Source organism: Gambusia affinis, linkage group LG14 (assembly GCF_019740435.1).
Source record: "Gambusia affinis linkage group LG14, SWU_Gaff_1.0, whole genome shotgun sequence".
Lineage (NCBI taxonomy): Eukaryota > Metazoa > Chordata > Actinopteri > Cyprinodontiformes > Poeciliidae > Gambusia > Gambusia affinis.
In genome coordinates this window covers 25,370,720-25,605,160 of record NC_057881.1, presented here as the reverse complement: position 1 = coordinate 25,605,160, position 234,441 = coordinate 25,370,720, and the positions used below count along the sequence as shown (strand labels likewise).

General features: G+C 41.3%; 10 protein-coding genes and 1 long non-coding RNA gene across 18 annotated transcripts in view; 7 read left to right on the top strand and 4 right to left on the bottom strand.

The window, feature by feature from the left end:
• Nucleotides 1-5,174: 5,174 nt before the first annotated feature.
• Nucleotides 5,175-18,545, top strand: si:dkey-166k12.1 (solute carrier family 22 member 13). Of its 3 annotated transcripts, none has more exons than XR_006372801.1 (10): nt 5,176-5,823; nt 8,099-8,202; nt 10,202-10,356; nt 10,844-11,012; nt 11,127-11,241; nt 12,782-12,888; nt 12,969-13,180; nt 13,766-13,869; nt 13,960-14,172; nt 15,027-17,611. XR_006372801.1 is itself a non-coding variant. In XM_044139097.1 (10 exons), the coding sequence occupies exons 1-10, from the start codon at nt 5,488-5,490 to the stop codon at nt 15,097-15,099; spliced, it is 1,593 nt and encodes a 530-aa protein (XP_043995032.1). In that variant the 5' UTR covers nt 5,178-5,487; the 3' UTR covers nt 15,100-18,545. The 3 variants fall into 3 exon arrangements, 2 of the variants coding, with proteins under 2 accessions (XP_043995033.1, XP_043995032.1); XM_044139097.1 differs by having other exon boundaries at nt 5,178-5,823; nt 13,766-13,874; nt 15,027-18,545; XM_044139098.1 differs by having other exon boundaries at nt 5,175-5,823; nt 13,960-17,611.
• LOC122843943 (digestive cysteine proteinase 2-like) lies at nt 18,395-27,091 on the bottom strand. Its single transcript, XM_044139096.1, has 11 exons — nt 26,908-27,091; nt 26,460-26,519; nt 26,285-26,377; nt 24,767-24,939; nt 23,551-23,812; nt 23,267-23,462; nt 22,241-22,434; nt 22,067-22,158; nt 19,802-19,963; nt 19,424-19,613; nt 18,395-19,343 (listed from the first exon to the last, which is right to left on the bottom strand). The coding sequence occupies exons 1-11, from the start codon at nt 26,951-26,953 to the stop codon at nt 19,156-19,158; spliced, it is 1,656 nt and encodes a 551-aa protein (XP_043995031.1). The 5' UTR covers nt 26,954-27,091; the 3' UTR covers nt 18,395-19,155.
• A 3,240-nt stretch (nt 27,092-30,331) lies between these two features.
• sh3bp5a (SH3-domain binding protein 5a (BTK-associated)) lies at nt 30,332-46,494 on the bottom strand. The gene is made up of 9 exons (XM_044139087.1): nt 46,098-46,494; nt 45,812-45,874; nt 41,103-41,231; nt 35,221-35,385; nt 34,981-35,111; nt 34,696-34,738; nt 33,346-33,562; nt 32,874-33,230; nt 30,332-31,411 (listed from the first exon to the last, which is right to left on the bottom strand). Exons 1-9 carry the CDS (start codon nt 46,173-46,175, stop codon nt 31,239-31,241), a joined length of 1,356 nt encoding a protein of 451 aa, XP_043995022.1. The 5' UTR covers nt 46,176-46,494; the 3' UTR covers nt 30,332-31,238.
• Nucleotides 46,495-49,251: 2,757 nt separating this feature from the next.
• mturn (maturin, neural progenitor differentiation regulator homolog (Xenopus)) lies at nt 49,252-61,010 on the top strand. Its single transcript, XM_044139088.1, has 3 exons — nt 49,252-50,177; nt 55,742-55,864; nt 58,322-61,010. The coding sequence occupies exons 1-3, from the start codon at nt 50,019-50,021 to the stop codon at nt 58,427-58,429; spliced, it is 390 nt and encodes a 129-aa protein (XP_043995023.1). The 5' UTR covers nt 49,252-50,018; the 3' UTR covers nt 58,430-61,010.
• A 1,165-nt stretch (nt 61,011-62,175) lies between these two features.
• On the top strand, nt 62,176-72,858 carry LOC122843937 (E3 ubiquitin-protein ligase znrf2-like). 2 transcript variants are annotated; one of them, XM_044139085.1, is made up of 5 exons: nt 62,176-62,990; nt 66,739-66,834; nt 69,786-69,891; nt 70,481-70,581; nt 71,858-71,977. In XM_044139085.1, exons 1-4 carry the CDS (start codon nt 62,672-62,674, stop codon nt 70,578-70,580), a joined length of 621 nt encoding a protein of 206 aa, XP_043995020.1. In that variant the 5' UTR covers nt 62,176-62,671; the 3' UTR covers nt 70,581; nt 71,858-71,977. The 2 variants fall into 2 exon arrangements, with proteins under 2 accessions (XP_043995020.1, XP_043995021.1); XM_044139086.1 differs by lacking the exon at nt 70,481-70,581 and having other exon boundaries at nt 62,178-62,990; nt 71,858-72,858.
• A 1,066-nt stretch (nt 72,859-73,924) lies between these two features.
• txnl4a (thioredoxin-like 4A) lies at nt 73,925-75,999 on the top strand. The gene is made up of 4 exons (XM_044139084.1): nt 73,925-74,118; nt 74,323-74,502; nt 75,268-75,371; nt 75,493-75,999. Exons 2-4 carry the CDS (start codon nt 74,350-74,352, stop codon nt 75,662-75,664), a joined length of 429 nt encoding a protein of 142 aa, XP_043995019.1. The 5' UTR covers nt 73,925-74,118; nt 74,323-74,349; the 3' UTR covers nt 75,665-75,999.
• Nucleotides 76,000-90,178: 14,179 nt separating this feature from the next.
• fam49al (family with sequence similarity 49 member A, like) lies at nt 90,179-127,999 on the top strand. Of its 5 annotated transcripts, none has more exons than XM_044139079.1 (12): nt 90,179-90,520; nt 106,122-106,215; nt 111,671-111,750; nt 116,673-116,794; nt 118,155-118,260; nt 121,685-121,821; nt 121,928-122,005; nt 122,139-122,255; nt 123,366-123,445; nt 125,203-125,329; nt 126,337-126,407; nt 127,006-127,999. In XM_044139079.1, exons 3-12 carry the CDS (start codon nt 111,678-111,680, stop codon nt 127,067-127,069), a joined length of 975 nt encoding a protein of 324 aa, XP_043995014.1. In that variant the 5' UTR covers nt 90,179-90,520; nt 106,122-106,215; nt 111,671-111,677; the 3' UTR covers nt 127,070-127,999. The 5 variants fall into 5 exon arrangements, with proteins under 5 accessions (XP_043995014.1, XP_043995017.1, XP_043995016.1 ...); XM_044139082.1 differs by lacking the exon at nt 111,671-111,750 and adding an exon at nt 109,768-109,847; XM_044139081.1 differs by lacking the exons at nt 90,179-90,520; nt 106,122-106,215 and adding an exon at nt 106,871-107,447.
• Nucleotides 128,000-143,416: 15,417 nt separating this feature from the next.
• On the bottom strand, nt 143,417-180,848 carry trit1 (tRNA isopentenyltransferase 1). The gene is given in 12 exon segments (XM_044139078.1): nt 143,417-144,601; nt 144,604-144,761; nt 144,857-144,971; nt 146,106-146,215; nt 158,228-158,305; nt 158,409-158,521; nt 162,710-162,821; nt 163,969-164,105; nt 166,769-166,926; nt 167,144-167,242; nt 168,751-168,891; nt 180,648-180,848. Coding segments are annotated over 12 exon segments (1,452 nt in total). The 5' UTR covers nt 180,807-180,848; the 3' UTR covers nt 143,417-144,529.
• Nucleotides 180,849-182,837: 1,989 nt separating this feature from the next.
• myclb (MYCL proto-oncogene, bHLH transcription factor b) lies at nt 182,838-188,834 on the bottom strand. The gene is made up of 3 exons (XM_044139076.1): nt 188,562-188,834; nt 187,068-187,752; nt 182,838-185,086 (listed from the first exon to the last, which is right to left on the bottom strand). Exons 2-3 carry the CDS (start codon nt 187,681-187,683, stop codon nt 184,269-184,271), a joined length of 1,434 nt encoding a protein of 477 aa, XP_043995011.1. The 5' UTR covers nt 187,684-187,752; nt 188,562-188,834; the 3' UTR covers nt 182,838-184,268.
• Nucleotides 188,835-188,849: 15 nt separating this feature from the next.
• LOC122843933 lies at nt 188,850-191,321 on the top strand. The gene is made up of 2 exons (XR_006372800.1): nt 188,850-188,915; nt 191,142-191,321. It is a non-coding gene; the product is annotated as an uncharacterized LOC122843933 (long non-coding RNA).
• A 28,819-nt stretch (nt 191,322-220,140) lies between these two features.
• The window catches only part of mfsd2ab (major facilitator superfamily domain containing 2ab), a 17,813-nt gene continuing 3,512 nt past the window's right edge, over nt 220,141-234,441 (top strand). Inside the window, exons 1-12 of the mRNA XM_044139074.1 lie at nt 220,141-220,602; nt 224,112-224,237; nt 224,818-224,942; nt 228,868-228,991; nt 230,555-230,633; nt 230,748-230,890; nt 231,043-231,130; nt 231,454-231,572; nt 232,256-232,339; nt 233,841-233,924; nt 234,052-234,164; nt 234,282-234,425. Of these exons, the coding sequence (XP_043995009.1) occupies nt 220,513-220,602; nt 224,112-224,237; nt 224,818-224,942; nt 228,868-228,991; nt 230,555-230,633; nt 230,748-230,890; nt 231,043-231,130; nt 231,454-231,572; nt 232,256-232,339; nt 233,841-233,924; nt 234,052-234,164; nt 234,282-234,425 (1,319 nt within the window). The 5' untranslated portion in view covers nt 220,141-220,512. The remainder of the gene's footprint in view (nt 220,603-224,111; nt 224,238-224,817; nt 224,943-228,867; nt 228,992-230,554; nt 230,634-230,747; nt 230,891-231,042; nt 231,131-231,453; nt 231,573-232,255; nt 232,340-233,840; nt 233,925-234,051; nt 234,165-234,281; nt 234,426-234,441) is intronic.

The following is a 234,441-nucleotide window of genomic DNA, read 5'->3' as shown; positions in this document are numbered from 1 at the left end:
AAAAATTCAAAAATACTTTATTAATCTATTTGTGTAATGGAACACAAAAATTAGACATGTTGTTCACATGCCTGGCAAGTGAGCTACTTTAATACAACAGAAAAATGCAACCCAAATCTGCTTGCTTTGTCCATGTGCGATCTGTATCCGACCTTTTCACCTCAGTCTTAACAGCCCAATTCCAAACTCTGTGCCACTTCCATATGTGGTACTAATTTGGATTTATATTCGATTGTTTTCTGTTTGCTGTATTAAAATTACAATTATGAACTCATGAAAGACATCTGTGTCACTGAAGCACATCGCATCACAGTCCCACCACTCTTAGCTCCGACTGCACACCCAAACAGACAAGTCGATGCTCCACAATAGCTGTTGCTATTAGTTGCTTTCTTTTTATTAGCTTCCTTCGTGATGTTATAATCTTGTGACGATTTGAAATTGATCCATAAACAACTCTTTCTCGCAAAAAAGTGAGGAAAAAATGGGACTGAGCATCAAGACATGCTGTGTCAACATAAGCTTACACACTGATCAGATGAGACCAAAAACAGATTTTTTTTTGAAAACTAGAAGAGATTTTAAATATACAAAAATGAAACGCAACCAAAAACAAGACCGAAAACTGAAACTGCAGAGCAACCTCTGTACACCATTTCTTTGGTGAAACACGGTGGTAGATGCATCATACTGTGGGAAGAAGCAACAGAAAGGTAACGAGGCTAGATGTCTGACCAAACATGCAATGCAGTATTTGAGATCAAAGGATGATCATGACCTAAATCCAATGGAGAATCAGTGGCAGAACCTGAAAAGTGATTTCCGCTAATATGCTCCGTCCGATCCGACTGAGCTTGAGCTAGGTTACAAAGAACTGGTCAAAGATTTGAGTCTCTAAATGTGCCAATTATTGGATGAAGGGAGCTGCAAGGTTCTTCAGTGTACTAAATCTGTGCAGCTGCAGAAAATTAGTCTAGGAAACATTTAAAGGATTTTAAATAGCAATGAAGCGACCTCTGACCTTGCAGCCACCCCAGAAAGCCTCACACATCCACAGCGGTATCAGTTTCAGTGACCTTGCAGCTCCGACTGAGTTCTGCAGGAATCACCGTGTGGCAGCAGGAGTGAACACACAGCAGGCTGAAATCGTGACATCACTGCTGTGACAGATCAAACATCAAGCGCGCAGGCTTCAAAACCAGAGGCTAATTTAAGCATCTGTCTACGTGTGTGGGTTTTGGCACACCTCGTCGAGCGTGGGAGGGGTTTTTCTGTGCACTGGAATAATAGAAACAAAGGTTGAGTTCATGTGTTTTGTAATGCTTCCACAACAGACAGACTAGCTCTGTTTTAGGTACAGCTTTCCTCATGCAGCACTCTGTAGACTAAACTTAACATCTCTGTTGTGTTTTCAAAATTACATTCCTATATTTGATGAAATTTGTTGGGGGTGGGAAAAATAAGCCCACGCCATGCAAGTGCAAAACTGAGTCCCGAAAGCAATGCTTGCTAATAAAATACAAAACACAAACAATGACATTAGCCCTCCAGTTGAACCTGTGGTATAGAAACTGACAACCCATAAGTTTTAGAAATCAAGGTGGCATGAAGCCCCTCATTAAAACAAAATTTACAATGTTTAGCTTAATTAATTTGGGATATTCATCATGTCGTCTTGGTGAAAAAATGGCTACACACAAAAAACAGCTGGGTTTACGTTGCTTGGGGCAAAAATTGGGTCAAACATTCTGCTTATTTTGGTTAAAGAGACAATATTGACCTGGCTAGACTTTACTCAACCCTTTCTGTACAGTCAGCTGTAGCCCAGGCCTTTCATTTGCTAAGTAGCGAGGACAAGCTTATGCTGGACATGTTCAACACAACAGTTCAACCAAAGAACTGCTCAAACTTTATGCACTGTTTACTCTACAAAGTGTTAAATACTGAGTATACATTTTATGAAATTTAATACATTTTATTACATTTATTAAAGTTCAGCATATTTCTAGACTTCCTAGGGACTATGTTTGTCTTCAGAAAACATTAGCCAGCTATTGCTAGCTTTGTTCTTGCATCTCAGTAAAGACAGACAATATCCAGTGTTGTATAATTACCTATCCAGAATCATTTCTCTTTGGGTTTTTTTTTATGTAATAATTTTAATTTATAATTACAATGCTTTATTTTAACCTAAATATTATTTATGTAACATTTCAGGTTATGGATTCTTTACAGCCTACCCTTTGCTAGCCAAAAGCATGAAAACCCCAACTAGCATGTTCCCACTTTCTATAATGTACAATCATTTAAGAAGTAGACAAACTTCTTAAAAACAAACCAGCATAACATTTCAATCAATGAAGACATTTATTACAACAAGCTGATATTACTTTTTTAAGTTATAAGCTAAAACAACGGCGATGTAAGACGTATGATGCATAAATATTTGAGTATGGATGCCACAAAGCTAATATTAGCTTAGCTGTTGTGATTGGTTAGTACAGACCCCCAAACCGTTTTATGTTTAGGACCGGCTCTGCTAGCTTGCTGACATTGGCTCTTTTTTTTCAAACCCTGTTGGTGTTAAAACAACCCAGACCAGGATTTATTATCAAAATAACCTATATTAAGTTGTCGGTAGAAATGACAGTGTGACACGACTCGTGTAGTTAAAGCTGCCTCTGCAGTCGGTGTGGTTAGTACCAGCAAATAAGTCAGGGCTCACAGTTGCATGTGCCAGAAACAATGTTATTTGAACGCTGCCTGAGGGGTGTGGCTTCATCTCCATCAGCAGGTCGCGTCATGGGTGAAAATCCTCGTTGTTCGAAATCATGTGTCCTCACGACGAACGTGATCGGCTGACCTTATGGTGGATGACATTGGCAATAACGTGAGCTGCTCTCTACTTACTCTCACGATGAAAAGATTCGGGTGTCCCGTCTCAGTGAAACATCCAAGAGGGGGAACTACAGGCAGCCAGGCGGGCCGGGATGATGATGATGCTGGGGTAATATTCCAGGGATGGGCAGGAACAGAGGCAGGCAGGCCGGGCGGAGCGATGGGAGATCTGGGACTCTGTCTCTGTCTCTGCAGCGCCGGCAGCTCCGGAGGATGAATTAGAACTCCGACTGGTTTCCAAACGATGCCCGGACCCGGTCCACTCCTTCGGCCTCTCATCCATACATCGCGCCCCTACCCCCCCACCTGTCCGTCCTCTCCAGCGGTCCTCCTCTGAAGCTTGTTACGTGCAGTCACAGCGTCAGAGGCAGAAACAGGACGACTTCGGCGCTCCGCTTTCAAAATAAAAGCTTCAAGCACGAAAACACGAGACAAAAGCAACCGCAATTTGGTGAGGTGCACTGTTCAAAAATAAATAAATAGACAATCTCAGACAGCATTAACATGTAACACGTTAGGGAAAAAGATTATTTAAAAGACAAAACATTGTTTGTATATTATGTGTGACTTAATTTGTGGTCATTTCTGATATGTTTCTCTTTGAAAGTGCTTAAAAAACTCCTCTCTTTTCAATTAGTTCATCCGATTTGCGTAATGCACAAGTAGCATCAACATCAAAACATCCACAAAGCATGATGCTGCCGCCACCATGCTCTACAGTTGTTCATGTTCTCAGATGTAGCCTAACTCTATCTTTATTTGCCAGCTGACCACGAACCTTTGGACAAACTTCTGACTTCAAAGAAATTAAAAACAAACAAACAAACAAACAAACAAAACACAATCAACTGTTCTGGCTAAGTTTTCTGACAATTTAGCAAACAGCAACAATTTGGTCTGATTTAACTTCGGAGAGTGAGGAAAAGAAAGGTGTGTGCGTCTTTTTAATGCAGTGTATGTAAATATCAGTTGAATATCAAAGTATCTCTTTCCTCTCTTTTGCTTTTGGAAATACTAAGCTGGGTGGCTGTGTGCTTTTGTCTGCTTCTAGAGCTGTGACTCAAAATGTTATTCAGAATTCACATTCTTGTTTTTCTGGATTCAGTGATCCAAACCGTAATCGGTCAATGTGCTTCAGTGCTTCACATTTCAGGACACAAGTGTGTGGCAGGTAACTCTGACCTTCTAAGAAAAGCAGGCATTTCAATTTCTGCATCACAGATTCGCCTAATGTGTTTCACTCCTGAGACAGATCATAGCATTTTTATTTACATTAATGTGTATTTGCACAGTATCATAACAACAAATGTTTATAACAGTCATTGCTGATTAATTACATGCTGTTATGCAAGTATAGTTGGTTTGGGGTAAATTTTAAATAAAAAGCTCCAGATCAAACAAAAAATCTTCAAAGGATTTATAGAGGTCCGAAATACACAATCAAAACATATATCAATGATCCAATAAACAAATAAATCAATCAATATGCTTCAAATGCACTTAATATTTTTAAAAAGGACAAGTTTACTTTATGTTTCATTTTTCAATTGAACTTCATTTTTATCTTTTCAGTTTAGTTTCAGCAAATTATAGATTTAAGCACACAAGTTAACTTTTACTGTTCTTAAAAACATTTTTGAATGTTTTTTTATTTATAGATGCATTTATGTCTCTTTATTTTTTTTATGAATTTAATTACTTAAAAATATTTTTTTTTATTTAAAATATGTATTTAAAAAAATATTGATATAAAATGTTCATATTTGTTATTTTTACATTTCTCCTCTTATTTCTAATTATGTCAGTTTCGATCCTCTAAATAGAAACGCACCACATTTATCTTAAATCTTCCACCACCTGATCAAACAGTAGATGGCAGCAGAGAGCTGATGTGAGCCAAAGGCACGTGCTCCACGACCGTTTTATGCAAATGAGATGCTTATAAAACGGTAATTGCACAATTGAATTATGAATTACGACGCTTCCTGTGAGTCGTAATTCAGAAAACAAACATATTGAATATTATGTAATAAACGTGCCTTTAAATCAGCGCTTAAATCCACACGTACAGCGTGTTGTACAGGATTTTGTCATACATGGCACTGTTGCCCTGTACAGCAGAGCATACGTCACACCACCTCCGCTGCCATTTATACCCCCACACCCAAATTTCCTCTCGAGTGGGAAACCAGAAGCACGCGGGGGGTTCTGAGGGACGCGCGTCTTCTCTCACTTTGCCTCTGATTGTGGACCGTTAATTGCTTCCGGTTTCCCGCGGTGAACCTGCACACGCTCCTCCCATTATGTGATGCGGAGGGAGAGAGAGAGAGAGAGAGAAAGAAAAAGAGAGAGAGAGAGAGAGAGAAAAACTTTCACGCGTGGATCAGGAGAACTCGGCGTTTGGTGGAGGTATGGAAGGGGGAAGATGACCTCGGACTAGAACTGATTCAGATAGTTGCTGTGTTTTTTTCCCCCTGCTGCACATGGAGAAGATACACCTTGTTTACATCCTGGTCTAAGTCACTGCCTGGTGCTGCAGAGGAGCCACTCTTCCACGTTGACCTGTCGATCCACATAAATTCCCATCCTATGAATTTCGACCAGGTCCTCGCTGCCATCGGCGGCTTTGGCAAATATCAGAAGATCTTGTACATCTGGATTTGTTTGCCTCAGATCCTTCTCGCCTTCCACATGATGGTGAGCATCTTCACCGGGGCCACGCCGCCCTACCGCTGCCGGGAAAGCTCCAGCTCAGAAGCGGGGAATCAGACTTCGCTCCCCGCAGAGAACGCCAGCCTCTCGGAGTCCTCCTGCTTCTCCTCGGAGGTGATGCTGCGGCCGCAGGGCAATCGGACCGAGCGCGTCCCGTGCGGCCGCGGCTGGGTCTACAGCACGGAGGTTTTCCACAGCACCACTGTCACCGAGGTACCGGAGGATGATGCGATGCGGAAATAAGAGCTCAGCTCAAGAATAAATTCCTAAGTTTCGTAGGAACAGGATTTTAAATATATATATTTATAATAAGGTAGACCACGTTGCTTAATAAGCAGTGGCGGTTCCTGCGTGGATGGTGTCCTGGGTATTCCCAGAGGGGAGCCCCCTCCGCTCAACACAAACATAACTTTGGTAAAAATAAATAAATAAATAAAAGAATAAATATATTTTTGTCTATTTATTGAAACTGTCATTATGTTGTGACAGTATTGTATGAGACAGATAGACTGTGAAAAAATTAAGTTCCTCTGCAAGCTAGAAACAACCAATCAGATTCAGGAGGAGGGTCTTAGCACTGTCAATCATGGTTGTATATGCTGCCTCTTCCCCTCTCATTTTGCTCTTTAGCTGCTACTCCACAGCTTCTTCCTGATAGCAGAGCCTATCGATGGTCAGGCTAGTTAGCATGGCCACCAATGACGGCAGATATTAGCTGTGTTTAGTGAACGTAAACTGGTCCCAAAACAGTTTGTGGTGGTATGAGTCCATGTCCACTTTGAGGGCCTCATGAGTTCCACGATGTGGAAAGGGCAGATGCGATATCGGTATTTAGTAAACAAAATGGGATCCACAATAAACCGCAGAGTTTCACAGAATTAGCTGGTATTGGCTGGAAGGGAAGGCTGTTAGAAGGGAATAAAAGGAATCACATTTTAACACCTTATAAAACAAATGTTGAACCACAGCAGGTGTTACATTTGTGAAACAGAATAACAGTAAATGTTGGCCTTTAGCTATTGGTGTTTATTTTTATTTTTATTTTTATTTACACCTCATACTTCACACTTTTTGGGTTAATAAGTATGAATAAAGTGGAAAAAACAGGAGTTCAGAAAAATTAGAATGGAAAAATTGGAATTTGGAAAATACTAAAGAGGATTTCACGGGGGCCTACCTATCCTCCAACACTTAACGTTTGCATTTATTTAACAGAAGCTCGTTTTTTTTTCATTATTATTATTTATTTTTAGTAATAGTAAACATTTTGAATAACACAAACACACCAAATTACAGTCGTGGCTGGGTTCCATTGTTTGTCCCCAGTTGGTAAAATAACTCTTGTGTTAACCTCCGGGGCGTACCAGCAGATGATGACATTTATGTTGTGCAGACGTTGTTGTCGAGCGATGTGAGAGTTATGAATAAGTCCTCGCATCGTTCTCCTCCAGAGGGATTATCAACTCCCTTTGGAACGGGTTTGCAAATAACCAATAGAAAACTTGTTCCTGGAGCAGCTGATGGACGCGCTAGTGGAGCAGCCACACCGAAAACAGCCACTGCTAAGCATTTATCATAGCACTAATTAAAGAGCGGCTCATAAAATGAGCAAGTATATAGGAGGAGAACAAAACACTTTTGTGTGTGATTCTGACACACACTTACACACACCGTGTAGCAGACGTCCTGACAGAGACCAAACAACCACAAACCACACAGATATGATTTGTGGTTGTTTTTTCTTTTTCTTTTTGCTTCCATACGGGGCTGCCACAAATAGTTTGCAACATTTAGCACATTGTGGTTGTTTTGGCTGTGCTGCTTGTTAGCGGTTTCCTGAGCCCTTTATTTTTTTCTTTCTTTTTTCTTTTTAAAACACCTAGACTGGTGTTTCCTTCACAGTAGATGCTTTTGGCTCTAGTTGTTGGCACATTTACATTTTTCATTTCTTGTGCGACATCTGCAACATTTAGCATTTTCTTTCAGATGTTTTTTAATCTGTTTCCGCGTGTCTCGTCTTTCTGCGTAAAACCTGAAAAATCACGGGTGCAGGAAAAGCTCAATAAGTTAAAAAGAAAGAGATGTGGGCGTGCTGTGGTGGCGTAGGGGGTAGCGCGGCCCACACTTGGAGTCCTTGAGTCCTCGACGCGGCCGTCGCAGGTTCGATTCCCGGACCCGGCGACATTTACTGCATGTCTTCCCCCCTCCCTTTCCTGTCAGCCTTCTGTCTTATAAGGGACTCTAGAGCCCACAAAAAGACCCCCTGGTGGGAAAAAATAAAAAAGAAAGAGACCTGATTAAAAATAAAAACCAAACATTTGTTTTAGCACCTTGAGAGGACTTTAGTCTGAAGCTACTATATGGTACATGGTGAAAATGTCAAACAACAAGTAAAAATTGTATTCCTCCTAGAGAAACCCATCTGTAAAAGACAGAACAAATAGGATTCAGTAGCAACTTTTAACTATTTCCTTTCTTCTCCTCCCAGTGGGACCTGGTGTGCAGCAAAGCTGGACTGAACAGCCTCGGATCGTCCATCTACATGTTCGGCCTGTTGGTGGGATCTGTGCTGTTTGGAGCCATGGCTGACAGGTAAGGCTCGAATCTCGGACTCTTAGTCAAGACTCCAGACTCGGCCAATCCAGGCTGATCTTCAGCATCAAAGCGTGGTTAAAGGGGCGGGCGCCGCTGGAGGAGTCCTGCTGGCATGTGGTTGTTATGTGTAAGTAGGGCGGCTGACAAACCGCGGTGAGTTAGTTCAAGAGTTAAAAATACACGAGGGGGCTTGACTCAAACTGGTGACAAAATGTAATTCAGGAGAGAGTAAAAGCAGGTGCCTCGGATTTAAAGGCACATCTCAGCACGCCTCGATCAAGAGAAACAAACAAATATATATATATATATATTGACTTTATTCAGCAGAGAAAAAAGTAAATATATATATTTTTTCCCCTCCAGGGATCTTTTGTGGGCTCTAGTGTCCCTTATTTGAAAGTAGACTGACAAGAAAGAGGGAAGGAGAGGGGGGAAGACATGCGGCAAATGTCGCCGGGTCCGGGAATCGAACCCGCGACGGCCGCGTCAAGGACTGAGGGCCTTCAAAATGGGTCACCCTATTCCCTACGCAACCACAGCAAGCCCCACATATATATATATAGATATATATATATATTTTTTTTTTGTCGTTTTTTAAATGTATTTAGGTCTTGGACCTGGAAAGAGTTTGCTAGTGTAGAACTCTCAGAAACTCTGTTTTAATTATTTTCAGGGAATTAAAAAATAATCTGATATAGCCAAATCCTTGATAATATTATACAACAATAGAACCAGCTGAAAGTGACCGATGTTTTTGAATCAATCAGCCTTGATAGCTGAGGATTTTTTTTTAAAGAAATGCTCGGAGTTGTTTTGATTTATACACAACCCAGTGTACAAATTATCCCTGAATGCACCTTAAAAGTTCAGCTCTGGGTCCGAACTCTTCTTATTGGGAATCTTGTTGTGCATTCACATTAGGCTGGTCGAAGGCAGCTACAGACAGCAAGACTGGCCTAGCTAAATATTCACTTAGGTCTGAGCTAGCTAACTGTTTACAAACTTACTAATTAAATAGTTTTCTAGCCAATTAAATAGTTAGCTTCAAACTAAATGTTTAGTTTGCTTACTAAATATTTGTTCTGGAGCCAAATATTTAGTATGCTAACGTAATACTTAAAGTTGTGTTGGGTGTATGAGTTGTCAATTTATAGCATATTTAATAAAAAATACTCTTGTGAAAAAGCTGAGCCATGTGAGAATGAAGATGTTCTCCATAGAACGAAGGCTGAACCAATCCCAGCTGTCGTTTAGCCAATCCCTGCCATAAACACTGACCTTTAAGATGGAAGCCTGCTGCTTGTTCGCAAACCTCGAGTTGTTCATTAAGTGCAAAGAAGAAGAAAAAACAACCACAGCAAGAAACCACAGTGACCATTTTGTGAGTCAGGAATGAAAATGCTGATGTGGAATTAAAATCCTGATATAATAAAGAAGATTTAATAGCGCAAGCTGTCAAGATTAGGAGCCTTGAGGTCAAGCCACGGAGAACGATAAGATATCAAGCTGCCTGTAATGTCCAGCTTCTTATTGAAATACAAGTCATCAAGAAAGAAATGAACAGCATATTGATTGGGTGGTTGAGAAAAACTTTGATACTTTAAACAAGATTATTGCAAACACGGAGAAAAGGCGAATAGAATATGAGGACGGCAACTCAGAAAACATCAGGAGGCAAATCCCAAACGTCAAATTAGAAGCCACTTTACAAGTCATTTAGAGTATCAATGTAAATATTATGACACCGTGGAAGGCGAGTTACCATAAGACATTCACGTGCTGAACATCTGCAACCAAGAATGTGTCATACAGTCCATCTTTTATAAAGACAGGTTTTGGTTAGGCTGCCTTATTTTGGAAGATGTCTCTGGTTCAACATTTAAATGTGTTATCAGGGTTGCAAACTTAACATGAACCCTAAAAACCACATCTTGAGTTATCTTGGGATTTTATTTGACAGACCGTCACTATCTTAAGAGTACTCTCTTTGTGAAAGGTACGGTCGACGTTTGGTCCTGCTGTTGTCCATCGCGCTGCAGACTGTGTTTGGAGTCGCTGTAGCTTTTGCGCCCAACTTCCCAGTCTACGTGATTCTTCGCTTCGCAGTTGGGACCACCATATCTGGAGTCATTATCAACGCTTTTGTTCTTGGTATGAACTAAACGATCACACTCAAAGACGAACAAGACAAGGTGAACTATGAACATTCAGGTTATAACCTCCGACTTCCTGTTTCCCTGTCATAGATGTGACATTGCGTACATTTCTATTCTCTTACGGTGGATGTGTGTGTTGCTTGTATCAGAAAATAGCTGCTTGTCTAAACTTGTCCAAATCTACAGTTAGAGCTAGAGGTATAGAGTTAAAAACTGGAGCTAGAACTAACAAGGCTTAATGGGGAACCATATTTCCACTATTGCAATTAAGTATGAACTCAGGTTTTTCTGCCTGATGCATAACAGATTATTATGTAAATTATTATTTACGTTTTATTGATTTCCACTTCCACTTGTATGTTATTTTGATATTTGTATAAAACAAAATCAATGGTTTTCTTTGTAACCCTTGCCACTTTATCCTCCACCTCACAGCTCTTGTCCTCTTCTCTCCCAAAACCTCCTCAATCTTCCTACGCCAGGTACTGAGTGGACGTGTACCAAGAGACGCATGCTGGCGGGCATCATCACGGACTACACCTTCGGCCTGGGATACATGCTGCTTGCAGGGGTGGCCTACCTGATACGAGACTGGAGAAAACTGCAGCTCGCTATATCAGCCCCAGGCTTCCTGCTTATCTTCTACATACGGTGGGAGATTCAACCGGAAAATTGGATCTATGCGTGTTCATGCTATACAGTAAATGTCCTCTGTGTGGCGCTGAGTTCCTCCTCCCCCCTTATATCTGCTGTGTCCTCCATCAGGGTTCTGCCCCAGTCTGCCCGGTGGCTACTGGCCAACGACAGGAGAGAGGAAGCCATCGCACTCCTCCGCAAAGCTGCGCTAGTTAACGGCCGGGTCTTACCTCCTGCTGTCCAGGTGTGCTTCTGTTTCATTCGTCCTTCCATCTGTCCATTCATGTGTCTGTCAGTCCAATCGACCAAGCCACCCGTTTGACCATTCATCAAGTCATCCATCTACACCAGGGGTGTCAAACTCCAGTCCTGGAGGGCCGCTGTCCTGAAGTTTTTAGATGTACCACTGGTACAAAACACTGGAATGAAATGGCTTAATTACCTCCCTCTTGTGTAGATCAGTTCTCCAGAACCTTAATGATCTAATTATTCTATTCAGGTGTGGTGCAGCAGAGGCACAACTAAACGTTTGAGGGCAGTGGCCCTCCAGAATTGGAGTTTGACACCTGTGATCTACACATACAACCAACCAGATAGTGTAAAGTAAAAGGATGCCAGTCCAAAATGTAGGGGAATTTTCTGTAACTTAACAGTTTCATCTGTCTGTTAAAATAATTCAGCTGCTGCCGATCTGTCCTCCAGTCCATCCCTCCAGAAATCCATCCATTAATCAGTTCACCTGTCCAACAAATCCATCCGTCCATCTGGGCATCTATCATCTGTCTACCCATCCAACCACCCTGTCCATCGAACTAACCAGTCAATCTGTCCGTCCATCCGTCTGACTGTCCAATGAACCAGTGCATCCATCTGTCTAACCTATCGTCCATCCATCCATCAGTCCAACCAACAATCGATTTTCATATATAATGCTTGGCCACTCTTAAATATCTCCCACAAGTTACTGAAAAAAAGTGGCCAAAAATGTTTAAACCTAGGAATGTATGTTTGGAACAAGAATATAAGAAATTGACAGAAAGGATGTTAGGTTGTCTGTAATGTCCTTCCAACTATTCCAAAATACAGCTATTCCTGTTAGCATAAAACCTAACTAAATACTAAAGGAGTATTGTTCCTGTTCAGACAATCATGCTGGCTTTCAGCTGCTTATTGCACTTACTAAATTTCAGTAAAAATTCTTCTTGTGTTTTAATGTGTTCAGAAAACATTTTGATAATTGTAGACTTTTGATGCTATGAACAGACATTTAGTAATTTGATTGAAATTCAAAACAATCCTTTTATGTATTTAGTTCCTTCAGTTTCATAGACTTGAGGTCAACCGGAGAAAGTGCACTTTTAAAAACTTCTCTACAGAACTTCTCTACACACAATGGAAGAGTGCCAGTTCAAGTCTGAAAGGCTTGGACAATTCCAGATATTATATTTCTTCTCTGATGATGTTTGGACTGGCCTTTTAGCGCTGAGGATTTAACATGCTGTTTGTTTGTGGGTCTTTTATGTTCAACGTTCATTAAGTGTAAAACACTCTGAGTTGCATTAAGGTTAGATAACTTACTCAGTCATTATAGAACATTGCATTTCCTCGACTGCAGAGGATCTTCTTCAGTCCTCTTCCATTTGTATTGAGTGGTGCTTTGCTTTCAGCTGCATACTACTCCTGCTTGCTTGCGTAAAACTCGTATGGTAAAACTTATGTGCTGAAGTCATTTTCCACCACCAAGTTTTTTATTTGCTTGTGTGTCCTGTTCATTTACACATCAGGCTGAAAGGTGGGAGTTTTTAGGCGGCTCAAAGCGAAGTCACTCAGCTATGGATCTAATCCGGACACCACAGATGAGAAAGAGAACCATCATTTTGTTCTACATCTGGTATGTTCTGTTGGCCATTTTCAGCATTCCTCAACGTTATTTCGAGATCTTTCTTGATATTTCTGTCTTTGCAATCACAGGTTTGTGAACGTGCTAGTGTACTATGGGCTGTCTCTGGGTGTGTCTCGGTTGGGGACGGACCTCTACCTGACCCAGTTTGTGTTTGGGTTGGTTGAGATCCCAGCTCGCTCTCTGGTCCTGGTCGTCCTGCCCTTCAGCCGACGCCTCTCCCAGAGTGGCTTCATGGCAATTGGGGGTCTTGCCTGCTTGTTGATGCTTGCCGTTCCTGCAGGTATGGAGGATGGAGACCAGGGATTGGTTGCAGTGTCAGGAAATCTCTTAAAATGATATGCGCTTTGCAGGATCTCGCAGCTAACTCTCAAGGGGTTCCTACCTACACAGTCTGGAAAAGTTTGAAATTTGACTTAGTTATCTTCCAAATACAGATAAATAATAAGAAGAAAGAACGTGAAAAGATGAATCCATCAATTCCACCAATTAATTTGTCCATACAACTAGGAAGTCAATCTGACTGTCTTTGTCCAACAAAGTAATCTATTCATCCATTTGTCCATTCATCCGTCCAACTAATCCATCCATTTGTCCAACCAACCAGTCCATCAATCTAGCATTAGTCTGTCCGTCCACTTGTCCAACCAAACAAATAATCCATCTATCTATCCACCATTACATAGATGGAGGATAGATAGTTGGTGGCTGGTTGATCTAACCAACCAACCAACCAACCAACAATCCTCTTTGTCCCACCAATCACTAATCTCATCCATTGGTCCATCCGACCAACAATCCCATCCATCAGCCACAAATACATATAAAATCTGCTCTCTAAAATGTCTATATTTTTCTTTGTCTGTAGATCATCCCAATGTCCTGACTGGGCTTGCCATGGTTGGGAAGTTTGGTATTACGGCCTCATTTGCTATCATCTATGTGTACACTGCTGAGATTTTCCCTACTGTGGTAAGGTAGGACTTCTACGTTTTCTGCCAAGTAGTGTAAGGTTTCCTCAGCCATGCAGTCTTGCAGCTTCGGCACTTGGTGTATCTGCAGGCAAACAGGAATAGGCGTGTCCAGCATGTTTGCGAGGATGGGGGGCGTATTGGCGCCCATTATAAACATGCTGCACAACCACAACCCCGTCACGCCGCTTATCATCTTTGGCACTTCCCCGCTTCTGGGAGCCATTCTCGCCTTGGCGCTGCCTGAAACTGCTGACCGACCTCTGCCAGACACGCTGGAGGATGTAGAGAACTGGGACATCAGGTACTGTGGCTAGATAAAGACCTAGTCCCTGTAAATAAAACCTGTTGCACTGGTGCGTGTTAGCCTAGCCATTGCCTTCCAATGCAATTCTGCTTGATTCTAATCTTGATCTTCGCTTTTTCCCACCGAAGGGGATTTATCTGATACTCCTTCTGAGTTAGGGACACCAGAGAGCAGTCCAGTGGAGGTGTTTTTGACAAATAAAATCCTGAGGATTTTTTGAAGAATGGGTATTAGTGGAACGTTTGCCAATTATTTTAGAGAAAGAACTTTCACCACAGCATTGGAGAGTCAATTCAAATGATCCAGGTGCTGGCGGTGACACGTCGGATGACGAGGCTTGGGAACCTGTTTGGATACCTTTTTGGCAAACAAGTTATTATTCAGACGTGGAAAGCAGCTCGGATTCAGACTCAGATTCTGAAACGTCTAACCAGGTGAACGTGGTTCGACATTCCTCTTCCACAACAGAGGAAGAAACATCCGTTTAACAAGCAGTATTTGGTTATCATAGAGGAATATTCCTAGAGGTTTAAGAGTAGGGTGGGCTTATTGTTGATACCTGACCATTACATGTAAAACATAATCCGTTTTGGTTACTGAAATAATATGAAATCAGTAGTTAAAAAACAGTCGTACAATATATATATATTTTGAAATAATTAAAAACATTATGTTAATTAAACTGACCTTGAAATAAAAAAATTACACAATTAATTTCTTGTCTTCTTCTTCAATGTTTTTACCAGGCTAGCTTCATTTAGATATATCAAATAAAATACCAATTAAAGTTCAATTTATATGACTCCAGGTACTGTTAGAAATCTTTATGTGTGTATTTTTATCTCTGGCAGGATGGGTCCCATTTTGGAAAACCTTGAGCCGTACGAAGACTTCGATCCACCAGAGAGCAGCTGCAACATCTAGCGAGCCAGAACTCGAGTGTGTAACAGAGATGAGCCGATTCTGTCAACCAAATGTTTCACTGCCTCAAAGCTCCGATGTCTAACACACTCAATCATCTTTTATGCAACTGCAAGTCATGATGTGATTATGAGCTCCATCCAAGAAAGCCAGACATGCACCCCACACCAAATCAGCACAAGGTGTTCACACACAAACACACACAAAGAAGGCATTCAGCGCTCCTGGCAAGGCCAATGAAAACCTCACTGTTTAAGCAGATGCAGGTGAGAACCAACAGTCAGGAATAGTTGCAGTTTACACTCCCGTATATCCGTCGTCCAGTTTGTACCTTTAACCCAGTTTCACAAAGCAAATTCACTTAGAGCACCCTAGATGTAAGGAAGAACAAACCTCCTACGGTTTGTCTGCAAACCTCAGGAGTTTGCAGACATTTTTGCAAATTTGTGAACCTTTATAAATGTCTACATAAAACTGTCATTCCAACACTAATGCAGCTTACAGGCCTGATAAACGCCACAGAGTCTCGTTGAAAAGCAGAAGTACCTTTCAGCTCTAGGGTTTTATGTAAACGGACATCGAGTTAAGTGGTTCAGCAATTTGGACAACCTCAGATGAACAACACATTTAACAGTTGTCATTATTCATTTATATGATTTAGATATATATTATCATAGCATTTCTGACTTTACGAAGATTTATTTTCTTCAATGGATCAATTTACTTCAGTTTACCGAAGATTGCAGACATCCATTTTGTCAACATTGCCACGTTTGGTGCGTCGCTTTCGCTTCTCATCAAGTTGCGTGACACAGTTTCATTAAATATTTTCCTCTCTTATGTTCAAATTAAATTGTTCCAGAAAGACTGTCCCTAAGAAGATTTTAGTATTTTGTAATTACCTGAATAATTCATCAAAATACTGAATTAACAAGTGAAATAAACTAATACACAGTGATTTTTAGCATACTGGTACAAAATGGCAACGCTTGGGTAAAGAAATATAGGTGTTAGGGTTGATAGCTATGGAGGTTTTAAATGTTTTCATGCCTGATCTCAGACAGGAATTTCTTGGAGGATCTGCAGCTACGTTAAATTGTTCAGTCCACAGGTTGATGGATTGTTCAGAAAAGACTTCATAAAGGACCCAAGTCATTTTGCCAATGACTTTTCACTCAGGATGCACCGTCCGATATTAATATTGTTGTTCTGGCCGATAAATGATATTTACTGATATTATATATATTTCTCTACCCTTTTGATATTATAAAATGACCATTATGTTGACGTTGCTTGTCTGCTTCAGCTAAACTCCCCACAATCCTTTGCTTCATCACATGACCAAACATTACATGCTGATAACGGAACATAAATAGCAATAAAACGCCATAGCTTTACTTATTGAAACAATACGATAAAAAATGACCGTCATCAGCCGATACTTATGTTAATGCCGATATATTGCATATCTCTACTTTTAACATTGGAATATTCCATACTCTTTCTCATGCTTAGAGCAGTATATTCAATACAAAGGTGCCGAGTCCTTTGAACCCGTTCAACTCGCTTTCAAAGGTCTGCTTCAGCTTTGCTACGCATTGCTTCTGTCTGTCTTTACCGTCTTCCCATCTTTTAGTTTGTTTAAATCTGATACATTTAAACTTCACCGAACTGAAATGACTGTAAATCCTGGACAAGGTTCTTAAGCATTTTTACATTTCATACAAAACACTTTTTCCAAAGTGTATCATGTCTCTTGAGTTGTAATGTGAAGCATGATTGCTGTATTTTAATGCTGTTTTTCCAAGTAGCTGCAGCTGAGATTAGTTTGCATGCACTAGTTCCTTTTGTCATGCGCCGTGTAGCCTTTGTATGACTTTTATAAACTTGGTTTTGTATTGAAATCATGGGATGTAACAGATCAGCATAAATCAAGGTGCTTGACTTTAGTATTTTTTGTAGACATATGCTGTTTTGGACGAGTGAAACGTAATATATACTCTGTTGAGTTGTATGATCTAGTAGGTTTAAGGGCTGTAGTTGCATTTAAAGAAGAAATGGTGGAGAAAAAGTGTAGGCATCAAGTTACTGCAGATTTCTGCTGCAAATGAATGTTTTTAAAACAGTCATTGTCTACAGCTAAAAAAAAACAACAAAAAGTTTATATATGATATGATATTCTTCATATCAAGATATGAAGAATATCTTGATATTCTTCATATTTTCTTAAAACACGACCACAAATTTTATTGGGATTTTTTGTGATAAGTAGATAATTACTACTTTGTAATTACTACACAAAGTAGAAGATAATTAAAGTGAAAGCGTGTTGGTTTGTTACAGGTGTCTGCAGCCCGCGGCTCTTCAGAAACTTCCACAATAACTTTGGGTAAAATGATAAAGAACCACATAACCCTTTTAAATATAAACAATAGGGTGGAGAAATATCCCTTAAAATATTACAATATTTTGTGGTGTTTATAGCAGTGAAAATACAGTTTTTACAACTTCTTTTGGTAATTTATTTAGCCAACTATTTTCTCTACAGACCGGTCCATTATGGCATCAATAAATATGAAAATATTAATCAGTAATGTGGTAATGGTTTCATATATTACCACATATATTTCATACATACATATATATTAACACATATCTATTTCAGATGTAATTAATGGGAATTTGTAGTTATGAGAAATCAAAAAAATCTTTTAGGAAACAAGAAATGGATGTGTCTAATAGCTATAACACTTTAAGGTTTTAGCTATTTTCATCATCTCATGGAATAACTACATTGAATTTCCGTAACAGAATGACATTTGAAAGTATATTTTTTGTAGATTAATATTCCTTGTCGTATAGAAAACTTTTTTTCCCCCCAAAATATTTTCCACAAATAACATCTGAAAGAGGAAAGTTAATCCATTTTGTTTTTGTTGAAGATTTTTAGTTTTCTTCATTTCAAAGCTTAAAAACTGAAGTTAATTTGTGGTTATAAGGTGGATATGTCTCAGACATTATAACTTAAATTTTTTTCTAAAATGTTGTGCAACATTTGTGGCTCTAAACACGTTTTATTTAGGTGAACTGCCGGTAAGAATGGCTCTTTGGGCTGCAGATCCCTGCTCTATTTCATGAAACCCATTTTCAATATTTTCAAACCTGTGATTTTACCAAATGTTTGTGGAAATACTTCTGCAGGCATAGTGATGGTGGAAAGCTTTGACATTCGGCTGAATGAAGTGAAGAAAGCATGCCCTCGAGCCCAAGACGAAGCAGAGATGGCACTGCAAGCAGAGAACTTTCAGCGTTTTTATTGTCACGATTTTGTCAAATGTGTAACGATCAAGTGGAAATGTGTGATGAAATGTATTTTGTATAACTGAAATGAAGGCGTAGTGCCTTGATGCCTCCAGCAATAAACATGTTTGAAACAAAACAAAAAGAAAGACCACATATTTGTGCAACTTTTGCAAAACAATACTTTCAGAGATGCACCGATCCGATATTATCTGTATCGGTTCCGATAGTGAAATAAAATTCTAGATTATGAATCAGTGGCAACGTGCTTGATCCACAAAGACAGATCTATTCAATATAATTCTATATGCTTTGCGCTCCGAGTGATGTCGTACTTTAGAATTGCTAATTGAACTTCCTGAACGATTCGAATGAAAGTTTGCTGAAGTTTAATTTACACCTGTTCAACCAAGATAGTCAACCTACTGTCTGTCAGGTTACATTGCCTCCTATACTCCTAATTACACTGACTTAACAAAAAAATATTTGCCATGCTATTGGCGTCTGTACTGGTACAAAGTCATCAAATAAATTTGTAATATAGTAGTTCAGTCTGTTTAAAAAAAGAAAGTTCTACGTTAATTCAGCACTGTTTTTCTGTATCGGACGATACTGAACCTCAGATATTGTGATTGGAAATGAAAGAAGTGGATCAGTGCGCCCCTAAATATTTTCAGGCTGCTTAGACACCAAACATAAAGTGTCGTTCAGACCCAGGCACTGACAACAGCGTAAACATCAACAGCAAACAGGAAGTATCTAGGCCAGAGTGACGTAGGTAGCGGCTGTAGTGACTCCGCAGTTGTTGTCCTTCGTAGACATCAGGATGTAGCCGTCGTTGCCCCAGTATGTGGACCAAGAGTTCTTAACCAGCCAGTACGACTCCCCGTTCAACGTGCCGTACCCCACCGCGAGCACGGCGTGGTCCAAATCGTCCATGGTGTTCCCTGAATCGATAACGGGATGGAACGTCAGCTTGCAGACGGGAACAGAGACGTCCGGAACGTCCGGAGAGATGTAAACTCACCACAAGCCGGTTCGTAGTAAACGCCGTGGCTGTAAAAGACGAACGATCGGTGCGAGGCGTCGATGCTGACGGCGGCCGGGCCGTTCTTGAAGAGGGCCAACCTGAGGGCGTCCGCGTCACCCGATGTCACGTTGGTGTAACTTTTGACGTGGGCGGTGAGCTGCGACGAGTTCAGATGGCAGAATCCGTTCTGTTCAGGGAGGGGAAGAAAAAAATAAAAATGAAGCCGACTTTGGAAGAAGAAAAAAAATGTGGCTGACCTCACAGAGGCAAAGTTTTTTTCCCATAACACCTCTGAACGTGTTTGAGGTTTTTCGGCGATATGAAACACCTCCGCAGCTGCTAAAAACCTCAGAGTCGCGATAAAATTCGGCTCACCATTCCCATGTAGGCGCCGTAGGTTTCCGTGGTGGCGATGCCTCCGTGTTTCATGATCCACTCGTACGCTCGCCACTCCTCCCCACCGTCGCAGCCGTTGTTGCCAAAGCCCCAGGAGCAGTCCACCAGCATCTGCTGGGACAGGATCTGCAGGGAGCCCGTCTGGAAGAACAGGGGTCAAAGGTCAGCAACGTATTCTCACCTCTACAGATTAAAAACACGCATTTATTGTTGATTCTTTCAATAGAGAGAGAAGAATAAGCCACGCATTCTCTTCTGTTTTATAAGAGATATTCTAGTAAAACATTTTACTTGTTCGATTCAAAGAGTAAAAGTCGTAGCTCACAGCTGCACCGTTCTGCATTACTGCATCGTACAGCTGGGATTCACCCATTTATTTAGAGACAAATGTTTTTTCATTTCAAAGTTCCAGTCTTTTTCCAAACTGACATTCCCAGATGTAAAAATTTACTTTATATTCATCTACAAAAGATAAATACAAAAGTTCTCCTATAAGTTTATTACTGTTTAATCAGTACAGACTGCTGAGGAAAGATGGAAGGAAACGCAGAAGGAAACAAGGAAAGAAACAAAAAAGGCAGGATAACGTCTAAGTCATGTCACATTCTTTACAAGTTCCTCCTTTCTTATCATCAGTTCTTCAAACACTTCCGTAAAGTTTATCCAGGGAAACATTTAAAGGTTGCACACCTGAGCCACTAATTAAAGAAACACACAAATCTGCCTGAAAGACTATGACTTGAGCTGAATGTAGGTAATGGTGGACATTTCACTGACAACAACCGTCTCAGAACTAGCTTCAAAAATTCATACAAACAATCAGACAAAGTGGAAACAATTTCTCACAGAATTTTTAAAGCTCTCCAGCAACCCTGAGCACGTGTTTAACAACCGATTTATAAACTTCTCCAGACAAAGTGAAACCGTCCTCAAACAGACAGAAACTTTCTTGGAGCAGCTGTTCCTCCACAGACCTGCAGAGTGATGCTGTGAGACGGTCTGGAAGTGAAGCCGGCTGTGTTTGTGAAGCTGCCGGTGAGGACCGGGGTCACCGCTCAGCGCAGGTCACCGTCCCACTGCGGGAGGGGAGCAGTGGGCCGGACTAAAGCCTCCCTCCGAGCCGGAACATTGCGTTCCTGCCACCGCTGCAGAACAATTAGGCAGCACCGACTCCAAGAAGCTCCCTGATCGAGCTCGACATCGGTCGCCCACCCCCCCCCCGTTCCCGACACGTCTGATCGACGGGAGAACTATGAAACAAAACACGTGAACGACTTTAGCGTGTTCCGGTCGATAATTTAGTACCTTAACTAAAGAGTCCTGAAAAGAAAAGCGCACACAGGCTCCTACGCAAAGCTACTACAGATTAGTCTGACGACAACCGGAAAAGAAACTTGGCAAATGTGGTGAGCATTTGTATTCCTCCACATTTTACTCCAATTACCCCTGAATAAAATCCCACAAACTGAATTAAATTTCAACAAAATGCATTCAAAATTTGGAACAAAAAAAAGGAGAAAAAGTTCAGCAGGTTTGATTACTTGCAAACCATTTGTCCTCTACTGGACCCGGGCCACGAGACGTGATGGAGAGCGGCATGCGTGAGAGACGGAGTCAAAGAATTTGCTCACTTCGACAGGGTGCCATCAGATCCCATAATAAACTGCTCCCATGTTTGGATCAGTTGCTAGGCGACGCAGGAGAAGGAATGCCTTTGAAAATTGACAGCCTTTAAAGCAGGCACTAAGCATACTTTGTATTAAAGCTGCATTTCTTTATAGGCTGGCTGTAATTTTCTAATGTTAGATGTCATGTTTTTATTTGTTGGAAGTGGAAAATAATCAATATTAACAAAAATAAAGGCTTTCAAACATCCTTCTGTGTGTAATTGATCTATATAATGTGCTGGCGATAGAGTTTCTGAAACAAATGAGCTTTTCAATAATATTCTAACTTGTTGAATGAGTCTGTATGTCACTAAGAACTCAAATAACTTGATCAGTTTTGCTTGCTACATGAAATGTATCTTTTTTATTATTATTATTTGCCCTAGATGCAGTTAATGATAAAGTGATGCCAGTTTTTTCTCTTCACCAGAATTAAGTGCAGTGAAAATAGTGAATAGATGAGGCGTTGTGCTGAACATCTGCATCCTCAAAGAGAATAGGAAATTAGCCCATCAATGGAAAACAGTGGAATGGGATCACTCGCCATGCTAAAAGCTGCTTCCTAGTTCTGCCTCACCTTTAGGAAGAGGGCGCCCTCTACTGCTCCAGTGGTGGCAAAGCTCCAGCAGGAGCCGCAGATGGCTTGGTCCTTCACTGGAGTCACAGCACCTGAAAATGGACACAGGATGAGCAACAAGTAAAGTGCTGACAAATCTGACTTCAGGGGAAAAGATTAGTGTCTCAGACGTACCATAAAGTCTCCAGTCCAGAGACTCGGGTACTTGTACCCCTTTGTACAGCTTCGTTGGGAAGGGGAGACCCTTGTTTGGGGTCTTGCTTTGTTTTTTCCCCCTCATGCTTGCTAGCTCCAACATGGTGCGGTCCGACAGCGAGTTCAGAGCCAGGGTGAAGGACAGGCCAGCTCTGTTCTTAGAGTGGACATACCTACAGCAACAAGGAAACATTACTGGAGACCTTTTCACACCATAAATCAGGGGTCTCAAACTCCAGGCCTCGAGGGCCGCAGTCCTGCAACTTTTAGATGTGCCTCTGCTGCACCACCTGAATAAAATAATTAAGGCTCTGGAGAACTGATCTACACAAGGTGGAGGTAATTAAGCCATTTCATTCCAGTGGTTTGTACCTGTGGCACATCTAAAAACTGCAGGACTGCGACCCTCGAGGCCTGGAGTTTGACACCCCTGCCATAAATGGTTAAAAATCAATAGTTGTAACAATTTTGCATCAAAGTCAAGGTAAGACCTTTTAGTATTTAGCTAACTCTAACGTTTTTATTTGCATCCAGCAAGCTAACTTTTTGCATCTATATTGCTATATTTTTTACATACAACTAGTGAATGTTTTTGCATCTATTTATCTGCAGCTGATAACTTTTCTACATCAAGCTAACTGCTTTGCCTCTAGTTGTTACAACTATTGATTTTTAACCATTTATGGAGTGAAAAGGTCTCCAGTAATGTTTTTGATATGTAGCTAGCTAGACTTTTTGCATTTATCTTATCTTATGTTGAGGCTAGTTATCAGTAGCCTCAACTGCCTCATGTCACAAAGCAATGAAGATGTCTACATGCGACTCAAACTTTCGACAGAGAACAAAAATGCTACAAATATGAGAATATACAATTGTAAACAGTCCTGCCTCTACAAAATGTAAGACCTGTGATTAATGTATTTAAGATTAGCTTACATTTTAAGGCCTTAATATTTGGTGCCTGAATTTAAGACATTTTAAGGATGCGAGGACACCCTGTTTAACCTGAGGTTGTGAAGAAAAGCATGCTCTCTCTCCTCGTGCTCCATGTCGTCGCCATACTGACGCTGGAACTTCTCCTTGAAATGACTGAACATCTTCTGAGAGTGGCCTGAAGCCGAGGTGTAGATGAGTTCCTTCATCGGGTTAGCCAGCAGGTGGTGCTCCACCCCTGGACCTGGGAATCCCCCACAAGTCATCCCTAGACGGAAAAGAAAGAAAACGTAACTGCTAACGTCATCGAATGATTCTAAAAAGGTCCAGCTAAATCCGACGGCTCGCCTTCAAACCTTCAGGCAGAGAGAAAACTTTGGGGTCAAAACGGGTGCTGAACTCTTTGTAGTCCACCAGGTACTTGTCATAATGGGACCCCAGCAGAGTGTTGTATCCCATCATCTCGTAGTGTAGGGGTATGGAAGTGCTTTTCTGTCCGTCTGTGCTTTTCTCTGCGTTTGTCACCCACAGTGTGTAGGTGTTCTTCTTGTGGCCCACAGTCGTCACGTTCTGCCAGACTTCGCACAGCGAGCCGCCGTAATACTCCATCCTCAAGAACTACAGAGGAAAATGGCAGGGTGAGAATGAAATGCTAACCCAAGTGGATGATTAGCATTTTTGCCATCGCTGATAACTTCCTACAAAGCAAAGCCAGGCAACCTCAGTGTGTTCTGGTGTTTGCACATGTTGTTGGCTGTGAAACACGAGGACAGTCAGGGTGTGTAAACCAAAGCGACGCCGCTTGTTATTCTAATTACAGTAGTGATATTTTAAAACTATTGTCGCCAAACTTAAAGCAACATACGGTTAAGCAGCAGGCTGCAGGCTAATGTAAACGTGTTAAAATATTAATGTTTTCAGGTATTCAAGTCAGAGCTGTTGCCTTGCAGCAAGAAGGTCCTGGGTTCGATTCCCGGCCCGGGGTCTTTCTGCATGGAGTTTGCATGTTCTCCCTGTGCATGGTGGGTTCTCTCCGGGTTTTCCAGCTTCCTCCCACTGTCCAAAAACATGACTGTCAGGTTAATTGGTCTCTCTAAATTCTCCCTAGGTGTGAGTGTGTATGGGAATGGTTGTGTGTCCTGTGTGTCTCTGTGTTGCCCTGCAACAGACTGACAACCTGTCCAGGGTGAACCCGCCTCTCGCCCGGGACTCAGCTGGAGAGGAACCAGCAACCCTCCTGACCCCATTAGGGACAAGGGATGAACAGAAAATGGATGGATGGATGGATGGATATTTAAGTCTGTCTTGCAGTTAGTAACACAGTTTAGAAGTGTCAAAGCTTTACAAAAAAAATATACAAAATCATCTATAAGAACCATCCTATATCTATATTGCTATTTTCTTCATCATTTTAGAGACCCTAGCATAGCTGCTGCTTACAGTTCTAAGCCATCTACATCACTGTCAAACTGTAATGCTAGTTTAACTTAAGGAGAAGAAGAGTTTTAAATGTGATCCAACTGATACCCTGAAATGTCGTCAGTAGGGTCAGTGTGAAGGACGCAGGCGTACCTGGAAGCCCTGAACGTCCGGCAGCGACGCTTGCGGTGCGACCGCTTCGTCCTTCGTGCCGTTCACCTGAAAGCACTTCATGACGTTTTGCTCCACCTCTGTGGTCTCAGGAGTGATTTTATAGGAAACGCCAAACTCCTGCTGAGCCGCCAACTGGTAAGTGGAGACCTGGCCTGGTGAGAGGGAGCCACAGAGGGATGCTTAGAGCGACGCAGGAACCAATGAACCGACAGCAGTGGTCTGCGTTTACATCATGGATCGAGTTAGCTTCCTCATTATCTGACCGCCTGCTGCAATTTTATGGCTCACATTTCAGTTGGGAAAGAGGCTTTTATACTTCTTCACCTTACAGTCAAAAACATCGCTTCATTTTTAAAGGTACATCTGATTGAGCAAAACACAAGAAAACCTGCACTGGGAATCAATTAGTGGCAGGATAAATTAAAACGAGCTTGATAATTTATGTATTTTAAAGGGATTTTTGTTTACAGAGACGTTACAATCCATCTTATTTATCGTTTTGGTTGTCATGTTTTATTTTGGATATTTAAAATGTCTTTCACTTGCAGTATTAAGTGTTCCTTACAAAATTGAAGTATTATTGATCTTTGATAGAGCAACCTTGCATTCTGAGGCCATCATTAATATATTACTTGAAAAGGGTCTCAAAACAAAAAGGACCATCATTTATCGCAATCATTTCTGGGGCAATTTATTGTCCAGGAAAATTTGTTATCACGAAAGGCTTAAGCAGAAGGTTGTGCAAAACTGTAATGAAAACAGATACTTTTGTTTCCCCCAAAAAGTGTGGTGTACATTTATATTCCCCAAAGTCAATTCTTTTGATGCAACTAAAGATTTTGAGGTTTTTCTCCATCAGTTTTGCATTTCAAAAGACTGATTTGTCAATTCTTCTGCTCAAAGCAGCTCAAGCTCAGATACGTTGACCAGAAACCTCACTTTTCAGATCTGACCACAGATTATCAATCGCCTTTAGGAGTCAAAGAGGATATAGATACAGATACATAAATTGATATTTACAACAAAAGAGCAACAGTCCAAAACATAACATCCATTGCAAGAGTTTGAAAATGCAATGCTTTACAGTTTAATTTTAATTACATAAAATGCCAAAACAACTGACTGAAGGTTGAGATAAAAAAGAAAATAAAAATCTGAAAAAGTTAAGAGTGTGCATATTTTTGGAAGTGACTGTCAAGTTCACTTAAAAAATGCTTAGTCATTATATTTTACATGTCTGAAAAATAAAAATCTGAACTCGGGTTCAATAATAATAATAAAAAAAAAAAACTAAAGTGATGCGTGTCACATGAGTTAGCCGGTCAAGTTCTCATTTCTTTTTAACTTCCTGTTCACATTTGATGATGCTGCTGAAGTCTGGCTTCTTTTCACTGACACAACAGGATATCAGGTTTGGATCCATTCAGTCCGTATATTCCTTTAAAACACAGAATCAGCTGAAAAAGCCTTCTGCCTAAGGCTGAGTAGTCCTCTTACCATGATAATAGTCTATACGGCTGGACTTTGCTGCGAGGTCAAACCAGCCCTCAAATGGCTCCAAAATTTCAGCATAGGGCAAAGAGATCACACCTGCAATGGCAATGAGAAACCTTAAAGTGTAAGGATACAGATCCCCGTCATCAGGACTAAAACCTGCCATTATCCAGCTTACCTTTGACGTGATAGGTGTCCCCGAAGTCAGGAAGAGAAGGCACAGCTTTTGCATGTGTGGCTACAAATAAGCCCCCAAAAATAAAACAATGAATGTCACGGATTTGACATGTAATTTTTTTAATGTGTCAAAATAGCATTTTTCCGCCGTATAAAACACAGAATATAGACGCCCTTCGTTAATAAGTGTTTCAACTCAGCCTATTACACAAAACAGCTGAGAAATAACAACACATGTCAAGCTTGGTGCTGCGAATTACCGTTTAACAGCATAAAAAGTAGCTAAAGCACAAATTATCATCATTACTAGCTGTCAGCTAGTGGCTAGGAACGTTATTTCGACAGCTGCCACAATGCAACAATAACGCCTCATGCCAGCTCCTTTAACGGGTTTCATGCAACCTTCATTGACTGAAAACACACGAAGGGAAAATAGCGTAGTCTCTTACCGCTGGCGGCCCAAAAAAGAATAATGGCAACGTACAAAGGCCGCATTGTGTCTGAACCAGGTTTAACTAATACGGAGGAAAAAGAAAAGAGCCGGACTACAGTAAAGAAACACGACAACACATGTCTCCAAATGCTAACCAGTACCTCTCAAAACACTCTATGAAGAAACACAAACCCATTGACGTCCCGTCTCGACCAATCACATCACAGACAGGAAAGGTGTTGACCAATGAGATATCAGAGGCGGGTTCTAGCGTTTTAATGTCATGTGACATGGGTCATATGACCTAAGGTGATTTCCGGGGTAAGTTGAGCAACTTATTGCTGTTCTTTGCACATTTGTAACCGGCCAAAGGTGCAGTTTTCTGTGTTGATGTTTCGAAAGTTGGCGTAGCTTTAGAGGGACGGAGAGCACCCAGAGAGTACTCTCACAATTACAGGGATAATATTCCACCTCCATTTATAATGTCTATAAATAAGTCTCAGAAGTATCAGTATGCATTTTAACACCCAACCCGATGCCCTTAAATAGAACCCAGTGCCACCTAATGGCTTTAGATGCTGCTTTAATGGAGTCCTGATCTCTGTGTAAAACCAGCTGTTCTGTAAAACATTAGATGGTTTTTTTTAGAAGGAAATAAAGACACTGTTAAAATATATAATAGATAAAAACAATAGTTAAACTGAATATTTAAAGTGCCTTTTACCACTGCAACCCTAACAAGACTTGACCATTCACCTAAAACTAACATACGCCACCGTCATGGTTACACATGGTGGTGGCGGCATCATACTGTGGAGATGCTTTTTCCCCCCAGAAGATATAGGGAGCCAATGAAAGGGTGATTTTGAGAGAAAAGTTGTTGGAGGCTTCCAGCAAGTTTTTGTTCAAATACGCTTCCAACAAAGCAAAATTGGAGTAGTTTTGTTTTGCCAAACGCCTGGTAACACTATGCTAAAACCTATATAAAGTCTCAAATTCAAAAGCATTACTGTTATTACATATTGTTCTGTTATAACAGAATAAAAGTAAAAACTAATTCAAATAATTTTTAAATATACCGAGGAAAAAACTCGAATGGATAATAAAACTGGAAATAAAATACAAAAATACATTCTATCACAAACATAAGATTTATTGTTATTCATGTAAGTATTTTTAATTTTGTCCTATTTTTCTTGGAATTATTTGCGTCCATAGTTGCATAATTTTCCACTATTTGTGAAATATAACATAAATTAGCTTTAATGGGTGTTATACCATTTGTTTCATATGAGGAATGTTATAATAGTCTTATTTTACTGTAATCTCAGTTAACAACAAATTAACATAGACTGAGGGAGGAAAACAATAAGTTTGATGTCTCTTTTAAAAAACTCTACTTTTGTTCACTCTGTGTACATCAACACAAATCCATAGCGCAATATCAACACTAGGTGTCGGTATATTACAGGACGTGGCTACACATAATTGGAAATATGTTCCTCATGATCTGACTCCAGGGTTATTCTGACACAGATATCGAAACTTTAGATTCTCGGATGTAAGTGAACAGCAGCAGCCTGCAGTCAGGACGGTGTGGCGTTAGAACGCGAAGGATGTTATTCTGCATTTAACTCGATCAGGTGGGTGTCTGGTTGCCCTAAGCGAAGTCATGAGATGACGTCAGTGGGACTTACAGCAAGCCATGTTTTATAGAAACGTAACAGAAAACGGTGCAGATAAATGTTCTCCTCAGAGTGGGAGCTCATGTTTGAGTCGGAAAAATCATGAAGTCAAAGAAATCTGTCAGTAAATAACTGTTTGCTTACATTTGCTACTGATTGTGGGGTAGTTCAGGGAATGTCACGAGAGCGCTGAACGTTGTCGGAGTGTAATCTGATGACTCAAACTCTGAGTTCTTACGCAAGACCTTTTTCCCCAAAGAAATCAAACCCCAAAGACAAACAGGAACACCTTTTCACCGCCTCTAAATCAGATCAGTGTGTTTAAACACAAAGATCTTCCTCTTATACACAAAGGATCTCTTTCTACTGCAACTAGAGCCTCATTTTTACTTTTGGAACTGACAAAATGGATATTCCTGAAGGAAGCAGAATGAATCTAAGGTGTCTGAATTTCTTCAATTAGGTGTTGATTTGAAATGGAAAAACCAATATTTAGAGTTTTCAGTCACTACATTGACACAAGAGTGTTAAGTTTACCACAATCAGAACTCGGAAGCATGCCTGTTTTCTTGGGTTATGAAAATTTGAGTGGAAAAATGGATTTCCTGCTTTGTGTCCAAAGGAAACAACAAAAATAGTGCCTGATGATGAGCTGCAACAGTAAGAAAACATGATTTTGAACATTTTCTGTTAACTGCCTGGAAGTGGAGTCCTAACAACATCTTTGGGAACGTCTGACCTAGAAAACGTCGTTTCTTATCCATCTCATTTGCAGAATAGCTCGACGTCTGTCGGATTAAATAAAAACCTCCTCAATTTACAGGTCTCACTACAATTTGTCAATTAGATTTAGGTTTAGACTTGGACTGGACCATCCATCCATTTTTCTTATAAACTCAGGCCACCTCCGTGTCCCACTCAAGAAGAGAATTTGTTGCATCTCCTTCTTGGCTTTTGGAAAACTTTGAAAACATTCCTTCTTGCCATTCCTCCATAAAGACCAGATTTGTGAAGTTCAGAATTAATTATTGTCCGGTCATCAAGGTGGTTGTCCTCCTTCCCAGCCTGTCAGTGTAGCTTAATGACCCTGCCTCCCTAAGCTTTTCTCACTTTCAGATGACAGGAGTAATCAAAGCTTCTTGAGGCGTCCAAACGGTGGGATGTCGCTCCCCTAACCATGTTAGAAGTTTCTCTGACATGGCTGGGATGTTCCTTTGTCTATATAGAGCTCCTTCTTCACTATTGCTCTGCCTCTGAGGCCTTCGTAGAACGTTAAACTACACGCAGGCGACGACTTCTGTTTTACAATAGGTGACTTCTGGAAGCGTTGGATTTTACTTAGAGGCAAAAGGCATACCAGTTATTTCCCTTTGTTATCATTTGCTCACAGCTCTGTGTTTGTCTGTTCCATGAAATCCCATGAACATACAGAAGCTTGTGTGTGTGATGAGAGAAAATGTGGAGATGTATTTTTGCCTTAAAATATTATGAAGAAGTGGGAAACACCACAACATACATAAATACAATTGGACTTTGTCTTATATTAGGGGGGAAAAAAATCAAAATGAAGAATAATGTAGCCGTCAGTCATTGATTGAGCAACAAGTTCAGAGTTAGAACTGTGGATTTTAAAGTGAACTGTGAGCAGACTTTCCGCACATGAAGAAAAAAAAATGAACATGCTTTGTATGAAATGATAAAGGTCAGTAACTCCTGACCTTTACAGAAATGCTGCAGAAGAACAATTTTCACTCATTGAAAAGTTACACGAATCCCAAGTTTAATGCTTATCTTGTGCTAAACAATTACAACAGTAACCACAAAACATGTTTCATATGCAAGAATACATGGGTATAAATATAGAATATCTCTGCAACGGGGTAATACCTGAACAACTGTCCAAAACACACAACACACACAGTCAAAACAACAACAAACTAAATCATTCACTCAGCGACACAGAGGAGCCTCAGAATCCTCTCTGAACTTTGCACTCAGTGACACATTCACTCACTCTTTCACAAGTCCGGATGGAAGACTGTTTATGTAGCTAAAGGCTAAAGGGTTAGGTGGAGCTGTAAGTCTCTTTAGTGCTCAGAGTTTCTTCCAGTTGCTTCCTTCACATCGCTCCAAAAAAATCCACACCATACACTTTTCAACATCGAGACCGAAAAATAAATGGCGGCTCGATTCTGTCCCGTCCGTATCCTCGGGGGGGTACAATGCCGATCTCTGGTTACAGTAAGGATTAGGTTGGACACGTCACTGCATAGCGTTAGAACATCTAAAATTAAATCTATATCTCCGTGTTTTGGCACGCAAGCCTAGAATGAAGGTCTCTTTGCGAACGTGGAGCAAAGAAAGTCAATCCAACAGGAAACCGTAGGAGTTTCAGGTAGAATCCTTTAATGCCCTTTGATTTAATGCACCAACACTACAGAAATCCACTCGCTGTCCGATCTCCACCCGCTGATGTTTATCGTGTCCACACGGCTTCAGAAAATCCTCAACGAGGGTATAACGATGGTAAACACACCATCAACACTGATGTGTACACAACACTGAGACGGGGAGTCATGCAGGAGAGCAGCTTCGGCTCTCGCTGCCTCTTTCAGTCCCACTTCAGCGTCCCGCTCTGTCGGTGAGTCCCGAGTTAAGTTCATTAGACGCCGTTCAAGAGCAGAACGGAGGCGGCGGAGCTGGGGGAGGTAAGTTCAGGGTTGATGTAATGCGGATCTTCCTCGTCGTCGGACTCGCCGGGTTTTCGGGAGGCGGTCAAGGCGAGCTTGCTGAGGCCGCCCTCCAAAGAGGCCTCGGCTCCCTCCGCTCTGTCGCCTGCAACGCAGAGGGAAGAGGAAAAACTGGTTCAAAATGTATCTGCTGGAGGCGGGGAAGGTTCTTCTGTCTACAGAGGACTGTTCACAGCCACTGAATGTTTTTTTTTTTTTTTATTTTGCATTCAATGTGTGATAGACCAACACGAAGCAGCACAGAATCACTACGTGGAAGTAAACTCATGCATGGTTTTCCAAATTTAAGAAAAATAAGCATTTCAGTCTTTGCAGGGGCTTTGTAAGGAAATCTGTTTTCAAAACATATAAATCCAGTCATTTTAAGCCCAAAAGCAGTTGTTTTAACCCTCCTATGGTCTAAAGAGATGGGGTGAATTGGACCTTGCAAGCTCTTAACTCTGTGCGCAGTCCGATAAGGTCGCACTGACCCCACGTGCGCTTTTGTAGTGTGTGTGGTTTTGGGACCTGACGGTCTAACCCCACTCCGTGACTATTACATCTGTATTCGAAATCCTGAGCGTTGCAATAAGACCGGAGGGGAGTTAAGGTTAAGGTTGGATTTTAGAACCGGTGCAGAAAAATCTGCTTTCTAGAAAACGAGTATCTGACTCAAAAATTAGCGTTGACCTCCGACTCTTTCCAGAGCAGTTTTATTTTGACAATATGTTTGCTGCATTAAACTCTAAGCAAACTGTATTTAGTTCTGCCTATGCCAGTTGCCATTGCAGTACTCCTTTACAGCATATTCAACAGAAATCTTTGGTTACATATCGGCGTAAGCCAGCTAGCAGTATTCAGTTATTCTGAGGTTCTAAGATGTTTCGTAATCCTTAAACTTTGCCATGAGGCCTTTACTAAAGTTTAAATCCTTTTTCATGAGGTATCAGAGAAAGATCCAGGGTTTTTTCTGGCTATTTGGACAATAGTGATTTCCTCTACTGCATCCGTTTCTACAAACCGCTGCTAAGCTAGCAGAGAGAAAACGCTACCGCTGTTACCAAAGAGGAAGAGAAGTAGTTGATGCCAACCACCTTGCTTAGCTAGCTGTGAGAAGCTGCCTCCATTCCCCAGAATGCTGTGCGGTTCTGGATCGTAGTTCAGTGAAACGATCAATATTCTACCAGACGTATTTTCTATTGATATAAGTCACGTTTCTATTGCGGTTGTTGTTGTTGCTGTTTTGTTGCCTGGCCCTAACTGGCATATGGCATTTCACATTTCTGATACAGGAAAGCACATTCCTGAAACCAGCCCCCTCCCCCACCTGTTGCTTTGAGAATTCATACAGATTTTTTTCACCACAAAAAGAAATTGTAGCATTTTAAACTTATATGACACTGAAAAGCATATTCATGAGTACAATACTAATGACTTTCAGTCTCTATAACGAAGGTGCGTAAATGGAAAATACCCAGTAAAAGACGGAAACATGGTGGGCAGGGAAATCATTTCCTACATTTAACGACCTATTGTAATATTTCGTGTGCTGTTATTCTACTACACACCTCTCTCCTGATCGCAGTCTGGAGAGGAGGCTCCACTGCACTGACTGCGGGGGCCCAGGACAGGTGAGACATGACCGGAACTGCACACCAGGTCTGGGCCGTGAGCGGTGCAGAGGGCCTCTGACTCCAGACCTTCAGGACAAGACGAGGAGGAGGATGAGGAAGAAGCAGCGAGGAAGGAGAAAGGAGGGTAGCCGGAGGAGCAGGGCATGCTCATGGGAGTGGAGGCAGAGGTGGAGGGATGGGAGTACGAAGAAGAAGGCGAGGAGGGCGTCGTTCGGCACGAGGAGGTAGTCTGGGTGTCTTCCTCCTCCTCTGAGCTGCGACTGCCCTCTTCATCAACTGAAACTGACACCACTGAAATAAACATGCACACACACACACACACCATTAAACATGCAGGTGCACCAACAAAAAACACAAACATGGATTGACAAAGAGGGGCGAAAGAAGGACATTTTCAAACACTTACTAGACAGGCCGTCTGACTCCATCTTGAAGTTGGCGATGTCGTCGTGAACTTCGTCGACCTCGGCGCCCACGCCTCGCTCCCTGGTTCCCATGGCGTGGGAGCGCCGGTGAGCGTGGATTTCCTCCGAGATGCTCTCCAGGCTGCGCAGCGCTGCGCGGTACTCGGACTTGGCGACCACGAGCTTGGCCTGACGGTCGTCAACATGCTGCTTCAGTTGCTGTGAAAAACCCAGAATCAAACATCAGGCAAAAACACCATAGTCAAGTTTATTCGTGTAGCACATTTCAGTAACGAGGCAGTTCAGAGTGCTTCACACGGTACAGACATAAGAGTGACCAATTATAACAGTAGCAATACACATTCAATTTCGTCAAATGCCATCATCAAAATGATCAAACAAATGTACATTAAATACATTCATGAATGTTCCAGTGGTTATTAATCAAAGGACACTCCAAACACATGATTTGATTTAAAGGAACTCAGAGTTATGGCAGTTTTCTGAAGTTTGTTCCACATTAGTAGAGCATTATAAATAAATGCTGCTTCTTTTAGGCATTCAGTGATTTATAAACTAGCAACAGTATTTTAAAGTCCATCCTCTGAGCTATAGGGAGCCAGTGGAGGGACTTTAAAACTGGTGTTATGTGCTCTATCTTCCTGGTTCTAGTGAGAATGCGAGCAGCAGCATTCTGGATGAGCTGCAGCTGGAGAATTTATTTTTTTTAGGCAGGCCTGTGAAGATGCTGCTGCAGTAATCAATGCGACTGAAGATAAACGCATGAATGAGTTTCTACAGATCCTGCTGAGACATTAGTCCTCTAATCCTGAAAATGTTCTTTAGGTGACAGAAGGCTGACTTTGTAACTGTCTTTATGTGGCTCTGAATTCTCAAGTTTGAGTCGCAATGGTAAACATGAGACACACTTTGCTGTGGTTTTAACTAGTGGTGGCCCTCTCCCCTCCCCTACCTGTTGCTTTGAGATTTCATAGGAATTTTTCGCACATAAATAAAACAAACAAAAAAAAACAACAAAGCTATTTAGAGATTTTTGTGGGACCAAACAACTCATCATTGCTTATGGTGAAGAATGAAACTTGGTGAAATAAACAGCTTTCTGCAGGATTTTCACGCTACCAGAGGTACTTTAAAAATAACTGGATGTCAGGTAACTAAATTAATGTAGTTAATTTAGAACTATAACTAAGAAAGTCATAACATGCTCTTTCAATATGTAAACATGTACGTAAATATAATAAATGCATTGCTAATACATAAGAATGTTGCGATAGTTCACAGTTGGATGCTTAGAAGTTCAACTAAAGTCTACAAACTTTCTATATACATACCTCAAGCTGTAGATAATATTTAGCCTTCAGTTCAAAGTACGGTCTGCAAAGGAAGAAAAAGAGAGACAAAAACAGTCTTCAGTTAAAAAGTCACATTCCTTGTCTCTCAAAAAGGGAGCACAACCCAAAGCTGTCCAATCAACACATGGAACATCTGGAGTGCATCAGGAGACGCTTAAAGAGCTCTCTATTTGTCAGCGCGCTTGCGTAACACTACAGAGGCCCAAAGAGGGGCAGCGGAACCTGTAAGCGTCATTTCCAGCCAATTATAATGGAAGCGCTGACCTGGATTTGTTTATGGAGCGCTTCAGCTTCTTCTCCATCTGCTTCATGTGGCCGATGCTGGAGTTGTAGTTGGCTGCTGTCTTTTTGTGTTCGGCTTCGCTCCGCGTTCTCGCTTGCTCCGCCTCCATCACCTGAAAACCAAATCCGGGCAGAGAGTACGCCGGAACTGTTAATAGACGCTGTTTAGGAGGATGTTAGGATGGACCCTCTTTGTTGGTGAGTCGACCCGGGCGTACTTACTCTCTGCGTGGCGTGGTTGAGCATTTCCTGCCAGGCAGAGTCAAACTGACGGGTGTCCTCCTCCAGGAGCTTCTCCTCAGCCAGGGCGATGGTCTCCTTCGCTGCCCGCAGGATTTCCACCGCCCGCTGGAATTCTTGGGTGGCTTTTTGGGCTTCGACCTGGGCCTGTGGCGCCAAACAGGAAGTCACGGTTACGACTCACTGGAAACAAAGAGTCCCACTCAGAAACGTGTACAGACTTTTTTTCCTTTGGACCAAAAAAACATGTGCCCTTCTGAAGTTTTTTTTTTTTTTATACAGTGTATAATGTGTTTATTGCTTATGCCTATTGCAGTAAGCAATAAATCAATTAATTGCATAATAAACTAAAGTAAGCTCAATCTTTTTATTTGCATAATTTATCGTTTTTTTTCTTTTCTCTCTTTCTACCAAAAAACTTGATGAGAAAAGTTTTGACTGTGCACACCTCTGATCCCTCTCAGTGATACTATTCAGCTTAGACCTGCACATATTTTAGCAAGAGAGCTGTAGTTTCAACTTAAAAATAGATTAGAATCTCATATAAAGAATCCTTCTGACATTATTATTATTATTTAGCATTTTATTACAGTCTAATGAGCAGTTTTTATGGTGAAGCACTGTTTTACAAAGAGGTCTTATAAAAAAAAGATTTGTATCACTAAATTGCTCACTGTAGCTACATTTAATTATATTTTGTAATTTATTGATACTCTCAGTAAAAAACAGTGGAAACACATAGTAAAGTTAACCATCCAAACAACAGAGACAGTTTGAGGTGATTTAAAACATTACCTGAAATATATTGTGAGAACTGTAAATCAAAATTCTTCTGATAATGAATTTATCGCAATAAATGATAAACGATGCAATACGATACGATAAATACCCACCTTACAACAAGGCATTAAATCCACAGTGGATGAATACGAACGCATCCCACATTTGTGCATTAAAAAAATTAAGAATTTAAAGCCAAATATATTTTTTTTCTTCCACTAAAAACTACACTGTTAGTCTATCAAATAAAATCCAGATAACATACATTCAAGTTTACATTAAAGGAGACCAAATGTGAAGCAGTCCAGCCTGTGCCTATAGAAACATTACTGTCTGCTGCTCATAAAACTTCTTTTAGTTGGTCAGATATAAACAGACCCAGGAAAAAAAGCAGCTTTAATAGTTTTTAGCTTGCTGGGAACCACTTCTGAGGAAAAACACGCTCCACAATGTTTACAGGAATCCAGCTCATTCCCATCACTTTCCCTGACACAAACTGCTGCATAGACTGCGTACTGCAAAGTCACTCTTGGTATGCGTAAAAAAAAAACAAATAGCATGTTGTTACAAGTTTGTAAGTGACAATGAGATATGAAAATGTTTCTCCATATAGAGTATTCTTCTTCTGCTCCTGTGGGCATGCTTGTCATTTCCATGCATGCTTTGAGGGATCTGTGGAGGATTTCTTTTGACAGCCAAGGAGAAACTAAGAGGATTTACCACGGCACACACTCATTCAGAAAGACAAGCGTGCCTTGATCCAGCAGACAAACAGACACTTTGTCTCTGAGGGGCTCTGATATGCTGTCAGTGGCCTCTGCTTGCCCACTGCCACAGTAAACAGGGAGATTATCTCCAACCCCCCCCCACAGTACATATCTAGACCCACTCGCGTCAGATGAATAAGCTAAAGGTCATCGTGATTCTATTACGGAAACTATTGGATTAGATGACTTTGCATGAGGTAAAAATAATTTTTGCTAAGTTGTGCATTTAAAATCTAACGGTGAAGATGGAAAAATGATAAAAGTGAGTTGGCAGCAATTTCAAAACATTTAGAAAAGGTTCCTCTTAGCAGCATGGATGTTACTTTTCCTATCATGCACTACTTTTGAACTTATTACTTTGGTGTGAAATAACAGTACAGACCAAATTAAATTGAAAACGGAGGTAAAGCTAGAATGCAAAACCTGGAAACAAGAGACACCGTGACGGCATCTCAGTCAGGTTCAAGATTATTATTACAGACTTATGATAGTAGACAATAGATTTTAGTTCACATATTAAGATGCAGCAGTTTACCAAAAATAAGAATAAGGAATATGTAACAAAAAGATCACAAACAGTACAGACCAAAAGTTTGGACGCAACTGTGAGTACTCATTATTATTGTATTATTTATGTTTTAAATTATTTCTTTATAAATTGTAAACGTTTTCCTCAAGATTAGCTTGAGTGCTACATTTTTAGCTTTTTTTGCTTAATTGATACCCATTAATTTTAATTTTTTAAATGTGCCCTACTTTAAGATTTCATTAGTTCTTTTTTAAATTTAAATTTCAACTTAAGTTTTATTTGATATTTGAACTTAAATGTCGAAGAATCTAAATATAGAAGAATGTGCTATAGAGCCTTCCTCACATTCTATAGATCATGAAGATGCAAAGCCTCTCCAGATCATGACACTACCACCACCATGTTTGATAATTGGTGTAATGTTCTTGAATGTGAGCCTTAAAGTGCATTAGAGTGTCTTTTGTTGCACATATGTATGAAGAAACTCATCGAGATAAACGCATTTTTTATAACCACTGTAGCTCAGAGCTTGTGGAGATGTTCAGTTCAATACTGTCAATAATTTATGTCTCTAGTCACTCTCGCTAGGACTGCCTACATTTAGGGCCAAATGATTCTGCATAGATATTGCATTTGGCAAGAAATGCAAAATAAATTGTTAATGGTAAAATAAGAGATTGGTCTGTAATAAATAAAGCTTCAGGATGTCCAAGCAGGTCCGGTAAGCTTCCAGAACCATCTCCTACTTAGACTTTGCCATCGTGTTGTTACCAGAGGCACAAGGCCATATATTAAAAACTTACGGAGAACAGCTTAGGAACAAGAAGATTAGTATTGAAGCCACTGCCAAGGACATGCTGAAATTCTTCAGGAAGAAAGAGGGGAAGCAGAAGATCAGTGCAAAGTTATATTTTCTAAAGAGTATTTTTGCTTGTTTCTTACATATGGAAAATCATTTGTCTAGAGCAGAAAAGGTAAAAGCTTCCACAACCTTTGTGTTGTGCAAACAGAGAAGCATCCGGATACATGGGTGGGGTTGCTTCTCATTAAAGTGAGTTGACTGACTAACTATTCTACCCAAGAAGACCTTTGTGGAAAAAAAACAGGGATAGTGTTACATGGGGCTTAAAATGCAGTGAAATGTGGTGAAGGAAGAAAACTAAATTGGGGATAGGACACAAAAATAATTACATGTAACACATGCTGGCTTTATTTATTATGAAAAAGGTAAAAACCTGGCACTTTTTTAGAGTAATAATAATTATTATGAGAAATTCAACTACAAAAAGGAATCCTTTGCCTTTTTCTCTCTGCATGACCCATTTCCCAGGGTGTAAAAGAGGACAACAGACGGAGGATGATGGATATTTGATGAGGTGAAACTGCGTGGCACAAACAGCAGATGAAGTAAGACTCTGAAGCTCTGTCCATCATTGCTGTTTTCATGTCAAAGTGAAGATCAAAGCTAAGACGGATCTTTTTCTCAGACAAAATTGGTGTCTTTTCCTTGCTCCCACAGAAACATCCCAGCCTGTGGTCTATGACTAAACTTGCTAAAGATGTGCTTCCTCCCTTCTTTGCTCTTGCAAAAAGAAGTAAACATGGACACTCTCCATCCCATAATATGCAAACATTTAAGACTCTAGTTGAGCAAAGCTGGTAGAGACATACTTCAGAAGCTAGTGTGATAGATGGTTCCACATGGTTCTGACTCAATGGGCTGCAAATGCACACCACATTTTTCCCTTATACTTAAAGAAATTGGGAAAACAATTTATCTTTCACTTCAAATTTGTTGTGCTAAAAAGACAAAATCTGATTGAACGTGATGAATCAGTTATTAAAATAATTGTGAACTAATTTAATAATTTATTCATTCCTAACTGGAGAAGACAGACTCAAAAAAATATTTGATAAAAGAATATACTCAGAGCAGTAATTCAGCCAAAACTGTACTAAAATATATATGTTTTGCAATTAAGATAAAAATAAAAAAAACTTTGTCTGGAAATAACAAAAGAAAAAGCACTGTTTTAACTATCCATAAAAATAATTTACATTTATTTTCTTATTTTAAAAAGGAATTTGATTGTTTATTTGCATTTTTATGTATTTCCAATATTCTAATACTGTATAAAATAAGTTTGAGGTTAAACAAAAAATCTGAAGAATGTGGCAATTTTTTACCCAGATTAAACAATTAATCATCAGAATAACTGACAGACTGATCAATTACTAAAATAATCGTGATGTACTACTTTGTGTTTATTTTCTTAGTAAAATAAGTTTGCGGTTGATAAAATATGAACTCAATTTACCTAGTTAAAGGTAAATTTGCTTCAACCTTTGTTAGGATTTCATAATAAAATTAATATTTGGTGCTTTTCAAAAGAACCCTACATATTTGCTCTGCAAAACCAACACATTGTAACCTCGTGACATTTTTCCATGACCACTCATCCCACCCTACATGCTTCTCATGTCTGGTGTGTCACTCCAGCTGATTCATTTCAGTTTTTTTCCATCTAGTCTAGCACCTCCAGACGTGTGTCCTGTTTGTTGCTTCCAATAGAGTCTGGGGACAAAAGGTGGGGTTGGCACAAGGGATGAAGGTGGGTGAGGGTTGCAAGTGGGGGCAGAGACATTCGCGCTGACAGCCAGTGAGACTGAGGAGAATGCTGGGTGAAAAGGACAAAAGATAGAGCGGACCGGGCAAATTCCTACACTCTCCCCCTCAGCCTCAGTCTGCTGGAATGTAAGGGGGTTAACATGGGGAGGGGGGTGAGATTGGCAGATGAAAGGGGGTCGGGAAACCACTGTTGACATTTCTTTTGCTGTAGGGTCAGTGATTACATATCTGAATCCTTTGGAAATGGGTCATATATTAAATATTAATCCATAAATCGTGCCCACACAATTTTCCTGTTTGACCTCAGACCTTTATTGGCTATGGTCTATTTACAAGCTACATTTATACCTAACCCAAACATTAACCCTAAGAACAGCTGAATTAAGATCTGACTTCGGTCCCCATAAGCCCCATTGGTCTTCTTTTGTCCAAATAAATCATAAAAACAAGTATAAACACACACACACACACACACACATATATATATACTTAAACGTCTAAAGATGGATTTTGTCACGTGAGTATGAGTCCCATTACCATTCAAATCCTCCCTGTTTATCCCTCACGTGCTGACATCAGAACTAATGCTGCTCAGATCAGTATTATCTCAGTATCTTACAAACAGATACAAGCAAGGACACACACACACCAAAATCCTCAATTCTGTTTCAGCACAGCTATGACACACAAATGTCAGCCGTCTGAAGTCTGACTCATAAGAGCCCAATTCCTTGGACAAGACATGGAGGCGATGGATTCCACAATTCTGGTTGTATCTAATCAGACTGAAGCATCAACATTAGCTTTAAAGATTAGCTGGTAAAGTATTCTGCCGACAAGAAAAGCAAAGTTTGGGTTTTAAACCACACAGGAAGTTGTTCTACCCACCTGCAGCAGTGCAGGAAGCACTAAAAAACTGTAAAATAAAATGAGCAAGAACATAAAATTTGCTGCAAGTCTATCAGTAGTTTGTAAATGTATACTTATGCTAAGTTAGCTCAAGGAAGCAAAAATAGCCCTCATATGATGGCTCCCTTTAAGTAGATATAAGTAGAGTGCTTTAAACTTGTCAGTAATCCTCAGTAAACTCGCTGTCGGTGTCTGTCAGCTTCAGAGTCAATCCAGCTTGACTGTACTCTGTGTGTGTGTGTACATGTACCCGTCGTGCCACTTTGCGGGCCTCCCAGTAAGGTTTGGAGTCGTCCACAGCCCGACCGATTTTCTTCAACACTTCGTCCAGCTTCACTGTCGCTTCCACCAGCACCGCTCGGAACCTCTGGCGAAAGTCCTGCACATGTGATGACATGAAGAAAGAAGCATATATAAGCTTATCAAATCCTGCAGGGTAAACATTGTTTGTTGAGTGGTGAGGCAATCTTCATCAGATTTAGCAATTTTTAAGATTGGATGAACATCGACTATGATGTGTAAACTCTTTGCTAAGTGGTAATATGAGGTAACATGAGATTCCAGAGCGTTACTCAGGTTCTGTAATCCTGTATTATCCCTTATAATTGATAGTTAGGCCTGTCACAATAAAAAAAATACTGGATGATAAATTGTCTCGGAAATGAATGGTATAAAGGAAAATATTTTTGTTCTTAAGACCATTTTTAAGTTGTATATTGATAATGCAAGTTCACCCTCTCTAAGACATATAAACACTTTACACTGGAACTGGAAGATATCTTAAATATCCTAAATAAAACATGATGGCCAAAAACAATAAATAAAACATAAATAAAAACCACAAACAACCAAGTTCAGCAAACAGTGCATGTTGCTACAATGGCACAGAATTGACTGTTTCCTAGCATGGCTCCCTAACAACCAGTTGACATGTTGAAATCGTCTGCCGGCTGTTTTGGGAACATGGTGACCCCAAATCACTCAGCCCTTGCATGTGGAAAACCTTCGCTAGAGACTACAATATTCACCATAATTTAAAACTTCATAGTGCAAAAATGAAGCCTTGTGTGTAATTTTGCGGCGAGGAGATATAAGAACAGTGCAGTCATCTGGAATCTGCATTCCTGACCCTATTTAGGTTGCACACTCCAAACCAAAGCTAAAACTCCTTCAGTAATCACAGCCTCTCTGGCAGTCTAGTGTTGTGTCAACATTTTCCTACTTTCTAGATGATCTCTTGTGCAGAAACACTCATGCTATTTTTTTTTATTGTGACAAATAAAAACCATGACCACAGAAGAAGAGACAGTCAGGTTACTCGATTGAACTGCCTTCATTCATGACCTGTCAGCAATGTGTGTGAAGAATTTTAAAAACGTAATCCTCTGGTACCCTCAGAACTTCAGTGAGGATAATGCGTGAGTGGAAACCCACACAAATGCTGTGTATTCAAAGATTTGCATTTTTACACAATTGAAAGGTAATTTGCTACCTGTTTGCATATCAGTGTTTGTGTGTGTACGTGTGTGAGATGCCGCCTCTGGTGGTCTGTGGAGACTGTAATTTGGAGAAGCCGGGCATTAAAAGGCAACACCTGCATCCTGTTCATCCAGCTGACCGAGCAGCAAATGAGAGGTTAACGAAGGAAGACAGAGAGGGCGTCGCAGGAAACGCACTTCCTGTGACATCATAGTACTTCCTGACGAGCCATTTCTGTACTGAGATAATGATGCAGCTTTTGAATCCAGGAGATAAATCCGGTGTACGGCTGCACATACAGCAAACTTTACAAGTGAAGATCTTAAAAGAAAATTATTGAAACGAGTTCATATTTTATAAATACCAAATATCACATTGAGTAATTTAGGGAAATCCAACCTTTAATACATACCTTTAATCAGTGAGAAAATCTTGTGTTGAAAAACAAAATCACTGGTGGCATAATTATTGGAACATATAACAACCATCTATGTATCCATAGTGTGTATCCACATGTATCCCTGCTGGGTTAGGGGAGACCTCGCAGTATGGGGCACCAATTCCAGTTTTTAAGCTGATCACCGATTTTTAAAAAGCCTGACATGCCGATTCTGTCAGCATGTCAGAATCGGCATGCCGGAATGTTAACAACCATTAATGGTTGTTGGTTTAACAACCATTAATAAATGGTTGTTAAACCAACAAATGGTTGTTGTTTCAGACAAAAAACAAAAAATGTCTGAAACGTTAAATATAGCGAGAAATTTGCTAAATTGGCAAGAGTGCAGTGACTATTATTGACTGCACATCAGCAAACATGACATGGTTGGCGGGTCGGTCTGTTAGCCGTCACTCTTGGCAGAGAGAAAAGAGACGGTGGTTGATTTTCAGACCTTTGTACAGGTAGACAAGATCGATATTAAAGTATTGAACAATTGCTGATCTCTCAAAATTAAAGCTGATTTTTCAGTGCACTGAAAAATCAGCTAGCAGTCATAGCTAGCAGTCAGAGTTTTGGACTCTGAGACAAATCTAGAGTACCCAGAAAGAACCCATGCTTGCATGAGGAGAGCATGCATACTCCTGGGATTCAAACCCCAGACGTTTTGCTGCAAGGCAACAATAGCTGCATTTCCACTGACCATATAATTGCGCAATTTGACATTTTGAAAATAATTTAGGTAAACACAGCAATTGTGAAAAATCTCTCGGTTTTCAATAAAGTTTTCATGCCAGCATGTGCTGGTTTTCTTGGCAAGATCAAAATCGGTTTACTTCGCAACAACACAGACGTTGACGGCAGGAAGTAGTTGGAGGATCATGGCACCGAATGTTTTTTAATGACTTATCACGTGAACAAACTTATTCACGTGTCATTTTAATTGTGTTTTGTATTTAATGGAAACACCACAATTGCAAATTTGTGTTTTTCCGACATTATCGGAAAAATGTGGTTGACAAAGCACATTTGTAATGGCAACGCAGCTAGTGTTACCAACTACACCAACATAACATAAGAATTTCTATAAATCATATAAGATAGAAGTATTTTCTTCAAGTTATCCTTTATCTTTTTAAGTGGATCAGAGTGTCTCTTCTCTCAGTCAGTCTTACACAATTACAAGTTTCGTTGGGGTATAAATATAATATTACCCATTTTTCTAAACCACTCTTCAAAGTGAGAGAGAAAAGAGAATATTTACTTCGAATAAGGTAGATCTGTTTTGATCTTCTTAAACAGGAAACGACTAAGAAAAGCTTATCTTAGTGTTGCTACGTTTATACATCAGGTGCAAGATTGTAAGATGACATCGCGGACTCTTTGGGGTTTTTCATTGAGCCGTTCATCAAAACATACGTCCCAGTCGGGAGCAAAACAGCTCAACAACAACGAAAAAACTAATCCAATAAAGGTTGAATTGTTTTAAGTTTTATTCAGCGTGAGGCTAAAAAAGCCTGAATTTATTTTACACATTTCTACCAGGGTTTGAGTATTTATCATCCTTCTGGAAGCACACACACACGGAGTTCTACTTGTGGGAGCAAAAAGAGAGCTTTATAACTGTGTCAGCAGAGTCGCACACACTTTGAGCAAGGATTTAACTTCACTGTCTGATTTTTTTCCCCCAAATCCTGTAAATCTACAGCACATCTTCCTTAATCATGTGCTGGCAGTGCAGGAAAATCAGCCTGGCTGTTGAACGTTTAGCCTCAGGATGTTGCTAAATGTCACAGTTGCGAGTCGTCATTCCAAAACATGGGATTCTTGGTGCATTACAAATGAAGAGAGATTCTTTTTCTTTTTGTATCACAGAACAGGAAACAGAAAGTAAAAAAGGAGGCCAATCCCACCCTCTCTTGATGAGAAACAGAAGAGGCCTACTTGTAGGATAAGAAAACCTGTGGCCTCACTCTGGAATGTTTAGGTTGTATCTGAACGCAAGCCAGAGCAATAAAAAATATCCCGTCTACAAACAATCAATCTTTTTAGAGTTTACAGCTTTCTTTCTCTTTAAAAGCATTTCATTTCTGCCTTCACAATCAGGGGAAGGGAGTTGCAGTTCAATGGCGAGAGCAACGACCGGTCTCTAAGTTGCCACAGAGGTGCTATTAAGCAGTTGTTCCATATTTTTTTTCTGCAGAAAGAGGCCAGAATTTTCCATCTTTCTGAGGCTCTTGAACCGTTTTAAAGCCAAAACACTGTTGCTAAGGAAAGCGTCAAGCACCTAGCAACAGCTTTCATGCGATTTTGTCATTTTAAACCCACAAACTTTTATTTATTTTACCGGGGTTTTCTATAATAGACCAACACAACAGTGCATAGTACTAATGTAAAACTGCCAAACTATATGAAAAAAAAGCATTTTATTTTTTAAATTTAAAAAAAAGTTAAATTTAGTGACTTTTGTATGTGAACTAACTGAGTCAAACTGTGTTTGATTTATAAATGCAGCTAAAAGTAGCACTACGCTTGACCCCGAACACATCATTCCCACTATGGTACACGGTGGTGGCAGAATCATGATGTGTTTGAGCAGGGAAAACGGAAGCTGTTCTACAGCCCTAAAAACTTAAAGCCCGAGATTCAACAGAAGGTTTCAAATCAATAGCATAAACATGCTATAACGGCCCAGTCAAAGTCCCGGCCGAAATCTTATTGAGAATCTGTGGGGGAAAAAAACAAAGTATTGACACAGAAGGTCTAATAGATTTTTTGATATTTTGAAACCCAGCTGTTGTTTTCCTTCCACTTAACTATACCGGAAGGACGTGGACATACTGGTGTTTTTGGTTTTAAGGTGACAAAATGAGGGAAGAAAGAATTCAAAACGACCAGAACTGCAGCTTAAAGAGAAATGCTCCTGTGTTTGAATGAAAACATCTCAAGCTGGATGGCTGCGCTGTTAACCTCGGCAGGAGAGACCCAGTAGTGATACAGATTATCTTTATTTTATCTTTTTTTTAACTTTTTTTTCTTACCTCCAGCTCGCTTTCCAAGCGGTTGATGTCATCCGTGGACTGGTTCAACTTCTCCAGCTCTCCCTGTTTACAGAAAACACGACAGGGACAAAGAGAGGCAGACCGTTAGATCAGAATGGAGGCGATGCACAGTGACTTCTGATTAGTCAAATTACCAACTGTGTGTCACTGCATTTGACCCCAAAAAAACGTTAAAAGAGACACATGAATTCAATGTACTCTAAATAATACATCAATAAATTATTCACAAGAATGTTTCATCAAAACTTTTCCAGACATCTCTCACCTGGATTCTTGGATCTACTTCTTCCTCCTCCTCAGCACACAGAGTATCGTCCTCGCTGATATTCCCGTTGCGCTCCATCCTCGGGGAATATCTACAAAGAAATGTTTTTGTGAAGCGAGGGTCTCCAGCGCAGACAATGAGGGTTGCTGAGCGTCTGGCAGCGGTCCGTCCTGTTTAACCTTCACGCAGAGCGCCCGGCAGCCTGCATGGCTCTCAGCGGGCTCGCAGGGTCTACTGGGCGGACGGGAGGTGAGGTGACCGCGGGGTCCGCAGAGCGCCGCGTCCGGCCGCGGCGACGTCCACAAGCAGCCCGCGAAGGAGCATAACTTCGGCTCGCGAACGAACTGCAAAGAAGAAGAAATTTACCTACGCTGATCAATAGGAGTGTTTCCGGTTTGGGGCCTTCAAAATAAAAGTCAGACTGAAGTGGAAGCCTCGTTTGTTTTCGAATGAAAACATTTCAAGTTAGAAGGTAAGTTTGGTAAAATGCAGCCAATTAAGGCGGCAATTCTTATTTTCCCAGGGTCAGGACATTTTCACTAAATGCCCCACATGTTACTGCATTAAAATAACTGTCAGCGATTAATTAATTACAATTATATTACAAGAAATTTTAGGGGGGCTTGGTGTGACATCGAAAGATACTTAACCTAGTGTCTTTCAAAAATTATGCTTGACTTACCATTTCAATTCTCTATTTTGTAATGTTGCAGTTACCGTTGTCAATATATCCCCCAGGATAGTGCTGCCGCCACCATGTATTAGATGTGAGATACTGCATATTTTGGTATTGATTCATTAACAAATAAATACATGACCACTATCACCAATACCAGTACTGATATTGATACCAATACCAATATTATTTATTATTCTGATTTGAAATATCATCAAACTTCAGGAGTTTTTGTGGACTTTTCTTTGATATTATTTTATATTTATTTTGTTGTTAGAATCTGGGACAGAATTTGGACGAATTTTAAATGTGTCTACAAAATACTTTAATAACATATATACCGTGTGTGTGTGTGTGTGTGTATATATATATATATTTTTTTTTTTTTTTATTTTTTTTTTATTTTTTTTTTTGGAAATGGATCTGCATTTGGAGGGCTTCTTCTCTAAAATGACAAGTATGACTAAAGAGTTTCTTTTTCAGTATGAAGCCCAGAAAACTTTTACTTTGGTAAAAGCATTGTGATGAGACTTGATCTGAAATAATTCCAGCTTGTTGGAACTCCGCGACAACACGGACTTTTCGGTTGTTCCTCTCCGCCATCTGGTGGCCAGGACTCCGGGAAGCGGGGTGGGACTGGAAGTGCCTGGATTCCTGTAAACAGAGCTATTTCCCCAGCAGTGGCTCCCAGCATGCTAGAACCCGTTAAAGTGCTTTTGTCTGCATCTGTCTATTTCTAGGAAACTGAGAAATACTGTTTACTGCCAGTGGATAAATATTTAGTGGCGGGCTGCAGTCTGTCCAGTCACATAGAAAATCTTGTGTATTTTTTTGGATTAAACCAACACAAAGTACTGCATGATTGTGAAGTGGCCTAACGTAAGTCAAAGTGGATGTAGCGAATCTGAGAACATAAAAAATTCAATTATTGCCACGGATTCTCAGATGATGTAGGTCTGTACTTTGACTGGGCCCTTCTAACTGGAATACATTTTTGATCTTCTAAACCAACAGTGTCCGAGCCCTTTTGTCCTGAGGTCCAAAACGGGCGATTTTAAACTACTCATAAGGCACAACATTCATTCAATAAAAAAACCCAACACTTTTTTTGGTTGTTTTTTATTTTTGACTACTTGACAGTAAACAAAATATTAACAAAATCTATAACTCGATATAGGTCCAAAACAAAAAAAGCTTTAGACTTTTGCCTTATTTTTTTTTTTTCCCACCAGGGGGTCTTTTTGTGGGCTCTAGTGTCCCTTATATAACAGTAGACTGACAGGAAAGGGGGAAGACATGTGGCAAATGTTGTTGGGTCTGGGAATCGAACCCGCGACGGCTGCATCGAGGACTGAAGGCCTCCAAATGTGGGTCGCGCTACCCCCTACGCCACCACAGCACGCCCGACTTTTGCCTTATTTAAAAGAAACATTTCCAAATATTTTGGGTCGTCAATTGTTTTCTATTTTATTGGTAAAGTTATGGCTCCCCCTGTGGTCTGGGGCCGAACAAACTCATTTCAAGAGCCACAAATGACCCGCGGGCCACAGTTTGGCCTCCCCTGGTCTAAATCCTTGCATTTTAACTCTAGGAGTATGTTTAGCACCAATTTCCTGCTGAAGGTAAAACTCCACTTCAGTCTCAAACTTTGACATGTTTCACCTCCGTTCTCTTCTCCCTGTCGGAGAAAGACATCCCCGCAGCATGATGATAGTAGTGGAAGCACTACTATGTTTCAATGTGGGGATAGTGTACACAGGGTAATGTGTGATTTATCTCCTATGAAGTGCAGCAGACTTAAACTCAGTGCCTTGGATGTGCTGATAAGGTTGTTGTTGTTCCACGATGCAGTTTCTTCACTAATGTTCTCCAATAAGACTCTCTGTTCCTGATCAGCTGGACTTAAATGACTCTCAAACTCTATTCAGCATCTATAGGACACATGTGGTTACTTGCACTGGATTCGATTCAAAGCTACTAAAATGAAAAGCGGTTGCATAAACATTGTATTTTTATTTTATTGCTTTACAGCTATGCAGAAATTGTTGTCGCTCCATTGCAAGCAACTAATAAAGGCTTACGGTGTAAAAAGAAGTGAAAAAGTTAAAACTTTTACACTGTAAAGGTTTTAACTATAGGAGCACACGAATTGAAGTTTTCTAACCAATCACCGATTTTAAAAAGCCAATTTTGGCTAATCCCTTTTTTTTCTTTCTTTCATACAGCGATGAAGTTGTCAACTTAGCAACAATTAAGAACAATTTAGAGGGATCAATTAACCGAACAGAAAAGGTGCACCAAAAGCCAGTTTGGCCAATACTGATTTAGTTTGTCTTAAAAGTTGTGCAATATAGCAACAAGTTACTTGCAAACAGTGGGGTGACTATTATCAACGTGGGCAGGTCTCTCAGTCAGCCCTTTTTCACAGCAGATCAAGAGAGGATAGAGGCTGATTTTCAGACATTTGCAGAGTTAAATAAGATCGGTGGATAAAATCGATGTCGCTTAAGTATCGACCAATGGCCGATCAATCGGTGCACCGCTAGTTTTGTCGCATTCAAATGTATCATCAATCATACTTGAATTATTATTTAACTTTAAATAATTATTTGTTGGTCGAGAAAAAAAAACGTATGAAATCAGGCATAACAATTTAGCAGAGCTGACTTTAAAAACAAAAACAACAAAGAAAGAAGAGAAAAAGGAAAGGGGGGCCTCATCCTGAAGGCTACATCCAGTGACGTAATCTTTTATGTTTTTATATATGATCCCATGTTTCACACGGCGTCAGCAGGTTAAATATCGGTCTATCTCACTAATGTAGCCGACAGATTGCAGTGGACGGCTGGGCCGCTTAGCTGTTCGTCATCGCCTCTCTCTCTCTCTCTTCTTTTTTTTTTTTTATCCCAGCGTCTCTCCTGCGTATGCATATATGCGACGGTCTGATTTCATAACGCGGTAAGGAGGAAGAGAGGAATGGGGCTGTGAGAGGCGGATGAACATCAACTCCATCGGTCGGCTCACCGTGCAGAGCAGCAGCTGCAGCCGCCGTCTCCACCCCGCTGCCGTTCGCCGCCGGTGCCGCGCAGAAGAGATGCGCTATAGCGGAGGCTGCTGCTGATGCTGATGCTGCTGTTCTTTGCGTCTTGAGCATCATCGACGCGACGGCCAAAGGGTGGGCACGGGGGGTTGGGGGGAAATCGATCTCCGGAGCCAGGGACACACGGTAGACAGGACAGTAGAGGATGGAGTTCAAGCATCTGGTGGAGGCGGCGGAGAAGTGGTGCTCCGGGAACCCGTTCGACTTGATCTTCGCCGAGGAAAACGACGAGCGGCGGCTGGACTTCTACGCAGAGCCCGGCGTCTCTTTCTATGTGCTGTGTCCCGGCGGCACCGACACCTTTGTAAGTGGGCTTCTGCAGGGCCTTAACTTAGCTACTGTGTGTATGCGTGTGTGTGTGTGTACGCGCTTGTAGGAGTATATGGGCTGGGTAAAGGAGATGGTGGTGATGGAAGCGGGATAAGAGGGAAGGGTGAGCAGTATGATGTCATTTCAGTCTGCCTTCACACCTCTTCTCTCAGGTGTGTTCAATATTGTCCCTCCTCTTGTTTTTTTTTTTTTTTTTTTTTGCTATTAATTATTTCAGCATGGCTCTCTATTTAGGGCGGCATCACCTTGGGGGTGGCTAGAGCACAAAACATTTTTTTTTAGCTGTTTTGAAAGGAAGAAGTCACCATCTTGTGTTTTGAACTGGACAGTAGAAGTAGCATGTGATGATTCTTCAGTATTTAAATATTATTATCAATAAAAAAATTCTTTTGACATCTTTAGCGCATCTGCTACAAATGAACACAGGGAGTATGTTACAGTAATCTTCTACAACTTCGCTGAAAGTGAAAAGCAGCAGCTTAGTTTTAAAACTAGCTAAATGCTGTTAGTTTCTGAATAGGAATGCAATTGTATCCCAATTGAATTCCTATTGGGATGCAACAGGAATTAATTTGCACCCCAAAACATTTACATTGTATGAGGCTCTATATTCAACCACTCATTCATATCAGTGTTTAAGTATATTCCATACATTACGACATGTTAATGACTGGTTGATATTGTGAGTGTTTGATCAAATCTCAATTGTTCAAATCGTAAACAAAATGAGTGAACTCTTTTATAGCATGTTTTTTTTATATTTTCTAAAAATATATTGTGAATTTCAATTTTCTAATTTTTATATATATATTGTATCAATTCTTTTTTTAATGTATTTACTCATCACTTTAGTTTTTGTCTTTGCATTTTTCAGCTGCTGCACATAACTGTAGTCAGGAATCGTTTGATATTGGCTAGCATCATATTCTGGAATTGTTTGTTATTCCAAAATGTTCATTCTAATGATGCTGCAAATTATTGTAATATGGCAAATTTTGATTAAGTTTAGCATTCGACTGGGGAAGACGGATCAGTCGATCCGCCATGATTTCCTTAATATTGGATGACCGGCAACCATCCCAACACTTACATGTGAAACCAATCTATCCACTAATATCTGCCTCCATGACTGACGTGACCCGTCTCTGCCTTTGATATCTGCTAAAATCAAAATCTCCAGAAAACTGCAATCAGTGCAGTTGAAAGCAAACTGATTGCAGTGCAGAAAACTGCAATTTGGTATAAGATGAATCTGTTAAAGTCTCTGCTAAATCAATCAATCAATCAATCAATCAATCTATCTATCTATCTATCTATCTATCTATCTATCTATCTATCTATCTATCTATCTATCTATCTATCTATCTATCTATCTATCTATCTATCTATCTATCTATCTATCTATCTATCTATCTATCTATCTATCTATCTATCTATCTATCTATCTATCTAATTAGCGTTAATTTGATGTGAAGAATGATAATAATAACTGGTTGAAACTCTAAATTGGCCTATGTCAAACAACACTTCAAATCAATACTGGCCTTCAAATGCTTTATCACTTTTTGCACCCTTCCTGTTTGCAGCAGAAACATTTCTAATAGTTCCAAATAATAATAATAATAATAATAATAATAATAACAATAAACAGTTAAAGTCTTATCATCATCTTATACAATAAGATATAAGGCATAATAACTGCAGATTTGTTAATCTACAAATTGCAAACAAATTATTCTACCTTCTACTGTTATTATAATTTTTGCTTTTCCCATAGCACACATGTAAAAACCTTAATGGTGGAATCGGCCTTCAAAATTCAGCCAGGTCAGCCAGATGCACCAAACTGGACATCCTAATGGTGGACGCAGCACAGCCACAAACTGTTTCCTCAGAGCTGACTGTATGTCCCGCGGCCATGTGATGCAGTGCTGGAGTTATGAGTCCAAAAGTCCCAGAAGCCCGATCTGCCCCTCCTCCTCCTGCTCCCCCCACCGCTCAGTGACACGGGCCAATAGGGCGGGGGAGCAGATGGAGATGACCCAGGAGCCGGGGCGTCTGTTCAGTCAATAACACATTATGTCACACAGACCGTGCCTCTGTTGTGTTTGCACGCCTCGTCTGAACGTCGGCGCAGCGCCACGGTGGGGTGTTTAGATAGCTGCTGACGAAATTTAGCTGAGTCCCCATGCCTGTGGCCGTGCTCTCCCTTAAGAAGCAGATTCTAATCAAAGCGAGCAAACAACACAACAGCGGATTCTTTCTGCGATCTGTTGTCTCTCAACAGAACCTCTCTGCTCTCTAGTCCGTATGTTCTCCCTCCCTGCTTGCAGCTTCCTCCTGCTCTGTAATCTAATCCAAGTCAGATGTCTTTGCAGCGTGTCCTCTCATGTACTCATCTCCGGCTACATGCCTGGTCAGACATTCAGAGTTCACTGCTGCGCAGCCTCAAACCCGCTGCAATGACACTACAGGCTGCACTCATAATTCTCTTGATATGTTTTGTGGAGATGTTCACAATCACACCATATGCCACAGAGTTAAAATAAATACAATTAAAGTAGATTGCGCCATTACTCAAACATTTATGTAATTGTGTATAGTAGAATTGTATTTTGATCAAGACTCAAATTCATAAACAACTGCCAAATATCGTCTAACTATTTTAAAATAAGTCATTTTACACAATTGCACTTCAAGAAACTCAAATTAATTTGCACAACTGTTATAAAAAGTCTTAACATATTATCCTGCATGCAGTAATCAGATTTAAAGCAAGACATAGGCTAACTGCAAAACTGCTTACTAGTCTGGCAGCTCAAGAGGAGAAGCCGCCCTGGGCATCTGCCCACTTAATCATTTTCAGAAAGCACTACTTCATTTATTGACGCTCATCAAACCTCCACTAAAGCCAGTGAAAATGCTGCCTTGTTATATTTTCAATAAAAGATTTAAAAAATCCAGTTTTTTAAAAATTGTTGAAGGTAGAAGCAGGCAGTTCAGATTAGACCAACCCACGTGTTTTTGAATTTGATCTAGAGGATATTAAAGCACTGAAACAGCCCTTTACTTTAGCCTTCACTGGACGTTTTTTTAAGGAGGGGATAGCTTTAACATTATTGGCCGCTGACAGTTAGCTAGCTGCAATTCCATCTTCGTAATCTTGTAACTGTAATCTTGCTTGTAACTGTTTATTTTTTCTACTGACTACTTACCATTCAACCACATGAACAATTTAAAATGGTGGTGGGGTTTTTGTAATGCTAATGCGGTTAGCTGTTGTCCGTCAGACCGACATCATTACAAGCCTAATCTTCCATGTTTGAATAGTTTTGCATTGTAAATCTTACATTATGAAAATTATGGTTAACTAAAAATAAAACCATTAAAAATATAAATGTAGTAGCGCATTTACTGACTCTGCAACCACATTTGTGTTGTATAAATATTTGCTAATAGCACTTGACATAAGTTTTCTCCTTTCGTGTTTGAACATGTTAGAATAGCCAGTTAAACTGAAACGTTTTCATACCTCTGTCAGATTTAGATTTAAATATTTATTTACATTTCACCATTATGTTTCTAATCACTTAACATACTAACATGTTGATAGTGGCCCAGCTGAAGTGAAGAGTCATCGTTTGGGAACTGAGTGGCTGAATTACCTCCTCAACATGTCGTCACGTTCTGCAGGCAGCTGGCAAAAAGCCATACATTCGACTAACAAGAAGTCGCAGGACGGTGGCTCTTGAGGGCCATAATTGTAGACATTTACTATAGAGAATCTGTGGAGGAAGCCGAAGATTAGAGGCAAGGAGACTTCCTAACCTTAGAAACTTTGAGCTCATGAAAAGAGGCGAATGTTTAAAAATATTTGTTGACACATGCAAAAATGGCAATAATACTTTTCTTATTGATCACTGAGAAGGTTGTAAATTATTTTCAAATGCTGTTTTTATTACTATCTATATATATATTACACCATAACACCTTCTTCTTATTCAAACTTTTTTCTGGTTTATAATGTTTGCGCAAAAAACTTTGCCAAATGATAACTAAACTTAACTCCAATCTAGTCTTGTTTTTATTTTTAAATATATAAATCCTTATATTTATGGATTTATGTGATCCATAAATATAAGGAAAGTTTGATGACCTAGAGGGATTATGATAACAGCAAACTGCTGTCTCCAGCTCTTTAACCTCCTCCTAACATGTTCTAGTAGATATTTTGTTTAATTATTGAGCTCTATCATCAGAGATAAACATTACCAAAAAGACAGATAATAAGTAATACACAGTCAGAAATTACAATATGCTTTGTTTTAATTTTACAAATGATAATAGTTGTTAGATACAAGTTGAAGCATTTGGGGTATTTTATATATAGTTTGTAATCCTAATTAGATCCTAATTAGGCTATACAACCAAGTACAAATACAAACATATATACACACCACTCTTATGCTTTGGGAATTCTTTGCTAGATTTTAGTTAGTGGTATACAGAATACCGTTTTGGTCACACTTCTTAGATTTTTACTCTTGGAAAGAAAAATAAGACCTTGAATTCTTTACTTTCACTTCACAGTTAGGCACAACTTTGTTGCTCAACCGTATCAAATTTGAATAAAATATATTGAAGTTTGTGATTTTTACCTGACAAAATGTTTAAAAAGTGTTTTAATGCTTATAAAATCCACTGTAAATAGATCAGGGGAAAAAACTTGTAGATTTCTAGCATGATAAAAGTTGGCTTTAATCCTGAAAAAAGTTAATTAAACCACAAAATAAACCAGATCCTTCTTTTTGAATAAAATCAACAAAGGGGCGAGGGGTTGTTATAAGGTAATGGTGTATTTCATAATACTATCATCCATCCATCCATCCATTTTCTGAACACCCTTCTTCCCTAATGGGGTCAGGAGGGTTGCTGGTTCCTCTCCAGCTGCGTCCCGGGCGAGAGGCGGGTTCACCCTGGACAGGTCGCCAGTCTGTCGCAGGGCAACACAGAGACACACAAGACAAACAACCATTCACACACACACACCTAGGGAGAATTTAGAGAGAGACCAGTTAACCTGACAATCATGTTTTTGGACTGTGGGAGGAAACCGGAGAACCCGGAGAGAACCCACCATGCACAGGGAGAACATGCAAACTCCATGCAGAAAGACCCCGGGCCGGGAATCGAACCCAGGACCTTCTTGCTGCAAGGCAACATCTCTACCAACTGCGCCACTGTGCAGCCCATAATACTATCAGATGCTGCTAATTTTTCAAAAAGTGCTGTAATTACAGATTTATGATTTACAAGATTTTTTAATGGTTTTACCATAAGAATGTATTTTATTAAATAACACTGCACTGAATATCCCTAGTTTTTGTTTCACTTAAGTCTCATATTTCCCTCATATTTTTTGTTTTTGTTGCTCTTAGAACGAATAATTGTGTCTTCAAAGTTTCTATCTCTTTTGCCAGCGCTTGGTTGAAAATATGTTGTTAACCAGAGTTTGCATGTGTGTGTGTGTGTGTGCAGCATGTTTGGAGCGAGAGCGAGGACTGCCTTCCGTTTCTGCAGCTGGCCCAGGACTACATTTCCTCCTGCGGGAAAAAGACTCTGCTGGAGGTGTTGGAGAAGGTCTTCACGTCCTTCAGGCCTGTAAGGAAACTAAAAGCATGCAGCTCATTGTGACAGTTTGCTTCCTAACACACTGTCACAGCAAAGTAACTTCTGTTCGCTGAGTCTAAGTCGATTACAGACTTGATACATTCTGTTCTCTCTGCCCATAAAAGACACCGTGCTGAACTAAACTCAAGAAACTATTTTAGGAACTTATTGGTAGCTTTAAATGAACCGTTTTTCAAATGTTTTCAACACCTGTGTGTCCTAGTGTTAATTGGTATGTCATAAGGTAGAATAAGAGTGAAGTTTTTAATGTTTTGAAAGTGCAGGGTAAATATAAAACTAAGCTGATAAATACTTCTGAATGTGTTATGATCTTAGTTCATCCAATTATTACCCACAACCTTATTACTTCCTGCAATTTAGAGGTTACAAGAAAATACAATGTCGTTCAAACCTGGTAAATTCATAATATCTTAAGACATTAGTAAGCCACACCTGCAAACATACCAGACTGGACTGAATAACATCCATCCATCCATCCATTTTCTGTTCATCCCTTTGTCCCTAATGGGGTCAGGAGGGTTGCTGGTTCCTCTCCAGCTACGTTCAGGGCGAGAGGCGGGATTCACCCTGGACAGGTCGCCAGTCTGTCACAGGACACACAAAGACACACAACCATTCACACACACACACACACTCACACCTAGGGAGAATTTAGAGAGACCAATTAACCTGACAGTCATGTTTTTGGACTGTGGGAGGAAGCCGGAGAACCCGGAGAGAACCCACCATGCACAGGGAGAACATGCAAACTCCATGCAGAAAGATCCCGGGCCGGGAATCGAACCCAGGACCTTCTTGCTGCAAGGCAACAGCTCTACCAACTGCGCCACTGTGCAGCCCCGATTTTGACGCTTTGGGGTTGGTAGTGGTAGTCATTGCACTGAGTTTTGGGTAATGTCTCTTAAAATCTGTTTTAGAATTAGTTAAACAAGCATAATAATAGTTTTGGAGGGGCTTTAGGATCATTTTAGACAGCTGTTTTAAAAGCCTAGCTAAATCTTGTCGTCTATTTACCTCATTATAATTTGATGTTAAGCTAAACTAAGCTAATCCTCAGTCTGACAGCTTCATAGTTACTGTTTCATAGAGACAAGACAGTTACATTCTAAATTACCTATCTGGAATGAACCAAAGCTAATATTTTTACCAGATGCTAAACTATGTTTACATTTTGTGATACTGTTGGCATTCCTGTCCACAACTGAGACATCGGAGCATTTGGGATATTAGTGGATGAGGCCTTCTAGTGTTGTTTTCTCTTGTTAAAGATTTACCATCTGTGGATAAAGCTGTTGAATCAAACAATAAATGACTTCAATTATATTTTGACAGACATTTTATTTGACCTGATCTTATCTTATCTTTTATCGCCACCCAAATTGTTTCTGGAATGTTGGTGAAGTTGCTGAAGCTCTTAAAAAGAAATTTTAAATTGTAAATTTGTGTCCCCTTTATAAACTTGTCTGTATTTTCATACTTTATGGAGATAAATGATAAGAATGTAGAAATCTCAAATATATTCATAGTGAATTATGTATAATTTTCTCCAGAGTTAAATCTGTTACATTGTATTTCCAGTGTTTGTGGTTGTTTTTGCGATTTTTGACAAAATGTCTCCTATAAAGTATGAGATATTATGACTGTCCTCCTTTCAGTAGATATGATTTATTGAAGTCACATAACCTCATTGTAAAAGTTAGATTTTAGAAAACATAAGATGTTTATGTGTGGGGCGTGCTGTGGTGGCGTAGGGGATAGCGCGACCCACATTTGGAGGCCTTCAGTCCTCGATGCGGCGGTCGCAGGTTTGACTCCCGGACCCAGCCGACGTTTGCCGCATGTCTTTCCCCCTCGTCTTCCCCCTTCCTGTCAGCCTACTTTCAAATAAGGGACACTAGAGCCCACAAAAGACCCCCTGGAGGGGAAAAAAAAAAAAGAAAAAAGAAAGATGTTTATGTGTGTATGAGAAGTTCCCAATCAAAGTATGAACGCATAGTCAATACAACATATTCCACTGAAGATGCCTGTTTATCATATTAAAAACAATTCAGGTACAAAAAGAGACTAAAATGGCAAAATTCAAAAGATCCAATACCACACACCATTCTTAAATTTTGACTACAATATAAAAATACATCAATGTTAATATTTTTTTGCCCTGTTTCTCTATTGTTGGTATTTACAAATGCCAAAATTTATACTCTACCGTTACTACAAGTGGACTTAAAAACAAATGTCCTGCCAAAGCTATCTGCTCCAAAGAAGGGAATATGTGGAAAACAAAAAACAGTCTTGGTAAAAAAAAAGAAAAGAAAAGCTTGCTGTACATTCAAATATTGTTTATCATCAAAATTTGTTAATTATATGAATTTCTCATACTGGCTCATCCTTACTGCTAACACTCTGCTGCCCCTCTCGGTCTTTTAGCTGCTAGGTCTTCCAGACCTTGACGATGACAGCTTTGAGCACTACCATGCAGACATGGAGGGGGAGCCTGGGTCCGACCACCAACAGATGGGGGTCAGCCAGCAGTGATGGCCCGCCGAGAGGATCCCCGAGCCTGGGCACGATAGCTCCTGAAGACTTGGGCCTTGATACCTTAGCTCACTTAACAGCACACACTCTTGCAAACTTATAGTTGACATGCTGAACTATCACTACCTTGTTCTTGAATGTTTCAGTGGCTTTGCTTTCCAAAGACTGCACTTTGTTGACCTCCCCCACCTTGTCCTTTTTCTAAAAGACACACACAGAAGTTTGCATTTTCACAAGTTAGGACTTTGTATTGACTTCCATTCATTTTAGTATAATGACATTTATGCCTAGCCTTACCAAGAACCCTTACCCTGACAATTACCAGTATATTTGCAACCCTAAACCCAACCAAAACTGGATTCACACCATACCTCTAAACCTAACTCCTAACTCTTAAAATGGGGGCCCACCTCACACGTAACTCCCCAAAGACTTTTGGCAACATTGGTCCCCTTGAGTCCTTTTTGGGTTTATGGAAACAAAGACTTATGGGAACTTGAGGGGACATTGGTCCCCATGAGTCTTGTTTTGGAGTAAAGGGGACACATGGAGATGTTGTTCCTCCTGAGTCTCTTTAAGAGTTATGGGGATTTATTGAGACTGTGGTCCCCCTGAATCTTGTTTTGGAGTTATGGGGACACATGGGGATGTTGTTCCCCCAGAGTCTCTTTAGGAGTTATGGGGACCTATAGAGACTTTGGTCCCCATTGGTCTCTTTTGGAGTTATGGGGTTTTATGTGGACATTTATGGGGAGATTGGCCCACATAAATGTTTGTTTTATGGGGACATAAGTTTAATTGTACCAAAAGATCCTAATTAGGCTATACAACCAAGTACAAATACAAACATATATACACACCACTCTTATGCTTTGGGATTATGTGAGCTGTAGCCATGTACAAGTTCGAATCATTCACAGTCCGGTTAGTTAAAGTTACACATCACAGCAATATTATATTAGCTTTGTTATGCAGAAAAACATTCAGATGTTATGGCAATACGCACCCCAGCCTCCACACCAACCCCGACTTGTGGAGGCGAATGTGGGAGATTGCTAACTTTTTCAGCCAGTCTGACATAAATGACGCACAAATAACCAACAACAGGGGAAAAACTGACAGTTTGTGGCTATGTGAAAGCAAAGGTCTAGCAGGTGCAGGAAAGAGAAAGGGAAGTGAGGAAATAACATGCAGTTAGTCGTGACACAGATTCACACTAGCAGCATCTAACATAAATGCAGTCAAATAGGTTAAGGTGATTCCCTCGATGCAATCGCTCCTTTGTGTGGATTAGAAAACTCTACAGCTTTTCCCAGTAGCATGGATAATTTTGAAGTGTTTGTTAATGTTTGTAAAGCTGTGCATCGAAAATCAGTTACAAGTTGAAGATCTTTTTGACCACTGTTGCTATCTTATGACTGTCACAATAATAGCCTGTGCTGCAGCTTTAATCCTTCCTTATTTGGGTGTCTTGTTGCCATGCGACACCCAGCCTCTTGAATGTTGTAGTCTTCCTGTTGATCCGAGGTGTGCCTCTCTTCCTGGGCACCAACTGAGGAGATAACCATTGTAAAGCTTCCCAAAATTCCACTGTTTTTCATGAAATGTTTTCAATCTGTTGTCTCATTTAGGGGTTCTTCAGAATAGGTTTACAAAGGACACACCCATATACCCCTGGACAGCACAGGAGGAAGGGGTAACTAGATACTGTTGACCACCCGTTTTGTGTGGAACGCTATCAGGCCAAAAACCTGTGACTTTCATGTGTCTTCAATGTTTCTACGTCATTTACTGGATTTAAGAGTTTGTGTAAACTAAAGAAAATCTGGCGTGCCCTACCATAATAACAATAGATTAATAGTGTGCATCACCTGCAAGGTTTTTAAGCTTTCAAGAGTTTCCAACTCATCCAGCATGTCAGGTTTGAATGTGGAGATGTGATTAAAGCAAGTTAGTTACATCTGACATGCATGGAGTTAAGGATTTCATTAGCAATGGGGGCCATGATGTTGGTGCGTTATAGTTTCCTACACAAATAACTATTAGATTATACGTCAATCAATTTTATAGATTGATGTATAATCTATAAAAAACAAAATGACAACATATTGTTTTTTGAAATTCCTTTGAAAATAAAAGCTTGGGGCTCCTGAATTTTCCTGGTTTCTTAAGTCTATCCCAAGTCAATGATGTTTCTTGACTGGTTGGTTGAAGGCAAATGTTGTCGATGTGTGCTTAATCCACAGAGAATGTGCAAACACGTTGTTTCACGCAAACAACACATATTTAACGTATGAGTCACATGAAAAGTTATGCGTTTTTGACTCCTCTGGCCTTCCATAACACAACTTTCAATTCAAATCTCAGTCAATGCGCTGCAAGACTTCCTTTCGCTTTTTACAACTAGGGCAACACAAAGGACTAACGGCTCCTCTGCCAAGTTACTTTGACTCGTAAATGTTTTATTATTACTATCATCATTATCATCATCATAATTTGGCTGTTTGAATGTTTTCCATGCAGTATATCCTCTGTCCTCTGACGTGTGTGACATTGGTCAATAAACGGTGTGAACTGAGAGTCTCTCGCCGGTGTGTTTGAGTGTTATTGAGACCAAAACGGACACGAAGGGACTTTTCAGGTTCCAATTGTGGACCCTCGACCTACTGCTCTGCTAACAACCTGCTAATGTTATTGGAGCTGACATCACGTGGCACCTGACGTGCATCATCGTGCAGCTGCATCAAGGTGGAGGAGTTACCGGAATAAAGGTTGGCTTTCAGAATAAAGGCATAAAGGTTGGACAGAGTGCTCACAGTAGTCCAATTTCCATTATTTTCCTACAGTTTTTATACAGATCCAAATTTTCCAAACATCACACATGAGCATTTTACGTAATTGCCACATTGCACAAGAAGCCATCAGTCATAGTAAAGAAATGAAGCACGCAACACAATGCTATCTTTTGCTAAATTTGGGGATTTGTATGGCTACTTTTAAATAGAATAACACCCTTCTGTTATATATTCAAAAAGTTTTTTTATTTGCAAGTTGTCATGCTTCATTTAATTGTATCTAACCAGCTTTGATTGCCCCTTACAGCATGCAGGGTGTAGTTTGTAAAGTTACAGGTAATGTTTAATTTTTAAAAATCAGAATTTTATCATGTTTTTAATACATGTCACAGTTTCGCAAACTAAATATCTCACTCCAAATTAAATGTTTAGCAAGCAAGTCACAGCTTCAAACTAATATCTAGTTAGCAATTTATTTCCAATAATTTCCTAATTAAATATTTAGACAACAATGTAAATATTTATCCTCCAACTTAGCTTGGAAATATTTATTTAACAAGCTGAATTTCTAGCATTTAGTTAGCACAAAAATATTTAGCTTGAAGCAAAAATATTTATTCAGCAAGCGATTATTTTTACTTTAAACTAAGTTTAGTTTGAAGCAAAAATATTTAAACTAAACAAAATTTAACTTGAAGCTAAATAATAGTTGGTGGCTAAATATTTAGTTTTGAGCTAAATATCTAGTTTGAGGCTAAATAGTTACCTCTCTAACTAAATATTAACATCTGGAGGAACTACAGTGATCCAGACCTCCAGAGAGAAAATTCTCAGTTTAGGACAAGACCTAAACTGCCACGCCTTCACTTTACTGTTCACGTTTCCACATTCATCGCTTTTATTTTGAAAGGCGGACCTTGTTTATTTGACTTCTATGAGTATGCTTGACTTAAGCGCCCCGCCGCAGAAGGTGGTGGAGGAGGGCAATCCCTGCTTTTATTTTTCCTTCCCGACGCCGCAGTTAAACTCAAAAACAAACTTGGACCAGACGAGCTTTACGCAAACATTTGCGTTCCTGCGTTCGGCTGCGGCGCAGGGAGTGGAGCTCTCTAGAGCTTTTTTTTTTTCTTTCCTTCTTCATTTCGTCTTTGTTGAAAAAAGGGGAAGGGCTCCGCTAACGGAGGAGAATAACAATTGAACAATTGAATATCAAGTTTAGGACGCTGAGAGTGCGCACTTTACGCACGGAGCGCACCGCAGAAAAAACTCCTGAGATGTTGGATCACCTCGACGGTCTCGCCCTGTTCCAGTGTGTCTCTTATTTCCTTTGTTAGTGTCAGCTCTTCTGAACTCACCGTGAACATGTGTCGTGGCTGAAATAGCTACGTCAAACTTTCCAGCGCAAAACAACAACAGCAACAACAACAAAACCTGTAAAACAGACGGCATGGGGGCCAAACAGAGCAGCCCCGCTTTTGACAGCAGAACTCGGGCTTATTCCAGCTCAGACCTCCCGTCTGGAAACTCAGCCGCGGCGGACGGGTTCGCGGGGTTTAGGTACACAAACGGACCCGACGGCCCGCGGATCCGGTACACGGGCGGAGGGCCCACCAACTCCGGCATGAGGATCCCGATCGGCAGAAGGTCGGGGTCACACCATCAGGGTCTGGATGGCCCAGACGGGGATGAGGGGCAGCTGCCCCCAGAGGCGCACCGGCTGTTCATTGGGTCTTTACCGTCTCACCTGTCCCCTCGCCTGCTGGGAGGTAAGGTCCCCGAGCACAGATTGCACAATCAGAACAAAAACAATCCCTGGAAGACATAGACGGAATCTCACTTATATAGGGGACTGAATGTATATCTGTCTGGTACATCGTTTTACGTGAATTATTTGATCTTTTTCACTCTAATCTTTACTTTGAGCAACCATACCTCACAGCACTGCTGTTTTTTATTTTATTTCATGGAGTACAACTGCATTTACTTCCTGTCTTTATAAACGGCTCAACACATAATATCAGATGTTGTGACACTCTAGCGGCCAACATGAGATTCAGGATGCTTAAAGATTTGAGACAAAGTGTTTGGAGCGTCATTACCTCTTAATAGAAGTGATCTGTGATGCTTCATTAGTTTCTCACAAAAATATTTCCAAACTGCTGAATTTGACTTTCTATTAAGGGAGAGAAAAGAGCTAACTTTGTTCCAGCCAGCTGACCTGCAGTGCTGGGCAACAGGTGGAGGGGGCAGTGCTGCTGTGTTTAGTCACTCTAACTGTTAGAGTCTAACATCACATGTTGGTGAATACTTATATACACAACTCAAGATCTTGAGTTGTTCTGTTCACATAATAATCATCAATACTTGGGGTGCACCGATCGCAATTTTTTGACCGATCACCAATTTTTAAGAAGTCTAAACTGACAATTCTGATTTCGAGCAATACACTTTTTGTTTTTGTCTTGAAAGTTGCTAAATGTGGAGACAAAGTTGCGAAGTTAGCAGCAGTGGGGTGACTACTGTTGACCGCACACCTGAGGACATGAGCTGGTGGGCGGAGTCAGTCAGTCAGCCTCTCTCACAACACAGCAACTAGACAGCAGCTGATTTCCAGACTGTTGCAGAGGAACATTACATTGATTCTGGCCAATCGTCCAAAATTATAGAAATTGGGGCCCAACTTATCGGTGCACCCAAAATTACAAGATAACATATGTTTTGATCCAAACTAAAAAAAAAGAAAGGAAATTAAAATAAAGAAACTCAACTGATGAGAATGTGTTTCAAAAATGGCAAAACGCTCGAGCAAAACGTAGTGTTTAACTTAACCTAGCAAAATATTGTAAAATTTGTTGTGTTGCTGGATCTGATTGTGGTAGAAATTTGAAACTGGCTTATATTTGATCGGAGAAAAACTGAACCACATTTTTTTAAAACCACCAGACCATGCTACTAATATTAGCATTGATTCTTCTGGGAAATGGCCAACATCTCCCCTGTGATTGGCTGATTTTGTGGCTTTATGTGAAGCCCACATACTTCCTGCTTAACCACATGTTGTCTCATACGGATTGCTAAAGCATATTTTAATTTATTCCTTATTTAAATCCTGAGGTCATTTTATTATCCGGCACTAGCCATGGGAAAAAAATCTTCAAAGGGACAATTCAAGGTACAACACAAAATCTTTTTTATTTAAAGACCTTTTTTGCATTCATATTATTTTCATAGTATGTAGTACCTCAAAAGTTAACCACCTTTTACTCAAAAGCAGATTTGTGTGAAGAAATTTCTTAAGCTTTGCTAAACAGAAGTTGTTTTGTGGTTGTTGTTTGAGGAAACATTGACCTACATCCCACTGAGTCCAACTGTGGCTTCTATTTAAATAAGGTAAAAGTCAGAGATCTTCTTTTTGTCTTTCTGAAAGTATTTACAGATATAGTTTCCTAAACTAGTGAGACTTTTTTTATGTAATTGAAATCTTATGTTTTCAGGTAATCTGGTTGAAAAAAAAAATTAAAATACATTTTGCCTGCATGTGTGCTTTTTGTAAATTTAAAACGATCTTTTTTACTTTAAACTCTGTTATTTTTTTTCTACTTTTCTCTTCTTTGTGAAGTCTTCGGGACCCTGGATTTGGTCTGGGCCAAATTATTCTGCACTGTCGTTAAAACGTGATTGACAGAGTCTTTGTTTACCCCAAAACATGGCTAAAAACTTTCTTTTCATCTCGTGAACTCGCTATCTTGTGACCTCTTGCTCATAATCATTAAATGTTAGGGTTGCAGTCCCGACCGCTTGGTATTTTTCCATTTGACATTCGATACCTGGATCCGTTTAAAAGCCGTATGATGACTGAACCCTTTGTTTAGCCCTCCTGCAAATTTATCGTAGCCACAGGTGGCTCTGCCGCCGCTGCGCCGCGTTGCCCTTTGTCGTCCTTCTTCTGCTTCTCCTCTGTTGTGCAAAACAGGCCTGCGCTTTTTTTTTTTTTTTTTTGTGCTCTGAGAGGGAAGAGAGCACACTATGTAGGTCAACAGATAAGCGCTTCCTGCTGGTTACACATTGCCTGACACGGACACACACAAACACAGAGTGAAACTCGCAGGACACACTCAAACTTCCTGAATCGGCAGGTTTAGCCGTTTCTCCTGAACGAGTGGGAGTCTCCGGATCCGAGCACAACGAAGCGGGACCGGGGCGGGGGAAGGTGAGGGAGTCTGTTCTGTAACGTGGAGCTGAAAGAGGAAACGCTGCTACACTTTTACAAACGAGATCCATAAAAATCCAACTGATCTCTCTCTCTCTCTCTCTCCCCCCGCCCACTTTTTTTCGTCTGAACTTACTGGTAGAGGTAATGAGGAAGTCTAATCACTGATAAACTCATTTGTAACCTTTGCACTCACCCATGTGACTTAACGAGCCTCACGCTGACTTTACGGAGTCCCTTATAAACACATGACATGCATGAGGCAGACACCAGGCGCAGTGATGGCGGGACAAACACTGCGTTTCTTCTTCTTCTTCAAAAAAAGAGGGCCGGTCTGTCTCAGGTTGAGCGGCTTTTGGCTTAATAATCTTTGCTTGGAGCAAAATGTGGAAGATCGGTCGTGATCCGAAAAGATATCTGATATGTCCTGTACAGCAACTCACGAAAGCCACTTTCCAACTGGCAGGCATTTTGCTACATTAAGATGTAGCAAAAATGTGAAAATATGTGTAAAACGTAACACGTAGCATAATTCAAAACCCCTAAATAAAATTGGATAGAATTTTGATAAGAAAACAAACTTTGGACAGTTCACATTATTTAAATTGTCTACTGTTGCTATGTATTTTAATGGATTTGCTGTACTTTTTGGTGTCATTTGTGATATTAGCGTGATATATTGTTTCCACTTTGTAACATTTGTTTAAAAGTGCTAAACAAATAAAGTATTATTATTATTACTATTATTATTATCGGTAGTATTGGTGGATGTGGAGGAAGAGGATCTGGTCAGTTGAGACCAAATTTGTATTTACTTTTTTTAGCATCAACGGAAAACACACTAAATATTGGTTACCATTAAAGCAGGCAAACGTAGATGGAAAGACGGATGGATGAAAACACAGGATAATCTTGGAAGAAATCCTACTAAAGACTTGAAGCAGTGGACGATGTCCCTAAGTCTAGAGCCAGAATATGACTTGTTTATTTTAATTTCATTTTTGTTTATTTATGTATTTTATCGTCCATGTCGTAGATCTAACACATGCTAACTGTTGCAAATCAATTTATAGAAAGAGCTACAAACCTGAGCGTCCTCCTTAGCAGACCGTCATACAACAACATATCGTCTTCAGCCAGAGGATAAATAAGTTGTGCTGTAACACAGACTGCTACTGGTGACGGTTCCTGCCGTCACCATCTGTAGTGACTCTTTGAAGAGACTTGTATGTTCCTTAGGGATTATTAAAGTTTTTTTTTTTTTAAATGTTAATTATTGGTTCTTTGTGCTTTTGTACTTTCAGGGTTCCACTGTCCAGTTTGCTCCAAGTTTATGGCGGCGGATGAAATAGAGAAGCACCTGCTCATGTGCTTCAGCAAAACACGCCTCACCTACAACAGTAAGTTCTGGCGCGGGGGAAGGGAGCGGTTCTGAAAGTTGTTTTCTGTTATGATACAGCAGACGTGACGACTTTTTTTTTATCTTCCCCTTCCTGCTTTAGAGAGACACGGAACAATATGTAAGCTAACTTTAATTTTAATCAATGTTTGAGTTTTCTTTAACAGCATCAAAATATTTTCTTCAACATTTGAAGAAACTGATTACTTATGATTAGCTTGCATAAGTAACCAGTGTGAGCTAATCAAGTGGTTGAATTACATCCTGACTGTGTTATCAAGTTCTGCTGAGGCCTGATAAGGAGCCATTCATTTGATTCAACTGTGCTGGAGCATTTGTGAACCCACAATAACCAATAAGGCAGATATATTCTTAGTCCTCAACCTCAGACCTGAGAAGATCCAGCTTCAATTTGCTGCAGTTGTTCATATTTGTGCTGAAGTATCAAAAACAACAACTAGAGGGAACAGCGGGAAACCCGGGCTATAGGGAACTATAAAAAAAGCAGAAGGTGGTTGCAAAAACAAAAAAGAACCATAGTATTTGTGTGATATTAATATTTTGGCTATGAAGAATAACAGCTGTATCTAGGTACCATTGGAGGCCCACAAAACAATCGTTATGATTATCCGGTCAAATTACCGCTAGATAAAAGGTTAGTTGTACTAAACCTAAAGCCATAATTAACAATAAATGCTAAAGTGTTCATTTCAATTCAAATTATATCTGCCCTTCCAAGACTAAAACCCTCAAGCACCAAATTAATTTCTATGCTATAATTTACCTTTTCTATAAAGCCCTTAGATATTGTATTTGTGTTTATATCTTGTTCTCTTTTGAAAACATGAGCATTAATATCGGTATCGTTTTACTGTTTGAAGTATTTTTAACAGTCCATGACCAAAACTTTAATACCGGAGTCGGCAAGTTGTTACAGAACACTTAAACAATTTTATTAATTTAGGGGAAGCTAAGTGCGCTAAACGTTTTTTTAAAACTAGCAAAAGCGCTAAACGTATAACTAGCTCCGCTACAAGTGGGTTAGCGGAAGTGTGCCCACCACTAGGTATTACACTACCTAATGCTCACTGGCATGTTACTCATAGAAAGAGTTTTACGTGAATTTCCAGAGACACTCACTAGCAGCCCCCCGAATGCATCCAGAATGCAAAGCACGGCCAAAAGTCCACAGACTCAATTGCTCTAATCAACCCTTAAAAGCCAGCTGTCTCTGAATGTAGCCACTAGCTAAAACTGAAATTTCATTTTGTTTAGTCGGTGTCTAGACAACACTGTTTCATTCAGGCAAAAAGTCAGCCCAGTGTTGACGCATACAGTTGGATGGGTGCATGTTTGTCGATGAATAACTTTCCCCCCTCAACTCCCTTTCTCTCTTTGAAGATATTTTTGTCATTGCAACCCAGTTTGTGGCCTCTGGCTCTTGCAGGCTAGAACTCTGTATCAGTCCTTTGTAAGATATGAAAGGTCCTTAAGACCAGAGCGGATCGTCATCTGCATATGTGGAATTTGCACAACACAAACTCAGTCCATGGAAAAACTCAACAGACAACGCAACGTTTTGACTCGCACATCTAGAAACCCTCAAAATCCAGGTAGCCATCGCTTTGCGTTTGCGGCTTGACACGACTGAAATCGTCAAGAAATTTTCCTCTTTGCGTTTTGCCAACCTGCAAGAAAGAGATGAAAGAGAAAACTAATACAAACGCTTGACGCAGTTGCATGCCTACGCGGCGTGAGCAGCACCTGCACGAAGCGACGCACAGGAAAGACGTTTGGAAAACATCAGAAGCAGACGGTTGCCGTGTGCGGCGTGAGGTGCGGGCCTCTTTCGTCGGCTCGTCGCCGTTTGCCTGAATGCCAGCGGCGGTGGGTTCCTCTTTTGTTTTGCGGCACTGCATTTGCTTATTGGCGCACACACACACACCCACGACGGTGTGCATGTTGCTGATAAATGTGCAAATCCAGAGCATCTGCTGAACGGCGTCAATCAGCTTATCGCAGCCATGCAGATGTGGAGGATCTGCACAACTGCTGCTTCATTCTTTACCTGCGCTAGACTTTGTACGTTAGAAGAACTTTTTGGTGGAGCCTGCTTTTTGTTTCACTCTTGATGAAGCCCACATGCAGTTTGAAAACCTTTTCTTTTTGTATTCTCTGAAAGATAAATCCAAGCTTATTTGCAGAATCAGTTGCATTTAAATTTAAAAAGGAACGGAGGAGTTTTATATTAAAAATACTGCAACATGCTTACTGGGTGTGTACTTTGGTATATAAATAGGAGGAAAAAAAGAACAGGAGATGATCAGAGAATATTTTTACTTTTAAGCTGACTGACAGAATTAAGAATAAAAAAAAGAAGAATACTACAATGTGAAGTAAAGCTAAATTTTGTACATGATGGAGCATGTTTAGAGTCCTTAAAATGATCAGATACAGGCTGTTGCAAAAGTAATGACCTTCATTTAAAAATGTTTTTACCTTTAACAAAATACACATGAAAAAGGTCTGGCACTGAATTATGGCTTCATTTCTTTCAGAAGAGCTGCTCTTCTTATTATTGCTCTTTTTTTCAAATTGTATTATAAAAAACAAAAAAAGATTGATGGCAGCTAAACTCCAAAACTCAGATTTGTTTTCATGAAACAAAAATATCTAACAAAGTTTATTCTGACTCATTTGATCCGAGATGTGCACTTGGACTAGGCCGTTCCGAGACATTTATCTGTTCCCTTGCTGTTTTTGGAACTGCTCACAACCTCTTTAAGCTATAAGGAGACGAAATGTGAACGCCAAGAGGTAGATTTTTTGTTTGTTTGTTTTTGTGTGTTTTTATGATGCAAAGTACTTGAGTGATTGATTGATTTTTAGTTTTTGCTCTTTGGTGCGTTGTGTAGCTCTGTGCTCAGTTTGCGCGTTTTGTCTCTTTCTCAGAGGACATCCTATCGAGAGACTCCGGGGAATGTACGATCTGCTTAGACGAGCTGGAGCAGGGAGACACCATTGCCAGGCTGCCCTGCCTCTGCATCTACCACAAAGGGTAAAAACACTCAAATATGTGGAAGTGAAAAGAGAGAAAGTGAGTTTGTTTATTGTGTGCTCAGTGACTGCATGTTATTAACAGAAAAATGAAGGCCTGGTCCTCTGCTCTTGAATCAAATTCAAAATATTCCCTTAAACCCAATGGGAAAGTAGACATATCTTGTTAGTGTGCCACCCCGTATGCCAACACTTGCGATAGACCATAGTTATCTGGAGCAAGACTCCACTCAACCATATAGACACCCTTTCACTCTATTACTCATTTACCAATACTGCAAATCAGTTGCTGACTGAATCGAATTAAAGTCGCAAAGACTTCCCCAAAACTGCTAAACGATTGACGCCTTTTCGTTTGGTCCCTTTGGACTCCTTTCAAGATTCTCATTTGACGGTCAGATACCCAACAGAGTCCAGGTCCGTCCTGCTTTCACTTACTGTTCCAGGATGAGAATGAGCTGCCCAAAAAATATCTGCTAACTATGAGGAAAGTAGAAAAAGACGAGCCAGATGTGGCTCTAGAGATCCTCCATGTTGGTGATCAGAATCAGACCGCCTGTTTTGTCATCTTTCTAATCTTTCATGCCAAGATGGATCGTAAAAGAATGGGAGCGACAACGATATAATTCCCTAGCAACCAAAGCAGTCACTCTGGAGTTTTCAATCACAAGATCCAGAATCGGCCTCTGAAGTAAGAGCCTCCTTATAAACTAGTTTTGTTTCATCTGAACAAGACAATCCGACTGATGAAGTAAAATAGGTTAAATGGAATGAGGGAAGCCAGGATCAAGTGGAAATGTTATTTGCAGCATGCAGTGTCTAAAATATTTTTTCTTGCTGTATCAAACACATGCTGCAGTGGGAGGAAAAAAAAACAACATTTTTGCTGCATAAAATTAGAAGTACATATGTACAATGCCTTTAACACTACAGTTGCAAATTTCTGTGTACTTTATTGGGATTATATACAGTAGGAAACTGAAATCTAATGTAAGCTTGTGAACTGAAAAGAAACCCCATGTTGGTAAAAATAAAAAAATTACTTTAAAGCTAAATTTGCCAGGGGTATGGATAATTTTGGACATGGACTCTGAAGAGTGTTTAGATTATCCTATACATGTTTGTGTTTCACGCACTTCAAACAGATATTTATAAGGTTGTCTTTCAATAATTACTTACTTATTGCTTTTGTTAAAACATAAATAAAATTTTAAATTCCTCCATCAGGTTCACTTCGCTTGTTCTATCATATCTGTGGTAGCATAGGCAAAAGATGTGGGGAAAAAACAAAAAATTTTAGGTGTATGATTACTGTTACAAGTGTGTATTAGTGAAGTAAAATGCAAGGACTGAGGACTGGATGTCCAAGAGACATGTCAGTAATGTTCTTGACTGGTAGCTAACGCTGTGCTCCAGTTAACCTGGTCAGAGAAGGCTGCGCTTCAATATGTTGACGTCCATAGACATTGTTCAAGGTACTTGTTCCTAACATCATTTGAAGCTTTATTTTTCCATAAGCAGACAGAACGTTTAATATGTTCAGTTTAGAGCTGCAGAAGCTACGTGGAACATTGATTTTAGACGCACTCCTACATGCCTGTCTCGTGAAATAAGCATGTTTCCACTGAAGCTTGCTGTTGTCGATGCGTGGAGCGGCCATATTGAAACGGCTTTACAAGTTGTAACTGGCGACAGTCAGAGTCGCTCCCAGTTTCTTAGTGGTAAATTTGATTCTGGAGGGTTTTTCCAGGTGAATTTTTCCAAGCATTACTCAGGCTAGCAAACTAACCTGAACTGCTAGCAAGGCCTTCCAGGAGTTGAGGGGCAGTTTAGTGTCTATGTACAGAGATTCTTAAAGCAAAAGGAATGGCTCTGTTTGTAATTCCAACTTTTATTTTTCATCAGGGACAAGATATTAATTACCTCTTCTTTTTTTGTATTGTTTTTTTTTTGCTTTTTTTCTCCAGGTGCATAGACGAGTGGTTTCAGGTGAATCGCTCCTGTCCGGAGCATCCCGCCGACTAGGAGTGGGATGAAGCACAGCTTCATTCAGCAGTTCATCGCCGAGGCTGACTGTGCACCCTGACCTTATCCCAACAGCTGCCTGGTCCAGTGAAACGGCACACTTTTCCTCAGGGTCTGCGGGACGTTACGACACGCAGGATTCCTCTTATTGCCTCACCGAACACCGATGGACTTTGGATGTGTTTCTCTACTATGCTGTGATGTTGCAAGAGCCACAACCGGAGACGTCTTCTTCTTTTTCTTCTTCTTCTTCCTCTCTCCGATTTCCGTGAATTTTTCTAATCGCCACCTGTCGGCCTGAAGTGGAAGCGCGCAAGCTGGGTTCTGATCCAGACAGTTATGTGGGTCAGGGTGCGGCTTAGCAGCAGTGGACCTGTCTGTCCAACGGGGTGGAAGGAGGTTTCGGCTTTGTGGCAGAATGTTGATGTTGTGCAATATGAAAATTAGCCAAACAGAATTTCAAGCGAAGCGTATATTTGCTTTAAGGGATTGATTGCTGTGTTGATGCTAGTCAGTGAGTAGGTCCAATTTATTTTATTTTTTTTATTTTTTGGCTACCGGTGTCCTTTGTTAAACAATCATGTCTCCTAAACCAAATTGTCTAACATGAGATTGTTGAGCTCCATTAATCATGTGACCATTTGGAAGCACAGTGATGTGACTGTGTAGTTGTAGTGTTGAAGCTAAAGAAAGGTTCAGACATATCTAATGGTGATTTATACTCGCTCTAAGGAGTGCCATAATGTGCTGCTATGTCATAGACTGGAAAGTTTTCTTTAACCTTTGAGCCTGTCATTGTCCGTCGTTCTCTCCTGTTTGTACTGTAATGAATCGCACAACAATAAATGTTTTTATGTTTGTGTCTTTTTTCTGGTGAAAGAACTGTTTTAGGTTTCCGTGTACCATATGCGTTGAATAAAATAAGCCCTTGATTAAAAAACTCTGCAGGAGCAAATGTTCTTTGTCTTTTGAGAGAAGGTTTCAAACAGGGTAAAATAATTCAGATACTACAATCTATTGGAACAGGCAAATTTCCTGGCACCACTGTCTGATAAGACCTAAAAATGATTTCAACGTGTAATCTCACAACAAAAAATTTCAAGTATAAGGTGGAAGAAGATCTCTTGCACCCGTTTTACTTTTTAGTCTTTTTAGAGTCCAGATCATGAGAAAATGTAAGAAGTATCAGGACATTTAAATATGATTACATAAATGATAATTATGCCATCAGTGATTTTATTTAAAACAAAAAATGCCAATCCATTATTTCCCCCCCAACGAAAAGAGATTGTTTCAACTAAATGTTGGATTTGACCAAAAAAGTATTTTATTGTTAATAAAAGCTGACTTTACTTTAACCTTTTTTCCTAAACGTTACATTTTTACATTTTAAATTGGTTTTATTGCCCAATTTTTAAATATATATCTCTACTGTTTCTTAAATATGCAAAGATGGGTTTTATCCAGCTGTTTACAGTTGGCCTTACATTAGATTTTAGTGATTTATGTATAATTTGAAAATTTGCCAAAAAAAAAAAAAAAAAATTACAACCAATCACAACTTAGAACAGTGTGCTCCACATTAAAATTTGAATGTACAGGTTAAGCAGAGTTAAAGTATTCCTAAATGTGTCTATCTTTATATTACTGATTAATATTTTTTTTGCAGCATTTAGATAGAACCGAAATGTTTTTTTTCTACGCCAGTGCTGGCGTTTTCCTATTTGTAAGTTATGGAAACATTACTCCTTAAACCTCAATAAAAAAATAAATAAATAAAAACGGTTCAACAATTGTTATTAAAAAAGGTTTAATAAGAACAATTGTTAATATAAAAATCTGTTAAATAAAACCCTTTCAAAGTTTGAAAAGGTCAAAAAAAAAAAATATATATATATATTTATTTATAAATATATATATATATATATATATATATATATATATATATATATTTATAAATATATATTTATAAATATATATATATATATATATATATATATAAACATGACGTACATACATCGCGGCTACCTTGTCGCTAGTTTTATGACGTCATGGCTATTCCTGGGACGTTTGTTTGACGCGACGAGACGTCCAAGACAGGCAACGTTCAACAACAAATTGCTTTTTTAAAAACATTACTGTGTTACTTTACTCGATAGTTGGGTATTTATTTCGATACATAACACGCACTTGTTAATTCAAGGTGAGTTTTTATATTAATTTGGTCAGAGTGTGCTTCCTCTAGGGTTTCTTTTCTGTTTCTTCCAGATTTTTCCTCAGCTAACACTACCCAGCGCTAGCTACGTTTAGCTGCCTTGTGTTTCGCTACTCAGACCAGTGCATTATGTTTGTTTCATGTCCGTCTGTCTTCCCCTCAACCTTAAAACACGGATGTACTGACCTGCAGGTTGGAAATCGCTTTCTTTGAATCAAGATGTCGTACATGTTGCCACATCTCCACAATGGCTGGCAGGTGGACCAAGCCATCCTGTCGGAGGAGGACCGAGTCCTGGTCATCCGCTTCGGACACGACTGGGACCCAACGTGCATGAAAATGGACGAGGTCCTTTACAGCATCGCTGAAAAGGTTGGATTAGTTCGTTGACGTCTTTGCTGTCGTCGGAGCAGCATCCAAAGTTTGCTCCTTAGAATAACCTGCTGCTTTATTTGTTTTTGAAACGGGTTTAACTTCGTGTTGTCAGGTCAAACCCGCTGGTCATTGAACTACACATATTTATGTGAAACATTTCAGTTATTGCTAAATTTAGACGTTTTTTTGTAACGAGACCCAGTAACACCAGCAGAGGTCGTTGTTTCTTACGATTTTCTGATAACTTTGGTACTCATCACGTAGTTAACAGCTTACTAGAGATACGCCAGTCAGTGATTTGTGGCCATTTTCTAGTCAATTAATTTGTAAACTGGTTTGTTTATAAGTACCATTCTTACACAAGGCAATCAACCTCTATTTAAAAGAAACTAAAGGGAAGGTGAGATGCACAAACTACTAAATCTTTGATTAGAGACCATGCTAAACATTTAAAAGTGTTGCATCAAATAGATAAATGTCACAGTATATTTTTCATATAAGATTTCAAAAGAAGAAAACAGAAAAATTCTTTGCTCGGGAATTCCTGTGCTTTGTAAGAGTAACAGTTATCAGTTTTTTAAATGAAATTCTATGATTGAAAGCTGCAGTAAACAATTTCACTTCAAGCCAAATGAGCAAATTGTTTCTTCACAACTCAAGCTTTCAGGAAGTCCTTTCAGCCAAAGGAGCCAATACAGTTCTGCATAATTAATATGTTTTGTTGGACACAGTTTGCTATAAACGTTCCTTTCTTTCTCCCAGGTCAAAAACTTTGCCGTCATTTACCTCGTGGACATCACAGAAGTGCCCGATTTCAACAAAATGTACGAGTTGTACGACCCCTGCACCATCATGTTCTTCTTCAGGTAGGTCACTCTCCGGGTGTCGACGTTCGTGAAAATACAGGAGACGGAATCTGTGTCCGGCAACTACGGACACAGATTCCGTCTCCTGGTGTTAAACGAAATATATTTCTGTGTTACCCAGGAACAAACACATCATGATTGATCTGGGCACCGGTAACAACAACAAGATCAACTGGATCATAGAGGACAAGCAGGAGATGATAGACATTGTGGAAACGGTGTACCGAGGAGCGCGGAAAGGAAGAGGTTTAGTGGTGTCTCCCAAGGATTATTCCACTAAATACAGATATTGATTTTATTTTATTTTATTTTTTTCCTTTGCCTGCCTGTTTTGTTCAGTGTTTGCCTTTCCCATTCGATAGTTTGACAACAGAGAGACAGTAAGTAACGGAGAGCAAAGCAAAATAGATTTTCTTTTTGCTTTGTCGATGAAGGAGGGGAGGATCGTCATCTAGGGTTTTGTTACTGTTTGTGTTTCATGTTTTTCCACCATTTCATGAGTATTAGGTTGTGTCCTGTGTTTTTCGAAATCTTATTTCTGTGAAATAAGAGTAAAACAGATCGGACACAATGTATTTGGCCTCTTATTGGACTGTTGTAAAAAATATGAATTTCTACTTTAAAACACTTTCAGTCTGTTGATTTCTTTTTTTTTAAATTTGATTAAAATGAGTTTAAAACTGCAGTATGTAGACTGGAATGTGAAGTCAAAGAAGCAAATGAAAAGGGTTTCAGAGCAGGTCTTAAGTTTTTATAAGATTTAAAGTTAAAGTTAGTTAAAGAGAAATGGACAGATGTAACTTAAAAAGACACAATCATGCACATTCTGCTTTCATACTACTCACTTTGACTTTATTTCCTTTTTTATCTTACAGACATAAGTTTTTTGTATTGTTTCACAGGTAAATCCCAGTAAATTAGAATACAATTTAGAAGTTTATGTAATTTTTTCATTTTGAAAGTGTAACTTGTATAATTTCATTACACACACAGTGATGCATTTCTAATATTTCATTTTATTTAGATTCAGAGATAAGGCCAAAGTTCAGTTTCTCAAAAAATTTGTTACCCTAGACAATTATGAGAATATCTAACACATTGGTGTACTGAATTATGTGACCATGTATTAAATTGGCTGCATAAATTTCCATAAAATAATAAAACTAGCTAATAGTTTTCAGCCTTGTGATATAAAAGGACTGAATAAGAAAGTATCACTAGAGTCACCAGTTTCTTTCTGTTTTCAGAAAGCAGATATTCCATTAAAACAAAGAAAATAACTTTTAGAACTAATAGCTGCTTTTGGCTTTACATCGCTAAAACGCATATTTCAGTGCATTTATCTGAGCACAACCATGGTACCTTTTACAAATGTATCTCAACAGGAATATTTGAAACACGTGCTCAAAAAATCACCACTAGATGGAGCCAGAGTACTGAACAGTTTAGATTTGGTCTAAGACAGTCGATTAGTGCAGATAAATGAACCAATCTGGCTTTTCTTGATCGGTGAGGATTTCTGTTTTTCTTCGAGGTCTGTTCTGCCGATTTCGATTTTTGAAAGATTCTCTTTCTGTACTTTAACGTTCCAGGTTCATTAATGGAGGTTACTTGGAATCTTTTGGAAGATGCGAGACCTTCCCCATTTATGGTTAAAACACTTGTCGCGTAACCTAAGTTACAGAAATTAAGTGTATCTTCTACTCCATGAGAAACAACTAGAGAAAACACTCATAGTTCCTCCCTCAGACAAATTAGGAGGTATAAGATATGTAAAGGTCACTGCTTGCGTCTTCACTTTGAAGCTTAGTCAATGTACACTGACCAATGGCCTCAATGAGGAGGTGCAGAGGTGGCTGGTTACCAGCTGGCAACTGAACAGTGTTTGAGCAGAGAAGAAGAGGCAACCAACTTCTGTTCTGGCTGCTGCAAAAACTTTGAATAACTTGGCTGTAGGCACACCAAGAGACGGGCGCAGCTACAACATGACCTGACTGCTCTAAAGTCTGCACTCTGACCGTCAGAAACATGTCTGTAGTAGAAAACAAGCTCGTTTTCTCATGTTTGTCTGTGTACGCCATGTTGAGGGCCCACAGCAACCCCCTCCTGGCGTCCTGCGTCCTTTCCAGTTATATTAACCCGGAGTCTGGCATGGCTTTGTCTTTGTCTGGCCCGTCCCTGCAGGGCTCATGCACACCATTCCAGAGCCGCTGTTTTCATATGGAGCGTGGGGCAAAAGGCCGCCGCCATTGGTCCATTATAATTCACATTATCATGCATTGTTATTCCCTATTAGCGTTAATCAGCTCAGCCTCAGGGGAAGCAAGTCCAGACAACTAAGGGATGGTGACTAACTCCAGTCTAGACGTGAGAAGAGGTGAGGTGGAATGTACAGTAAAACATTATACTGTCTTTAGCGAGGGGTAAAGACAGACAGACAGAAGAAGAAGCAGCTTTTCCTATGGACAATATAGGGAATATGCACGCTCACGCTGTAAAGCCGTTTAATCCGTAATCTGGTTTCAACTGATAGTGTTTGAATGAGGGGGGATGATCCGGGCGCCGGGGGGAAGACGCACTGGCATCCTGCCATCCCCTGTATGTCTCTTGCTTTCCAGGTCTGTCACTATCCATGTGGATACTCAGCAAGAGGCGGGGGAAGGGAACAGGACATTTGCCAGTTTCTGGGACACCCTACCCCCCTTACCTCCCTGCCGGCTTCCACACTGGCACTCACGCGGATGCATACACAAATAAAGCTTTGACGTCTTCTTTCTACCCAGCAACTGTTTGCTCAGTCTGATCTTAACATACATTAAACATGCTAACTAGCACATATTCACTGCTAGCATCAGTCGTTTTTGTCACCTTTCAATCTGTTCAGTGCGCCATTTTGGCTTTCTTCCATTAAAGTGGATTTCTCTGGTAAAATTTCAACTGGGCCAATCAGCGAACAGAAGGAGATGTTGTGAACAGCGACGCTAATTTTCGGCACCATTTTAGAGTTGTAGTCTCCCTGTAGTTTTAGCAATGGCAGCGGAGAAAGTAAACGAAGCCCTTTCAATTTGGGCAGGCTATTTCCGTCAAGTTTCAAAGTGTCGGACCGGCGCTCAAACGTTAGCAATTGGGTAAAATTTAAAACCTCAACAGAGTCCATCCAAACAATCGATACCCACAAGCCCAGGGCCCAGACCTACTGCAGTGGCTGGTTTTTACCAGACTGCGTCTCCAGGAACTAGACTTTAACCTATTGTGCCCCAGTCAGACCAGGCCACATTCTTCTCCATTTGCAGATCCGACACAGTTCTTCCTTGTTTTATGGAACCACCTCAGGGTTTGCACAAGCCGAACCTCGTCAAGTATTACGCACAAGTTGAGATGTTGTTGATTGGCCTGTCAACAACATCTCAACCACCATTTTCAATCCACAATGAGACTTGATGAAGTAGCAAACTGTATATTGATAATTCTACGGTCAAACCTCAAAGTCCAAACCTCTTCATCAATTATGTGGGAAGAGCGCATACAGCGTCAACTGGACACGGCAACTCGCAATGAACAAATACACTGAGAGATTTCAAAGAAACTGGTCGCAGAAGGGTACACGATTATGACGCCATGCTAGACATCAAGTGTGACCAAGAATTATCCTGATACACGATCCTGAGAATAAATACATTTTCATAACTGTCACCAAGTTTGCATTCTAGGCTCTCTGAGAATCTCTTTCAGATTGGAAGACAGATTAAATATAACATTTTATTTAGTGAGCCATGACTTTCTTTATACACACTGACGCTACCCATGCATGTGAAGAAGCTCTGATGACGCATTATCCCTTCCATCCACTGCAGTAATTTGGTGATTTAGCTCAAATGGGACACAGACCAACAGTTTTCCTGGTACGTGACCGATGAGCTGGATGAGAGAGAGTGGAAGTAGATGCTGCGTCCTGAACACCCACACCCACACTGTCTGTTAGTTATAAATAACTTAGATGGAACGACGCAGAACACCCCGAAGCTATGGGTCATCCGGCGCATCTAGAAGAGGCCATTAAAGTACGCTGAAATGCTCCGTCTGTGAAAGGAAGCGGGCTGAGATTCTGTGAGGCATGTGACGCAACTCGGTGTTCCGCTGAGCGTTTTTAGTAATGTGGACGATGTTGCGCTCATAAAGTGGATTACAGGCTTTTAAAGTCCTATAGAAACATTCTCAGCGCTAAATTCGACGGACAGACGGCTTCTATTTTCAATCAAATGAGGAGGGAGGCACTGATTAATGGCAAATATGGAGGCTCATGAAGCCTGGCGTTGTTTTACTGACCTTCCACTGGGTTGTTTTTGTGAAGCCCCTTCAGCTTTTTCACATTTAATCATATTGTAACCACAAAGTTTGCTGTATTTTATTGAAATTTTACTTGTAAGACTAAGTGAGCCAGAGTGGCTCAAACAAAGAATGAATGGAGAGCTGCTATTAACAGCAACTCTGATTTAGCTCTGGACTTTGACTGGAGCAAATTGTCGAGTACAAAGTATTTGGAAATAAAATGACTAAAATCAAGCTATATATATATATATATATATATATATATATATATATATATATATATATATATATATATATATATATATATATATATATATATATATATATATATATATATATATATATATATATATATATATATATATATATATATATATATATATATATATATATATATATATATATATATATATATATATATATATATATTTGATTGACTTATTCTACTGTATTTTCTTTGGAAGAAAATGATCTTATTCATTGTAGATCCAAAACTTATAGAGGATTTTGCAAATTTTCTGTACTAAAAGTTTTCAAAAATATTTTGGACTCGATTGAGCTGATCTATTTTCCTCTATAAGAACAGTTTTAATAAATTAAATTAATCTTAATAAGTTAAAATAAAGCTAATTTGGTTGCAGCAAAGCCAGCTTTTCTAATAAAAGTCTCTGGATAGCTGTGACTCTACTTATTGTTGGTTATAAAAACATGACTACTTTGTGTTGTACTTCAGATTTTCCATTATCAAAAAATAAAGTTGATAATTTTACAAAGATTGCAAATAATAGATCTCTATCTGCATCTGCTGGAAGGGCCAAATTTGTATCATTCTTGAATGAGAGTTGGGGGCCAAACATCATCAGTCCAAGGGTCACAAAGGGAAACCTCAGGTATAGCCTCATAAGTGGCCAGTGAGAAGTTTATTTTTAAGCGTTTCAGGCGTTGGACAGACAGAATGTGAAATAGGATATTTACAGTAAATTGCTGCTTCTTGCACTTCTTCTCTGTTCTTGTATCTCTGCGCACAGATCCTGTCAGAGACGCTACCGTCAACGTAAAGTGCTGACCTCATTCCTGCACGGCCTTTAACTTCCTCCTCGTCCAGTCAACTTCAACTCTTCTTGTGGGTCACATCACAGCCTCTTTACGTAACCGACTCTGCCGGGAGCAACATCAAGCCTCGTTCCCGTCTCTCGGCTTTCTAATTACTTCAAGGCGAATGTCAGCTAATAGATTTAGGGGTGAGATAGGAGGAGGTGGCTCAGTTTCGGCGTGGAGCTTATCGCCGAATCACTTCTGAATCGAGACGATCTCGGGATTCTGCGACGGACTCGTCGGCTGCAGGGTGGGTTTGAGTGAAGACATCAGAGTAAACAAACCGTCGCCTACAGGCTGGCAGAGATTAGCAAGCAGGGATGTTTGAGGGTGATAATATCCTGAACCAAACACACACACACACACAAACCCTCTGCTTTTAAACCTCCTCCTCCTCTCCCTCCATACATGTTGAGCAACTTACCAGCTGAGTGGTATGTTTGTTTTCACACCCTGCCCACCCCCCTCCACCAAGTTTTGAGTCCTTCTTGGGGATTTGTGACTAAACGGATTTGCATTCCCCCCCAAAACAACCCCGATGCCATTCCTCCATAAGCAGTGGAAGCTGAGAGAGTCACCAGAACTCAGCGGGGAGGCTGAGGTAAGGTAAGGAGAGGCGGGGGCTCCTCGGCGTGCTGTACTAACACACGTCACACGAAGGGCCCCTGGCGCCTCGCATTCAGCTGCATCTGAGGTTCGGCTCCTCCATTCAGAAGCTTCAGAGCCAATTAGCACCTTTCCTGTACTCCCAGGCGGGACGGCCCTCCCGCTACAGGGAAGGTGTGATGCTGAGAAATGCTGCAGCTGAACCAACACAGCCAGTGTGCACAGACTCTCATGAGTGGAAAATGGCATTTTGTCTTTGTTTTATTATTTTTTTTATTGCTTATGAAATATGTCTGAACCATGTAGACGGAGATGGCTGGTACTTAGAATCTTGCTTCCAGTTTGAAGTGACAATCCAAACCACTGGCTCACCAGTGTCTTGTTTTTTTGTTGTTTTTTAAAAAAATCCTCTTAATATTGTAATGTGGTGTTTTGCAAGCAATTTAAACACCTAAACTTAAAAAAGAGACATTTACAAAATGCATACAGCCATAGTCAATAAATTAGAATAGATGACTACGTCTCCTTTGTCAGCACAAATTTCTTCCTTTGTCCTAAAGCAAGTTAGAACAAAAAACAAAACACTTAACACAACAATATCAAAACAGGACACAAGACCCTCCCACCATGTTGTGGAGATACCATGGAAGTATCTCCACATCATGCTACTCCCACCACCATGCCTCACCAGTAATGTGAAGTTGTAGTTTTCTCCACAGACACCACAGGCCTGTTCTCTGATTAACACTCTCTGTGTCAGTGTAGGTGGACTTTTATGTCTTTGTGTGGATTTTAGGTTGGGACGACAGAGCGACTGGTTTGAAATTCAGTTCCGCTGCTCCCTGACCTGGCTGCTGTATTCTTTGGTCTTCGTAAAGCTTTTTGCTTCCTAATGTCCCCAAACAAACCTCCCAAGACCTTCACCGACCACGTAGATTCATACGGAGATTAGATTTTCTCACGATGCTGGTCACACCGCACTGTACAGCCCTCCGCACCGAATCCCACACTCTCCCTTCACGAGTCTCACCAGCCGAACGTCAGGCTTTGTGTATGTAGATGAGCATGTGGGCAGCTGCTGAGCTCAGTATGAACACCGACGGCATTTGAATCGATGTTTTCAGTGTGGTGCATTTGGTGTGTGTAAGAGGTATTCGGTCTCTTAAGATCTCAACGTTACAGCATGTCAAATGTGTCCACCTGCTTCTCATCATCTCAGGTCCGCTGACAGAAAAGTGGTTGCTCATCTCTCCTCTCTGCCCTTTTCCCCCACTCTTCCTCTCACCTCACCCTGCTGTTCCTGTCGATGTGGTCTCCCCGACCCTGCAACACCCCTGCCGAGCTCACGCCGTTAGTACAGTCTGCCTGTACTCTCTCCTTATAAGGGCAAAACACATTGACAGAGGCAGAGAGAGGGGGCCATGGCTCCTCAGGCAGGCAGGTAGGGGGACAGTGGCTCAAGCAGGAAGAAAACAAGACGTGGTGAAGAAGAAGAAGAAGAAGAAGAAATGTTATAGCTGATGGAGTGCAGTGTCAGAAGGAAATATGTGTTCGGCTGGATTAACTCCTGAGAACAAAGAGGATGTTTTACAGGAAAAGGCCGACACCTCGTCATCCTTATAGAAAAGATCTTAAAAAAAAAAAAAAACCTTTTAGAAGCAAGGACCCCAAAGCTGTAATGTTTTGATGCACAATATAGATACAACACATGTTGTAGTACTTACAAATCCCTCAAAAAAGCCTGATAGTAGAAGTATATGTACAACGTTATTGTTTTGAATGGCAGTGCTGCAAACACACAGTAGATGGTTACAGTGGATAGATCAAAATACATCGCCAGCCTGAATGAATTGATGCATACACGGTATTACAGAAAACTTGAGGGGGGATTTTCACTTTCCAACAGAACAAAGCATGGTGGTTTTTTGCAACATGTTTACTAATGACTAATGGCTTAGTCAAAGTCTTGACCTGAAAGTTGATATTTACAGATGCTCTCTGTCTTCCCTAACAAAAAAATCCCATGAAAATCACATGTGGAAATGTGTGATTCACATGTGAATCACACGTGATTTTACCACGAAACGTTCCAAAATCACACGTATTCATGTACTTTCACATGCGATTCACATCATTCACATGTAAAATTTGTGTGAACCACATGTGATCACATGTGAAAATCACATGTGATCACATGTGAAAATCACATGTGAAAATCACATGTGATCACATGTGAAAATCACATGTGATCACATGTGAAAATCACATGTGATCACATGTGATTTTTTTGTAAGGGTTCTGACTCAGTTTGATGCTTTTGATGAAGTAAAATGGGAAAAAGTACTGTAATTACAGAAAGAAAAACTGTGGTTCTTCAAAGTAATGACTCAGTAGGGGGAGTACATCCTGCAAGCAAAAATGTTCAGATATTTATCTGAAAAGTGTTGAGGATGGTCCATCTGGTCCAATCCCAATAAAAAAACCTTTTCGTTTCTGATTGTTATATAACGCTTTTGCAAGGCACTGTACATGCAACATCCTCACTGAAGACGTCTAACCATTTGTAGCTAACTGAGGGCAAGAAAGCTTAGGATATTTTGTAACTACAGCATGTTAGAGATGAACACCTCATGCTTCTTTATGCATGTTAGAAATTGCTTGTTTCAGCTTCTGCCCATTGAGAACAAGTTTCAGTACTTGGGTCTTTCAGGTTTACTGGCTTCCTGAGAAAGGCACAGAATGTGGTTTTACTTTGACAGTACCTGCAGTCAAAGCAAAAGAGCAAACCACTGTGCACTGGCCACTAGCTTCCTTTCATAAAGGCACTGCCAAAAACTTTTTAAACATCTATTTAAAACAGTTTTTAAAAAGGGTACGCTTATCCAAGATGTACACTGGACACGTTGCTTTCCCCAATGACCAGCAACCAGGTGTGGATAATGGAAATGATCTTTCTTTGCCACAGTTATGGAGAAGCTTTTTGTGAAAAAAAATATCTGGTTTACTATGAGAGCTGCAAGGTATAACAGATGTTAGCTCAGCTTCCTTGCAGCAGAAATGCTCCCAGTTCCCATCCCAGCCCCGTTGCCTTGATGTCTGTAGTCGTCTGCATGACTTTGCTGTTCATTTGTGGTTCCAGAAATAGATATATTAAGTTGACGGGCCAATCTGAATCAACACTGTAAAGAGTAGTCTTGTGGTATCACCTGATCAGAGAGTAACCTATGTCTCTCCCATTCTCCACCTGAGGCAGGCAGCCGGCTCATTACGGGTATAGTAAGTGAATGATTGGATGTTTCACAATGTCCTTTTCCTCTCCATAGTACCGACTGCAAATATCTATTTCTGCACAGATGGAGGATGCCAATTAGTCCTGAGAAAACGGATTCACCTCTACTGTATTAAAATGTTGAGGAGGAAAGCACTGTAAACTCTTGGTTTTACAGCGCTTCAGCATTCTTGGCCAGGGTAAGCATTCATCTTCTACTAAATAGATAGCTAAAACAAAGTGCTAACCAGAACTTTGGTCAGCGTTTTTGTGCTCACAGTCACAAGTAACAATTGCATCATAACGCATGCCTTGGCTCATTAAGGAGACACACAAACGCCACCGACAAGTCTCTGCTTTTCACAAAACGGACACCAGCCCGAGAAGATGGACCTAAATAAAATCATACCCACTTTATAAATAACACAAGGTTCTCCGCCTTACACTGGTTGGCAATTCTGTGCAGGTATTAATATTTCAGCTACACTTTTCTATATTTCTATATGGCTCTCAAAAATGATCTTGATCTCTTTTTGCACCTGACTATTGACTAGCGTAAACCACAACAGATGTGAATTTAACAACACGCTGACTATGGCTATTAGTAGACCACAGCTTGAGAATCTTCTTCCATTGGATGGGTTGGGCAGTCATTGTCTCATGTTTATTTCCCAAAGAACTGTGTACAGTAGTTGTCTTTGTAGGCAAACTTTCCCCAGAAGCTTATGCAAATTGACTTTCTCATCTGAGCAGTAACCTTGGATACGAGCAATTTATCCATTTTGGGTTGGTTTGGAGCAGAGCTGTTATCTTGCAGAACAATGTGCCCACATTAGGTCATAATAATATTTCTCAGGAGGGGCTCTGCACAAACATGTTTGTTTCAATAGCATCATGGAGATGCCTCAGCTCCACAGAACATGCACACCTCTTCAACTCTTTCAGTATGACTTCAGTAAGTACTTCAATTGGTCCCTCTATGTCTTTATCCTGACGTTCCCTATGACCTGATAGAACAAGATACCAAGGTACTTGGTGAGGCAGAGAATGATCCTTGACCTGAAGAAGGCGGCAAATGTGAAAGCAGCTGAAACTCGAGGACCGGAATGAAGCAAAACCACAGAAAATGGGTGAACCTTGTTCAGATTAGAAAGAACGGGCTAACCTCACCAATGAGTGCCTTGGTGATCTAGGCTGGGCTTGGCTGGGCTCAGTGTGTGGTGGGTTATTGAGATTGAGTCCAATGGCTGAGACTTGGGTGTAATTTAAATCCATATCCATAAAACCACTTCTAAACTGTGAAAGAGCACTTCTGATGACTGCTTCTCGGATGAAGCCTTTCCAAGAGGACCTCTCTGGTTTTTATGTTTTATGACGTGAAAACAGACACAGCGGGATGACTCCACCTTCAAGAGTTATTGGTTTTTGGTTTAAAAGTTACCTTTTTGGTAGACATCATTATGTAGATATTAACCAGCAGAAATTGGGGACATCAAACATGGAGTTCCCCAGGATTCAGTTTTGGGACCGTTACTCTTCATCATTATTAGCGGCTTTGTAAACTTTTCTCAAATCAAATCAAGTTCTCTCTTAACATCAGCAAAACCAATTTTATTTTGTTTAGACCAAATATATATATATAGTTTTTTACCATTAACTGATCATATAAATCTTAACATTGAAAATGAAGAAATAATGAACTACAAAGTTCCTGGGGTTCTTCATAGACGAGTCCTTCAATTTAAAACTTCACATAGAGTATCTACTAACAATGTTGTCCAATTATGTTGGCCTGATTTTTTAATTTAAGGTTTTATTTGCCTTTATCCACACTTTTAACTACCTAAACTCTTGTTGAGCCACATATTAATTATTGCTGTATTGTATGGTGCAACACTTCTCCTAGTTATATCAAAAAACCTGAAACCCTTCAAAAGAAGACAATAAGAGGTGTGTGATGGTCCCAGAATACCAGTGTTGTTTTGTACAAGCCTGGCTGTGCGACGGCCTGATATAAATATGTTTAAAATCATTAGTTCAGTTAATTCCTGCTGTATTCACCAGTCCTGGAGTGTGCATGTCGCTCCATCCTATCTAAGAGAGGACCTGTGTCTTTTTATACAAGGCAAGTGGGGACTTCCTTTCTGTAATGAAGCCTAGGTGTGAATTCAAACTACAAGACTCTCTAGCTTCATCTGCACCATCCAGTCGGCGTGTCCCGCTCTTCATCGACAACCAAGCCACGTCACGGCCAATCACCGACCAAGCCCCACTTGAGAAGGACCTCCATCCATGACTTCTTCAGCTTTCCAGTTGAGTTCAACCCACCTCCACCCCTTCTCCACCTCCACTCGCCCGGCTCTCCAGGCATGCATCCTTCACCGACCTCCACCACCAGTGTCGGGTCCCAGGGGACGACGTTCCTAACCAGAATCGGGAATGCTCATCCGAGCTTAATGCAATTCACAGTTTGATGTCCTCAGCCGGGGCCCGAGCGCCAAAGAACTTTAATTAGTGTATGTCAATGAACCTTTTTAATCGCTGTCTTTCTCCGTCTGAGTCTCTCCAGATTGAAATGCAAATCAACAAATAAAATCCATTCCTATAAATATAGATTGAAGCAACAAGTATAAAGTATTCTTTAAATAAAGACAGAGGACAAATGTTAATTTTAAATTTGATTGAAATACGTTTTAAAAGTGGATAATGAATGTTTGGGAACTTAAGAAAGTTGACTAATGAAAACACAGAAGAAGAAATCAATTTACTTCTGACCTTTTTACATTACAATTTATTCTTATTTCTTTTTCCAAGTACTGCCTTTAAATTCCTCTTTAAATAGTCTGAAAGGCTTCTTTAGGCCTCTTTGTATTGTTAAGGGCAGTGTGTGAAAAAGCGTCGTGTGTGTGTGAATGAGCCGTTAAAATTCCTGGCCCGACCTGCTGTGGCGCTGTTGAGCATCTACTCGACACACTCTCACACACACACACACACGCACACACAATAGCACATCAAAGATGTTTATTAGCACACAACAGACGAAACTGCCCCCAACCTCTCTTTTCTTCTCAAGAACATCTGCTTGGTGTTGTGGTTGTGTCGGGGGTGGTGCTGCTTGGCGAGAAACTGTGAAACTGTGACTGTTCTGTTGTCTAAACATCTTATGAACTCCATTTCCCATTAAATTAGCAAAGCACCCCAATTGAACTGTCTCATTCTTACATTTTGAAAAGTACTCCCAGAGGCCGTAGGCAACTGCTAACTCGTTGTCTGTTCCTGTAGCTTTATGAGAGCGATGCTAACTGGCTAGAATACATCAAATTACTTGTGAAAATGTCGTAGACCGGCCCACGATTTCCTCCCGTCTTTTGTGTACAAAGTGTTAATGTGAGTGGCAGTGTAAAATAAGGATGAAGTAAGACAGAAACTTTTGTAAGGCTTGCGTGAGATTACCAGCTGCTTATGTGCGCTTGGTTGAGCAATCTTGGACACTGTTTGGTGATGTGAAAGTATCAGCCAGAAAGTCCACTTCTCAGACATGACCACAAAAACAGGAAGAGCTGAGTGTGAAGTTGGACATCTGACTGTCCCTCTGTTCTACATTTAGCTCTTCCTCCTATGTCAGGCTTCAGTAGGTCTGAATTAATTAATAAGTGGTGTCTTTTGTATAGTGCCTCTCCCACATTTTGTCAAAAGAGCTATTAAAAGACAGCCATAAGAAATTTGCCACAAGCCATGTTCGGGATAGACACATAGAAGAAGAAGCTCACATTAGACGAGGCCATATTTATCACATAAAATCCCAATGAAAGACATTGACCTTTTTGATTCTTAACAATAACAAAAGGTAAAAATGCTTCGCTAGACAGTGTCTTAGTTTGGTAAGGGTGCTAATGGTTTACAAGAACACAATCATGAACAGTGAGCTCTGATGAAGTTCTAGCTTTGTCTTTAAGCTCAAAGCAAAAGTGAATGCCTCTTTAAAGTCATCTGACAGCAAGATAGTGTCCTCTTTTACCCATCAGCCTATTCAAATATTAACAATGACCACAGTGGGAAGAGTTCATCAACTGGACTGCCCCAAGAGTCACTCCCATGACCTAACCATAAAAGGGCACCACGTCTTTGTAACCCCAGCTGTGGCACCGCAATAAACTGTGGGGAAGCATTGCACAGTAACATTTGGTCTTGAGCTCCTCTACCATGTCCCCGTCCCCCGGGTGGGCTGCCACAAGCGTTGGTCTGGGCAGAAGACCTCTAGACAATAGACTCTCTGTTCCCCCAAACACATACAAACACAGATAAAGTGACAATTCAGGCATGGCTCATTTAATGTTGCCCTTTTGTCCAGGCTTCGACCCCAAAGTAGGTGTCCCTACCGGACAATTTGATGTTCATGGAAGGTACTCAAACAATTTGAAATGTTATGCCCACAAATTTTGGTCTATTTTGTTGGGTTTTATGCTTGCAACAAAGTTGTGCATATTTTGAAGTGGAGGAAAAGTGATACATGATTGTGCACTTTGTTGACCCTACCTTAGACAATGGTGAGGTGCAGGTCTTTTGGGGTATGTCCTTATTTGCTTTCCACATCTAGAGACAGAAATATTTCACTTTCTTCTTTGCAAAACTTCAAGCTCAGAGAGAACATCAATCAGAAAGGATTCCCCACGACATGAACCACCCACCTCCATGTGGAGTGTGTGAAGCTTTTTGTCCACTAATGTTCTCTGACAAACTTCCGAGGCTTTTGATGAAAAGTTTCAGTTACACTGACATTAGACTATATAGACATTAGCTGACTGCTAGAGACCATCATCACTCTTGATTTCATTTAGGGGTATCACAGTAAAGCGGTGTGACTGCAAATGCATTGGACACTTTCCAAAACTGACAAACCAGGGAAACGTTCAAAGGTTATGGATCCTTTAGCAATGCATGGCAAGATGAGGACAGATGCACACGTAACCAAGTGAAGGCGCATCAGGAGCAAAGTTTGGTTAAATACCGTTTCTCCTTCGAGTTCAATCTAACGAGTAAATGTTCACACCTACACCTCTGATAACCACAGAACATAAAACGACATAACATTTCCTTCCCCTTAACAGCACAGTGGCAAAGGATGCTCAACAATCACCCACACACTTTGCAAAAAAATAAAAAATAAAAAATACACCGATGCGCATCCATGATTCACTTTCACACTGTGCGGACAGAAAAAGTCACTCTGCCGCTGAAACAATGTCAAACACAATGCGACCCTGAATGAATATGCACACAGATATGTAAGTCAGGGCACAGAGTCTCACTGCCAGCAGGCTAGTGGGAGATGTTAGTCAAAAGAGGAGGGGGTGAGGACACGCTAGATGTGTGTGTGTGTGTGTGTGTGCGTGTGCGTGTGTGTTTGTGTGTGATGGGGGTCTTTGTGAGCGAGTGAGGTAGGAGGAAAGGGGGAGAGGGCGGGGGACACAGTGTTCTATTTCTCATAGAGCAGCAGCTGCCGTCTTTAGTGCGGAGACAGAGAGCGGGAGAGGGAGGGCTGCGTGGCGTGAGGCAGTGCGTACTCGCGATGTTTAGGTGAATCTACAGCCTTCTGCCTCACAACCGTAAAACAGCCTCACTGAGTGCGTGCACGGCGGCAACACGGAGACCTCTTCCTCCTCCTGCTTTCCGTTTCCCCTCTCTCTCTCTTTCTCCTCGTTTCATCCGGCTGCCGGCGTCTTTACGTCTGTTCGTTTCCGTCCTCCTCTTTTGTTTTTCCCTCTCCTTCATCCGTCTCGGCCCCGGAGAGAAGGAAGGAGCATCGGAGTTGAGAGGCATATCGTCCTCCCTCGTCCTGCATGCCCAGCCGGTAAGATGTGACATCTTCATTTCTGAGCGCTGGTAGAAAGAGCGGAGCTGGACAGTCCCACCCTGCAGCATCAGTATCAGGGAGAGGATGCTGAGAGATGCGGGTCATGATGGGGGGAGGTGGAGGCGGCAGGTGAACGGAAGTGTAGGTATCAAATGTAAACCTCACAGGGCTGGTCAATCAATTTTTATTATTATTATTATTATTATTTTTTACTGCATTTCCCAGATGTGCTAGGGTCGTCACAAACTCACACACATCTGCCCACTTAGCAAACGTCTATACATCAAACCAATAAGGCAAACATGAAGTTTCTGTGGATTTCATACCAAGAACCACCGTGGCACATGCCACATAAAAATGAGACGCATTAGTCAGGCATGTCAGCCGCCCACCGCTCACCTTTTTCAGCTTCATCACGTCTCGTGCAGCACACCGAGAGTTAGCTGGGTCGACAAAACAAGCTAGCTTAAAGCAACACAGCCCCAACGCCAAAAGCCGAACGGCGTCCAGGAGGGAAAACCGGAGGGGGAGAGAGGGAGGTGAGCTAGAGACTGGGGGGAGAAAAAAAAAAAAACTGAATGGAGGAGACAAATGAATGAGAGCGATGGCTTTCCAGGAGAGTTTTGTTCTGGCAATTGTGGGAAAGACTAAATAAATAAATAAATAAATAAAGAGAGGGTGAAAAAAGCTCGCGAGCAGCCTTGTGACTCTGCAGGTCTTTGTGTGTGAAGGAGCCGAGAGAAGCGGAAGAAGAGATGCTAAAGAATCTTTCTATAGCTATGACAGGCCTTGTATAGAAATAAAATACATTGAATAGTAATAGATACACGATTAGTAGTATAACCTATCATGATAATAATAATAATAATAATAATAATAATAATAATAATAGTAATATTAAATTAATGAGACTTAAAGTGTGTTGACAATAAGCATAAAAATGTAGAAACGTATAGACAGAAAGGGAAAGGAAGTAATCAGCATGTAATTGAAAGTTCAGATCTGTCTGTTCCTCTGGTTATCTACAAGCTAGTTATATATATATATATATATATATATATATATATATATATATATATATATATATATATATATATATATATATGTATATATATATGTATAATTTTTTTAATTGATATTCACTGATGTGTGTCTTCTCCACTACAGCTATCTTTAAAAGAGCTCCAGTCTTTGAATCATGTGTGACTGCCTATAGGTTTTTTGTTTTTTATTCCCCCTCAGCTGCTGCTATGGTATTTACTCGGCTGTTGCTAGGACACTCCCTTTGAACATCTTAACCGAGCCTTTCCATTGGCCTGCCGCAGTGATGCAAGATTCCCTCACCCCAAATCTGTCCTGAGCGCCCATAGAAACATGCCCGTCTGCGTTTCCTCCTTTCTCCTTTCTTCGCTGTCACTCTTTTGTCTCATACCCTCCCCTCCTCTCCTCCCTTCCTCCTCTCGTACTCCTCCTCTTCGCGCTCCGTTTTTTTCTCTCTCTCTCCTCCAGTCCATTCCCCCTACTCTTCTCACCTCTCCGTTATTGCCCCCCCACAATATGTAATTAATTCTCGCTTTCTGTAATCCTCAGCTCGCATCGGTCTAGATGAACTCTGTGCTCTGTGTCACTTTTCTTCCCCTCATAAAGTCTAATTGCCCGCTGCTAAATCGCATCAGCAGCATGTGGGAATGCAGAATCATTCTCTCCTGCTGTCTTCACGGAGGATTGCTGGTTTTGTGCGTCCCACAATGCCTCACTTCCTGCGTCCATATGGGGCGAGTGAGGCATCTGATTAGCCCGTCTTACCATGAGTCAGGGGGAGCAGGTTTGACAGGGCAGAAGACAGGGATGGGGGTTGTTGTGTCACAGAGGAGGAAGCTCCAGTTACAATCACTACCTTGTATGGATTTCGTTAGAATCTTTGAGTGAGAGACCAGCTCTAGAGTAATTGATAAATGTGAAGTGGAAGGAGAATGAAACACGGTTTTCTTGTTTTTAGAAAGGGAACCAAGGAGGTTGTGCGTCAGTTTCAATTTCCAAGTTTTGCTACGGATTCTCAAACGGATTGGGATCAGGACTTTGACTAGGCCTTTATAACACATTAGCACGCTTTGATCCGAGCCAGTTCATCATATCTCCGCTTGTATATTTAGGGTTGTTGTGCTGTCTGTTGCCATCTTCCTCATTAAACATACAACTGGAGCTACTAGATGGATGTTTTACAGCAATAACATTCCCACAGGATGAGGCTCCCTCCACCATGTTCCAGTATGTGCATCTTAATTGGCATATAGGCCAGGTGTGGTGTTTTCTAACTGGAACATGCTCTTCCACATGTTTGCTGTGTCGCCAGCGTTGGTGCAGCAGCTAGCCTCGTTGCTTTCTATTAGCTTGAGGGGAACCAGAGAGCTGTGGCTGTGGACGGATTTTCAGTACGCAGGTTTTCTTCAAGGACTCGCCTGTATCACCAATTAGATTACATCAGAGCTCAAGTGTTTGCGCATGGTTTTTATTCAAATTAGTATCAAAATAAAAGGGGTATGCCACAAGTTTCACATTTTTATTTGTAAAAATTTGTTGAAAACCTCAAATCGTTTTCCTTCCAATTCACAATAGTGCGTCATTGTGTTGGTCAGTCATAACAATCCCAATAAAATACGTTGACAATTGAATAGAGTGGAACAGAAGAGAAGTTTAGGTGTAACAGGAGTAGTAGGTGTAAAGGTTCATGCACAAAGAAGTTCTTACAGTGTTAAAACAAGATTAACAATAATAATAATAACAATGAGATACTGTACAAAGCTGTAACAAAAGAAAAAAAAAGACTGCTCAGTTATTAGAAATAAAAATATCAGACTCACAATCCTGGGAACAATCCTGTATCTGTGTTGAACACTGAAAAAGATGGACTATTTGCAACATTTTCTATCCCTTTTGTGATAGTCACCTGACAAAATGTGAGTGTAGGCGGTATGAGTACTTTTGAAAGGCCCCCCTTTGTGCACGTCATGCTGTAGGGAACAGAAGACGGGTTTGTCTGAGGTCCAGTCTTCAGATGCCTTGTCTGGAATCAGGTAAAACGATGTGAAATCATTTCGGCTGTCTACCAAACGAGGCACGGTGGAGGCTGTCGATGGAAACATGCGGCGCCAAACCCAGCTGTGGCTACTCATGCCTGAAATCTATTGAATCCTCCACTTTTACCAATCATTTAAATACGAGAAGAAGGCTGAGATAATCAAACACGTCTTCCCACACACAGCTGCCAATAGATCGTTTTATCTCCCACTGTCAAAAGTGTTTGTTAAATTACAATAATACTATGGAATAAACACTTTCCATAAAGGAAAGTGCAGAGCAGGAGATTTCCCCCCCTCCCCTTTTTTTGATGCACACCATGCTTTGTGCTACTCCTTCAGTGAAATACGGCGCCCTCTCCATAAGTCAGTTGGAAACATCTGTCATTCGGGGCTTTTCCGCACGAACTAGATCAGTTACAGAGCCTGAAATAATACCGGAACCCGAAATGTGATCCGTCTGCACCTGGTAATCGTGTGCGCGTGAGTGTGTGTTTTTTAATCCAGTGTTGTCAGGATTTAGGGATTACGTCCTCGGAGCTGCGATGATCCCGTTAAAGGGGCCACAGGCTGGAGCGCAGCGAGAACCGCAAATAGAAAGCTGGAGGCTTTATTTGCCTCAAAAAAAAGGACAGTAAAATGTTTAATACTCGCAGCTAAAGTAACGGGGTTGGAAAGAAACATTGACTGACGCGCAAACTTTTATAGACAACACGCACGTCTTTACAAATATCTTTATTTGGTTTCAGGACGAAGGGTAATAGTGAAGAGATCGATTCAGATGGAAACGACTTGAGAGTTAATCTGACAGAAGCAGGTTAATTCATGTAGCTCAGAGGCTGAATAAGGAAGAAAACAAACACGCTAATCTCAGTTTAATAATAATTGATGCTTGGTGAGAAATCTGTTAATGACAAATTGTCTCTCCAGAGGAAGCCAGCAGCAAGGCATTATTTAGAGGGATTTACTCGTTTAAGTGAACTTGAAATATCAATCTCACTGTCCTGTCATCTATTAAATACATACAGCATTTCATACATGCGTGTAAATTAAACAATTAAGCCTTTTAAAGATTCTTGCAGTGAAAAAAAGTCATGTAGAGCTGTTGGTTCTGTTCTACACGAGACAAATAAAACAGAAAACAAAAAAAACAAAAAACACAGAGCCGCTTCCTAACACCGAGTTCAATCGGTTTGTTCTCATTTTATTTTAAAGATAATAGTACATGTCGGAAGGACATATTATTTCTCTGTGATAGAGTCAAAGTAGATTCCATAATGCGTCGAAACACAACATAGACACACATCGCTTCACAATAAAATCGTAAATCTTAGCTGTTTGTCATTTCAACAGCTTGAGCCAGGAGTCTTTGTAGGAGTCTGTTGTTTGTGCTTTTAATGTTGCAGCACTGTTTGTCAGATGGGAACAGTTCATAAAGTTCATGGAAAGGTTGTGAGGAGCCTCTGACAACATCCAGAGTCCAGAGTCCTGTTCCTGTAGGCAACGTAAAGCACATCCTGGCACATCCTGGAAGAAGGTCGGGATGCTGCAGTGACACTTTCAGCTCCCGTCACAATTCTTTGCACAGACATTTTCCATTTACGTTCACGCGGCTGATGTTTTCATCCAGCTCCAGCTGTTGGCCTGAATTAAAATTTGACTTCTGAAATAACTTAAGATTAAATTTAAACCCATATTCATTAAAACCACAGGAGCGTTGTTCGATTTTTGTAAACTATAACAACCAATTTAACATTAAAGCTATATTTGCAAGTTGAAAAACCAGAGAGAGGCTTCAGTTGCTATGGCGGCTCTCACAGGTCCATAATAGGATTTTTCTGAATGTGTACACCAAAGGAACATGGCAGTTATAGAGTAGCCTAGTGTGTGCACCACTGCTTTTCCTAGATACCACAGTCAGAAGAGAAAATAAATACTTTCTCGAAACTTTATGTGTGGAAGCCATATTGGTTCCAGAAGTTGACTTTTTAAAGCCAGACTTCCAACTGCAGGAGGCGATCTTGTTATATTTCTATCTTGCAACTACAGTAGGTAAAGTTTGACTTCCCAATACAAACAGAACAAGCTATCTTATACTCTGTATCAAAGGTCAAGTGGTCTTGGGAGCCTCCTGCTGGCCGGGAGGCCTTAAACAGTGGTTTAATTTACTTACTTTATGTACTGATCTATATGAAGCTTATGAACCATGAACTTAAGAATATTCAATATGAAAATTTATTATCAGTTAATTGTTAACAGGAAATTTAACTCATTTGAGTTTACGATACAGAAATGGTAACGCTAACAATGACAAATGTTTCGATGAGTGTTTGGTAAAACCCATCGTATAGAAGGAGCGTTTTTGTTGTTGAAGGGAAGGGTAAAGATTAATGCCTTTAAAATGAAGAACTCCACTTCACATGTTTCAATACTTTACAACTAGAGTCATTTAACGGACCAAAACATTGGCATACTTTCACTGGTTTGAAGAGAAAACGTTATAAAGGAATGAAGAAATTTAAGAAAGATCTTTGAAGCAACCGATCTGATTCTGAGAACTGAAGGTTTCAAGATCTGATAAATCTTCAATGATTGCGTTCACCTCTAAATGAAACAGACTAAAGTGGAGCCATTCCAGCCTGTAACCAAACTTAACTTAAACAACAAAACTTTCTCTTTAGTATTGAATTAAGGCAGAAGTGGGCAAATTTCTGAGAGTAATCAGTTTACTCAGATCTTCCAAGAGCGTCGGGGCCTGCAATTTGTCGATGAGATCAATCGCTGTCCGCTAACGTCAACAGATAGTCCGAATGTTCACCCTCTGGACATATTTGAAATCAATGCCACCAAGTCTGGGGAAGCTGGAGCCAATGGGACCAAGTGAGAGGCTGAAATGAGGAGAGTGGGAGGAGAGAGGACCATTTGTTGTTCTGCTGCTAGATTTCAGTGAGTGAGAGGGAAAATTATCTCTCAATGTCTACAGCGTGGAAAGCAAGTATTTGGATTTACATGGCAGCATCATTTTAATGTGAAGAGACAGAATATCAAATAAATATCCAGAAGGAATTTGTTATATAAACGTTGTAAACTGATTTGCATGTCTACAAGCAAAAGACGTACTTGCTCCTCTACACTGCAGTAGAAAATCTGACTCACAAGACTGGATAAGCAGTCATTTGACACATAAATCTGTCAGCTACCAAATACACCTGTCCATAGATTCATGTTCTTTCCCAACCTAACCACTAACGTGTACGACCCAAGAGTGACCAAAGAACCGCATTGTACCTCTGTCAAAGGCTGGAGAGGTCTACAAGAACATCAGCTACATGCTGAGTGTGTTTATGGCCCTCAGTCTGAAGATCCATGCAGGATGTAGTCTTTGTGTGGATGGTCAACAGAAATATGAGGGATCAGATTTGAAAGCAGTGCTGACTACAGTCGCCAAAAACACTAGCTTTTAGTGCAGCATGCTCTGCTGAATTGAAATTGTGGACCTTCCTTACATTCTTGAGGAAGATTTATTTGATCAGATGAGACTGGAGTCATTGACATCAGCTTGACCCATTTGATTTGGAAGAAGGGAAAGGCTGATGAATATGACTGGAAGTACTCTTTCTACACAGTCAAGCATAGAGGTGGAACTGTCATGCTTTGTGCTGGCTTGTTTGATAAAGGTTCAGGAGGAGCTAATGTACCGCAAACTCTGGAGAAGAACAGGAGCTTTATTTCCTCCACCAGAACACGAAGAATCACCCAAAACATGTCACCAAGACAACAAAAAGGTTAAAGAAGAAGACATCTGAGCTTCTGAAAATCTGTGAAGGGAACTGACACTTTATGTTGCAGAGATGCAGCAAAGAATCCCAAAGGATTTCTGTAACGACCGGTGGGCCAGAATCTCTCCTGAGCTAAAAACAAACCTGGTAGCCAACTACTGAAAATGCTTCTGCTCTGTGCTCACTAGTAAATGTTTCTCAAACATGTTCTAAATACTATTTGTATTTAGAACAAATACTGTTGTCAAATAACTACTTCATGTAGTACAAGTGGGTTTTTAACTCATCACAAAATGAGAGACTCAAGCCCCATCTCCATTGTCACGTCTCACTCCAGACGGTTAACCATCCAGTTCCTTTCTAGCCAAGTTGGGTGTTCCTCTACTGGCAATGTATTCCTCAATATGAGGACATGACTATGGACATGACTATCGATGCTCTGATGATGTCATTTTGTGTGCGTACCCTTGGGCGCACAGTTTCTCTGAAATTTGCTGGTATATCTCTATTCATTGTGGGTTGCCCTGTCTAGTTGACCCTGTGTGCATTCTTCCACCACAATTGATGAAAAGGTTCGGACTTCAAGATTTGACCATGGAGTTACCGATTTGCAGCTCGCCACATCAAAACTGCTACGGTATTGTCATTTGAAAATGGTCGTTGAGATCTCGTTGTTGACGTAAATCCAGGCGCCAGTCAACAAAGGCACTCTGCTGCCAATCAAGAAGCCTCTTGCGCCCAATACTTGGCTAGGTCTGGCTAGTACCACTCCTGATGTGGATTCAGAAAGCAGAGAAGAACCATTTGGAGACAGATTTGTCTCCAAATGGAGACTAGGGAAGAACCAGTTGATGACATTCCAGTGAAGAAGAGGCTTAAGTCCCTTAAATTTGGGGTCTAGAGGCTATTGATGTAAAATTTGAGATCAGATTAGATTTCTTCTTTTTTGCTTGACCAAGGCAAAAATCTGCTGTCATTTAATTTTTTTAGTGCAGCAAATTGGGTTAATAGTTCAGTAAGCAACAGCTGCAATATCTCAAGATTGCTTCAAAGCAGAAATACTCGTTATTCCTCATCCAATGGAGGTTTGCAGAATCATATTTTAGAACAACACAGCCTGTCTGATTTCCAGATTTTTTGTCGTTATACAGTAGATTACGGCAGTTTAAAACCAAAACCCTGCATCCATGTTCTATGTTTGCTTGGTCAAATGGACTTTTACCTGGAATCATTAAATCTGATGTCATAGGTGAACTGATTTAGTCTTTTCATCATTGCAAGTCGTGCACAAGTTTTCAGTCACCTTATGGAAGCTCATTAGTGGTAGAACAAAGAGTATGACAGCATAGTACTGCAGTATCAGTTCTCCTTACAGCTTTTTTAAAATCAGTACCTCTGTAAGTGTCAGTGTGTGTGTGAAAGTGGCTTTGAAACCCATTTTCTTAATGGTTCAACTCTATGAAGTTAAAACAACAGGGAGTGTTTGTGTGTTTGCTCATGTGTTTATGCCAGATCCCAGCATGCCACGGACACACCGGGACGCTGGCAGCCCCGGTTTTATTTCATGTTTGATCAGGCTTGTGAGACAATACGAACACAGTTTTTTAATGTTTGTCCCCCCACCAAAATCAATAGGTTCTCATCTAGTTAGCTCCCATTGCTATTTTTCATCAAAACAACCAAAACAAAAAACAAACCTCACACACAACAGGGACAGAAAATATCCCATTAGACAGGAATAAACCTGAAAAACGGCCAAGATCTCACGCTTTCACACCGGGGATTGACCGCATCCATTTTTAGTCCGCTCTCTTCCTGCTCCATCAATCCCACCCCCCACAGCCCCTACCTTGCGCTGAAGCCAATTTCCGGCGTTTGAAGGTGCTGCTGCTGCTATTCTTCTCCTCCCAGCGGAGCGGGGAAGACTGTAGCGCTGCATCGTCTGCCATGTGAGATGCGCTGCAGCACTCTGTGAAAGAGCATCGCGTCCGTCAAGGACGGGCCCAGTCGCTCCAGCGGGCTTCAGCGCACTGAGCTCAATATAGACTGAAGGTTGCACAGGGGCTCAGGGGCCAATTCGTTCCTCCTCTGTGGTCATGAGCCGCTGGCTGTGGATTTAAACACAATAGGACCCAGTTCTGTGCTTTCTTGGGTCTGCTCTTCTTTTCCCTGCATTATTTTTTAAATTTCATTTCATTCATGATGGCGGTTTTGCTTTTTTGCCCTTGTTGGAGCAGCCAATGACGTGCCTGGTACAATTTTACTTCCTCGTTCCGTTCTTCATTCCTGATGACTTTTAAGGTGGACATATTTGGCTCCAAAGCCAAAAGATAATCACTGGCATTGCACTGTGGATTTTTAGTGAAGTTATTACTCCTTTTATTCGACGTCAAACCTGGGAATGACATCACAATGTTTTATTTGGGCAGACATATTGGATTTTGAAGCTATTCACTGACGTCCAACTTTCGTAGTCAGACATCCGACTTTAGTGGGAGTTCTTGTTGTATTTTTGACTGAAAAACATAGGAATAAAACTCAACTAAGTTGGTTTTGCTGTTTTAAAATTGTAACTTTATGAAACTTTGGTACAAAACAAAAAAGTTCAGCGCTGTTCCTGTGCTTTAAGATCCAGAGGAGGTGCCAAAATGACTGAAGTTTTCCCCTGCACACATTGTGCACATTTACCTGCACACAATCAGTCAGCTGGCTGAAAGAAAGCTGACACATTTCCGATGCTTACGGGGAAAAGTACTTGGCAACTAAGGACCGGTCAGGTCATGAAAAATAAAGACAATCCTGGAAGCTAAAGGAGTGTCACCCATCTCTTCTACATAAAGCAACGGTCAGAGATTTGACGTTTAGTGTCTAAACACTAAAGGTTTTACCATTAGTAACCCTGAAGTGTCTGACTCCACAGTAACATAACGCAACTTATTAACCAGCTGATATCTACTCAATAAAGAGGAAAATGGCCAAAAAATTAGAATTAACTACTTTACATATATTTTGCCGAAGTCTGTTTATGAAATACAAATAAATCAGAACATACAACATTTCTGTAACAGTACTAATCAATATTTGTATATTATGTGGATATTTTTATGAATACTAAACACGTTTTACGTAAAAGTTCGTATAAATATAGCGAAACCATAAAACTGTCTTGATCATAAAAAAAATAAAATAGCTCATTCCAACTTAATGCTCATATATGCAAACCGTCATTAATGTGAGCTTCCAACTGTCCTAAATTTGAGTTAAATCAGACACAATTTGTCCCTTCAATTCAACTCAAGCATCCTTTTGTTTTCCAACCCCCCATTGAACGCAACCCGGACTATAACGGCCCTCAGGCATGCGGGCGTCCCCTGACCCGCAGGAAAACGACGTGTGAGCATCCCGCCAAGGACAAAGAGCAGCTCGCCTGCGGAGACGTGCGTCTCGTCTGTCTTTGTTTACAGATAGCGGGGCTTCTGGGAAACGCCGTTTAATGACTGCATACAGCACGGCCGCATCATCAGAGCCCTGAAAGAGCCAGGTGTGTGTTCTCGCTTCGACAGGCGCTAATGAAACGTCCCAGTTCTCAAATAAATGCAGGAGCTCCAGTAGATCCGGATACCGTTAAGTCTGAAATGCTTCTGCTTTTCTATGGTTGTAAAAGCGGCAAAGCCTTTCGTGGTATTCATATTAATATTCATGGCTACGTTAAGTATAAAACACAGTCTCTTGGTGTGGAAAAAATAAAAAAGATTAGAAAGTAAACTTAATTTTCTCAAAAATTGTCTGTGACTGAAAGGAAAAAGATCAGCAAAAAATACAAATATGTGGATTAGTAATTTGTCGATTACAAATATCCATCTGCGCTCGCAGGGTTACCATATATTAAACTTTTGTGTAGTTTAATTGAAAAATGACTACAGATCAAAAATGTTTTTGCATTTAACATGCCATAACATCCCTCTCCGTCTCTCAAGGCATCCTCTCCGGTTTTCTTTGTCAGCTTCACAGCACAGGCTCACAATGCTCATTTGTAATCGCCGTCTTAGGAGGCGCACCATGCGTGCGCAGCTCTGCACCGGGCATGTGTATGTGTGTGTGTGTGTGTGGGTTTGTTTCTAATACCTTGTGGGGACCATTTTCCTGACACATACTACGTTGTGTGGACCCACTGCTCCTTGTGGGGACTGAAGCCTGGTCCCCACAAAGGGAAACGCTGTTTTTGGGTCAGGGGTCAGATTTAGGATTAAGGTGTGAATTGAGTTTTGGTTAGGATTAGGTATGTAATGGGTGGGGTTAGGGTAAAGGTAAGGGTTAGGTTTAGACTATAGAAATGAATGGAAGTCAATGGAAAGTCCCCGCAAAGATAGACGCGCAAATATATGTGTGTGTGTGTGTGTGTGTGTGTGTGTGGCACAGAGGAAGGGAGAATAAAGGGGGAGGGGCTGTGCAGGAGCGTCACACGCTTCGCTTCTTAGTTTCCATTTCCGATATTCTCTCTTCCTTAATGAGAAACAGTTGCATTTATTGTTGCCTTTCAAAATAAAGAGTATCAATACTCTTCAGAATAAATAAAATCATGTTGGTGATGGTCATAGCAGTAAATGCAGAGTTACTGCTTTGGATTTTCAGAATAAAGTTTAGGCTTGCTTCAAAATAAAAGTTTATAGATCCGATTAATGCAAAAACAAGTTCTAGATTACCAACAGAACTAAACCAGATTTGAGAAAAAGTTGTTCTAATAAATCTCAATTTTTAAAATGAGGCGCTCACTCTTTTATTTGTTGACTTACTTTGAGTAGCTTTTAAATATCTCACAGGATTTTCGTAATAATTATGGACATGCCTGCAAATTTAACGCCTCATGTTTCATAAATGAGTTTATAATAAAAATGATGTTTTTTTCTTGCTAAAGAAAGTGCAACAAAGGTCATTTTTAATTTGCTTTTCCTTAAGATTAGCAATTTGGAATGCCAGGTTGAGGTTTTTATGAATACTCTTCAAAATAAAAGCCTCCATATTTAATAGAGCAGATTATTGAAGAGATCAAATCCACAAGGCAATGGGGAGCTAAACCTGGCATGAAATAAACTGATTCAGTTGACCCTTTAAATGACTCATCTTGTATCACCTTCAGTGTTGAAGCAAGAGGGGGCTTCGAATTCCTAATGGGCCTAAAACCACCTGAGTTACAAATTGGGATTTTCAGAATAAAAACGTAGAAATACTGCAGTAATAAACGCCTTAAGATTAGCAATGGAGAACAAAAGAAAAAGGATGCAATGAAAACGAGAAGAATCGCCTCTAGTTCAGGTATCACTTGAACTTCTGAGATACCAATCAGCTCCCCGATGTGAAAATACTTTACTGCGACAGCTACGCATCAGAACAACTGTCCAAAAGTTAAATTCCTGCAGCTCAAATCTTGTAATTGTGGGTTCCATATTCCATTTAGGCTTCAAAGACAAAAGCATGTATCGTTGGGTCTAAATCAGATTGGAAAGGCATTTTGGTGGCACGCAGTGCTACAGGATAAGTGGCAGCCATCACCAACAAACATTTCCTGAGAATTTTTATTTTAGTTTCCTTTCAGTGCATCAAGTGTATCTGTGGCCTGAGGCCAGTTGGCTGCAGGAATCCATTAGCAGTGATGTCTCAGCTGCATTTGACAGAGTTAGCTCCCACTTTATTCCTCTTTGTCACATATGCTGGGTTTATTTTGCATTTTCTCTCTCCTTTCTGTCCTTAAATAACCCGATCTTCCTGATGTGATCTAAAAATTAGACTTGCATGGTTTACGTGAGGCAGAAAAGGCCGTCTGATTCCTCGCTCTTCGAAGGCACAACCACAGCCTCTTGCTCTCATCGCTATCTTTAGATAATGCTGACAAAGGCAGAGGATCAAAAGAACAAGTCAAACAGGTGTGTGAGAAGAAAGGTGGATCAAGCAGAATGCATCAAAGAACTGCCTTTATGGGTGGAGAGAGCGAAAAAGTCAGACAGATCGGATTAAAAAAACATTTCCTGCTGACTTTTTTTTTTATCTTATCAAAGAAGCATCTTTTTCAGCAAGTTGTACCAGCAGGTCTTTCTATGCGAGCAGTTTGTGAGAAATCTACGACAAGAGAGAAAAAGAAGGAGTAAATTTCCACCAAAAAACTGAAATTTTCAGATTTCTCCAATTTTTCAACATTTGAAACTGAAATTTCAGAGATTTTTCTACAGATTCATCTTAGCACTTCTGAGTTTTTTTGTAGCAATCTTTTTGCTTTTTGAAACTCGGACATTTCAATTTTTTATTTTTTTTTTCTAGAAAAAGCCTTGAGATTATTCTCAACATTTCTGAGATTTTCGTTGGAAATTTACTCCTCCTTTTTGATACGCTGCTGCTGGACGGTTAAAGCTCTCCAGACCCTTCTGATTGTGTCTGCTCTCTGGAGAAGGCACAGCAGGCTAATATTTGATTAACGGGACACTGAATCATGGTCATAAGTGCAGTGTCAATATCAAAGTCTTCTGGGGTTCAGACTGATTAGGTTTAGCCTACTTCAGAAATACACAATAACCTTATGTACTGTGGCTACACCACACAGATGGTTTTCATTTTTGATATGCTGTTCAGACAAACAGCATGGTGTACTGAACGTGATGCACTGCAAAAATGCCAAATATTACCAAGTATCTTTGGTCTAGTTTGGTTTCTAGGTCAAATTTCTTCGTAGACTTGAAATAAGACAAAACTAAACACTGCACTTGTTTTCCCAAGTCGCCAATATGGCTTCTACTTTCAAGTCAAGCTAATTTGTCTGAGGAAGCTGCTCACCTAGATTGGGCTCATAAATGTCATTTCAAACTGAAAGTTGGCTAGCTGTGTTTGTCGATTTGATCAAATCCCTGACTTTGCCTGAATTGCTTAAATTGAAATAATGTTGAACATCTTGTAACACTGATCAGTCCCTTTGAGATTTCACGGTTTTTGCAATCAGAACAATAGTTTTTGTTGGGCTAATTCAGAAAAGCTTGCCGGGAATTTTGAGATATTTGCACATGTGTCCGTAAATGTGACTTTTTGTTCCTCGCCACATTGTTCTCAGACGATAACTTGACATGAAGTAGGGCTGAAGCAGCAGTGTTGTAGAAGTGAGACATACTGCCACCTGCAGGTGGGAGTTAACATCACTTAAACCCAACATTTTTGACTTATTTTGCAGAAAGCTCAAGAGAAAATGTGGGGATCTGTTGATTCAGAACAAAAGAAACTGACTGATGTAATTTGACAGTGTACAGGTACAAAACTGCTTTGATTTGTTAAAATAATATTTGAGCACACGGCTGTTATTCTAGAGGGCCACCTAAAGAGCTATGTCGGGCCGGATTTGGCCCCCGGGCCTTGAGTTTGACCCTCATGCTCCAGATAGTTAGTTGCAACTCTTCTGCTGTTGGAGTATGAAAATGTACAGGGGAGAGCAAAGATATTAAGCACAGCTCGTGGTTAAATTAAAAAAGTGCTGAGAAAGCAAACAGAAGGTTTGGAGCTCAAACAGCAAACGGAAGCGCTAAGCTAATTAGCAGAACTAAAAATAGTAATCCATCAGCGCAATAAGAGCCCTGGGCTTAGGATAAAATTGGAAACTTGCACACATTTAGATATACTTTAATACAAAAGGCAACAGCTCTGATAGGTTTATCATATTGTAAGGTAATGAGATTTTGTATATTTCTTCAAATACCTCCTACTAACAAAGCTGAACACAAAAGAGCAGCTAAATCTCACTTAACAGATGATGTTCCCCTCCGTTATGTCCACAGGTGTGAATTTGACCTATGCACGGGGGCGATCAGCAGTCATTGACCCTTTGACCTGGGTCGGTTTTGGTCAAGCTCCCGAAGTAAATCACTGGATGTGGAAGTTCCACAAGAGCAAAATGTTTCATGGACGAATCCGGAAACACAGGAAATGGTGAACCGTTATCCAACCGACGAGCCGCACTGACAACGCCAAGCCATGCCTGAGTGTGTGTTGCCATGAGAACGAGAGGCTGTTTCCCTAGCAACCACTCTGCAAATATGCCACCTTCCTCCAGTCTGCACTCTCTCCTGATGAGATTCGATGATGCAAGGGCGGCAGCAGCGGTGTTAATAGTTACACCAGTCAGCGGGTCAGACGTGGCCCAGGCTGCGTAAGAGGCACAATAATGAGACCAATTTGATGAAAATGCGACATGTGCATTCAGCTATCCAGGTTTTGTTTTTACAGGTAGTTTTGAGACTAAGTTAGCAAGTTTATGTTTCTGACTTACATTTATGAGCTGTATAGCTTCAACATTGCTCCTTTAAGAAGGCTCCTTGTGTAAGCCCGTGACACCAGAAGACTGGAGGTTTTAGCCTCACGTTGCAGGCCTTAAGGCTCAATCCCAATTTTTTTGCAAAAGTTACATTTTTGCGTGGTGGTTCACATTTCCAAATGTATGCGACCTGAATGTGATCCTCCGTGTGAACTGCAAACAAACTAAGAAGTGTCCCGCATGCGCAGTAGAGGACGCAATAACGTCACACGAATCAAACAGTATTTGTGCATATTAGCTGATCACCATCCCCAAAGCCTACTGTATTGATGATTTTCAGCCACAAAGCCGAAAAGAACGATTTTTCTTCACTTACTGCCTGGTCAAGCGCCAGCCATTTTGCTGTGGTGTGTAGAGTTTGATGACGATCCTCTTTCCTTTCTGTCCGTCTTTTCCAGGTGTTGGGTGCTGATGCTGTAACCAGCGCGAGGAGCTGAGAAGCCCTGGTTGATGCAGTGAGGTGTTCCAGTGGGATAAACACAAACAAAGAAGGTAGGGAAACAAAAGACAGTGAGCAAAAACACATTATTTTTTTCGAGAGCTGGCTCACTCTGCGCAGCTGCTGAGCAGGTTTGACCCTCAGGGCAGTGAGCGTCCCGTCACTCTAGGGCAGTTTGCGGTTTCCAGAAAGACTCTCAGAGGGTATAGAGGAAGCTTGAATTGGTGAGTTAATAGAAGTTGGACTTGGCAAAGAGAGCGAGTGCTGTGTCTTTCTTTGCTCAGCTGCTGAGCTGTAACAGGAGGATTCTTTCAGTGGGAGCTGAAAGGAGCCAGGAAGACTTAGCTCAGCTGCTTGGCTAAACCAGGTTTGCTTTTCATGCCCATGTGCTTGCAGAGATGTGTCTTCATTGAGACTCAAGGAGGCCCCTCGGCTTGGTTCCTCCCCTTTGCTCCCCGGTTGCGTAAGAGGTATTCTTTGCTCCACTTTCACTGTGGCTATCTAGAGGTTGTGTTTGTTTGCATGTATGAGAAACTACTGCGACCAGAAGCCAGCGATCGCACTGCCTGACTCCAAGAATGTCGTGCTTCAATGCTCCAACAGTCAGTGATCTAATGACTATTATGCAATGCGTGGCCCCTATTGCTTCCCGCCTCCCTCTTAGACGTCTTTGCACCCAAGGGCCACCAGCGAGAGCGAGTGGCCCCTTGACGGAGATGTCCTGTGACAAAAGGAGGCCAAAAAGTCGGAAGAGTGCTACTCAGTGGTGAAATGGAGAAGTGAAGCAGAAAGGAGAGCTGTAGGGAATATTTTTTTGAGGAACCCATTCTGGTGTCAGAAACTAAAAGAGAAAATGAGCTTTTCAGTGCAACAGAAACGTGAGCAGCGACTGAGACGCGTCAGAAAGAGGCAGAAGTTAACAGAGCCTCGGGTCTGCATTGCCCTCTGAACAAGGTGCGAACGAAGAAAGAAAGAACTGAGCAGCATCCGGGTCGAAGCTAATAGAGAAAACCACAGGGCTTTAAATAGACGTCGAAAAGAGAAGTGCGAAGTGGACTTCACACTCAAACAGAGGGAGGAAGAGAGACACGAGTACGAGTTTACATCCATTTCCAGAGAGGCGGCGAGTGGCAAACCGGAGCCGCTGGGGGACTCTGGGCTGGAATAACTGGGGGATTCACTCGCGGCGACGCTTTCAGAAGGCACAACGAGAAAGTAAGACAGGACGAGAGAGTTTGGGGGTGAAGAAACCGAGGAAGAGGAGGATCACTAAGAGGAAAAGAGGGTAAGACGACAGAGAGTCTGTGAGATGCTTTTCTAATTTCCTCTGTCTGAAGCTCGACATGCCGTGCCCTCGTGATTGGCACGAGCGAGGAGCAGTTTCATTTTAAAGACACGCATCGCAGGTGGTACAGCAGCGACCGTTTGTGCAAGCTTCACACCGTTTTTCCCTCCGTCCTCGGCTGCGGCGAGCAGACGGCATTGCCAGGCCAACCGTATCCTGGCAACCATGCGCCGAGCGCTGCTCTGGGGATGGACCTCCTGCTGCTCCTGTCTAAGCTTCTCATGTATGTGCTGATATGTGTGTGGATACCTCTGACAAAGGGAAACATTACGTCACCTGGGTTTAGTCACTTGTGGTCGAGGATGTGGGTCGAATCCTCTCGACTTTTAACATCACGGCCCCCCCAGTAAGTCTCCTGTTCATGTATTCTCCAAGGTTATAAGGCAAAGTTAGATAAGGTGTGGGCTAAACGTGTGTGTTAGAGCAATGACTCAGCATGCAGAGGTACTTCTTTGCTGATGTAGATGTAGAAGGATATTTGAGGAGGCATGGGTATCATCGGAGAACATCAATACCGTCCGGCTGTGTCTCGGTGCTGCATTGCGACCCTCGCTCTCGTTGAGTGGTAATGAAAAGACTGGGCCTTGTTCTTTTTCTACACGAGGGACGGTGGCATCTCGTAAACATGCTAATGCTGGTTGTAAATCTTCCTCCATGGACCGATAGACCCCTCCCGAGTGCTAACATAGCACATAAAGTCAGCAGGGGAAGTAAAACCGTGGCTTCTGTCACCAAAGTCCTCCCATCGTACAATAAGAAACAGTTTTTACATCATAGAGCTTTGTGGTTTAAACTTTCTGGTAGTGAATGCTCCTGTTCCTCTACCTGCCCTAAAGACGATCGGGAAAACTTTGAATCTCAGCAGTGTGATACCTTACATTCAGTGCCTTGCAAAACTGTGCATGACTTTGAACTTTTTCACATTTAGACATGTTACAATGACAAACCTCGATGTATTTCACTGGGCTTTTATGACATAGACCACAACTAAGTAAATTGTGAAGAGTGCGGTGCTGTTTTCTTCCGATATCCAGACTCAGATGCCATGTAATCAGTGAATAAGATCTGCCTGTAGTAGTTTAATGTGGCAGAATGAATTTGGCTCAGTGCTCAGAGGAGCTAGCAGCATCACAAGGACCAGGATGAAGGTGTGTGAGGTTTGAAAGCGAGATTACAGGACAACTGTTAGTCATGCAGTCCACATCTCTGCTATTGTTTAATACGATTAAACAAGTTGGTTAGACTTGATGAGAAGACAGATGAAGCTAAATAATCTCCAACTTCCACACCTTCCCAACTCAGCTCCTTCAGACTAGCCATCAGCAATTAGCAAACATATGATTGACCTGCACTTCTGATGAGCTCATCTTGGAAACTATTTCTCAGTCCAGTGTTCCTCTGTGTCAGAAAGAGGAAGAGCTTCTTAAAGAGACAGAGGCCCAATTTCAAGGCCTTAAATGCAAAGTAAAATTTATTTTAATTTATTTTTGATATACACAGTATTTTATAACAACTTAAGGTAATATAGTTACTTATCTGTGCTATAAAGTCATACTATGCATCCAGAAAATAAGTAATACTGCACCTTTAAATATAATTCAGAATCTTTGGAAAAACTTTAAAATGATTTATCACAATCACGTTTTGTTTATTACTTCACAATTAAAGACTACATTTTGTCTCTCTACTCTTGAAATCCCAATGAAATTCCTCCTTATGAATATAATGTTGCAAACTGCACATGGATACTTTTGCAAAGCTCTGTAGTTCTCATTCTCTGTGTGTTTTCTTTTTGAGCTCTGGCATCTACCATGCTGGTTCAAAGGTAAAAAAATAAATAAATAAAAATCTCTGCAAAGCATCTATAGACCACTGCCTATAAAAACCATTAGATGGGAGCAGTCTGTATACAGCGGGTTTTTATTGGGTTACCATAGTAATGTAAACGGATTAAAACCACTGCCCAGCTCTAGTGACTCTCAGTAAGTGAGCTAAATGATTCGGCGCTGGATTTAGACCACGCTGTAAGTGGATACAGCATATTGGACATAAACTGTGATCAGTGTCGCTGATGGCTGGAACGTCTGCTTCCGCTCCGGAGATGCTGCCTCGGCAGAAGGACGGAAAAGACGAGGAACGAGGCAGAAATGCGGACGGGTTAGACGAACCTGAGGTGTTCTCCATGTCTCTGCTGTGTGCTGGTGTGTTTTCTTGCGCGCTGCCAGGTCCTGTATGCATTTTGTTGTTTCCTCCCGTCCAGGTCGCTGGCCATGGGGAACCTCATTAAGGTCCTTGGCAAGGATTTAGAGAACTGTCCGCATTTTTTCCTGGACTTTGAAAGTAAGTGAGCGCCAGGGTGTGTGTGCACGTGTCTGTGTGCTTGAATTGTGAGTGTGGAGCGGAAGGTGGCGCCGTGGGAGGTCGGTGGCCGGGTACCGACAGGGGGAGGAGGGAGGGAAATGTTCGGGTGTGAGCTGCTGAGTCGTTGATGGTGTGATGGAGTGTTGTTGAGGGTGTTGTTTCTCATTATCAGATGCTCTTCAGTCCCACTCTCACTCAGGTAATTGTGTAGATACCATTATTAGACATCGGCATTTCTGGGAATCATAACAGAATCACCTGCAGCAGACAAGGCCTTGGCTGGCATGCCATTCTAATGCCCTGAACAGAAACACCTTGATTTCATGGTAATATAGCATTCACAAAAATAGAGTATTATAATCAGCTTTGCTTAAAATACACAAAATGCTTTTTTCGAAATCTCATGCGTTCCCTAAAGCCAGGACCAGGAAGCTACATTTTATTTGTATAATTTTTCAGGCTGGAGTTAGCAATTAATTTAGTGATCATTTATCCCATCAAATCTTCTGACAATTAGTCAAGTAATCCAAAAATAAATGGGCACACTATGGATATAGTCATTTAAACACTTACAATATTCAAAATACTTAAAATAGGCAAATAAACAATTCAGTTACTTTTCTAGGTAAGAACAGAACAACTGTATTGCTTAAGTTACAATAAAATTGCATTGCTTAAGTTTAGTGCACACGATTATTTGGTTACTAAATTAGTTGTCGATTGTTTCAATAATCACGATTAATACGACTAATTGTTTCAGCCCTCATCAGTTTTAGCTATTCACATTTTGAGGCAAATACAAGAATGTGTAAAAAGTATTAAAAACTTACCAACTGCTTGTTGCTAGGCTGCCAGCACGTCCTCTGGACTGAATACGAATTCACAGGCGTCTATGTTAGCTGTTGCCATTCAGTAGACTGTGTCTGTATGGTTATTTAGTTTGTAAAGATTGTGTAGATTTTTGAACCTCAAGGAAAAAAAATCTGAATTTGGCCTTTTTTAAGTAGTGAGTTAGCTAGCTCATCAAGGAGCTAGCAGGCTACGTCTGTTTAGGGCTACACCTTAAACAGAAGTACAGAGTGGTGAAAAGACAAAATAAAAGCAAATAATGACCAATAAAATTTTTCTAAACACCTAAAGTAGTTTTTTGCTTGTTGCACCTAATGTCAGGAGCTTGACAAGGCCATGTTAGCTAACTACTTTAGAGGGTAACTGAAGCTACCGACATGATTAACTCTCCTTGTTTCATAAAGTTAAAGGGAATTTTCTTCCTTTTATCTTCATACACACCTGACTGACAGCTTGCAGCTTCAGGTGAGAGGTGGGGAAGCAGAGAAGTGGACTTTTGAAGACAATGATATACCTTAAAACCAGCCTCTGCCTATCGTAGAAAAGTATACAAGCTTTATTTTTAGGAGGATTTGACGTGTGTTTGATGTCGTCAGTCGTTTTTCTGTATTTGTCACCACAAACTTGTGTGCTCCAGGGATTTAGCCATGTAGTTATTGTTCCCATGCAGGTTTCTATGCCGCGTTGGTGAGCAACATGAGAGCGGGACTGAAGATGCTCTGTTGTCAGCGTTGCCATGCATCACCCAGGCCTTACTCCCACCATGCCATTCCAACAAACCGCTCTCTCATCCGGTCGCCCACCTCCACCACACCGCCTCCTGCACGCGACACACATATGCGGCTCACACACACACATATCCATACACCCGTGTGCGCACAACCCCCCCGGCCCCCACCCTGACACGGCCATCCCCTCATCACCCACAGACTTCTCCCCTCTCTCTGTTCCAGGGGGCTCATGGGAAACCTCCTGAAAGTGCTGGCTTGCGCCGAACTTGAGCATGGGCCAATAGTTTTCCTTGACTTTGAACGTGAGACCATCAGCTTCTTATTTTGAGTTATCCCTTTCTCTTTGTTGCCTTTCCCTTTTATTTCGACACCATTCCATCCGCCTTAGCTAACCATCACACCATCTCTACTTCCTGGTTTTCTGCCCCCCAAAGGCCCTCCCTCTGCTCTGTTTCCCCTTACACTTTATCTTTTCCTTTCACGGACTGGCATTTTTGAATCATTTGGCTTCTTTTGAGAGAATCCCTCAAAAGAAGGGACTGCTATAAGATGGGAAGCAATACGCTTTGATCGTCACAGACAGAAAGATGAGAACAAATAAACAGCAAATGTCAGTCCTGCGTGGGCTTTTTGTTGCTCGCCGATGACGATGTTACGCACAATCTGTCGTCATCCGAGCGCATCCTCCTCATCCTCCTTATCCTCCTCATCTCCTGCTGGATGTCGGGTCTTCCTGCGTGTTTGCTTTCCACTAATGCGGGTGTATGAGAGTGTGATGAAGAGGCTGAGAAAGAGAGAATGACTGTGGAGAAAACTGTGGTGAAAACAATCACTCGTGCTCCTTCTTCCCCCACTTTAGAGGCTGCAGTGCAAAAATCGTCCATCCTAACAGGATCTTTGACACCTTAAAGTTGATTGAAATTAAACGGACCGCAAAGCTATTTCCATTCTGATCAAATATCAGTTTTCTTCTTTATTAGTGATTACTTATGTGACCTGCTAGAAACTTGACGGGACCAAAGAGCCTGTTAGGATGTAGATGCACAGGGTGGTAAAAGTATTTTCCTCCTTAAAGATGGTATCTGTTTTTGATTTTTTTTTTTTTGGCAACATTTAAATGTTTCAGATCAAGCTAGCTTTAATATCATGAAAAGCTCGGTAATGCAGTTTTCAAACGAGGTGTTTCATTTATTACGGGGGTAAAGCTGGCCAACCTGGATCCATGTGAAAGTGTATTTGCTCACTTTGGTAAACCATCAACTAGCTGTAATGTACCACAGTTTGGTGGTCATGTTTCATTAGTCAAACCCAAGTCTGTAGAAGCAAGAAACAGAACCTGTCTGACAACATGAAGTAGGGTAACACGCTCCAGTCTGCCAAGGGTTACAAAACCTCTTCTAAAGACTCCAGGAAACCCCAAAGAGATCAGTTATCCACAAACAGAGAAGAAATAAAACAGTGATGAACCTTCTCATTGGCCAGCCTCCCATTGCTGCTCCAAGATGAAAAAGACACGAGTTAACAACTGAACAAAGACAAAGAAACTGGGCAAAAGGGTTTTGGTGGCTAAAACTGCTGTTTACCAAATTAAAACCCAGAAACACAAAGGCCTGTCTCATGTTTATTTCATTCATATTGGAGGGTTTAAGGAGATGGCTCAGCATCTTCCTGGGATTTACGGGCATTCTTTGAGTAGGCCACTCCAAAACCTTTTCTTCGTGTCTTGTTTTTCCAAACCATTCAGACGCAGACTTGCTGGCGGGCTTTGGATCATTGCTCTGCTGAAAAACCCAAGTCCGCTTGACAGGTCACAGACTGATGGTCAGACGTTCCAATTCAGGATTTTTCTGCTAGAGAGCAGCATTTATGGTTCCATCAATCACAGCAGGTCCTCCAGAAACCGAAGCAGCAGAGCAGCCAAGGACCTCGTTTGACTGTCGAATGCTGTTAGCTTTGAACACAACTTCCAGAAAGTTCAGCTTTTGTCTCGTCAGTCCACAGAATATTTTTCTGAAGGATTCTGGGGATCACCAAGATGTTTTTTTTTTCTTTTGTGCCAAATAAGTCTGGAAAGTGTTGGCCAAAATCCCTCCAAAGAGACGTAAAAGTCTCAATCCCTGTTGTCACTTGATAGCAGTTGTTGCCACCAAAGGTTGCGTAACATCTTACAGGTTTTTCACACAGGTTCAGGTTGGTTTGGCCAGCTTTCCCCCCCCCCTCATCTACTCATATTATCCTCATCTGATATTGAAATTGTCTTGACCCGAAACGTTGCCAGTACGTCATAGTGTTGGGACGGGGGGAGGCAAATACTTTCTCACAACGCTGCTGTATTTGCACTGTGTCCGTTCATATCCTGCCCTTTCTTTGCCACCTTCCCCCCTTTAACAGCTGTCTCCATCCTTCTTCTCCTCCCTCGCCAGCTGTACGTTAGAGCAGGAGTCGGGGAGCTCACTGCTGCTGGCGTGAGACGTCAAACTGTCAAATAGGCTGAATCCCCCCCCTCGTTTCATTATGCATGTGATTCACTCGACTTCAAAAGCAAAAACGAATGAGTCAGAGTAGGGAATGGCAGCTTTAGAAGACCTTACCCCCCCACAATCCCTCCTCATCCACCTCTCTGCCATCTGTGAGCTCTCTCTCTCTCTCTCTCTGTGTGTGTTTCTTTCTCTCTCTCAAATCGAGGGACACACTCACCTCTGTCACACAAGTCTGGTTTGAGCCAACCTTTGCTTGAAAAGTTAACTACAGGGCTCTGTTTGAATGGCTACCGGCGACATTTTGTGGACAGCTTTTTAAAATTTTAATCATGACAACATCATGCTTAAAAATAAACATTTTAGAATTTTTTATTTTTTTATTATTTTTTATTATTATTATTGTTTTTTTTACCACAACGATGCACAAAACTGGGTTTTCAAACCCACACCATTGGGTAGAGAGATTAGCGTTTACACGTGAATTTAAAATTACACACAGAAAATAAAGAAAAAATTAGCACAATAAAAATAATTTCAGGAGGAACTCTGTTGTCAGGTACGCCTGTTCTGTTTCTTGGTAACACACACACACACACACACACACACACAAAACAAAAACAGCCAATCACATGGCAGCGGCTTACCTACGTCACCAAAACAGATACCTGCACATCATCACAAATCACGACTGGCTTTTTCCAGCATCAGCTCCATTGATCCACTGCTGCAACCTCTAAGGTTTCTGAGCTACTACAAGATTGGGGATTTCTCTTCCCCTCCGCCCCCGTTAAATTAATAACAAAAAAAAATCATGAACAGGATTATTCCGATCCATCGCACTGGATGAAAGAGAACAAAACTTCCTGGTAGGCGACACAGAGCAGCTGGTGTCCGTTCAGATGACGATACCCTAGACGTGGTTATCTGACGGAAAGAATAAAATGGAGCTTTATGTTGCAACAAATCGATGAGTAGAGAGAGAAGACTCAGGCTACTTCTTGTTCCCTCCTGCGTTATCTCGGCTAAACTAACGAACACACTTCGCTTTCAAGAGGGATTCCTGCTCCTCGCGTTTAGGTCTTGAGATTGGTTTGGTATCGCTCCCTAATTAACACCCAGTTAAGACGGCGTGTTGTTTACCCGGAGAATAAATGAGGCGTTATAAAAATAGGAAAGGTTGCGGCGCTTAATAGGGGAGCCGGTGTGTGCATGAGGACGGCACATTTCCCATGACTGCTGGCTCTCTGCAGGGCGGCTGCAGGGATCATCGATGCGGCCCGGGGAAACACTCCCTCACTCCCTCACGTTCCACCGGAGCCACAGAAACCCAAACGGTACCGTGACTCAAAGAGAGCATGTCCTGAACTTTACGTCCACTCAGCATTAAAATAAATGCTAGAGTGATTCTAGTCTTTTAATGATTCACATGTACGCAGCTGTTTTCAGTCTCTGTTAGTAGCAGGTTGCCTATTTATTATTAACTACACACACACACACACACACACAAAGACACTCACCGGACCTGATTGCAGTTCATGTTTTGTAGCTTTTGGGCCTGGAGAGAACCCACGCACTCGGAGGAAGGCCAGGATTTGTGTTCAGCGCACACAAGCAACATTCAAATGATTCTGTAAGCAACGATTAGGAGAGAGAAAAAAAAATTGGAGAGTTTGGTTTTCTCCAATCCACACAGGTTCAAAAATTAAACGTATAGTCAAATTTACGTATCCTTTGACAAGTTGCAGAGAAATCCTTTTTGCGTCGATAGCCACCAATCGGTTTCTGGCATTTCTCTGGAGAATATTTAGTTATTATTGTTGTTTTAGTAGGTAGGTCTCCAGATACAGACATTTTGACACAGGCCGTAGATTATTAATGGGGATTAAGCAGAAGCTTAATCTGCCATTATTCATTCCTAAACACATCTTAATGCGCTAGGGATCAGGAGCTGCGTTTCCAGTCATTTAAAAATTTTATTGTATGTCTTTATTTGAGGCAAACCTGCAAAAACTGCATGATGATTTCAAAACTTGTGCACCTGATTCTTATTCCTAAAATTCAGCCGAGTTGCTTGTTTAAACAGAAAAGTTCAAATGAACCATTCAAAGCCCCAAACTGAATAGGAAATTTAAGCCAACGATGAGGCTCTGTGCCAAAGCGTGCAGGAACAGAACCGCTCTGGACATTTTCTTCCTTTAGCAACTAACTTTAAAGGCATCAGTCCACCAAACTGCCGGATAGCCATAAAAGTGGTGAAAAACAGAAGAAGTATAAGATAATTACATGGATCAGAGGAATGGACAGTAGAGACATGTTTTCAATCCAGCCTCCCGGAAACTGTAACTCCGATAAATCAGAGTGATTTACTCCATTTGGTTTGCAGTGTGTAGTCAGACCTGATTGTGTGACAGAGGGCCTCCCTAACTAACCTCTTGACACCATTTTAGTAAGAAGTCAGTGAGTGACTCTTTAACTCCCAGCCCAGAAATAAACCTCGATTTGATGAAGTTCTGCAGCCGCAGAGATAGAGAGAGGGAGAGAGAGGGAGAGAGAGAGAGAGAGAAAACTCAGGAGGTTTTTTCTCGACCTTCTAGGATAATTTTCGCTCTTTCTTCCTTATTAACCTCCTTCTCTTCTCTTTTTTTACCCCCTTCTCTCGCTCTTGGTCTTCTTTCTGTGAATGCGTTCATCCCTCCTGTTCGCCTCACATCATCTCCCTCCTCCTCACCCCCTCCCCCGATCAGATGCCCAGCCCACCGAGGCGGAGACGGCCGTGTGGAACCAAGTCAGCGCCGTGCTGGAGGAGGCTCACGGGATCCTGGCCGAGCTGCAGTCCTACAACGGCGCGGGGCAGGAGATACGAGAGGTGAGGCGCGGCGCGGCGCGCACACAGAAACAGCAGAGCGGTTTGGACTGAGAGCATCACGTATGGAGATAACAGATACAAATATCTGAGTGGCAGTGTTTTAAAAAAAAAAGAAAACCCATCAAGAACACAAAAAGGTTTTGAACTTTCGTGTTGTACTGTGACAAGGAGGACAAACTTTGAGGTGTTTTGTTGGGATTTTATGCAAAGTCAGGGTTATAGTTAGAAATATATATTTTTCTTTTCAGTTTCAAAGCAAAATTTTTTGGCCCCAATTCATCTCTGTAGTGCTCAGATATTCTTGGATCTGAAGCTTTCTTTTGTACCTCTGGCTAAATGTTTCACTGTAGATGCGTTCAGGGTTCATTCTCAGTTTTTGGTCCTCAAACGCTACATGAAGGCCAAAAAGAGGAATTTTGCTCTCGTCTGACAGAACGAACACCCTTTCCCACGTGTTCTGCATCCACTTTGAGTGTCTTTTACAACCCAACCCGCTTCAATCTTCACGACCTTTAACTGTCGCGTTCCTCTGTCTTCTTGATGTTGTTTCTTGTTCACTGATGCTCTCCGTATATCTACGCACAAGTGGGCTGCGGATGCTTTTGAATAAATGACATATTTTCCTTCTGCTTCCCAACTATTCTCTACTTTTGTGTTGCATAAATAACCCCAATACATGAGATACGTTGACTTTTGTTGCAACATAAAATAAGTCTAGAGGGGTTTATGGGGCGTGATTACCTCTGGTAGAAACTGTACATCGGGCATTAACATCTATCAAAACTTTTCTGCTGATAGCTTTCTTCTTCTAACTTCAGCTACGAACGCTGAATCATTTCTGCTCTTTGCTGACACTGAGACTTTGGAGGAACACTTTTAACCGCAAACATCCATCAGTCCGTGTTTTTCGCCGGGCCTGGTCGCTTTGTCACAGTGCATCTTCAGTCAGCAAAGTGTAGCAGCGGCCGGGCTGCTACTACCGTACATACAAATACAGCTGGAACGATGCAAAAAAATTATCTTTAGATTGAAAGTATGACTACAGTTGTGTATTTCTTATGAGAAATGGGCTTACATATCACCTTGTAGCCAAAGTAGCTCAACGTTTTCCCTGGAATTTGATTGGTTTAGTGCAGCAAACTCAGTTGTTTAGCTGGATTGGTTGGGAGTCTCCTAATACCGCTGCATCTCAGTGGTACTGCAAACTTTATTTGCATCCTGTTAGAGCTGAATATCTGATGCTGTGCTAATTACCCCGTTCTGCAGAACAGAAAGATGCTTCTTTCAGGTGAAATACGGCTTAAAGGCGTAGATACGAAGGAGTTGAAGCAGCTTCTGTTTTCCTGCTGCCGTCCTGCAGGCCATCCAGAACCCGGGCGACCTCGCTCTGCAGGAGAAGGCCTGGAACGCCGTCTGCCCCCTGGTGGCCAAGCTGAAGAGGTTCTACGAGTTCTCCCTCCGATTGGGTGAGACGTTTATCTTCTGCGTGGAAGAAAAAAATTTTAAAAAAAGAAAGAAAAAATCATCTCAGAGGGTCGCAGAACACCAAGAAGTAGCTTTATGAAACATACAAGGAGGGAGCTTTTATAACTTATATTAGTACTAGTACATGTTACTTACTAATTAATATAAATTAGCAAACTAATAATAAAGAAAACCTCAACTTTTCTTATTGCTGCTTTTCTATCTTGCTGCAGTTTTACCTCTGTCATGTAAATAAACCGGATAAAGGTTGAGTTTTACTCTTAGCTCCTGCAAAAGTTTACATCTACATTCATGTTGCAAAAATTAGGACACTCTACACCAGCGTGTGTGTTTTTCTAGTATACTTGGACGACATATGGATGTTTTAAGAACAACTGCAAACAATATCACACAGAAACTGAAACAGGAGGACATACTTTTGAAATGTTCTGTTTTTGGAATGAAAAGTTCTTTTCTATGCGAGATATAAATCAGAACACATTTACTCCAACTTCAAAAAGACCAAAGTTACCATGTTTCGCTTTGGCCGCATGCAGACTTTGCACCTGGAACGTCCTCAGATCGAAAAAGTCGTCCGAAGGAAGAATGTGGAAGGGCGTAAGTCTGGCAAATAGCTCTCAAAATGATTGGAAATAAGCCACTCCGATGTTTGGAAAATAGTCTGCAAGCAGAACACATCCAGAAGAGCAGGCTGAGAGCAGACGGCAAGAGGCTGAATGAAGTCTCCAAAAACCCCAGAATGTCCTCAAGGGACCTGCAGCAGAATCTGCCGGATTTCAGCACAATCAGAAAAACGCCGCACAAGTTGAATTTTAATGACATGTGTGCAAACAAATTTAAAACCAGCTGTAAAAAAAAAAAAAAAAAAAAAAAAAGTTAAAGCAAAAGCAGAAGTGATTGCCTTTGACGTTTAAATGAACCGAAACGCACCAGAAAATCCGCAGAGAAGAGGCTGGAAACTAAGAAATGGAATCAACGTCTGGGTCTGACTGGAAATGGGGATTTATTTTCTTTACAGATGAAAATAAAAACGACCCTCTAGTTAAACTTTCCTCAGCCTGCATATGGTTTAAGGGTAAATGAATACAAACGCTGCAAAAGCAGAAAAACTTACAAAGGTTTGTTCTTTTCTCCTAGTTTCTAGTGTAAATATCCTCCTACACTTGGGATAAGACAAAACTAACTCATAAGTAGCTTTTCAGAGAGACACAGGAGCTTGTTATGAGTAAACAGTTCCTTAAAATTGATGAGAAAGTTCTAGTTACACACTTACAAATAGAACATTTTTATCAATGTTAAAGAAGTAAAACAAGCTCTTGTATCTTGCTGAAAAGTTATTTGTAAGTTAGTTTTGTCTTACATCAAGCGCGCTGAGATGTTTGAACTGTAAACTAGACCAAAAGTACTTGCTAAGATTTTGTGGTTTTTGGTTTGAAATTGGTCTGTTTTGGGTGCAAAGTTGGAGTGGAAAACCACCAAATGGGAGAAATGATATGCGAGAACCGCTCTCATGCAAACACACAATATACCTGATGGATGCTTGAACAGTGTTTCCCCTTGTAGACCTGACATCTCCCCAGGTGGGTTCTGGATCCTTCAGGCTTTAGACACATCCCCTCTCCACTATATCTATAAAACACTCCATGTTACATTTGTTTGAAATGCCATGTCCGTTTAAGGAGAGGAACGTCTAAAACTCACAGGAAACACAGAATCAAGCTTTCACCAAAAGACAAAGCAGTCAGATGTCAGAACCGCCATGCAAAATGTTATTTTATTTTATTTTTTCAGTCCGCTCTCCCGAAACGCAGCAGCGTCCTCGCCAGCATCTCCGCAGCATTCTGCCCGAGCCGCCAGGCAGCCGTTGCTAGGGAAACAGCTCTACACGGCCGTCCGGTGCCGAAAGAGACGGGGAGATGAAGCAGAGTTCAGCCACCGCCTCTGCTCTGCCTTCCAATAATACCTCCATTTCAGGGACTCGCTGTTCTCAGCTTACCATAAAGCGAAGGCCTGGCTAATAATTGATGAGGCTGTTATCAGACCTCAACCTCCGCCGTGACGGAGAGGGAAACGGACTGGATCGTTCAACGAACCTCTCGCTTTCCGCATCCTGAGCTGATTTTCTCTTTATTCTCCACTTTTTGGTTCCGTTGTGCAAAGCAAAGGGGCTTCGAGGGTTTCTGCCCCGACCCCCTTTAGATTAAACACTGCTCTGCTGTATTTATAGAAGGCCGTCATGCATTTTTAATGCGGCGGAAGAGACGCCGACACAGGAGGCTTCGCTTTCGATCCGTCCCCACAGCGGGGGGCCTCCCAGGTCAGGCTCTGCTGTCGCATTTGCTACTAGCAGCCACACCTTAGGAAGGGCGTTCAGTCAGTCACCGACCCGACAGGAACATTGTGCTGTTGTGTTTTCTGAAATACGTCAACCCTAAGTGGCGCATAATAATGAAGTACAAGGAAAATGCTACATTGGCTTAATTGTTCTGCAAAGACTAATCTGAAAAGTGTGGCCTGCATTTGCATTCAGCCCCTCTGGGTCGGTAGTTTGCGGAACCAAATTATTATTATTATTATTATTATTTTTTTTCAAAATCACTTTATCTGTAAAGATTTTCAAGTACATTTATATCCGAGGACACAAAAACAATAAGGAGAAAAACAACAACAATTGCCCAAAAATTTTAAAAAAAGTCATACACAAGTAGACAAACTGTAAACAGATAAATAAATAAAAGGTTCACATCTGTGTCACCTGCTCAGACTGAAGACTTTAAAGGGCGCATCATTGCTCATTCACATGATCTAACTTCAGAATGGTACCAGAAAGTTCTTGTCTCAGTCTTTCGACCAGTACCGATATCGATACCGATATCGATACCGATATCGATACTTTTTGTTACTCAAGTTTGACATATGATCAGAATTTCTCTCCAGCAGGTGTTTTTCTGGGTTTGTCATTAAATTATTTTTGTTAAAAACCTGAGACAGAATTTGGACAAAGTTTTGGTTTTGTAAGTGACTGCAAAATGCTTTAATAGCATATTAACATGATCAACGAAGAAGAAAAAGAAAAACAAAACAAATGTGTGTATTTTACCCTAATCAAACAAAATGAAAAAAATAAATCATAATTTGAGAGCAAATCAAAACAAAGTTTTTTTTCTGAAGTAGAAAAACTGCAATATAAAAAGAAATTAAAACTTCAAGATGGAATTTCAAACTAAAGCATCAATCTTACTTGCTGGTTTCGATCCAATACTGATACTGATATCGACTTATGTCGTATAGTGAACATCCCACTTTGTAAAACTGTTTATGTTTTAAAGTGAAATGAACAGAATTTCAAGACTGAGCTTGAAAGGTCTACTTTGGAGTTTCTGAGCTGCGGTTTCGCTTTTGCAGAGAACGCCCTGCGCAGCCTGCTGGAGGCGCTGACGAGCCCGCCCTACGCTCCCATGCAGCACCTGGAGCGCGAGCAGGCGCTGGCCAAGCAGTTTGCAGAGATCCTTCATTTCACGCTCAGCTTCGACGAACTAAAGGTCGGAAAGAGTCGCTTTTACAGTGAGCTCCACGGAAAGAAATCTGACCCGCGTTTCGATTTAGTGACACCTTGAAATTGATTCCGTCCCATTTCCTGTCGTGCAGATGACAAACCCAGCCATTCAGAACGACTTCAGCTACTACAGGAGGACTATAAGCAGGAACAGGTTGAATAACCAGCAGGTAAGAGCAGGACAAAGCCCACCGAGGCAGAATGGGTTTACTTTATCAATAAGTCAGTATTCCATCTGAGAACTCAGTAGTGATAACAGAGTCACAATCGCAACCTGTCACCAAACTGTTGCATTTCCTCCAGCTGGACGCAGAGAACGAGGTAAACAACGAGATGGCCAATCGGATGTCTCTGTTCTACGCCGAGGCGACACCGATGCTGAAGACCTTGAGTAACGCCACCACCAAGTTCGTTTCAGAGGTACGCTCCATCACAGGTCAAAGTTTAAGTGACAAAGCCCCCACCCTCCAAACACCCCAAAAATAACACAAGTTAAGAGAGTAACAATGTTTTTGGTTTTGTTTTGTTTTTAATAAAACGTGTAGTGACCAGTAAAAAGTTTAGGGGAACACAGCCATCAAAGAAAGAAAGAAAATTATTTCTTGATTATTTTGCTTTTATTTATTGGGTTTTACATTTACATCTTCATTGAAGAAGATGACTCTTTATGTCTTTTTACGACATTAATTAGACTCTCAGCATTTTTTTTAGGAGGGGGCCATGGCCTCCCCTGGCCCTCCTCTGAGGGCCGCCACTGGAAAGTATTGCGAAAACCAAGCAGATTTTATGGACTTTCAGGGCCTGATCACGTAATCAATCAGTCAATTAAGTTTATTAGCACATTTCAGCAAGAAGGCAGTTTGAAGGGCTTCACATCATAAAAACACAACAGGAGTCATAAAAACAAAATACATTAAACAATTGAGAAACCAGTAATAAATATTACATTTTGTCGAGTGCCATCATCAAGATCATCAATATACATCAAATATTTTGATCAATTTTCGATTCATTGTGGTTCAAAAGAGCCTTAATCGTCTGCACTAGTTTTAGCCTAGAGGCTAAAGAACGTTGTCCCTAATAAAAGTAGTCTCATTGTGACCTTGCTTTTAACCCAGTGAGATTCTGTTTCTGTGTTTGTTCTACATTGTTCTTGGTAAATGTTTAATGTGCTGATCTGGAAAACACTTTCAAACATATTTTGAAGTATTATCCTCCTCTCGTAACAGAAAGGTTTTCTCTCTGATTGTCTTTTTCTTTTGAAAAAAACACAATAACAATAATAACCCGTTATTTTAAAAAGCTGCAGAGTCAGTTTCCTGATGGGAGACGCTGCTGAGCCTCATCCAATATGCAGAGGACAGGCTGCTCACCCACATCTCCGCCAAGTCGCTTTACAATTCATATTTTACTTTTTTGTGCGCTCTGTCTCCCCCTACTGGTCAGCCGTTTCCGGAGGGTTTTTTTTTCTTTCTATTTTTCACATTAAAGGTCCTGAAGTTAATGGGCTCTCTGGTTGTCTGTGCGCAGAACAAGACCCTGCCGATAGAGGACACCACAGACTGCCTGAGCACCATGGCGTGCGTGTGTCGTGTCATGCTGGAGACTCCGTGAGTGATTCTTTTTTGTCTTCTTGATGCCACAGATCTAATTTCTAATTAACAGCCTTTCAAAGTGAATAAGATAGACTGTCCGGACTATGAGGAGCTAATCCAGTAGTTTCACTCTAATACGCGCGGATTCTAGATGTGAAGCTTTGTGTAATTGGATTTGTCTTTTGGTCTCTTCTCATCTCTTCTCATGCATTAAAGAGTGCGCAGTTTTCACACTAAAACTTGGCGTACGGAAAAATTTAGAAAAGTGCGGCGCACAAAAAAAAAAAAAAAAAAAAAAATCGGATGCATAAAGCCGTGCGCACGCATGTGGCCGCGCAACTTTCCTTTAGAAATCCTAATTTGCGGGAAATTGGGCGCAGCTGCTGGACCGCCCTGTCACCACCCATAAATAGGCTACATCTTAATGTAAATTAGTATAAATACTGAAGGACCGGTACCGGTACCGCACGGCTCTTCTGCTCAGAGCTCCAGGATGATCAGTCTGAGCAATCTAAACGCTCATAAACCATCATCAACATTGCCCAGCAGATCAATATGACAATAAAATATTAAAATCATGAAAAACATCGGGCTTGATGCGCCTGGGTCAAAATAACACCGAATGTCGTCAGACTTCAGTGTATTTAGGTGATTTTTAACGCTTTGTAGTTTGATACTTTCCACAGAAAACGTTTGCGTGGCTGCCGCACATTTTCACGCCAGCGAAAAAAGTGTGGGTATATTTACGCAAACGTTCACGCAAAGTTCATTTTTACTCATCCCGACTACGCAGACTAGTTTCCTTGTTAAGGTAAGTTGTATCAACTTTGAAGTCCAAAACATAATTTTTCCTCTTTTTCTTGGCCAAGTCATTCCTGTGAAAGATTTTCTTTCATCTGGTTAAATAAAGGTCAAAATAAACAAACAAACAAACAAATAAATAAAAAGCGTTTGCTACAACTTCAGTTAAGTTGACTGAACTAAACCTAGCAAAAATAATAAACTAAAATTTTATTTAAAAAAAAAACTTGTCCCAACTTAATTACTTGAGTTTTAACATTATTTCATCAAGTTGACTTAACAGAAAATTAACTCTATTTTTATAACTCTTTTCTAAGGTAAGTCAGCTCACTTCATGTATTTATTCAGATTTTTTATTTTTGTTTCTACTTTAAAATTGTTATTGGCATAAAATAATTCATACAACATTAAAGTGTTTACAAATTTCCAACAAAAGACAGAAACAAAAATCCTTTTCTAACTTTTGAAAAATGCACACCTTTGGATATGTTTCAATTTTTCAGAATGAATAATAATTTTAAAAAATGTATAAACAGCAACATGTCCTTTTCTGCTCTTCAATCCGAACGCAGGTTTTCCTTTTGCACTGCAAAAAACACAAAATCTCACCATGTGTTTTTGTCCAGTTTCTAGTGCAAATATCTTAGCACACCAGAAATAAGACAAAACTCGCTTAAAACTGACTTCCAAGTAACTTTTCAACACAATGTAGCAGATTGTTTTAAGTCAATAATTCCTTACTATTGATTTTTTTTTTAAATCGATTTCAACTGGCAGATTATTTCGCTCGTGAAAAATGTCGCTATAAGTGAAATAATCATCCAGTGGAACTAGACCTTTTTCATCAATATCAGGGAATTTTTGAGTCAGTTTTGTGTCATTTCACTAGAAACTAGACCAACAAGTCGTTGCTAGATGTTGTGTTTCTGCAGTGCGGAAGCTGAGCCTCTCTGTGGCGCTCTGTGTTGCAGGGAGTACCGCTGCCGGTTCACCAACACAGACACCATGCTGTTCTGCATGAGGGTGATGGTGGGCGTCATCATCCTCTACGACCACGTCCATCCCGTCGGAGCCTTCGCCAAGACCTCCAAAATTGACGTGAGTCACGCGGAGAGTCAGCGAAAACGTTGCACGTTTTGTTGCATTATGGCTTGAACTGGGATCAAGGAACAACACCTTCACTTCTTTCACCTTGATGTGAAGGAAGTGAAGGTGTTCAACGCGGATATCTTAGCACACCTGAAATAAGACAAACCTAACTTCATTGAGATATAGGAGCTTGTTTTAAGTCAGTAATTCCTTAATATTCATGAAAAGTACTAGTTCCATTGGCAGATTATTTCACTTAAAACAAGACAGTTTTCCCATGAGTGAACTAATCTGCCAATGGGACTAGTACTTTTCATGAATATTAAGGAATTACTGACTTAAAACAAGCTCCCATATCTTAGTGAAAATGTACTTGTAAGTTCGTTTTTTTCTTATTTCCAGATGTCTGTGCCAGAAATTAGACCGAAAATACTCGGTAAGATTTAGTGTGTTTGCAGTGTGACTGATCATGTTACCGAGCCGGATTTAATCCTTCATCTTAAAATAGAAGGAGTGGCCGGACGAGACCCAGAGGTCTACAATTTACAAATCCGACTGGATTGTGAATTAAAAATAAACGTTTCTGCTAACATGTCGATAAAACGTGTCACCAACATGCTGACACGTTAGCAGGCGTGTTTGGAGAGTGGAAAGAATTGAAATATTTGCTCCAACTAGTGGAAAACTCGCCGTCTGCCATCTTGTGAAAGAACTGCCTTCCACATGACGGCCCACAGTACTTGTTGCTATGGGAACGCCTCCCTAGATATGAGAGAAATGTCCGAAAAGGGAGGCAAAAACGACTGGAAATACCCAAATGAACTGACTACAATTGGAAATAAACAAGAAAATATTAAAGTCACAGAAATGCAAAGACAAAACAAATCCCATAAAGAAAACGCAGTTTCGTCGTCGTCAGGTTTCCACAGCTTGTAGACATGGGGCGAGGTCGAGCCCAGGTTGTTGACCTTTAACCTGCTGTGCTCTGACGCTGTGTCGTCTCTGTTGGCTGGCAGATGAAGGGCTGCATCAAGGTGCTGAAAGAGCAGCCGTCCAACAGCGTGGAGGGGCTTCTGAACGCACTGCGGTGAGTACGGAGGCTGGGATGGACACACTTAATGTCTCACTGCAGTTGGATAATCTGAGACGGAGGGGGGGAAATACAGGACAAATGTTGTGTTTCATTTTAATAATACTTTGGGGATTTTTTTTTTAACAAAATCCTCTGTTCCACACTTATTCACACACTTTCTATCAGTGTAATTACAATCTGAAAATAGAAAACGTCTGGTACACCGCAAAGGATCCACAAGTCATTAACCACGTTTACTGCTTAACTTCTGCTCTATGGTAAATAAAACCTCCATCGTCCACTGGCTGTGAGTCCAAAGCAGACTTTGGCTGCACCTATTCGTTAAATTTAAACGTTTTCGAGGCGACAAAAAACTTTCTTTCTTTTTTTTTTTTGTTGAGAACACACTAAAAATCAAAGACAAAAAAAAATAATCAAACTTGACTTTTATAATTGCTAACTCACAGTTAGCAATTACAGTTAGCTAACTACAGATGCTAATTAGGCCTTGTGGCTACATCTAGCATATCTACACGGCCGTTTTAATGTTCTCACGTTGGTTAATTAATGTGCTCTGACTTGTTTTTTGTTTCTCTCTCTCTCTCTTCTTTAGGTATACGACACGACATCTAAACGATGACAGCACCTCCAAACAAATCAGAGCCCTGCTGCAATGAAGGAACGCCAGAGGAGAGGGAGGAACGTCGGAGCGCACCTGAAGACGGAGGGAGGAGGGGAAACAGATGCCAGAGGCTGAAAAAGCTGTTTGTTTACAACGGACGGAGAGAGGCATCTCTGGGTCTGGAGCAACCTGAAGAGAAGAAGAGGAATTTAATTATATATATTATCAGCCGTCCATCATTCTGTCTCTCATTTTGTAAAGTAAGAAAAGAGAACAAAAGAAGAAGAAGAAGAAACCAGAAATGAAGATTATAGATATTTATTAAAAGAAGTGAAACAGTAAGCAGGATTACAGAAGAAGCTCTATTGGGGGGGTTGGGAGGGGGGGGGGGGGGTAAAATTTAAAGTCAGAACCGAAATGTGAGAATAGCTAGAATAACGTGTTCCTGCTGTTAGTCAGACAAGTTTTGCACACTCCCCTTTTGAGAAAACAGCATCCGTCTTCTTACTGGTTCCTGGAAGCCTCCCCCCTGTCGCCGCGGCAACCGTGGCTCGGCCCCTCGGTTATCCCTCAGCTGCACTGATCCCCACGCTCAGGCGAAACGAAGCAATGTGATGGATCCACTCCGGAGATTTGCTTCTTGCCTCTCTGCCCCTTCTGTCCCCCCATCACCACATCAGTACAGCTGTGGGCTACAGGATGAAAGGACCTACATTTTTCGTTTCCCTTTTCGTTTCCCCCTTCCTGAATTGCTTGCCATCCATCCATCCATCCATCCATCCATCCGATTTGCAGTTCTCCTTTTGGCATGACATCCACCCTTGTAACGTTCCAGCACACAGAAAAACCCAAACCCTTATTAGGCTGTCTTCTCTCCATGGTGCTAATGTTGCTAAAGCTATCTCAGCAATGAAGCAAAACAAACATGCTTCATTATGGAATCACATCCAGGTTTTTCTACTGGAAAACAAACAAACAAACAAACGATCAAACAGTTAGCAGATCAAACCTACGCACCAATCATGGGAACCTACAGCACACTTCTTCACCTAGTGCCAAAAAAGCTGAGTCGTTTACACTCCTGTTGCGTCGCCACACTGGCTGTGGGGGAGGAGATTTGTAGTCCTCACGTGTCGCTGATCATCTTTAAAAAAAGAAAGAAAGAAAAGAAAAGAAGAGATGACAGGCAGAGATCTTTTAAAAAAGAGAGATGTGAGCCTTACGGTGTAAATAAGCAAAGCTTCTCCTGTCTGACACGCTTCCCTCTTATTCCACCCAACCAGAGTTCTGTCTTTTAGTGCGAAAAGGCCAAGGGCCAGCCAGTCGGAAATAAAACTTTTAACAACAAAAAGAAATATTAATAAAGGAGTGCTGTAATTTGGATGTCCATAGACCTTAGTCTGATTTAATTTATAATATATTTTCTTTACAGGGATGTGTGCCCGATACATACATACATAGATGGCATGTTGTAAAAGTTCTGACAAGAGTGTGTAAATAAGGTGTTTCTATTCATTTTTAATTGTTCAGTGACGCTGAATTCGGGTATGTGTTGTCTCTCAGAATTACCATGCGTTTGGCTTGGACCATCGGACTTGCCGTAGTCATAGGTTTCAGAAATTCAGCTTCATTAAGGCGAATGAACCAGAGGGGAGGGGCAGGGGCTCTCCATTTGCTTGTTCTTTTTGTATATTTTGTGCAACAATAAACTTGTCATTTATTACATTCAAATGCTGACGTTGTGAATTTGTGTGCCATATCTGGGACATGACTGACTTTATGTCATCAGTATTTTAACTTCCCTTCTAGCCACCATGTTTGTCAAATTTCAATTTCAGAGCCAAATGACATGTTTCTGTGAGAAGCTACAAACATTTACAGATGTTGTGTGGCATGATAAACTGTCTCTGAAATGTTGTTTAAACATCTACATTAGTGTTGTGTGGTTAAACTTTAGTAAGTAAAGCGTGTATGAAAACGGGACTTCAAGCTGCCTCCATTCTCTGCTGCTTTCTCTTTACTATTACTTGTGAGAGCTACTTGCAAGCTAGCTAAAGTTATGTAGCGAGCTTGCTAACTCTCGCCCAAGAAGCTAAGTCAGTTTTTTTTCTTCTCCCCTCCAGGGGGTCTTTTTGTGGGCTCTAGTGTCCCTTATAGGCTAACAGGAAAGGGGGAAAGACATGCGGCAAATGTCTCCGGGTCCGGGAATCGAACCCGCGACGCGCTATCCCCTACGCCACCACAGCACGCCCCTACTATGTCAAATCCCCGCTAAACATTACTTGCAAGTTGGGTAACATAACATAGCTAGCTTCCTAACTCTCACACAAGAAGCTAGGTGATATAATCCCCAACAAAATGTGAGCTAATTTTAAGCTAGGTGACGTTACGTAGCTAGCTTGCTAACTCTTACACGAGAAGTTACTAGCCGTACACTTCCCAACAAAATATGAGCTACTTCCAAGTCAGCCATCAATAGGTAGCTTGCTAAGTCTCACCTAAGAATTTATCAGTGGTAAAATTCCCACCAAAGAATGAACAACAAAAATACGTAGAATATATAGAAATATGTAGAATCAGCTTGAGAACATGTTTACTGGGTGATAATTTTTTTTAAATATATAGCTTCACATTGTCTCATTAAACAGCAAAGTTGAAAATAAAAAGCAAGGTGTGTTTTGTAAATCACATAGAAAGGACAAAAAGAGTTAGCTAAATAGACATTCAAGAAGTAGCTGATAGGCTAACTGTTTTCAAAGTATTTTAATAAAGTAAATCTGAAATGTATGATGGGCATCCCCCCCTTTGATAACTAAATAAAATTAAATTGCTTTTACAAGTCACCTTAGTCAGTCATTTAAATCTTTTAATAAATACATGTTTTATTAAGGCCTCAGAGATCTAACAGAGAACATTAGTGAACAAACTGGGAGAAAGTTACAAAAAAGCTTCAAGTTTTGGCTATAAGTGTCCATTAAATGTAATGGAGGACTGTTCAATCAGTTGTTTAGAGTTAAGAGAGCCTGGAAAATTTCCAGATTTACAAAAAGCTAAACTGAAAGTTTGGGTAAATATAGCGTTAATGAGATAAGCAAGGACTGGGAAGCTAATCAGAGCTGATGGGATGATAGCTAGAGCTAAACAGAGGCCAGTCCTGGAAGAAAACCTTTCATATTCTCCAAAAAATCTGAGATTTGGGTTAAGGTTGGGTTTGTTGCAGGATTGTTACCCTGAACTCAGACAGACTTTATCCTTCTAGTCTGACAGAACCTGAGTTGTCCTACAAAACAGAAAGCACAAAAGTCAGTACCTGCACAAAGCTGGTCGAGTTACGACCTGAAAGGTTTATGGCTGTAATGTGGTTCTACAAAGTAATGGCTCAGGACAACTGACTACAAAAGTATCCCACGCTATCAAAATTTGTGTGCCAGAAACATTTTAATAACTCTTTTTGGATCTCAATCCCAATAAAATACATTGGAGTTTGAGGTTTTAAAGTGACACAAATTCAAAATTCAGTTTTGAAAGGAAAACTCCAAAAAGCTTTTAATCGGACATTAGTTATAAACCTCATTTACATTTAAACCTTGGTGCCGTTTTATTTAAAAGCAGATTTTTTAAATCTTATTTTTAACATTATGTTCAATTTGCTGGAGAACGTGCTGCACATTACCACAAGGGGGCAGCAAAAGATCGCTGTAAATGTGCATGCAAGGCTCCACATCTAATGAATACATAACCCACTAACCTGCTTAATCTGGATCAAAAGACACAAACATAACAGAATCATTATGATAAATATTTGCTCACGTCTTCCTGCATAAAAACAGTTTAATTTATAACCAATTTAGACTTAAAAACAGATTGTTTCAGTCTAAATTGGTTTGTTAAAATAAAGGCAAAATTCACTGTAAAGTCTAACGTCTTGGAGGCGTAAACTGGGGCGCGGGTTTATAGTTAAAGTGGTTAGCAGGGATTAAAAAAAACAACACAACAGATTCAAGCTGGAAACAAAAGACAAAAAGCTATTTGGGTGCAATCTTGATAAATACCTGTTAGTCTGTATTGGCGTCCCAACTGCCATGTCATAAATGGGGAACCATTGTCTCTGTTTACTTCCCTACTTTTGCATTTATAAAATAAAGCTGGATGTTTATTTTCGCTCAGTGAAGGCTGTTTGCTGTAACATAGCCAGAGGCTTAAACAGGCAGGTTTCCTCTATACAGTTTAACCCTCATTTAAATGTTCTGAGTACTCCCTTTCAGAATCCATTTGTGTTAATGTGTCAGACACAAAAAAGAGGAAGCAAAACATGCAAATCCACATTTCATTGTTGACTTTGGAGAGTCTTTAAGTGCAACAACGCCTGCGCCGCTGTTTGCTCAGAGTCAATACGAGCTGCGGCTTCAGTTCTTCCAACAGTCAAACATTATCTCTCACCACTTGGTAGTTCCTCTGAAACGCTTTGCAAATCCACCTCTAGCTTTGTTGTCCTCCCCTCCCTTCCACGGTGACAGCGTGGAGCGCTAACCGCTCCGAGGAGGGAGCACTTATCATCCGAGCAGACACCGATACACAAACGCAGCGGTTTCCCTTCGCCGCCTTCCGCTTCAACCGACTGGTCAGTAGCAGCCGTCCCCCGAACAGAATCACTTCACAAGTATTTCCACCTTTCCTGAGACTTAAGAGCTGCAAAACTCAAACCTCAAATAAAAATACATGAACCTAAAAGACAGGGACGCATAATACATCGGCACCAACATCAGTATCGGCTTTTCGTCGTTTTATTTTAACATTTTGGAATCGGTCCGATAATTTCACCCATGTTTTGTGGTACAATCTTTTGTTAGAATGAGAATAGTGGTTCTATTCTACTCTTCTATTCTATTCTAAAAGCAGATTGGTCATGTGGTATTTGTTCAGTCGTGTGACAGTAAATATCAGTTATCGGCCATATTAGTATCGGATATTGACATCGGCCCAGATCATGCTGCTGCGTTGCTACGTTGGAATAAATCCAGCAGTTTGCAGACGTCTGCACTCGGTTCGAAACTTTCTTGAAGCAAATTTTCAGGTCAGCTCTGGATTCTCCCATGTTCCACAACTTTACCCTTCTCCTCTTTAAGCCGTTCTTTTGTCGATTCGGGCGAATGGTTTGGGTCATTTTCATGCTGAACTGTAACTTCCTCTTCGGCTTTGTAGCAGAAACGCGAAGCTTCTTTGCTGAAATTGACTGGTGTTTGCAGATGTTTATGACTCCAATTACCTTGACAAATTCCCTAAAAAAAATCAAACTAAATCATCCACAGCATGAAGCTGCCACCGCCATGCCTTGGTGTTTGAGTAAAGTGCACTCTTTTGTGTATGTCTTGGAATTCAAGACAAAAGTTCAACCTGTTTTTGGAGACTTTTGTTATATTTTCACATCGTTTCGCTGGGTCTGGATGTTTTTCTTTATTTAAATAATAATAAAAAAAAAGGTTTTGTATTCCTACCTGACAGCCCATTTGACAAACCGTATTGAAGATAGTCTTCAAAAGTCCCAAACAGCTAATATCTTCTGTTCTAACATTGCTTCTCCTCATCTGAATTATACATTAAAGATGACAAAAAAAATGAAAAAAATTTCCAAAATGAATCCAAACTTTCTTTGCATCTCAAAACCACAACAGTGAGAGTTTACAACAAAGCCGCTGGCACACGAGATGTGAGAGACCCAGCCAGGTGTGCGCTCCGTCCTGCTGGACGTGTTCGGGTTCGGTATAATGGGGCCCTTGAAATGGGCTTGAGAGGGCGTGGGCGGGCACACGCGTGTGCTCAACGCTCGCCGCCGCTCCACAGGCCAGCTACATCTTTGTTGCATAACACGTTTATAACATGAGTGAGCCATGTGCCTTTTTTTTTTCTTTGCTAAAAACAACCCCACATCTGTTTTAAATACCTGTAAAAAAAAAGAAAAAAAAGAAAAAGTAAATCACAGCTGAGGTCAGGGTCAAATTCAAGAGGCTTTGGAAAGCGTTTAACTTTAGTCCAATCTCATGTTGATTTGAACACGTGATGGACATGTTGGAGGGTTAGTGCCTGATAATCTTGTGATGAAACCTGGCACTGTGCTCCTGCAAGATACAACATTGTTAAAAATGTCTGAATGCTGTAATCTGGGCCGGATTTTAGCAGGGGCTTACCGGGGCTGCAGCCCGGGGCCCCGGCATTTCGGGGGCCCCGAAGGATGTTTTATATTTTTGTGAATGGATAGTGTCAGAATTTAATCAATGACTACCATGATTTTGACAGCACCGATGAAAAATGTTCCAATTTGTTCTGGCAAACGTCCATCTTGAATGCTTGCTTGTTATTGGTCCACTTTTGACGCATCTTACGCATTGGGGAGGAGGAGCGTCAAGGGAATATTATTTTACAATGGCGGACAACAGAAAATATGACAGCGGAGCGCAGAAAAGAAGGAAGAGAAAAGAAAAAGAGCATCGCGCCAAAGAGGAGACAAACAAAATGCCTAAATTGACAGGATTTTTTAAACCTGTTAGCGGAGATGAAGCAGAAACATCATTATCCCCGCTCCTCAAACCCTTAGCTATGCTAACACCGGCACTAAGATCCCGCCAGAACCTATAACCGTGACTGAGTCGGTGGCTGGACTGGCGTCTGTGGAGTCAGAGTTGGTGGAAGCGGGATCTTCTTCCGCAGATGGAAAGACGACTGTGGATCCGTACAGTACCGATCCGGCGCATTGGGGGGAAATTGACGAGTCCGTGCGAGCTTACTGGGCTGAGCGAGGACCGGAGAGCTGTCAAAATATGAATGTTGGCTTTCAAGCATCAGAACGGGTGTACAAGCATCAAAAGCGTCACTTCTCCAAATCTCACTTTAAAAGCAAGATGTTAAATGGTGAGTACATCGAAAGACCGTGGCTGCTCTACTCTCCATCCACCGGAGCTGCATTTTGTTTTGCATGCCGCATTTTCAGAAATGCTAATACTCAGTCAAACTTTGAAACTGGTTTCAGTGACTGGAAGCACGCAACTGAACGCAAATGCCTAAACTTTAAAAAATCCTTCAGAGGATTTTACTTTGGACTTACCTGGGTCAGGATATTTTCTGAAAACTACAGTATGCCTGATCTCTTTTTTCCAGAAGATATTGTTTATATCCATGTTCTGTCTGACTGGCAGAGAAGCACTTTTTTGACATTTATTCCTCCACTATTTACCAAGAACTTTAAAACCAAAGAAAAAGTTTGAGTTTTGATATATTCCACTTGTACTCATATGAACTTGTAAATGCTGGGGATATTTGTATAAATATTGTTTTACTCGCTTTGCTTTGTAAAAGTATATTTGAGCATTGCGTTTCTTGCACTCAATCTGTTTTATAGTTTGTGTTGAAGTCCAGGCAACAATAACTATTCAGTGATTTTATTTTGTGATGCAAGCATCATATTCTAGTTTCAACCCCAACATGTGGTTTAGTCTTTCTAGAAAAGAGTTCAGAGTTGTTTGTAGTTTGTGACAACTGGCTTATTAAAGTTGTAAGTTGTCAAAACTTACTGTTCGGTCATTTTCTGTTAATCCTCTAAAACGGCGGTTTTCAAAGTGTGAGGCGCGCCTCCCCTGCCAGAGCACTTTAGGGGAGGCGCGGTGCGAGGGAAAAAGTAAACCGGAAAAGCTATCTGCTTGCTGTCTACTGATGTGAGAGAAACGTCTTTTACGTACACGATCAACTCTGTGGATTTAGGAAAAAGTTGGTACTGTGGGGTGCGCGTGTGGAGCGGGGATCAGTGGAAATGTTTCCCTCCTTAGAGGATGTTTTGGACAGAGATGTACGTAACGTTACATACGTCGGACCACTTGTATCTGTAACGAGTAATCTAACGAGATTCTATTTCAAATCAATTAGTCAGACTACAGTTACTTATCAAAATCATTTTTGCGTTACTGTGCGTTACTATCTTCTTTTGTTATTTAATCGTATTTCCTCTACTCGTCTTGTCGAGTGACCGACGTCTCTATGCGACAGAAATGTAAACAATGGAGGGAGATGCGCATTTTGTTGGTGGAAAAACTGGAACTATTTTGAGTTTCTGTCGCCAAGTCCAATTATTATAAGCGGCTTTGGGCTTCATTTTTTAAAAGTCGCTTGCAAATTTAATGAGTGGCAGGTTGCGCCTTTTTGGGCTCGTTTTTGAACGTGAAGTTACTCATTTGGGCTTGGAAATAAGCAGAGACTCATAATAAATCCCAGAATTTGTCCGTCATTAAGGTAGTTTTAGTCAGTCTCTCCCTGTTCATCATTTCCCGGATGATCCGTCCCGCTGTGTCTTTGTTAATGTCAAGTTAATGTATTACCTCTGAATGACGTCGAGCTTCACGTTGCGCTCCAGAAAACTGCAAACATCGAGACCAATATGAACAGCGCAATAAACGTGAAAACAGCCACGAATAAACGTGTCCGTAGTTGGCAATAGTTATAATGGCAAGTTAGCACCGTTATAATTATTAATATTACGGTAAGTGTCGCAGCCATCTGAGCTGTGGAGCTGCAGGAGGAGCTCTGTGCGCTGCGACATCAAACTCAGGGGCGTAACGCAGAATCTGGAGGCTGGGGGGAGGGGGGCTTTAAATCCTTCTTAGAGTTTTCCAGACAACAGTGGACCACACAAATTACTCATGTTTTTTATTTTGTACAATCTCCTCTTCAGTTCAACCTTATCAGATGAGACACATTGTTGTTGTCAACATTATAAAATAACAATTAACTGTTGGCAAAGCTCAATGCGATTTTCACAGGAGGCGGAGCGTTGTTGTTAGCAGCTGCTGAAAGCAACTAAAAATGTTACTTTTAATGTAACTTAATTACTTTCCAAATCAAGTAGTCAGTAATCTAACTAAGTTACTTTTTCAAGGAGTAATCAGTAGTCCGATTAAAGTTACTTTTTCAAAGTAACTATGCCATCACTGGTTTTGGACAGAGCGGGGCTGAAGGTGGAGTTTTTACAAATCCACCCCCCTCCACGGGGCGCAGCCGGCAGTGTGCTCCTTGAAGGGGGGCTCACCCTTTCATACTTTGAAAACCCCTGCTCTAAAACAAAACAAACACATACAAATATATATATATATATATATATATATATATATATATATATATATATATTTTGACTCTAGCCCAGGGGCCCCCATCCTGACTCTAGCCCAGGGGCCCCCATCCTGACTCCAGCCCAGGGGCCCCCATCCTCCTAAATCCGGCCCTGGCTGTAATACATATTTTTCTATTGATAAGTGCATTAAAGAGGTTTGACATGACAGATTTTGGTTTTAAAGTAACGAAAAACAAAGATCTTACAAAATTGACTTTTTTTAAAGTATTATTTTGCATCTTCTTCACCCATTTTAACATAGTTCTACAAACGTTTGTTCTTCTCAGGATTTCTTAATTGTTTGTTTTTTTTTGGGGGTGGGGGGGTTAAAACCCAATATATCTTCTGCAATTTATTGGCAACATCTGCATCTGTTTCCATCCCCTGGATTTTTTTAACTGATTAATATTTACCGACACTGCTGTGTGCAGCCTGGCACCGACAGCGTTAAGTGCCGCATAACGGGGCGGCTCCGGTCCCCGCCCACACCGAAGTCGTTTGCATATCGGGCGGGAAGCGGCGGCACTCCGCTGCTGAGGCCGGTCCAAAACCCCACCCACAAAACGCCGCACTGGCGGGAAAAAAGCCGGCTCCGGCGCTCAACTCCCTGACAATGGAGTTGAGCGCGCGCGCACACACACACACACACACACCGTGCGTTCACTGCAGTGAGTATATATACGGTCAAACCTTCGCATGCCAACACACACCAGGTGTTTAGGTTTGTTCGTTTTACAAGCTGGAAAAAGGCAGGGAGTGTGTAAACCTACAGGATTTATTTCTCCATGCAGCCACGATACAAAAAGGGTAAACAGCTCTTTTTTCCCTTTTTCTTCCCTAAAATAAGCTCCCCGCCTCCAGTACGTGACAATTAAATGCGTGGCTTAACTCCACCAAACTGCCGCCCTGGGAAAGAGTTCAGCGGGTTGCTGGAAAACACAGGAAAGCATATCACTGGCTCTGAATTTGGGAGGGTTTGGAAAGTAGCGAGTACAAGTAAGAGAGAGAGAGAGAGCGGAGGGGCGGGGGGGGGGGGGGGGGGGCGAAGCAGCCCCCGCGTTACATAACGAGCTGGGAAAAGAGGCAGAGCGACTGTAGGAAGCCGACGCTCCCACTTTGCACCTTAAAGGGTCTTTCACATCGCGGCCCTCCCATCTGCTGCACCTTCATGTACAGAAAGTGGCTGCAGGAGCCAGACAGCATGACCAAGAAACAGAGAGAGAGAGACAGAGAGAGAGAGAGAGAGAGAGAGAGAGAGAGAAGAGCTGCATGAACTCGCTGAACCTCCATCCCTATAGACAGACATGAATAAATGATGCTCTGCGCTTGGTAACGACACATATATCACACACCGACTCAATCGGGCCGCAGCGCGCGCTCATTAGAGGTGGGCGGGGTCTATCAAAAGTATCGAGAATCGTTAGTAGTATCGGATCCAATGACATTTTAATTCTTTTTTTGTATTGTAGTAGATAAATTACTTCAAAAAGAGATTTAATTTGCTGTCACATTATATACATTTTTGCAATTTATTTAGGAAAAAATGTACACAAATTTGTTTTGCGTTACTATTTGGTTTTTTCCCTTTTATTGTGTTATTAAAATATTTTGTTTATAGACTTCATCCAAATTCTAGCCTAGTTTTTAACAAAAATAATTAAAAGGAAAAGCCACCCCCACCCCCCCAAAAAACCACTTAGCTGAAAGAATAGACTTTAAAATACTGTTGCTAGTTTATAAATCACTGAATGGTTTAGCACCACAATACATTAAAGATCTCTTGCTGTTGTATCAACCTTCCAGAACTCTCAGGTCTGGAAGGTTGAGGAGAAATGAGGAGAAGAGGCATTTAGCATCTATGCCCCACAAATCTGGAACAAACTTCCAGAAAACTGTAAAACAGCTGAAACACTGACTTTCTTTAAATCTCAACTAAAAACCCACTTGTTTAGAGTTGTATTTGTCTTTTATTTGATGTAAAGCACTTTGAAATGCCTTGCTGCTGAAATGTGCGATACAAATAAAATTTGATTTGATTTAAAGGTCAGAAGTTTGAAGACTTCTCGAACATAAATTATAGAAAGTATCTGTGTCGATGATACCATCTCTGTGTTTACCAGGTGTTGGGTCAATACCAATGTGCAGAATCTAACACTCATCACACAGCTTTTGGAGAGCAAAAGTTATCAAAAAAATTGTCACTGCATCAAAGCCAATGGGCGTGGCCAAGCCTCAAAATCTGACCATTCGCTCTCAGTGTGTGTGTCTGAGGAAGTGGGTGGAAGTATATCCATAATCTTCACACACCTTAAACTTCATTGTATTTTATAAGGACTTGACAAAATCACACTAGTATTTTCAAACAAAATGTTAAAATTTACCCATCTCTACTCTGATACCCCAAAATGAAACAGTGGAACTAGTTGCCTCGGTTATCCCCTAATGAGGTGATATTGGTCTAGATGCGACACCTTCCAGGATTGAGGCTCTCAGGTTCTCCATCTGTAGGTGTTTAAGTTGGTCCTGTGTTGTAGATTCCATCTCTTTTAGACTACTTTTTAATCTGCCGACACACACGCGCCACGGCTTACACAACCATATTTTTGTATGACTGGCGCCAGACACACGTAAACAGACTGAAACTGATTAGACAACCCTTGGAGGGTACAGGTTGCAGAAAAGAATAAAAAGCTAAACATGCGCTACAGTCTTTGCCTCACTTGGTTCCATCCATAAGGTGAGCTCAGTGTGGCCCAGCGCTGCGACAGTGAATGTAACTCTGTATCTGCTCCATTTGTATGACATGTATGGCTTGTAACATTTGATCATATTTTTTTGGCATAAAAACCTGCTTTTATATATAACCAAATCTCATTGTTTCTCAAGGTAATTTACACTTAGGGGTTCTAGTGGGGTCCTGAAACTGGTTAACAGACCCGGTGGAGCTACAAAGATAAAAGTGAATGGACTCCTGTCAGTGTTTAATCCCGTCTCTCTCTTTGGTTGAGATTTTACTCCAACGTGCACTTTCTGTCGTAAAGATTTGAAAACTGACTCAGTGCTCCTTTGCTTAACTGCGTTTCTTTCCAAGATGAAGCCACTAAATGAGCTAGTACTTCAAAAAACGTTTCACATAGAAAGCACTCCTGGTACTCTGTGAGTTTTTATTTTTTTTATTTTTTAATTTTTTTTACATACTTTGTGTTCCAGTTGATCAAGAAAGATGGCCGCCGAAACCGAGTTCTGCTGTAGAAATCTTCCTGTTGGAGGGAAGTTTTTCTACTGTCGCTCTGTGTTTGTCCAACAGGACTGGGTTTCTTTAAATGGAAAACTTTAAGCTTATTTGAATAAAAAAAATCAATTAAATAACCTTGACGCAACTGTTGGATAACTCAAATCAATTTGGAATGTATGGAAGTGAGTAACGAAGATGGATCACAAAAAATACCGACACATAGCCTATATGAAACTTTTGATTGCAGCGCAATCAAAAGATACATTACAACTTCAAGGAACTCCACACATGAGTGTTTCGAATTGAACTGGTAAAACCAGGAAAGATACCACAGTGCACACACACACACATACACACACACGCACACACACACACACACACACACACACACACACAGTGCACAATAATACTGCAGGAACAAATCCTTTTAAGAGTCAGTCACACCCGGCAGTGTTATGTTTCTCACTCGGGTTACGTAACCTTTGAGCCACCTTCGTCCATAGACGGGAAAACACTGACCCCGACCCGCAGGAAGTCGGTGCACAAACACCTGAGGAACTTTAAAGATAAGTGTGGGGGAGGGGGTGAATAATAAAATAAACTTTAAAAAAAAAAAATCAGGTCAAAGATCGAAATGAGCTCTGTTGTCAGGGCAACACCCGACCTTTAGATTCTTAAATGTTTTCGTAGCTCCCAAAACATTCTCAGCCAGGTCCTTCACGCTCCACACACACAGATTACAGGACCCTGTGGTGTCTAGTGTTTTGCCATACACAAATATTTTAGCCTTCATCGTAAACACGCCAAGCGCTATCCGAGTTTTCCTCAAAGTCTTCGGCTGCAGCTGCACCTCAGTCTGATTAGGTGCCTGCGTTTGGTGCGTGAGGAGGTGTTTTTTTTTCTTTTTTCTTTTTTGTCTAGCCAGGACCAGATGGCAGGGAATGTTTACTCAAATGGGATTAGAGATTAGGATTAAGTGGACTTTAAATTACTCAGACGCACAGTCACTGGATGACACACTACTACGCCGGAGCTATGAGTTGAAGAGGAGAACAACACGTCAATTTTTTAAAAACTGCTTTGGTGTAAAAGTGGTGAAAACTCAGCAAGGCGAAAAATGTAATGTTGCATAAATGCAACATTCCGAAATATGCAGCTAAATGTTGCAGGGGGCAATAGATTTATATTCAAGGAGAAAAATCTAAAGACTGTACAGATACTTTAACCATAAGAATCTTGACTATTCACTTCTTTATGTCAAACAAGGACAAATCAGAAATCCTATTAGTCGATACAAAAGGAGAAGCGAGGACTGATCACCTCGGGGAAAAACAAAGTCACTGGGTTAAAGGGTTAAATAAGGTCACAAGTGGCTCTTTCCCACTAACATCTGGGGAAATAAAAGTTGCAAAACAGCATTTTTATTTTTTTTTTCCATTTCCACTTTTCAGACACAAAAGTAACGTAATTTGCATTTGAAAAGATGAAGAAAAACAATGGATTTCTTTTAAACGGGCCAGTTTATTGTAGACCCAGTCAGACATTTGGACACTCAGTTTGGAAAACAAATCATCAGTTTTGAACGTTTTTGATGATTCATATGAAAGAACCGTACAAAACAGAATCTTGTTTCGTTTTATTTACTTTACATTATGTTTAAAGCTCCTAGTTGCACCTTCGAAACCATTTGAAAGAAGGTTTATTGCAGTTTATTTTTACATGTTTGACCAGGGTAGTCAACCTATTGTTTTTGTCCATTTCAGTGAATAAATTCAAGTTGTCTTCACCCGTTTGACCTAGCTTGAGATGTTGTTAGTGTATCTAGGTGTGGCGTTCCAATGCAGAGTTATCTAATAAATTTATAATTCAGTACATTTATGTCTGTGGTTTTAAAAAATGGCATTTCAAATCATTCAGCATTGTTTTTCTGTATCGGCTCGGTATCAGTCGGTGCGAACCCTCACATATCGGTATTAAAGTGAAAAAGGTGGATCGGCCCGTCCCTACACCCTGCATGCCAATTGGTGCAGTGCTGTTGGGTTATTGCGTTCTCCAAAGGAACGTCTGTCCTTGTGGCCTATTCCAACCAAGCAGTTGACACAGTTTCTCATCTTTTGATGTAAGCTAGTACATTGAGAAATGTGCGTTACATAGGACTAACCCAGAGGAAATGAAAGAAATTCTCTGGGACGTTAAGGTCCTGTCGTTTCTTTAAAGAATATCTGGTGGTTTTGATAGAACTGGTTCTGAATATTGAGGGCTTATTGGGATCAAAGGTGTGGACCTGCCATCGTTCCGCAGCGTCAGTACAAACGCCTCAGTTTTACCACAAACATTTGTTTTACTTAGGTATTAATTTTTAACAAAAAGCAACAAGGGGTCCAACACATCAGTTTACAAGTAGATCCGTCACAGAAAGCAATAAATCAGTTAATTCCATAATAAATTAAAACAAACTCGCTAACTTTTGTTCGCATAATTTATTTTTTCTCATTTCTCTCTGGATGATAAAAATCTTCAGTCTGGTGCTTTGGTTTTAATTAGACCCTGCTTAGAAGGACAGAGACTTCATTATTTGTTGCTTTGTTTACTTACTTTGGATATTTAAAATGTCTTCCAGTTCAAGTACTAAAGGCTCCTTAGAATTTGAAGTTTAACGATCTTTAAGAGTGTGTTTTTGCATTGTTTTTCCATTACCGTTACATTGCTTGAAAATGGTCTCAAAACAAGAATATTGTCGTTTATCGCGATAACTTCTCGGACACTTTATCGTCCAACTCAATTTGTCTTCTCGACAGGTCAAGTCATAGGGTTAAAACATCCGATTCAGACACGGCTACATAGCATCTTCTTAAGCTCTGTATGTAAATATCTGGTTTCGACAGCACAAAGGTCAGAGAGCACGTTACGCAAGCCGGGCTGCGGCTCCCCTGTGTGTGGCCTCAGAAGCAGGAACGCAGGAATGGCCCCGCAACATTTACAGCTTCGGTTCAGTGGGACGGGGCCGCAAGCTGAGGATGGAAAAACCGAGCGGAAACAGGACGAGCGGTTGTGCAGTGAGTGCAGGTAAATACACACACAGGCCAGACCTGCATGGAAACACTGAAGAACAATCCACTGCGTCACAGCGAGCACAGCCACTAATTAGCCTCATGACCGCGGAGGTCGTGGTGCATCTGGACTTCTGTGAGCTGCTGTGCAAAGTTCAACGGCTCCTCGCGTCTCTGAATCGGCGGAGCACCTCCAGCAGCGCCTGGAGGAACTCCAGATAAGAGCACAAAGTAAAAAAAAAACAACATGAACTGTTCTCTACATTCAAACTGAAATATTTTATTGTTTCTCCGTTGGTAATAATGGGGTGAAAACATGGGAAACTAAAGAAGGAAAGAGTTTTACCTCGCAAAACGCGTAGGGAGGAAAAACAGACGATCCAAACATAGAGCGGGTTATGAAAACCAGACACCAGTTGCATTCTGACCTCTGCTCCCACACTGTATAGTGAGCTCCCAGTAAGCTTGACCCAGTTTGGAAGGAGAGAATGTGGGACACACTTCCACCTATTATGCGGCTGAACCGTATTTTTAGCCGTGGAGATGAGGTCAAACCGCAGGAGCATGTGAACCAAAACACAACAAGTGTTTTAATATTGACAGTTTGAAAAAGTGGCAGAGCGGCAGATGGAGAGGGAACGACCAAAAAAGGCGTTTTGGAGCGACGCCAAGATGTTGTGTTAGCGCCTAGGTAGACACAAAAAGGTTTGAAAAGCCTTCAACTTGCTGCTGGATAAACAGACAGGAAAAATAATAAATATTAAAAAAAGCCTGAAGCCAGCCAGTAATTAAAACGCACACGAATGAGAAGAAAAACAGCCCAACAGAATTAGCCGGCAACAGGCAAACAAAGGACAATACCTTTTAGCGTTTGAGCTCATCGCTGGGAGATCAAATGACGGAAAGGTAACACCGCTGGTGGAGTGAAGTGGAAAACTTGGAAATTCTCAGAGCCTTAGAAAAGACTTCATAACACCATTTTATTCTGATTCTGGTTGAATTTGACAGAGCAACAGTGCAAAACTGTGACGTGGAAGAAAGGTGGCTTTATACAGTAAAAATAAAACAATAATGCCAACAGTATGATGCTGCCACCACCAAATTTGACAGAGGGTGTGGTGTTTTTAGAGGGTTGCGATGTGCAGTGTTGGTTTTCTGTCACACATGCAGGTCAAAAAGGTCAATTCTGATCTTGCCCAACACATTCTTCTTGCCACGTGTCCTGCCTGGTTGTTGTCCTCCAGCAAAAACCAGGCGTTGTTAATCCCACTTTTTAAAAATCAAGACAGATATTATTTGCCATGTACAACCGACATGATTCCTGCCAACATATTTATTTATCTTACAACTCCTAGAGTTACCAAGAACTTTTTCTCTGATTGCTGCTCCGCTCAACGGTCTCGTCTTGGTAGGAAGTGGTTAGCAATGCTAGCTATAAAGTTAGCTGCGCTAAACCTAAGGCACAAATCCTAAATATTACCTAAAGTGCTACACCGACGTAGTATTTAGTGGAAGCTAATGCTACGCTACAGGAGCGGATTAGCATAAACAGAATTCTTTACAGTTGCTAACCGAAATTTCCAACAGAAGCTGAATTTTACTTATGCAAAACCAAAGCCAAAATACTAGCAATTTAAAATGTATTTATTAAAATTATTTCAGGAGAAGCTAAGAGCGCTAAGCTTTTTCAAAGCTAGCAAAAATGTGCCCTAAACAAAAGATTAGATAAGCCATTAGCACATTAGCAGAAATGTGCTCAGTCCTGTTGGTAGCACATTTGAACTTCTCTACAGCTTTCACAATGATCTCCTAATATAACTTTGGTTAACTGAAGTTAAAGCCTGAAATGTAGTTTACCGACTGCAGCAATAGGAAAATAAATAAAAATTAGAGCACTTCATATGAGGCCTTTTCTTCAAAAAATATAGAACTAAACAGTTCTTATTCAAAATATAAAAAAGAATCAAACATGCAACAAAACCAAATTTCTTTAAAGATTTGCTTTGTGCAGAATTCTACAAGATCGTGTAGAATTCTGGAAAACGGCGACATGATGCAAAATATGCGAGTCAGAAGAGCTCAGAGGATCTGGAAGCCTGAGTGGAGGCAGACGTGGATCAGAGCTTTCATCGTATCCCAGGAGCGTCTGTGTGCTCTGTCCTCCATTGTTTGGAAGAAGCCTGAGGGGTTTCAGTGCCGTCCAGTTCTTCATGAGCAGCTTGTGCAGTGGTGCTCTGGGGCGGGTCACTTCCTGGATCGGTCTTCCTCTTCTTCCTTACATGATAGTGATGCTTTTTGGATTTCAGGTGAGCTGCAGGTACAAAGACAAAAAAAAAAAAAAAAAGACCAACATCAGAGATTTGTTTCTTTGTTACTTTTTGCTGCCTGTTATAAAAACACCCTCACCTGACCACTCCACGTCTCCGATTATGATTTTGTCACACGCGTCACAGGTGTGGCGGCTGCGTTTGTTTCTCCGCTGCCCCTGCAGTCTGATAGGGGGAAACGCCGGCTCCTCACCCTGTCACCGGAGAAACAAGGAGAGCCGAATTATGCTAAACAATGTTCGAACAGCAAACAAGGAGAGCAAAAGTCCTTCCTTTGTAAACTAGAACCACAAGAAGTAAAAACCCTGTGAGATAAATTATCAACAAGTCATATAAAAACTGAGGAAGCAAGCTAACATTAGCATGCTAATTCTGCAAACTGATTTGAGACGCTCGTGTACTGACAATGTTTTAGACTCAACTAATCTGTTAGATATAAACAATAAAGGCTTTAAAATGTTTCGATTTAACATTCACAGTATTTTAAAGTTTTTCGTTGATTTTCCTTCGCACTCGTACTCCGTTTCCGACATACGCCAGACGTTTTGGACGTATGTCGTCAAGTGATAAAAAAAAAAAAATATATGTAAATATTACAATTGGTTGCCGTGTCTCTCTCAGTATCCCAAAGTTTTACCTTTACTCTTTTTATTTCAAAATTAATTTTATCTATATTTTTCATACTTGTGTGTAAAGGAAAGCATGACATTTGTTTGTTGGTGAGTGAAATAAAATCCTCATCATTCGCAATTCTCCGTCAAGTTACAAGTAAATTTTATAGGGAAGATTGGAATTGAGTTGCCTTGCTTTTTTAAACCTCTACAGTCATATTCAGTAAATTAGAATACACGTCCAGATAAGTGTCATTTTTCAAACTTAAAGTACCTTTTCAAAATAACAACCTTTAAGCAGGTTTTAAACATACTTTTCATTCAAAACCACATTTCTGTTTTCAAAAATAGTTTTTTTTTGATTGATTTGATGTCATACTTTAACTTTAAATGTTATATTTTCATCTAATGTACGTGTTAAAACGTGATAATCAGCAGAAATAAATGCTTTCTAGCAACCATCTGTGTGAATTTAATCCATTTCACGTGTAAAATTGATCAAATAAATGGAAGACAATCTGGAAAGGAAAGCAGAACGAGGGGGGAAAAAAGTTCCAAAGAAACAAACAAAATTGGAGCACAGAAAAGTTGCAAAATGTGGTAAAAAGAAGAAATTAAAGCAAAAAAAAAAAAAAAGGAGAACAAAGTAAGCAATAATAATGAACGAGAGTCAGGAGGACTGCTGAACCCGGCCGACCCCCCGGCAGCCGGCCCCACCTTGCTGAGACTGTCCAGGATCTGCAGTGCAGGCTTCAGCACCGACTCCTCCCACCTGGACACGTCAGTCACATCCAGGCTGTACACAGCCGGGACGCTGTCGCCTGGTCCTACACACACACACACACACACACACACACCATCACTGAACTTTTTAACAACACCTTTAGCTGATCATGTGAAAGGATTTGCTCTCCCTCGTCGGGTTAACAACGGCACTGCTTTTAAATCTGGGTGTGGGCCTCTCCGTGGAGCGCAGGGCGCGCCGATCGATTTCACACTCCAGGCGTCGCGAAACTGAACGCGATAAATTCAATCCAACGGAGTCCGTGACCCGCCCCGCCTGATTCTGAGCGGATCAAACAGGCTCCGGCTGGTTTGACCGAAAGAGGACGACGGGCAGAGGGATGGTGGACGGGTGGGGGGGGGTAGGAAAAGGTGGGGGGAGTGACGCGCCACAGCCGCACCCCGAAGCTCCGTCAACCTGCTGACTCACAGAAGCTCAATAATGTCTTCCTCTCCTTCCTCCTCCCATCATCCTCCTGCGCAGCATCCCTTCCCGTTGCCATCAGTCTCGTTTCGGCTTTCAGTCACTCCCTCGCTCTCTAACGGTTTCCTACCCTGCCCCCCCGTGCATGTCTGTGTGTGTGTGTGTGTGTGTGTTCGTTTTGCACCAGTCAGCAGTGTCTGGGCCAGGCCTTCGCTTCAAAGCGTCCCTGCCCTCCACCGAGTCAGGATGGGCTGATGCAACGACAGCATCCAGCCTGTTACAAACAAAAACTCTGACAGATTTTGGCCCCAAATGTTGATTGTGTCTCGTATGTAGCTCCATACATTTTCACTTTCCGGGCGACAGACGGAACAGATGCTGTTTACTGGTTATTTAGGGGTATCAAAGTAAAGGGGTCCGAGAACAAATCCTACGCTTTAAACACCGTGAAGCATTTTTCCTCCACCTTTACTTAAGGAGGGTGAAAACATTTTGCAGTTTTTTTTTTTTTAGATGGAGGTTATTTTACACCCACACAGAAAATAAAGGAGTTTTTGTACATTAAACAAAAGCAAAAACAAAACAAAAAACCCAGAGAGAAGGCAGTAAATCTCTGCTCGTCTGTTTTGGTTTGTTGCGTCACTCAGATAAGCATCAACCAGGGCCGGATGTATAAGGCTGCGGGCCCCTGGGCTACAGCCGCTTTGGTGCCCTATCCGCAACAGAGGAGTTCTTCCACTAATAGAAAATGACACTAACAGGTAGTCCTATGCGTAAGCAGGTCTGCAGAGTTTATAAATTATTTTTTAAATTTTCAAGTACTTGAATAGTGTTGACATTCATAAAAATCCCAAAATATTAATAAAATCCACCCAATGTGGGCTTATGAGATTTATATAAGGCACAACAAAAAACCTGCGTTACTGAAAAACAGAAGTCTTCACAGCCCCCCAAAAACTGCGGCCCTGAGCTACTGCCCCTTTAAGCTCTTGTTAACGTCTGGCCCGGGTGGCAACCAAGTGGGTATGTCTAGAGACAAAGTTTCCTAAAACCCACGCCTGATTGGTCAAAATTAATGACCGTCATTTGACTTTTTCTTCTTTTTAAAATTATTGCAAGCTTACTTTTAATTTGTTAATTTAGTTTAGTAGAGAAACTGAAAGTTGCAGTTGTGAGCCAGTGTATCAGAAAACCTATTAGGCATTTAGACGTAATGGCAGCAGGCGGATTGTGCCAGCCGATCCGACATTAGCGGAGTTTACAAAACTCCTCTTAACAGAGAACATTTGGATACATTTCAACATAAATAACACCGTTTTAATAACTGATAATAGTTAGATTAGATGTTTACGTTTAAGAGCTAAATGTCGATACCTGCCCATTATGTTAAAAACAAAATCTGTTTCGGTCGCTGAAATAATGTGAAATAGAAATAGGTTGTTAAAAACAAATAATAAAGAAACAAAAATAAAATTATAAAAATAAAAAAAACTAATATAAACCCTTTACTTCCTATTTTGTTGTTGGACGTTTTGAAACGGTCACTACAGATGAGTGAGTTCTCTCCGTTTCAGATTTCTGCTGCTGGAATTAGCCAACCAGTGTTGGCCCTGTGGAAACGCCCACTTCCAGTCTGAAGAGAAACACTTCAGTTTGGCACATCACAGCTAAAAACGTCTTTCTGTCAACAACTCCAATACAGGCAGTCCAGCTTTTTGAAACAGCGGGGCGTTAAAATCACTTATCTGAAACGCATGTGGAAAGTCAGAGTTTAGTTTTGCTTGTTCAGATTTGGAGGCTTTCTGGCACCAAGACGTCATTAAACTCACAACTTAGACGGGATACTAGAGAGGAAAGGCGACACTTTCTCCCATTGTCAAAGTATAAAACGTCATTCAGCTCCTGCTGGTCCCAAACTTTTGGCAGGTACTTCAAAATTTGCCTTCTTGTTATTTTCACTCTTCAGTACGTGGGGTGGCTAAAGCCGAATCAATTGAAGACTTGAATGTGGACAGATTAGAGGCAGTAGCGATTACTTTTTCATTTTAATCATGGTTATTTAGTCCGTTTCTGGCTTCTAGCTGCCAGTGAACCCCTTCTTGTTAGCTATTCCTCACTAATTCGTACAGCTTTTTGTCCAACTGCTTTAGGCATAAATGAAACAAGTTGGCTCCAAGTGGGTTTGCAAATCAGCACAACAATAGAAGACCCAAACAGAACCGTGAGGTTTCCGATTCGAGGCTGGATGCTAACTTACCCCGCCTTAAAAACGGCTCTTGTTATTTTAAAATAACCGACCAGGAAGGGCTCAAACTCAGCTTCAGCTGTCCAGAAGCTGTTTGTTGGACTACAAACCTTCAATGACACACCACTTAAAACTTGTTGGGTTTTTTTAATCGCAATCTTTGAACATCTCACACAGGAATGAGAACGGAAAGTGAAGCACAGAGCATGACAACGACCAAGAAGATGGAGGTTCACCTTCCAATAACCCTTAACATGCAGACATACAATATGGAGTGGCTATGTGTTACAACGGCCCAGTTAAAGTCCAAATCTGAAGCTGCACCGCATTAGAAAGAGTTTATGGAAATGGCAGAATTCAAAATAGCCTCCTCAGTGTCACAAAAAAGTTTTTACGCTCCCTTGACATTCTGTTTCCCCCCCCTCCAAAAAAAGAGTTCAGGTGCTAAAAGTGAGATGGAAACACATTCGCCGAAAAAGTTCTGACATAGCGAATGTTTACCTCACCGATGGACTGTTTGCGCTGTTACAATCATTAGAATGGCATTTCTTTTCTCTGTCTCCAGACAGCATGTAGCATTGACAATGCTAGCTGACATGACTGAACAACTTGCCAAACAGAGACACAGCCTTAAAAATGTTCTCTGTTTTTCAGAGAGGCTTTCAGGGTTTCTAGTTTCAGAGATATTAGCTTCAGAGACGCTGGTTTCAGAAATGCTAATTTCAGGGATGCTAGTTTCAGAGATGCTAGTTTCAGAGATGCTAGTTTCAGGGAGGCTAGTTTGCAACCTCAACTTTACCACAGCCATGCGTAACGTCAACATCTGATGAAATTACGCTGACCTGGCTGATTTGCTCCGCCCTTACAGATTGGGTACATCGTTACCGATATTCAATCTAGATTTTATTTTAATACCGGGACTGATACAGATATTACTATCGGATCGGTGCATCTCGACTAAGAAATTGCCATAGTGACCTGTTAGGATTGATGCCTAATGTTTTCTGGGTTTCTTTTTCCCAAATTGTGCACAAACTTCCCATTATTTAGAAGTCTGGAGATGTATGAGAGAAAGCTTTCACATTTAGTCAGACTGTCCTTCAGTGGGAGGCATTGACCCAATACTGCATGTCCTTGCAAGTCAGGTCTTTCGAAGAACAGAACAGAGGGGTCTATTTATTTGTCTCCCGAGTTCAAATATGATCAGTCCTTCTGCAGACTGGCCGGCCCCACCTTTAAGCAGATTCTCATGCAAATGAATCCCATTAACCTTTAAAGTACTGTTTGCCAACTCAATTATGGCCTAATCCTTTTCACACAGACTCGAGTGTGAATTGGAGGGCAGCAGACAGCATCCTGACTGATGGTTGCAGCTCTACTGAGAACCGTCTGGACCTCCTAGGAACACAAGACTGCCTAATATGACCGACTGAAAGGAAGAAAAAAAAAGAAGAAAGAAAAACTACCTCGGCTTCACAAGAACCGGAAACGTGCATCCAGAAACGGTTTTAGCATTTTAACCACCTCCCGTTTGAATTTGCATGCGGCGTGTCTGATAAGCAGTCGGCCGTTTGAACATGCGGTGTGGCTCGCTCTTTTTCAAGTCGGGGCAAGCGGTGCGCATTTAACTAGCCGAAGAAGGGCGCAAAAGCAGAATAAACAGACTGCAAAACGGCAACATCTCTCTCTGCACCTGTCTCATTTAGCTTCACAGCGAGAGCTTTTCCGTGTTTATTCACCCCTCACGCTCTGGCCTCCATTTGAGTGTGTCAATTTTTATTTTTTTTTAACCACAGTTGGGGTTAATCAGAACTGTCTCCAAAGCTGTAACTTTTTGTGGGGAGCAACAGCTGGGCGGCGAACAAGCGCCACCAATATGGGATGCTTTTTTTTTTTTTAGCGTTGTCAATAAATAGTCCACCTTCAGCAGCCGACGTCCTGCACCCACCGGCTGCTTCCTTCCCTTTGCTTTGTGTCTATATCTCTCCGTGCACCACCACTCATCCCATAATTGCCCTTGGCATTCACCAGCATCCCACTGGGGCCGGGCGAAGCGGCGGTAAGTGAAAACGGTGGACGCCGCGAGGTACAGGTGGTGCTCGGAAACCCCTGTCCCCTCATCCTCCATTCTCGTTCTGGTGAAATCCAAAACTTTTAATCCCCTCCTTTGTCAGGCGACGACCGATGGGACGACGGCGAAGGGACAAACGACAAATATACCACTTCAGAGAACATTAAACTGACATTAAACTGTCTAAGCCTGGCCGCAAACCCCGTCTCTAACCTGAAATCTAATTATCTAATCCTCCGTTAGAGTATCCTGACTGTAAACAGATCTAGGTGTTCACACAACACGAGGAACCCGGAGCCCCACATACACACAAAGCAAAAAGGTTCGCTTTCAGGCTCGTAAGGGGGAGATCGTTTTGCTAAAAAGACTGGGAATAATCCGCCGCTGAGCAGCTGCTTGCCAGCGCTGGAGTGTGTGTATTGTGTGTTGAAACAGTAGTCCACCTGTTGCAATAAGCGGGCCAAGAGTCACTTGCAGCGCCCGCTCTCGTGTGTGTGTGTGTGTGTGTGTGTGTGTGTGTGTGTAGGTGTGTAGGCGTGTGTGCGTGTGTGTGTGTGTGTAGGTGTGTAGGCGTGTGTGTGTGTGTGTGTGCTGCTGTTAACTCGTCCCCTGGACCAGCTGGGATTCGCAGTCTGTACTCGGTGTTCCGCTTTCTTTCAGTTCCTCTTCCACCTTGTGTCTTCCTCAGCTCCCGCTTTAATCCGCTGTTCATAACCGACAGGAGACTTATGGAAATGTATGTTCCTAAAATTAATTTAACTGTAACATCTTTTTCCACCTGTACTTTTTTGTTTTGTTTTGTTTTGGTTGGATCCGATGTGGAAGAAGTTCCAGTTAAGCAATCTGAGATTTCCTGTTTTCCTGGAGTATGAATTTGACGATCTGTGTATATTATTTTTCAACTAAAGTTTCTGAATAACAGACTGTACTTTAAAGATTCTGTGTGAGGAGATAAATATTATCAGACCAGTCTATAGTCTGTGAATTTTGTGCGTGTTTCAATCTAATGTGGTACTAATGGTAAAACAAAAAGCTTTGAAAATGTTCTTTAAATATTTAATGAACCTCAAACTGCGGGGTGTAAAACAATGCAGCATTTTAGATGTTGAACTAGAGACGATGAGACGCAGTCCAGACCCATCCGAAGCAGAGAAATAGCCCCTTTGCTAACCTTTGACCGAAATGCTAACATTAGCATCGCTAGCGCTAGCTGCTACCCCGTTTTGGTATATTTATGGAACTCTAAAGTCATTTATGTCTTTTCTGTCACTATTACTTAGTTATATTGAGTGTCTCCAATGAAGTCTGAACCGCTGAACGCGGATGAACAGACTGGAGCCATTGGGTTTAATTTAGGTTAGCTAAACGCTAGCTTTTGGGGTCCAGCAGAGCTGCTGTTTGTTCACGCGCTGAATAATACAAACATTTCCATGAAGACGGTGAAAAACAAAAATCCCTTTTGATTGAGAAGCTCAAAGGAGTTTTTATATTTTGAAACCAGTGGGTGAATGCTTTATAGAATTTTGCCAAAATTTGTCATTTTGGCAAAATGACAAATTTTAATTGCATGTTTGTGTTATTTACCAATTGTGGCATCCAATATTTTATCGATAATGGCGTTTCTCATCGCTATCTGCGTTTCCATTCACCATATAATTGAGCAATTTGACATTTAGAAAATAAATTAACTTAACAGACACAGGGCAATTTCGAAAAAAAATATCTTGTCGATAGAAAGTTTTGGCGCTAGGATGAACCGGACAATGCCACTGTCATAAACCACAAAGAAGACGACGACAGGAAGTAGCTATAAGATCATGGCGTGGCATATTTTTTAATGACTTATTATGTGAACAAACTTATTCATGTGTGATTTTAATAGTGTTTCTTATTTAATGGAAACACCCCAAATGCAAAATTGCCAGGAGGGGTGGAGGGGGTCTAGACATTAGCGTAATGTTGACAAAGTTTTGTGCACATTTGAAAAGGAAACACAGCTAAAGTCATGCGGAAGGACGATGTTTATTGATAAAGAAATGGAGTAAGGAAAAGCTGAAATAAAAAAAAAAAGTAAAATGTGTTTCAGAAAACTCCGGATCACTTTGAACGCACCAAAGACACGGTGGTGGTGGCAGCATCATGCTTTGGGATATACCGAAACGTGAACATACAATATTCCGGGCTCGACTCTTTAGACGCAAATGTAAAAATAAAAAAATAAAAAAGTAAAGCTAATTAAACCATAACATCAGAAAGTTTTCTTCTTCTTCTTCTTCTTCTCACAGAGGTAATTTATTAATTAATTGCCTCCTCTGAGTCACATGCTTTTAAAAGCCAGCGGGTAATCACTGACTAACACAGACCTGTGTCTGGAAATTAAATAAGGACTCTTTAGTCACACACACACACACACACACGCACGCACACACACACTCACACACACTCGTACCTTGTGAAAACAATTCCAGTCTTGGCTGTATCTTTTGTGTGTGTGTGTGCGTGTGTGTGTGTATGTGATCGTGTCGGCTACGCGCTCGCTGGAAGACGGAGGTGTGAACTCGCCCTGCACCTGTTCCCCCCCGGCTGAGTCGGGTTACCTCCCCTCTCTGTCCGCGTGTCACTCCATCCTCTCACTCACTTACTCTTTTAAATAAAAGAGGCAGACACCGCTGTTACTTAACACTCACGAGGCCGCTGTCAAGCTACACCTGTTTATTGTGCTTACAGATGTGTGTGTGTGTGTGTGTGTGTGTGCATGTGGGGGGCCGTTGTTCCGGCACTTAATAAAATGAATATAACCTCACATTACCATTTTCATTAAGGGTAATTAAATCCTTCAATTAAAACAGCCCTCTCTGAGAGACGCCGACACACACACACACACCTGCGCTGTATGTTTACAGCCGGCCTACACATTCACTTAAAGCTAAGTCACTGTGAACTTGCTTTCATTTGAGCTGGCTGACCGGCTGTTTAAATCCCCACGGTAACCAAAGCCGGGAGGACGGCCAACACCTGCCGCACGGCTGTTTAACAAGCCGATTCAGCTGGAGAACCGGGTTCAACCTGAGCTTCACACACCGTTCTGAGACATAGTGTGTGTGTGTGTGCGTGTGTGTGAAAATTCCTAAGCTTAAAATAAAAGCGCTCCTTTTTACTTAAAAGTTTAGAGGTTGATATACAAAAACTCCCATTGAATGTATGGGAAACACTTCTGTAAAGGTTAGGCTTTAAAATATGTAACCTAGAATCAGGGCCAACCCAAGACTCCATGGGGGCCCTAAGCGAAATGTGGTTTTGGGGCAATCAGCAGTCTGATCGTTAGATAATTCACACACCTGCTATAAACCTATAGCATCTCTGGCAGTGCTGTTTACATTATATAAATGTATAATATAGGATACATTTATTGGTCAACTGATTTATCGATCAGTCGATTTCTGGGAGCCGATTTCCTTAATTTTGGGGGATCGTGATCGGCCGATACTTACATGTGAAGCCCATCTTATCCCCTAATCTTATCTTGGTCAGCAAAGGTTTATAAATCAGTCTCTGTCCTCTTCTGCCAACTCAGTGACTTTCTTGCTATATTTAGCGACATTTCACACAAAATCAAAATTGGCAGGTCAGGCTCTTTAAAGATCAGTAACCAGGAATCGGCCAGAAAACTGCAATCGGTGCAGCCCGACTTAAGATGGAATACATACACACATATTCATGACATTCTTTGATTAAATAAATTTCTCTTAATTGTTACCCCAATAACTAAAAATTTTAATTATACCAGGTGAGTCTTTCTCCCCTGAGAATGTGGACCGGCACCGGTACTGGACTGATTCTGAGCCTTCAAACGATTTTAACAAAAGTTTCACATAACTTAGAAGTTGATGTAAAACAATGTTTGTTTTAGCCACAAATGATTTTGCTCAGCAGCAAACAACAAATCCCCAACTACAGATCAGCTCATCCATGTAGCAGCTATGTAGCCTGACGTAAAAACATTTTGCTAGACAATGTCAAACATTGAGAAGTTTTAATTATTCTTATCAAACGTTATCAAACACGGCATTTTGAAGCCAAAATACCTCAGAAATAAACAGTCAACCATGAGAATCAACTCATTTAAAGTTTAAACTCAGTTTCACACAAACACAAAGACGCTAGCATAAATGTTTGGCTGTTGAACTGGACCGTTCAAGCTAATTTTCTATTAGCAGCTTTACAAATCTTTTATATTACCTTTTACAAACCTTTATCTTGGCTTTTTTCTATTCTTCCTGTTTCTTTTCTCCCTCCCTGAAGGATAAGTCCTTTTTTGAGACATTGTTTTGCTAGCTTAACTTCTGACCGGAGACGGCAGCTCACGTTACAGACAAAAGGTGCGGTACCTACCTAGCAATTTATTTGTTTTCTTTTTATCAATAAATTTGTAATTTCTACATACATTATCAATACATGTAATTGTAAAAAACAAATCAGTTCATGATGACATTGTGTGTTTTTGATATTATAATGATGGAAATTAATACAAAAAAAAAACAACAAAAACAAAAAAACCAGCTCCACTGAGGGGGCCTCTTGGTAGCCCTGGGGCCCTAAGCGGATGCTTAGTTTGCTTATGCCTTGGGCCGGCCCTGCCTGGAATAAATATAGACTGTATGGATCAATGGATAATCGACAGACGAATAGATGAATAATTAGTGGATGGATGATTGGCTGATCAATGGGTTGGAGGCCGAAATGTTTAATAGATAGATGGATGAAGAGATAATCAATCAAAGGTGTGTATTTTTATAGATCATTTCATCAACATCATAAAAACACTAAAAAAATAAAGTAATTAAATCAGGCTGCAGTGAACAATTGAGAAACCAGTAACAAATATCTGATTTTGCCAAGTCCCATCACCAAAATCATCAACATGCATCAAACATGTTGATCAATGTTCCATTTATTATCTGGAGGCACAGAGCAGAACCAGAACCAGAACCAGAACCAGAAGACCCGAGAGGCCTGGAAGGTTGCTATGACGACAGCTGATCTGTAATGCACTGTGGTGCCAAGCCGTTAAGTGATTTATAAACAACAATAAATATTTTAAAGTCTATTCTTTGAGCTCCGGGGAGCCAGTGGAAGAACTTAAGAACCACTGGGAAAAAATGGAGGAAAGATGCAGAGAGTAACAGATGGATGGACGGTTAAACGTCCAATGATCAACAGATGGATGGATGGATGCACAGCAAGGAAGGATGAGAAAATGAAATAAAATAAAATAAAATAAAATAAAATAAAAAATCAGCCCTTCCCCATAGCATGATGCTGCCTAAATTATGTCACATTATGTCACCGTTAAATCCAGCTTCCTAGGATCGGTAAATGGCTTCACGCAGCGTCAACACGGTTCCTCCGAAGCCAGGCACAAGGCACAAACTCTAAAAAACAAACGCCTGTGCAAAATTCAGATGACTCCAGACGGATTAAAGCGTGTGTGAAGCAGCGGTAACACAGCTAGGTGCGCGCACGTACACGTACACGTACACACAAGGCCATATGGTGCGTGTGGTGCAGGCAGGCAAACTGGCAGGCAGTCACAAAGAGGGGCTGTGGAGGTTTAGGGCCCGGCTGTGGCCTTTAAGCCACTTGGGGCTAACAGGATTAGGAGGCGGGGTTACTAAAGGCCACGCCGCTGGCCGGGACACGGCCGCCTTCTGGATGTTTGGAAACACGCAGTCGGAGGTGAAACGGGCCGCAACCGGAGTGAGAACTTGCCAGCGTTGGCGGGCACGCGTCCATCGTGCTGCGACGGCTATTCTGGGCCTGCGCCCAAACGCTGCGGAGAACAGGGGGGCAGCAGAGGACAAGAACTGGGAGAACGCAGCGAAAGTTTCTGAGCTGCTGGCGTGCAGAGAGGATGGATGGCGGAGCATTATTCTACGACACAGACGCTCCAACTGTCCACCTCGTCTCACCTTAAACTTCCTGTCGTACCGTTTATCCTTCCCTGTCTGAAAGCTGTGTAAAAGAAGCTGCTGCAAAGTTTAGTTTACTCATCCTAAAATGTTCAGAATATACACTTTTGATAACTATTTACTCGAAAAGGAGGTAGGCAGAAATATACACTTGGTTAGTCATGCCCCCCTTTCTCGTACTTTTCTACATTATCCTTAATTTAAAGCTGCAGTACATAAATTTGATTAAACAAAAAATTCTTACAAATTTGTTGAAACTGTCACTGTGTTGTGACAGTTTATGAAACAGGTAACCTGTGAAAACATTCATTTCCTCCACCTCTACTATTGCCGTCTGAAGAAGTGCATCGCTCCCTGTCAAAAACAACCAATCAGAGCCAGGAGGAGGAGCTCAGCGCTGCCAATCAGTCCCGTGAACACGCTGCTAAATGTGTCAGTGGAGGAGAAACATTTGACTGTTACAGGAAAACCGTTTGTCCGCAGTCACTGGTGGCCACGCTAACCAGCATGATGCATTCACCCAACATGTTCCAACGTGTCCGGTGTCAGCTTAGCAGCACATGCAGCATGATAAACGGACGTCAAAATGGTTCAGTTTTTGTCTCCTCTGACCAGACAGCCCAGTCCTCCCAACACGTCACTCCTTTCTTCCAAAAAAAGCCACAATTACAAAGTCCCAGACGATAGATTAGGGTTATGTGTGATGCGTCCACAAAGTCACAGCCTGTCATTCCAGCAATCGCGTTCCTCCGCGTGAATCTCTGAAACTACGCGAACAGTTCCATGCAGAAAAACATGCCGGACGAGCAAGAACTTCTTTCCACCCACCAGGTGCACAGCAGTCAGACCACTGTTTGACTTTTTGTCGCTATATTTTGGAGCTTTTCTGACTAAAACAAAAACAACACAAAAAAAAAAAACAAATAGAATTGGCCAAAGTCAAAATCGGCAGGTAAATTTTTCTAGTTTTCTGTGGTCAGAAAACTGGAATCGGTGCATCACTATTGGTTTGTAGTCGTGACAAATGAGTTTCAATTTGCAATGGGTTTTGTTTCCGTAAAACACACCAAAGGTTGTGGTTCTAATGTGGAAAAAAAAAAGGAAAACAAGACGTGAAGCCACAGGAATACTTTTACAAGCCTCTCTGTATGAAAAGGAGAACCAGAAACAAACACGCATATTCACAATAAAATACAGTCTCACAGAGACTCTTTAGGCGTTTAATAAGATGCCTGAAACTCAGTTTATGAAACAGAGACTGATCATTAAGATTCTCGGCTCTGGAGGAGAAAACACACACAACACACACACACGCACACTCTACTCCATGCACAGACAGAAACTCACGTTTGAGGAAACGGTTACAGACCCACTTATTCTGTTTGCGGGCGTAGCGCTTTGTGGCGATCTTCAAAGCTTCTATGCCTGAAAAAGAGTTCAAAGAGGGAAAAGATGAAGCGGAAACAGAGAACGGTCAACCAGACCACAAAACTAGCGAGTGTGAAGCCTGGGCAGGTATTCCTCTGACCTTTGTCTCTCAGCTTGTCTTTCTCCTGCTGGCTGCTGCTCTCCGGAGCCGTCAGGTAGTCGTGGAACTCCTTAAAGCCAATCGACTGGAAAATCCCGTGTTGATAGTCTTGGCTGCAGGAGGCAGAGGAAACATGACCCGTCGATATGTAAACTTTCCTCCTTTGACGTGACATTTATGGCGCCGGTGATTCAGATCTCCTTTTTCTTCCCCTCCATCACTCCTTCCAGCCCCACATGCAGATGTAAAAACCCTTCCAAAAAAAATAGAGTGACTGGCAAAAAAAATTAGAAGTCATCTGAACTTAGAAGACATGAGGACCCACAGGTGGAAAAACTCGGCAGGCTACTCTCCTAGCAATAAATACACAACTTGTTTACAGACACAGACTGGATCAGACACTAAATGCTGAGCCAAAAAGTAGAAATTGCTTGTGATAAGATCTGAGGGATCCAGAAGGAAGTTTTTGGGAAGGAAGTCTGGTAAAAAGTTCTCAAAAGAATTTGAAATCAGAAATTTCACTCTGGGAGTCGGCAATTAGGGGGATAACATGCTCAGCCCAAGTTATTTTACCTTGAAAGCAAGCCGCAAGATGCTGAAAGAAGTCTCCAGAAACCCCAAAATACCCTCAAAGGTCAATAAGGCTGCTTTTTAAATTTTTTTTACCGTTTATATAAAAGTGCATCCCGGTATCATCAGAGAGACACTCTAAAAGTTATAAAAAGGCCGTGGACTTGTTATGTTCCAACGGTATTTACTGAAAATGAGTTAAATGTTCTGCTATGTTTGCACCTCCTGTCCACATGCTAACTGTTTCATGTCTAGACGGTTTCCAGCACGAGAAACTAGAACAGGAGAGCAGCGTTTTTCCAGTCCGGTCTCACTTGGTTCCTCAGTGTTTCCATGAAAGATCATCAATATTTGAACGATGTGGTGGATTATTTCATCCAACAGTAGCAGTAAAGGTGGTGGTCGCTCTCAGATAATGTGATTATATTATTTTACATTTTCTATACAGCAGTACGATAGGAAAATATTTTCATAATACTATAACACCCAGTATTTATGCTAATGAGCTAATGGCGGAGCTAATTTCTGCTTAATGCTACTGCTAATTTTTAGCACACTTAGCTTCCACTGTACTATTTTCTCAGGTAGCTTCTGAAGGAGCTAATTTACTTGAATGTGTTGTAAACCTTCAATTGAATAAAGTTTGACATCCGTGTTCAAGTTTTGATCATCGAGTTATGAAAGTAGCTAGACGCTTATGTTCATGCTTTTACTTTGAAGAGGGTGAACGTAGCAGGTCAGCTTCCTCTCCTCACATTTTCTCTCATTTTGTTTTTCCCAGTAACTTTATCCCAAACAAAACAACATACAGGAACAAAGTAAAACACAGGCAGTGGAGTTGAACCGAAGTTAGCATTTAGCATTAGCTTCTGCCAAATACTGTGTTAGTACAGTGCTTTAGCGTTAGCGGAACTAACATTCAAAGTTGTTGGGTTAACGTTAGCTCAACTAACTCTCTACTGCTACAGTAAACAAATTGTAATTTGGTTTAATATTTAACATCAAAGAACATGATTTTAAAAATGTAAATAGATTCTAGCAAGTGTCAAGATGAGACACACCCACTGCTCTTTCTTCAAATTACTTTTTTAGTTTTTGTTGATTAAAGAAACAAATCAATAAAAATTGCTTTTTCTGTTTGTAGGTCTTTATTGGATTGAAGCATTACCCGAAACCAAACTGGAGTAGTGAAAAGAAAAGGGCCATATTTAATCAACTATTATTGCTAAAAAGAAAAAAAAAAAAAACGTGTTGCGTCTCAGGGACCCGAATCCACACACTCGGAAGAGGAACAAGAAGAAGGAGGAAAAAATAAAACTGGCCAGACGGGAAGAGGCAGAAACTGGAGAACAAGCTCCGGAGGACAGGAAATGTAGGGAGGAAAAGAGGGAATGAAGGAGGGAGAGATCTGACCTTGACGTCTGGTCACAGCAACCAGCAAGGGATGGAGACATGAGAGTGGAAGAGAGAGAGGCGAGTGGGGCGGAAAGTGAACGGATGATCAGATTGCCGGGAAGGCAAAGGAAGACGAGGAGCAGAAGGTGGGATGGGATGAAGAGGGAACGGGGGGCACAGAAGAGAGAAACCAGCAGCATCTGACTCTCATAGTAGCACCATTTCGCACACACACACTACTGCTTTAGGTATCACAAAGATTAAGTTATTACTGAAGCCCACTGAGGGGCGTGATCAAACTTCACACAGAACAAACAAAATCGTAACGTTTTCTGATTGCGTGATGCTAAGCGCTAAACAGGTCAGGCTGACAAGAACACCGCTTTACTGCGGTCGGCAATTTAGGAATCAGTGTGGTGGAAGTACCTGGTTTCTACTTAAAGAAAGACAGTAATTCCTGTGGTTTACTGAAGCTGCAAAAGAGCGAGAGAGAGCAAGACTTTCAGCAGATAACAGAAAGGTTATCTGCTGAAAGTCGCTCTATGTATCCTTTTCTGCTATGAATCTACGTTTCTTCGGAAATGACCCAGAGACTGCTGTTTTAGTTATGCTAGCCATGCTAATTGCTAACAAAAGATGCAAGAGATAGCTAAAACATTAAATTATTTAATCTAGCAGCAAGGTTTTTTATAAACCTTAATATGACCCTGTTTCATGGCGCTCTACTCCACCCACACAGTCTGATAGCTCCTCTGCTCCTAATATAAATAATTAATGACTGCTCAGGGCAGAAAGGCAAGGAAAATATATACGTCTTCCTTACAAAAACTGGAGATTCAAAATTGGACATGTAAATCTAATATGCGCAACTCTAAAAAAAAAAAGGGAACTTAGAAACAAGGGTACCAGACGGAGAGGAAAAACTTGCAGCTAGAAATAAAAATTACCCTTCCTGGATCAATTTCTGGAGAGCTTGCGAGCGGGAAAGTCAATCCAGACGTTTTCCATCGTGCCTCCAACTTCGGAATTCAAGGACGATCGCGGGGATTCCTCTTCTGTTACTACTGTCCTCTTATCAAAAGAAAAAATTTAGAAAATTTAAATGGCTCTTCAATTACATGAGACAGCGAAAGCCAAGTGATTGCACTAGGCCTCAAGGGAGCGTCTTTCTCAGGTATGTGGATTATCAGAAGGAAAAAAGAAAGGCATTCCGTCATCGACGCCAAACCGAACGTCTGAAGGACGCTGGAAAGACGGCGAGAAAGTGAGACAATCCCGATGAATCCAGAACGCGTCTTGCGACCTTTCATAGTTTAGTCACGCCTCACACAGATGATGAATGATCAACAGTGGCAGCCTTGGGAGCAATCAGATGGAGCTGCCTACAAGTTGACTCTGAAGGTCACTTGCTTGCTTTGAAGAACATACATGAGATACGCCGTCCCCTTTACTCTGAAGCCCCTGAATAAACAAGAGCACAGCCTCGAAGTCTGTGGGAAGATTGGATCTTCAATCGAGGAATAAATTTCCTTTAGGGAATAAACTCCGAACAAAGATCTTCTCGATAGGTAGCAGCTTGACACAGAGAGGGAGGGACTCGTCAGTTGGACGTGAACGGGGCAGTCTGGGCCGTCTCTAAATAGGTCTGCAGGCCACTGGGAACCGACAGCGCGCAGCAAGAGTGACCCGTCAGACTGCGACGGGGGAGATAAATAACTGGACTGTCGCTTGGCAGAGCTCACTTCCCTCCCATCGCCCTGGTTACGCAGAGGAATCGAGAGAGGCAATCTCCAAATCAGACGGGGGCGCATGGGAAAATAAAACCGTACTCATCAGATTCCTCTCTTTCGCTCAGCAGCATCAGTAAATCAGTTCTTCAACAGACGCTGGTAGTCCGATGGTAGGAGTTTTTGGTTTATGAAGCGAAGAAATGCCTCAAAACCAAACCCACATCTCAAACCCGTTGCTTTTGTTTGAGATAAAACAGAAGCAACGTTCCCAGTGGGTGCTAAAACAACACACTGGCAACTTTCCTCTCAAAGTATGTTTACAGGTTATGGGGCGCGCTGAGGGACAATGTAGAGAGAGCCTTTTGTGGTTCCAGCGGGAGAGGCAAGACGTCTGAGAAATTGCTTTTTCCTGACGTCGCCAAAGTCTCCTTCGGCTGCGAGCAGAGCGCTTTTTAAGAAACTTAAAAACCTCTGGATTCGAAGACTGTTGTAATAAGCTTCACGGACCTCAGTAGGCTTCACTTTGAGCGTAATCGAGGAAGGGAACACGCAACTAAATCTCAATAAGGGCGACGAAAATTTGAGTTGCATTAATGAACTCCTCACCTGTCGTCCTGGACTTTCTGTCGGTTGTATCGGAGATGGAAATCCTGGAGTTCCTCTAACAGGCCTGTAGCCAGCATCTGATCCACGCGGGCGTCCAAGCGCTGGTCCAGAGCTAAAAGACAAACCGGGTCCGATACGTTGTCATGTTTGTTTGTCCTTACGTCTACAAATATGGCGCCTTGCGAAAGTTTTCATACCACATGTTGCTAATCTCAAAACTCTATGAATCTTGTTGGGACTTTATGTATTATGTATTCACCGTTAACTGAAAAGTGTGGTGTGCATTTGTCTTTGACCCCCTTACCTGAAGACTTCGTAGAACCAGTTATTGTTTTAATTAGAGCTGAAACTCTATTGAGTGGTGCCCCGATTGCAGGTTTCCGGCCAATCAGGGATTTTTCAAAAGCCTGACCTGCTGATTCGGATTTTGGCCGATGCCGATTATTTTGTCGGAGAAGTTGCGATAAAGTCAGGTAAGTTAGCAACAGTGGTTGATGATTGCTAGCCGCGTAAGTCTGCTAATCAATCCTCAGTGGATAAAATCGGTTTCTCATGCAGATATCAGCAGACCACCAATCTCTCAAAATATCGGAAATTAGGCAAAATTTGTCTGCTGCCCGATTTATCGGTGCATCCCTAACGCTAATGAAATACTTTGTATATAAAGAACAGGATTTTTCTCTAGGAAATTGCTCAAACTCAGTCAGATTGGATGTGGAATGTCTGAGCATCAATTCCTTAATTTTGCCACAGATTCTCAAATAGATTTAGACCTGGACTAGGCCACTCTAACATACTAATTTGCTGTCTGCTTAACCATTCGACTGGAGCTCTTTAGGGTTCTGATCCTGCTGAAAAGTGAAATTCCATCCTAGTCTTAAATCTTCGGCATCTGGTGACAGATTTTCTTCCAGGACGGCCCTGAATTTAGCTCCATCCACCTCAGCATGATGCTGCCAACCTCATATTTCCAACAGGTGTTAGCATCTTCAGGCTAATGTAGCGTCAGTTTGCGTAGCATTTTACACACAGGCCAAAAAAAATTCAACTTCATATCGCTGTTTTCCATACTTCTTATAGCTCTGGTTCAACGATGGCTTTCTTCTCGTCACTCAGAGCAAAGAGGGTGAAAGAAAATGCACGCCACACTTTTGAGATTTTTATTCAGAATTTAAAATATATATATTTATAATTTTAACTTGGAACATGCTAAAAATTGAAGTAAATGATGGACAAGAAGATGATTCTGCCGTCCTCACCCTCCATGTCTGCGTGCAGCCAGAAGATGCAGGGGTCGGGGAACCTCAGGGGCCCTCCGAGGCCGTCGCCGCCCTGCCGCTGCTCCTCCAGCCAGTGGCTGTGAGGAACACCCGTGTCGTTGTGAATCTGAAGACTTCTGTGAACAAAAGCGGGGAAAGAGGGTAAGCTCTCACTCCGTCAAAGCAGATTCCTTTTTCTCGCATCCAAAGTCTCTCCGGGTAAAACCAAGATTAGCCGAGTTAACCGCCCACTCATCCACTAAATGCGCTGCAAATTAAAACCTTCAGCTCCCTTTTCTGAGACACTAATTAACGACGCGGGTTAAGTTGTTGTGAACGCTGACGACGACGACTGCTGGGTAACGCTCCCCACGGAGACGTGAAGAGGTAAATAACGAGATCCCACAAAGACACGGATCTGAATGCAAAGCGCATCTTTTTTAGTTACGCCCGGCTGGACACCGAGGCCAGGATTAAACGATGACGCCTGTCAGCTCCAGTCTGAATAAAGAACAGGGTAACCTAACCTGCTCACATAAAACACCGCCGCTCCTGCTGCTACCCATCAAGCTGCGCTCAGGAGAGGAAACCGGCGTGCAGCTGTCAGGCCGAGAGGGCCCAGTCTCTTCAGCCTGAACCCAGAGAAAAAACATCAAGTGGGAAGCAGAGCTGGTCCAAGGAACACATGCTATAATTCAAGCTATGAACCGCAAGACATGAAAAAACAAAGAGCAGCCTGGTGTGAAGCAAAGGGAAAATGATGTGATTTGTGCAGGTTTTTCTGTTTTGTTTCATCAAAACTGCTCTCCTTTGTACACGAGACGTTGGATCTCAATGGGATAACCCAATGAGATACAACACTTAAAAAAAAAAAAAAAAAGTAGTTTTGTTTTCAAATGGTGAATAATGTCTGTAATATTCTAAAAATAAATTTTAAAAATGACCAAAAAACCTGAAAAAACCCCCAGCTTAAAACAGGAAAAGCTCAGGCTGATTAAATGTGCGACAGGCAGCAATAAAACTGTTACGTCTCATTCTATGTAGTGTGTTTAAATATCTGGTTTCAGCTGTAAATGTAACCAAAAAAAAACTTGCCTGATAAGACTAGTTAACTTTTTTTTTGTAAAAAATGAAAACAAAAAGAAGTCGCTTCTTTTGAAACACAAAGAACGCGTATGCCGACGATGTCACTCCTCTGGAAAAAGTAGATCTCAATGTAAATTCAGGATCATGTTTCTGCTTAGGACCTTCGAAAAACCAAACTAGATAGTCACTGGTTAAAACTTATTGACTTTGTCACATATTTACCAATTTCCAGATAAAACCCCTTATTAATAAAACCAGTTTTATCCCTTTCTCTGGTGGGGATGTTGTGAATGAAGTTACATTGGAGACCTAATTTTATGAATTACCAATATGAATCTGCAGCATTAGGCAATTCAGAAAAACAGCTCTAATTACTGTGCTGTTTTACCTCCAAAAACGTGTGTCACCTAAGAATATCCCAACAAACTGCAAGGTATTACTCGCAAATGTGAGTTTAATTAACTCCTTTGATTCTGCAGCTGAATTATTTCTAACTACTGTTTTTCTTCTAGCAAGCATAAGATTCCTGTTATTTCCCCATTGTGCCAATGGCTTTCAGTGGCAACAACTTTATGCTTTGTAATGAAAAAAGAAGTAGCTTCCAGATGTAATAAAGCAATCCATCAGGTGAGCTTTTGCTATAAGTTATGGATTATGAGTTTGGGGCTGAGTACACGGCACACCAAGTCGAAATTGTTATTGAAATTGATATTGTTTAACTCCATCATAATGGAAAATAGTCTCTGAATAAACAAGAAGCTTATAGCTTTATAACCTTATAGGTTATAAAGACGGGAACCTGCTTCTTTCACAATGCAGACTAAGTTCGTTTCTACTTGTACAATGCTAAAAATGTATGCTAACCCGCTACAGCGGCATTACAAACAGCAAAATGTTAAAGGTAAGTGGAAGGGAGAGCAGATACAGACGTGTGCCTCTTTTTAAGAGTCGCTAAAAAGTAAAATTAAGCAAGTCTATAGTTTAGGAAAGAAGAACCTCTTTGTTTCTAATGTCGATTAAAGTTAAAGGAAACTTCATGCTGTGAAATCTTGATATCAGAATAGTTTATTGAAAAATAAGATCATAGCACTAAGCTAACACTTTTGTACACGTCGCTTTTGTTAGCACCTAACTTTCCTTGAGGGGATCTGATCCAGATCAAACATGGTTTAGCATAAACTTAATACTTTGGATTTTTACACAGGCTGTTATCGTAAAAGTAGAGATAATGAGATTGTAAAACAATAACCTCAATTACGGAATACTCAACAAATCTTTAGTCTCATGTATAATAATCCATAACTGAACTAAATATTATTTTTTTTAAATGATCAAAAACAGAACCAGCAGGTCAGGCCTCAAAGAAAACCACAAACTGGTACTGATAAGAAAAAGAAGAAAATTAATCATGGTCCATTTTTCTTGTTCCTCTAATATTTCCATGAAATTTGGAGAAAAATAATCATAAACATCATATGTTTAATCGTCTCACACGGTCTAGTCTGATTGTACATTATTTGTTAAAACTTTGCATTACATCCCATTCATTTTGGCTCCGATCCGACTTTGGGCCACTGTGACTCCGGATCAAACCAAAACCAACTCGAAGCCATTTAACAACCCAAGGAACAGAGCATCAACAATATGACCAGACACTGTTAACAAAAGAGAACATTTAAACCGTGACATATGATGACATTACCAGCTGCATCACCTGGCTATCTTGCGCTTGTCATTTGGGTGCAGCATGGAGGCCATTTTGGGGTCCACCTCAGCCAGCCTTTTATGCAACTCCTCTCCTCCCAGTTTCTCCAGCTCCATCTTCCTGCTCTGGCCTCCGTCTGCTCCGTCCCCCGAGTCCTCGTTCTCCTGCTGTGAGGCATGTTCGCTTCACATATCTTCAATTATTCAAGACTTTTTAGTTGAGACTTAGCCAAATGTACAAAAACCACAATGTATGGCGTCATTAGCATAACAAAAAAACCCCAGATGATTCCAAACAGGCTAACTAGACAACACCTAATCTTAACCTTTCACTTAATGTAAAGAGAAGTAAGGAGGATGATAAGTATTACATAAACTCGCTCACCCCCGTGTCCAGCAGGACCTTCCACAGCAGAGACTCGATGTAATAGTTTGTTCCTCCAACAACGATGGGCAGCTTGTTTCTGCTGTGCATGTCACCGACGTTGGAGCGCGTTAAGGAGGACGTCGAAACCTTTGAGGATGCATCGCGTTTTGTTGTAAAAAAATAATAATAATAATCAAAGATTCCACCCTTTGTATAAATTTTAGTTATTGCAGTAACTTTAAGGGAGGGTTGGCAACCAATTGGGTAAAACTGCCCACTACCCTAGGGGTGCAACAATTAATTTCCTCTTATTCATCTGAGATGCAATTGGCTAATGCTTACATAAGAAACCAATTTTATCTTTTACTGCAAAAGTCTGAAAATCAGCCACTGCCCCGTTACCCTGCCCCGCACACCAGGTCACATCTGAATGCAAGCGGTTAACCATAATCAGCCAATTGTTGCCAACTTGGCAACTTTGTTGGCATTTGTTTTTAGCAACCTTTCAATCAAATAGATTGGTATCGGGCAAAATCGGACTTGTTAGAAAAGACTCTTTAAACATCCATGACCGTCTAGAATAAAGTCTGTGCATCCCTATTAAAGATGTAAAAGAGGTAATTGATGTTTGTGTTTTACTATCATCTCACGATTCCTCACTTTGAATACGCACTTAAATTTAAACGAATGAGCAACAGCAAAAACAGAGACGCTGGAGAACTTGAGCTCTTTGGCGTCACAGACACAAGTGCCACACCTTATTTCCTCTGTCGCATCTTCTTTCATCCTAAGCCTCCTCCCCCCCGCCTCTTACTGTGGGCTAATCAAATAACCCCTCAAACCAGATAAGAGCCCATCAGGCATCATCACTCGCCTTTTGTCCACTTACAGGCCTGCCTCTCCGCGCTCATGGAAGAGCAGAGGAAGGTTATTGACAAGCAGCAGCAACAAAAATCAAGAGGATGGGAAGCCACAGGGGGAGGGGTTTATGCGAGTGGCGTGTTTAGTGGTGTTGGTGGGGGGGGGGAGGATTGATGCGACATCAGATCCTGCGTCCTTAAACTTAAGCTCACACCGACTCCCTGTTTCTCTCCTTTTCCTCCTAATCTGTATTCAGCTCTTCCTCTTCGCCACCAGCAGGTTCCTGCTGCACAGATCCTATTCTTGGAGCTCCCGCATCCCCTCAAAGTGTGTGTGTGTGTGTGTGTGTGTGTGTGTGTGTGCACTGATCTATTAATACCTCCCTCTTTCTCTCTCTAGTTATCGCCTCCTCTCTGCACATCTGTGTGATGTGGCCAGCGTCTGCGGGGCGTGACTGCCCAGAGCCGGCGCCTGTTAGCACGCGTGTTTGTCAAGACACACCGCAGACGCACTCCGCTATAAATATCAACTCTAGCGATCTCCTGCTTTGTGTTTTTTCCAGGAAAACATCTGCAAGAGGCAAGAATCAGGACACGGCGTCAACAGAGCTGCTGCGTTCGAGCCAATTAGTACGTTAGACCTGCTAAGTTTCCCGCCAAATAATCTGCCGTGTGGCGGGTCGATAGCACGGCGAGGAATCAGGTGGAAGAGAGAAAGAAAAAAAAACATTTTCTTGGTTATGGAATTTGCAGAGTTTAGGATATGAGCTCCAGCGCTTTGTTCCTGAAGTCCACCACCGTGTAGGTCCGCACCAACGGGTCCACGAAGTCCAACATGTGGTGTGCGCATTGGGCGCGCTCCTCGGCAGTCACCTTATTTGTGATGATGTCCAGACCCTTGTACACCTGCAAGGGACAGAAACGAGTAGATATTAAAATATGCAGTAGTTGGTCAGACTCTCTTTTGCTTTGGGGTCTGACTCCAGTTCTGTACCTCTTTACAAAGGGCAACGTTCTGGGTCGGTATTGCTTATCATTTACCGCAATAAATTTCTTACCATGATAATATCTTGATTTATCGTTGTCATCACAAATTCCAATTAATGATGTTGAAAATAAAACCTGAAACTTCCCTGTATTGTCTGGATTGTTTGTCTTACTATTTTTCTCCACCTTTTGTTCAAATCTGAGCTTCTGTAAAGCTCACATTTGCATGGTGCTCCTACTTACAGGTGAGTATTTATCGTATTATTTATCGTGATAAATTTTGTAGAACACTTTTGATCTATTATTGTCATGATACATTCCTCTTCAGGATGTTTACCCTCCAAAGCTGTCCGTAGTATTAGAATTGTTAGTTTTGGTACTTTTTCTAATGTTTGCTGAATAAAGGTGAATCAATAAATATAAATAAATATGATTAAATGCAGACACCTTGTGGATTTTTGCAGGTTTAGATTTCAAAATGGTTTCATCCAACCAAGAAGTTTGTTTTCGGTAGGATTTCCGACAGGCATCCGACGCAAAATTTGAAAATAGAATCCGTTTTATTGACATTGTATCAAAAAATGTCATGCTGAAATAATCAATGACTGTACATCTAAACGTACCCGGCGTGTGCATAACTTTGGGCTTGCCGTCAACATTCAACAACAGTCCACACGCTCTCTCCGATTTCCATCGGCGAGTGAAGAAGCCGACTGAGGGAATGTGATAGCTAGGTGACAAGCAGCCCCCAGTTGGCATTTTCATTTCACACACGGTGTCTGGAGTTTGAACAGATGCAGAGCAACGTCTGCTGGGAAGTCCTGCGCTCATGTTCCCCTTTTCTGGGTGTCTTAAAGTTCTGGTAGGAGACACAAATCTCATGGACAAGCAAGTAATTTTTGTCACTCGTCAGCACATTCAGTTTGGTGGGTAATGACATTCTTCTTTAAAAAAAAAAAAAAGTACGGTTGAATGTTTATTTTTAATCATATTTTATAATTAAGTTATTTTTAATATAACTTCTGTACAGAATTGTTCAAAAGGAGAAAAACAAAGTGTTAAACACGATCCGTTGAATGAAAGTTCAAATAATTTTATGCTAAATTATTAAGTTATGACTTAGAAAGAATTGGGTGGATTTACTTAACGTTATTTCTATCCAAATACAAACAGAAACAATTACATACAGACGTACAACAAGAGATTTAGCAGTTTGAAAAAGCCAGAATGTTTCTCGTTTAAGTGGCGTCTGGCTCACGGAGAGCGGCGTAGTTGCCGTCTGCACTTTGTCCAGTGAAACATTTTGATAGAGCTAAAGGTGGACATTTTTTCTTTAGAGTCCCATTTAGAAACAAAAAGGAAGTTATTTACGCTGCCTTAACGTATAGGTTTGTCCGCTTCCGTGGTGGACACCACAAAGTAAGCAGTTAGCTGCGCTAACCGTAAAGCGCTAGTCATTAGCATGAGTCCACTATACGTCCACTACAAGACCTCTACGAGTTTGCTTCTAAGTTCAGAGGTAAGTGAATGACAGGACAATAAAACAACAACAACAACAACAAAAACAAAACACTTGACGTACTACAACTGGCTAACTGTTAGCTGCTAACAACGCTAAAGCTCAGCCATCAAACTCAACTCAGTTTGGTTTCAACCTGAAGTGCAATCGCTGAGCGTATAACACGTAGATGGAGTCATCTTGGAGATTTGTTACAATTCCTCCACATTTTGATAAGGATTGACCATGTTTGTTTGCTTTAAATGCTCTACAGCAGGTCAACAATACGACACACTCCAGGAAACAGGCATGGGTAAACCAGTGAGAGTTATTGATCAGATCCTTGGTGATGGGGTGTACAAAGGGGACGGGGGAGGGAGGGTTATAATGTACTCCACCAAATGTTTCTCAGCTCTGCAGCATGCCAAAAAGAAAGGAGCAGGGGAGGGCGAAGGAACCCAGGGTGATAAATTATGCACGGCTTCTCTGCATGACAAAACCACGAGCCGATGAATGGATGATCTATGGCTGAACGATACTGTATGGAAACCCACATGAGGACGTAAAGTTTAAACAGCACTGCATTGGAACTCCGGGGATCTGTGTACTTTGAAGAAAAATAGAGATTTTTTATTTTATTTTATTTTAGCAACACACATTTTTCAATGAATATACATTTAAAAAAACAGAATTTGATATCTTGAGAAACATTTACACAGAGTTAAGAGCCAACTGCCAATTTAGTTTTTACTGTTTTTAACCATCAAAATGAAGATTGTGTCAATCTCATTTATGAAATGGAAAATTTTACTTGTCCTTTCAAAACATTCTACAATTTCTACTTTGTAGCTCCTATTTTCTGCAACAGGCACCAAATATAAAAGCCACTTTAGGCAAATTAACTCCACATAAATAAATTAAAAATACATTTTCCAACAAAACAATCAATAGCGCAAGAAAAAAAAAAGAAAGACTACAAGAAAGAAAGCACAAAAAACAAGACAGAAGGAAAGTGAGGACAAAAGAAGGCAGGAAAGGAAGAAAAAGAAACAAAAAAGAAAGAGAGACAGACAGAAGGCCACGTTCTCTGTTCATAATGGCTTTAATGTACATGAAATAGATGCAGACGCTTCCTCTCATTAATTCCTCGAAGATGAAGGAGACAAGTGAAAAGGCAGGTGATGTAAGTTCAACGTACAAAAAGAGTCACTCAACTGGAAAATGTGGAGAGGCGGAAAAAGAAAAAAAAAAAAGAAGCTCTGAGCGAGGGCAGCAAATGAGAGAAAACGAGAGAGAAATTAAAACTTCAAGTCGCGGCGGCGGAAACGAGCTACAAATTGCTGCGACGTTGGAGCTCAGAGTCATAAAGAAATCAAAGACGAGAGCCGGCAAAGCTAATGGTGTTTACACGTCGTCTGCAGGACGACGAAAAGAAAATGCCTTCGCAAATTCATAAATTAAGACAAGCGCATAACTTCGTCGCAGCCTGCTGAGTAAATATGTGAAATGACGCTCATCATTTTCCCCTCGCCGTCAGCTGAGCCGGACCGACGACACAGAATACGGCTATTGACAGACGGACAGGAAAAGAATTGATAATCATTCACATCTAGCGGTCAGCGCTCATATTTCACACCGTCCGACGATTTTAAACAAGAAAAAATAAATCCACAAAGCGGTTTTGGAATAATCTGCAAAAGATGCCGTCAGGCGTTTTTCCTTTTAGAGAACAGAACAATTTAGCTAAAGTTCTCACACCCGTGGAATACTTTTCTTTTTTTAAAGCACTTTGTCATGTGGAGGCCCCAGAGGAGTATTTTTTAAAAAGCAGAAAAGAAAACAAAGACAACACTGCGAATACTCAGAGAGGGAAAAAAAAAACATCAAAACAAGCTTTGAACATCTCATAAGAACATTTGTCATGATAGGTTTTTCTGGACGATAAATCGTTCCAGAAGTTATTTGCGATAAATGATAATACTGTTACCATTTTTGATTATATTAGTAATATAATGCTAGTGGAATAATAATGCAAACACTGACAAAAATTTAAAGCTGGAAACGGAAAACATTTTAAACATCCAAGATAGATGAACAAATGTTTTTGGGATTAAAAAAAACGGTCAAAGTTGACAGGAAATTTGAAAATATCACTTTGAAAGATTGAAGATTAATGCCTGAACACCAGCTATAAAAATGCAAACATTTTATAAAGACTTAAATGAATAAGGAATGCCGAGCCTGGTGGGGGCACAAGTAAAGCTTGGTGACCCGCCAGGCTGGGAGAAACCCTGACATTCATGTGCTAGCATGACCTAGTCATTTGATTTGTGGTCGAAGTGGGACAAAATGTGACTGAGTTCAAAGGCTCTGAACGCTTTTCCGAGGCACTGCGCTGGGAAGCTACGTCACGGCAGCGAAGGAATGAAACAACCCGTGACTCTTTGGAAGAAGCAGAAAAGAGAATCCCTCAGGAAATGTTTCAGAGTCTGAGCTCATCACCTTAAATGTCTCTGGTTCCTAATCTCATAAAAACCCAGATAACGGGGGAGAGAGAGCGCAAGGGATTCAGGTGTTTCAGTTCCCCTCCTCCTACTGTCTTACTGTGAAATGAATGTGAATGGATGTGACCGTGTGGCTTAACGGGAGTGCGTGTGTGTGACAATGAGCTCAGTGTTTGAGCCTGAAGACTGGCCAACCTTATGCCCTGCACAAGACAGCTGTTCCTCTGACACATAAATAAGGGGCAAGGCAGAATGGAGAGAGAGAAAGAGAGAAACAGAATAGAGGGAGGATAAATGAAAGAGAACAAGCACTCATTCAGGCAAAAGCTAAGATACGGAGAGGGCAAAGACAAGAAAAGAAATGGTTACATGGATAGATTTTACCCAAGAATTATTTAGGAAGCTTATTTGTTATTATGGTTTGTGTGCATAGAGAACTACTTCTAATATTATCACCTTTGTAGACTCTGCATTTTACGGCCAAGTCAACAGGTAGCCAGGTCTTTTTTAAATGATGTAGCAGAGATATTCGTTAACATAATCTCGTCCACACCTGATCGGTTTAAGAAACGTGTTCATCCGCCTGAATCACACCGCTTAGTGTTTTTTTTAACATGCCAAACCCATAGGGGGCACTGTAGGGCAAAGCTAAAACCTACATCAGCCAATCACAATCCTTCAAACAACTTCCTCATTGGAATTAAACATGGCGCCAAGCGACGCATTTGTGTGGATATTGAACGGCATCGTGTCTCGATTGTAAACCAACCGACTGATTGGTTGGAACCAACCAATCGTTGACCTCTAAACGTTCCTTTTCCTACGCAACTCAACATATTGGAACAGTCGAGCTTATAAAAAATAAAAAACAAGTGTATGAACAAGCGTAAAAATCAGCACCTCTCTAAAAGCAGTCATCTTTCCTCATGTGATTCTTGATTTTTGTTGAAGACTGTTGTGCGTTTAACATGCATAACTTTTTTTCTTTCTTTCCTTTCACACAATGTTGTCCCCACTGCCCGTGAGATGTAGTTTTTCAGACAGGTAAGATGTACTTTAGATATGGGCATTAAACGCAGTTTTAGTTCCATAGAAATTTTAGTGTGAAGTGACCAAAAATGGCAAAAGTAGAAAATGACAAATAGGACAAAACACATGCCCCCAATTCATTCATCAAAGGCTTAGAGGAATAATAAGTTAGACATGATAAAGCCTCCATCCTCACTGCTTTGATTCAAATGGTCACTCTGACTCGGTTTGTACAGATTGCAGATGGTGGAATGCCTCCCCACTTTGACCCCACGCAGTTTGTTTTTAACCTTCTCTCTGGATCTCTTCCTGAGTTACACTTACAGATAAATCACCGTCTTCCTCTTTTTCTCTCGTCATGCAGTTTCTATTTTTTCCTTTCAAGGCACCATCCTTCATCAATTTATCTCTCCATCTTCCTCTTGCTCCGTCTCTCTGTGGGGAATGGCCCAGTAATGCCGGACTAATAAATCATTCATGCCGAATACCCATCACCCTCCTCTCTTCCTTCCTTTCTTCCTCCTCCTCCTCCTTCACCCTGCCATCCTCCTTTTCCGCCTTACAGTACCGACCAGAATCGCCACGCCCCGCAGACGGTAATTCGCACTCAGACCCGCGAACATGTTGAACACGTTGGGTTCGTCAGCTGGCGTTTCTGGCGCAGTCCTACACCGGCTTGGAGGACATAAAGCGGCGCGTCGTATATGCTGGAAGTGGGAGGCAGCGTCGCCTCAGATGCCATGCAGACAGACACGTCAAAGCCCAGACAGGTCACAGCCACAGCAGACAGCCAAGGAGACGGCAACGTGGGGAGCGAGAGAAATAAACATGCACAAGGAGAAGGAGCAGAGGAGGAAGGGACGCCTGTGGGGCAAATCAGAGGGATATGTGACACATAGCTGCAGTCATTCAATGGCTTTCACACAAGGATTAGCCGACGGTTTTGGCAGAACGGCGACACCACCTCATGTTCCGAAACTTATGACGGAAAGCTAACCTTATCTAGCAGGGTCCGCCGTTTAGGAGCCTCGTTTACTGCACTTTTGTGGGACTGTAAGTGCCAAGACGACACTTGACAGCTGCCCTGCTGCTCGGCCCGTCTCCGTCTCATTCGGCAGAAAACGAATAAGTCTGACCAGTCCGGCTCCCTCTCGCCGCTCATGTCATCCTGAAGAGCAAACGGGCGGTGCCTTCATTCAGACGTGCATAAAGTGAAAGGTCAACGGCCACCAACACTTCCAAGCACAACGCAAACCAAAGTAAAGATGCATGCATTTGCATGACCTGTAGAAATCACCCTCCGCCCCCCCAGGGCATTGGATGGCCCTTCATTATGACCCCAACACCCCTCATCTCCTCGCCCCCCAACAGCCATCCCTCCCACCATTTGCAAAAAAGCCCCAGCTTCCTTTTCACTCCCTGCAGTGCAACAATCTATCTGCCGGAGACAATAGCCCGGTTTCCATTCACTTGCAAAGCAAATCTGAAGCAATGTTCAGAAGGAGAAAAAGAAAAGAAAAAACAAAAAACAAAGAAGGGAATGCAAATCCCACTTGTGTGTTAACTGGTTTCAAGCAAATGACATAAACTAGCACAGCCACAGGGCGGTAAAAGCTCCACTGGCCGTGGTTGTAACACATTAAAAGCTCAGGGAGGAATAAAAATTCCCTCACTGCTGCAGCGGAGATCTTCTAAAAGAATCGCTTTCATCTCTGGAGACACTTGGTCTGTCCCTCCAGTTCATTGGGTACCAGCTCAGAACCTTGAGTCCCACCTTAGCCAGACTGGATACAATTTGAAAAAGTTGTTTCCACGACTCTAACCCACACCAGGGTTGTTTTTTTTGTTGTTTTAAACTAATACAACCTCTTTAATAATTGCTTATTTGCACAGGGTTTCTACGGCTTTACGCTGAGGAACACCAAACTTATACCAGCTTATCTCACTCCAAAACACTGTTGTAGAGAGGGAGAAGTACTAAAATACCTTTGTGTTAGTAATTTCAGACTGCCAGGGAAGAAACTGTTTTCCATTAAATTTTAATAACCATTTGACGAACCTCGTAAAATCAATATGACGTCCTTAGCGCTCCCCCCTCTAACATGAAGGACAGACATGAAGGACAGACTTGATAGATAACATTTGTGGCAGGTTTAGTTTGACATTGAATTATTTGGACACCAGAACAGAGGACCAAATAGAGCCATCCAGGAAAAGAACCTCCTACCAACTGCGATGCATGGAGGTGGAAATCTAATGCACTGGGAATACTTTGCTGAAGGAGGACCTGAAAAGTTCTCCAACGTAGAATCCACCATGAATTCCACCGTCCTTGAGCAAACCGGTGGGCCATTTGTAAATTGGAAGAAAATGGAAGCAAGAATTGGATGGTGCAGCACGGCAACGGCAAACAAATTAGCGGAAAGTCGCCTCAAACTTTCTAAATTTTGCTCAACTTTCCTCAGATCGATTCGGAAGACGGCTACGAGAAATGCATCCATACAGTTTGTCTGACATCCAAAGAAAAATACACTAAGACTAAACTTTGAGCGCACACGTTTCTGTGCTGGATATTACAAGCAGTTTAAATCTCTTAAAGATCTCCTGGAATGCAAAGGGGAACTAAACTGCTCCTTGTAGGTCTTGTGTCGCACACGCACAGAACGATATGATACTTGATGATGCGCCATAACGACTAAAAGCATCATCACTGACTTATGGAAAACAAGGGAGCAGCTGACAGATTGCACTGCAGCAGAACCTGCAGCTCATAAAATGATTACGAGCGCTTCAAACTGCACGGATGAAATATTTCAGTCTGAGAGCTACTCACATGAGTCGCTAAGCCTTCCGTCTTTGCCGTCACCCTCGATGTCAACGACTTCTCGTTGCAAACAACACCTTGTAAAGTGCTGTCTGCAAGCGATGATACATCAGTGTCTCGTCTCAGGACACAGGATCTCATGAACCTGATTTTACCAATTAAAATATTGCACACAAATACACTTCTTTACATTGGATGGAGACTTTTTTGCACAGTAAATGAGCTACCTTCCTCTGGCGCTCTTCCATAGTTCAAAAATCAGAAGATCAGATTAATTGGTCATATTAATTTTTGTCATATATTTCACCGGAAACATTTAATTTCTGAAAGGGACAGATTAGAAGGGGGTTACAGCAGACAGGGCTGGACACACGGGACACAACTTCGCTCCCTCTTTGCTCATTTCCCACATAACTCGCACAATGAGGCGACCATTGCTTGTCCTTTTCCAGAAGACCGATCAACGAAATTTGTGCATGTGAAATTTGAAGCTTGTACACGTAGATGTGCACGCGCGGACTTGAGACGGCGTGTTCAATTTTCTCAGTAGCTGGGAGATGCTACCGATGACATCTCGGTGTCATCGTTGTGTTGTGTCGCTGGCTCACGCATGCACGTCTACGAGCTCAAAATTTTACACAAGTGCACAAGTTTTGCTGGTCGCTTGGTTGGAGGACGGTAAATGATTGTTGCCTCATCATGAAAGTCCCGTAGAAAACCAATAACTAGGGTGCGATGTTGCCTCCTGTATGTTGAGCCAACCAGGTGCTGCCACTGCGATTTCAGATAAAAAAAAAGAAAGCAGGGACATATTTTCAGCCGTGCACAGTGTATTTTGCCCCTATCTAACAAATAAGCTGAAATCAATTATTCCTAATCCATAGTCTTAGTCAAAGGACCCCCTCCTGATCCTTGGATCCCAGTTTGGGAACCTCAGACTCACGCTACTTAGCAGTGCCTCATTCAAGAACAGTACAAGCAAGACACTTGTGTGTGTGCCACAGATAGCATGTTCATTTAATGAGTGAATAATATCCCTCCTGCATGTCCAATGAACTGTGGGTTGAGGGAATGGGGCAGGAGCATGAGCGGGGTGGCGGTAACACAATAGGAGTGTTAGGGAGTGTGGGAACCAATTCTCCGTGGGACAATAGGCACTTCCCAGTGGCCACAGTGTATCCATTCACCACCAGTTGCTGGGCCGGCGTAGCACGGCGCTGAATGTGCACCAACTCAGCATAACGTTGCTTTCTCCCAAACAAGACCAGACTGTTTCCTATCCCAAAGACAACACGGTCCGGCTCGAACCTACACACAGCCCCATTCTCACATAGGCCGTCTCTCCGTTTCGGCGTGTCTCTCCCGCTTTCTGACACCAGCACTCACACCAACAGGAGGAGGAGCGCGACAAGGCCGCGGATTGTGAAGATTGCGGCTGCCTCACCGTAACTAGGCCACTGTTTCTCCACCGATCGTGGAGAGATATTCTGGGCTGAGATGTTATTAGTGTAACCCAGTTTGCCCATCACCAGGTGACTGCAGGAGGAGGTACGCCCCACAGGGACACGGGCTTTCAAGGACAATGCATGCAGAGTTGAGGGGAGGGGAGGTGTGTTGTTGCTGAGGTAAGAGGAGCAGGGATGGAAGACGTGATTAGCTGAACGCTGCACTCGGGAGAAACAATCTCTGGACAGTCACAGGTGTGAAGAACTGGAAGGGACCCAATCTCAGGCCTTTGCTCCAACCTTTTCTTTTGTGTGCATGTCCTTGGGTTGCTGTAGCAACAGCGTCTGAGAACCTCCCACCCAAAAATAAATAAATAAATAAAACAAGCTTTGAGGAGCGAATAAGAGTGAGAGTTTTTCAGTGCCTTCACAGAGAGAGAGTTATTTTCCCCACACAATCCTGTTTGACTGTTACCTAATGAATTAAACACGTTTTTACCTAAAAAGTTGGTTTAGCTGTCCGAGGATGCAAGGAAAATTTAAGGAACCACCTGGAAAACGTCAGGATCCATGAGAATCACAAAAAGGCAAAATAAGTTCACACAGTCCATCCATTTGCCTGCTTATTGTCGGGGGTAACAGCCACAGTGATTTCAGGAATGCATACATTACATTTCCAAATCAACTGATCTCTGGCCTTTGACTGGGCCATCCTGACACAAATTATTGACATGTTCACGCTCCACATGTCCTGTGTTTATAGTTGAGTTGACGTCAAAGCATTTATTGGCCTGACTTTAATTTGATTGGATGATGACTTTTAGCTCTGGCTTCCACCAGAACAATGTAGGGTTGTTGGAAGGTGTGTCAATCTGGTGCATGCTCCTTTGTGTTAACCTCAAATCTTTTACCCGCGAACTCCGACCTGCTTCTCTCTCCCCGCAGCATGATGCTGCCATCGCCACGTTTCCGATAGTCTTCCTTAACAATAGCTTTCTTCTGCTCATTTTCCCAGAGACAGTAATGATTCTGCATTTCTGAATCATTTGAAGACACCGTTTCTCACTCAGACATTCCTAAAAATCACTGAAGCACAAGATTTCCAGACAGAAGATGTGAAATTCTTAAAGACTCAATTCGATTCAAAATGTAGCCGTCGATTCTAATTTATATTCTGGTAAGGTTCAACACAAGTCAGTCCAAACTTATACAACTCAAGCCGGTGTATGTTCCTATGAGTTTAACCATTTTTGCAAAAGAAGTCCAAGGTCAGTAGCAAGACACAGCAATAAAAAAAAATTGTCCCAATAACAGTATCCAATGTTAATATTGCTGTTACGCCCAATAATTGATATTTACTGATAACATATTTTTCCTACCCTTTCAAAACTGAAAAAAAATATCGACTACACGGTTGACCAAGGCATTCCCAACACCGTTCCACAACACAAACAAAAACGTGGAAATAAATGTTATTAATACCCACTCAGTTCTACTTATGGGGCTGATGTCAATGTGTTGTCACCTGTAAATTGAAACATAGACGATTTTAACTTTTACCTGTCATTTTCAAAAAACACTTCCTGCCTAGTAAGAGTTTTTATATTCTTGTAAGAAGTTTGAGTTGCAATACGACCTTCTTGTCCCTCCCAGCCAACAAGACGTTTGTTAATCTGTCCTGGAGGGATTAGCATGCCTTAAAACAAACAAAATGAAGAGTTCTAGGGGAAGTTGAGGAAATGTGAGGCCATAATGTAGACCATCAGATCTGGAAAAAAATAAACAACACAAAACTAACCTCACATTATCAGGATAACAACTCAGTCCTGTCATGTAAAGTGATGGAGGGGTAATTTTAGGGCTTTCTGATTCCCTACTTTACGGTCAATGTGTACGTCAAGATTTCGGTTGTGTCTTGCAATATACAAACTCTGATTTCTGTGTAAGTGGTATGAATACTTTTGCAAGACACTGTATATGATGTCACTGCTAGTCTATTTAAATTAGGATTGCAGGATTGCTTTAAGCACACTACTCACGTTTACAGTTACAGCTCAATCCTGTCCATATTCATGCATTACAGAGAACATGTTTTAAACGGGGTTTAACGTTTTAGTCACTGATCCTTGTCTTGAGCACTGTTTTTATGTCAGGTCACTGCAGAGTCCAACACAGGCAGTGCAGACAGAAAAACAATCTGATACATGATAGTTTTAACCACAGTCCTCCGGGAATTATTCGTCTAAGAAGCCCATGCTTTCGGATCTGCATTTATCTCCTTACGAAACGTTGTCGGACTGAGCTACAGCTACCAGAATGTAGTTTACAGCGTGGTGGGCTGCCGGCCACCATCATTACAAAGCCAATCCGCTTACCTGCATGGAGTCGGCGCTGATTATTTCTCCCCGAAGCCGCTTTCCCAGCTCGATTGCCAGCTTGGACTTCCCGGTACCGGTAGCTCCCAGGATCACGACTAAAGACGGGACCATCGCTCTCCGTAAGACGCACTGCACGCTCAGAGTGGAGGCCGCCATGATGCCGTCTCCTCCCGCTGCCCAGCTGACACCCTCGCGCGTGCGCAGGAGCAGGACATGGTTTACTAGACAGCTGGGCTGCCGTTGCTATAGCGACACTGTTAATTGGCGATTATTCATTATTCAGTGTTATCTGTTTATTATAATTTTTGACATTTCAGTCCGTTACACTCCACTGTTTGATTTTCTCTAGTTTGAAGCAACGGGATGTTCACCGCCTCGAGGAAGGATTAGTGCGTTCAAGTTGTGGTCACGTGTTTGTTTACAACGCTTTACGGGGACATTTTCGGCACAGCTGGCGTGGTTTCTTTGGAAACTGTCGATGCTGCTGCTGCTGCTGCTGCAGTGAGGAGGTCCCACGCTTGTTACCATGACAAAAGATGCTTGGTGGTTGCCTTGGAGACTGCTGGAAAACAAGAGCGGATCGGTAGATGGAGCTGAGCATTAAAGAAAAAACCCCACTAATAGATAACAGCCAGTCACTGGATGTATATCAGGCACACAAATTCAAACACGTGGCTTTTGATCTTTCGGGATTGATTTTCATTGATTTATTTATTTTTTATCTGATGCCTGATTTCATCACACACAAAGACAGCAACAATACACAGAGGACTGTGCTCCCTGATTGGTTTGTAACAGTGCAATTCTTAACTTTTTTTTCTTTTCTTATTTTCATTCTTCTTTTTTATTATTATTTTCTGCTAATTTAAACTACAAAGAATTTTGCTTTCAGATTCTCAACCATTTAACTAGAGCAACCCCAATGTGGGAAATATTTGCTTTTATCCAGCTCAGTAAGCAACCTTAAAGATCCAACACAGAAACCAGACAATGAGCTAGGCCATGGAAATTAATGTGAAAACATTACTTTATTTTTATTTACCACACAGGCTCATGAGATACTGAGACAAAATAAAAATGTTGAGATAATTTTTTCCAAAATCATAGTAGAGCCTTTTCTGCAAATAAGCAATGCCCACAGTTTCAATGACTGCGACCAGTCCAAACCGAACAAGCTCCTGAATGACAGTAAAGAAGATCTTCACTGTGTAAAGTCAGCGTTGTGGTTTCCTCTGGTCTTGGGAAAATATTGGACGTCAGATTGGGTCTCAGGATGCTGTCCAGTAAAGGTCCGACTAAATGCCTGAAAGAAAAACATCTTGCTGCTGGAGCCATTCTGAGGACCCAGTTACTCCCAGATGTTACACCCAATCCTGAGTTATGATTCCACTGGGGGAAGTTTTTTTTCTGTCAATGTAGGACCGAGGGATGAACTGAAAACATGATCTGAAACCCGAAAGTCACAGCTTTCTCCGCACCTACCTTGGTGAAAATGAGAGTTCATAGTGTTTTTCCAGTCTCTCTCTAGAAAAAGTCAGGAAGTATGGGATTTTCATTCCTCCAAACTCAAGATCTCCCAAATTAATGCAACAGTTGCCAGCGGTGGAGGGTTGGTTCTAGGACATTTTCCCTTGCCGTTCCTTAGTCAGAGTTTGTTCGACCTGAAGTCATCTTGTCATCAAGTTGTTTGAAGGTTTTGTCAAAGTACGTTTGGTTTGCCGGTGATTGGATGAAGTACGTTTTGTCAGATGACCAAAAGGGCATGAGGTCAATTAGTGAGTTTGTTTGGTGTGATTATGTTGACCGTCTGTCGTCACTTGGTCTGAAGACCTTCAAGGTGTGTGGTCCCAATCTATTTGGTCGGATTTTTAGTTTCGTAAGACCTGATTATTTTTGACTGTGGTTCAAGGCTTTTCCTGAAACCTCTGGATGCCAAAACAGAAACCAGACAACAGATCCCCCCTGTCCCATTCACTTCAGACTACCAAATCACTATCGGAAAGCAGAAAACGCACGGCCATTTTAAGCAAGTGACAGCTGCGTTTGCGTCGAATACAAAAATATTCATCAAAACACAACCTTGTAGGAAAATATAATTATCTTGTTTGACTTGTACAAGGAAACTCCAGAGACAGAAACATAACCCAACTATTAACCTCAGCAATGAAAAGAAAAAAAAACAAAACATAGTGACAAAGTGGTGTTTTATTTCAACGGTTGTTTTTCCTCCTTTAGAATTTTATTAACAAAAATAGAAACTTTGAGTCGTATCTGAAAAGCCAACGAGCCCTACAGAAACTGGGATGAGTAAACTTAGACAGCTCAGGTTTTGGTTTCACTGTACAGTCAAGGATCTACAAACAGAACATCCAACTGGATAGCTTACATACATAAAAAGGCTCCTAAAGGCATTCCATCAAATAGATAAAAAAAAAATAAAAAATAAGATAAATCAGACTGCAAGATTAAATAAATACAGCTGGAACTCTTGACTTCAATTAGAAGATGGTATTTAAAAAAAACAACAAAAAAAACAAAAACCAACACAGATTTAAGCCAATATTTTAACCTAAGCTGACATTCACCTTTTGGCTGATCTTCATGGCACAACAATAAATCTCTGTAAATATTTTTGTGTTTTTTTTATTATTGTTTAGATGACCTGTATTGAAGAACATTTCGGACATAGCCTGTTTTCTGAAATTGTTTAAAAAAAATCAAAAAGGCTGTAACTGCAAGGATTTTGTTGTAACATGCAGCAGTAAATGGTACTGGGGCAATAAATGGAGGAGGGAGGGTTGGGTGCAGGGAAAGTCGCTCAGACTTCTCCATTTCAAGCCAGTTTCAAACAAGGACTGACCAACTGATGTTAAGGAAAATGAGAAGAATAGGGGGGGGGGAGAAAAAGGCAGGTTAGTCACTAGGAAAGCCTGAAAAACTAAGATGTATTAGCAAAATTATGAATTTTGACTTTCTTGACCAGGTACTAAAGAACAGGGGCTTTGACCAAAACAATTGACAATGCCAACTTTATTGTAAGACAAGTTTTAATAGTTCTTGTTGGGGGGGGGTACATTTAAGAAATATTGAGTGACTATGAATAAATTCCCCCTTGCAAGAGCCAACAGAAATCCCTCGAGACCTCAGGATACTAAAACGGAAACCAGCTGGAAAACGGCCTTCCAGATAGCTCTGTCACTCAGAAGCTGATGTGCAAACCACACAAAAAATTAAAAAATTTAAAATTTAAAAAAGACAGCAAAAAATAGAAAAGAAAAAAAAAACCCAGCAAAAAAATAATAAAAATAAAAATCCAACTCCTCTAATCAAACATGATTAGTGAACAGTGTTTCTGCAAATTCCACCTTGCAAGATCCAACAGAAATCCCTTGAGACCTCAGGATACTAAAAAGGAAACCAGCCGTCCAGAAAGCTCCGTCACTCAGAAGCTGATGTGCAAACCACAAAAAATAAAAATTAAAAATAAAGCAAAAGACAGCAGAAAAAACAAATCCAACTCCTCTAATCCAGCATGATCAGTGAACAGTGTTTTCCCCACTTTATGTAGTTCTCCTTCAGTTCAAGCGTTCATCTGAAGGCGACGGTCAATTCCGGCCTTCAGGAGCGTTTGAGCTGCGCCAACCGCTGCAGCAGCTGCAGCTGCCTGGCCTTCAGCTGCTTCCTCTCCTGAGCCTTCTGTCTCTCGTCGGCGTGGAGCTGCTGCAGGTACTCCGTAGCTCGGGTCAAGATGGCCACCTTGGGGGTCTTGGCACAGTCCGCCAACCCCGGGATCTTGTCCCGTAGCAAGAGGAAGCGGGAGCGGAGGTCATTGCGACGTTTGCGCTCCAGGAAGTTGTGCGCCCTGCGCTTGTCCGTGTCCTCGCAGTCCGAGGACAGGGGGCTCGACATGCGGGAAGGGGGCTTCGACGGCCAGCTCTGGTGGGATGACGAGGAGGAGCTGGGTGGAGACGAAGGCGACGAGGACGAGGTAGGAGAGGACGCGCTGAGGTTGGGGGACTCTGATCTGGCCCCGGACGCGGTGCTGTGAGACTTTCTGCTGTCCAAGTTCACAGGCGCGTGGCCGGGCCGGGGCTGGTTGTGGAGAGAGTTCTGTGGAGGCTGGGTCGTAGGAGCGTGGACTTGCTGTCGGACCTTCTTCCGGGCGGGCTCAGGAGCCGTGGGCAGAGTGTCCGGGGAGGGCGCGGCGTAGTTGTGTTGCTGCTGATGGATGGAGATGTGGAAACGCTTGGTGCCGGGGTCGTGGGGGTCTGCTCGCACCGTTATGGTCACCGGTTTGCGGGTGGTGACCAGTCGACGGGGTTTACGCTGCTGCTGTTGTTGCTGTTGCTGTTGCGGTTGTTGCTGCTGCTGCTGCTTGTGGTCCACCGTCACCACGTCAATCTCCTCTTCATCCTCATCGTTTTCGTCTTCGTTATCTGAAAAGTGAATATGGTAAATGTTAAGTACTTGCATAGAGCTTTATCAAGCAGGCAAGTCTTGTTCAAGAATACAATAAAACTGGTGGATGTAGCGGGAATCGAACTGCCAAACCACTGATTGTCCTACCGCCGCCGCCGCCACCATCATCATCCCAAAAAGGGATACATAAATGTGATCAGACAAATGAAGTGAGAAAATCCACCACATTCTCTCTGGACGGTATGATCCAGTTAACTTTTACTGTTAAAAAGGAAACAAAACCCCTGGAAACTATGACATGCATCATGACACACACTTGCAGAGAACAGACACACACTCTGAGCCAGCGCTCCTTTAAATCAGCCCCCTCAGTAGGAATTCCCTCACTTCATTCATGTGTTGAGAGTGAGGACGAGGCAGGAAGGAGAGACATGGTGGGGGGGGGAGTTAAGCTTGTTAAAACAAGCTGGCCAATGTTCAACTAGGCATGGCTTGAGACAAAGTTTCCCACAATGTTTCCTCAAGTGGAAAGAAAACATTAAACTCTTATCAACTCGATTCTCACAAACCTACTCTCATGAGAATCAATCCAAAAAAAAAAAAAAAAAAAGTAAAGATCTGGGGGTAACCCCGTAACGGACCCCTCCCTACGTTTGTCCATCCACCTTCGCGAAGCAGATAAGATTCTGCAGAATGTGGCGAGACACACCTCCAGCTTCCTCCAGGGGAATTCCGCGGGGCAAGCCGACCTCCTAAAAGGCTAATCCTGCTCTATTCAAGGCCCCGGCTGGCTCGGATCACACACACGCTGACAATAGTAGCTGCAGCCTGTCGGAGCACAGGAATGCAGCAACAGGCTCCCTTTGTGACATTCCACACACCATTACGAGCGGTCCAGACCCCAACAGATCACATGGCAGCCTGCATACCAAACTCAGTCATATGGGCTCCAGCCGGGGTGGAAGAGGAAGCAAGGTTTGAATGAAGTCGGGTCGCTCCTTAGCGTCTAGAGGGCTTTAAAAGTTTTGATTTCAAAATGGCTAATATTTTTTTGTTACAACTGCCGGTCCGCTGGCTGAACTACTTCTAGACTTCCCCCCCTTGCTTACAAAATAAAAAATAAAAAAAATACCTGAATCGACAACTTACACATTGACATGCTTCTTAGGGTTAAACAATTTAAAAAAAAAAATCTGATAAAAAAAAATATGAGACCCATGTTTTGATGAATGAAAAAAACGATAATCTTGTATTTAATTTTGCATTAAAAAGTACAAGCTTTATCAAAAACTTATGAAATAGAGTTCAGATTTTATTATAATCTTTGTAATCAGACCTTAAATAAAAGAGGCCAGAAATCGGTACCGGTCAGAAGCCCCATCAGTGCATCTACAAATTAATAATCTTTTTAAAATTAAATCTCTGCGTGAAAATAAAAACTGATACTGTGACGGTAATAATCAATGCATTATATCATTTGAGGAGTTCATGTTACCGGTTTTGTTTTAAATATAAAAACTCTTGTTTTGACAAAGCTATCTTACATCTATAAAGTCAAACAAGCTCATGCCAAGATACAAACGGCTCTCTTTCGTTCTCTTTCCCCCTTTTTATTAGTATAAAGTTCAACTGAAAGGCACTTGCTGTAAAAAGTCAGAAGAAAACGGAGCCAAACAGAAGTTGGGAACACATTACTGCCATAAGTCAGAGTGAAGGAGCAGCGGGAAGAGGGAGCAGCTGGTCTGCTGGACTCCTGCCAAGCAGCAGATGTTTCAATGGGTGTGTCACTCTTGGCTTCAAGCATGTGTTGCATGCACCAAGGTGCAATGCAGTCAGGAGGAGCCCTACCAACTACTGCTGACACACAACTCTCACATCTTAGGCTTAATAGACATCTTAAGCTAAAATCTCTAAAAACACACAGAGTTGACTGGGGAAACATGAAATGCCTACTTCTATTTGTTTCACGGTTGCTTTGTGAATAAATGAGCTACTGACCTGAGGAGTCTGTGTGCGACTCTGAGCCGGACGAAATCTGTCTCTTGCACCCTCCGGGAAGCGGGAAAGTGAGCACGGCAGCCGGGTCCACGCAGTCCGCAGCCAAGCCACCCGCGAACCACGTGTCGGCGAGGGCACCCTGGGCTTTCCACGGAGACAAAACGTTGCCTCCGGCGCCGAGCCGAGGACGCTCCCCTACCACTCTCTCCAGCTGCTGTCCGGCAGAGAAGCAGCTCCACATGCAGTCCTGGACGATGATGGAGCTCAGGTTGCCGAAGGAGTCGCCGCTGGTCGCGAGCTTGTAGGGCAGCTCCTGCGCGTGCTGCTGCTGCTGCTGATTATGCTCGTCGTCCTGCCCCAGGAACTGAGAAACCCACTCCAGCTTGTCCCCGAGAGAGGGACAGAGCAGCCCGACCTTGCCCGACCCTTCCGCAGGCAGCCGGATGGGGGACATGGGCGGGGTCGGAACCAGCTCGAATTTCTTCCATATGTCCTCGCTGGGCGCCGTGGACATGAAGAAGTCCTCGTCCGGATCGTGGTCGTCGTAAAAGTAGTGCTGGTAGTGGTCCATTTCCCAGTTTTCATAACGAGGCGCGGCGGAGCTAATGCCCGGCATTGGAGGCAGACAGGCGGGGTGAGGTGACGGGGGCTGGAGGGGGCGTGAATCACTCCGTGGCGCTCCTGTCTGTGGAGATACACAGGCTGAATTAGAGATGTGTTCATTTATACAATTAGAAAAATAATATTTTTAGAAATATACATATATACATTTTAGCTCCAAGAAACCCTTTTTTAAAAAATAATAATTTTAGTATTAAAAAATATTTTATTTTTTCCCCCTTGCGCCTGGGATATAAATAAATAAACAGTTCATTTCATTCATTTCAAACATTCAATTCATTCCCCTATTAAAAACAAATCAGTTTGAGGTGGGGTTTTTTTTTGTTGTTGTTGTTTTTTTTAAGTACAGACTGAATTTAGGATTGCTTTTGTTCAGCGTCCATCTGGGGCATCATTTGGGTGAAAATGTGATTGAAAGTTATCAAGTTCCAACCTTCAACCACAAGTTTCGCAACAGTGCCTCCGTTACATAACAGAGCGCCACCAGTTCCCTGTCACAGAGCGGCAACAGGGAGAGAGGGGTCAGTCGGTTCAGCACAAAATAGACTGATTAGGTTAGATTGAAATAGATTAAGCGGCTGGAGTAAAGGTAGGAGTCTCGGCTGCCTGCTGGAGGAAACCTGGAGAGAGCAGGCGGTCGTATGTAAAGTAGTTTATCTGGCTCCTCCTCGGCGATAACGCTTATCAAGCTCCAAGAATGCACAGCTGCGACTGAGAAGCGCACCCATCACTTAATTAGGCAGCGCGGAGGAAGCTGCGCGAGCCTCAAACTTTAAATCACCGCCAAAGAGACCGTCCGTGCACGAGTTTGTGTCTGCTGCATAAGAAGCGCACGTGCGGACCGGAACCAACTGAATAAAAGAATTTGTTTACCTGCGGTTGCGAGAGGATGACCTGTCCGCGTCTTCATAGATCCTGTGCGCAAAATTAAAGAGTCCAAAAGCCCGCAGCGACGAGAGCCTTCCTTCCCCTCCTTCGCTCCGTTCCGTTGGACTCCAGCTCTCCCGCTTCGCGTCCCGCTGTTTCCTGTCTGCTCCGGGAGGAACCCCCTCGGCGAGGCGTCGGACGGTCCGCTCGGTTCGCGCTCCCGCCGCTCAAGTGGCCCGGCTGCGGTCACTTTCTTCGCAGGACTGCTGCACTAATATGGTCCAGAGCGAAGGCGGAGAATTGGCTGTTATGCGCGGGAGGCGGGCCCGTAGTAAGCCGAGCCACGCCTCCTGTTTAAAGGTGCAGCACACCCAAAACACAAGGTTACATGATGCTCCTTTCGTAAGCCACGAGCGCTTTTGCAATCTTTTTTTGTTGTTGTTGTTGTTGAGGTCACAGTTTCAGTGAGGGAAGTCACTCTGCTGCATCAGTCAACTGTAAACACACATAGAATTAATCTACATAGACGCTGAAAAGGGTGTTTAGCAAGTTTAAAACAGGATTTCATCAGGTAAAACAGATAGAATCGATCATTTCAGCGGCTTCAATCCGGTATCGTTTTCTTTTTGGTCAAGAAATATGGCACAAAAAGATAGCTTAAGTCAAAAGCAGTTTTCTAATGTTGATTTCATTTTTAAAGGAAAAAAGGGCAACTCTTCATTTGTGTGCATAAGCCTGACATGAAACTGTCATAGACATGACATAACACCTGTCATGAACATGAAGGAGTTTTCATAAATGTTCATGACTGTTGCCATGAGGAGTCCTTTGGAAAATAATGACACTATTTACCGAGTGGACTGGCCTGATTAAATCTGGTCTTAAAACCAATTGAAACACTGGTGACCTCAGGGCACACATGCTCAATGAGACTTCAAAATGGCTGAATTCAAACAATTCTGCAAAAAGTGGGCCAAAATGTATCCTCAGTGACGAAAAGGACCGATTCAGAGTTATGGCAAACTTCTCTAGACTCAGTAGGCAATCTCTTCTTCGCAAATGCCCCAGTAGGTCTGGATATCTTCTTAAAAGAATTCATCATTTTATTTTATTTTTTATTTTTGCATCTGATCAGGTTGTATTTGTGTAATTTTTTTTTTTGGGGGGGGGGGGTAGGATTTGAACATTTTTAAATCAGGGGTACGCTGTGGTTTAAAAAGCCTTTCCTGCCGATTCCGACAATTTTATTTTATTTTTTCATGCGTTACAAAGTCACAATAGACGTTCAATGTCTCCATCTTATTTTCTTTAAAAACATTGAACAATGCCTGCGAAACAATATAAGTGTCAGCAGCAGAGGAGGTTGTGGTCTCCAAAAAAAATAAAAAATTCAAAAGTTTAGACGTGACCTGGTCTGTCAGTCAGCGCTCTCTCAAAACACAAGGAAAGGAAACGGTGGCCGACTTTTAGCGCCGTTGGGAAGGTGGAGAAAATCTTTTGTTATGTGCAAGTATCGGGCCGATCACCCAGAATTAAGAAAATCGGCACCAGTGGGTCGGCCGGCCGATCAATCGCTCCGCCCCAAATTTTAATCTCACCCAAAAAGTTCTTAAAAAAACACAACAAACTATGCACAGATGTAAAAGTGTTATGAAATCAGGAAAAATAAGGGAGAAATTTTAGCAAAACTATAACTAGGTTTCTCAGGACGATGACTCTTTTTTAACGAGAAACAATTTTCCTGAAACATGTGGCAGCCGCGGGCTGCACAGTGGCGCAGTTGGTAGAGCTGTTGCCTTGCAGCAAGAAGGTCCTGGGTTCGATTCCCGGCCCGGGGTCTTTCTGCATGGAGTTTGCATGTTCTCCCTGTGCATGGTGGGTTCTCTCCGGGTTCTCCGGCTTCCTCCCACAGTCCAAAAACATGACTGTCAGGTTAATTGGTTTCTCTAAATTCTCCCTAGGTGTGAGTGTGTGTGTGAATGGTTGTTTGTCCTGTATGTCTTTGTGTTGCCCTGCGACAGACTGGCGACCTGTCCAGGGTGAACCCCACCTCTCACCCGGGACGCAGCTGGAGAGGAACCAGCAACCCTCCTGACCCCATTTAGTGAAGAAGGGTGTAAAGAAAATGGATGGATGGATGGATGGATGGATGGATGGATGGATGGATGGATGGATGGATGGATGGATGGATGGATGTGGCAGCCGCAGTGAATCCTACAGCAAGACCACCAGGAACGAGGCAGACAGGGAGTTTGTTGTGTGCTTGGTGGTCACATCCATGCAGACATATGGCTGCAGGATCTGGTGTCCGCCGTCCCTCTCTTGGTGCCTGCAATCAATATCAAGCTTATAACGTAAAGCTCCCCCCATCCCCTCTGAGAGAGAGCCGATATGGAAGCAACACTCGTCCTCTGTGTGTGTGTTTAAGAAGGAGAGGGAGAGAGAGAGAGAGCTTCTAAACAGCTGCACACACACACACACACACACACACACACACACCTACACACACACACACGCACGCTGACAACTGCTGATGTCTGGGGTTTTTTTGCCACATGAAACCAACTCCCTGGTGTCTTTCTCCAGGACGATGACTGGGACCGGGAAGCCTCCCCGTCCGCCGCCCCGAAACTCGTACCCGGCCTTCCTCCCAAACCTGTCGGTTCTCTGCTTTTCAAGTTTGAGCTCGGCCCTCATCAGAAAGACAAAAACTGGGGGGGGGGGGGAACAAAAAGGATCTTGACCGAGACCCCCTCCCCCAAGAGAGATGAGACAAAAGTCCCAGAACAAACAATCTGGTGGAGAAAGAGACACAGAGTTTCTCCTCTCGCAGCTTTTCATCTGCTTTCTTTCGCACTTTGAAACGCCTTATCGGCTCCCTTTCTTTTGAATTAATCATTAAAAGTGAGTAAGTGTGAGTGCCAGCTTGCTTCAGACGTGCAAAGACGCGTCTCCTCAGATAAAGAAAGTGATTAGGTTTAAGGCACAAAGGGGGAGACGTGGAGGCAGGGGGCTCAATCCTTTTACACACATCCAGTAACGCAATTAAATGCTGTCTTCTCGCAAACAGCACTTGAGTGATGAATGAATGCGAACGTGATTTATTAAAAATAAAAGCAAACTCCAACACGGAGGCGTTGTGATGAGGCTCACTGTGGAATTTGCAGTCATTCCCTGTTGGCTCAGTGACGCTTATTAGCATCACAACCCGGTTCATGCTGGGAGCGCCAGTTTACTGAGACTCACATATGCAGCATATAGACGGGATGTGGAACGACCCTCAGAGCCGCAGAGACACCATCACTCCTGAGGTGTCAATTAAGTTACGCATTTATATTCAAGAGCAATAAGAAGGATTATCATCACGCTCTGAGTAGAACGGCGCATAAAGGGAAATGCACAAGCGCTGAAAACTTCTCATGCAGAAAATGTGAGGTTAGAATGTGGATAAAGGAGAAAATAAACTACTACAGAATCTGATTTTGATACGAGGGATCGGGCATGTTTTTGATTTTTTTTTTATTTTTTTTTTACCGGTGTCATCTTATTGCAGACACTGTTCTGCTTTAAGTGGCGTTTCATTAATGTGACGCTAGAAGACAAATATCATCATATCTTTGAAAAAAAGAATAAAAAATTTAATCCTTTCTATTAATTTCAAAGTGTGTTTATTTTTATTTTATTTTTCAGTTTTCTGACTGAAAATGAGCTTTTGGAGCCGACTCCTAAGACAGAAACACCATTACTCCTGAGGCTAACGGCAAACTATACTTTTCTATCCAGCTAAATAAGTGACTGGCAGCTTTTGTTTATTGCCAACAGATAAAAATACATCACTGAGCATTCTTACCTTGTCTGGAATTGACCTTGTGAGGCTAATGAATGAGCACTAAACTTTATTTCAAAAACGCATATAGACTTTCAGGCCAGCTATTGGTGTTGTTTGTGAGCATAAAGTTTCTCAGATAAGATTTTTTTTTTAAACTGAGGTTTTTACTTTTTGTGTCCTCTGCCAGTGTAAAAACATCCAGATAATTTTGACTGAAAACAATAACCCCTCTCCCCAGTTGTTGCCTCTATGTGTTTAGCCGTTAGCTGCCAGCAGCAGTGACTTGCTTTTTCTCAGTGTCTGAGCCAAGTAGACCACATATCATATGACAACAGTTTGACCTTCTTTCCAACCATCACATGAGTCGTCTGAAGTTACTTTTCGTGACAGAGTGGCCTGACAGATGGAGCCCTCGAAATAAATAAAGTTTGTCTGTCTGTAAACACAGTCAAAGCAAGGGCTGATTTTGCATCGGGTGCCGTGCTGTTAGGTCTCCCATTTCTCCTGACTTCCTTCTTTGCTCAGAGAACAAATTGCCTTGTAGATCTTCAGTGTATGAACTCACATTCAAGATGATCCCTCCTCTGGGACGTTGGTTTGTGCGTTTGACTGAACTGTGCTCCCTTTAAGGACACAGGAAGTTTTGTCCTGAAGCTAAAACAAAGCAACTGGGCTTGGATTAAAATGTTTTATATATTGTTATCAGCTCAAATTTGCATAAAATTAATTAAAACGATACATAAACGGAATAAAGATGAACAAAATACGACAAAGCAGGGGTTCCCGGGCAGTGATGTCAGTTTCAGAAACGTGTAAAGTAACACGTTGCTATTTCAAATCCAGTAGTTGGACTACAGTTAGTTATCAAAACCACTTTGCGTTGCTGTGCGATACGGTTTTCTTTTGTAATTTTATTTAATTTCCTCCGTGCGTCTTGGGGAGCGATCTCCGTTTCTATGCGACAGCATCAGCAGGGCAAAAAATGATCACAGATTAAAAATCTTTTCCCAACAGAAAGTAACGCCTACGACACAAAGTGTTGGTCTTGAAATACGCAGGCCTTTTGTTTTCATATAGGTCTGCATCTGTGTAAAAAGCAAACTTTGTACCACCCTGATCAACTATAATTTACTATATGTAGTGATGACATTAGTCATTAGTCATAGAGTTATTGGAATTGTTCTATTAAACTTGGCTAAACACAGGAAGCATTTTTAATTCAAAACTGACTTAAAATCCTCCTTTTATTGCTCAGAACTGACCAAATCCAGTCGAGACCAAAGTGAATTTGAAAACTTGGTGCCTTTCTTTTAACGAGGCAAAAACCTTTTTACAACAACAACAACAAACCATCCCTTTCCAACAAAAGCTGACACTACTTTATGTGTTTAACTCAAGAACTGCGGCTCAGTTTATTGTTGACAAGGAGAGGGACAAAAAAACTCATTTTTGATCTTGATGATTTGTGATAGGTTATGTAAATTTATAAAAACAAAAAAATTGTGGGTCTGAGAAGGTCAGTAAAAAAAAAAAAAGTTTATGTAAATATATAAATTCTTGTATTTTCCGTATTTATTGAGCTCAATTACAGCTAAATTATAATATAATGTTGTGGCACGTCTGCATTTGCCTGTAAAAAGATGAAGCAGAAGAAGAGGAGAAACAGTAAAAGACACAAGGGAGAAAACATCCATTTCAAGACACCCCCATCCTCCCTCGCAGGCCACCATTCCCGTAAAACCCACCCTGCACTCCACTTTACCCTTCCAGACTGATCAATGGATGTCCCGCCCGTTTCTGTTCCCGTGGCGGACGCAGGTTGTTCTTGGTGCAATACGTTCGGAGCGGAGAGGAAAAGCGGCAGCTGCTGCCTACTGGATGGCGCTGACCTCCTGCTGACACGCACACGGCATGCGAGAGGATTGCCTTTCAGTCCAGATGCTCATTCCATCAAGAGCCGCAAAACACTCGCACACACACACACACACACGCGCGCACACACACCCGCACACACACACACACACACACACACAGACGTTTCACCCTCAAGAATCGTTTTCTGGCTCTCGTTTCCTCCAAAAAAACGGAGCCTTCAGAGACCTTAGATAACCCGTTTTGACATCCGTGTACGTACGAGGAGGAATGGGAAATCTGGGGCACATCAAAAGATAACAATGATAAAGTGTAGAGCAGCACAGTAGATCAGTCTATTGATTTGTGTCCACAGATGGAGCTTTTCCTCTTTCTTCTCACAAGTGGGTATAAAAATAAATACAGAGTAATACAGTCATCACCAAATTTGGGTCACATTTGCTAGTGAAAATCTCAACCTTTCCATTGTAAAATGGATGAAATAAATCAGTTACAAGAGGCACATAGTTGAGGTTATGTCTTTAAAAAACACTAACTATTCACGTTTAAGATTTGAATCAGGTGACTTTGGGTAATTTAAGCTAATTTAGCTGCCCTACGAAGTAATATGTCTGATTTAAAGTCAGATAATGACAAAAGGTTCTTTCTTTATAGAATGAATGTAAATATTTGGTTTTAACTGTTTCAGATTTTTGGTGTCTGACATTTTGCAAAAAAAAAAAAAGAAATCCAAATAAAGTTTTCTTAAATTGCACAAGTTAATTGGTGAAAGTGTGCAATGAAAACACTATCCTAAAAAAAATAATAATAATAAACATGCCATCAAGTTATTAAGAAGTCTTTTTTGCCTTGCTTTTGCTTTTTGGTTTATAATTTGGTTGACTAAATTCTGAGTAAACCTGATAATTTTTTTTTTCTCTCATACCTGACAGTCCAATAGTCTCGATTCGATTGGGGACCAAAATTGCAACATTTGTTACATTTTTGCTTTCACACACTTTGGAGAAAATCCTATAATTACAGATTTAAATATAAATAGATATTAATTGATTGGGGAAATGAAAGCACAAAACATAGTTTCGTATCCATCTTCCTCTTGCTCCAGTGGATGTTGTTTACATGTGACTTTCTGTGTTCCTCATGTTTCTTCCTACATAGCTACAACTGTGGGGGGAAAAAACAAAAAAAGAAACAGTAGCTGCGTGAAATCAATTTGGAAACCGATTGGAGTCAAACGGCAGCTGAGCTACTGATCAGGACTTAAGAGGAAAGAGCTCGGCCGGAAATCCATCTGTTCTTACAGGGATGCAGGATGTGCTGGAAGGACTTCTAACGTCTACTTAACACATGGCCACTGCAATGTCTGAACGCAGAGAAGAGCGAGCGGTGTTCAGGAGAACAAGACGAAGGATGGGAGGCAAGAAGAATGAATCGGAGGCCAGTTTGAAGACCGCGGATGCTTCCAGGGAAGGGCTGGCTGAGAAATGTTTTCCATCAGGGGAACAATTGGTCCAGAGGGAGGAACAGAAGGCGTGGAGAGAGAGAGAGAGAAAAGGATATTTTGGGAGGTAAAGAGACTTTGCAGGAACAGACGAGGGGAAATGATGCAATTACATAACTGATATTTGGAGACATCTCTGAGCATTTATGAAGCGTTTCCCAGTGTGGTGCACACACACACACCCACACCCACACACACACACACACACACAACCAGCAGATGCAAACGCTCACACTCCGTCCGGTGTCACTCAACGGTAGACGACCTCGAATTTATGCATATGCAGAGAAGAACAAACAGCATCTTTAGACACTCGGTTAACTAAAAAATTGCTAAATCTTGTTTTTTGGATTAATAATCTTTTGGGTGACATTCTGATTTAATGCAAGCAGAGTAAGGCAAGGTCTTTATATATGAATAACGTTCAAACGTACGAATAATGTTGGGATTAGCTGGACAGTAAACACGCCATACAATTGGTCCTCAGACATACCGTAACACCCTAAATCTTAAATAGAGTGTGCATCTATGCCAATGTGCTGGACATCTTGCTGCTGTAATTACCTGTCAGATGGCCAAAATCTGTAAGTTAATCTGTGTTGTATTGCTTTACATTCAGTCTCCTATGGATTTGATTTGGGATAGTTTTGCTAACATCACATCTGAACTATCTGGAAACGGTTCTACTCGGCTTTCGTCGTTCTTAGCGACCAGGACTGCCGGTTGTGTTAGAAAAAGCAGCAAATGCTAATCCGCAATTGTACATTTCTGTGTCCTTGCCAGCCTCTTTGTGCATTGCATGAATTTTTCAGTTATGAGACAACTAATGGGAGGAACCGCCTCAGAACTGCTGACGATCTGAATGGACCGTCGGCCTTGACTTTAGAAAATGACATTAAAATTAGATTCAGCTCCTCGAACCCCATCAGGGACAGCACAGAGTGTCCGGTACCTTCTGCAGTGGGAGCCCCTGAATCTGCCGTCAGACGTCTGACAGGACTGGAGTCTTCTCTCTTGACTTTTGAGCACACAGAACACAACCTTGGGAAGCCGACAGAACAATCTCTGCAACTGGCATTCGTGCAACACAATGGCGTCTTGATGGAGAGCTGCTGTCAAAACAGAGAGTCTCTAGAAATGAAATGAAATAATCAAATAGCTTATTAGATTATTATTATTTTTTTTTAAAGTCCAAAAGGAAATTTTAAAGTATTTGGGAAAGCCGTATAATCTAAAACTGCATGTCATGATGGGAGGTTTTAAAGGTTACAATAGTCAGATAGCGCACCTGTCAGCAGGTCCATTGAGTTGCATGTCTTTAGTCTGCAGAAAACCCAATCCCTCTTCCTGTGTGCGGACAGCTGATCTATAAAATGAGCAAACTGTTGACTTGTGAAGCAAGCCCCTCTGAGAATTATGACCTGAGTCGATTTTTTTCTTTTTCTGTCGTCTCTTTGGAGCTTTGATTCATGCCACTCGGATTTTTTCATTTCCCCAGCTGAAAATCTGCATAGCTGCTGCATAAAGTACCAAATGTTATTTTGAATCCAGCGTACCAGGTGGCGTTACATGATGGAGCAATTAGTCTCTTTAAAAAGCAGGATGCCTCTGTGGGGGTGGTCGGGGGTAAACCAAACACGAGACGGACTTACACATTTGCCATGTGGCAATAAAACAAGCCCAGCAAATGGATGCAGGGTTTGGATCAGAGAACAAACAGCAATATGAAGTTTGGGGAACAGAGCGAACACATCAGGGATAAAGTTGTGAAGACGTTTTTAGATTTTTGTTTTACAAAAAAAACAAAAAAAAACATAATAAAACATGTAGTATTTACAATTTAGTGATACTTTGTGGTGGTCTGTCACATAAAATCCCAGTAAAAAAATTGGAGTTTGCAGCTTTAAATGAGGCAAACTCCTGATTTTTTTTTTATTTTATTTTATTTTATTTTCCATTTTATAGCATAATGAAGTAACTTTGTCAACTAACTCTATGAAAATTAGATATATATCAAATATAACTTGAAGGAAACTTTACATCTTAATTTAATGCTCTGAAATTGGGTCGGTGTCTCTTTAAAAACTGCTGTTTCTGAAACTCCGCCTTCAGGAAGTCATGACAACATGGCTCCTCTGTTAACCCTTTAATGACGTTTTTACCAGCGTTGCTCTGAGAAGTAACTCGTCTAATGAGCTCCGCCAGCTGGTTGCTAATTGCTGCTGACTAGTCGGAAGGAGCTGAGTGAGGCTGAAGTTTGGAATCTGCAGCTCTGAGGAGGAGCTCCGTCCTTGAAGGCGGGGCTAGGTCTTCCCCTGGAGAGGATGTTTTGCACAGCTGACTGGTTGTCAGGGGAGATCAAAGAATGTCTCCAACACGCACGAAAGAATCAAGGCAACACTCCAGGTGTGGATTTGATGAGGGAATAACATGATAGCATAATGTAAAGCTAAAAAAAAAAAAAGTCGCTTTTACATGATACTGCCCCTTTAAATGTAATTTTATTTCTGTCTTGCTTCAAGAAATGTGACTTTTGTGGTAGAAACAGCAACTGTAGGTGAGACACGGTGCTTCATTTCTAGCATGTCAAGGCAAATTTACATAAATAAATCTGGAAATATTTCAAGCTACAGGAGAAAACGGTGACATTTACATTAGAAACAAAGAAGCCAGGTTGCCTTTGTTTAACATCATCCTCAGCTTAACGAGGGGAATCCTAAACTCTGCAGCCTGAAGGACCCCCGCGCTGCAGGGACACGTAACCCACGGATCAGAGCCTGGAGATGAGGAGAGGCCCCTGTAAGCACGTCCCCACTCCCACACATACAAAGGGCCCCACGGGGGATCAAAGCCAGGGATGTGACTCTGACCAGTCAGCACTAAAAGCTATTTGACAGAGGCATCTGTTCTGTGTTGTGTTGTTAGGAGAAGAGACTTGAAAGGTGGGAGTTGTCGTTTTATCCATCATCATCTCTCTCTGGATCACTTCTAAAACATTTCCACATAAATCCTTTGGTTTGAGGCGCTACCTGCTCTCTTGATTATATCTATTACTGTCTGGACAGAGGGTGTGAGAAATGAATGTAGGACGTTTGAATAAGAAATGGGCAATTGTGAAGTGACTAAATAAGAGACTGAAGTGGACCTTCTGATAATAGAGCTGTGAGACGCTGCATATTTTGGTATGGATCCAATACCAAGCAAATACAGGAAAAATATTACCGATATTGATACTAATATCAATGCAGCTCTAGAGGAAGTACAGGCAAACCGCCCAACACATTCTCACACAAAGCATGACATACTGTACATTTTAACAGGATCTCTGTGGGACAAGTGAAAATTGAGGAACCAGAAGGATTGGCTTAGTATTGACACACACATTGGCCAGGCTAGCTACCTATAGAAAAACAACCCAGTAACAGCAGGCAGTTTGTTTCGCAATGCGAATAATTCTTTGCCTTTCTACGCCTTCAAACAGATAAATGTACTCTAAAGGAGTACATTTTAGAGAACTCTTTTACGCATGTGACTGTTTTTATGTGACACAAGCTGTAGCACCTTCTACATGTGGCGACCATATTGGAGGGTTGAAGTCAGAGGGAATTCGTCAAATGTCCAGGTCAGATGTCGGAGGCGAAATGAAATGTTCAGATTAGGATGTTCAGCCGACCTCATCTGAACATGAAACCCTGAACGTCCACAATAACACGGCGAGTTTCTCTGCAACTGGACTGTCTGGTCGAGTAGAAACGGAAACGAACCCCAAGTGAATCCAGGTTTCTCCCGGCGTGTTATAAGCCTGGCGGGCCACCAGGCTTTATTTGCTCCCCCCACAAGGCTAACTGTTTTCCATACCAGTAACAGTGTCACAAGTTAAAGAGTTTTTATTTTTTAAAATTCACCAAAACTCCGTAACTGTCTCTACCGACCTGCAACTTAACAACTTAAGCGAATAAAGTGACAAGTGAAGGATTAAACGATCCAAAACTGTTGGACACTAGGACGTCACAACTTAAGTGCAAAACTATTATATTTATTTTAATTGTATGTTGTTGTTTTTTTGTGTTTTGGCTTTTGTAAGACTTTATACGTGTCTTCCAACTACACATAATTATGTAGCCTTATTTTTAAAATTTCCTGTCGACTTTAAACGTTTTTTAACTCAAAAACATCATGAGTTGCTGGATGAACCCTACCACTGGGTTCAGCTTGTTTTCTTGGAGAAGTCCTGACAATGATAATGTCAGTTAGTGTTTGTTCAGTCAGAGCAGCTAATGGTAAAGATTTTGAGGAGCTGCAGAGATCCACAGCTCAGGTGGGAGAATTGATGCCCCCACAGAAGTGGAACGCTAAGAATCAATTCTGTGCTCTTGAGCGGTGAAAACTGTCACATTATCCTGAATCCTTTCTGAAGTGGAGACAGAGCTTTGCTATTACTCTGCAGGAGAAGACCACCAGAAATCAAAATTCAATCTGCGGTTCGGACGGCGGAATCGGATGAGAGTCCAATTTCCTACCTTTGTGACGGCATGTTATCTTTGGGTGAGGGGGAGAAAAAAAAAACTCTCCAAAACACTTTCATCCACCAACAGGCAGTGAAGACTCTCCAGCCAAGATCATTTTTGCGCTCGTGGAGCAACAATAAAGCCCTCGGCTTAAAATGTAGCTTCTTCACTCGTGATAAAAAGGGGAGAAAAAAAGTGTCAGCGATGGCCCCAGAAGAATTGTGGGAGTTTCTTCTCACTCGCGAGCCCTTGACGTAAAACAGTCTTCCAAATGACACACAGAGTGTTCGCCGGCCACACAAACAATCTGCTTTAGTGTGTGTGTGTGTGCGTGTGTGTGTGTGTGTGTGTGTGTGTGTTCATTCAGGCCGTTTTGAGTCCTCGCTTTGCGGCCTCTTTCCAACTCAGTCGACGCTGCCGAGAAGGTAGACAATGGCTGGCGTCAACAAAGCCTCTTCCGGGCCGTCCTAAGACTTGCTGAGTAAATGCATGTTTGTGTGGGGGAAGTGTCTGGATCTTCTTCTTCCACTGCGTAGCTGGAGCAAATGTCAGAAAGTCATCTTCTGTAAGAAGGAATTGGAGTCTCTCTCTGCCTAATTTCTGTTTGGCAAATGCGGTTATAGGAATCGCTCATGCCTGAAACACACACACACACACAAACTATAAAACATTTGGAGGCGGCTTAACTGGGAGTTGAAGTTTGAGCTGCTGCCTTAAAAACTTTGGTTTTAACTTCAGACATTAATGTTCATTAAGTTGATTTAACAGCAAAAGACAAGTAGGCTGTACATTGCTTTTTAAGTTGGTTTTAGATTTTTAATTGGTCCTAGATTGAGAGTTGTTTCAGCTTATATACTTTAATATAAATGCAGTTCAAATAATTGTCTCAGATTGTACAATAAATTTGTCCTTTGTGTTGAACAAGCACGTGTTTCTGCGTTGATTTCAGTCACATTGAAACAACTTCTAATTTTGAGTGAGAACAGTTTAAACTCTTGACACAATTTGCACGAACAAACCTTCTGACATACATTTTAATACACATCACACCAAATTCTGCTCAGAAAACGTTATTTTTGGACAAAGCCTAAGCAACGTGAGAAGACATCGTCCTCTACCTTCTGCCGCTGTAAACTGATAGCTGCGTTAAAAACAATGTTTGCCTGAATAACACACAAGCGAAAACACAGAATACAAAATCCTGGGAAACAGTTCCCACTCCTGCCTTTTTATTTCATTTTATTTTTTTTTTTTTAAAGTGCTAACTTAAAAACCCTCGCTTACTGAACAATTGGAGATGAGACAAGATTAACAAACGTTATCTCAACTTACTACTCCAAGTTTGTTTTTCACAAACTCACGTTTAAGTTCAAAATCCAAAACTTGCAAGATTTCTTTGACTTTATGAGTAGGAGTTAGTAGACGCAACTAAATGCGGCTCAAATGTTTTACAGCGCGTACGGCACAACAATATTAACACATATTTGTTCCCTAAAAACAGGCTACTCTCTCAAAATGTCTGCTTCTAGTGCGTCTTGGTAACTTTAAGGCAAACACACCAAGTTGATTGAGTTATTGCTGATGGCGTAAAACCTGCAGACGCACCTTTTGTTCTCTTACGATGCCGATGGAGAACCCAACAGTTGGCGTCGTTAGCAGAGCACTTTCAATTTGCATTCATCAGCCGAGTCTTCAAAAGTTATCAGGTATCTTTTTCAAGACCAACAGCTGGTGTTTGTCTCCAGCAGAAAGCCGTTTCGGTGTGCGCTTAGTCGTCTGCATTTGTATTCAGCCATCCTGAGTCGATACTTTGTTGCCTTTGGCTGCACTTTGTACTGAAAGCTTTGATTGGGCCTGGAAACTGTGGTTTTTAATCCTTTTATTCCATTAAAAAAATAGCTCAAGATCAGTCAGATTGGATAGAGTACGTCTGTAGGAAGCAATTTTCCATTCTTTTTAGTTCTAGATCTGGACTTTGACTGGGCCGTTCTAACACGAGAATATTCTCTGATCTAAACCGTTTCACTGTAGCTCTAGCTGCATGTTTCGATCGCATTTCTGGAAGGTGTTTCAGTGGATTTGTGATGTTTTCCATTTGCAGTCAGAACTCAGAAATAAACTACAAAACTCTGGACTGAACAGACAGAAAGTGGTGTTTGCATGTGGAAAGTATACAGCTTAAAACAATGTCTACGAGAGGAACTACAAACAATGGCTGCTTGGTTGTCGCCATGTTGGAATCCGAGCTTCTTTGTAGTCAAAGACTGGAAACTGGAACGACGCAAACCCGGATGTGACGTCATTTCCTAGGTAAATGATGTCACGGCATTAGCTACAGCAATCTTCCCACAAATTCCTACCATCTTCGGTCTTTCTGATATAGATGAGCATTGAAGCAGCCGCCACCATTTTTATCTGTTGTGATGGTGTGTTAGGTTTTGGTAATATCCAAACTGGTAATCTGCATTTTTTTTCTTCTTCCTCACAGAGGAGCTCAGGTTAAATTGGCCCCTTGTGGACTCTACAGTATTTACTACAAACTATTTTGTGTTGGTCACATAAGATGATATTCAAGTTATTGGTTATAATCTTACAAAATGTAAGACTAAGAGGTACAAATACCTTTTATTTCCCAATTCTTGATTGCAAATCTTTACAATATACTTAAAATAGTAAGTGATTGTATCTAATCCTTCAGCAGCCAGGTGACTATATCAAGTGGAGGGTGAAAACAAAAGGAGGGCGTGAGCAAAAAAATCTTTATCTTGATCAAATCTACAGCAAATTCTTAAACCTGTTACAGGATAAGACAGGATAAGAAAGAACAGAGGAAAGTTAAGATAAGGAAGATGCTCGTCATGACTGGAGTCAACTTTTAAAGCTAGGGTTTGATAAGGAGACGTGGTCAGTGGGGCAGACAGAGGTAGCGGCGCCCTCTGGCCGTTGCTATGCTGTTACATTGCAAAACAATGGCGACGGAGGGAGCGGGGATCAAAAATCAAAAATCCATCTGTCCAGTTTTGGGACTTTCATTAAGAGCAGAGGGGCTGGGTGGACAGGGGCCGCCATACATCCCATGTGTCGGTTCATACAGCCAGCGTGTCTTACTTGGAACTTCCAGGCGATTTTGAGTATGTTGTCGTTCTGCACCGCTTCTACGCCGCTGTGAGCATCTTGTGCGCTAGTCTGTGCCTCGTGTCTGAACGTGGTGATGTAGCGTCCTCCAGGGAACTCTTCGCTCAGATCCAGGCTGTCAGTCCTTAAGATTGATCAGTCCCACGCCCCTCCCTTCCTCATTCCAGTCCAATCCTCCACATCCTGTCCTCCCACTCCAAAGCCTCCCAGATCCCCCACCCCATGATTAATCACGCATTCGGGGAGACAGGTACCACTGACATCATCCATTACCTCCAACAGGCAGTTAAAAGAAAGACACAGAAGATCTGTGGTTAGCTCAGACGTACAAAAAGTATTCAGTCCAAATGATTTCTTAATTTCGGGGGGGGAGGACTGAAGTGAAGCGCTGGTCCTGGATACTGTTGATCATGACATCCTGGGGGACTGAAGCGTTTCACACCAATCCACTGGCTTTTCTACAGACTATCTTTTCCTATGCGTTCAGTTCATGGGCCTTCTTCTTGTTACCTGAGTTTCATAAAAGACATCCCCGGATCCTCATCCTTGTGGAAACCACACACTTAGGTAGCGTCGTGCGAACATGTGCTGTGTTTCTACTGACCGTAAAATTGCGCAACTTGGAGTTACAAAACTACATCTGATTAAGGGGAAGAATTTGGAAAAGAAACTCAACATTTTTTGCGCCGCGATGAGACGGTTTATCAGCCAAATCAGAACTTGTGTAATTTTGTAGCACTGCAATGGCAACACTTTCCAGTGTCACTACGAAACGTTGAGCTTGTCACTCAAAAGTGTTACTTGTTGACAGACGTGATTTTAATTGGATTTCCTATTCAGTGGAAATACTGCAAATGCAAACTTGGGGTTTTTCGACATTAGCAAAATATTGAAGAAAGTTTTTTTCGCATTTCTAATGGGAATGCAGCTATAGTTGCCGTAGCGTCTGACCATCTTCAGATTGCATTTGAATGCTACACTGATTGGATCTAAATACCACTTTTCTAAGCATATTGCTCTCTTAAAGGGCTTTTGGGCTTCACAATGGCCCCACTCACAGACTAGTGGGGGTTAAGTGCCTAGCTGGAGGGCACGTCGACATGGAAGGAGGCAGGAATCCAACTACTCTTCTTTCTTATCCAGAGCTGCACTTTTACATTTTTAAGTACTTTTGTTGCAACTCATTCATATTCAAACATACAAAAATTCCTACAGTTCTACCAGGTATCATTCCTCCATAAGGTGCCACTTCCATATCTGTGCCTTAGATGTCTTTGAGTTTTAATTAAGGTAAAACCTCTTATAGGTACCATTTTGTACCATCTTCCCAATTAAAAAAAAAAAGACTTTAAAACGGAGGCATCATTCTTTTGAGGTAAATAATGTATTTCACTTAACATGAAAACATGAACAAACTCTTGCTGCTAACAACGTGCTTTGTACACACAGTTAGATTTCCGTTTAGAAATAAAAGATATATATCACAAATGCAAATTTATAGAAGCCAAGAAATAACACGTTTGACTCCAAATTACTTAAATTGTCTCAATTTAGATTCTTATTTTTTTTTTTTAAGATATAGGTTGACTTAATTCATTTGACAGAATAGATCTTTTTTTTTTCCTGATTCCTTTTCGAAATCCCAATAAAACAGAAACGGTCAACAATCCAACGGATTACTGTTACATATCATTGACGGTAATGTTTATCTTTTTGTTCAAAACTAAAAGAAAGTCTCTCAAAACAAACAAACAAACAAACAAACAAACAAACAAAAAAACATTTTCCATGTGACAGAGTTTAACAAGCTCTGAAATGACCAAAGGAATGGGGCAAAAGCTGTTTGTTTCGTCAACTCCTAACAATCGTTGCATTGATTCTCTATTGTTTTTTTTTTAAAAAGCCAAGCGATTCACAATGAATCAAGACGTATGCAGCAATGCTCCGACATGTAGTGGTATTTTTGATTGTCGGCAGGCGAGCATGGAGCAAACGAGGGCAGCTGGAGGTCAGAATGGCTCCTGGTGTAGCCGCCATGTTGATGCAGAGTTCCACCAACTGAGACATCTAAAACATCCTTTCACAGGTGTCCGTTAGACATGCAGCTCGGCTGACAAAGCCCACGATATGTCCGGGGAAACGGGTGTATGTGTGCCCACTAAAACCTTCCAACAAAATGTGATTTTGTGATTCTGTTTCGTCTGATTTCGTTTCAGACAGAAGGGGGGGAAAGGATTTGCGTCTGTTTATAACAGGCCTGCACGCATCACTCATCGCTTACAGCAATTCCCAATGTTAAAGAAGGAACAAAAATCTTCAGAATCCATCCAAATGTCCTCTTCGCTGCAGAGAATCTGAATAAAACGATGCGGAGGCTTTCAGAAAACTCCTGCATCGTGACACAGGCTTCATTGTAAGAAGAGCTCCAACAACCTTGACAAGTTCTTTTCACATTTTTCACATTCCGAGTCGTAATGTGTTTTCAGTGCAATGTTTATGCGCCAGCAACAAGTACAAGAGTTCCTTTTGAGACCCTGAACACTGTGTGAAATCGTCAAGGTCTTTAGAAACGAGCAAGATGTGCTTTTATTGTCAGTCAGGCTACGTTTGATCTCAGTTTGCCGCATAAAGCAAAGCCGTTCCGATTGCTCCAGGTTTTCTTCTTAGAAAGTGTTTGTCACTAACAAATAGCTGATAGTCTGTGTTGCAATTGCTTTGTCTGTTTGAAACAGATTGCATTTCCTCACTAAAGGTCAGTATCCCAGGGGTTTACGTCACCTTTCACCTACCGTGTTCAGGGTTGCATGTCATCGACTGTCTGCTCGGTATTTAGAACAATGTCATCCATCATGCACAATAAAATATCTTTGGGGAGAAAAAAAAATTGTACTGTTTGAATAAGATTTATCTCCCCACAAAAACTAGTTTACACACGAACAGCCGCCAAATGCCACGGGTCTGTACCGCCCTCTGCTGGATAATTTGTTTTCCTGCACACAAGATGGACAGGGAAACGTTTATAGGGAAAGATTAACACGAGTTTTATTAGAGGTTGAGTGGTTTTTGTTTGTTTGGACTGAAAACCGTCAGACCTGGCAACCCTGCTGAACGGCGCCGTGTTTGTTTATGAGCTAAGCTAAGTAGCAAAACAACATTTCCAAAATTTCGCTGTTTCTCTAAATGATTTTAAAACTGTATTACGCGTAAACTGGCTTGAACTTAGAGAATTTTCTATTTTCACAATGTTGTGAAAATGAACATATATATTTTTCCTCCATCCTTCGTTTTGATACGGAATAGAAAGTGCTGCTACAGTATTTTCCGGCTCTTACGGCGAGTTACGAATGCCAAATTACCATAAATAACTTATGAAATATATTTTCCAAACGTGTAAATTCATTAAAACTCTTCACATTTGACCCATCTTTAAATAATGTAAGTTTCTCCACTAATTTCTCATTTTAAAAATGTGCCATAAATGTTCGGTTCATATTTTATTTCAATACCAAACATGAACTATTTGTAGTTCTGATGTCTCCGCTGCAGACAGTTGGACCAGAACTTACTTTTCTTCCTGGGATCCAGAGATCTTGCAGATCACCACCATGTTAGCGGTCTTACCTCTGAAGCTTTTCCACTAGGTGGCAGCAAAGGGGCAAAAATAAAATGTGCTGTGGCGCTGGCTTTAATCGCGTTATCTCACTCACATGCTTCCGAAGCAACCTGGCCCCAGTAGTGTCATTTGAAGGACTCCGCGTGGTCATAGCAGAACAAAAGTACATTAAAACTGAACGAAACTTCTCCAAAAAGCAATAAAATACTGAAGCCTTTCCATGACATTTTATAGAAAGTGTACATAGCAACTTAAAAAAGAAAACCAACCAAACAAACATGACTTCATGAATAATTAAGCTCCCAGTCGCTCCTTATGCACTTAAAAACCACAACATTTTTAAGAGGAGATAGCATAAATTATCTTTATTGAGCTTCTAAACATAATTGGATAATCAGGCCAGTTAATCTTTTACTGCGATAGACATAAATTTGATGAAAGAGCTTAACTAGAAACTATCTATATTTGTGTAATGGATTTATTGCTGAAATAAACCAGCTGTAAAATCTAACGTTGGCCTAATTTGATGAGGAAAAATGATGACATGCCACTCACACATTAGAGAAATGTAATACGACTACTGTCCTTGTGCCCCATTGTGAGAGAGGCACGAATGCGAACATTACAACACACACACACATATACACGCACACACACACACACACACACATATATATACACATGCCCCCCTTAGATAGGGACCTGCACCCGTCACAGTTTCCATCCTAAACATAAATAAACCCCATGCGAGGTTAGTCGTTGATCTCGTTTCAGTCACATGACAACCGTAGTGGCGCTGGAACACCAACTCAATACACACAACGTCTAAGCATATGCTCTCTGAGCACCGCAGATCTATAAAACAGGTTGGCTGTGACACATGTCACTTTCACATCTGAATCAATCAATGACCCGACCAGACGAGGATCCCAGGATCAGGACGTTCTTCCAACACCACAGGAAGCTTCCAGAGGGGTAAATCATTAAACGGTCAGGCAGGCAGCGGTGGCCCCCACGAGGCACAAAGCACATGATCGGATATAAATACAAATCCAGTGCGAATATATTGGAAAAGCTACTCTGCAGCCTGTGGTATTTCACACACGTGACCTCTTGAATTGTTACAGTTGATATTTTGTAGAAACAACGTTTGAGGCAAACAACTTTTGGGTTGTTTGCCAAAATTGCTCAGATTGGATAGAGAGGATAGCAATTTTAAGTTTTCTCACAAATGAATGTAGGTGTGTACTTTGATTAGGCCACTGAAACATGTGAATACAGGCTGATGTGCAGGGTTTCCTCCCAGTGTAAGCCTGGCAGGCCACCAGGCTTTACTTGCTCCCTCTGCTCTCTCCCAGCAGGCTAAATTTGTTTCTTAATTTATTTTAAACAAGGTTTAAACAAAGACGAGTTAACATGGGTTTATAGTTAATGCATAGAACCATTTGAACCAGCAAATCAAAATCCTGCTCCAAACTGCAGACTTTACCAAAACAAAACGAAAAGATCAAGAAAAACACAAGAAAACTGAAATAACACTTGAATTTTGTACCCTAAGAATAATTAGCTAAGCATACAAATATGCTGACTCATCATTGTCCTTTGTTTATTGACCTTTAAATGGGATCTTGTTTTAAGGTCTGCTGTTTGATTATTATTTCATTAGGATTTAACTGAAGTGGCAAAAACCAATATTATTCATTTTAATTGTACTTCATTGTGTTTGCCTTTCAGACTCGGTAGTTGTTTTTTTAAGTGCTGTCAACAGCGTTTCCCATATTTACAAAGTCAGATTTTCACATTTCCAATCGACTTTTGACATTTTCTAACACAAAAACATGGCGGGTCTCTGTAACGCCCCTACCGCCGGGCTTTCTGGGAGAAACCCTGCTGTTGTATGTCTCCTTTCTTCCAAATGGCACATTTTACCAAATTGTCTGGAGTCAATTAAAAACTGGATGGCTGAAAGTTTTCTCCAGCTGAATGAACCCCCCCCCCAAAAAACACACCAAAGTAGTCGTCTTCGCACCAGAGAAAAACAACTATAAGGACAAAGCAGATCCTTGAACTTCTGGGTCATTTGGTTGAATCTTCGGTTGGCTTTGTGATTTCTATCTTGAAGGGTGAAGCAAAAATAACGTTTTACTTACTTTCTAATTACTGACTGTAATCTAGAGCATTTCACAGTAGAACTTGTCGTGGGTTTTGGGGCATCGTTGCTGTGGAAGACAATCCTCTTCCCGAGTTTAAGGTCTTTTGGCCTGATTTATGAGATGCAAGAGTAAATCTACCAAAGAGAAAATGTTGCTGTTCGGTAGATTCTTCTACCCGAGTTGTGGCTCTTTAGTTGCCGCTTCTCCAATTAATGCCTTGTCCGGTCAATCGTCTTTTAGGTGGACGGCCATGTTTTGGTGGTTTGCCGTTGTGTCACGCTCGGTTCGATGACTAATCAAAGAACATCTGGATTTATGTATTTGTATTTATTGCATCTAGATTGTCAGTTTCCGGCACGTGTTCAGGTTTTGTTCTTCCCAAAACGTAAACTACATTAACTCTTTGGGAAACCCTCCCGTTTGGTTTTCTTGCTGAGAGTTATATGAGCCACCCAGCAGTCGAGTCTGAAGCTATGGGGGGGGCAGACCAGGGTGGTTCTGTTCAAAGGTGGATCTTTATTACTCTCGTTAAAAATGTAAACAGCTGCAAATGACTTTATGACTTCTTCTTGGAACCTTTTTATTGACCAGGAAGGTCGTTTGAATGTCCAGCAGCCTACTTCCTGGTGACATCATTCCTCAAGTAAACGGGAACTTACGGAGGACTGAACTTGCCCAAATCATCACTGATTACAAAATAAATCACTGACTCTATGAAAATGTAAAATAAAATGTTCAAGCATTTGTATTTTTGCAGTTGTTATTGTTAAATCTGAGGGGGTTTTTTTTCATCAGTTTGTTTCAATAATAGCTGTTATTTTAAAATTTTCCTTTAGATACAACAGACCAAAGTTTAAGATGTTTGTATTTTCTTTGTGTAGTTATCATTTTGTCGATGTTTTCATCATTTTCAGATGTCTTGGTTTAATAAATAATAATTTTGAATCTTAATCTGACGGGGGTATGAATAGTTCTGTAAAAGTGTACAAATAAACAGGTTGTTCCTGCAACTACTAAGATGCTTTGTGTTTGAAACAGCCACGTTGAATTTTGAGGTCGGGATTGGTTGAGGAACCGCAGACTTTCCTAGCCGCAATAGTGACTTCACAGAGTGTTTTAGTGTATTTTCCTACCTTAAAACTACCCAAGTTTACAAAAAGTGAAGCAACAAAGACACAAACACTGCTGCGGCTAATAATGCAGAAAGCAGCTCTTGATCAAATACAAGGGCAGCTGCTGGCGCCATCTTTGGAAGTCACTTCTGCATTTTCTTCTTTTAGGCACCTCTATGTCTCTCCCTTATTTTCATAAACGCACTGTATTTATGCAAACGCCTTTCTCGTCAGTAGGGAAAAGCACACGAGGAAGTCGATGCGACAGAACTGTTTATATGAATGAGAAAATAAAAATAAATGAAAAACGAAACAGTGGATGTGTTTGGGCAGAAACTTTTACTTTATGTACTTTCGAGGGGTCATCCCTCTTTCATGTCCTGGTTCCTCCTTTATGCTCTGGTGAATCAGGTTTATGTATTTTTGTTCTGATGTTTTGGATGATCAACAGCTGGACATAAAAGAAAAGAGAGAAAAGGTTGTTATACATTAACTAATGGGCTCCGAAACCTCTAACTACATGTTGGTATGGTTTAATTTCTTGTTTAGGTCTTTTCAGTTGTCCTTTACTGTTGATAATATATATATTTTTTGTTTTTGCATAGAGACCATTAAAGGGTCAACTCCTTCAATAAATATGCCACATGTAGCAGTAAGTGTGTCGTCTTTACAACTCTGCTGCCCCCTTCATTTCGCCCACAGAATGTTTTCCACAGCAGCTTTCTCACAAATCTCACATTGTCATTTTCTTCCTCGGTGGTGCCTGAAATCCTTTATGCTTCTCCAATGAACTATCAAGACACCGAGCGCAGCGAAAACAGTCCCGCTGAGATTAAAAACATTAAATATTATCCCTCTCTATACATCTCGCCCTGTGGTGCCAGTCTAGTCTTGGCCAACAGCTCTACTGTGTTTTCATTTCTTCACAGACTTGCTTAACTTCCATTCTGAAACGTAAAGCTCCTGCGGTTACAACCACAACAAAACCAGGTTTGAGAAGCTGAAGCTTCGTCTCTGAAATTGACATTCAGGTAGCGTGTCTGTAAAAAATGTTGTGGAAAGGAATCTTTCCAATGTCTTTATTTCTATTCACCGAAAGGAAGTGTTAAAATGTTTAAATTTTTCTTGATGACTTTGGAGGAGTTGCGGGGATATGCAACTCGGGTGTGTGACAGGGCGACCGACTTAGTTGCGCATTCGCAGGATAAGTGGAGTGAGAAGTTAAAAACAGCCTTCCACCGTCCCGTTTTCAGCTTAACATGGAAAACTAACACTGCTAATCAGCCCGATCACACCCTCCCCTACGGAGCTAAATTGGAGCCATAAAGTTTTTCTCCAAAGATTTGAATCTGGAAAAACTATTTTGAAACTGAAAAATAGTTTGAAATGGAAAAAAAGAAAACACTTGAAACTGAAAAGTGTTTTTCTGACAATGTTTTTCAGTGTCAATTTTCTTTCACTTTCAACTTTAGCCGCAATTTAGCTCCATACTCCCCACTGTAAATCACAGCCTAACTACCATACAGTAGGATCAGAGTTCAGAAAGTAAAGCCTTTGTTATAACTTTTCACCAGATCTAGCTGGATGGTTCCACTTCAGTAAGGTGTTCCTCAGGGTTCTGCTTTGGGCAGTGACTCAGGGAGTTGTCCTACAACTGATGGGTTGGCAGTTGAACACCTGCAATGTCCACCTTAGCCGTCGTGTCCTTCAGCCGTCAGACCTCCTGGTGGTGGTCAGAGTTCCCTGGAGGCACCGACTGCATGACAGGGCAGCTGTGGCTACAATGTAGCCACTCAGGTCTTCTGGTTCTGGTCTACTCTGCATTAGCAGAACCAGAACCAAACATGGAGAAGCAGCATTCAGCTTCTATGTGCCACAAATCTGGAACAAACGTCCAGAAAACTGCGAAACAGCTGGAAGACTGAGCTCCTTTAAAATCAAGGCCCAAAATCCCACCAGTTTAGAGTTGCTTTTGAACCATAATAAATGGAACATTGACCAATATATTCGATGTGTATTGATGATCCCCATGATGGCACTCATCAAAATGTAAAGTTTATTATTTATTTCTCATGATGTGACTGTCTGAGGTTTTCATAACTTCATTTTTGTGTTTTTATGATGTAAGCACTTTGGTGCTGAAATGCGGTTTGCAAATAAACTTGATTGATTGACAGAATAAAGCTCGTCAAACCTTCACCAGTGTGGGAATGTAGATGTCTGAATGGGTGATTTCAGTGTAAAGTGCTTTGGAGTTTTCTGACGTGACAGCGCTGTACAGATGAAGGGGATTTGCCATTTTTCCATTTCATTGTGGTAAATTTCTCTAATTTCTACCTTAGACGTTCATGTTCAGTCTTTCTATTTTTTTTTTTTATCACCTATGAAATATTAAGTAACACGAACTTTAAAATGGGATCTGGAATTTGCTGCTAATGCACTGGAAATATGGATTATTGTACAAGTCATTATTCACCTGCATTGCTTGATCTTGTGCAGGTTTCTCAGTTTATCAAAAGTACAACCAAAAAAGTGAAGCAGAAATAATGTTCGTGTCATCCGGTAGAGGCGTACCTCAAAAGATTTGCAGTTGTAATTGTGCCAAAGTTGGTTCTGCAAAGTATCCACACTTTTCAGATCTTTATTTACTCATTTGTTTGAGAACTGTCAATCATTTCCCTTCGACTTCAAAATGATGTGTTCAAGTACGGTGATTAATCTGATACGATCCCGTCTACATGAATTAAGGATTGCAAGGTTGCACTGCAGGTTAGAGTCGTGGAACCGATTGGCCTGGTGTCAGTCAGTCAATCAGAACACGTTGGAAGCAAATTAAAGTGTCTCTTTTTTGCAGCTGGACTTGGACAAGTCGATGCACAGCCAACATAAACACACTGATGTCACCAAATTGGGTTAAATGTCATGATGCCACAGGATCATACCACCCTGGCTAATGTAGGTTCAACGTTCAGCCCGTCTGAGCCACATTGACAAAAAGATGAACCTTGAAACTCTCACCTCAGCCGAGGTCGGAATGTGTGATTCTGTGTGTGTTGTCATCCGGGTTGTTGTGTCTGCAGCTCGCGCAGGGGTCATGCTAGGGACAGACCAGGGTGTTGATTCATGCTGAGGAAGGCGCAGCTGATGTTCCTTCCTCTTTTGCGGGTTTCACATGCAAGTCAGTTTATCACTGTGGATTTAAATAATGGTATGTTACGGATAAATTTGGAACCATCTGTCAAAAGTAACCTTAGCGATTTGAAAACGAAAACTGGACGGCTCCGTTTTGAACAAATTAAAGTGTCCATGGACTTTAGACTGTACTTGTCCTGTTATGTCTCTGTGAGCCATCTGATCAATTTTGATTACATTATGCATGTCCAACTCACGCTCTAGGGGTCAAGGGAACACTAATAGGTTGCCTGGGGTCAGATCTAGCAATTTGTTCATGAAAAATTGTCTTCACGATCCAGGATTACTTGTGGAATACCTCAGGGTTCTGTGTTAGAGCCAATTCTCTTTACTGTATGTTTACACTTACACAAAACCTTCTATGCTGCTGACACTCTGCTATATTTAGTTAAACGTCCTAGAAAGCCAATCAGTTAGGTAGGGTCGTCTCTTCTCCTGGGTGGCTTTAGATTGGTCGACAATAAAGTAAAAAAAACACAACAACTTGTTGTCATTTAAATCCTGTGTGAAATTCATTTCAGAATATTTTAGGACTTTGTTTTGTTTTGCCAAAATATGAAAGGTTATGCAGAAAATCTGCCCCATATAAATCTGTTCCTTCAACATTTCTACTTTTATAATTCTTTACTATCAGGAAGTCATTTTGCTTCTTTTTTTTCCTTTTTGGTAAAAGCCTTCAGCATTTCTAAAATGCTGGCGCAGGACTTCTTTTGTGAAATAATAATAATAATAATAATAATAATAATAATAATAATAATAATAATAATAATAATAATAATAATAATAATAATAATAATAATAATAATAATAATAATAATAAAAGTGATACATCTTTCTCTAGCTTCTTTTTGTTAGCTTTCTGTTAATCCAGAATAGAATTTTAAAAAATCTCCATTTTGAAGCCCTTAATTCTTAACATTTTTCCGTGTGTTCCCAACAGAGGGCTTCGTTCTCAGACTGAACGATGGGACAGACAGACCCCTAAAACCTTGAAGGTGGGATTACAGCCATAAGTGACATCATAAAGTACCAATCCACAGCACACCTCTAAGACATTCATGAGTCAAAGTGAAATTTTGACGACCGCGTGTTACTATTTGTCGTCTTCACAATGATCTCAACTGAGTGTTTGCCTACTAAGCAAAATTTAAATCAATATTAAACGTGTGATGCAGTTCAGGTCATTTCTTCACATATATTGTAATTCTGAAAGTGACATGTTCTCCTTTCTTTTTTTGTTGATTGCACAGTATTAATCTCTTTAAACCAGAGAAATGACGCGCCAAATGCTGTGGGTTTACGTTTGAGCAAGCGTCCTGAATGACTCGACTCCTCCTTCATGTGGAGGAGGCATCTGAGGTGCGCCGCCCAGAATTTCAAGTTGTGAAATGTCCGACCTGAGGACAGCTGCCTGCGTCAGATCAGGTTCAGAAAAGTCCTGCGCACTTTTGAACCTCGTTTAGATTTAACTTTCTGGTCTTCTGAAAAAAAACCCACCAAGATTTGGCGCTATTAGAAGCTGCTTTATACTTTATGGTGCTAATTTACATGACATTGGTTGCAAGTTTTGCATCGTGATTGTAACCTGAATGCATCCCTTTATTAAATAATGATAATAAAAAAACTGGTTCTCTCTGAAATGCATTAAACATTTTGATCTGAAGGGTTTAAATCAAGTCGATGACATTAAAAATCATTTCCCAGTTTCAACATTTTCCTGTGCTGTCTTTGTGGTGTTTTCCGTCACTTATATGGATGAAAGGAAAAAAAAGTACCTGTTTCTGTGTGTTGCACGGCATCATAACTTGCTCATTCTTGACACTTTGTGTTCTCACGGTAAGAACATTGCTCAGAGCAAAACTGAAGCTGACAGGAATCCTGCTACGCTGCATAGTCTTTGACTCTGGCAGGAAGTAATGCTCCAGAGAGGAACCAGTCCACTTACAGCCTCCAGCAGAACCAGGCTCTCTGTATGAGTTCACACTTTGGGTTTGAGAAGACAGATCGAACAGAGAACAATTGGAAGAATACCTGATAGTCTTGGTTCCGTTTTGGTCCAGAAATGTAACATTTGTTCCATTTTCAGCTGGTAAACGACTAGTGTAAACGCGATCCAAACTAACTGAAAAACCTGTTCACATTCTCGCCTGTGGTGGCGCTGCACCTGAAACTGCTGAAGGAAATGACATGGAAACCTCTGAAGAAGACCGGCGCATCGTCCTCCTTCACAAAAATGTAGACAAAAAGGGCGTACTAGGGTCAGATAGTGAATGATAATGAACAGAAAGATATTTATTTATTTATTTATTTATTTATTTATTTATTTATTTATTTATTTATTTATTTATTTATTTATTTATTTAAATACTGGACTCCAGAGTTCACTTCAACCGAGGTTTTTAGTTCGCTTTTTTGGTCCACATTAGAGTTCAGTTGCACATTCACTCCTCCCCAAACCAACTGCTCCACCCTTTATTCAGCGTTATTGTGTGCTTAGTTTGTTTTTGTTTGTTTGTTTGTTTGTTTGTTTTTTTCCAGTGCGGCTGCATAAAATAGGCTACACAAAGGTCAAAATAAGCTTAAACCAATCTACAAATTTCTGCATCGTACATCCCGCTCACTGTCATTACTGAACTGAGCGGAAAGAGTGTCGACAACACAAACCCGCACGACGATGGACGAAAGTAATGTAATGTTTTGATGCAAGTCAGAGCAGGCTGGGAATAACCAGCGAAGAAAGCCCCACCTTTTCTTTTAATGGCGCAATTTTCCTCTGGGACTCATTGGCTTAAATATAATGATAGTCTCATGAACACGTATAATTTAACAAAAGGATTTGACCTTTTCCCCGTCTTCCGTATTCCCAACCTTTACTTCATGGGAAAATTTCGAGCCCCTCCGCTCCTCTTTCACGGTCCTATATGTCTTCTCTATCCGCCCCACCTGCAGTCCAGTGTACCCTGCTGCTGCGCTGACGCACATGGCGTCCACCCCCCACCGCGCAGCCGCTGCATTCACGGGATAGCGCGGGGCTCTCGCGCCATGACGCACGCTGTGTTTGGCAACAGACAGACAAACCCCCGCGTGCATTATAAACATATATTCACTCATACGGAGCGGAGATCTAAACAGCTGCCGAACAGGTTTGGTACAGCACAAAGTGTCCCCACGTGTTCGTCTTATATTGTGGCCCCGAGCGTCCCCTGAGTAAAACGAGTCTCTCTCTCTCTCTCTCTCTCTTTCTCTCTCTCTCTCTCTCTGCACTCGTTGGCCCATCACGACAAGCAAAATCTGTGCCATCATGTGTTCCAAGTCAGGCTCAGAATCGCAACTGTCCCTTCTGGGATTCACGTCTTTTTGCTCTCTGTGTCCCCCTTTCTTTTTTTCTTTCTTTCTTTTCTTTTCTTTTGTTTTTTTTTTGTCAGTTTGAAAAGAACCAGAAGTGTGTAAGGTGATCCATGGGAAAGTACAGTGATGGTTCTGGATTAGATCCCTGAGCACAATCTCTGCGTTGTTGCAATAAAACAACGCAGAGATTTGTGCTTGCTGTGGAAGTGGTGTCCTTTTGTGTATTATGATGGTAAAGAGGTGTTCAGTTGCAAGAGAACAGGAGTTGAATGTTTGCGCTCTGACTTGGACGCTCGGGGTCACCGATGCTCATATAGCCGCGCGGCGATACATGGCACATGAGACCGTGTTTTTATCTGAAATTAGCTAAGAGCAGTTACACTTTTGTTGTTTCTTTTGGTTGCACAGATTATGATGTGAGATTGATTTAAGCGACAAGTCCTCCTGTGTTATAGCAGCTTTTAAATCCTCTCTTTCGCCATGGGAGCAGGGAACTAGAAGATGTACAGAATTGAAAGTACAGATTAGCTGCACTTCCGTTACAAAATGTGCACAAAACTTTGTCAATGTTTTGCACACACACAAAAAAAACATTTTCGCAATTGTTTGGCATACCATTAAATAAGAAACGGAATTAAAATCATATGTGAATAAGTTTGTCAAAGGATATGTCACTAAAAAAAACACATGACATTCCAGCTATATCCTGTCGTCTTCTTCTTTGCGGTTTCTTCCAGCGGTAACAAGTGTTCTCCTGACTGTTTTGCTAAATAAACCAATTTCGAAAAACTTTTTTTTATACTCGAAATCAAAAAATTTTCAAAATTGCGATGGTTCCATTAAGCAAATTTATTTCCGAAATGTCAAAATTGTGCAATCACATCTCCAATAGAAGCACAGGTACAACAAACACATAGCATCCTTCAGAAGTCATTTAATTACCAACGTTTTGGGAAAAAAAAAGGAGGTGCTGCCAACTCAGTAATTTTAAACGCTGCCACATCTTGGAGGAAATAATTCACTGAATGGTTCACACCAAATCATGAAGACGTTTTACAATGGGCCGGCTCATGTGCAGAGATAAATCTGGCAAAGAACCCGTGGCAACGTTTACAGAGAACTTTTGCAAGAACTAAAAATTAAAGTTGAACACCTAAAAGAAAGAAAGGTGGTTCTCCAAGAAATTTTTCAGCGAATATCAAAAACTTTGTTAGATTTTTATAGGTAAAAATAAAAATATTTAAAAAATACAGAAAACCACATTTCACTTTGCACTGCTTCATGGCGATCCGTCACAAATTACAGAAATTAAGAGACTTGGGGATTGGAAAGTGACAAGCGGTGAAGCCCAGGCTGGCTTTATCTAATCTTCAGAGCGTGTTTACTCACATTGATTTATCTGCCACAGATTCACACTGGCCGGGTGCAAACGGCCTGAACTTGACTGCGCAGTTGGCGAGGTCAGGGTTCAACAGTCAGAGATTGAAGTGACACAGATTGGAAATCCTCTTTAAAGGCCTGTAAACAAATATAGGAATCGAGGAGATAAAGCTGCGCCGCTGCAGGCATGTTTGAGGAGGCGGAGGCCTGCGAGGTCTCTGCTGTGTTTGTGCAGATCACCACAAGCAAACATGCGACGGTCTATACATTTTCAGCCGCGCAACGGTCCGTCCTACAAACACACACAAACGAGTATTCAGACCTGTACAGGCATGACGCTGTAGGTTTTTTAGGAATGTGTGCTCAGCTAAACCGAGAAGGCAGAAAATACTTTACCCCAGTTTGAAACTGTGGCCCCAAAACAAATTGACGGGCAGTTAGAGGATAGTCTCCAGACGGGGGGCCTCCACCACGTTTGATGAATCTTGTGGACGTCTCGGTTGGTCCGCCCGGCTGTCGGTGTAACTTTCGGCTTTCTTGATGGTCAGAACAGATGGAGGCGGTCACTTCCAGTGGATCCCTGTGTACTTTTTTACGGGTGGTCGTCGAGAAAAGTCACAAACAAGCAGACAGACACACAGATTTGGTCTGAACTTGTTTTTGAAGGACACAACATCACAGGGGTTCCTTGAGAAAATCCTCAAAGTGGAGGCCCGAGTTAAAAGGTGATGTGCTTTGATATTACTGACATCACACAAGTTTGTAAAAGCAAAAAAAAAAAAAAAAAAACAACAGCTAATACACAAAAGAGGCATTCTAAGGTCAATTTCTACCCACATTTTCTATCACCATGTTGCAGTTTTCTCCCTTTTTGTTTCTGTTATGATTTTGAAACCTCGTGTGAACTGTTTCATTCCCTCCCGCGTACCAACTCTCACGTGCCGAAGCGTTTGCTTCTCTGCATCTGGATGTTTCTGGTGAGTTGTCCAGATGAAAATGTGTGGAAAATGACCCCCCACCCCCCACAAAGAAAAGCCATTTCACAATCACATTAGTGCACTTGTTCTGCACGAAGAAGAAGCGTAAGCTATAGTCGAAGCAAGATTGAAGAATTTTAACATTTCTATGGTTTTAAAACGTGAAAAGTTCTGTTTTTATTGTAAATAACAGGCTACAGTTTCACAAAATGATGTGTGTGCCATTTTATGCCTGAAAAAGTGGCGTAAAAACCAAAACTGCGAATGTGCAAATCATGAAATTTGTTTCTTGAAAACTGGCATCTACTATTTTTTTGTTCATGCAATTAAAATATATTTTGTTTCAATAGAGTGCTTAGGATCCTTTAAATTTATAGAGGTTGATGCTAATTGCGGTCTGAACAGGCTGATGATATTGTATATGATATATAGGCAACCAGCAGATTTTTCTTTACTTAATAAAATTTTATCATCTTTAGACAAAATCTGTTTGTTTCAGCGTAGGCCAACATGAACCCAGTGCATTCTTCAGACTTTACATGTCCGAGTAAGGACAAACAGTGACACACTGTACATAATTTTTACCACCAGGGGGGAAAAAAGACTTCAAGCAAAACTGGGATTGATCTCAACATGAAAACTCAATCCAAACCTAAGACTGTAGAGAATGTTGTTGCTTTTAATTTACCATAATTGTGTCAAAGGAGTAGAAATAATAATAATAATAATAATAATAATAATAATAATAATAATAATAATAATAATAATAATAATAATAATAATATTTTTAGTAGATTTTTGTAAAAAGCAAACTGAAAATGAGAAAATAGGATAATAGGATGAGGTGCCTTCTGACCTCATCACTCTGCAGATTTGTCCACACATGCAGGTTTGATTACATTAATAAGGCAGGAGTTTCTGGAAACTGCTACAAATGCATGCTGGATTGCCCTAGGATCCATTAACAGACAGATGTGAGCAATTTAAGAAGCATGCATGGTTTACGCAATATTTTGTTCACACGCCGATAGAGAAATGAGTAAGAACTTGCCTTATCACCTTGTTGCAGAAGTCTCCGCCTGAGGGGGCGGGGCTAGATGTGGGGTGAATAGCACGTTTCAAACCGGGGGCGGGGGCCCAGTGAGAGAGAGAGAGCTCTAAAATTACTACCATACCTTCACCCTGCTCTCATCCTCCTCAGTTTTCAAACATTTGTCGTAGAGGGAGGATACTACAGGCGTGGCTGCTCAGACCTTTTTGGTTTTATTTTGGGCCAAGTTCAACGAAGCTACCTGCTATTTTCTCTCCCCTCCCCACTTTCCCCTTTTTGTTTTGCGATGGCCAAAGGAGAAGGAGCTGAACAATACTCCAATGCCAGCTTATTAAACAAGTCGGTCAGCTCGGATGCTATCAAGCTCTCAAGAAAGGTAAGAGTATGTGGGGAAAAGAAGATTACCAATCTTGCTTTGGGTTTTTTTTTTTTAAACCTTTATATTATTTCGCATTAAAGCGGAATGAGGCACGTTTTCAGGAGTGAGTGTTGGAAGCTGGAATGAATGGAGCACACCCGGCAAACTGACGTTTCAAAGGAGTGAATCACTTACGTTAGCCGAGAAGGGGCGCGAGACGCTCACTTTGATCTCTTTTATATATTAGTTTAGCGAAATATGGCTTGCTATTACCCTAGAACTGCATAAAATGAATGAAATAAAAGATATAAAAGGTGCATGGAAGCAAACAGTATCAATTCAATTTAAAAAACCGACTCAAGCCCACGCGTACCTCCCGCCCTGTTTTCTTTTTCTCTCGTCAGCGTGTCCTCATAATATTTTAAATATGCTAATCTCGCTTAAAGGAATCACGCGCAAAGAAGCTTTAACATTTTTATATTTGGAGGTTATGTATTTTTTCCCCTCTGCTCTCAAATAAGCCATCGGAATTAAATGTAAACCTCGAAAATGTTCATGACCGGGGCAACATTCGTCTTAATTCATACATTTCACAGCTATCTTAGCAGTTACTTTGTCACGTGCATCAAAATGTGTCGGTAAGAGAATAACATTTTAATTTCAGTAAATTACCCAGCTGAAAATATGCTAAAATCGGTCAGATCGCGTCGTCGAGCAATTTATGAAGCACTTTATGTTCAGGTCAGGAATAACGCGACGGTAATTTTGAATTTACTGTAAGAAAATAGGATGAAACTTTGCCTTAGGCTCCAACTCTTATTGCCATAGGGGGATGGAAGGGTGTGACTAAAGTCTGTATAGGCTTGTCTGTCCATATTGCAGCACAACCTCAACAACTAATTGAAATTCCATAGTAATCTTGGGAAAATATTCATATCTTCCATCGCTCTGAACGCAACAGGAAGCGCCCATCAAGGTGACGTGTCAGAAACAGCTGAGGCAGTCAAACGTCCCCGACCTTTCTCTATCTGTACTCACAACAAAACGGAGCGGCTTGAAATCACAACTAACCTCATTCATAATGACTTTGTTTGGAAACCCCCCTCCTCTTTTTCCCACGTATTTCCTCTTATCAGAGCTCAGTAGTAGCATGTAACAGCAGCACTGATATGTGTGCTGTTTACAGTCAGTGAGCTGATGTGGAGGCTCTGAAAGTAGTGTTAAAAAGCTTCTCTTTGTGTCACCCCTTCATCACATTGCTCAGTTAATTACTTATGTATTTTAGATCAAACTAGAACTTGTAAAACGCCAGCTTGTGTTTTATTGTCCCAGGACATCCCAGAGTGCATAAAGATGAAGGATGTATGTTCTCGTGCTTCCGTGGGGAATAATCTTGTAATTCTTTTGCTGTTCAACTTAAAACTACGGGTTTATAAGGTCGTCAACAGCTTGTATTTACGTCTGTTGTGTGTTCCAAAAACATCCGAACTTGACAAAACCAGAATTGGCATGTCTAAGAATCCCAGATATCGGTATCGGCTAAGAAAAACCTGATTGTTCAATGAGGAAAAATGTGATGCATATTCCTGATGCATTGGCTTAGAATTGATTTAGATGTAAAACATTTACACCCCTATTATAATCACCCTTTATGCATCAAAGCTGCTAACATTTAATCTGATTTGAATAAAAAAAAAATAATAAACTTGTCATCGGAAAAATTGTCAGATGCCGATGGGTTCATTTTTTTTGTTTGTTTTTTATTTTCATGCATTTGTCTATTCTCCCTCAGGAACAGAAAGGCGTACAATTCTTTTGCGTTCAGGTCGAACAAGGTGTGGCCCAATTGAGCAAGGTGAAGGGAAGAAAATCAAGTTTTGCTTCTGCCACGGTGGCAGACGGTGAATAAAATCTCACTTGTTGTCACAGGGATCGCTTTTGTTGAGAAAGAGGCCATTCGTGGCCTAAACAAAGCGGAGTTGAGTGTATTAACAAGGGAGAAGCCTATTTACTCGCTATCATGCTATGTATTGTTTAAGGCCAAGTATTTTGTCCACACTAGTGACACATGTGGAACAAGGAGTGGTGGAAATATACCTGTGTGGTTTAGGAAACATTTTCATACATAGATGGTATCACGCGGGTTCATTTCGACTGGCCCCAGCGGCGGCTTTGTTGATCCAGCGCTCCAATTGGTCAGGAATAGGGTGTGCTCTCACCTCACTTCCTGTGGTCAAACTGGCAGCGCTCCCCTTCTCCCCGCTTTGGGCTATTAAGTCAGTCCAGACTGCTGCCAAGATCCTGTTGCCCTGGCAGCTCCTGACTTGGCCGACAACAGCGACGTTGTCTCGCCCCGGCTGACACTAGTCGCCTCAGTTTGTGTGCTGTCATTAGACAGAGTGTTTACAGTCCTGTCTGTTGAAGTATCAGTTGCGTCGACGGTGGAGAAAATGAAGAAGAATTGGCGCTTGTTGGGGAATCCAAGCTCGGTTGTTTCCTCGCGGCCGGCTGCTCCCTGCGTGCTGTTTCTTCTGGCCAACGGGAACTCTCGCGTTCTTCTAGGACTTTGTGGTGATTAAAGATTTGGGCCAAATTTCTTATGAGACTCTTGCAAACATGTTTCTCCATCCTAATTCTAAGTGGCGATGCTGACGAGTTGAGGAGTTTAGAAAGAAACGGGGGGAGAGGGGGATGCTCAGAAAATGACTCCAGAGGTTTGGGCGTGCTAAACCTGGACATTTAAACGAAACCTTGACGGTTCCTTGAATGTTAATTTTTTATTGACTTGAAAAATGAACCTTCACTGACTTGATGCATACGTTTATATAAGTTGTAGCTGTTGGTTGACGGATCAGAATAGACCAATTTTCAATTTGCAAGGGGTGCACCGATAAATCGGCCCAGATTTCCTTAATTTCGGGAGTTCAAAAATCGGCCACAATTTACGAGTGAAAACAATAAGATTGATTTTTCTCATAAGAAATTGTGATCGGTGCAAATATTGGTCAGAACTGAGTTTCTGACCTTTTTGGTCTATAGTTGAATCGACTTGCAGCTAGTCAAGCTTTTGTTTAAAATTTAGATCATTTTCACTTTTGTCTGTAATTTATTAACTTTTCCATTAAAAATGCCATAAAAGGAAAAAAAAAAAAACACACAATGCTGGAAAAAAGGACGCAATACAAAAGTAGTAAGGAAATGGATAAACAATATTTAAACATCTGTTAATGGCAGACCTTTTTGCACTTCTACAAAAAAGTAGAAGTAGAAACGCCTTCACATTGTTATGCATAAGGAATCATCGAAATCAAAGCAGCAGAATCGTTCCTGTATGTTTTTCACAGCTTTAATTTTCTGCTGGATTCAAAACTATCACCAATAAATCAAAGAATTACAGAGAAAATGCTGGAGCACCTCTTCCCAACCTGTTGCTGCACACAAAGACTCAAATACTTTTACAGAAAAAGTTTTTTCTGTGTTAATCAAGTCTCTTTTTTGTTTGTTTTGTTTTGTTTTTCCCTCCTCAGCATGAGCACAGGACCAGGTTGTCGCTCTGCAACAAGATCTGCTATGCGATCGGCGGCGCGCCCTATCAGATAACAGGATGTGCTCTGGGCTTCTTCCTGCAGCTCTACCTACTCGACGTAGCTCAGGTAAGTGACCTAAAACTTCACCGCTGCGCTTTTCAAAAAGAAAGTCTGTTTTTTAATACGACGGGGATTGTAGCTGGAAGGAAAAGTTTCTAACTTGCTGACATTATTGGCTTTGTGATTAGGCTCTACTGTATCTGAGAGGATTAATGTGTGGGGTGCTTGTTCTATTGAATATTTTGGAGGTGAGGAACAAAGCCAGGCCAGTGAGGAGGGTCTTAGTTTAATAGGCTCTTTCACTAATCTGATGGCTCGGGCCACAATAAGCCCCGTTGAGCCCGAGGCGTCGCTGGGTTTTGTCTTTGTTGGCCGTCCAAGGCGGCTCGTTACGGGGCCCCCTTTGGGTGAGACGACGTGGTGCAGATCGTACAGTCAGGAGTCGAAGGGCCTCCTTCGCCTGCTAATTATTGCCTTATAAAGTTTACAGTTATATATATATATATATATTTTTTTTTTTTTTTACTGTTTTACTGCTGCTGTTCAACTTTACAGCAGCAGTGTGAGATGTTTTCAGCTTACCTGGAACCTTTACAGTACCTGTAAAACATCTACAGTGAAAGTGCTGACAGTTTCTTTCTTGCAGTTGGATCCCTTCTACGCCTCAATCATCCTGTTCACCGGCCGAGCGTGGGACGCCGTGACGGACCCCACGGTGGGCTTTCTGGTCTCCCGGAGCCCGTGGACTCGTTTCGGACGGATGATGCCCTGGTACGCCTGTTTTTTGTTTTGTTTTTTTTAATATATGAAACTCTGCTTCTCCTGCTGAAACTTCGGTAGACCTCTGTGGAAGTTGGGGTTCTGCCAAATGCGACCCCTCCTGATGAGGCCCAGTTGCATAACTTCACTTGTTATCACATATTTTGTACTGCAGCAGCTTAATGGAGTGGTGGGGGGGGCCCAGTAAGTGAATGGAAGCTTTCCAGCCAGACTGGACACGTGTCATTGTTTGGGGGCGGGGCTTGAGGTGCCTGAGTCATCGTTAGCAGAGAGGTTACTATGAGGCAAAATTGCCTCTTCCTCATTGCACTGTTTTGTACATTTGTCTTCTCTTTCCTCCTGCTCTATTTTCTCTTTCTATTCATCCAGTGGAGTGATTAACATTTGACTGAAAGAGTCCAGAATAGATTTCAGGAGGTCTAAACAACAAACAAAGCTGTTGGGTGTTGAGCCTAAACAAATCGAGCTGCTGCAGAAATGTTCTCTCGCACTCTTCCAAGTGCAAGATCATTTGCATGGTTCTGGCAAATATAACTCCTATGCAGGAATGTGGATAGATGGACACTAGCTACTTTACCTGCCCTTTTTCATCTGGACAAAAAAACGTGCCCTTCTGAAATTGTTTTATTTATATATATATATATATATATATATATATATATATATATATATATATATATATTATTTGTAGCCCAGGACATCATGTCTATATTATATACTGCCCAATATTTTTTGTATTTCTTGCCTGCTATTTTTCTTCTAGATAAAAATAGTTTTTTTTCTTGTAAAATTTATCAAACATCTGCATCAGACAGAATATTGGTAGAATACATAATGTTTAAGCTGTGCCTTACAAATTTCATATCACTAAGGCATCTGAGGATGTCCTTTTTTTTTTTTCCATTTGAGCTCCTGCCACCCTCCCAAAAGATATCTATGCACGCTCCTGCTCCCACCTGATACAGAACTTCACCTTCTTTTCTGTCTCTCCTACAAAGTACACAATGTACTTCTCAGAAAGTATCCCTACTGACACACTCCTAGTCTAAAGTGTTATCTGTCTGTCACCATTAATGCGTCATGACACCAGTGACACCCTTTGTTTCTCATGTTCTGTCTTGTTACAAGCTTTGAAACAAATGTTTTTGTTTTTTTTCTGGTGATAAATTATGAAATGTGTAAATAGTATCACACTGAATCATACGGCATGAGTCTGTTTCAAATTTGGTTGATTTTAAAATTTTTTTCGTGTGTGTATTGTAGAAGTCCAAAAATGTCTCCTGTAAACTTTGACCCTCATATTGGGTGGCCATATTTGACACACTGAGGCAAAGGAGGTGTAGGGTATCAGCGAAGGGTCTGATTATAGAAGAGCTCGTCAGTTTCCTGTCAGCACATCGCAGTGTGATTGTTAGGGGGATGGAAACGGGCCAGTTGAGGAAAATATTTTTTTTTTTTTATGGGAAGGGAAACGTCTCGGTGGTCCCCACTAAAATCTTCAAACTAGCGCTAGATGCATTATTTTCCCTCAGGTGTTCAACACACAAGAGCGTGTGCTTTCATTCATTCAGTAGTGACTTAATCAGTAATGATGTAAGTGGAGGTTTTGTACCTGAGCAACAAAGATCAATTCATTCTTAAAAGACTTGAATCGGATCTAAACTTCCAACCGCGCTTCACTTTTTATGGACTAAAACAAACCGTCCTCCTTACTAGCTTAACGGTAAAGAGCGTTTTAAAGCTAGGTCACTCAGGATGCTGACGTGACGAGGCGAGACGCATTTCCTCCACTATTTATTTCGTCATTGTGGGGGGAAGAAGAGAAGGAGGAGGTGGGTGGGTTGAGGAGGAATGGTCGGCATGTTGGGTCACATTATCCCCCAGTTCTGCTCGGCTGTACAGATGAGCGAAGCACGAGAGACACGGGAGGAAGCGGGCGAAGCGCTCCATTGTGAAGGCTGTAGGAGGAGGAGGGGGGGGGGAGGGGGAGTGGAGGCAGCTTCTCATTGGTCTATACGAGAACACACCACCTGTCTGGGCCAATCGCGTAGCAGCACACAGGCCTGTGGAATTCTTTTTTTTTTTTTTTTTTTTTTTTTTAAAGATTGGTTGAGGAATCCAGAAGGTTACTCCAGTTCAGATTTCAGAACGAGGCTTTCTGTTGCAGCAGGGTTACTAGTGAGCAAGTTTTAGAGTAAATAAAATGTGTGGAAGGTAAATAAATGGCTTTTCTGCCTCACCACTGAGGCATTTATGAGCACCTTTAACATTTCTCAAGTCTAAAATGTCATTAAAGCTTTAAATCAACAATCCACCTCTTGAGAACCAGAATGTTTGACCAATTATTGCTACAGTGACACACCCTGCAGCAATAATTGCTATTGCTACAGGGTATTTTTAATTCATGAACTTGAATTAAAAGGCACTAAAACAAGTCCAGGCAGCTTTGTGTGACCAGATTATTATTATTTTTTTTACAGCTGTCACTTGTTGAGTGATCCGTCAGTGAAAGTGGCGTTTCCCCCCAATCAGCAAAGCTAATAATATGCTTCCAGCCGCGGCATCAGGTTAGCGCTAATATAGGCTAAGCTGTCGGCTCCGTTCTGCAGGGTCACTGGGTGTGCAAATGCTGAAATGTCTTGTATCTGTTGGTAAGATGCAAGACCGTGTCACTAATACAGTAGTAATTTCTCCTGAGGACACAAAACAAAATTAGACAACATGTTTGATCCTGTGTCAGATGTATTTACGTTCCTGTGAGTTTAGCTTTGATGATGCGGCTGCCGTGACTTGCCTGTCTCTTCTCACTAGGTTCCAGTTAATGACATCACATGCACAGTAGAGCAACATAAACATGCCCCACCTCTTCCCCCCTGCTGTGCCTCAGAGCTACATTAGAAATAATGAGAGGCAGGATTTACTTGGATCCTCGCCAGCGACTGCGTGGGAAGAATCGGGGCGTCGCTTTGTTTACATACAGTAATGACTGATCATCTTGACTTGCATATGACTTCACAACTTGCTTTGGTGTTCTGGTAGATATTTTAGACAATCGGGAGGACGAGTTCATTTCCTTACCTGTTTATTTCCATTGAGTGCAAGTGTTGACGGTGTTGGTCGGCCCACTTTTTTTTCTTTAAACGAGGTTGGAAAAAAAAAAAAGATCCAGGAAATCTTCCGTACAACATGTTCAACAGCATTCTTCTTTTTTAAACAAATGTAACCTTGAGATCATGCCATTCCCGAAGGTCACACCATCAGAGACGGACCAGTCAGATCTTACCACCTGATGTCCAAACTCTGGTGGTTCTTCCAGTTCTGATTTTACATGAACCTTCTGTAATAGTAGATTTCGTTCAGGCTTTTTTTTCCCCTCTGCTTGTTTATTATTAGGTGACGTCACACTGTGTGAGAGAGCACGTGTTGCAGAACAATTTAAATAATTAAACGGTCTGTTAGCACAAATCCATTTTTAAATTTCTTTAAAAAAAAAATTCTGAACTCAAAACTCCACCATTTATATTCACAGTAGGAAACTGTCAACTCCCACACAATTTTCAAAAAATGTTTAGTGACAGAGAGAGGAGTTATAATTTAAAAGAAGGAAATAAAATAAAAAGTATCAGAACAACCAACAAGAGTGTCTGTATATCAGTGTGTGCGGTGGATCTAAATAAGTGATTAAACTATGAGCTCAAACAAAGTACGAATAGAAGCCAGCTTTAAAAAAAAAAAAAAAAGAAAATAAAGATCTTTGCTCTTCTGCCTGCTCCTTTTCAATTATAGTGTGTAAAATTCAAGACTTTTTACCTTAGTTTCCTGTTATTACTTTTTATTGTCTGTTCAAAATAAATGTTTTTCTGCTTCGTCGCTTCTTCAGTCTCTGATGTTGTTCTCTCTTTTCGTCCATCTGCAGGATCTTACTGTCCACTCCTTTTGCCGTGATGTCTTATTTCCTCATATGGTACGTCCCCCCCTTTGAAAACGGCAAAGTCATCTGGTATATTTTCTTCTACTGCATCTTCCAGACCCTGCAGACAGTAAGTATCAAACCCAGATCAGAGTCCTAAACTTTGCGTGTTTTGAATGCCTTTGTTTATTCTTATTCTACACTACTTAAAGGGTCAGAATTACAGACTCTGACCCAAATATATATATATACACACACACGCACAAACCCCCACTAAAGTACCTGTCAGCATCTTTCATCACTCCATTGTATTAGGAGGGCGTGTTGTTGTTTCAGTACAATGACTTTGGAACATATTATGCACTTCACATCAAAGCTTGGTAAGGCTTCAGGCATTTCTAAGCGAGCAGGATGAGCAGCCTGCTTCCTGTTCTGTAAAGCATTCGTAGAAGACAGGTGTGGCTCAACACAGAGAGGTGGCTGGGCTGCAGATTTGGAAGGAAAGAGGAAGGAATTGAGCAATCTACACTCACCTTTGTCTCTCTCCAGTGGAGCAGGAAATGTTCTGTCAATGACCTCCTCATTCCACATGTTTCACGTCTGGAACGTTTTCCAAGTTTCAAGCCTCGTCATTTGAGGGATAGTGTGTCGGCGCATCCTTAAAAAGTCATTAGTGTATCTAAGGGTAAAGCCTTAAAATATCTTGAATTCAGTTTTAAAAAGTAAGATGTCCTTCAATGTGTTAATCACAGGTCTTAAAATTTGTCATTGTATATTCCATGGAACAGGGGTTTTTTGTTGTTTTTTCTGTCAGGCAAAAGTTGCAACTCGAGTCGGTTGAGGCTAACGCTAACTAGCTGCTAACAAAAACTTTGCTAACTAAGTCTTTTTGTATGTGTCTCATGGTTAAGTGAAAAAAGGCTTGTCAATATGGGGGTTAGAGAACATTGCAAAATATGTAATTTCTTCTGCAAATTTCTGTCATAATCCAGGTCTTAAATTTTACTAGCTGCATTTCCACTGACCATACTACTGCGCAAATTGGAAGTACAAAAATACATTTCCTTATGGAAACACGTTAGTTTTGAAAAAAATCCCAAAAACTAGCTTTTTTAAAAAAATTAAAAGCATTTTGCGCTAAGATGAGGTAGTTTTTTGGTTGTATCAAATAAGTTTAATCACTTTTTTCGCACCTTTGATCAACAGCCAGATGTAACTACTGTTGGAAAATACAAAGAAGACAACAGGAAGTGGTAGAAGGAAGCTGCTGAGGAGTGTTTTTATTTTGACGACTTGAACACATCAACAGACTTTTTCACATATGATTTTAATTGCGCTTCTTATGCGATTGGAAACGCCGCAATTGCGACATTGTGCGTTTTCGACGTTAGCGGAACGTTGACAAAGACTTGTGCGCATTTATAATGGAAACACAGCTACTCTTACTGGTCTTAAAAAGTGTTATATTTGAATTGATGAAACCTGCAGAAACATCGAAGGGTTGTAATAACACGTTATTAGTGTTGTTGGAAAGCAACAATAAAGAAGCTAGTAAATAATTTGCTCAGCTCATATTGTAGCCGTTTCTTCAAATTTTGTCCAAAATTTTGTTTCAAAGAAAGTTGAAGTATACTTCTTTTTTTGAGTCATAAACATCAATTTGATCTTTTTTTTTCTTCTTTTTTCCCCCCAGTGCTTCCATGTGCCATACTCTGCCCTCACCATGTTCATCACCTCCGACCAGAAGGAGAGGGACTCTGCTACGGCGTATAGTAAGTCCAACCTCAGCACGCGGGAAAAGTTTTATTTCCCTCTTTAAAAAATAAAAAACAAGGCAGATTTCCCGTCTGGTGGCCTGACTTGATGTGTTCTGCTGGTCCCGTCAGGGATGACGGTGGAGGTTCTGGGCAGCGTCCTCGCCACGGCCATCCAGGGTCAGATCGTGGGCAACGCTCACGCCCCCTGCCTGTCCTACAACTCCTCCATTCCCCCGAGCCACAACAACTCGGACCATTCCCTGCAGCACACGGTAAACAAATGCTCTTTACACCTTTTTTTTTTATTTTTTTAAGTTTTTTTTATTTTTCAATCTTTAACAGAAGTCAACGTGAAATTTGGATTGGAAATGACGAACATCCACAAACATCTTCCTTATTTCTTCTTCGTCTCTTGTTGTTGCAGAGGAACGCGTACATGATCGCGTCTGCCGTCATCTGCTCCATGTACATCCTGTGCGCCGTCGTCCTGTTCTCCGGCGTGAGGGAACACGGTGAGCGCCGACTCCGTCAGTCAGCTCTCACTCGGCCACATCAGCTGATTGGCCAGTAGGAAGCCTGGGATGTGGCCTGACTCTGTGGGCTGACTCGCGCGTGAGAACGAGGGCACAGCCAGCTGCGGTTTAAACTGAAAGCCTCGTGAGGCGGAAAGAGCCTCACAAAGCGCGTTTGTCCAGTAAATGATGAGCTTTGAAGACAACTTGATGTGGGGAAAAGAAATGTGTGAAGAATCAGAGAGAGGGTGATTTCTGACGTCTGAATCAGATTTAATTAGTAATGTTTTACTGAATGCTGTTTTACTTTGTGTGTTTTTCAGAGGCTGTGGGGATCAAATCGAAGCCGATGCCTTTCCTCCAGGGCATTAAGATGGTGATGGGGTACGGGCCGTACGCCAAGCTGGTCATGGGCTTCCTCTTCACCTCGCTGGCTTTCATGGTGCGCACCGACCCACGTGAAAAACCCAGGGGGCAACAAATCATTTCAGAACCTTTTCCTCCTCGTTACGTCACACACATGATGTTTAGTATAAAAGTCTTCACGCCCCAACATGTGAATGGATTTGGATCAGGTTGCTGTCAGTGCTGCAACTTGATTCCTATTGGTGTAAGAGAAATGTTAGAAATGTTCTCAAGTTTACTACAGCCAGCTGGACATCACAGTAGCCCAAAGTATAATGCTGCCAACACCAGGTTATAGTTGTACGTTTTGGAGTTATAAAACGGTAAATGTGGCTCCGATTTTCCTAATTTTGGGATACTGGCAAAACATTCCAATCGCTGTTGCCAACTTGGCAACCATGTGGCTGTATTTAGTGACTTTTCAGGCAAAAATAAAGAAATCAGAATTGGCCAAAAATCCGAAATGGTGATCTGAAGCAGCATAAGACATATATTTTTTTAAATTTCGCTTGTTAAAAAGTTGGTTTTGTTTTGTTTTGGTTAAAAGTCAAATTAAAAGAGGAAAAAGTTCGAATGAATTGACTTGTTGGCATTTTGATATTATTCTATTACAAACATATTTGGATTTATTCATCACGCTATCACAGACACGTGTGTTTCTGTTTTTGTTTTTTTTTAATAAAAATGTGACTTAGCGAGTGTCTGTTTTTTATTTTTCAGCTCCTGGAGGGAAACTTCGCTCTCTTCTGCAGCGCCACGTTGGGATTCAGGAAGGACTTCCACAACATCCTGCTGGTCATCATGGTGAGCGCTCGCACGCCTTCACAACCTACTGGTGGCGTTTTCAGACGGGACGGAACCCGCGACGGGTCCGTTTTTCGTGGAAACAAAAAGCTCTCCCTGCCCGAGGCGAGGACATAAATCGTGTCCCGTACAAGGCCGGCTCTGTGGTCGGACATAAAACAGTTTCTCCTGGCTGGACCTTCCTGTAACTCAAAGCGCCTTGGCCTCTGAATGTCACGCCGTTCCCACAGACGGTCGGGGAGCCACATTCTTCTCTCGCCTTTGTTCACCCAGTTTGATATAAACCTGAGAATCGAGTCGGCGGATCCCGACCTTTTTATTCGACTTCACTAGCGGCGGGGCCAAACGAGTCCAGGTCAGCGAGGGTGAACAGATTACTTTAAGCTTTTACTTTATGGAAAGGATTACAAAGCCACTTTAATGTAAGTTCATTACATTTAGTGAAGAGATTTTTCTGAAAACAAAAAAAAAAAAAGAAAAACTAACCCCACATGAAATTTTCCATAATCGGCACTAAGACGTCCTAATCTCTACCGTCTGTCATTTTAGTGAAAATGTCCGACGGGATTACAGAGTCAGGACGTTCATGTCTTGGAAAAAATATTCACATCATTCTGGTTGTGACATTTTAAGAAAAAAAAAAAAACCTCAAACTTATTGCCAATTCTTTACTGCAACTCAAATTGGACAGAGATCTTCTATTCAAAGTTTCACAATGGATTTTCTATAGCAGAGGTGTCCAAACTGAGGGCCGAGGGCCGTTTGTGGCCCCTGGAGTCGGTTTATTTATCTGCAAATTTGACCCACCAGCAAATGGCGTCGATGCCGATGAACACTTCCTTTAATTATTTTTTTGAGATGAGATATTCTTAAATGAGAAAAGTCCACTGCAAGTTTTTTTTTTTTTTTTTATTTGATATAGTTTTTTTTTGGTTTTTTTTCTCAACAGACTTAGTCAGTCTATCATTAAGCTTTGCTAAAGACTGCGAGGACTTTGTTTCATGACGATATACTTGTTTAAAATACCAAAAAAATTAAAGCTTTGCTATGAAATTATGTAGCATTTTGAATTGCGGGGCTGTTTGGTTTCTTCTCCAGAAGATTCAATTCTGATTTTCAGCATTTTTTTATTATTTTTTTTAAATTTTGTTTTCATTTAGCTTGAATCCACTTGGGTCGGCGTGTTTACATGATAAGTGTGCTTGACTCCTCTGGAAGAAGCAGATAAAACCCCACAAACATGGTGGAAAACTACTGCTGCACAATGACTTTTTATTTATTTTTTCTCCTGCTCACTCATGAAGATGTCCAGCTGGGTCAGAAAGAGGCTCATATTTGCTTTCGTTGGAGCCTTATTATATTGGGCGTTTCTGGTAAAAGAGCTGCAGGGACGCAACTGAAGGTCATCAGTTGGAATGTTGAGCTCTTATTTGCAACTATATTGATGCATTCTTTCTGTCTTTCTTTCTTTCTTTCCTTCTTTCTTTTCCTTCCTGTGCAGTTCTCCGCTACGCTGGCCATCCCGTTCTGGCAGTGGTTCCTGACTCGCTTCGGGAAGAAAATGGCAGCTTACGTCGGATCCTTGGTAAATCCGCGCTTCCTCTCCAGATCTAGTGTTGCTAGTATATTTTGGGAATAATGATTAACCCTGTGATTTTTTTTATTATTTTTTTTTATATTTATTTTTAATTTTTCCCCCTTCTTCCTCACAGTCTGCCGTTCCCTTCATGATCCTGGTGGTGTGCGTACCGAAGAACCTCATCATCACCTACTTCGTGTCTTTTGCCTCCGGCGTGGCTGTGGCTGCAGCCTTCCTGCTGCCCTGGTACAAACCCCCCCAACGCTAATCCCTCATCTGGATTTTATTTTACTTCTTTATTTCATTCAGGCTCTTTGCGGGCAGCTTTTACGAACCGGGTTTTGTTGTCCTCCTCCTCCTCAGGTCCATGCTGCCTGACGTCGTCGACGATTTCCAGGTCCAGAACCCGGACTCCACGGGACACGAAGCCATCTTTTATTCCTTCTACGTTTTCTTCACCAAGTTCGCCTCTGGCATCTCGCTAGGCGTTTCCACGTTGAGTTTAGAGTAAGAGCTCACACTA

Bases quoted from the DNA above. Each gene is read 5' to 3' on its own strand.
- sh3bp5a (XM_044139087.1), bottom strand. From the start codon at position 46,175: ATGGAGCGCAACGGGAATATCAGCGAGGACGATACTCTGTGTGCTGAG. The intron at 35,386-41,102 runs GTACATGTACAC...TTGGCGCCACAG, and splicing joins CCCGCAAAGTGGCACGACGG to GCCCAGGTCGAAGCCCAAAA. The intron at 33,231-33,345 runs GTAAGTGTTTGA...TGTTTATTTCAG, and splicing joins GGAGTCAGACGGCCTGTCTA to TGGTGTCAGTTTCAGTTGAT.
- myclb (XM_044139076.1), bottom strand. From the start codon at position 187,683: ATGCCGGGCATTAGCTCCGCCGCGCCTCGTTATGAAAACTGGGAAATG. The intron at 185,087-187,067 runs GTCAGTAGCTCA...TTCACTTTTCAG, and splicing joins GTCGCACACAGACTCCTCAG to ATAACGAAGACGAAAACGAT.
- fam49al (XM_044139079.1), top strand. From the start codon at position 111,678: ATGGGAAACCTCCTGAAAGTGCTGGCTTGCGCCGAACTTGAGCATGGG. The intron at 111,751-116,672 runs GTGAGACCATCA...TCCCCCGATCAG, and splicing joins AGTTTTCCTTGACTTTGAAC to ATGCCCAGCCCACCGAGGCG. The intron at 122,006-122,138 runs GTAAGAGCAGGA...CATTTCCTCCAG, and splicing joins ACAGGTTGAATAACCAGCAG to CTGGACGCAGAGAACGAGGT.
- LOC122843943 (XM_044139096.1), bottom strand. From the start codon at position 26,953: ATGCGGCCTTTGTACGTTGCCATTATTCTTTTTTGGGCCGCCAGCG. The intron at 26,520-26,907 runs GTAAGAGACTAC...GCTTATTTGTAG, and splicing joins TCTTTTTTGGGCCGCCAGCG to CCACACATGCAAAAGCTGTG. The intron at 22,435-23,266 runs GTTAAACAGGGT...TTGTTGCTGTAG, and splicing joins GCTTTTCTTCACAACCTCAG to GTATGTCCACTCTAAGAACA.
- LOC122843937 (XM_044139085.1), top strand. From the start codon at position 62,672: ATGGGGGCCAAACAGAGCAGCCCCGCTTTTGACAGCAGAACTCGGGCT. The intron at 62,991-66,738 runs GTAAGGTCCCCG...TTGTACTTTCAG, and splicing joins GTCCCCTCGCCTGCTGGGAG to GGTTCCACTGTCCAGTTTGC. The intron at 66,835-69,785 runs GTAAGTTCTGGC...TCTCTTTCTCAG, and splicing joins AACACGCCTCACCTACAACA to AGGACATCCTATCGAGAGAC.
- txnl4a (XM_044139084.1), top strand. From the start codon at position 74,350: ATGTCGTACATGTTGCCACATCTCCACAATGGCTGGCAGGTGGACCAA. The intron at 74,503-75,267 runs GTTGGATTAGTT...TCTTTCTCCCAG, and splicing joins TTTACAGCATCGCTGAAAAG to GTCAAAAACTTTGCCGTCAT. The intron at 75,372-75,492 runs GTAGGTCACTCT...TGTGTTACCCAG, and splicing joins ACCATCATGTTCTTCTTCAG to GAACAAACACATCATGATTG.
- mturn (XM_044139088.1), top strand. From the start codon at position 50,019: ATGGAGTTCAAGCATCTGGTGGAGGCGGCGGAGAAGTGGTGCTCCGGG. The intron at 50,178-55,741 runs GTAAGTGGGCTT...GTGTGTGTGCAG, and splicing joins CCGGCGGCACCGACACCTTT to CATGTTTGGAGCGAGAGCGA. The intron at 55,865-58,321 runs GTAAGGAAACTA...TCGGTCTTTTAG, and splicing joins TCTTCACGTCCTTCAGGCCT to CTGCTAGGTCTTCCAGACCT.
- si:dkey-166k12.1 (XM_044139097.1), top strand. From the start codon at position 5,488: ATGAATTTCGACCAGGTCCTCGCTGCCATCGGCGGCTTTGGCAAATAT. The intron at 11,242-12,781 runs GTGTGCTTCTGT...TTTACACATCAG, and splicing joins TCTTACCTCCTGCTGTCCAG to GCTGAAAGGTGGGAGTTTTT. The intron at 14,173-15,026 runs GTACTGTGGCTA...TATCTCTGGCAG, and splicing joins GTAGAGAACTGGGACATCAG to GATGGGTCCCATTTTGGAAA.